The sequence below is a fragment of the Eubalaena glacialis genome, chromosome 7 (assembly GCF_028564815.1).
Source record: "Eubalaena glacialis isolate mEubGla1 chromosome 7, mEubGla1.1.hap2.+ XY, whole genome shotgun sequence".
Classification (NCBI taxonomy): Eukaryota; Metazoa; Chordata; class Mammalia; order Artiodactyla; family Balaenidae; genus Eubalaena; species Eubalaena glacialis.
Genome location: NC_083722.1, coordinates 32,305,120 through 32,559,495, shown reverse-complemented (window position 1 = coordinate 32,559,495; position 254,376 = coordinate 32,305,120). Strand labels below are relative to the sequence as shown.

General features: G+C 47.7%; 12 protein-coding genes across 30 annotated transcripts; 6 read left to right on the top strand and 6 right to left on the bottom strand.

The window, feature by feature from the left end:
- Window positions 1–13,604: 13,604 nt before the first annotated feature.
- ABCC10 (ATP binding cassette subfamily C member 10) lies at window positions 13,605–34,118 on the top strand. 2 transcript variants are annotated; one of them, XM_061196162.1, is made up of 22 exons: window positions 13,605–13,660; window positions 14,033–14,204; window positions 16,976–18,194; window positions 19,355–19,582; window positions 20,223–20,379; window positions 20,608–20,717; window positions 22,757–22,836; window positions 23,506–23,677; window positions 25,062–25,160; window positions 25,580–25,769; window positions 26,507–26,584; window positions 26,739–26,933; window positions 27,377–27,530; window positions 27,725–27,914; window positions 29,635–29,978; window positions 30,296–30,465; window positions 30,975–31,135; window positions 31,424–31,677; window positions 32,608–32,753; window positions 32,851–32,948; window positions 33,196–33,308; window positions 33,634–34,118. In XM_061196162.1, the coding sequence occupies exons 2-22, from the start codon at window positions 14,044–14,046 to the stop codon at window positions 33,785–33,787; spliced, it is 4,473 nt and encodes a 1,490-aa protein (XP_061052145.1). In that variant the 5' UTR covers window positions 13,605–13,660; window positions 14,033–14,043; the 3' UTR covers window positions 33,788–34,118. The 2 variants fall into 2 exon arrangements, with proteins under 2 accessions (XP_061052145.1, XP_061052146.1); XM_061196163.1 differs by lacking the exon at window positions 13,605–13,660 and adding an exon at window positions 13,692–13,915.
- On the bottom strand, window positions 34,058–38,979 carry DLK2 (delta like non-canonical Notch ligand 2). Of its 5 annotated transcripts, none has more exons than XM_061196167.1 (6): window positions 38,909–38,979; window positions 37,926–38,240; window positions 37,587–37,650; window positions 36,448–36,578; window positions 35,841–35,985; window positions 34,058–34,974 (listed from the first exon to the last, which is right to left on the bottom strand). In XM_061196167.1, the coding sequence occupies exons 2-6, from the start codon at window positions 37,999–38,001 to the stop codon at window positions 34,239–34,241; spliced, it is 1,152 nt and encodes a 383-aa protein (XP_061052150.1). In that variant the 5' UTR covers window positions 38,002–38,240; window positions 38,909–38,979; the 3' UTR covers window positions 34,058–34,238. The 5 variants fall into 5 exon arrangements, with proteins under 5 accessions (XP_061052150.1, XP_061052148.1, XP_061052149.1 ...); XM_061196165.1 differs by having other exon boundaries at window positions 37,926–38,052; window positions 38,909–38,962; XM_061196166.1 differs by lacking the exon at window positions 38,909–38,979 and adding an exon at window positions 38,541–38,746.
- A 16,124-nt stretch (window positions 38,980–55,103) lies between these two features.
- TJAP1 (tight junction associated protein 1) lies at window positions 55,104–79,287 on the top strand. 5 transcript variants are annotated; one of them, XM_061196157.1, is made up of 11 exons: window positions 55,104–55,187; window positions 55,702–55,793; window positions 64,810–64,939; window positions 72,010–72,107; window positions 72,776–72,901; window positions 74,528–74,556; window positions 75,303–75,464; window positions 75,674–75,740; window positions 76,783–76,890; window positions 76,992–77,075; window positions 77,839–79,287. In XM_061196157.1, the coding sequence occupies exons 5-11, from the start codon at window positions 72,803–72,805 to the stop codon at window positions 78,937–78,939; spliced, it is 1,650 nt and encodes a 549-aa protein (XP_061052140.1). In that variant the 5' UTR covers window positions 55,104–55,187; window positions 55,702–55,793; window positions 64,810–64,939; window positions 72,010–72,107; window positions 72,776–72,802; the 3' UTR covers window positions 78,940–79,287. The 5 variants fall into 5 exon arrangements, with proteins under 5 accessions (XP_061052140.1, XP_061052141.1, XP_061052139.1 ...); XM_061196158.1 differs by lacking the exon at window positions 64,810–64,939 and having other exon boundaries at window positions 72,779–72,901; XM_061196156.1 differs by lacking the exon at window positions 64,810–64,939.
- Window positions 79,288–80,139: 852 nt separating this feature from the next.
- LRRC73 (leucine rich repeat containing 73) lies at window positions 80,140–83,476 on the bottom strand. Of its 2 annotated transcripts, XM_061195042.1 has the most exons (6): window positions 82,675–83,476; window positions 81,893–82,053; window positions 81,424–81,546; window positions 80,935–81,035; window positions 80,572–80,794; window positions 80,140–80,425 (listed from the first exon to the last, which is right to left on the bottom strand). In XM_061195042.1, exons 1-6 carry the CDS (start codon window positions 82,944–82,946, stop codon window positions 80,355–80,357), a joined length of 951 nt encoding a protein of 316 aa, XP_061051025.1. In that variant the 5' UTR covers window positions 82,947–83,476; the 3' UTR covers window positions 80,140–80,354. The 2 variants fall into 2 exon arrangements, with proteins under 2 accessions (XP_061051025.1, XP_061051026.1); XM_061195043.1 differs by lacking the exon at window positions 81,424–81,546.
- A 1,353-nt stretch (window positions 83,477–84,829) lies between these two features.
- On the bottom strand, window positions 84,830–89,253 carry YIPF3 (Yip1 domain family member 3). Its single transcript, XM_061195041.1, has 9 exons — window positions 89,014–89,253; window positions 88,182–88,379; window positions 87,889–87,995; window positions 86,559–86,604; window positions 86,329–86,421; window positions 86,041–86,172; window positions 85,731–85,844; window positions 85,409–85,532; window positions 84,830–85,314 (listed from the first exon to the last, which is right to left on the bottom strand). Exons 1-9 carry the CDS (start codon window positions 89,092–89,094, stop codon window positions 85,166–85,168), a joined length of 1,044 nt encoding a protein of 347 aa, XP_061051024.1. The 5' UTR covers window positions 89,095–89,253; the 3' UTR covers window positions 84,830–85,165.
- A 117-nt stretch (window positions 89,254–89,370) lies between these two features.
- POLR1C (RNA polymerase I and III subunit C) lies at window positions 89,371–99,287 on the top strand. The gene is made up of 9 exons (XM_061196155.1): window positions 89,371–89,474; window positions 89,601–89,672; window positions 97,150–97,257; window positions 97,494–97,626; window positions 97,911–98,030; window positions 98,117–98,269; window positions 98,425–98,574; window positions 98,680–98,796; window positions 98,941–99,287. The coding sequence occupies exons 1-9, from the start codon at window positions 89,406–89,408 to the stop codon at window positions 99,057–99,059; spliced, it is 1,041 nt and encodes a 346-aa protein (XP_061052138.1). The 5' UTR covers window positions 89,371–89,405; the 3' UTR covers window positions 99,060–99,287.
- Window positions 98,622–146,970, bottom strand: XPO5 (exportin 5). Of its 4 annotated transcripts, XM_061196152.1 has the most exons (32): window positions 146,673–146,970; window positions 145,141–145,262; window positions 144,169–144,241; window positions 142,949–143,086; window positions 142,603–142,785; window positions 139,652–139,678; window positions 138,918–139,103; window positions 138,197–138,273; window positions 135,265–135,364; window positions 134,304–134,387; window positions 133,561–133,686; window positions 132,563–132,653; window positions 130,466–130,594; window positions 128,774–128,892; window positions 126,878–127,033; window positions 125,608–125,649; window positions 125,194–125,283; window positions 124,234–124,433; window positions 123,323–123,422; window positions 122,285–122,466; window positions 109,894–109,994; window positions 107,185–107,281; window positions 106,230–106,366; window positions 105,642–105,739; window positions 105,010–105,056; window positions 104,478–104,575; window positions 103,795–103,857; window positions 102,937–103,019; window positions 102,377–102,484; window positions 102,104–102,241; window positions 101,734–101,898; window positions 98,622–101,553 (listed from the first exon to the last, which is right to left on the bottom strand). In XM_061196152.1, exons 1-32 carry the CDS (start codon window positions 146,775–146,777, stop codon window positions 101,416–101,418), a joined length of 3,603 nt encoding a protein of 1,200 aa, XP_061052135.1. In that variant the 5' UTR covers window positions 146,778–146,970; the 3' UTR covers window positions 98,622–101,415. The 4 variants fall into 4 exon arrangements, 3 of the variants coding, with proteins under 3 accessions (XP_061052135.1, XP_061052136.1, XP_061052137.1); XM_061196153.1 differs by lacking the exon at window positions 139,652–139,678; XM_061196154.1 differs by lacking the exon at window positions 98,622–101,553 and having other exon boundaries at window positions 101,768–101,890.
- Window positions 146,971–147,110: 140 nt separating this feature from the next.
- POLH (DNA polymerase eta) lies at window positions 147,111–176,967 on the top strand. Of its 3 annotated transcripts, none has more exons than XM_061195039.1 (11): window positions 147,111–147,363; window positions 149,901–150,041; window positions 150,282–150,416; window positions 151,854–151,981; window positions 165,071–165,240; window positions 166,834–166,937; window positions 168,098–168,217; window positions 168,811–168,934; window positions 169,478–169,543; window positions 172,960–173,129; window positions 174,729–176,967. In XM_061195039.1, the coding sequence occupies exons 2-11, from the start codon at window positions 149,905–149,907 to the stop codon at window positions 175,615–175,617; spliced, it is 2,043 nt and encodes a 680-aa protein (XP_061051022.1). In that variant the 5' UTR covers window positions 147,111–147,363; window positions 149,901–149,904; the 3' UTR covers window positions 175,618–176,967. The 3 variants fall into 3 exon arrangements, with proteins under 3 accessions (XP_061051022.1, XP_061051021.1, XP_061051023.1); XM_061195038.1 differs by having other exon boundaries at window positions 151,854–152,071; XM_061195040.1 differs by having other exon boundaries at window positions 151,854–152,071; window positions 174,800–174,874.
- A 1,608-nt stretch (window positions 176,968–178,575) lies between these two features.
- On the bottom strand, window positions 178,576–186,401 carry GTPBP2 (GTP binding protein 2). The gene is made up of 12 exons (XM_061196150.1): window positions 186,200–186,401; window positions 184,355–184,381; window positions 183,884–184,068; window positions 183,438–183,546; window positions 183,039–183,236; window positions 182,565–182,739; window positions 182,187–182,406; window positions 181,632–181,767; window positions 181,454–181,512; window positions 180,673–180,844; window positions 180,055–180,219; window positions 178,576–179,825 (listed from the first exon to the last, which is right to left on the bottom strand). The coding sequence occupies exons 1-12, from the start codon at window positions 186,383–186,385 to the stop codon at window positions 179,649–179,651; spliced, it is 1,809 nt and encodes a 602-aa protein (XP_061052133.1). The 5' UTR covers window positions 186,386–186,401; the 3' UTR covers window positions 178,576–179,648.
- Window positions 186,402–190,678: 4,277 nt separating this feature from the next.
- Window positions 190,679–194,493, top strand: MAD2L1BP (MAD2L1 binding protein). The gene is made up of 3 exons (XM_061195037.1): window positions 190,679–190,757; window positions 191,277–191,536; window positions 193,580–194,493. Exons 1-3 carry the CDS (start codon window positions 190,709–190,711, stop codon window positions 194,090–194,092), a joined length of 822 nt encoding a protein of 273 aa, XP_061051020.1. The 5' UTR covers window positions 190,679–190,708; the 3' UTR covers window positions 194,093–194,493.
- A 3,119-nt stretch (window positions 194,494–197,612) lies between these two features.
- Window positions 197,613–211,119, top strand: RSPH9 (radial spoke head component 9). Of its 3 annotated transcripts, none has more exons than XM_061196146.1 (5): window positions 197,613–197,883; window positions 200,897–201,023; window positions 203,520–203,649; window positions 204,127–204,273; window positions 210,898–211,119. In XM_061196146.1, exons 1-5 carry the CDS (start codon window positions 197,657–197,659, stop codon window positions 211,056–211,058), a joined length of 792 nt encoding a protein of 263 aa, XP_061052129.1. In that variant the 5' UTR covers window positions 197,613–197,656; the 3' UTR covers window positions 211,059–211,119. The 3 variants fall into 3 exon arrangements, with proteins under 3 accessions (XP_061052129.1, XP_061052128.1, XP_061052130.1); XM_061196145.1 differs by having other exon boundaries at window positions 200,897–201,062; XM_061196147.1 differs by having other exon boundaries at window positions 200,897–201,062; window positions 210,061–210,990.
- A 424-nt stretch (window positions 211,120–211,543) lies between these two features.
- Window positions 211,544–233,915, bottom strand: MRPS18A (mitochondrial ribosomal protein S18A). 2 transcript variants are annotated; one of them, XM_061196148.1, is made up of 7 exons: window positions 233,315–233,915; window positions 226,996–227,474; window positions 220,154–220,185; window positions 217,606–217,713; window positions 215,054–215,177; window positions 214,756–214,825; window positions 211,544–211,964 (listed from the first exon to the last, which is right to left on the bottom strand). In XM_061196148.1, exons 2-7 carry the CDS (start codon window positions 227,105–227,107, stop codon window positions 211,820–211,822), a joined length of 591 nt encoding a protein of 196 aa, XP_061052131.1. In that variant the 5' UTR covers window positions 227,108–227,474; window positions 233,315–233,915; the 3' UTR covers window positions 211,544–211,819. The 2 variants fall into 2 exon arrangements, with proteins under 2 accessions (XP_061052131.1, XP_061052132.1); XM_061196149.1 differs by lacking the exon at window positions 226,996–227,474.
- Between the last annotated feature and the right edge of the window lie 20,461 nt (window positions 233,916–254,376).

The window sequence follows — 254,376 nt, the reverse complement described above, 5'->3', positions numbered from 1 at the left end:
TTTAAGGCTGTGCATTTTCTTCCGCTGTGTCCTGTAGGATTTTACATACAACGCTTTTTTTTCATTCCTTTCTAGATGGTTTATCACTTCATTTTTAAAAATTTTACAAACAAAATAATTATTAAATTAGAAAGAACCAAGCACCTTAATTCTAAGTAGTTATACTCTGACATAATTTCATTTCAAAACAAGACAAACTAATCACTCATTATAATTTTAGCTCTTCCCTAAAGTAATTAACTTGATTTATACACACACACACACAAAATAATCTATAGACCTAACCATCTTTCCTGTAATACCTCAGAAACCTTGATTTATTAAGAACAGCAACATTAAAATAATTGTATAAATGGGGGAAAATAGGCCTACAGGATTTCACCCTTGCAATAACAAAGATAGTTTTCCTATAGAAATTCCAATTAAAAGTTTTATTTGGTGATTTAAATAAACCTTAATTTAAGGCTGTAAACCTGAGCTAATCTAGCTCTTTCTTAGCACACTTGGTATCTATCCCAATAATAGACCAGCTATCTAGCCTATTAACAGATAGGTATTATCTGAGGCTAGCCCGGTTTCCTAATTAATCCCCATTTCAATTTTTTATTTCCTCTTGATCCAAAGATGATGTAGGCACGTGTTTCTTTTCTTCTCGTTTTTTTATTTTGTATTTCTTACATATTTTTATTTTGAAAAAAAAGTGCAAATTGTACAAATTGTAGAGCTTTTTCTGTTTTTGAGTTGTTTGAGAGTAAATTGCTACCTGTTACCCACTGCTCCTGAGTACTTTAGCAGGTATTTTCCAAAATAAGGACATTCTCCTACATAACTCCAATACAATACAAATCAACATTGATACATAACTACCATGTAATTCTCAGACTCCGTTCAAGAGTCTCTAGTCGTCCCCAAAAGATCCAGATCGTAATCATAAATAATCATACATTGCATTTCATTGTCATGTCTCTTTAGTCTTATTCATCAAGAACAGTTCTTCACTCGTTGTTTGACATTCATAACCTTGACATTTTTAGAGATTACAGACCAGTTATTTCATGTCCCTCAGCTTGGGTTTGCTGGGGTTTCCTCATGATTGGATTCAGATTATGCATCTTTGGTAGGAATAGTATAGAAGGGATGATACCTTTCTCTCATTGCATCCTCTCAGGTGGTGCAAGATTTCAAACGTTCCCTCCCAGTACTGATAATGTCCACTTTCGTCACTTGATAAAGATAGTGTCTGCCAGGCTGTGAAGTTACTTTTTTCTTTAGTAATTAATAAATATTTTGTGGGAGGTATATGAAATTGTAAATATCTCATTCCTCATTGTACATTCAATTCGTTTATGTCACTATAGACTTGTGGTTTCCTATTCTAGTCAATGAATAGTAATCAGTTATTATCATTATCTCCATTAACTCATGAATGGATAAACAAAATGTAGTATAGCCATACAGTGGAATGTTATTTGGCAATAAAAAAGAATGAAGTTTTTTTTTATATAAATTTATTTATTTTTGACTGCATTGGGTCTTCTTTGCTGCGCGCGGGCTTTCTCAAGTTGCGGCAAGTGGGGGGCTACTCTTCGTTGCGGTGGGTGGGCTTCCCATTGCGGTGGCTTCTCTTGCTGCGGAGCACGGGCTCTAGGCTCACGGGCTTCAGTAGTTGTGGCGTGTGGGCTCAATAGTTGTGCCTTGCGGGCTTAGTTGCTCTGCAGCATGTGGGATCTTCCTGGACCATGGTTCGAACCCATGTCCCCTGCATTGGCAGGCGGATTCTTAACCACTGCGCCACCATGGAAGTCCCAGGAATGAAGTTTCGATACATGCCACAACAGGGATAAACCTTGAAAACATTATTTTAAGTGAAAGAACCCAGACACAAAAGGACACATATTGTATGATTCCATTTATATTAAATGTCCAGAGTAGGTTAATCAACAGAAACATAAAGAGGATTACTGATCGCCAGAGGCTGGGGAGAAGGAGAAATGGTGAGTGACCACTGTTAGGTTTATGGTTTCTTTTTAGGGGGCTGAAAATTCTCTGGAATTAGATAGCGGTGATGTTTGCACAGCCCTGTGGATATACTAAAACCATTGGATTGTGAACTTTAAAACAGGTGAATTTTATGGTATGTGAATTATATATATATATTTTAAATAAATTTATTTATTTTAATTATTTTTGGCTGCATTGGGTCTTCGTTGCTGCGCCTGGGCCTTCTCTAGTTGCGGTGAGCGGGGGCTTCTCTTGTTGCGGAGCACCGGCTCTAGGCACACAGGTTTTGGTAGTTGCAGCACGTGGGCTTCAGTAGTTGTAGCACGCGGCCTCAGTAGTTGTGGCGCATGGGCTTAGTTGCTCGCAGCATGTGGTATCTTCCTGGACCAGGGCTCAAACCTGTGTCCCCTGCATTGGCAGGCGGATTCTTAACCACTGCGCCACCAGGGAAGCCCCCCTGTTATTTTTAAAAATAAAATAAATCTGCCTTTTTCACAGAGGATTGTAAGGAAAATTGCCTGTTTTGACTCTTACTGCTGAACAGAAGAAAAAGTTCCTTTCCTCAAAATTCATACTCTCAATCCAGCCCTGTAATCTATGAAAAGCACCTAAAATTTGTTGGGAGAAAAACAAAGACCTTAATAAAAAAATAACCAAAATATATGAACGGACAGTTCACAAAAGAGGAATATAAATGTCCAATAAATGAATTAAACCACTAAAAGACGATCATCTTCATAAAGTAATCAACACACATCACATTGTGGTTTTGTGATGATTAAAAGAGGCAAACATTTTCAATATTTTCAATACCAGATTCCTTCCTGTCTTTGTACTCATTTTCTCCATAATTCCCTATAATTGGCGTCTACCTCCACACTTGCCTGAAATTGCCCTTGGTCACAAGACACCCCTCTCAATCCAAATACGAAGACCACTCCTACTCTCCCTGGAACTCTCCAAAGCTCTTGGCCCCTAACCTTTCCTTCCTCGAATGCTCCTTCCAGGCTCTTCAAGGCTCATTCCCACTACCTTGGACCACTACTTGATCTCTTGACTGACCATTCCCTTCCTTCTCCTGCCCTCTAGCTTTGGCCAACTGTAGGTGGACATGTCTCTTGGGGAGGGGATGGAGGCTGTTCAGCATCTGAGAATGTCCCACCTTATGAATCTTTTATGAAGCAGACCCCACTTCTCACTATAGAAACTGAAAATGCCAGATACTTGTTTTCCCAACCCGCTTTTGAAGCTGGGTGCTGGCACTGACCTAGGCTGGGTCAATCTGATGCAGGTATTTTAGACTTTGGAGTTATTGGCGAAAAGAAGCAGAGTCAATGGAAGAGTGTTCCTGGCACCAGCAACTTCCAGTTTCCATGGCAGCTGTGGCAGCAGTGCCGAGCTCAGGTCCCTGCCTGATGGTGTCAACAGTGTGAGGTGTGACATCTAGTGGACAACAGTGTCCTCACTAGACACTATTTATAGAGTGGTTTTGGCCATGGTGGTAGCTGTTTAGGCTCTGAGCCTGGTTCTCCAGGTTTCCCAGTGATTCTGTGTGCTATTTTAGCTTAACTTAAAATCAGAATCTATTTCCATTGCTTGAGACTGAGAACTCTGACAAATATAGCTGTTTAGAAAGCTGTCCTCAGCTCTCTCTTTCTCTATACCACCTAAAACCACACTTTTCTCTATATTTTCTAAGTCTCTATTGCATTATAAAAGAATCGGTGCAACTTAGCACATTATCATTTGTTACCTTATAGTTAAAATTTTCATTTTCATATGTTGTTTATGTTTATTTACAGGCCTTGTTGGGCCTGTAAATTGTCTCTCCAACAACACCGTGAACCATGAGAACAATTAAAAATGAATGATAATATAGCCTTATATATTTGCTGATGGGAATGATGGGAATGGGACAAACTGAAGACAGAGGGGTGAACGGCTGACAGGCCCAATGTCCTTGAGTAGTTAAGAGGAAAAGAGATCTGTTTTTTTTTCTAGCCCTGCCTCGGGGCTTGTAGGATCTTAGTCCCCCACCCCCCGCCCCGGACCAGGGATTGAACCCACGCCCTTGGCAGTGAAAGCACAGAATCCTAACCACTGGACTACCAGGGAATTCCCAAAAAGAGATCTAGTACCCAAGTCAAGGAGTTGGCCTTGGGAGCAGAGACAGTCCACCTATAGCAGGAGGAGGGCAGGCAGATGCTGGGTACAGATGCTACCAGTGGGTAGCTGTGGTGGTGGATGCCTTAATTTTCTCTGTAGATTAGGAAGGAATGTCATCAGTAGAGAATGAGAAGGGGAGAAAGTGTAGGAGGATGGAGAAGGCACAGAACAGTCATTCAGGACAGCAGTTTGGGGAATAAGGCAACTTTCCAAGACGTTCACAGTATAGATAATTTTAAGAGACTCAGTTTCCAGATACTCAATTTCCAAATGTTCTTTTCCTAAAATTGATCTATTTTCTCAAAATAGATGCCAGCTGCCCTTCCTCAATTGCCTTTCTCCCACTTTACAGAAGTCATACCTCTCACTCAGCCCAAATCTCACCATAGTTAGGCAGTGTAGCACAGTGATTATGATGGTAGCCAGTCTCCAAGATGGCTTGATTCCTGATATTCATATCCTTGAGTTGTCCTGTACCTCACTGAATCAGGTCTGGTCTATGTGATAAATGTATGACTATTGAGGCTAGGCCATAAAGGGCATTGCATCTTCCACCTTGCTCTTTTGGATTGCTTGCTCTTGGGAACGCCAACTACCACGTCATAAGGTCACTCAAGCAGCCCTAGGAGAGGTCCACGTGGAGACAAACTGAGACCTCCGCAAACAGGCAGCACCCACTCACCCATGATGTGGGTGAACCGCTCTGCAAACAGAACCGCCTGCAAACAGATTCTCCCATCCCAATAGAGCATTTAATGACAAGAGCCCTAGATAATATCTTCCTGATATCTCATGAAAGACCCCTAGCCAGAATCTCCCAGAATCTCCCAGCCAAGCCATTCCTGAATTCCTGATTCATAGAAACTGTGAAAGATAAAAAACGGTTCTTGTTGTTTTAAGTCACTACATTTGGGGGTAATTTTTTTTTTTTTTTTGGCTGCACTGCCCAGGGATCAAGCCCACGCCCCCTGCAGTGGAAGCACAGAGTCTTAACTACTGGACCACCAGGGAAGTCCTTGGAGGTAATTTTTACACAGCTGTAGATAACTGTAGGGCAGATTGCTTAACCTCTTTGAGCCTCAGTTTCCTCATGTGTAAAATAAGAATGATAACACAATAGTACCTGACTCAGGATTGTTATGAGGGTTAAATGAGTTAATATTTGTAAAGTGCTTAGAACAGAAAAGTAAAAAGTATGAATTTGTTAAATAAAAATAAATGTGATCTATTCAACACAGCACTACTGTACTGGGAGATCTAGATAGTGCAATAAGGCAAGAAAAGGAAATAAAATTTATACAGATAGGAAAGGAAGAAATAAAAACTGTTCCAATTTCAGATGGCACGATAGTCTACATAGAAGATCTCAGGGAATCTACAAAAACTCCTAGAGCTAAAAAGTGAATTCAGTGGAGTTTTAAGATACAAGGTAAATACACAAAATTCTGTTGTACTTCTATAATCTAGCAATGAACACATGGAAAGAAAAATTTTAAATACAATACCATTTACAATCACTCAAAAAAATGAAATAGCTGTAAGTCTAACATAATATGTACAGGACTTGTATGCTAAAAACTATAAAACACTGATGAAAGAAATCAAAGAAGATCTAAATAAATGGAGAGACGTACTGTTTTCATGGGTTGGAAGACTTAACATAGTAAAGATGTCAATTCTTCCCAAACTGGTATACAAGTTTAACACAGTTCTCATCAAAAAGCAAGACTTTTTTTTGAAGATGTGTACAAGAGTACTCTAAAATTTATATGGAAAGGCAAAGGAATTAGAAAAGCTAAAACAATTTTGAAAAAGAAGAATAAAGTGTGAGGAATCATTCTATTTCAAGACTTATTATGTAGTCACAGTAATCAGAAATGTATGGTATCAACAGAAGGACAGTCTTTTCAACAAATGATGCTGGAGCAATAGGATATACATAGGAAAAAATAAAAATAAAACTTGAATCTCAACCTAAACCTCACACCTTAAACAAAAACTAACTCAAAATGGATCACAGATTTAAATATAGAACATAAAATTAATAAACTTTTAGAAGAAAACATAAGAGAAAATCTTTGGCTCCTAGGGCCTGGCAAAGAGCTCTTAAAATTGATACCAAAAACATGACCCATAAGAGAAAAAAAAACCCATAAATTGGAATCCATCAATTCAAAAACTTTTGCTATGTGAAAAACTGTTGAGAGAATGAAAAAACATGATATAGACTGGGAGGAAATATTTGCAAACCGCATATCTGACAAAATACTACTACCTGGAATATATAACTAACTCTCAAAACTCTACAGTAAAAAACAAATAACCCAGTAGAAAATGGGCAAAAAGCATGAAGAGACATTTCACCAAAGAGGAGTTACAAATGGAAAATAAATACATGAAAAAAAATTTCAACATCACTAGCCATCAAGGAAATGCAAATTAAGGGGTGTTCCTTGGCTGGTCCAGTGGTTAGAGCTCTGTGCTTCCACTGCAGGGGGCACGGGGGTTGATCCTGCAAGCTGTGAGGCGTGGCAAAAAAAAAGAAAAAAAAAAGGAAATGCAAATTAAGACTATCATGAGGGCTTCCCTGGTGGCGCAGTGGTTGGGAATCCACCTGCCAATGCAGGGGACACGGGTTCGAGCCCTGGTCCAGGAAGATCCCACATGCCGCGGAGCAACTAAGCCCATGTACCACAACTACTGAGCCTGCGCTCTAGAGCCCGCGAGCCACAACTACTGAAGCCCGCGTGCCACAACTACTGAAGCCCACGCACCTAGAGCCCGTGCTCTGCAACAAGAGAAGCTACTGCAATGAGCAGCGTGTGCACCACAAAGAAGAGTAGCCTCTGCTTGCTGCAACTAGAGAAAGCCCATGAGCAACAATGAAGACCCAATGCAGCCAAAAATAAATAAAATAAATAAAATAAATTAAAAAAAAAAGACTACCATGAGATATTAGGTCTATTAGAACAGTTAAAATTAAAAAAAAAAAAAAAAGTGACAGTACCAAATGCTAGTGAGGATGCAGAGAAACTGAATCTCTAGATCTCTCATGCATTGTTGATGAGAAAGTAAAATGGTATAGTCTCTCTGGAAAATAGTTTGGCAGTTATTTTAAAAAACAAAGCATACATTTACCATGTAACACAGCAGTCCCACTCCTATCCATTTATCCCCACCAAATAACAATTTGCATCCACATAAAAACTGATGCATGAATGTTCATAGCAGCTTATTTGTAGTAGCCCCAAACTGAAAACAACTGAAATGTCCCCCAGTAGGTGAATGGTAAAACAAACTGTGGTACATCCATATCATGGAGTACTACCCAGCATTAAAAAGGAGCAAACTTGATACATACAACAACCTGGATGGATCTCAAGGGCATTATGCTGAGTGAAAAAAAGTCTCAAAATGTCACACGATTTCATTTATATCACATTCTCAAAATGACAAAATTACAGAGATAGAAAACTGATGAGGGGTTGCCGGCGGTTAAGGACAGTAGTTGGGGGAGGGGGGTTGTGACTATAAAGGGTATCAGGAGAGATCTTTGTGGTAATTGAATAGTTTTGTATCTTCATTGCAGAGCTGGTTACACAAATCTACACATGATAAAATGATATAAAACTTTATACACATATTGTACCAATTTGTGTCCTGGTTTTGATAATGTACTATAGTTACATAAAATGTAACCAACGGGGGGTGCGGTGAGTGAAGGATACAGAGGAGTCCTCTGTACTACCTTTGCAGCTTCCTGTGAATTTATAATTACTTCAAAATAAAAAGTTGAAAAAAATTCAACAAAAAAGCATGGATTAATTCCCTAGTGTGTAAAAATTTGTGGAACAAGAACAAAAGGGTCCTCTTTCCTCAGGGTTCTCTGGTAGGACTTGCTGTCTCTTTCTGTCTTATACAGCAGGCACTATGTATCCACATATGTCAAACCACAGATACAGAGGGCCAACTGCACAATGCCATTTTATACAAGGGACTTGAGCATCCTCGAGTTTTAGTATCCATGGAGCTCCTGGAACCAATGCCCTGCAGGTGAGAGGGGTGGCTGTATATGTTTCTGTCATGGGCAAGCATGATTAAGAATGGGGTATTTTGGCCCATGATGGGGTGTCCTGAATTCAGATGTGTTGTGGAGTGTGGCTGGAGTGATGGTAATTTTTACCTAGCCACCTCCCCTCTTATGCTCCCTGATTACTATCAAAGACTCTCCTGAGGGAAGGTCCTGTGAGAACAAAACAAAGAGAATGTAGGTAAGAAACACAGCAGATGACGCCACCTTATTTCATGCAAGGATAAATTCATGGCAAGATGCCATATATTCTCAATTTATTTAGCATTAAACTTCAGAGTGAGATGTTGTCATCACAGGGCCATTATTAGCCTGTTTATTTTAATTGAAAGACGAAGTATTTGACAAAAGGGACTGACTTTGCCAATACACTTGAATGAGTTAAAAGTACACCACAAGGGGCTTCCCTGGTGGCACAGTGGTTAAGAATCCGCCTGCCAATGCAGGGGACACGGGTTCGAGCCCTGGTCCGGGAGGATCCCACATGCCGCGGAGCAACTAAGCCCGTGCGCCACAACTACTGAGCCCGCGAGCCGCATCTACTGAAGCCTGCGCGCTCTAGAGCCTGTGCTCGGCAACAAGAGAAGCCCACGCACGCAACGAAGAGTAGCCCCCGCTCTCCGCAGCTAGAGAAAGCCCGCGCGCAGCAACGTGGACCCAACACAGCCAAAAATAATAAATAAATAAAAATAAATAAATTTATTAAAAAAAAAGTACACCACAAGATTTGGATTAAAAATGTATATTTAAAATATATCAGGGAATTTCCTGGCGGTCCAGTGGTTAGGACTCCCCATGCTTTCACTGCCAAGGGCCCGGGTTTGATCCCTGGTTGGGGAACTAAGATCCCACAAGCTGTGCGGTGTGGCCAAAAAAAGAAAAAAAAATATATATCATAAACGCATTGTAAATTTTCCATATATTATAATGGTTTGACATCGTTAAAAAAACATTTCTGTCTGGGGAGAGACTGCCCCTCCCAAGGTAGGTAATTCCTAAAGATAATAACTTGCCTACAAGCATACCTTTCATATGTAAACCAACCAATCCAGGGTTTATACCCCCAGCTACCTTCTTATCTAACTCTCACACACCAAACCTATATTTCCCTTACCCTAAAACATGCCAGGTCTACGTGCCAGCTAACTAGGGACTACCCCTACAGGTTATAGCCCACCAAAATTATTCAAACTAGCCAATCCTAAACTGTTTCTCTTGCTCTTCCTTGTCTTTCCCATGGAAACGCCTATAAGGGCCATGGACTATGCTTTGCCCTCCCTCCTGTTCAACATTATTATCCATCAGGGAAATGCAAATTAAAACCACAATGAGATACCATCTCACACCCATTAGAATGGCTAAATTAAAAAGATAGACAATAACAAATGTTGGCCAGGGTGTGAAGAAACAGGAAATCTTACACATTGGGAATGTAAAATGGTACCAGCAACTTTGGAAAACAGTTTGTCAGTTTCTTAAAAAGATAAACATAAATTTACCATAAGACCTAGCAATTTCACAATTAGGTATCTGCCTTAGAGAAATGAAAACCTATGTCCACACAAAGACTTTTACAGGAATGTTTATATCAGTATTATTCATAATAGCCAAAACTGGAGACAACCCAGATTTCCTCCAGTGGATGAATGGATATACAAACTGTGATATATTCATACAATATAATACTATTCAGGAATACAAAGGAAAGAAATGGAATGCAAGATTGGTTCAATATCTGAAAATCAATGAATGTGATCCATTCTATCAATAGAAAAAAACCAAAAATTACATGTTCATCTCAGTAGACAAAGAATAATTTTACAAAACCCAACACCCTTTCATGATAAACACACTCAACAAATTAGGAGTAGAAGGGAACTTCCTCAACCTGATAAATGTCATCTATGAAAAACAAACGGCTAGCATCATACTTAATGGTGAAAGACTGAATGCTTGGGGGATTGTGGTGGTGGGATGAATTGGGAGATTGGGATCAACATATATGCACTAATATGTATAAAATAGATAACTAATAAGAACCTGCTGTATTAAAAAAAAGTAAAAAAAAAAGTGAAATAAAAAAAGTAAAAAAAAAAAAAAAAAAGACTGGTTGCTTTCCCTCGAAGATCAGGAACAAGACAAGATGTCTAATCTCACCACTTCTATTTAATATCATAGTGGAGGTTCTAGCCAGGCTGGTTAGGCAAGAAAAAGAAATAAAAGGCATCCAAGTTGGAAAGGAAGAAGCAAAACTATTTCTGTTTATAGGTGACATGATCTTGTATATAAGAAATCCAAGGAATCCACTAGAAATTATTACAACTAATAAACAAGTTCAGCAAGGTTACAGGACCCAAGATCAATATAAAAAAAATCTATTTTATTTTTATACTCCTGTAAACAATCCAGAATGAAAGTAAATATATATATATATATATATAGTGAAATAAGCCAGTCTCAAAAAGACAAATATTGTATGATTCCACTTATATGAAATACCTAGACGAGTTAAATTCATAGAGACAGAAAGCAGAATGGTGGTTGCCAGCGTCTGGAGAGAGGAGGGAATGGAGAGGTAGTATTTAATGGGTCTAGAGTTTCAGTTTGGGAAGATGGAAAAAGTACTGTAGATGGGTAGTGGTTATGAATGTGAATGTATTTAATACCACTGAACTGTACACTTAAAATGTTTAAAATGGTAAATTTTATGTTACCACAATAAAAAGAAAAAAGGAATGAAGTACTGACACGTGCTACAACTTGGGTGAAACTTGCAAACATTATGCCAAATGAAAGAAGCCAATCACAAAAGCCCACATAGGGAGTTCCCTGGTGGTCCAGTGGTTAGCACTCGGCACTTTCACTGCTGTGGCCCCAGGTTCAATCCCTGCTCAGGGAACTAAGATCCCGCAAGCCACATGGCCAAAAAAATCCCCAAAACCCACATATTATGTGATTCCATTCACATGAAAGTCTAAAATAGGGAAATCTATAGAGACAGATAGACTAGGGCTGGGGATGGAGGGGGTCGAGGGGGAATAAAAGACGGATAGCTAAGGTACAGGGTTTCTTTTTTATTCTTTTTCCTTTTTTTTTTTTAGATGCGCTGCGCAGCAGCTTGCGGTGACCTGGCAGGGAGATGATGTGGGCAGGATGAAGCCTGGGTGTGGCAGGGGCTTTGCCCAGTTTCAGTCCTAGCCACACTTGCCCCCTTGCCCTCCAGCAAATCACCTTGCTGATAATTATGGAGCAAAGTGCAGGCAGAAAGGAGGAAGTAAGCCAAGAAGGGACCAGCTAGACAGAACCTACTGCCTTGGAAAACCACCACCAAGGAGAGTTCTTCTTCATTTCAGAGGTACCTCCACTGCCCTCCCTTCGATCCCACCCGCTCCTGGGCACTCAGCTGAATGTGCCCACCCCCACTCCCACCAGCTCCACGGGTGCCTGATATGCTCAGTTCACACCAGTCTGAAAACTGAAGTCAGTGTCCAAAGTTGTAGAAACTTCCTTTGGACATTCAGGTTTTGGAGAGGTTGGCCATCCTTCCACTCTATGGATTGTGAATCATCTAGTGACCAATGATTTCCTCCTCTCCCTCTTCAGCTCTCCTCTTGCTACCTAGCTGTTACTCCAACAGTTCCCCAAAGTGGAAGGAAGGAGACAAACTTGTAGATTCGGCCTCATTTTTCGAAACCATGGTATAAAATTTCTCCGGGAAACTTGGTGAAACTAAGGGGCCAAATGATATTGAATGGAGGAATTATTTGTTTCAAATTGTCTTTCCCCCTCTATCTGGGAAAATGTAAATTGGTTGTTTGTGGCTGTCAGAAAGGATCCTATCGGTAGTATGACTCCTTTGCCAAAATTCTTATTGAAAATTAGGACACTGGAGTATTATGAAAATGAGGGGACCACCCCCTGCACCACTTTCTTCAGGTGGTCAGTGGGAACTCGGGCCCTCCCCGTGTGCCTGAGCACCAAGTTGGCCATAGGAGGGGTTGGAAGGTGGTAAAGGAGGAGTAACCTTTAACAGAACCATTAACTGCCCCTCTCTTCAGAAGTGGTCTCTCTAAAGAGCCCTCCTGTCCTCTGGTTCTTAGGTTCCCCACAATTAACTTCACCCCGTCTTGCTCACACACATGCAGTGAAACACATTTTAGCTTTGTATAGGACGATGTACTTGTTTATAGTGACTAATGTAAACTTGCAAGTAGCTCTGTATTGTTTAACTGTGTCCTGTGTTTCTTGCAACTAGATAATTAGATATAGTGGCTTGATCAATTCAAGTTAGATTTTTTTGGCAAGAATATTTTATTTTTCATAAGGAGGCACACAACTTCTGGTTGTCTCTCTTTTTGTGAGTTAGCAGCCATTGATGATCAATGCCTAAATGATCCATTAATTATTAGGGTGTGTGAAATGTACACCTACACTTCTTAATTTGTAAAAATAGGACCATTAATTTCATTTAAATATTTTTATTGAAGTATAGTTGACTTACAATGCTGTGTTAGGACCATTAACTTCTGACATTAGAGAGTCTAATGAGAGGCTTCTTACTGAGATTAAATGGGATAATCATAGTTATTTGTTGAGCTACTTTTCTTTGGGCGCTGCACATACTTGTGTCAGATGTATACCAATACCATGCCCCTTAAACAAATAATAAAACTAAGATGCAGAAGTAACTTGCCCAAGATCACACTGCTAAAAATTGGTGGGGTCAGGATTCAAACTGAGGTCCATTGAACTAAAAGCTTATGTTCTTCCACTGCTTCCCTAAAAGATTTATTTATTGCGTTACTACTCTAAGCAAGGCACTTGCACTTAGCACTGTAAATTAATTACTCAACTCTCTCAACACTACTTTGGTAGTGGTGTTATTGCCCCCTTTGTAATGACAAAGAAGCTAAGGTTCCTAGACATTAGGCAACTTCACCAAGGCCATACAGCCTTGGAGTAAGGAAGGAAATGGTTCAAGTGTCCGTAAGCTGCACGGGCTCGCGTGTTTGGCTTCCCATCGCTATAAGCTGTAAGAATTAGAATGCAATGCATGTGCCTGCTAGTAAACAGTAAACAGATGGGAGCGAGTACTCTACGTGAGAGTGTACGGCTGACGCTGCATTAGAGCTGAGATCAGTGCATTTGCAAGTGTTCTGAGAGGCAGCATAAGCGCGCCATAATACAAGGGGCTCGCCTCCATAGAGAGAGAGGGAGGGGGAGGGGGAGGCGGAGGGGAGGGAGAGATGCGCACGCGCACAGAAGCCCTGCAAATTTTGGGAGGTCATCCCGCCTCTAGGGGGTGCCACGCGAGCCTGGCCAGGGTCCCAAGCTGGCAGCACGCTCTTTCGCTTCCACCAGTGCGGAGGATCTCGGGATCCGGTGGAAAAACAGCTTCTTCAGGTGAGAGGTTCCAGATCTCTGGGGGCGGGGACGCAGGGAGTGGGAAAAGCGGAGCCCGGCCAGGTGACCAGTCCAGAAAGCCGCCTGCTCCTGGGAGCCAAACCAACTCCCGTTCTACCGCTGAGGAAACGCAAGAACGGGCGGTGTCTGGTTTCGGGGCGGCAGCAAGGGAAGGTCCCGCTTCGTGGGCGGGGTTGAAGGCGGGGAGGTCCGGCAGGGGACGCGCTGTCACTCTGGCTCCATCCCCGCTTCCTGGTCAGCGTCCCGCCCCCTCGGGTGCCGGCTCCCTGCCTGCGCCTAGCACTTGGGAACGTGGATTCCTCTCTCTCTGGGAGGGTCCTTCCCTCCCTCCACCCTCTGCTTTCTCCTCAGGTGAGGCCTCCATGGAGCGGTTCCTGGCCCAGTTGTGCGGCACCAGCGCGTTGCAGCCGCTCCCTGTGTGGGAGGGGGACACCACCGGGCACTGCTTCACCCAGCTGGTGCTCAGCGCCCTGCCCCACGCGCTCCTCGCTGTGCTCAGTGCCTGCCACTGGGGCAACCCGAGGTGGGTAGAGACGGGTGCAAGACATCTGTCCTTGTGTTCTTGCAGACCTCACTCGAAACCCACATCTCCGCCGAAGTGTAACCGAAACAGTGAGATCTCTGGAGTAGGGGGCAAGGTAGAATAAAATGTGGGCGTAACCGCTTTGCAGCAGTGTGGCTGTTTGGGGGCAAGTTACCTGGCTTCCCTGAGCCTCGTAACATTGTTGGGAGATTTAAATTAGATAATGCATTTAAGCATATGGTGCAGTGCCTGGCACATTTTTAAAGGCCTGATGCATGGTAGAAATCATCACTTTTGTAGATTTTCAGATGCGCAAACACAGTTGTCATGAATTGGAGGCAAAAGTGGGTGAGCAATGTTTTTAAGCCAAAAAGGTTAACGTGTGCCGAAGATGTTGGACCAGTTTCTCACCACTTCCATCTAGGAAACCTCAGTGTTTCTAGGCTAAGAAAAGCATATGTACTCGTTGGAGAGGAAGCAGTCGGTAGAAGAGAAGAGCAAAATCAGAATCTTAATCCTTCCTGAATTTGGGGCTATAAGGTGTAGGTGCTAAACTCACCTTGATTTTGTACTTAGTTCCTGTATGTCTAGATATGGCTAAAGTTAATCTCACTCTGGCTACTGATAAGGCAGGAGGAATGTCTGGTCTGTCTTTGAGAGTCCCTGGTCTAATGGACAGACTATGTCCTTACCTAAGATGAGTTAGAGGATGATGAATCCCTTCCTTGTGTAGGAGAGGCTTCAGAATTGCTTGGTCTGGAAGGAATCCTTATTTGTCTCTTATGCAGAGACAAAAGTCTGGAGAGGGTTAGTCAGTCAACACAGAGTGACACTGACTAACTCAGAAGGATTATCTGTGCTCAGAGGAGTATCTTTTAAAAGTTGGCCTAGTCCTTTGGGAACTCGCAGTGTAAGGAGAAGGCAAGAAAGACCAACATGTAATCCACAGAAATTGTGGTTATCTCACTTCATTTAACAGATTTTTGCAAGTTGCTGTAAAGGTTTAGAGAGATCCAGAATCTCAGACAGGAAAGGACCTCAGAGGGCTTTGGGTCCAGACTCCTCACTGCTCACTGTGCTGATGAGGAAAATGAGATGCAGAGAAGGAAAGAGTCTTGCCTGAGTTCATAAGACTGGTTAATGGCCAGCTTGGAGCCAGTGTACCAGCCTCCAAGGGCTCACAATGTTCTTCTGTCCCCACGTCTTAGAAAAAAGAATTATTGAAGATTGACTTTTATCTGAATATAAACCCCTCCATATAACTGTGATCACTGAATTTTTTAAAGGAAACCCAAAACATTTTAACCTACAATTAAAATTTTCAGTAACCCAGCCCTGCCAACAACAAAGGGAATACAGATTTATATGTTTTTATATGAACCTCTTCTTATATGAACCTTCAAGGTGTTCTGATATGTACTGTTGCAGGTGCGTTTTCCTGCACTTGATTTTTTTTTAAATTAATTAATTAATTATTGGCTGCATTGGGTCTTCATTGCTGCACGTGGGCTTTCTCTAATTGCGGCGGGCGGGGGCTACTCTTCATTGTGGTGCACGGGCTTCTCATTGCAGTGGCTTCTCTTGTTGCGGAGCACAGGCTCTAGGCGCGCGGGCTTCAGTAGTTGTGGCACGCGGGCTCAGTAGTTGTGGCTTGCGGGCTCTAGAACACAGGCTCAGTAGTTGTGGTGCACGGGCTTAGTTGCTCTGTGGCATGTGGGATCTTCCCGGACCAGGGCTCGAACCCATGTCCCCTGCATTGGCAGGCGGATTCTTAACCACTGTGCCACCAGGGAAGTCCCCTGTACTTGATTTTTTTTTTTTTTTAAATACATTTGTTTATTTAATTTATGTATTATTTTTGGCTGCGTTGGATCTTCGTTGCTGTGCGCGGGCTTTCTCTAGTTGCAGCGAGCGGGGCTTCTCTAGTTGCGGAGCACGGGGTCTAGGCGTGCAGGCTTCAGTAGTTGTAGCACGCGTGCTCAGTAGTTATGGCGCACGGGCTTAGTTGCTGCAAGGCATGTGGGATCTTCCCGGACCAGGGCTCGAACCCGTGTCCCCTGCATTGGCACACGGATTCTTAACCACTGCGCCACCAGGGAAGCCCCTGTACTTGATTTTTAATGCAGGCAGATAACCCTTTTGTTTATTAAAAACGTTTTTTGCAAGCCAAGATGATACAAACAAAACTGAAAAGAGGTTTTTCTTCAGCTAATGGAGTCACAAAAATGATCCACACCATCTTCTACAACCATTGGAGAAACAGAGAGTAGAATATTCTGAGGCTTCAGAAAATTTAGGCTATAGTGTTAGTGTATAGAAGCTGTATGTAAGTCAAATTTTTATCCATCTAATAGTGCTTCGGATGAATTTAAGGGTTATTTTATGTAGATACTTTTGTAAAAATGAAAACTCATCTCTTAGTTGTTATCTGTAGGAAAATTTAGGTTTTTGGGGGTTTTTTTGTTTGTTTTTTGGTTTTTTTTGTAATTAAGGTCTTCATGTTCCGTACAACCTTAACTCAGAATTTTTTATTTCTATGGCAAAAGAATGACGAGAAATGGTATAGGTAGATTAGAAAAATGGGTTAGGTTAATCCAGGAAGATTTCCTGGGAGAAAAGGCCCTGAGTTCCAGAGTAAAATGGGATGGAAATAAGGTATACAGGCAGGAAAGGGAGTTGATTCCCTCTAGGTAAGTGAGTTACTGGAGGTATGTCTGGGCCCTGAGTCAGCCGCGATATGCCTCCTTTTCTCTTTTCCCCCTTGTCCCCAGGAATCCAGGTTACATCCCACGCTGCAGTCCTGGCTGGCGGGTCCGACTTGCAGCCTCCTTCCTGCTCTCCATTTTTCCACTGCTAGACCTCTTTCCAGTCGTTTTGCCACCAGGGGCAGGCCCAGGGCCCATAGGGCTAGAGGTGCTGGCTGCGGGCGTGGCAGCTGTGGCCTGGATCAGCCACAGCCTGGCCCTGTGGGTGTTGGCTCATTCCCCTCATGGCCGCTCCCGGGGGCCCTTGGCCTTGACTCTGACTGCCTTCCTGCCAGCCCCAGCCCTAGTGCTGACCCTGCTATGGCACTGCCAGCGAGGCACACTTCTGCCTCCACTTCTTCCAGGGCCCCTCTCCCGCCTATGCCTTCTCATCCTGCAGCTGGCTGCACTCTTGGCCTATGGACTGGGCTGGGCAGTCCCTGGGCAACCACAGGAACCCTGGGCCCAGGAGCCCCTCCTCTCCGAGGGACAGGAACCCGAGGTAGCTGAAGATGGGGAGAGCTGGCTGTCACGCTTTTCCTATGCCTGGCTGGCACCATTGCTGGCCCGTGGGGCCCGTGGAGAGCTCCGGCAGCCCCAGGACACTTGCCGCCTCCCCGACAGGCTGCACCCAACCTACCTAGCCCGTGTCTTCCAGGGACAATGGCAGGAGGGGGCCCGAATGTGGAGGGCCCTGTATGGGGCCTTGGGGCAGCGCTACCTGGCACTTGGACTGCTGAAGCTGGTGGGGACCATGCTGGGATTCTCAGGACCCTTGCTACTGTCCCTACTGGTGGGCTTCCTGGAGGAGGGGCAGGAGCCACTAAGCAATGGCCTGCTCTATGCCCTGGGGCTGGCCGGTGGGGCCATTCTGGGTGCCGTGCTGCAGAATCAGTATGGGTATGAGGTGCGGAAGGTGACACTTCAGGCACGGGGGGCTGTGCTGAACATCCTGTACCGAAAGGCTTTACAGCTGGGGCCCAGACGCCCTCCTTCTGGGGAGGTCCTGAACCTACTAGGCACCGACTCTGAGCGGCTGCTCAACTTTGCTGGGAGCTTCCATGAGGCCTGGGGCCTGCCCCTGCAGCTGGCCATTACCCTCTACCTGCTGCACCAGCAAGTGGATGTGGCCTTCGTGGGTGGTCTGATCCTGGCACTGCTGCTGGTTCCCGTCAACAAAGTGATTGCCACCCGAATCATGGCCAGCAACCAGGAGATGCTACAACACAAGGATGCGCGGGTTAAGGTGAGGGGCCGCTTGGGGTCCCTCAGTCATCCAGAGTCCCCAGGTCCCAGCATCCTGGTCCCCAGGTCCTCCCATGCACTGTGCCTGAGAGAGTGAGTGTGATCTAGAGGTTAAGAGCTCAGACTGGAGAAAAACAGACATGGGTTCACATCCCAACCCTACCACTTACTAATTTAATCACTTCAGACAAGTCACTTAACCTCTTTGGGACTCCACTTCCTCATCTGTAAAACGAGGATAATAATAGCTTGCCTCATAACATAGTTGGAGGATCGTATGAGATACTGCTTGGCAAGTGCCAGTCACAAAGTAAGCACTAAGTAAGTGTAGCCTGTTAGTAATATTATAGTATTAGCTCATGCAGCCCTAAGAGCAACCCTAGGAGGTAGGAAGTAACCTGTCTGGGGCCAAATGGGATTTTAGTGTTAGAGCCAGGACCCAATCTCCCACCTCCTCATCTCAGGCACAGAGCATCCCACAACCGCATGTGAAGAGGCCTAGGAGAACCCCAGCTACCTCTTAGGGGTGGGCTGTGGGGAAAGGAGTAGGTCTCTCTCCTGCCTGGGCCAACTCCAGTTGTGAGGGTCTGGCTGGGTCAGTTCTGGGTGCAGTGATTGTGGTACCTTTACAGAGGGGATGGTGGGCTTAGGGGTCCATATAGCGTAGTTGTCAACCTCTTACTGGAATAGCTCCGAGTGCTAATGGGGAGGGGGGTGTCTCTGAAAGCTGGTTATGGCATGAGGCCTTTTTCCCTACCCATGACAGCTATTGACTAGTCTCCAGGGCCACCTGGGAAGGCTCCCAGTGCCTCCCTGGCTTGCAGGCTGGGGATGTTTGAATGTTAGGATACAAGGAGTTCCTCTGGCCCTTGCCTGTCTTGCCTGGCCCTGTCGTCTGCCTGACCCTGGGCTGTGGTGTGCCTTCCTACACCTGTATACTCCTATAGGAATAGTTCCCATACCACCCGACCCCCCCCTTTACTTTCCACCACTTCATCTAGGAAGGTGGGAGGATTCCAGCTCCAACCTGCCCCCAGCTGGAGCATATGGGGGCTCAGAATACTTGACATCTTGTACCAGGAGCCTGGGGGAGACTGAGCAGAGGAGAACACACGTGAGCAGTGTCTCCACTTTGTACTGCTCTCTTGTCCCCACCCCTAGCTCGTGACAGAGCTGCTGAGTGGCATTCGTGTCATCAAGTTCTTCGGGTGGGAGCAGGCGCTGGGGGCCCGTGTAGAGGCCTGCCGAGCTCGAGAACTGGGGCGACTCTGGGTCATCAAGTACCTGGATGCAGCCTGTGTGTACCTGTGGGCTGCCCTGCCAGTCGTCATCTCCATCGTCATCTTCATCACCTACGTCCTCATGGGGCACCAGCTCACTGCCACCAAGGTGAGGACCAGGAGGGGAGGGGACGGCTGTAGGAATGCATGGGAGAGAAGCAGCAGCACGGAGACTACAGTGGAGTGAGGGGTGGACTGGGGCCCTCAGTGCTGGCTGGGAAGGAGGGATGGAGGGTCCCTGGCTGCCTTATCCTTTCCCAACCAAGGAGAAATTCTCTGAAGGGACCCTTCATCTGGGGCCTCGGATATATAACCCTTCCCTCTGCGAAGGAATTCCTTTTTTTCCTCTCCTCTTCCTCTCCTACTTCTGGTTAGGTCCCCTTATCCTCATTCTGATGGCCTTGGAGGAAAAGTTCACGATCCAGTGCAAGGTGGATCCAGTGTTGGGTATAGCCAGGTGATGTTGCTACTTGGAAATTCTGAGAAGGTCTCAGAGTGAGCTAGGTGTTTGTGCTTATCAGGGAGCAACCTGGATCCCTGGAGGAGTATCTGGAATTTCTGGGATTCTTGGACTGGCCACCTCTGCCACCTCTAACCCAAGATTGTTCAGCTAACTCCTCAGTTTTGCTGCTGCCCTGTTTTCCCCTCCACAGACCTGTCTGCAGGGCCACCCATAGAGCAGGCCTTCAGATAATTCCCGAGCTTCAGGTGATGCTCCAACCCTTCCCCCCACCTTCGACCCCACTTAGGTGTTCACGGCCCTGGCACTGGTGCACATGCTTATTCTTCCCCTCAACAACTTCCCTTGGGTGATCAATGGCCTCCTGGAGGCCAAAGTGTCCCTGGACCGGATCCAGCGTTTCCTCGACCTTCCCAACCACAGCCCCCAGGCCTACTACAGCCCAGGTAATGGGAAGCTGGAGGGCAGAACCTGGCACAGGGGAGGAGGGAACTGTAGCCACTTGGTTGCTGTACACAGATGCTGCCAAGAGGAGCCAGAGGCGGCAGAATTTAGGCGGGGCAGGTGGCCATTTCCTGGGGGAGAATCCTCAGACCAAGACTGAGGCTGAATTAGCCCTGGGCAGGTAGATTGTGGATTAGAAGCCCAAGCTGAGTGGCTTCTTCCTTGTTCAGATCCTCCGACAGAGCCATCTACAGCCTTGGAGCTACATGAAGCCCTCTTCTCCTGGGACCCAGTTGGAACCAGCCAGGAGACCTTCATCAGTCACCTCGAAGTGAAGAAGGTTGGTTGGTCAGATGCCCTAGTAGAAGCGCCAGACTAACGGGGGACATGCAAGCTCAGTGACAAGGACAGAGCCAATCATAGCAAGATGGCCCCGTGGCTGTAATTACTGAGGGAAGGACCAGAGAGGTTTCGGTGAGCAGGTTCTCATTGGAGAGGAGATGATACCTTATCTCTGAATGTCAGTTTTCTAACACACAGCCGCTTCAGAGCAGTCACATCTCTCCCTGGTCACCAGACCATTCACATCTACCCAGTCCAGTCCAACAATTGCATTTTTCTCTCCGTGTCCCTCAGGGGCCGTCAAGTTCAGAACAGACCCCAGAACTTATCCAGCATCTTCCCCAGGCTAGGGACCTCCGGGAGAGGCCCAGCAGCCCCTTCTCAGAAGGATTTTGCAAATGGTATAGATAATCCTCTATTTAGCCTGGTGAAAAGGAATCACACCCTGTGACTCACACCCTGGCATACATCATCAAAGAAGCACTTGAAAGAACATTCCTGTCAGGACGGCAGCTCCTCTTCACCGAGTTCTGAGTTTTCACTCTCCCCTGACCCATGTCCAACCCTTTGCCCCACAGCTCAACCCAGCATTCTCCAGTGGAGCCTGAACCGCCTCTGCTGCATTTGGCTTATGTTTCTGGCTTGGGCTGAATGTTTTGTTTTTCCTCTTAGTTCAGGCAAGACAAGGCTGGAATTTTTGAAAGGAATTTTACTAATGTGTCAGTTGGGGCTTTTTTGGATATAAGTCATAGAAACCCACTGGAGCTAGCTTAAGCCAACAAGAATTTGTAAGAAGGATATAGAGATGAATTGCGGAATCCACAGGCAGGCACGTGGGCAGATCTCAGCAGCAGCCCAGAGCCAGGCCTCGACTCGCCGAGCTGCTCCTTCCGTCTGCTTCTCTTTCTGTATCTGCCTCATTCTTCTCTCTCTGTGGACCTGCTCTCCACTGAGCAGAAGACAGGCCTGCAGAGAGCCCTTCCACTTACAGGCCACAGCCAGAAAGAGGGAGGCTTCCCAGGGAAGGGTCTCAGGTTGGTCTGGTGTCCACTCGAAGACAGGCTAACCCTGGCTGGCAGTGTGGGACATCACAGACAGAGCTGCTAGGAGCCCCACCTGTTTCTATGGAAGGAGTTTTTTTCCGTTGTGTACAATGAGATAGCTCCATGAATGTATGTTACAGCTAAGCAAGGAAGGGAGCACAGAGAATTTTAAACTGCAAATCACAGAAATGGGTACCTGTGCAAAACATTGTTTTTGCCCTGAGCTATTAGAAATCTAGCTGCAGGGACTTCCCAGGTGGCGCAGTAGCTAAGAATCTGCCTGCCAGTGCAGGGGACACGGGTTCAAGCCCTGGTCCAGGAAGATCCCACATGCCGCGGAGCAACTAAGCCCGTGCGCCACAACTACTGAACCTGCTCTCTACAGCCCGCGAGCCACAACTACTGAGCCTGCAAGCCACAACTACTGAAGCCCGCACGCCTAGAGCCCATGCTCCGCAACAAGAGAAGCCACCGCAATGAGAAGCCCGCGCAGCACTACGAAGAGTAGCCCCCCCCCACCGCAACTAGAGGAAGCGCAAGCACAGCAACGAAGACCCAACGCAGCCAAAAATAAATAAATAAATTTATTTTAAAAAAGAAAAAAAAAAAAGAAATCTAGCTGCAGGTGGAGTTAGCCAGCCCAGCATCCAGGCCCCAAAGCCTGGAGTCCTTCCTTCCCCTCACCCCATCCTGGGTCGCCTGCCTCAGAGCTTTCCTCGCAAGTTCTCGGGCAGTTTTCCTCCCATGCTCTCTGGCACACTGCTGCTCTCCAAAGGCCCTTCACACAGTGAAACTGATGCTTCTCTGAGCGGAGAATAAAACACCCTACTCCCCTGGGGCCACACAGCATCTGTCACTGAGGCACAGCTCAGCCTGTGGCGTGGAGAATTCTTGCCCTCCAGGCTAACTGGGCCCTAGAGAGAAGCCTCCATGGGATGATTGCTATCCCAGGGCCTCAGGAGGGAGACCTGACACTTGTGTGGCTTCCTTGCAGGGTATGCTGGTGGGCATCGTGGGGAAGGTGGGCTGCGGGAAGAGCTCACTGCTGGCTGCCATCGCGGGAGAGCTGCACAGGTAAGCAACTTCCAGCGCCCTGTGTCTTCAGCTCTGCCCTTCGTCAGCACTTTCCTGGAGACTGGAGGAGTCCAGTCTCCTCAAGCTCCCTGGCTCTCCCTGGCCCCTGCTACATGGTGGACACCTTTTAGAGGCCACAGGATGCCAGGATGAGCAAGACATGGTCCCTTTCTTGGGAGAGTTTTCAGTCTGTAAAGGGGAAGGAAGTGAAAGTGGGTTCTCAAAACCATCACCACAGAGTGTTAGAAGTGCTGTAATAGTGAGTGAAGAAATAAATGGAAACAGCCGGCATCAGCTACTCTTTCAGAAAGTGTGCTTGTGCACGGGAGGGATCCAGAGAGGAGCAGAGGTGTGAGGGAGGGCCTTATTTCATGGTGAGAATGAATGAGTGCAGGGTGGTGGCCACACTCTCTTCTGAGCACCTCGACATATGACAGCTGCTTGGCTGCAGCCAAAGAGCAATTTCTTCCCTTCCCAGTCCAGAGTGAGCCTCCAGCCTCATTAGGACCCCTCGACCTCAGTGGCTGCCGATCTAGAGAGCCATGTGACATGGAGCGGGACTCCGTGTAAAAGACAGCAATCTGGAGAGGCTTCTGAGAGGCAGGGGCTGAGCAGGAAGGGGACCAGCGGGGAGCCAGCCTCCCATGCTGCTGGCCTGGCTCTCTGCAGGCAGCATGGGCGGGTGGCAGTGTGGAGGCTGTCCAAAGGCTTTGGCCTGGCCACCCAGGAACCCTGGATCCAGTTTGCCACCATCCGAGACAACATCCTCTTTGGGAAGACGTTTGATGCCCAGCTGTACAAGGAAGTGCTGGAAGCCTGTGCCCTCGACGATGACCTCAGCGTGAGTGCCTGGCAGCCCACTTCCCCGCGTCCCTAACACCGCAGGTCAGAGACTTGCTTCTCTGGGAAGGGGTTGCTTGTACTCAGGCATCATTTACCCAGGACTGGCCATCAGGCTTTGGTCCTCCCAGAGTGTCCAGCTTCTGCACAGGGCCTGGGGGGGTGGTGGTGGAGACTGGGTGTTCCACACAGCAGCCGTGGGAACCCTGCAGCCTCTGGGACTAGGGGAGGGTTTTCTCTGAGGCTTAGCTCTCTGTAGGTCTGGCTAATGGTTCTGATTCAAGAGGCCTTCTCCCACCTCCCACTGGAAGAGTCAAGGTTATTCTAGAGAAGTCTGGCAAGCCCATCAGACCCCCCCCCCATCCAGAATGCTAAATTTAAGGGGGATGAGAGTCCAGCTTTCTCCCGTGACTTTCCCACCCAACCCCCATATCCCCTGCAGGACTGTCATCAGCACTACCCTGTCCAGGTAGATGTGGAACTTCCCTGGAAAGGAGGACCTTTGACTCCAACCATGGAGCATCTTATGTCCACTTATCATTTGTTTCTACATCAGGCATATTTCCCAAATGTCTCCTGGGTACAGGGAACTGTTCTGGGTACTAAGAAAAGAAATGAATCACAAAGCTTTTCCCTCAGGGGAGCCACCATCTGGTCGACCACAGGTGCTTCCTCTGGTATGGGGACCCCTTAGCTAAGGAGACCTCTCCCAAGGCCACAGGGTACCTCTTCCAAGGCTCGGGATACCTTCCTTCTCTAAAAACCTAGGAAAGTTTCACTTTGAATTTGGCCATCTTCATCCTTGCCTGTTAAAAAGGCAGGGTAGTGAGTGTGACGGAGTGGTTAAGAATCTACATTCGTGTCCTGCCCTTTACTAGCTGTGGAATGACCTTGGGCAGGGTACTTACTCTGAGCTTTGGTCTCATCTGTGAAAATGAAATAACATCAACTTCATAAGGTTGCCGTGGGGGTCAGATGAGATGATGCCTGTAATGTGCTCGGCACATAGAAAGTGTTCAACAGGGGACTTCCCTGGCAGTCCAGTTGTTAAGACTCCGCGCTTCCACTGCAGGAGCCACGGGTTTGATCCCAGGTCGGGGAACTAAGATTCTGCATGCTGCGTGGCGCAGCCAGAAAAACAAAAAACAAAAAAAGGAAAGCTTATTAAAAATTCCGCAAGAAAAGAAAAACGTGTTCAACAAATGCTCGTTTTTGTTGGAGTTGTGGTTTGTCCCCTCTGGCTCACATACCCCAAATTCAAGTCCAGTCTCCTCAAGCTCCCTGGCTCTCTGACCCCCGCCATCTTTTCCCTGCAGAGGGGTAGGAAATGGGGTGGAAAGTACTGGGGAGCTCGCTGACCAATGCTGCGGGGCCTGTCCTGTCAGATCCTGCCTGCTGGGGACCAGACAGAGGTGGGGGAGAAGGGTGTGACCCTCAGCGGGGGACAGCGTGCCCGGATTGCCCTTGCTCGTGCCGTCTACCAGGTAAGTTGAAGATGGGGGAGTCCGGAGCCTCGGGAGCTTGGCTGGGGAGGGGGCAGTGTGGGGATATTTTCATCGGCATCCGGTTTCTTCCCTCCCCCCTGCATGCTCCTAAGGTGTTGGTCCCTTGGCCATCCCATCCCCCTTTTGTAGATTGAAGGCAGAATTAAAGGCCCTTTAAAAAGCATTATGTGGCTTGAGGCACTGGGACCCAGCAAAGCTGAGCACTGGTCCTGGGGCACTGGCCTTGCATGACTGGAGGGAAGTCCACCCTCTGGTCTCACCACCTTCTTTACTGCTGTAGGGGTAGCCCCAGAGCTCCTCTCAACCGTATTCCCGGACGGCCTCAAGATCACGTCCTAGGAAAGGTCTGGGTTCTGGCCAGAGGACTTGGTACCCATGGTGCCCCCACCTCTCCCTAGGAAAAGGAGCTCTATCTCCTCGATGACCCTCTGGCCGCCGTGGATGCGGACGTGGCCAACCACCTGCTGCACAGGTGCATCCTGGGAGTGCTGAGCCACACCACGCGGCTGCTGTGCACCCACCGCACCGAGTACCTGGAGAGGGCTGACGTGGTGCTGCTCATGGAGGCTGGGCGCCTCGTCCAGGCTGGTAATGTGGGCCACCAGGGTGGGAGCCCGGCTGAGTGAGGGAGCCATCTGCTCGGGTCCGACGGATGGATTGTCAAGTGCAGACTCTGCCACCCCTTCTGTGTGTGATCTGGGCCCCGTCATACTTCTGTCTAGTGGGAGACCCTCTTCTGCCTTCACAAAACTGGTGTGAGGAACAGAGAGCAGGAGGGAAAGGAGCCTGTGGCTTTGTGATGCAGGCTTTGTGACTGGGAGCTTTGGGAACTTACAGGCCCAGGATCTCAGAGAACAGTTTGATGTCCTCGGAGAAAGGAAAGCAGTCAGGTTTAGAACAATCATTTTATTTAAAAACAAATAAACAGAAACTCTGATGGATTATTATCCAGAGGGACATGACCACTGGCACATTCACTGGAGAGAAACAGGAGCAAATGAGGCTCTACCAGCGTGTTAGGAGTTCCAGGAAGCATGAGGAGAAAGCCCAGCGGTAGTGAGAGGTGCCTCTGGACAGGGTTCTCACAGGTGGCCGTGACTCTCCTCCCAGGGGTGAACATTTTCTGTCTGTGCTGATCGGACTCCAGACACAGAGGGATGGACTTGATGGTCCTGCTCAGGGTCTGTGGGTCCAGGGCACAGCCCTGCTAGGGTAGGTCAGGGAGGGGGTCCAAAGAGCATGGAAGGTGGATTGGCTCACATGTTTAGAAAGGCATAGAATATACCCAGAAGAGCCCCCTCCTAATCTCCCCTGCTGCCTTCCAGGGCCCCCCTCTGAGATCCTGCCATTGGTACAAGCTGCCCCCAAAGCCTGGGCTGAGGATGGACAAGAGTCTGACCCAGGTACGGCCCGGGGTGAGAGGAAAGGGGCTGCTCTTTGCCACCACACTTGTAGGGAGATGTTTCTAGGAAGCTTGCCTGCCCCTGAAAACACTAAGGTTTTCAACTGTCATCCTGCAAGCTTAATCCCCCCTGCCCACCTCTCTGATTCTCACAGTCACAGCCCAATCAGTACAGAACCCAGAGAAAACAAAGGAGGGGCTGGAGGTGGAGGAGAGTACGTCTGGCCGCCTGCTGCAGGAAGAAAGCAAGAAGGAGGGCGCCGTGGCCTTCCACGTGTACCGCGCATACTGGAGGGCCGTGGGCTGGGCCCTGGCCCTCGCCATCCTCTTCTCTCTGCTTCTCATGCAAGGTAGGAGTAAACCCTGCAGGCCTTCATCCCACCCACAGCCCTATCGCCTAGGTCCCCATCACATCCATCACCTTGTACTAATCATTACAAAGCCCAGACACTCACCATGTGTGGGCGACAGCTGGGACAAGAGACATGTCCCCAATTCTGAGGGTCCCAGGGACCGGGGGCCGGGGGGGAGCGGGGATGCTTCGTAGCCATCTTCTGATCTGCCCCCAAGGCTGTCTCCCGTTCTGCAGATTCAAGATCACGCTCTCCCCAGAGCTGAAGGGTGATGGGCCCAGGAAAGAAGTGCACGCTGGGGAGGACGTGGGGTGGGGACAAGGTGGGGAGGGCTGGGGGTGAAGGAGGGTAGAAACCAGAGTCGAGAGCAGAGGAAGGGGGTGTCTGAATAGAAAGAAGATGAGCTGTCTGGCAGCTTTCTCCTTCCCATCCCCACCCAGCAACCAGGAACTCGGCTGACTGGTGGCTCTCCCACTGGATCTCTCAGCTGGAGGCAGCCAAGAATAGCTCCCAGGAGGCGCCAGTTCCCACCAGCCTGGGCTCCGCAGGGCCACTGTCTGCCCAGTTGCTCTCCTTCTCCCCCGGAAGCCTCTAGTGAGTGGCTGGGGCCAGGAGCAGGCCTGGGGCTCTCAGAGTGGTTGCCAGGCAGGGAGTGAGTTGGGGGGCTGGTGTTCCAGGGCCTGTGTCTCCTGGAGGGTGGGGAGCAGTGGCGTTGGGGGGGGGCGTAGGGAAGGGACCCCTGAGTGGCCCCACTTTTGGTTACCCACAGCCCCCTCCCCACCACCCAGCACCTCAGTGTTCCCACTGCCCAAAGCTGCCCCCAATGGCTCCTCAGACATCCGTTTTTACCTCACCGTGTATGCGACCATTGCTGGCGTCAACTCCCTCTGCACCCTTCTCCGGGCAGTGCTCTTTGCAGCGGGCACCCTCCGAGCAGCCGCCACCCTGCACCGCCGCCTGCTGAGTCGAGTCCTCATGGTGAGGGGATGGGAGGGTGGGGGTGGCATGGGGGGCCCTTCCCGGTACCTGGGCTCCATCAGGGGCCCGTCCCCCCTCCTGGTCCTCAGGAGAAAACAGCACCTCACAGATGCATGCAGCACTTGAGACCTGGAGAGGCCAAGAGCAGAGCAGCTGCCTGGGTTCAAACCCAGTTACTTAGGCCTATAGCTTTCTCATCTATAAAGTGGGGAGAAGAGAATCTTCCTCAGGTTTACTTCCGTTTTTTACTTCAGGCACAGAGGACTGAGTTAATCACCCCTTAGTTCATGTGAGATCCCTTTTTAATTTTATGTATTGATCCATTCCTATTTATCTGCAAATCCTGTTTTCATTACCTCTCCTTTCCTTGATAAGCAGCCATCCTAGGTGTGTTTAATATGTATCTTTTTGGCTTTTTGCAAAATGCCTGTGTTTTGTGTGCACATAGTTTTATAAATGACATTTCTTTTCTCACAGTTTTTATTTAGAGCTCTTCTAAGGTCCATCCCTGTTGCTGTGTGTATATGTAGTCTGTTGCTTGCCCCATAGGTCATTATGAGGATTAATCAGTACATCGAAAGTGCTTAGGATAGTGCCTGGCATATACTAAGTGCCCAATTAGCAATTATTATTAACGATGTTGTTATTATTACGAAGCTCTTTTTTTGTCTGTTATCTTATTAGGGCCTCATTATAACCCTGTGAGGTGGGTAATATTTTCGTCATTTTACAGATGAGGAAACAGGCTCTGAGAGTGTGTGCAACCTGGGCAAGGCTAGTTCTGTGGCCGTGAACCCAGGACATGTGGGTCTTTCCCTTGCCTCTCCGGGAACAGCTGCCCACTGTCTGCCCACATCTTCAGGCTGTGAAGGAATTAATTTCTCATAAGCTGGCTTTAGGAAATGCTTCAGCAAGTCTTTTGACCTAGTGCCCTGCCTTAAGATAGGACTGATCCCCAAGTAAAGGCAGAGAGTTGGGGGACAGGGAAGGCGGGGAAAGGGAAAGGGTCTTTGAGACCGTACCTCCCAATAGTAAGTAGTCTAAATAGCTAGCAGTTACCAAGCACCTGCTCCGTGGCAGGCAGACCCTGCTAAGCTCCTGACTGCTGTCTATGTGGCTTCAATCCTGCTGTCAGCCCCGGGAGGTGCAGTTTCATTACTACTATCCCCCTTTTTGAGATGAGGGACAGGGGCCTTGAGGAGATGAAGCCCCCTTACCTGGGGTCTCACATCTGGTAAGTGGCAGGGCTGGAATCCAAGAAGCAGTCTGACTCCAGAGCCTGAGCGCTTGACCATGGGACAGTATGGACTTTGACCGCTGCCCTCACCACTCTGTCCCGCCACGGGCAATCAGGATGTGCCTCCTAACATCTAACTAAATCTCACTCATGGCCTGAAGACTCCATCTTCTGGAAAGAGATTAGCTACCTGCCCTTGAAAGGGGGGGTAGGCACGTCTAGCACAGAAGTAGAGGGGTGGCCAGCCTGACCTCTCAGGGTCCCCACTAGCCAGAGGGATGGGAGAGACTCTCTCTTTCCCACCTGGGGTATTCTTCCTCTGAGCTCCTCAGCCCCCGCTCAGTGCCCCCAAACTCTGGGGACACTTTACTCCTTTCCTACTCTCTACCTTGGGCCTTTCTCCCCAGCCCACCTCCCCCGGGGGCTACCTCCACGGCTTCTCCGCTGGCCCCTGCCCTGGCCCACCCACACCCCTTCTCCCAGGCGCCGGTGACTTTCTTCGACTCCACGCCCACGGGCCGGGTCCTCAACCGCTTTTCCTCCGACGTGGCCTGTGCGGATGACAGCCTGCCCTTCATCCTCAACATCCTCCTGGCCAACGCGGCAGGCCTGCTGGGCCTCCTGGCTGTGCTGGGCTCTGGCCTGCCCTGGCTGCTGCTGCTGCTGCCGCCTTTGAGCCTCATCCACTATCGCGTGCAGCGCCACTACAGGGCCTCCTCTAGGGAGCTGCGGCGCCTGGGCAGCCTCACCCTGTCTCCTCTCTACACCCACCTGGCCGACACCTTGGCCGGCCTCCCTGTGCTCCGGGCCACTGGGACCACCCACAGGTGTGTGAGGTCCGCCTCCTCCAACCAGTGCGAGGGGGGTGAGGTGCTGGGGGGAGGGGGGAAGAGGGACCCCTGAGAAGAAGGGGGGCGGGTCTCAGTCTCCTGAGAAGGGAAGGGTGGGTGAGGGCATAGGGGGAAGAGGAAAGAAACAGAAAAGGGGGAGAGTGATGCTGAGCAGACCCCTACAGGAGAGCACATTGGCTCCTGCGTACCACTGAGGTGCGGCCTGTGGGCGTGCAGGTCAGCTCCGAGGAGGAGGCATTCTATGGGCAGGGAGTCTGGACTGGTCGGTGCAGCTGTGGCGTGGCCTCCCCCAGGTTTGAGGAGGAGAACCAGAGACTCCTGGAGCTAAACCAGAGGTGCCAGTTTGCTGCCAGCGCCACGATGCAGTGGCTGGACATTCGGCTACAGTTCATGGGGGCCGCAGTGGTCAGCGCCATCGCAGGCATCGCCCTGGTGCAGCACCAGCAGGGCCTCGCCAACCCAGGTGCCGCCCCGAGACCCTTCACTCTCACCTCAGAAGTGTGTTGTTCCCAGCACCTGCCCCAGACCTCTCCCTGCACTGCCCCCCGCCGCCCCCAGCCCCAAGCATTTTCACCTCCCAACCAGGGTTCCCTGTGAGGATGTGTTGTAATTCTCATCCCCCGCATTTTAGAGTTGAGGAAACTGAGTCTCAAGGAGTCACTCACCCTGGTGGTCGTGGATCTGGGGCTAGTCAAGTCTTCTGATCTCCGCCCCTCCCTGCTCACCCGTCCTCAGCACTTAGCAACCGGCCCTAGCCCCCCTGCCTTCCACCCGTCCTCCCTCGTAGCCTTTCCACTCTGCTGCAGCCAGCCTCCTGTGGGCCTGTTCTGGCTCCTGCATCTTCCTCCTTCGGTGCCAGCTTCCTCTAAATGCCCACGGTCCACAGCTCAGGGTTCGCCCGTTCTGCCCAGCCATCCCCACACACATCCCAGCGTCCAAGCCTCCCCTGGCAATTGTGTTCCCTTCCCCCAGGACTCGTGGGCCTGTCACTGTCCTATGCCCTGTCCCTGACGGGCCTGCTCTCTGGCTTGGTGAGCAGCTTCACACAGACAGAAGCCATGCTGGTGAGCGTCGAGCGGCTGGAGGAATACTCCTGTGACCTGCCCCAGGAGCCCCAGGGCCAGCGGCCGCAGGTAGCCTGCGCCCCCACCCCAGCCTGAGTGCTAGAACCCTGAAGGATCCTTCTGACGGCCCCAGTCTCTCCCCCAGTTCCTTTCCTTGTGCCCCTCACCATTTTTCTCAGCTCCTGTACCGTCCCCTGTGATCTCCCTGATTTTTGTGTCCATCCCCCCATCAGTCCTCGTTTCCCCCACCTCTACTCTCACGGCATCCATCCCTCATTCCTCTCCCTTCCTTCCACTCTCCTCATTCCTCCCCATCTCACCCATCTCCCTCCCTCTCCCACCCACGGACCCCACCAGCTGGGCATTGGCTGGCTGAGCCAGGGGAGCGTGGAGTTCCAGGATGTGGTGTTGGTGTACCGGCCAGGGCTGCCCAATGCCCTGGATGGGGTGACCTTCTGCGTACAGCCTGGAGAGAAGCTGGGCATCGTGGGCCGCACGGGCTCTGGCAAGTCTTCCCTGTTGTTGGTGCTCTTTCGGCTGCTAGAGCCCAGTTCTGGGCGAGTGCTGCTGGACGGCGTGGACACCAGCCAGCTGGAGCTGGCCGAGCTCAGGTCTGGGGGAGGGAGGAGAGGGGACCAGACTACTGGCACTTAGCGGAAGGCCCAGTTAGGAAGGCTTTATATAAACTCAGGGAAGACAGGGTTGATCAGGAGGTGAGACGGAGGATGGGACAAGCAGGTGAGGATAGTGAGCTGCCAGTGCTCAGGTCGGGGTTCATAGCTGTGGTCCTAAGGTTTTCACCTTCCCAGGTTCACCTTGTGCTTCCCAGCATACACCTTCCACTCTAGACCGCCAGTCACTGCCTCCTGAGTCAGAGCCTCCCAGGTGCTGTGACCTCGGGCTTGGCAGGCGGCACTTGGGACAGCTGGAGACCTGGGCCAGTTGCCTCTGGCCACAAGGGGTCTCATCTGGAGCTAAACACCCCTCCCAACCACGTTGCCCTAGTATCATTTTTTCTGAGTTCCATGACGTGGAAAAAGGTAGGGATGCTCTGTCCTAAAGCCCATTACTGATCCCAGGCCCTGGCCCTGGCCTTCCTGCCTTCTCTTCTAACCTGTGGTGGCCATAGGTTGACCATATGGCTCCTCAGGACCCAATTTCAGGCCCACTTCCAACCTTGAAGCATCCCCTACCCAGTCATTCCTTGGTCTCCTCTGGTCATTCCTTGCCATCCACTGCTGTCCCGTGATTGGAGTCAGTGCCATATGGTTTAGCTCATGCTTGTTCTGTTTTGCCCCTCAGTGAGATGTAAGCTCCTTAAGGGCAGAGTCTAGGCCTTTGGTTTCTTTGGTATTCCTCATAGCACTGGCACAGTTCTAGGTACATGGCTGACCAAGCGGGGAACAGGATGGGGGTTATGTTCAGGTCTTATCCCCAAGCTTTTCTGAAGGGCTGGACCTATAGCTAAAACCTGTGCTGGGAGCAGAAGTGGCCACATCTCCAGCCAAGACCCCATGTCCTGTCCCCTTCTCATCCCCCAGATCCCAGCTGGCTATCATCCCCCAGGAGCCCTTTTTGTTCAGTGGAACTGTTCGGGAAAACCTGGACCCCCGGGGTCTGTATGAGGACAGGGCCCTGTGGCAGGCCCTGGAGCAGTGCCACCTGAGTGAGGTGATCATATCTATGGGTGAGTTCTAGGTCCTGTCCTGCATGATGGCAGGAGTGAGCAGGGAGGGGGCTGAGGGAGGCTCAGAACCCAGGGGTGAAGATGCTGTGCTTTGCAGGTGGTCTGGATGGTGAGCTGGGCGAGGGGGGCCGGAGCTTATCTCTGGGGCAGAGGCAGCTGCTGTGTCTGGCCAGGGCTCTCCTCACAGATGCCAAGGTAAAACAAGAGGAAGGGACATTCGAGAGGGCCAGGAAGAAGGCAGGGGACATGTGAGGGGTGGGGGGGTGAGGAAGTGGACTGGGGAGAGGTCTCAAGGGACCTAGTTAGTTTTTCTTTTAGAGCTGGAGGTGGGGAGCTGTGGGCTGGCCTGCGCCAGACCAGGAGGCGGGGGCTGGGGCTTATGTAGCAGCCACGGCTGACCCTCTTCTCCCTCCTCCCCCCTCATCCTCTCCACATGGTCCAGATCTTGTGTATCGACGAGGCCACAGCAAGCGTGGACCAGAAGACAGACCAGCTGCTCCAGCAGACCATCTGTAAACGCTTTGCCAACAAGACAGTGCTGACCATCGCCCACAGGTGTGTAGGCATCCAGAGTGAGAATCTAATCAGGGCCTAAGGTGTCATGGACCCATAGCCTCCTTTCCTTTCAGGAACCCCAGGGGTCAGGGCTCTAGAGATTCCAACCCCCATGAATCTCAGCTCCGTGTTCTCCAGGCACCAACCCAGGCCCTTTGTAGCGCATTGTCTGAGGGAGCCTGCAGCCCCTCCCCTAGCACAGAGCCAGGGGCTGAAGCCTGTGGGGCAGGCTGGTGCTGTCCAGAGGAGAAGAGGAGGGAAAGCAGGTCAGCTTTCTCTAGGGCGTTGTCCTCCATCCCCACGCAGACCACCCTCTCCCACGCAGGCTCAACACGATCCTGAACTCGGACCGGGTGCTGGTGCTGCAAGCCGGAAGGGTGGCGGAGCTGGACTCCCCCGCCGTCCTGCGCAGCCAGCCCCACTCACTGTTCCAGCAGCTGCTGCAGAGCAGCCAGCAGGGAGCCCGCTATTCTCCCTGAGGGCCCCGAGTCCCCGCCCCACAGGGCCTCCCTCTGTCCTACCCACTGCTGCCTGGCACAGGGGGGCCTGCCGCTTGTTTACACCCCTCTGTGGCTCTACCTCTCTCTCACCTCCGCAGAGGGGAAAAGGGTACCCTGGGTTCCTCTTTACAAACCACTCCTTCTCGGGGGCAGAGTCCCGCGGCTTCCCCAGAAGCAGGCCTCTGCTCTGGCCCTCTTGCATCTGGGACTCCAGGCGGATTTTTTCTGGCAAAGGAGCCCACATGCACTTCCATAGTTTTATTTGATAAAACTCCCATCTTACACTCTGTGTATTAAAAAAATAATATTTCTGGCATGAGGCTGAGGTCCCTCAGTGTTGTGTACTCCAGCTGAGGGGTGGCGAGAAAGGGCCAATCCAGTCTGAGCGGCAGAGGAGGTGAAGGAGGGGGCAGGAAAGCCCCCACCTCCATCACAGTGCTGTGGTCTTCCCAGGCTCAGGGGGCAAGTCAGGCGGCAGGGGGAGCCCTGCCGACAGCATGCTAACCTGACACTCCTGGTCCTGGCGCGCTGGGGCATAGTGTGGGGCAGGGTAGCAACAGGGTCCAGGGGGGCAGACACCCCGGCGCCAGGCCCTCAGGGTCAGCAACACCGTGGACAGGACCAGAGTGGCAGTGACAGCCCCAAACAGCACCACGGCCACCAGGCTAGACTCGCCCAGCCTGGCCTCTTGCCTCCGCACTACCTCCTTCACGGAGATGCGCAGCAGACCAGCGCCCCCGCTGTGGGGAACAGGCCCCGTGGCAGGTACCACCACAGCCGAGGTGGGCCCCGGGGGGATGTCCGCTATGGTGGCGGGATCTGGGACGGGTAAGACTAGCTCACAAGTCTTGCCACCATAGCCACTTGGGCAGAGACAGTCAAAGTCGTGGACCCGGTCCCGACAGCGGGCCCCTCTCTGGCATGGGCGGCTGGCACAGTCATCCAGGTTGATGGTGCAGAAGCGCCCAGCAAAGCCCTCAGGGCAGAGGCAGGAGAACCGGTTGATGCCGTCCAGGCAGGTGGCGCCGTTAGCACAAGGCCGCATCAGACAGTCGTCCACGTTCACCTCGCAGCGGGCACCCACAAAGCCCGCCAAGCAGCGGCATGTGAAGTTGAGGGCAAAGCCCTGGTCGTCCTGGCACTGCCCGCCATTCCGGCACGGGGAGCTGAGTGGGGTGGGAGAGGGCATTTTACCGACTGCCATCTGCAGGGTAGCCCAGGTCGACATCCTGATCACTGCCACCACTACCACCCCCCTTCTAGCTATGTCACCTTGAGCCACTTTTCTGTGAGCCTCAAATGCCTCATTTTAAAAATAGGATTAGAGGAATTCCCTGGCGATCTGGTGGTTAGGACTCTGTGCTTTCACTGCCAAGGGCCTGTGTTCGATCCCTGGTTGAGGAACTAAGATCCCACAAGCTGCACAGCACGGCCAACAAATAAATAAACAAAAGTGTTAGAAGAAATTTTAAAATAAATAAGTTTTTAAAAAAATAAAAATGGGATAAGAGCAGTACCCAGCTTCCCAAATGGTAAGGGTTAGATGAGATAATCCAGGGTCAAGCAGGTAGCAGAGGGCCTGGCCCCAAAGCAAGGCTCGAGGCAAGTGTACAATTATTATCTACGCAGGCTCTCGGGCTTGAGGTGGAAATGAGGAAGAGTCCAGACCTGTAGGCCATTTCCCCATTCACCACGAGGCATAAGGCTGCCGCGTGGAACAACTTTAGGGGCTGCGTGCCACCCTTCCTGGGAGGATGAGGGGAGTCCTAGGCCCTCAGCCTCCCCACCCAGGGGAGTCACACATTGATGTGTTACACCTCCAGCCCCTGTAGATTTTTGTTGTTGGAGAAATGGTTCACATGGTACCAAAAAAGTTGAGAAACCCTACGGATACTCTGACAGACTGGGTTTTATCTTCGAGTACCCCCATGTGGGACTTCTGACCGTCAGCCCTAACACTGCCCCACCATCCTCTCAACAGTCCTCTCTCCTCCATCACCAGATCCTCATCTAACCTGGGGCCAGCACTCACCCTGCCTGCTCACAGGGTCCGGCCTTGCGCTCACAGTCACGCCCGTGGAAGCCCGGTGGGCACACACAGTGGTACTTGCCGCCCCCATCATATACGCACTGGCCTCCGTTCCGGCAGGGGGACTGTGTGGTACAGATGTGCTCATCTGGAGAGGAGACCAGGAGGGCTCGGAGTTAGCCCCTCATGTCTGGCACCCAGACCTGCCCAGGCCCCACCCAAAGCTCTGTGGGTGTGGCTCATACTACAATCCCAGCCTGGGCTGGTACAGTGTAATGGGAGAAAAAACACTGAGTTCGGAGTCGGGAGGCACTCAGCCCTGGCCCTGTTAGTCTGTCTCAAAGTGCCTTTGGGCAAGTTGTATCTTGTCTGTAGATCTCAGTTTCCTCATCTGTAATATGAGTACAGTTTTCCGCAGGTGTCTTGCCTACCACATGGGGTTGTGTTTAGGACCAGTTCAGACAACAGATAGGTATAAAGTCTAAAATTATAAGCTACCATATATTTTCGGGTTTGAGCCAGACACAAGAGGCGCTCAATAAATAAGGATGGATGTTCTCCCAAGACACATGGGGTCCCCAGACAACAGCTACCCTCGCTACTCCCCTACCTTTGTCACAGAACTTGCCTGCCCAGCCGCTGTGACAGATGCACTGCCAGGGCTGGTGGCAGGTACCATGCTGGCAGCCAGGCATCCTCACACAGCGCTCACAGTGCAGCCCCTCCCAGCCTGGGTCACACCTGATGGGGAGAAACACAGGGTCAGGGCTCTGGGTAGAAGGATGTGAAGAAATGGAGGAGGCAAGATCAGAGCTTCTAGGAAACAGACCAATATGACAGCCCCCAAGGGAAAGCAGGCCTATCCCAGGTTGATACAGGGCTGTGCAGGGTCACGGGACACATATATGGTATCAGACCATCAGACACCAGCATTCAAGTCCTCGTTCTGCACTTTGTCTAACCTTTCTGAGCCTCAGTTTTTTCATCTGTAAACTGGGGATACACCTGGCAGGGATGTGTTGAGGAGGAAATTACGATGATGTCTGTAAGTGCCCCCAGCACCACTCCTGGCATGTCTGAGGTGCTTAGAAACATTTTTAAAAAAAGAGTGACCTTGAAAGGTCATCAGGACTATCTTCCTACCCTGATTCCAGGGCAAAGGCCTGCTCTACTTCGGAGAGTCCCAAGCACCCTCAGCCCCTCCAGGACCTTGCCCTGTCAGCTCATTTCCTTATGACCAGACACACTTTCCTCCTGCTGCAGAATTTGCCCAACCCCACCCCACTGAGTCAATTACTCAAATTCATCAGAAAAGACTCTCGTAAGCGCTTCTCCCCAGCAACCCTTGCAACAGCTTTTCTTTTCCAGGCTAAACCAATTCTCTTTATGTCTTTCCTTTATCTCCCCTTTTCCTTATGGCTCCCACTCTCCACACTCCCTCAAGCTTCGGGTCTTTCTCCTGGTATCTTGAAGAGGAACGTTGCAGAATACCTGGTTGGGAGAGTGAAGTGGGGAGCCATAAGCCAGAAGAAGCAAAGGAGAGGCAAGGCAAAGGGGAACTGGGGAGGGGTAAGCACAGGGTGAGGGGCTGGCCTTCTGCCCTGTGTGCCATGTGCACGAGGGGATGGGGAGAGAGCAGTAGAGTCTTAAGCCCCTAAACATTCTGCTCTGGGGCTTGAGCTGGTTGTGGGTGTGGAGGCCTGGGAAATGTGGAGCACAGCCTTTGGGAGCACGTGCTCGGAGAGGTACCTGCAGGAGCCATCAGGCGCACAGCAGCCATGGGCCAGGTCACAGTGGGAGCTGCAGTCATCGGCTGCAAGAGATTGATGTGAGAGGGGTGAGCCCGGGGTCAGCGTTCAGCTGCCTGAGAGGCGGGGCTAGGGAGAGGATGCAGGGTCCCAGTAATTGGGTGGACTCAGCTCTGGGACAGGGCAGAACAGAGACTCATCCCATTCCAAAGGGATGTCCTGGGTGTCGCCAACCCCGCGGGTCGGAGCGCCTGCAGTGCCATCTCTGGCCGGCAGAGGTCAACGTGCAAGCGAGGGACAGCCGGACAGGGCCGCGACCCGAGCCCAGGGGAGCGCTCACCTCGGGCAGGCTTTACGGGTGCCCCCAGGATGCACAACAGGCACACGAGATGTAGGCAGCGGCAGCCGCTGGGCATGGTCAGCGCCGGCCCCGGGAGGGACAGACGGACCGCCGGACGTGCGGACACCTGTGGGACGGCACAGGCTGGGAGGCGGCCGGACGCGGAGATAGCGGCACAGATTCCGGTTCCGAGTGATACGAGCCGAGAGGGTAGAGGGGCGTCCAGACAGAAAAAAGCGGTGGGGGCAGCGGAGGGCGGGAGCTGGGAAGGTCTGAGCAGACGAGGGGATTGGAGACAGGAACCGGGAGCGGGCTCTGTAGGAAGGAGGTGAAGGATGGGCAGCGCAGAGCGAGGTCAGGACACTGGAAGGGCCGGGGAACGCAGTCGGACGGAGGGGGACAGGGAACAGCGCCGAGGGGCGTCCTCGAGCACGGGGGCGACGCGGGGGCTGGTTCCCGGCAGCGAGCAGTCTCTGCCCCCCACCTCCGACTCCCCGCAGGACTTGCTCCCGCATCCCCTTCCTACCTCCGCGGCACTCGGCTCGGCCGCGGCGCGGGGCCTGGGCACCCCAGAGCGCCCCCAGCCCAGCGCGCCCCTGCCCTCGCGCTCCTCACCTCGGGCTGGGAGGCGGCGCGCCCCGGGGCGCAGAGCGAGGCCGGATCCGACGGACTCAGCTGAGCGGCTGGGCCGGGGCGCTGGGCCGCCCCTAGCGGGTCGCGGGGCCGGGCGCCCAGGCGGCTGCCATGCGAGCCAGCGCTGGAGAATCTGGGGCTCAAGGCGACCCCGAGCGGCGGCGGCGGCGGCTCTTCGCACGCGCTCAGGCCGCCTGCCAGGGGCGGCGTGTGCCGGCGGAGCCCGCCTCCCCCCTCCCCTCCCGGGCCGCAGCCGGCCCGCCCCCCACCCGCCCGCGCCTGGCGCCCGGCGCCCGGCGCCCGGCGCCCACCCCCGGCGACGCACCACGCACGCCCGCCCCGGCGCTCACCCTTCCTCTGGGCCTCGCGCTCTCCTGGGACCCCACTCTCCGCAGCCGCCCGACCTCTCCGCACCTCGCTCTCTCTGATGGGAGGAGGAAATTATGGGAGTCTAAATGGGAGCAGACTGTAAAGGGTCGGCCAAATGTGCGCAGCCGTTATTCTCCATCTCACATCTCTGCGTTCGTGACCCGCACTGCTCACCCCACGCCCCACCTCTGCTCTCACCAGCCCGCTTCCCATCACGCTTCTCATATATATCCCATGCACATTCAGGGCATACTTGCCGCTCCTGGCCCTCCTCCTGTCACCAGCCTCCTCCATTTGTAAATCCTACATCACCTGCTTAATCTGTCTGCTCCCCTCCTCCTCCGCCCCGTGCGCTTCTTTCCCCCCTCATTGCCATCCACAACCTTTCAGGATCGATCCGTGCCTAAGTATTAGCCTGGCCCACTCACCCACCCCCTCCATCCCTCCTTCCGTCACGTCTGTCTTTCCTACCCCACTACTTTCGTGACCACTACTGGGAAGCTTCCCTGAACTGGGAACGCCCCTGATTTTGTAAATGTGCCCCCCAAGTTCCCACCTGTGTACCCCGGATAACATCCATTCTTGACCTCAGGCTAATCGTCGACTGCCCAAACCCAGAGCTCAGACTGAGAGAGTTATGTAGGGGAAGTGAGGGAGCTCTATCCCTCCAGGCTAATGGCTCAGAGGTATCTGTTCGAGGCAGAGGCAAGGGCAGGAAACCGTTTCTTGTTTGCGCAAGGCAAGAGGGCAGAGATCAGCACCACCACTGTCCACCTCTAGTCCTTCAAATCAAGATTTCATCAACGTTGGACTTCCCTGGTGGCTCAGTGGTTGAGAATCCGCCTGGCGGTGCGGGGGGACACGGGTTCAAGCCCTGGTCCGGGAAGATCCCGCATGCCGTGGAGCAACTAAGCCCGTGTGCCACAACTACTGAGCCTGCGTGCCACAACTACTGAAGCCCGCGCGCCTAGAGCCCGTGTTCCACAAGAGAAGCCACCGCAACGAGACGCCCGCGCACTGCAACGAAGAGTAGCCCCCACTCGCTGCAGCTAGAGAAAGCCCGCACGCAGCGACGAAGGCCCAACGCAGCCAAAAATGTAAAAAATTAAAAAAAAAAAGATTTCACGATCTTTAAGTTCAAAACATGGGAAGGAGGAGTCCTAGCCCGTGCAGAGCAGCTTCCTACAGACACCCCCCCCCCCACAGGTCGGAGCCGCTGGACTAATTTTTCTTGCATTCTCCATTGGACAGAACAGCCACACCCACCCCATCTTCCTAGCCACCTTCCCTGGAACTCCGATCACCTCTTTCCTCAAGAGCTTTCTAAATTTGAGTTGAGTAATGCCACGGCTCTGACCATTTATTTTAATTTTTTTTCACTGAAAAATTGCAAAGAACCTATCATGTCCAAAATTACTGTAAGTCAAATGGATTATGGTATATCAACCCTATGTGACTATTAAAAGCCACCTCTTGGAAGTCTAAAGATATATTTTTTTAAAAGCTAAGAATACGTTAGGTGGAGGGGAAAAAAGCAAGAAACAAAACAGAATGTCTCAATGTTGGCAGTGATTTTTTTTTCCCTGGATGATGGAGTTATAGGTTATTTTTTCTTATTGATGCTTTTCAACATTTCTCATCTTTCCAAAATGAACATGTTCAACTTTTTCTTACTATAAAAGAAATTCAGTAACATTAAAGAACTTTTAGAATAAACTAAAAATTTGGGGAATTCCCTGGTGGTCCAGTGGTTAGGACTTGGCACTTTCACTGCGGTGGCCCGGGTTCAATCCCTGGCTGGGGAACTAACATCCCACAAGCCCTGTGGTGTGGCAAAAAAAAAAAAAGTTAAAAGTTAAAAATCACTCATGATTCTATTTGCTTCATAAAACCACTGCTGTTGTTTGACTCCTTTTCCTATCCAGCTGTTTTTACACAGAACCTGTAATGTTATATCCTGCTTTTTTTTTCACTCATCATATATTGATAGTCCTTAAAATCATAATTTTTGTTATGGCTGCATGATAGTCCATGAAATAGATACACCCAAATTTAACCTAGCCCTCATTATTGGATACTTAGGTTGTATTTAGTTTTTGCCATTATAAATTCATTCAACAAATATTTACTGAGCACCTATGTGTTACTACTCCATGCCAGACATCATCCTAGGCACTGGGGCTACAGCTCCCAGATAAATAAAAGTGCTACAAATTTTCATGCCTATAGATTTTTTCCCCATGTTTTAGGTTCCTTCCTTAAGATAGAGTCTGAATTGATGAGTGACTGAGTCAAAGTTGTGAAAAATGAAGAGTTCCTTTTCATTAATGAAATTCACTCGCATTCACTGATAAAACAATAAAGATACTTGAAGCTTTAGAAGTTGATAGCCTCAGATTGTATCACTTACTACTCCCTCATGCTTTGAAGATTTTAGCACCTGGCTTGTCACTCTCCTCACTCTCACTTCTGTCAAATTCTTGGTGATGCTTGATTTGGTACCACATAGACAATTTTTCCAACATGTGCGATAGTTTGTTTGCAAAGATGGTCACTCCAGTTCCTCTTGTCCCACATGACACTTTGCAGTGATTTTGCTGCTCCTCGCAACAAGAGGTGGAGTCTGTTTCTCAACCCCTTGCATCTGGGCTGGTCCTAGGACTTGTTTTGACTAACAGAATGTGGCAGAAATGACACTGAGTCCCCAGAGTCTGGGCTTCAAGAGCTCTTGCAGCTTCCCCTTTGCCCTCTTAGAAAACTTCCAACATCATGTAAAGAAGTCCAGTCTGGCCTGCTGGAAGATGAGAAGCCACATGAAGGAGAACTGAGATGCCCTGGGCAACATCCACCACATATGAGGTCCTATTACCCAGCCCCAGTCAAGCTTCCAGCTGACTGCAGCCTCATGAGAGAGCCCTGGCAAGACCAAGAGAAGAACTGCTCAGCAGAGCCCAGCCATATTACCAGATAAATGGTGGATGAGCAGATAAATGATTGGTAAACAGATAAATGGTGAGTGTTTTAAGCCACTATGTTTTGGGATGTTGTTAATATGGCAGTAGATAACCAATAAAACCAGCTTCCCATCGCCTTGGTTTCTTCTCCACCAATGAGAAGGATGTTCCCACCCAAACCTTGTTACTACCAATTGCTTCACACAGTCCATAATCTCAGTTTTAAGTATCACACTTTCCTATTACCAACTTCTGTCTTTTCAGCCCGTCGTACCTGGACTCAAACAATTCTGGATACTTAGGTATGTTTACTTTTTTGCCATTATAAATGAATTCAACAAATATTGAACTTGGATCTACTGGGATCACTCATAAGGGTCACATTATGACTTTTGTGGGCCCTAGACACTTCGCCTTCATGGGCCCCTTCCTCTATGAGAGAATATTAAAAGTTATATTTTATGATTGCCTTGGTATCAGGATGCATATAATCCAGGCTGGATCCATTATTATATATTCATTTTTATTATATTCACTTTTTTCTTCTGATTTTAAACTAAATTAAAATTAAAATATTTTGTGGGCCCCTAAAACTATTGTGGGCCTTCGGCACTATGCCTCCAGGGATAAGTCAGCTCTGTCTCTCATCCATTGATCCTACCCCCTTTTCAGCAACACCTACCCCCATCACATCCACCCTTCCCTCCTTACCCAGCTTTGATTCAATGATCTATCATTATAATCAGCTCCTTGCATATAGCAACTCCCTGGCACCTCTCTCCCATCATATTCATCTGGGAAAACCCCACCGCAGTGACTTCTCCAGCCTGCACCCAAGCAGCTGAACGTGGCTGGAAATAACACATATCTAGGCTGACTGGTCTCCCTTAAATTCATACCCTCAAACACCCTTTGTGTTGACCACCCATGCTCCTGCCTTTCCCCAGTTCTGTGCACTCTCTCAGCCTCCTCGACGGCTATTTTTACCTTCTCCTCTCTCCTCCAAACCTCCAGCCCCTCCTGTTCCTCCTCCCTCTGCTGGTGGTCTCGTTTCCAACTTCATGAAGAAAATAGAAGCAGTCTGAAGAGAATTTCCACGTGCTTCCTCCGCCTACCTGCATCTGTCTCCATATACTCACATCTGTTACCATTGATGCGATGCCAGTGTTCTTACACAGGTGAAGCCCTCCCTCCTCCTGGGCACTAGTTCCCATCCCTTCTCACCTGTGTTACTATGGGGCCCCAGCAGTTCTCCACATCCCCTCTGCATCATCAGTTTGCTCTCTATGAGATCATTTTCATCATCCTGTCTCCCATCTTAAAATAACCTCCCTCAATCCCATATTCTCTTCCAGCTACATTTTTCTGCTTCTCTTTATTGAAAACTCTCCAGAAACATTTGTCTATACCTGCTGTCTTCGCCTCGTCTCCTCTCATTTTCTGTTGAACCCACTCTTGCCCCACCACTCCATGAGATTTACTCTTGTCAAGGTCACCAGTGCCCTCACCATTGCCAAATCCAACAGTTGCTTCTCAGTCTTCATCTTGGTGGCTCTGTAAGCTGCACTGGACACAGTGGTTCCCTGGGCTTCTAGGCTCAATCTCAGGAGCTTCTCTACCTACCACAATGGCCGCCCCTCCTCAGTCTCCTTTGCTTCCTCCTCATCCTTCCAATTTCTTCCACAGCCCCAGGGCTCAATCCTCAGACCTCTTCTCTTTTCATTTATTTACTTATTTGGTTGCACTGGGTCTTAGTTGTGGCAGGCAGGCTCCTTAGTTGATGCTTGCGGGCTCCTTAGTTGCAGCTTGCCGGCTCCTTAGTTGTGGCATGTGAACTCTTAGTTGCAGCATGCATGTGGGATCTAGTTCCCTGACCAGGGATCAAACCCGGGCCCCCTGCATTGGGAGCACAGACTCTTAACCACTGAGCCACCAGGGAAATCCCCCTCTTCTCTTTTCTACCTTCACCCACTCCCTCGTGATCTCATCCAGCCTAATGACTTTAAATACTAGCTATAAGCTAATGACTTCCAAGTTTATATTTCCAGCTAAGATGTATCCTTGAAATCCAGCCTCGTGTATCCAACTGCCTGCTTGACGTCTCCACTTAATCACTGTCCAATAAGCAACTGAGACCTAGCATGTTCAAATGCAAACTCTTGATTTCCAGCCCCAAATAGTCTTCCTATGTCAGTCTCACCCATATCAGTGAATGGCCAAGTGTTTTAGGCTAAAATCCTTGGCATCATACTTAACTCTCCTCTTTCTCTCACATCCCATGTCCTGCAAATCCTGTTGACTCTGCCTCCAACCGAGAATTTGTCCGCTTTCCACAATCTGACCTCTAACACTTGGGTCCAAGCCCCACTATCTCCTTCCTGGACTACTGCAACAGCTTCCTAATGGATCTCCTATTATCATGTAGCAGCTGGGGTGATCCTGATAAAGTGGAAGCCAGCTAAATGCCATGTGATATTCTAAATTGAATCCTGAAACAGAAAAGAAGAATCATTAGTGGAAAAACTGGTGAAGTCTGCATAAAGTCTGGAGTTTAGTTTACACAAGGTACCAATACTGGCTTCATAGTTTTGACATATGTACCACGGTAATGTATAATGTTAACACTGGGGCAAACTGGGTGAATGGTATATGGGAACTCTCTTTACTATCTTTACAAACTTCCTGTAAATTGAAAATTATTCAGGGACTTCCCTGGTGGTCCAGTGGGTAAGACTTGGTGCTCCCAATGCAGGACGCCCAGATTCGATCCCTGGTCAGGGAACTAGATCCCACATGCATGTCACAACTAAAAGAGCCCACACGCCTCAACGAAGACCCGGCGTGCCGCAACTAAGACCTGGCAGAGCCTAAGTAAATAAATAAATATTTTTTTAAAAAAGGAAAATTATTCAAAATAAAAAGTTTATTTAAGAGATAGAGGTCATATTAAGTCACACCTCTGCCCAAAACCTTCCAGTGGATCCCATCTGACCTTGTTCCCTACACTCCCCCTGCCTTGCTCTGCTCCAGCTAAATTGGCCTCTGTGTTGATCCTCGAACACATCAAGCATGTTCCCTGCCTCAGGAACTTTGCACTAGCTGTTCCCTCTTCCTGAAATGCTCTTACTCAGATATTTTCACAGTTCACTCCCCCCATTTCATTCAGTCTTCTGTTCAAATTTCATTTTAGTAAAGAGGCCCTCCCTGGTTATCCTATATAATAACCCCATTCCCACCCTTGGCATACTTCCATTACCCTACTTTATTTTTCCCCAGAACACTTTTTTCCACCTGACATGTATATGTATTAGCATATTGATATATAGACTGGCTCCCTCTACTAGATTATAAACTCCGTGAGGGGAAAGACTTTATTTTTCTTTACTGCTATAACCCAGCTCTTGATTTATCATATCACATCTTGTACTGTGTAGCACTGAATTTGTTTTTCTGTCTTTATTGAGACTTGGGTTTGTTTCATGGTCAGGGTGCAAGATTTAGTTTGATGGTGTGTTCACTGCTTTCTCATAACTTGGAAGAAGAAAAAAAGATGAATTTTCTATGGGCCAAGCCCTTCCATTTAATCCGTACCCCAACCCTGCAAGACAGGCATTACTACTTTTTTTTTGACAGGCATTACTATTATTCTGGTTTCGTGGATGAGGAAGGAGGAGATACAAGGGGTTAGGTGACTTCCCCGAAGTCACAGAGCTAGTGAGTGATGAAATCAGGGCTTTGATCCAGGCTGGCCTTTGCCCTGTGCCACGCTATCGACCTAGGCAATTGTGCAAGGGTATAGCAGATTGTGGTCTCCAAAAGTGGCTGCCAAAAGATCTCCCACCCCACATGCTCTTCTTATATGACTTTGACATTCCTCCCATTGAGAGATAGGGTCTATGTTCCCTCCCCTTGCCTTTAGACAGGCTTGTAACTATGGTGGAAGTGATGCTATGTGACTTCTGAGGTTAGATCACAAAATATGACTCAGGTTTCACCTGATTCTCTTGGGACACTTGCCTTTGGAGACCTGAGTTGCCATGTAATCAGTCTGATTGCCCTGAGGTCACCATACTGTGAGGAACCCAAACTAGCCCCAGTGGAGAGGCCACATGGAGAGGACCTGAGACACATGGCAAAACAGAGAGGCCTGGAGAGCCCACCTGCTCCAGCTCCTGCTGTTTCAGCTCCAGCCACTGACAGTTGAATGAGAGACAAAGTCAGAACTGCCCAGCTGAGCCCTTCCTGAATCACCCACAGGAATCTGAGAGATAATACAATGATTGTTGTTTTAAGCCACTAAGTTTTCAGGTGATTTGTTATATTCGGTGATAGATACCTGGAACAAAGGGAGTAACAAAATGTCAGAAGCATTCAGTGGGCAAGTCCCTTCTTTCTGGCCCTAAGGTTCCCTTGTAAACAGTGGGCATTAACTCAGTGGTCTCTAAGGATGGTTCCAGCCCTAATGGTTGGTGCTTATCCATAATGATGCCACATCCCTCATGGTCCATTTTTTGCTGCCTCCTTAATACCCAGTCATTATCCCACCACACCATTATTCCCAGAGAGAAAACTAATGCCCCCCAACACCGAGGAATGTCTGTGGATCTGCTGGGGAAAGGAGATGGGCGCCTCTGGCCCTAATCTGCTTGAGATGTCTTGAAGTGGAGGTGTGGTGTAGTGAAGTAAAATGAACAGGATTTGGAATCTGGCCACTGATTGGCATTGGCTGTGTGACCTCTGAGAAAGTCTCATAACCTTTTTGGGCCTCAGTTTCCTCGTTTGTAAAATGAGGAGAATAGTACCAGCCTTCCTCTCTAACAGGGTCGCTGTGAGGGCAGGAAGAGATAGTGTGTGTACAAGCTAAGATATGTGTATAGGAGGTGGGAGAGTGGAGGCTGGGATGAGTGGTTGCTGAAGCTTTGGGGAGGGGGTGGTCCCTGGTAAAGTCAGTTTCCTGCCCTGGAGTAGGAGAAGGGGTTAGTGATGAGACAATGATGGGAAGTTGAACTGGGCTGTTCTGGGCTGTGCTGGGGCTTGTCTCTCAGCATCTGTTTCTGTTCCACTATCTTTTTAAAAAAAATTTTATTTATTTATTTATTTATTTGGTTGCACTGGGTCTTAGTTGCAGCAGGCAGCCTCCTTAGTTGTGGCAGGCGGGCTCCTTAGTTGCGGCTCGTGGGCTTCTTAGTTGCAGCTCGCCAGCTCTTTAGTTGTGACATGCATGTGGGATCTAGTTCCCTGACCAGGGATCGAACCCACGCCCCCTGCATTGGGAGCGTGGAGTCTTAAACACTGTGCCACCACAGAAGTCCCCCGTTCCAGTATCTTTGAGAATCCACTGCTAGGGTTGGAAGCACATTGACGTAAAGGACACCACTGAGTCCAGGCTTCAGTCTCTGCAAAACTTTCTAACACACACACCCCTCAGCTATTTAACAGTCACCCAGGAAAGAGGGCTTGTCTCACTGCTTGGATTTCCAAGAATCCCCTGAAACAATCACCTATTTCTGGCAGAGACCTTTCTATTCTCTGGGTAACTGAGGCTTCAAACCTTAAAGCCATCCTCACCTCCTCTCTCTCCTCTATTCCCTTGTTCAGGCTGCTCACCAAACGTTGTCCAGTCGTCTTTCTCCTGGGACCCTGGGTCCATTCGGTCTCACTGTCTCAGTCCTTGTCCACCTTCCTCACCACACCAGACTCAGGACAAGCATTTCTTACCTGGTCTCTCAGCTCCAGAACTGCTCCTTCCTCCCATGCACCTGTTCTGCAGCATGCCTTGAGGTTAAACGCTCCGCCTCACCATCCTTGTCACCTCCCTCCCTGGCTCAGCAGCCTGAGATTGCTCCTATTACTCTTCAGGCCATATGATGTCAAGGCAAGAGTACCAGAAGCTGCTTCAAATCCTGGCTCCATCATCTGCAGCTGAGTGACCTTCAGGAGATAACTAACTTCTCTGAGCCTCAAGGTCCTCGCTGATAAAAGAGAGGAACACCCTATGTACCAGGCACTGTTCTAAGCACTTTACGTGCATGAACTCATCTGAACATTACAACTCTGTGAGGTAGGTACTATGCTTAACCCCAGTTTACAGATGGGGAAACTGAGGCACAGAGCACTTCAGTCATTTGCCCATGTTTTGCAGCTAGTTAACTGCAGGATACCAACCCAGGCAGTCTGTTTCAGACACCCTGCTCTTTTTTTTTTTTTTTTTTTGGGCCACGCCTTTCAGCATGTGGAATCTTAGTTCCCTGATCAGGGATCACACCCTTGCCCCCTGCAGTGGAAGCACGGAGTTCTAACCCCTGGATCACCAGGGAAGTCCATCAGAGACCCTGCTCTTATCCTTGGGAAAAGTGACTGGTATGGGCTGTCTGGTGCTAATCAATTCTTGTCTTTAATTTCTGCTTCACAATACAACTTAGTGGCTACTCTTCGGAGGACTTTGGGAACAGGTTGGGCTAGAAGCCTGATGACTTTGGGATCCTCCTAAACCTGCCTGAATAGTGGCCTCTTTTGGAGGGGTGCCAGTAGACATCTGAGACTCATTTCTGGCTTTGATCCCAGACCCTACCAGTAACTACTGCTCTAGAATACCCCAGATTCCCAACCCTCTGGATTCCCCACTTCCCTGAGCATTTCCTTTCTGAGTACCTGCCAATCAACCCTCCCTCCAGGGCCCCCAGCCATGTGGATTCATCTTTCTTGGCCTCCCCACCCATCACCTTGGGCGCGGGTTCCCAGGTTCCCCTCCTCTCTCCCTAATCTCCTTTCAAACCAAAAGTTTTGTGTATTACCAATACCAAATAAGGGGGCAGAGACAAGAGAACGGGGAGCAAGAGGAGCTCCTCATTCATTTGCATATTCATTGACCCACCCACAGATATTTCTCTTTCTCCCCATCAGAGCCTGGCATATGGTCAGGAGCTGGGAAGGGACCACAGATGATCAGTAAGCATGAGTCAAATGAGTGCAAGAATTAATACGAATGAAAACAGGTACTGGGCCTTGACCTCAAGCAGCTTACAGTCTAGTAGGGCAGGCACACCCATTCACTACCCACACACTCCAAGTAAACAGGGGACCAGATGCACCTGTGGGGCCTGGACCTCACGGAGATCCAGGGGCATGCAGGCCTGGCCCTTGTCCTCACCAGGTAAGGGACAATCATCTGTCTGCTTGTTTTGTCCTGCCACTGCCTCTCCAAGCCAGTTCTGGCAAGTCCAACAAGTAGGGGCTGCAGGTGGGCACTGAATTGGTGCAGGGAGGGAGTCAGGTGTATCCATGTCGTCCCACCCTTCGCTGGGCCTTTCTGCCAGCACAGGGCCCTGACACAAATGCCCTCCCCCTCTGGTTGTTTCCTGTCCTCCACCCCCACCTCTCCCTCATAGCAGGAGTTGGAGGCAGCTGCTCAAGGCCTGAAATCTAAACCAACTATTGTCCCCCTCCTTTTGGCTTTGTTTGACTGTGGGTGTTGTGGTTGGAGAAGGCTTATTATGTGCCTTAGGGGCTCCCTGAGGAGTGCCAAGTCTCAGGCCCTGGATGCCACACTTGGGGTATCTGGAGATACCTGCTCAGGAAAAGGGAGGAAGCTGGATGAGGGTAGATGCTGACTGTGGGCCTTGGGTTAGTTGAGAAGTGGCAGAGGGGGACACTTTGCCTGCTGATGTGCTAAGTGTGCAGTCGCGCAGTTAGTGTCCAAATGTCAAGAGAGGGGATGCATCCATTAGGAATCATGAGAGTTTGCAGATTCCTGTGCACAGGTCTGAAAGGGCAAGAGGTTCACCCATATCCAGAACTATGAGTGTAAAGCATAGCAGTACCAGTGCCCATGAGGGGGTGGTGGAGGAGACAGCCCAGGCAGGTCCTGCTCCAGCCTCTCCAGCAGCCGCTAAAGGAGCCATCCCAGGAGGTTTACCTGAAGCTTCTGGGAGCTGGGCCTCCTCTTTTAGCATTTCATGTATGAACAATTACTTGGTCTATGGGACAGCACAAACATTCAAGGCCAAGTTTCAGGTACAGACCTGGGATGGAGGGAAGCCCTCTTGATCCAGCAAAGAGACAGGGGATGGCAGAACTACCCAGATGGCACTGGGTCAGAGTGAAGTTTGGCCTGCCAAACAGGCCCCAGTGCCGTCCAGAAGAGGGAGATAAGCTGGTGCTTCTGCACTTTCTGAGCTTCCCCAGGACTCAAAATTGAAGTCTGAGAAGGGAGACACCTGCCCAAAGTCTGAGTGGGGAGACAAGCCCTGCCCTCAGGGAGCCCACCAGAAGCCGGAAGACAAGACTCAGTATCATATAAAGATATATGGGATGTATATTTTAAAGTTTTTTTTTTTACTGGAAATACTTTTATTGTGGTAAAAAATATATAATATTTTCCATTGTATCCAACTTTAAGTATACAATTCAGTGGCATTAACATTGATTGCCAACATTCACATTGTTGTACAACTATCACCACTATCCAGCTCCAGAATTTTTCATCTTCCCAAACTGAAACTCTATACCCATTAAATACTAACTCCCCATCCCCCATTTCCCAGCACCTGGCAACCACCATTCTATTTTCTGTCTCTAAGAATGTGATTACTTTAGGAACCTCATATAAGTGGAATCGTGGAGTATTTGTGACTGGCTTATTGTACATAGCATGGTGTCTTCAAAGTGCATCCATGCTGTAGCATGTGTCAGAATTTCCTTTTTATGGCTGAAAAATATTATATTGTGTGTATATACCACATTTTGTTAGTCTATTTGTGCTTTACAGTTGGGTTGCTTCCACCTTTTGGCTGTTGTAATAGTGCTGCTGTGCATAGCATTATTTCATATATATCAGTGTAGAAATATTTATTTGAGTTCCTGCCTTTATTAAGTATCTTTTAAGAGTTAAGTGGGTTTAAGAATATTTAAGAATACAAGATTCTGCAAAGATTCAAGGTCTTGATTTATTTATTTTTAAAATTATTTATTTATTTATTTATTTGGCTGCATCAGGTCTTAGTTGCAGCATGCGGGCTCTTACCTGGGCCCCCTGCATTGGGAGTGCAGAGTCTTAACCACTGGACCACCAGGGAAGTCCCTATTTATTTATTTATTTATGGTCTTTAAAATTACATTTCTTAGGGACTTCCCTGGTGGTCCAGTGGTTAAGAATCCGCCTGCCAATGCAGGAGACACGGGTTTGAGCCCTGGTCCGGGAAGATCCCACATGCCGAGGAGCAACTAAGCCCATGTGCCACAACTACTGAGCCTGAGCTCTAGAGCCTGTGAGCCACAACTACTGAGCCCGCGTGCCACAACTACTGAAGCCCGTGCACCTAGAGCCTGTGCTCGGCAACAAGAGAAGCCGCCGCAATGAGAAGCCCACACACCGCAACGAAGAGTAGCCCCCGCTTGCCGCAGCTAGAGAAAGCCTGTGCACAGCAATGAAGACCCAATGCAGCCAAAAATATAAATAACTAAAAATAAATAAATTTTTAAAAAATTACATTTCTTAGACTCCCATCAAATTCAACATCCCAAGTTAGGAAAAAGACATTTATACATAATAAAAGCTTATCCACCAGTGTGGCAGTCATGGACTTCTATTAATAGACAGAAGAATTAGGAAATGTGTACAACTTAAATCTAGGGAAGCAGACTGAGTTTTCACCTCTTGAGGTTTTGAAAACATTGTCAAAACAACCAGGTAAATAGGGTTCAGCTTGTCTAATCAGGTCATAAATGAGAAGATAGGCAGCCTTTCGGCTTCAAACTATTAGTAGATAATGTCAGTTGCAACCAAAATGGCTGAATATGGTTTAAGGCCCTTCAAGCTAACATGATGAACAGTTCAAAGGACTATGGGGCTGAACCCAGGATGGTTTCAGCTCTTTTCCCAGCAGTTTCCTCCAATACCTGCAGCTCAAATTGCTGTCTTATTCTAAGACCCACTTCTTCTTCCTTTTTAAAATTTTTATTGAAGTAGAGTTGATTTACAATGTTGTGTTAATTTCTGCTGCACAGCACAGTGATTCGGTTATCCATATATGTATGTTCTTCTTCATATTCTTTTCCATCATGGTTAATCACAGGATATTGAATATAGTTCCCTGTGCTATACAATATGACCTTGTTGTTTATCCATCCTATATATAATAGTTTGCATCTGCTAATCCCAAATTCCCAATCCTTCCCGCCCCTAACCCCCCACCCCTTGGCAACCACAAGTCTGTTCTCTATGTTTGTGAGTATGTTTCTGTTTCGTAGATATGTTCCTTTGTGTCATATTTTAGATTCCATTTATAAGTGATATATGGTATTTGTCTTTCTCTTTCTGACTTACTTCACTTAGTATGATAATCTCTAGGTCCATCCATGTTGCTGCAAATGGCATTATTTCATTCCTTTTTATGGCTGAGTAATATATATATATATATATATGCCATAGCTTCTTTATCCATTCATCTGTTGATGGACATTTAGGTCGTTTCCATGTCTTGGCTATTGTAAATAATGCTGCTATGAACATAGGGGCGATACAGAATGTATCCCAAGACCAACTTCCATTCCGAGGCTCTCTTCTGCTTAGCGTGGACACCACACAAACATTCATTCCAACGGGGAGACTGGATCTACGTGAGTGAAATCAGGAGAAAGAACTGTCTCGGACCTGGGTGGATTGTGACCTGGGAAATACTTGCCCATGCTTACGCAGGTGGGCCCTACAGCCCCTGTAGCCCTGTGGACACCAAGGCACAAACATGAAAACTGCCATCAAAAGGTAGTGAGCTTGACTCCACCACAAATTTCAGCTACTTCGTAAAACCCTGAAAGCCTAGAAGAGATCTTTAATCTTTACCACCTTCCTCATAGTTCTTTTACAGTGAGAGCGAACAAGTATGTAATTGTGGCCTAATGAATGTATAGGTACACACGCATGTGTGCATTTGTACGTCCACAGAGAAAGGAGTGATGAGGTCAGCCAGCCTCCTCATAGTAAAAAGAACTTTATCTTACATATTCTAAAAGTTAAAAACTCTGGAGGACTGTGACTCCCTTTCTTTTCAAAGGTATATTTATGTTTACTGACACTTTCCCTGTTTACAAAATATAAACTTAAATCGTTTTTCAGATTTAAATACCCTAAGTTTGTTAACCTGACAGTTCATGGGCCACCCTCCTCCTCTGGATCCCAAAACAATTTAGGGAAAAGTAGAGAGACGATCTTTCTTTTCTCTTTCTTCTTTCAGTCAGATTCCTTTAGCAAAGAGTAAAAGTCATCTCAAAAAAATCTGAGTTTGTGGTCTTATATCACAATGAATGTCACATTTTGAAAGTATTGTATGGACAATTTAAAGGGAACCATGCGGAAACGTACAATGACCGGGAACCCTTATTTGATAAAGCTCTGCAAGAACCAATATAATTGATTCATTTAGTATAATTTTATTAAATTAATAATAATAAACAGTTGAATGGGATTGAAAAACGTGGACAGGATGAGAAATAAAGATGACTGACCCCTCCTTCCAAGGGCCTGGGGATCTTTGCTGAGGTTGTATTTGTTGTGCTGTTAGAGGAGTGAGTGCTTGAGGCCAGCTCCACCAAGGGACAAACTGGGCTCCCAACCCTCGGCCCAGGGAAATGGGACACCTCTCCACTCTAAAATGTTGATGAGCTGTGGAGGGGAGAAGAACAGGGGAGCAGATGGAATTCCTGGACAATTGTTCCGGCTGTCACCAGAGAAGACAGGCAGGAGGGAGCACTGGATAATTTACAGAGGAACAGATGCTGAGGCTCCTCCGGAACCATCTGGCCAAAAGAGGCCTGGGCTCAGGGTGGATTTCGTCTTTAGATCTGAGTAAACTCCTCAGCCTCCTGCCCATCCCATTTCCTCTACCTGAACTGGGGCTTTCCCAGGAGAGCTCTGCTCCCTGAGGACCCTGCTCCAGAGTTCCACCTGGCCCTCATCCTACTCCCTCCCTCCCTTGCTGAGTCTGGCTTCTGTCTTCGTTCCCATTCTTGATATGGCCAAGTCTGGCCTTAGGGACCTGTACCTTCCATTTATGCATTTCCCTATTTTACAGTATTTTCAATTCCTTCTCCCCATCACTACATTCCAAAATCCCTCTATCACTTATCTCCATGCCATTTATTCATTCAATAAACATTTATTGAGTACCTACTATACCAGGCATTGCTTTAGATACAGTAATGAATGAGAAAAGTCCCAGAGCTCTGGAGTTTGCATTATAGTGGGAGATGGTCAACAAACAAAGAAAAATATAATATGTCAGATAATGATAAGTGCTGTGAAAGAAAACATTAAAGCAGGGTAAGGGAGAGTGATTGGGGATGTTGTTTTAGATAGTTTGTCCAGGGAAGGCTTCTCTGAGGTGGTAACATTTGAGCAGAGACACAATGAGAGGAAATATCTGGAGGAAGCACATCCCAGGCACAGGGAACAGCAAACCTAAAAGCCCTGAGGCAGGAGTATTCGTAGTGAGTGGCAGAATGCTATGCTATTTATTTCTTAAGTATTTATTGTGTGCCAGGCACCTGTTAGGGAATATGAAGATGTAATCAGATGTAGTTTTTCCCCTGAAGGAGCAGCAGTTTAGTGAGAGACACAACATGTAAATAAATAATTACAGCACAGGTAGCTACAATGAAGTTATGTGCAAGTGGCTAGAGAGACCCAGCAAAAGGAGCACCAAATCCAATCTAGGATATTGGGAAAGGCTTCCTGGAGGAGGTGATAATTTGAGCTGAGGGCTGAAGGAGGAGTAGGAATTCATAATGCAAGGGGAGGAGAGGGCTTGGACGTTTTCAGGCCTGATGGCCTGAAAACAGGACAATGGGGAACATGAAGTCCCTGGGAGAGGTGGAAAATGAGGCTGATGAAGGGGCGAAGAAGCTGGATCTTAGAGATTTCCATGTGGCAAGCTGAGAAACTGCCTTTTATCCTTTGGGTGATGGGGAACCAGGGCTGCAACTCCCTCACTATATTTTTGTGCTGTTTCCCCCCAGTCTTTTTTGGTTTTGTTTTTTGAATACCAGAATCTTTCCCCACGCTTCTCGCTATCGCCCTACTCCTGACACCTCCTTCCTTCGTCTGCTCCCAGGCCACCAAAGCCTGCTCTTACGTCCCCGTCTTTCCACCTTGTCTGGCGCCCCCCTATTCCCCAGTTGGAAGCCACGCCCCCATGACCACGCCCCCGATGACGCACGGCGCCTAGTGCGTGGGGATTCCCGCGGCCGTGACCACTACCCGGCCTGCCCTGCGGCAAGATGGCGGTCTGAAGGGAGTGGGCAGCGGCAGAAAGTTTGTTGTGGGATTGGAGTAGTCGGGCCGGGAGTTTAGACTTGTAGGGGATCATGGGGACACCAACATGGAGCTGGGGCGGAGGAAGGACTAGCACCGGGGTTAAGAAGAGGAAATGGAGTGGTGGAAGGTTGGAGGCGGAGAGAAAAAAAGGCGATAGGGATGGAGGGGAGGGGGCCTAGATTCCAGTGATAGCCCTGGGGGAGGGGATTCGAGGCGGGGGAACCAGAAGTTGGTGTGCAGCCCCGCAGAAGCAGAGTCACGAACTGGAGCGGAACTTCTTAGCGGAGAGTAAAAAGCCTGGAGTGTGGGGCGGAGGCCCGACCGTACCAGGCCGGTGGGAGAGGAAAGGGGTCTTTTCCGTGGTGGAGGAGAGTAGGGAAGGGGGGAAGAGAGACCTGAAGGATGTTGGGCAGGTTTGGTAAAGAGGGAACTAAAGCCAATCAAATGACCCTCTTCTAGACTTAGATCAGCCTTTTCACAGTTCTTATAGCAGCATCTGCCCCAATTTCAGCTGAAGACTCAGGGGCCCCAGGGACTGGAAGAAATCACAATACTTGGAAAGAAGAAGAGGTAGCGACTTGCCCCAGCTCAACCCCAGAGCGGGTAAGGTGGCCTCCGGTGACAGGCTGGCATGCTCCCTGGGAGCGGAGCAGGATGCATGGGCTACGAGTGATGCTGAGAATTATTTAATCTGAGAAGGGCACTCTTCTATAGAGGCTGCCCTTTGCCTGTGGTCCCTAAGTTAATGTTCTGCTTAGATCTCACGCTGATTTTTGAGAGTTGGGTGTAGAATTGAGCCGTGTATGCCTTCACCTGTGCAGGCGAACGTGGGCAAGAGCGTAGAGATCAGGCTGAAAGTATTTGAACACATCCCTGTCACAAGCAGTGCATTCATGCTCACTGTATTTTCTTTGATCTCCCCATCACATCTTCAGTTTGGTATCCTGCCGGAAGTGGAGATTTGTGGGTGACAGATGGTGGGGAGTCATAAGAAAACAAATTTCTGGTGGTGTTCACTAACCATTTAGGTACCTGCTGTCACCAGTTCCTGAATTCACTCTTGCAGCATGTCTGTCTCTTTTGATCGTTTCTTTTGGTAAGAAGGGCTCGTTAGTGTTCTTTGGGGGTGTGGATTTGGTGGGTAGGTGGGGTCAGAGGAGGGCGGGAGGCAGGTTGGGATTAGGGAGGAGAAACCCAGGTCAGTTTATGGTAAGAGGTCAAGCTGACTGGGATAAAGCTCTGCGAACATTTTTCACATCATTCTGTCCCTGAGACACCTGATTTTGGAGAGCTGCTTTTCAACCTGGACCAGTGTGGTGATGGAAGGAAAGGACTGTAAAACTTGCCCCTTTCTCTTCTGGTAGTTTTCTTCTCTTCCTTTGTATTCTTCCCATCAAACCACATTTTAAAAAATCAGTTTCATTAGCAAAACTAAGCATGGCTTGAGAGATAGTGGACTTGGGGTTGGAGAAAAGAGAAGGGTTCTGGAGCCACAGAGTGCTGTGAGTATGGTCCTCACTTCCTTTGATGACCTGTGGTTATGCCCAAGCCATAGTTGGGAGCATGTTTCTTACTGGAGCCTGTTTCAGGGCCAGCATCTGCTCCATGATTGGACTGGCAAGTCTGGTTTGATCTAGGACTCCATACTAACCATCTCCTGCTCCCCACTCCCTCCCCGTCCCCGCCCGCAAAAGGCTTACTCCAGGCAGACCAACCGGAATCACTGTCACTAGACTAGCTTCAGTACCTTCAAGTATCTGAAGAACTGGTGTTATTTAGCTGTGACTTCATTTCTAGAAGGTTGAGAAACTTCTCTTTCTGCGAACAATTTGTGGATGTCCCTACGAAATTGCGATCAGCAAGGACAGTGTGGTGAGCGCACATAGAGATTAAGAGCACTGACTCTGGAGCCAGATTGCCTATTCAGATCTGCACTTTGCCATTTGTAGCTCTGTGACCTTTAGAAATTGCACAGCTCACTATGCCTCAGCTTTCTCATCAATCAAATGGAGATGGTAAGAGTACCTATCTCATAGGGTTGTGTGAGGGTCAAATAAGTCAGTATATTAATGTATTTAGAACAGTGCCTGACACGCAATATGTATTTGTTGTTATTATGCTAGTCAGATCTCAGCACTAATTTCTGCTTCATGATTGAACTTGGTGTCTCTCTGTGGAGGACCTGTACTGGTTTGAGCTGCTATCCTGATGTTAAGGAGAAGAGGCACAGCTTTTGGATAGTATAGATTTTGTGTGTAGTGAGAATATCCTCGTTAAGCTATTTAAAGTGATGTTTAAATGCCAGTGATTTCCTGTTTGAAGCTGTGAGGCTGCAGAATTATCTAATTTGCAGTTGAGTGATAATAATAATGCTTATTGAGCACATTCTATGTGCTTGGCACTATTGTAAGTGCCTTACCTGTATTAAGTAATTTAATACTGTTAGTATCCCCATCTTACAGATGAGTAAATAGAGGTGCAGAGTGGTTAAGTAATTTGCTCAATGTCACCTAGCTAGTAAGTGGCAGAGCTGGGATTTGAACCCAGGCAATCTGGCTTCAGCAGTTGAGCCTTTTTTTTGCATTTGGTATGAAATTAACTTTTAAATATGCCTACTGGCAATGTGTATCTTGTTTGCTTGTAATGCTGGTTAGAGGTATACCCATATTGTAGTAAAATTTTTTTTGTTTGTTTAAAAAATGTTTTAGGAGCTGAGCTCTTCATCTCAGCTCTCTCCTTCCTCTCAGAGATAATAACTGATGCAGGGATTGGTGAGGGAGTGCCCTGTGCCATGTTAGCCAAATCTGGACTCTCTCTTTGTGATTCAACTTGGTGACTGCGCTTTGGAAAACCTTGGGCTGGGTTGGGTGAGCAGACAGAGTTACATTGGGATCCATTCTTAGCATGCATTAAAGGTGTGGGGTGTGGGTTAGTTAATGTAGATGTAAATATAAGGCTCAATCTGACTATGATTAGTGACATGAGCAGTTGAAGTAGCCATAGTGTTAAACTCATAGACGGTCTGGATTCATCTTTCTTTTAAAAATAGCAAGTAGCAAACTACACAGGGGAAAAAATGTGGCATTTTAAACAGCTCCCTCCCTCTAACGTGAGAGGAAAATGGAAAATAAATGTGCTTCTGCTGAGGCTTATGTTGTTGAGGAAGGCCCTGTTGCCGAGCCCAGGTCTCTTGCCTTTTACCAGGCAGAAGACCCGTGTGCAGCCTTGGGGCAGAGGTGTACCCAAGGATTGATTGACTGGCTTTCCTTTGCCCTGTATTTAAGACTTACTCTTCCCCTCCTTCTGAGTCATGTCCTGTCTATTTAACACGCCCTCGGGGTCCATCTTTTTCTTCAGTAAATGACTCTCCATTCTGCCATCAGGGTAGGCACGCGCCTGGTGTCGGGGGCTCAGGACCTAGGGTTTGCCCTGGGAATTCTGACGCAGCCCTGTGATGAACTTTTCTGTCTGTTGTGGCATGTGTGATTTTGAGAGTTAGACAGCATCTGTGAGTCTCTGCTCCCTTCCTCCATCAATAGAGGAGCCACGCATCTCAGGATAATGTGCTTTATCTTGACTCGTGCTTCGGTCAGCATGCTGAAACGTGTTATCTCCGTAGAGTACACCTTTGTGTTTTGGTAGAAGTTCTCAGACTTTCTAGATTCAGGTCACATTTTAGCAGATGATTGAACTTCAGGGTGAAGGCTGATAGATTTTGAGCTGATTCTCCCCCTTTAGCATTTTCTTTTTGTTGTTGTCTAAATCAGTTTCTTCTTATAACACCCCATATTCATGTATTATCTTTGAATCGAATCCCTTCACCCCCTTCTCGCCACCATATTTTGAGTGCCAAGGACCTGTGGGTAAACTGGGCCTTCATTTCTTCACCTGGATTCAGCCTCTTAACAGCTCTCTAAATTTATCTCATTCTCTGTAGCTTCTGGGCCTTTGCACAAGCTGGTCGTGCTGTCTGGAATGCAGACATTCCAGACTCCCTTTACCTTCCTTATTGCTCTTGTGGTCTCAGTTTAAATGTCACTTCCTTTGGGATCCCACCGCCCTTTACTGTCCTTCTGTGCTTACTTCTATTTTAGCATTTAGGCTGCATTGTAATTGCCTGTTTACTTGTCTGACTCTCACAAGACTCTAAGTGCCTTGAGAACAGATACTGTCTTACTCACTATCGTATTCTAGCATTTAGGATAGTGCAGGGCACATAAGAGGTGCTTTATAATGCTGTGGTGCATACGGATGAATGAAATGTGGGCAGTCTCTCCCTACTCTACCCTGCTGCTCTAAAAATTATTTTCCTATAAAAAAAACCAATGTCTCTTCCCTTAGAAAGGCCATGGTTTCTCCCTTGTTTGGGATAAAGTCCACACTCTTTAACGTGGTATGCAGAAAGCACTCTGGCCCAAACTCAACCCTCTGGCCTGAGTTGCTGCCACTCTGCTTCATTTGTCCTGTATTTCCTTGCTCCTGAGTTTCCTACTGCTCCTGAACCTTTTCTAGACATCCGCTTACTTTTTTCTTCTTGCTTGTGCACTTCACTCTCTCCATAATGCTCACCTCTGTCTCTGAAGCTCTGCTCATCCCCTGAGACCCAGCTTCTCTGCCTCCTCCGATGAGAAGACTTCCCTCCTTTCCTTTCTTCCTCTTGGTCCCCACAGCACTTTGAACCTCTGTCCTGGCACTTACCATGTTGTGTGGTGAGTCCTCTGTTTACCTGTCTGTCTCTTTCACTGAGCTGACTCCCTGTAGAGGAGGGACCCTCCCTGATCATGGGGTGGGGGTGGGGAGATAGGGGAGACTGGGAGGGTGGGGGTGAGGGCAGTTGGAAGTGGGGTGAGCAATGTGGTAGATAGAATCTGATTTGGGAGCTGGGTTTTAATCCCGACTCTGCCCCTTACCAGCTGTGCAACTTTGGGCAAGTTGCTTAACCAGTAGGACCACTGGTCTTGTCCCCTATAAAGTGAAGGTGACATTGCCTTTTTTGCAAGAGTATTGAGCATTAGAGATACTGAGTTCACAGCCTGTAGCAAGGTGCCTGGCATATGAAGGATAGTCGGTAAGTATTTGTTTATTTATTATTTATTTATTTTTTTTTGGCTGTGTTGGGTCTTTGTTTCTGTGCGAGGGCTTTCTCTAGTTGCGGCAAGTGGGGGCCACTCTTCATCGCGGTGCGCGGGCCTCTCACTATTGCGGCCTCTCTTGTTGAGGAGCACAGGCTCCAGATGCGCAGGCTCAGTAGTTGTGGCGCACGGGCCTAGTCGCTCCGCGGCATGTGGGATCTTCCCAGACCAGGGCTCGAACCCGTGTCCCCTGCATTGGCAGGCAGACTCTCAACCACTGCGCCACCAGGGAAGCCCCGGTAAGTATTTGTTAAATGAATGAATCCCACTTTGGAAAACTCAGTGGATAAGAAAAGGCTTTGTTTTTACTCAAGGTAGACTAAGCCTTTTGATTTTTGCCAGGTAAGCAGGAACATTTTTGAGATGGGAGTAAAATTGAGAGAGTCTCCTTTTTTGTGATGAAGCAACAAAAAAGGTGAGACTGGGGACAGCATCAGTGTGCAAAATAAGACTGTTGATCCTTCTCCCCATCTGTTATGTTGAAACAACTCCTTTGATGGACTGTGACATGCATGTGAGATTGGTGATGACCTTGGTGGGTACAGGTGGGGGTGGGTAGGTGGTGGATTTGTAAGATGGTACAGAAAAACCCGAACGAACTTTTTGGTCAATCCAATAGTTAAGGCTGGGGATGACTGGATGGCGTGTTTGATGATCCATGTTCCCCGGTGTTTTATAGACTGAAAAATGTTGGGTGAAGCTGATGGAACACATCTAGGCATTGAGGAAGGCAGACTTCTTGTCCCAGTTTTCTTAGGGCTTCGATGATCTTCTTGTGCCACAGAACAGGCTTAACTCAGGTGCTCCCCAGAAATGGGGTTGGAAGCAGAGGGTTGCTGTCCATTCTTTGCCTTTTTGTTTTTGGTGTCATTGATGGGAGTAGTTCTTTGGGCACCAGTTCTGAACAAACACCAAAGGAATTTGTTTCCAGAAGTCTAGACCTCTTAATTGTATAATGCTGGGTGGTGCTCCAGTGTGAATTTACAATCAGAGGAAGATTTGTCTGGGTTCTTGGGAGGGCAACCTTTTTGTCTGGTCCTTAAACCCCTGCCCCAGCCAGGTGGCTCTCCTCTTTGCTCTCAGAGCACTCATCACACTATGATGCAGGGGGGCAGTTAACCTGTCTCTCCCCATCTAGGGGCAAGATCTTCTTTCTTTGAAGCTTCTTAGGGGCAAGGTCATTTATTGAAGGCTGAGCGTTTAGTTAGACTGTACATAGTAGGTGCTGAGCAATCCTGGTTCCTGTGTGACCCAACCCAGTCCTTCCTTAGACTAAAGCAGATAAGCTCTATCTGGCAAAGCTTTTTGAACCCTCAGGAAGGAAGGTCCCGCATAAACAAACGGTGATAGTATTAACAATCGCATTACTAATTATTTTCCAGGGTTGAGTTAATGTGGTTAAATGATCTTCCAGGTGCTTGGCTTCAGCTGTCTCCCTTTTCAGCCTTATGTTCTAATCACACATCCCTAAGCCAGCAGGAAGGAGTTAAAAGAGGAATCGAAGTACACACAGGTGTATTTTCTTGCTTAATTAGCATCTTCTAAAAGGTCTTTGGCTGCTGGCATCCTCTTTGTTATTCATTAAGCTCCTTTTAGTGCCCACTGTAACCTGCTTGCTTTTCTGTTGTATCACTGGTCCTGTCTTGGTGGGCCCCATGCTCACAACCAGGACTTACTACAGCCTTGTTAGTGCCTAGACGAACCAAAAGGATGAAACCAGCAGGCAGAAGTGGATTGAAGGAGTTTTCCCTGGGCTCTACCCCTCATCCCTCGGTGTGGGGTGCACACTGCAATGTGGCACATCTTCCTGATGGCATCTTGGCAGGAGTAATAAGCTGCATTGTATGTTAAGCAGATTTGAGAGGAGATTGGGTGAGCCAGCTGGACTGGATTGTGTTGTGTGCTTTTAGGCTTCAGAGGGACTGAGTCCATGAGTAGAAGAGTGAGAACTTTGTTTGGTCTATCTCGTAAGTGCCAACTGTCTACTAGGTGACATTTGGAATCTATAAAGGACATGGCCCCCTATTTGTGAAGAGCTTCTGTGCTCTCATAGTAAACTGTGGAGGGATCTCCCTGAGGGTAGGGACTGCTTTTTGGGAAGTCAGCCTAGACCCGAGAGCCCTGTGCTTCCACTCAGCCAACCAGAGGGATAGAACTCTGTGCTTATCGCCTTGGGTACTGAGCAGTGGCCTCTTTGCACCTTCCCAGGTAAGCCAAGTGGGGAATTCAATCTCAGAAGTCTTTGAGGGTCTTTACATCAGGGCAGAATTGTTGTCGCTTTCCTGTGGCTCCCTGGAGAAGACAGCTTTCCAGGCTTTGCACTGGAATTGGATATGGAGGGTTCTGTCCCAGTATGTCTGTGGCCTTGGGCAAGTCACTTGTCCTCTTTGTCGCTTCAAAATGGGAGAACTCCACTTGTTCCGTGGGCCTCACTAGGCTCTAAGGATCAAAGGAAATATAATGGAAGGGAAAGCACTTCCAGAATGGTAAAGCACAGTACAGACGGAGGGATTTTGTCCGTTTGTCGAGGAACTGTATGTTTTCATCGTAAACATAATGTATGTCCTCGTTTAAAATACCAACCATACAGAAAAATATACAAAATTAAAAGTAAAGTAAAAAGACCTTTCCTTTCTTCCCCCACTGCTCCTGTCTAAGCCCTTTCCCAAAGATAGGGAACTACTGTTAACCGTTTATCATGTATCCTTCTAATCATTTTTGTGTCCTTCCAGACATTCCCCATCGTGTATCGCCTGTAAAATAAACAAAACTCGATAGTAATACATACTGTTCTTCAGCTTGCTCTGCCCTCCTAACAGTTAACCCCCGGGAGGTGGGGGTGGGAGTGAGTCCCTGTTGGAGCCTTTGAGGATACTGCTTGCAGCCTCCTGCCCAGCCTCGTGCGTTCCTGGGGGCTGGCTCCTTGGGAGGATGGAACAGCTTTCCTAGAGGCTCTTGCCACAGCAGGCACCCTGCTTATCTCTGAGGGATTGTCTTTTATTCTGGGATGAAATTTTCTGGCAGGAGTGCCCTTGAGTGGGAACCAGGATGGGTGCAAGCGTGATGCGGGCATCAGCACTCTCGCCTCACGTGTTTCTCTCCTTCACTCCTCTTTCATCTTTGGCTGGGAAGGGAGTAGACTTACCTGATTTCTCAACCCCTGTTTTAGTGCAGAGAGAGTCTCCTCTAGTTCCTGAAACCTTGGATTAGCCAGGTCACTTGCTGCTGTACCTTTCAAAAGCAAACCAGACCCAGCTGGTGTTTATTTATTTATTTGTGTGTGTGTGGTGAGGATTCGGAAGGTAGCCTGCCCATGGCCATGCTTCCTTGCCAGTGCAGGGAAGAGGTCAGAGCCCACAGGAACAGTTGTCATCTTCTCTGCTAGATGGTTATCTCACCCTTCATGGTCAGGCCTTGGCCTTTTGACCTCTGGGGCTGTCAGAGCGATGCGGGGAGCCCAGTGAGGAGGCAGTTGGGAAGCCTGTCGGAGGCTTCTCCTGCCTGTGTTTATTGTTGGCCTGGGCTTGGGAGAAGGCCAGGCCCATGTGTGGGGCCAGGGTGGTCTCTGTTCTCCCCTTCCTTCCCCGAGTCATCTCATCATCTGCAGGCCTTTCAGACAGAAGGGCTTTCCTGTCCTGCTGACCCAGGGGTTGCATCTTGGGTGGGGGTCTCTGGGACTCCACTGCTGTGGCACATTTGCCTTGAGATCTCTAAGCTGGGGTATGTCACTTCCCCTAGGTGGTTCTGGAGGCTTCAGGAAAGAGTGTTCCTTGGGCTAGCTGTGTGGGAATGCTAGCCTTTCTGGGCATTGCTCATTGTGAGGGGGTGAGGTAGTCCCTCTCAGGGTCTGGGGAGGCTGGCTGTAGCATAGCCCTTATCCTTGCTCTGTGGGTTCCTCTGGGGCCAGCTCACTGCGAAGCATCATTCCCTGGCCCTTTCAGAAACTGAAAGGTGGCAGTGTGTCACCCGTTCCTTTGACTGGCCCAGCTGGCTGGGGTGCACACTGCCGCATTGTCCTGGGCTTTCCATGCAGCTCTTGTTGCAGCCTCCGGTCCCTGGGCCAGTTCTCTCCCAGCCCCTTTCCTCGGAGCCTGTGGGAGGTGGTGGGGTGAACTCTGCTGGCACAGGCCTGGGCTAGGTGGCAGCTGCAGCTGTGGGTGGCTTTGTTCTTACAAGCAGCTTTCAGGGCTCTGGTGCAGCCTGGCAGCAGTGTTCCGGGAATAGGTGAGACAGGGGAGCTTCCCCCTGGTAGCAGTGCCCCGTTCCACAACGGCAGTCCTCTCTTTCTGCGGACCAACGCTGGGGTCATGAGCTGGGCTCGCTGCTTGGCAGGGGGAGTGCTATACTTTCAGGAGGCATGCTTTCCAGAGTGGAGAAAGCCCCTGAGGGTCTGGTGGTGAGTCTGGGGGAGTGTCCCTGTCAGGAGAGTGCAGTGTGTACCCTCGGGCATCCTGCAGCTTGGCAATCCTTCTGCTCTCTCTTTGCAGCTCCGGAGCTGGGCTGCTCACAAACCAAGCTGTCTGTTTGTATGGAGTGCCTGGAGGGCGTCTGCCATGAGTCTGTCGCTAACCGTGCTAACCAGGAGAGCTGGCTGGTTGGGGAGAAGACACTAACCCTGTGAGTCTGACCTGGGCCAGCTAACCTGCCCTGGGGGTGCCGCCAGCCATGCCTCTCTTCTCCCTTCCTCCCCCTGGCCTGTGCCTTCTCCCCTTTGCTTACATCATGCCATCTCCTCTGCTCGCTTGTCCTTACTACTGAGTTCCCTCCATTTTCCCAGTCTCCTTGCTGTGCGTGGGGCTGTGCATGGGCACCTGCCCATCTGCCAGCCTGCTGCTGGACTCTGCCCCTCCTTCTCCCTTCAGTTAGTACCATGCCTATCAGTTCTCCCTTAAAACAGAATGGTTAGCATTTCTGTTTAATCTGCTTTTAGCACCATGGAGTTTGAGAACATCCCTCCGTTACCATACTGTTGGTTTCACGCCTCAGAGACAGATGGAACGAGAGTAAGAAGGGAATTTTCTGCTAGACCGGATAGTTTCCTCCCTTTATCAACAGGGGAAGATGGTGGGGATTCCCTGGTGGTCCAGTGGTTAGGACTCGGTGCTTTCACTGCCGTGGCCTGGGTTTAGTCCCTGGTCCGGGGACTAAGATCCTACAAGGCCTGCGGCGGGGCCAAAGAAAAAAAGAGGGGAAGATGCTGTCGCCATTATTCTCATCCCAGGATACGAATTGAATTTAGGATCAATTGCAGGTTCTTCTTGGGGGTGGGGAGGTTGAGGAAAACCTTGACCTGGCTGTGGGAAGTTACCTGGGCAGAAGAGTGAAACTACTTAAACTGAAAGCTGGAGCCCAGAACCAGGTACCCATCTGAGATGTAGCTCCCATTGGCGACCGTGGCTCTGGGAGGTGGAGTGGGTGGAGTTAGTCCCCCCACCGCCTTCCACGTCTGGAGCTTCAGGTGGACTTTAACCACAGAGAGCTGGGAAGGTCGGCTCAGCCAGAGGGGGAAGGACCTGCCTTTGGACTCCACAGTGGGCCTAGGAGAGGCCTTGGCCTCAGCTTGCCATGGAGAAGCCCCCACCTCCCTCCAGGCTTGGAAAGGAGAAGGGGGGTCCAGAGGTAGCAGGAAGGCCGATTGCTCGGGGCTCCCTGGTGTTCTGCACAGGTAACTCTGTAGATAGACACTGTCTCCAGCCTCTGGAGGCAGTGCAGGGTGGGGTGGGCTGGATGGGGGAACTTGAGACCTGGAGGTCCTCTAAGTGGATTCTGTTTCCCTTGAGCCAGGAGGGAGATGGCAGGGAGCTGCCTGCGACCATGAGGTGTAAGTGTGTAAATGAGAGAGGGGGTAGGTGCTGCGCGGATGTGTAGGGACCCTGAGTAGGGAGGTAGCAAGCTGGAGGGGTTTGTGGCTTGGGCGTGACCAGGAGAGCAGAAGGGGCGTGGAGTGGCGGGCTGATTCAGGGCCACCCTCACTTTGCCCTTCCTTAGGAGAGGGCATGGGGACTAAGGTCAAGTGCTGGTTATGATCCTGGGGATTTTTTGGCCCTCCCTTTGGGTGGGGGTTGGTTTGCTTGGATCATCATCATCAGTAGTCTTCAGCCCCTTTGTTCCTGTCAAGTGTTTGCTTGAATGAGAGGCCAGGTGGATAGACTTGAGGTATTTGCTCAGGTGGGGATCCAGGTGAGCTCTCACAGGTCACCAGCACTAGTCTCAGGATGACTTTGGGGCACAATAATTCCCACCCATTCTAGCTTTTAAAAACCTGTCAGTCTGTTCTGCTTAGAGCGGGCAGGGGGCCAGGTCAGGGCCGCAGGCAGCATGCCCCAAGAGGGTGAGGTCGAACTTGCCCCGAGGAGTGACAGGCCTGCCTGGGGGAGGGGCAGCAGGGCTGGTCTGGGCACAGACTGGCATCTTCCAGCCTCGTCATCAGCCCAGAGCAGAGCCTGCCTGGGCCCCACCTGTGCTCTGCTGGCTGCTTGCCTGCCACGCGCCCAGCATCGCTGAGGGCTTTGCTCAGGTATCTCAGGAACAGCTGTGCCGGAAACTGGGGGCCCGGTGTGGGGAAGGCCGAACCCAGCCTGCTTTGGTAGGATCGGCTCACTATGCGGCTGTTCACTGACAGTCGAGGTGGAGAGGAGCCATACTGACTGGGGGGGTGGGGGAGGCGGTCCTTGTGGGCAATCTCAGGGGCCCCTGCTGGTTATAGGGCTGGCCCTTGTAGGGTGGTGGTTTGTGTTTCTTGGGCCTCAGCTGGAGGCAGAGCCTGAATTTCAGAGGCTTGAGAAGCAGCTAGATATGTACGGCAGGAGTGTGTCCTGCCCTGAGAGGTGCAGCTTCCTCCAGGCCTGTAGTGTTCAGAGACTACATCAGGGCTCACAGCTGAGGACGATTTCCGCAGGGGAGGCGCTAGTCCCTGTGATCAGATGTTCCTGTTTAGCGGTTGATTAGGGACTTCAGGAAGGGCCCATATTTGTTTTTTGTTTTTTTAAAAAATTTATTTATTTTTTATTTATTTTATTTTTGGCTGTGTTGGGTCTTCGTTTCTGTGCGAGGGCTTTCTCTAGTTGCGGCAAGCGGGGGCCACTCTTCATTGCGGTGCGCGGGCCTCTCACTGTCGTGGCCTCTCTTGTTGCGGAGCACAGGCTCCAGACGCGCAGGCTCAGTAGTTGTGGCTCACGGGCCTAGTTGCTCCGCGGCATGTGGGATCCTCCCAGACCAGGGCTTGAACCCGTGTCCCCTGCATTGGCAGGCAGATTCTCAACCACTGCACCACCAGGGAAGCCCCCCATATTTGTTTTTATTATTTATTTATATCCTGCTGGGTTAAGGCACCATACAGCACAGCTGGAGTATTCTGAAAAGGGGCCGTTTTCCTTTCATTTTAAAAGCACCAGTGATTGCTAACATCCATTTGACTTTGTTTGGGTGAATACGAAAGAAGAGCTTTAATGGTTTTTGTGGTGAGGTGTGTGCCTTCCCTGATTCAGAAGATTGGGTTCACTGGCCCCTTGAGGTCCTTCACTTGCTTGATTCAGTGACAGCTGGGAGCAGAGAGACATTAGTAAGTTCAGAAATGGTCTGAGCCCAGAGGAACTGTTGGGGCCCTAATTTCTTGAAGAGAGTGTGGGTGATGTGGGGAGCTGGGGAAGCAGGCGGTGTCTCTGGGCAGGCAGCTGAACTGGGCCGGTGGACGGGGTAGTGCAGAACTTGGGAGCTAGAGGAGACCTCCAGTGGGAGAGGGCAGAGTTTGAAAAGCCAAAGAGCCACACCTATTTTGGATTCAATCCTGTCTCCCTCTGCTGGGCCAGTGTTGAGGGGGTAGCCTCTGAGCCCTGAGCAGAGAGAAAGCTGGATGCTGGGACCTCCCTTCCTCTCCTGCACCGGTGACTTTCCCCCTGGGGAGACCCACAGAAAGGATGGCAGAGGGAAGTAACAGGGTATCCTTGGCTCTTGGAATTGAACCTTTTGCTGTTGCCTCTGTGGATGTTTGCAGGGAGTAGGAGAGAGGATAGTGGTTTGGAGATAATCCGAATTCTGAAGAGGTTTCTCCTTACCCTACTTAGCCTCCAGCAGCGTCATCCCTGACCTCGATTGAAGGCCCCAGGTCACATACCCACACTCTCCGTATCCACAAAGGGGAGCGGGTAGGAGTGCCATCTCCTGGTTCGAGAGAGATGCTTGGCAGATGTTTTGTCCTTTGATTAAAGGACACTGCTCAGCCAGCTCCTGGCGCACATTGCTCCTTGTATCTGTCTCTGATACACGCTCTGCTCAGCTGTTCAGTGGGTTCACAGTGCAGGTTCGCTGTGTGTGCCGAGTCCCATTTCTAATGAAAGTAGACTTTGTTCTCTGGAGGCAGCTAATCGTGCCCCGTGGGCTGTAATCATGGAGAAGGTATTTCACGCAGGGCAGGCGGTAACAGGCGGCCTGAGCCGACTGGTAGATTGCAACATGGCAATTACGAAGCTATCACCCGCCTGCTCCGCCCCAGCAGATAGGGGGTTGAGTCTGTCCTCTGAACTGATTCTGAGTAACTGAAGAATGAATACTATGCAGGAGAGGAAGAAGGAGGAGGAGTTAGGTGGGGTGGGGGCAGTGAGGAGAGCTGCTTTCCTTTCTCACCTCACCTCCACGAGATGGGGAGGGTTTACTGCTGCTCTGGGTGTCTTCCACAGCAGTGCCTGCAGGTCCAGCCTGAGGAGCTGCAGACCAGACTGGGTCAGCCAGGGGTTTTAACTTAGGCTTCAGCCTTTCTCCCAGAGCACAGCTGTTCTTGTAGTACAAACCCAGCATGTGATCTGGTACCCCACATCCTGAGTCATCTGCCTCCAATTCCTTGAAGCTCAGGTAGTTTGTGGTGAGGGATGGGAGTGGGATTCTTCCCTGTCAATTTCTAGAACTTCTAGAAGACTCTTTTCTCGGAGGTGCCCTGGAGCCAGCTCAGCATCCAGAGGCCAAGAGGACCCAAAAGGCCTTGTCTGCTCCTTGTTGCCCATGGCACATTCTGAGTTGTCCAGCTTTCCCTGGGGGCCTCTTCTTCTTGACATGGGATTGGGAGTCCTCCTTGGGCTGCAACACTCCAAGGCAACTTGGGAATCTTGAGGTGAAGGAGATCTGGCCAGTGGAGGCTGCATCTAGTAGCTGGGTCTTCCTGGAGGGACCACTCTGCTGCCTTCCAGCTCATCTTTCCTCTTCTCCCAGCTTGTGGACCTGCTGTCCAGCTGCTTCTCACTTTGTTCTGCAGTGCACCTGGCATTGCTCTCACTCCTGGGTCTGACCTTCCCTGCCGTGCTTCCAGTCAGGGACAGCAGCCTGCCAGGTGCATTGAATCCCTGTTCAGTGCTGGAATTGTGGTCCCCTGTGGGCTGGATCTGGGGCACTTAGCAGATCTCAGGAGTTGGAACCAGGGCCCCAACAAGCACTGGAATTTATGGACATGGGGCAGGGAGTGGCACGGACTTTTCTTCGTGGACTTGTGTTGGGGTCACTGCAGGCTCCCTGGTGGACTGTCTCGCTAGTGGGCATTGTCTTCTGCTTCCCCAGTTGGGAGTCATTTCCCTCCCTGTGACTGACTCTGACACGTATGAAAAGAGTTTTCTCTGGCTGGGAGAGAGAACCTCCCATCACCACTACGTTTCATCCCATAGTCCGAGCCTGCACTTACGATCCATCTCACTGCCAGCCACATCCACACTGTCTGTCTCCTCAGCAAGCCAGATTATCTTGCCATGAAAGCCCTGGGAATATGTGCTGTGGGGCCGTGAGGTCAAGATGAGGCAGGATGAGCTTGTAGGGCATGTGATGGCTAGAGCTGGGGCAGCAGGGTATGGAGTGAGACTGCTCTCTCTCCTCACAGGTAGAATGACCAGTTACCTGGGCCTGTCAGTGTCCTCCCTGCCCACCCACCGCCCACACAGGTGTCCCAGTACCTAGAGGACAGGGTGGGCATTGGCAGGAATAGGGAAGAAAAGAGGCTGAGAATAGAGGGGGTATATAGAGGGGCCTGCAAGGAGAAAGGGCTACTCAGCTGAGTGGGGAGCAGATGGGGAAGGGAGGAGGGACCTGGCTTCTCCGCAGAGAAGGGGAGAAGGCAGAGGCCAGCTCTGGATTTCCCTGGAGCTCTTGGCTACCTGTATCTCTTACTCCTGCGGCTCTGGCTCTTCCCGCTTTTGTAACTCATATACACCCCCACGCTGAGACCCCCTGACGATCAGAACCCAGGTGCCCAGGCTGGCTTGGGACTTTCTGGGCCTTTCCCCCGGACCAGAGGAGCTCCCACCCAGGGTCCCACCGGGAGGGTAGCCCTGGGGAACATGTAGGGGTGACTACACCTCAGGAATGTACTGTCCCTTCAGGCCTGCCCGGATTCCTGCGCATGGAGTCAGCCCGACACGGCCTGCTGCACGTGCCCTGTGGGGACCCGCTCTGCCTCACTATCAAAGGGCTGGGGTGGTGGCTCGTTCCTGCTGCCAAGCCCCAGAACCCCACGCCAGAGGCCAGGCTGCCCAGACAGAGGAGGGAGGCCACTCCTGCTTCCCGCCCTCCCCGCCCCCTCACCGTGCTTCCTGCCTCAGGCCCTGTTGGAATGTGACAGGAGTCGTGGCCAGGGCATGTCCCAGCAGCAGGAACACACGCTTTAGCCCGCAAGGCTTCCCTCAGCCCCAGCTCTGGTGAGGTGGATGGCGGCCTCGAGATTGTTTATGCCCAGAAGGCCACCTGAGGTTACTGCCTCCATTGGTCCCTGTGGTGGCTGCTGCCCCCATGCTGCAGCCCAGCTCATTACAGGTGGGGGAGAGGTCAGAACCCCAAGAACCTGGAGGGGACCTCAGAGGTCACTCAGTCCAGCCACCTCTGTGCAGATGACAGATTTATCCAGTGAGGAAGGGACTTACCCAGGGCCACCCTGTATGTCAGACGCAGCACTGAGCCCAGAAGCCAGGCGTCTCAGCTCCCCAGACTGGGGCTTTCTACACAGGGTTTTGCAGCCTAGGCACTATCGACATTTTGTGCTGATAATTCTTTGTTGTGGGAGGCTGTATTGTGCCTTATAGGATGTGTAGCAGCACCCCTGGCCTCTACCCACTAGATGCCAGTACCACCCACCCCTGGTGTGACAACCAAAAATGTCTTCAGACGTTTGCCAGATATCAGGAGTGGGGGGAGGAGGGGGCAGGGGGAGACCAAAATCACCCTGGTTGAGAACCATCATTGCTCTAAAATGCTCCTTTTTCTGATTTTCTCCTGGACCTACCCCTCCTCATCACACAGTCTGTTCACCACCATTGTCCACAGAACTAGGTGTTTGGGCTCCTTCTGGAAACATTGCTAGGAGCTTTTTTCCCCAGCATCTTCTTGGGCCTCTATTAGGCTTTTTCCTGGTGTTCTCTTCTGCGACCCATGTCCCCCAAATCTCTTAGTTGTTTCTAGACTCTGAGAGGCCTGGGAGATGAACAGGACAGATGTGAGGGAGGATAGGGACAAGACAGGACCAGACCTATCCCGGAATCAGGCATGTGATAAGCCGAGACCATGAACACACACACAGACACACGTGTGTCTCCTCTGGGCCTGGACAGAGCTTTCATGGGGAGCCCAGTGCTTCCACCCTTGTCCCGCTCTCCCTGGCGGGTACTGACAGACAGGCGGCTGACACCTGGTTTCCACTTTCTTCCCTTCTCTGGTTTCAGGAGCTATTGGCTAGAGGAAGTGGCGGGGCTGTGGGATGCGGAGAGCCGAGGGCTGACTCCCGGACAGCGGAACAGGGAGAGCTGCCGACAGACGGACGGTATGTTCCTGGTGAGGCCTGCGCCCCCCCACCGGGTTCCCTCCTGGGGAGGCTGGCAGGTGAGGTGGCAGCAGGCAGTCCCTCTTGGTGGGGGCTGGTGAAAAGAGTGCTGGAGGCAAGAGAGGCTTGACCTTCAGGGCCCTCAAGCTTGGTGACCCCCTGGAGGAGCTCAGGTTGGGAACACATCTCAAACCCTTACTTTCTGGTTACGATTTTTTTTAAAGCTAACATTTATCGAACATTTCCTGAGTGCCAGCTACCGTTGTTAGTGCTTTACATAATCGTTAAAGCAACCCTATGAAATTGGTGCCATTCTCAACCCAGTTTAGAGTTGAGGAAACTGGTGCTTGGAGAGCAGCTTTTTCTCTGAGGCTCCTTTCCGAGCCCACAGGGGCAAGGGGTGGGCCGCTCCTCGGGCCCAATCCATACTCCCTGCACCTAGTCCCTGGACCCTGGCTTCCTCTCATCTGTTCCCCCTGGACCCGGGCCCCCATCCAGCACGCCCCTGACCCATGGGCACTGACACACCAGAGTCCAGCCCTTCGAATGACCCCAGCAGCAGCCCAGGCCTGTCTGCCTGCCTGGTGGCTCCTACATGTCCTCTTTTTTTCTCAGTTCAGAGGCCTCTTGCCACATCTCTGAGCCTCCTCCTTCCTTGTTCCCCTCAGCAGGTTGAGGAGCCCTCACCTCCCAGAATGACCAGTGCAGCCCCTGCTAAGAAACCCTACCGGAAGGCACCACCCGAGCATCGGGAGCTGCGGCTGGAAGTTCCTGGCTCCCAGCTCGAGCAGGAGGTCAGCAAGAGTGGTGCCCCTGCCCCGGCTGGCAGATGCAGGCCCCTGAGGCGGGGTTCTGGCTGTCCTGAGGGCACATCTGGTCCCACCAGTTGGGGTGAGGGTGTGGCATTGCTGGTACACACTTGGGCTCTCAGTTGCAGCAGTGCTGGTGGGGGCCATGTAGACTCATAGGGGACAGCTGTGACACACGTCCGTGTGTCCAGGACGTGTAGCTCAGCAGAAGTGATCCCATGCAGTATTGTTTTTCATGCAAGAGGCAGCCCACCCGACAGAGGGGTGCTAACCTGCCTGGAGGCCAGGACTCTGGTCCTCCACTGGTAGAGCAGAGCCATTCAACTTGCGGCCCCTCTGGGGGCCATTAGGAAGCAGTGCTCCAGCGACTTCCCCCAGACTAGCTGTTCTTTGCTGTCCCTGAAAGTCAGGCCCTCCTCCAGCTTTCCTTTGTCTAGCTGACACTTATCAAATACGTGCTCCCTGCTCGGAACTGCATTAGATTCTTAGGAGGGCTTCTTCAGGCAACTGCAAAGCATTTTCCAGATCGGTTTTCCTCCCTTGTTCAACTTACTGCAGGAGGAAACAAGTGCTGCAGTTTATTCATCTTGCTTCCGTGTCTCTATCGTGTTGCAGTGCATGAAACACATTTAAAGAACTTGAGAGATGGCCAGCACGTGCCGAGCATCAGGCATACCATGGCCCACTCTGGTCACATTCACGGCAGAAATGCCATCCATGACTTGCCCATTTTCAGTTCAGGAAACATTAAATTAAAAGGCTAGATGTTGTGCTAGGTGCCACTCACTGGGCATTCCCCTGGTTTTGTAGATGAGGCCACTAGGGTTCAGCAAGATTAACATAACCAGTGTATGGTACAACAGGATCAATCCAGGTGTCAGTGGCTCCCAAGTCCATGGTCTGAGCCACCCACCTCACTGTCCTGCCTGTGATTGGCATCCTGAAGCAGTCAGGCCAATCAAATGCTGCTTGACATTTCCCTCCTGTCATAGCACGGGCCTGCTCTGCTTTGCGGTTGGCTGAACTCTGGCTTGTGACCAACGTGGAGGCTTGAGGAGGATGCGGCAGGAGGGTGAAAGCAGAAGATGCTTTACTTGTCTCAGTCAGGTTTAGCCCAGAGGCTCTCCTTCCCCCACACATTTGTGCCTCCCGAGCCTCTGTGAGGGCCTGATTCTGCCCTGGGGGCCAGAAGGGCTTTGGCAGAGCTCAGAACCCTACTCTAGCTCGCCTGGCTTCATCACTTCTCTGGAAAGTCTTGGCTATGCCTGCAGGGCCCACTAGGAGCCCAGTGAACAGCTGAGAGGCTCTCTTTAGCCCTGGGAGAGGTAGCATGGGTACCAGGACTCATTTGCAGTTGGCTCTAGGATTAAGAGGGGTTGGGGCTAGTGTGGGTAAGGGTGAGGGTTGGAATCTGGTTGGCACGGGAGAGAGTAGGCTGGTCCAGGTGTTACTGGATTGCCTCTATCTGCGGGGCCCTGCAGCCCACTTCTGCTGTGAGAGTCTCTGGGCTTCAGACATGACCGTTTCCAGGGCTATTTGGAGGGGGTGGGGAGCAAGCAGGAGGCCAGTGGTCCAGAGCTGAGCCTCAAGCTTCTGTTCTTTTGTGCCCAGGAGCCCCTGACTGACGCGGAGAGGATGAAGTGAGTATCTGCTGCCCGAGAGCCTGCCTTGCCTCGCCTCAGCTCTGTCCCTCTTAGCTGCAGGCGAGGCTGTTGTTTCATTTGGGCTTTTCCTTGGATTAGGTAGAGGTAAAGGTTGGGGTGGGGTGTTTTAGGGACTCTGGGAGGAGGCTTGAAGTTTTGGATATTCCTTCTGGAAAAAGAGGTTTGTTCCATGGGCTCCAAGAGGACCTGGCATCAAGGAGGTGGATGGCTCTGAGGGGGCTGCTCTTGCCAAAGCTCCCTTCCCCAGCTCCTGGCCCTCCTGTGCCACCTGCCTCCCCGCAGCCCTTTCTATCAGCTACATGAGGCCTCTGCAGAGGAGGGCAGCACTGGGCTGGGTTTCCAAGAGATGAATAATGGAGGAGCCTGATTGTGCAGTGGGGAAACTGGAGCTGGGGGCTTGCTGGCCAGCTGGCTTGGGCTGTAACCAGAGACAGACTGAGGACTGTAGCCCCTGCAATTCTGTCTTCTCGTTCTTCTACAGTGAGGGGGGCAGACTGTCCTCTACCATCCCCTCTTCCCCTCCCAGCCAAGCTGTGATCTCAGTGCCAGCAGGCCTATGGGATACGCTGCCCCAGACTCAGGCTGAGTCTCAAGGAGTCCCCTGCCCACAGCTACCTGTTCTCACGTCACCCCTACTCCTTCCTTCCTGAATCCATCCTGGAACTCTAGGGTGGCCCTTCTATCTCTGATGCCCCTCTGCCCTTGACCCCTCACCCTACCAGGCTTTTGCAGCAGGAGAATGAGGAGCTTCGCCGGCGCCTGGCCTCGGCCACCAGGCGCACTGAGGCCCTGGAGCGCGAGCTGGAGATTGGGCAGGACTGCCTGGAGCTGGAGCTGGGCCAGAGCCGTGAGGAGCTGGACAAATTTAAGGACAAGTTCCGCAGGTGTGGGAACGAGGGACCGGGACACACATGCACGCATCTCCCTGTTCATAGGAGGTTAGCCGGGAGAGGCTTCAGAGATCATCTGATTCTGATGTGAAAACTGAAGTTCTGGGAGGGGCACTTGCCCAAGATCCCTTATGAAGGAGGGGCTGAGCAGGGTCTGAAGAACAGGATCTTGATCCAGGGGTCTGCCTTGTGTCCCTCTACAGGCTGCAGCACAGCTACACGGCTTCCCAGAGGACCAACCAGGAGCTAGAGGACAAGCTGCACACGCTGGTAATCTGTCCAGGAGGGCAGCTTGGCTGGCGCTGTGCTCACAGGATAGCAGGGGCTGGGACTTGCCAGGGGACCGCCATCCTGCCCTGGGCTCGGGGAGGGGTTGGGCCGTGGTGGGGAGGGGTCCGCAGTGTGCTGTGAGAGTCAGGACTGTCTTAATGCTCACACTGTTTCTCTTCTCTCCTCGTCTTCCCTCATGCTGCCACCGTTGCTGCCGCACTCTCCTCTCAGGCCTCTCTTAGCCACAGCTGGATTTTTGCAGTTGCGTCTGAGTTTGTGTGTTTTCTCCCTTGCCCTCGCCTCCTCCTCAGCTGAGATCTGGGATTGCTGGGGCCTGGCCATTGCCCTCTACCCACTCCTTTCCTCTTCCTCATGTGAGGCCTGTTCAGCAGTCAGTGCCTCCCTCCTGGGGGACAGCTGGGGAGCCTGTTCTTGGCTTGGGCAGAGTTACCGATTGATGTCACCACTGAATGCTCACAGCTTCTTGGCTGCAGTGGGCAGCAAGCCCCGGCCGTTTGGGGGAAGGGGGCCTGTGGATCCAGTCCATGAGCTGAAGATCAGAAGACTGCTTCTGAGCCTGCAGCTCCCTCCCTGCTCAAGTAGATAATCTCACGGGCGCCCCCAGCTGCCACGCAGCCCCACTCCCCACCTCCTCCCGCTTCCCAGCCTGATCCTGGAAACAGCCACAGGCAGCATCGGCTTCAGCCCCTGGGTTTGCACAGTTCTTGCCTCTCAGGTACCAGCTGCCTCGCCTGGTGTGTAGAGCCCCTTGAGTGCCCTCCAGGGCCGGGCAGCTCTTAGACTGCTCTGTCCTGGCCTGGGCAGCTGTCAGTCATGCTCAGAAAGCCCCCGCCCCACAGCCAGCCTGGACTGCAGGAGAGGTGTCTGGTCTCCTTCTGTCTGTCCATCGTCTGTCTCTGTGTGCCTTGGCTGCCCTAGCACCTGTGGCTTCCTGTGTCTCTGGGCCGGGAAGAGGGGGAGGGGAGGGGAGAAAGGGCTGGCTGGGGTGTGGACTGGGTTCACTGTGAGTCTTGTGCCTCAGATAAAGAAGGCTGAGCTGGACAGGAAGACGCTGGACTGGGAGATCGTGGAGCTGACCAACAAGCTGCTGGACGCCAGGAACACCATCAACAAGCTGGAGGAGCTCAATGTACGGTCACCTCGGGGGCCTCCCTGCCTGTGCTGCCATGTCCCGGCCCCGCCCTGCTCCCCTGGGCTGTGCCGGGCTCTGAACTGCGTCTGTGTCCGCAGGAGCGGTACCGGCTGGACTGCAACCTGGCTGTGCAGCTCCTGAAGTGCAACAAGTCTCACTTCCGTAACCACAAGTTCGCTGATGTGAGTGGAGCACTCTCCCTGCCAATGCCCGTCTGCCCTTTTTAGGACCCCTCCAACTCCAGTTTCTACACCTCTCTCTGTCCTGTCCTCATACCTTCAGCTCCCTGCTTTCTGCTTTGCCTTCCCCTCGCCTCCCCGTGTCCTCTGAAGCCAGTCAGCTCGGCCGCTGGTTGGTGTCCTGCATGCTGTCAAGGGCCCATCACTAGGGGCAGAGCGGGGACTGGCCCTGTTGGTATTTCTGGAACAGACAGGGAGAGAGGATCTCAATTTCTGGATCCCATGCAGGAAGGAGGGGGTTGCCAGAGGTATGGGCCATAAGAATAATTGAGAGGGCCCCTTGCTCCAAGGGGCAAACTCTAGACCCCAGCGCTCAGGCTCAAGGTTGATGGGGCCTACAGAAGGAGTGAAGGTATTTCTAAGGCTTCTGGTCAGTACTGATTCTCAAGCTTGTGTCTGGTTTGGGCAGAATCTACCGCTGAGATGGGGAAGTTAGACGTTTGAGAGCATGTGGGCCTTAGCACCAGTTCTGGGTTCAGATCCTGGCTGTGTTAATCAAAAGCTTCAACTTATTTTACCACTACCGAGCCTCAATTTATCTGCGAAATGAGGATATACCTTTGTGTGCTGCGAGAACAGGTGATAGCAAAGTGCCCAGCACATGGGGGGCCTTATATGTGGCAGCTGTCATATTTGCCCTGAAGCAAGCTGTCTTAGGCTGGGCTCATTCATGTCTCTCTTCCCTTCTCTCGCTCCTTTACCCCAGCTGCCCTGTGAGCTACAGGACATGGTTCGGAAACATCTGCACAGTGGTCAGGAGGCTACCAGCCCGGGGCCTGCCTCCAGCCTGGCCCCAGGGGCTGTGGTGCCCACCTCGGTCATTGCCCGCGTGTTGGAGAAGCCGGAGTCTCTTCTGCTCAATTCGGCCCAGTCAGGCAGCGCCGGGCACCCCCTGGCTGAGGATGTCTTTGTGCACGTGGATATGAGTGGGAGTGACCCAGGTGACCCAGCCAGCCCCCCAGCTCCGGGAAGCCCTGTCCCCCAACCCAACGGGGAGTGCTGCTCTCTGGGCACCGCGGGGAGCTCCCCAGAGGAGGAGATGTCCCTGCCGGCCTTTGAGAAGCTGAGCCCCTACCCCACCCCGTCTCCGCCCCACCCACTGTATCCTGGCCGCAAGGTGATAGAATTCTCTGAGGATAAGGTGCGGATTCCCCGCAACAGCCCCCTGCCCAACTGCACTTACGCCACCCGCCAGGCCATCTCCCTGAGCCTGGTGGAGGAGGGCAGTGAGCGAGCCCGCCCCAGCCCAGTGCCCAGCAGCCCTGCCTCGGCCCAGGCCTCCCCGCAGCACCAGCCCAGCCCCGCCCCCTCGGGGCTTAGTGCCCCGGCCAGCTCTGCCAGCTCCGAGGAGGACCTGCTGGCCAGCTGGCAGCGGGCGTTTGTGGACCGCACTCCGCCCCCGGCCGCTGTGGCCCAGCGCACAGCCTTTGGACGTGACGCGCTCCCTGAACTGCAGCGCCACTTTGCTCTCGGTCCCGCTGGCGGAGATGAGGAGGTGCAGGCACCTTCTTCCCCACCCGGTGAAAGTGGGCTTTTGCTGCCAACAGAAGCTGACCCTGGCTTTCCCAGGGAGGAGGAAGAGGAACAGCTGAACCTGCCCATCAGCCCCGAGGAAGAGCGCCAGAGCCTGCTGCCCAGTGATGGTGGCACAGAGGAGGGGCCTGGCACTCCTCGCACTGAGGGCAGGGCCTGGGCACTCCCCAGCTCCGGCCGTCCCCAGCGCAGCCCCAAGAGGATGGGGGTGCACCACCTGCACCGCAAGGACAGCCTGACCCAGGCCCAGGAGCAGGGCAACCTGCTCAACTAGGGCCCTGCTTGCCTTCCTGCCACTGCTGCACGGGGACTGCAAGGTGCCCCAACCCTCGCAGCTCAGGGTCCTCACCTAGCCCAAGCCCTTGACCTCTGCTCCCTGTGCAGATAGGGTCAGGCTACACCAGGCCTTTCGGCTGCACTGACTGTAACTGGTACCAGCTTGCCTCATGGTTTTTCCCTCCTGGAATATTTATTCTCCAAAGGTAACATGCAGCTGGGGCTTAAGACCTTTCTTCCAGTCGGCCCAAATTGGTCTGTTCTGGGGAGCCGAGGGGTTTATTGCATCAGTGTTTATCCTCCATCCTCCTTTCATATCCACCAGTTTTCTATTTTTATCTGGTGGTGGGGTGGGGGGGGGGTGGGAGGAGGGTCATTGGGATTATTAACCTCTAATTTCAGTTTTCACCTGTTTCCCTCTCCCCCCAAATCCTCTGCACGAGCTGTTGCCTTCAGGGGCCTGGCACAGCAGGCCCTCGGGGGGATGAGGGAGAGGACTGACTCAGGGCTCCCCTCAGCTGTTTCCTTCCTCCCTCTGGAAGGGAGTAGAGGGTGGGATTCAGGGGCCTCAAGCTGGGTTCTAGGTGAATCCTGGTCCCACTCCCAACCTTGGCTCTAGACTGTTAAGTCCCAGCTTTGGAAAATTTTCCCATCAATAACTATTTTAAAATTAAATAAAACTATTTTACTGGTATGGCCTAATTCGTCTATTAATGACCTTCCTTCTGCCCTTATTCTCCCCATTCTTGAGTATTCCCAGTCCTAATCACGTCCTAGTCTTTGCTGCTGACTCCCCCCTACCACTGCTCTGCCTGGGGCTTCCCTGGGCACAGAGCATCAGGCGGTGGGAGAGGGTGTACCTCAAGTAACCCTGGCAGGGCCCCTGAGTCTCTCCTTGAGGTAGGGTCCAGCCCAGCTCGGGGGGGCTCTTTACCTCAGTTACGATCCTTACAGGGCCTGTGTAAGGTGTCACCCCAGAACCCCAGGTCCTGTAAGTCAGAGACCTGAGCCAGACCTGTTTGAGACATTTGGGGCCAGTGGACGCTGCCTGGAGCTTGGGCCGTGGGGTGGCACTGCCCCCTAGTGATGTCTAGTGGTAGGTCCAATTCCTCCCTCGCTGCCAGCCCCCAGTGACCAGAGCCACACGTAAGGTTGTTGAGTTCATAAAATCTCTTCCGAGCCAGCGGGCTGCAGCCAGAGCTGCCAACAAGTCCAGAGGCATTGCCTTGGGTTGCAGTGCCCCCAACGATTTTGTTTAGTCACAGCTTCCAGAGCCTCCCACCATGCTGCCAGGAGCTGCCAGAGCCCCAGGCACCCCCCCCCACCCTCCTAAGCCCCAGGGCCTGACCCTGACATCTGGGGCAAAGTGCTGGAGACGCAAATGTAATGACGCGCAGAAGCCTGAATGGAGAGTCACATCTCCGTCTCAGCCAACAGACTGTCCCCTAGTCCTGACGTCATTAGCACCATCTGAGAGCTGGGATCTGTGGAAGGGCAGAGAGGTGTTCAGACCACCATGCATTCCTCCGCTGGGGACCACAAATAGAAGTAGCCTAAGTTTCTCACACCCACTCTCCCTGGTCCCAAGCCTCTTTCAGACCTGGCTCTGATCAACCCTTGCGGCTCTTACCACTGGGGCACATCCAGGAGCTACTGCCCCTCTGGTGGGCAGCAGGCTCCCGCCCTCTCTCTCGTTCCTGGGAGTCGCCAGCCCCTCCTGCCACCTCCTCCTCCTCCTCCCCCTCAGAGAGGAGGTCACAGATCTGCTGCTGCAGCTCCGGGCTAATGCTGTTCTCAGCCAACACCAGACTCCGCAAAGCTGTGGGGTAATTTTCCACCATGTCCAGCAGGGTCTGCAGTGGGGAAGAGTACGGAAAAGGATGAACACAGTTAAGGCAGCTCCTGACTCCAACCTGCCACCCCTTCAGTATGTCCACAGACACACTGGCTAACCTCAACCCCTGGCCCATCCCCAAACATGAAGGCTTCTCACCTGAGCTGACTGGTTGGTGAGCCCTGTACCCTCCAAGTCTAGGACCTCTAAGGTGCGGCTGGAGGCCACAGCTACAGCCAGCATCCCTGCCACATGGTCACCTGGGGAGATAGTACACGTGCACACACTCACCAGCAGTCATTCACAGGCCTGCTGACCCTTTCTCCCCACAGCCTCCCCACTGCCCTGACAACCTTAGAATCCACCCCCAGGCCAGGAAACGCTGGCAATTGGTAGGTGGCCAGGAGGGGAGCATTGTGACTGATGAGTGAATGGATGAAGCAAGCCAGGCCCAGGGGCGGTGATGGATGCTCTGATCTACCTGTTGGTCATCTGGTCCTCAACACAGGTGGCTCCTCTACTTCCACCCAGAACCCCCCTTCTTCTTTCCTCCGCCAGTGTGCTGGTTACCATGGCAACTGATGGTCCCAGGTTCTTGGACAGGGGTGAGGGGTGGTGAGAATCAAAGGGGGCTTTCTTGAGCCTCACCCAGGGGGTTGTAGTCCAGATTGAGGACGCGGACCTGGGAGCTGTGGGCCACGGCAATGGCGAGGCGGCTCCAGCCCTTAGGGGTGATGCCAGGGTTGGCGCTCAGCGTCAGCTCCTTCAAGCCTGGGCAGCATCATAGCGAGAAGCCAGGATGGAGAGGGTCAGGCCTTTCTCAAGCCCATCCCCCACCTGGGGATCTCTGGGGTATCCCTAGTGACTGAGAGCTACCCCACCTCCTCCACAGAGCTCCAGGGACATTAGCGGCCCATGCCTTTCCTGCCCGCTGCAGCCTGGATACCTGAGTCTCCATCCTGCTCAGCTCCCAATCCTTCTCCCTCCTAAGAGGATTCGAAAAACATTCTCACCCACACAGTCAGAGCCCTCATCTCTGGGCCATGCCCCCTGCCCTCTGCACTGAGCTTTTCATGAAGGCCACATTAGCCCATGCCCTCAGCGGGGCCCTGCTCACCAGACTTGGCCCCATCAGGGGGGAGGAGGCCACAGATGAGGTTGATGGCTTCATCACCTAGCATGCAGTCCCCCAGGTCCAGAGCCACGAGGGCAGGGTGGAGGGCCAGAGCTGGATTCAACAAGGCCAGCCCCGCATCTGTCAGAGGGCTCCCATGCAGGCTGGGGGGTGAGACCAGAGAGCAGAGGTTACTGCAGTCATCAGCCCTTACTGTAAGGAGGAAGGGGCACCCTCCCTTATGGTGAGCTGTAGAGCTGAGGGGGACATTCAGTCACAGCAGTTGGGAGAGGCCTTGGGAAGGAAAAAAGAAAATTCTAGACTCTTAAGAATGCAGTTAGAAGGGGAAAATTCAGTTTCTTTTCTGGGGCAGGGACTGGGATCCAGATCAGAACACAGAGAAAGGGTGTGTGGGTGGTGTTTTGGACAGAACGTAGGGGCAGGGATCTAGTCCTCAGGGGAGTATTCCTTCTTGGGTACTGAGCAGCTACCCCGGAGAAGTCAATGCGGGTGATTAGGTTGGGAGGTACACGGGCCCTGCCAGGAAGGGGTGGGTATCCTATATCATTTGGGGTGGAGCTGGTGTTCAAAGTCTGGAGGTGAGGCAGGAGCTTGGAGGGTGTTGTGGAGGTATGGGCAGAATAATGAGGTGCGTGAATAAGGGGTGAGAAGGTAGGCTGGTGCAAAGACAGGTACCAGAAGGTGTGCGGAGGAACAGGAGATGGCAGGGGGAGTGCGAGGAGGGGTGCGGTGCCCGGGACCCCTTTTAGAGGGAGCGCACTCACAAGAGGGACTGGATGGAGCGGTTGGTCCGCAGCGCCTCCGCCAGCTGCTTGATGCGGCTGGGGCTGGACACGACGCCCAGGTTAAGGTTGAGCTGCGCCAGGGACGTGGCCCCGGCCAGGGCCCGGCAGATGCGGCCGAAGTCGCGGTCGCAGAGACGGCAGCCGCGCAGTGAGAGCAGGCGCACGGCGTTGTCGCGCAGGCCGCGGCAGATGTCCCGCACTTCGGCGCCTGACAGCGGCTCCCCCGATATCTGGATGGAGCTGGGCAGCATCGTACCCACGGCTGGGCCTCCGGGCCGGAGCCGGGGCCCGGGCCGCGGCCGAGGTTGGCGGGGCCGCGGGCGGGGTCGGGGCTGGGGTCCGGGCTGGGGTCGCCGACGCAGCGGGGGCAGAGGGGGAGGCAGAGGCACAGGCGGCGGCGGCGGGGGCGGCGGCTGCGGAGAGGAGCGCCGGGGCCCGCGCGGGAGCCGGCCGGGATTGCGGAGGCGCCGAGGTCGCCGGCCGGGCTGACACCGCGCGGTGCTGGGGCCGGGGCGGACCGTGCCGTCCGTGTCTGGGCGGCGGGCCGGGGCGCGCGTTCTGGGGCCGGGCGGGCGCTGCTCCGCGCTGGTCTTCGTCCCTCGCGGTTACGGCGCCGGCTCAGGGGCCTCGGCTTAGGACGCGCGGTACCGGTCTCCGCTCGGAGGCCGCATTTGCTCCCTCCCTTCCTCCAGCCCCACTCCCCCTACCGCCCCGCAGGGAGAGCCCGAGGCGGGCAGGCGGGCGGGCCGGCAGGCGGGCAGCGGGTGGCGGGCGGCAGCTCGGGCTCAGGCTGCTGCGCAGGAGCGGGCGGCGGGTTCCCATGGCAACGGTATCGTCACCGCCGCTCGCCCCGCCTCCTGCCCGGCCTAGGCCACGCGGGCACACGAGGTTTGCGCACACCCGGTGTTCAGGAGCGGTGGGGGCGCTCTTCCCTTGGGTGTAGGGCCAGACAACAGGTGGCCAGGTGGAAGCCTGGGACGGGCAGGAGGTGGGGAGGGGAGAATAGAGGCACATCACATGGAGACGGCATTTGAGACAGTTACACGGTTCTTTTGCTCATTTTCTCGTCGTTCTTCGTTCCTAAGGGCCAGACCCCTCGGTGCCTTCGCCTGGATCCCAGGGACGCCCCCCACCCCCGTCCAGTTTGGAGGTCCCTAGGGCCCTTTAATTCGCGCCTCGCCCCGCCCCCTCGACAAGAGGCGCCGCGTGCGCGGGCCTTCCAGGCGCGAGGAATTGCTCGCGTGCCCCTCGCCAAGATGGCTGCCTCGCAGCGGCGGCGCCGGGAGCCCCGGCCCGGTGGAGGCGGCCTGAGCTGCCAGGCCCAGTGGAACCCCAAAGGGTCCTTGAAGCAGGTGAGTCGCAGGTAGATGCAAGGCGCTGGTGCCGTCCCTTTCCCAGGTGATTAGGGCACTGCTGATGCTCTGACGTCCTCAGTATCCGTGGGACTGGAGTAGCCAAAATGAAGGGGTGGGGGGTACCAGGAGAGCGGCCTGGAGTGGCTGTGGGGCCGTGAAAAGTGGACCGGAGCTTTCAGTAAGGGCACACTGCGCAATACAGGCAGTGCCCTTAGAACGTTGTCCACTGGTGATAGTGTAGGGGCCTCACATCACATAGGATCACATAGGATCACATAGCGTGAATGAAGGGCACTCTTGAGAGAAAGGACTGAGAGAACTCCTGAAGAAAGCTTTGTTCCCCTGGCCCCAGTATAACCAGGGCAAAGCCAACTTTGGCTTCAAATGTGCACCTCCACAGAAAAATTATCCCTACACAATGGCCCAGGTATACAAGGGCCTTGTAATGACATGGTGTTGAGTCTGGAAGTTTTTGTCCAGTTGTCACTGCTCCATAGGCATCCCAAGAGTGAGGCTGAGCCCAGACTTAAGCCGGGTGCACTGTTCCATCAGACTTATGGTTCTTGAGTTTGAGGCCTCCCTAATGCTGCATGGATCTTGTGCTCCCTGCCCTGGGGGGCAGGTTCCATATTCAGTCTTTCAATGCAGTCTGGGTTGTCCCACTTTCATTCTGCTTGGATAGGGGTATAATGAAGTGAGCATGTGACATTACCACCACTGACAGAACAGGAAAGTGTACAGGAAGTAGGGTGGCAGGGAGGACCACTGGAACGGGTAGCTGCAGTTCCAGACTTCAATCAATATTTTAATTACCAGGTCTATATTTAGCAAGACAATGTGGAAGAGATAAAGAGGAAGGAAAGGGTAGGTGGTGAGAGGACCTCGGAGGAGCTGACCCACTTTCTGCACTGGCTGCAGAGCCCTGCAGTCCTGGCCAGGACTTCCTGGCCTTGTGCCCTTCAGAAGCTCGACAGGCATCAAGGAGGTGCTTAAGTGGCTACAGCTCTGTGGCAGCTGCAGACCCCTCAAAGAGACACATGTCATCAGTACTGTCCTTTAATCTTCCTCCACTTTGCAGCTGGGGGAAAGGGGCCGGCCAAGGATCTCAGGTGGGGTCAGTGTGACTGCAGGGTCACCGCGACAGCCTTCGCTGTGGCGTTGAGCACAGTGGTGGGAAGCCTAGCAGCAGGGAGCACAGCGGGGATGTCTCTGGGGACCCTCTGCATGGGTGGGATGTTGGGGCCCTCCAGCGTGTCCAGGATCCCTGAAAGAAGGAGGATGGAAAGTGAGTGAGGGTTGGTAGGGCCCTGCCCTAGGCAGCTGTCCTCCCTCTCCCCTGCACCCCTCCTGTCACTTACCCTCTACCACCTTGTGGTAGGCAAAATGCAGATAGAGCAGGAAAAGCATGTGCAGGGTAGCCAGGGTGCCACAGAGGAGCAGCCGCTGTGTGGGGCCCACAGTCCGTGACACCAACACTGCCACCTAGGGCAACAGGAATACAGCTCAGAGGGCCTGATCCAAGTGAGTAGTGTAGAGAAGCCACTCTTACCCAGAGCAGAACCATCTTTGGGCTCTTCCCTCCCATTCAGAGCCCCTTGTGGGATTGGGCCTGAGCTCTGGGCTGTTTTCCCTACTCCTTTGGAGGACAGCCCACCCCTGGAAACCTCCTGCCGAGCTTACCATGCGCAGGGTGGACAGCCCACCCACCAGCAGCCAGAAGAGGTAGAAGAGGGCATGGAGGTGGATGTTATAGGTGATGAACAGGACAATGCAGTGCCCAAAGAGGCCGTAGCCCTAGGAAAGAGGATGGCGGAGAGGAAAATCACTCAGGCTGGGCTGGCCTCTGGACCCTCATGGGGGCCCTGAGAAATAAATGGTCCATTGGCCAGCTCACCCCATTCCAGGCCCTGGGGCCCTAGGACAGATGCAGACCAAAGCCTGGTTACTCTTTTAAGATCACCCTTGCCCACCACCATGCTGGACTCCTTACCAGCAGCGCCAGCATCTGGAGCATGGTGATCTGGGCATTGCACAGGTAGGCGAGGAAGTAAATGAAGGACGAGACGCCCAGCCAGTAGCCGAAGCAGGTGCCAATGGCTGTGCCCATCAGGGTGCCCTCCCGCTGTGGGGTGAAGGCTCTAATTAGTCCTGGGAGGCCTCTTGTTTCAGCTCACCCAGGGCCTTCCTCAGGGGCTGCTTCTATCTTACTCTACCATCGTCTCCTTGGGCAGCTTTCAACTCATTTCAGCCACCCCCCAAAGTCCTCTGTCCTGCTTACGATAATGGTGTCAGACGTCTTCATCCCATGGAGGAGGATGGCCACCAGCGTGAAGACAAGCATGAGAGGTCCGTAAAGCTCACCTGCGATTTTCTGTCAATATACCAACTCATTCAGGCTGGAGGGTACAGTGGCTCTTCCGTTTATGCCTTCCCAGGCTTTGTGTGGCGGCCCCACCCTCTGCCCTAGTGCCTCCCCCGGCTCTTCCAGACATGCTACCCGCTATTCACCTGGGGGAAGTTGACCATCTTGATAGGGATCATGGACTCCAGGAGCCTGGGAGGGGAGAGGAGAGATGAGAGCAGAGGCAGCACTAGGCTGTGAGGTTCTGGAAAGCCTGAATCTTAGTCATCTTGCTAACTGAAGAGAACATGCTGGATGGTAAAGGGAGAAGAGGGTGGTAAAGACAGACAAGGAATGAGGAAATCACTTTCTTGCCCCTGAATGCTTCCAGGAAGAACAGCCTTCTGATGCTGTGCTGACTGATGCAGCAGCAACACGGAGAATTTAGAGAGCCCTGCTGGGCCTTGGGAGAGGACTTGGCCCCCGTTACCTATGTGACCTGATCCCCTTTAAACCTCAGCAGAGAATGCCCCAAATTCAAGGCTGTGATGGTAAAGCCCTGAGAAAGGTTTAGAGGGAAAGCTGTTACTTGAGGGAACCAGCGTGCCTCCTGCCTCTTCCTGCTTATCATTCCTCCAGGCACCACTGAGCATTTTCTTGAAAAATACATTTGAAGTGGTATGAAAATTCCAGGAGAAGGAATAAAAGTACCAATAACTTCCCCACTTCTTAAGTGACTAACTAGCTCCTAATAATACCTTGGATCTTGACTAAATTTTACTTCCTCTGAGAAAGCTGCCCTGTCCAATACTCCAGCCAACCCTGGGTCAGGTGTCCCTCCTGCGTGTCCCTTCATGGCAAATGAGTGCTCGAGGGCTGCACTCCAGGGTAAGGCTCCCATCTATCTTCACCACTGAATCAGACACAACTACTGTAGTGCCTGACGCAGAGCAAAAGCTTAGTAAATACTTGCTGAGTGGTACGGGTATTTGATAAGCATTGGCTGAATTAAAGGATAAGCAAAGAACGAAACCAAGATTAAATCCAGCTATTGAAAAGTCATTCAACAACTAGGTACCGATAGTCTAGTTCAGAGACTGTTCTGGTGCTGGGAATAAAAATGTGAAACAGAGCCTGCTTTTGAAAAGGAGGTCTCTGGGGAGACAGACCCAGGAATAAGAAAGTACAGCACTGCTGAAGTATTATCTGTTAGAGGAAAGCACAGAGCTCTATTGGAGCACCAGGAAAGGACAAACTGGCAATGGGGAGCAAAGGAAGTGACATTTGAGCTAAGCTTTGAGGGAACATGAGTAGTTTGCTAGATGGAGAAGAGGAGGAAGGCAATGTGTTATCGCCATGCCCTGTTCCGTGACTGGTAAGAGGTATAATGTGGCTGGGGTCATGAAGAGGGGAGTCTAAGGGTTTGGTGTCCGGTTGTAGTTTGGATGAAGGACTAGGTGTTAGGGGGGCAGCTTCTGTCAGGAGGAGGATCCTCACCTGCTTCGCACCTGGGCAGGCTCCACATCAAAGTAGGGTCTCAGGATGTCGATGTTGGCATACAAGCTGAAGGCCCTGGAGGCTTGTCTCTTCCCTGCCTGCCACATCTGGAGCAAGGAAGACGGGTGGGGTGGGAGGGTACTGTGAGACTCTTGGCTCTATTGCTTATTTTTTGTTGGATTTCTACATGGTTCTAACTGGACAACCCGGGATGAACTTCACCAACACCAACTCCAGAACCAGGGGCCTCCTAGGTGTACTTTTCCACCTGTCAGGGAGCCAATCTTGCTTACCTGATCAGCCACCTGCCGGCTCAATTGTCCCTTAAAGCCCTTCATGCCCAGGAACTCCCCATCCTCTTCTTCAGCAGCAGCTGCATCAGCATCCACTTCTTCCTCACGCAGGCGCTGATGCAGCTCACCCATGTCCTCGAAGCTGGAGCCTGAGGTATCATCCATGTTCTCCATGTCAATCACAGCTGAGCCCCCCCCCTGTGAAGACAACAGATCCTAAAGTGCAGTGCCTTTCTGCTCCATCCGTTAAGTCCTTCTCTGTTCACCACAGAGTTTGGGGCTCTGTTCTTACACTGCTGGGGATATGGCTTGGCATTACCATAGATCACGCCATTCTCTCCCCCTCATTTGCTCTCAGAACCCTTGGTTGTTTGGCTGTCTTTTCTAGCCTGGGAAACCTATTCCCTGTCTTCCATACACGTCTTTCTCCTACCTTCCCTACCAAAGCCCCCGAAGGGCTACAAAAGTGCCCATTTCCTTTGTCTTTCCCAACCCCAAAACAAGGCTGTGCGCGCACAGTGTGGTTTTGGCCAGTGAATCCCGCCCACCCCCAAGCCCACTCCTGCCCCGCGCCATGCCTGACCCCGACCGACCTTCTAACTTGTGCGGAAAGCAAGAGCAAGCGGGCCCAGAGACCTGAGACCCCTGGTCCAGTCTGGACCTTTCAGGTCAGCACTAGCCCCACTGCCTTTCGTGTGCACGAAGACCCAAAGAAGCGAAAAAGTGTTGCAAATGGAGCAGACTTCCAGGCTCCGAGGGAGAGTCCCCACGACAGTTCAGGACGGCTGCCGGCCTTGGGGGCTGCTGGCAGCCGGAGCCGTGGGGCCATTACCTGGATGTTTTCTTCGAACCCTCCCCATTCCGGGCCAGCCCCATTTCGGGCGCCGCCGGCCGGCGCCGCCGGAGTTGCCATGTCCCTCGAGGGCTCCCGTCGCTGAATCCCGCGCTAGTCCCGCGCGCGGAAGAGGAGTGGGAGAGACGTGGGCCTGACGCAGGGACAGGTCCACGGACGAGAAAGAAAGGTGGGATCCGTCGGAACGCAAAAGAGAGAAACCCGGATGTTTGGCCCAAACTGACTTCCGGTAGCTGGAGACGTGGACGGAGGCGGGGCAGAGTCTCGCGATATCTAAGATTCCAGGCGGTGATGCGTTGCCACGGAGACGGAGGAGGGCCACTAGAACGCACGCACCAGTTAGGTGCCCTGGTCACGTGGAGGAGTTGAAGATGGCGGCGGCCCAGGCAGTGGAGGAAATGCGGAGCCGCGTGGTTTTAGGGGAGTTCGGGGTTCGCAATGTAAGCCTTGTGGCCTTGAGCTTGGGAGGAGAAATGGGAGCGGAACAGGGATGAGTTGGGGTCAGAGTGGGGACAGGCTTGGCCTCGCTGCCCCTTCGCGGACAGGCTCGTCTCTCTTTGCTCTAGGTTCATACCACCGACTTTCCCGGTAACTATTCGGGCTACGATGATGCCTGGGACCAGGACCGCTTCGAAAAGGTGGGTGGAGCTGGAGGTGTCCGGAGAGAGTACGGGGATCGGACCTTGTGGTCTGAGTAGCCTGTGCCTCAGAAGCTGTCCTTGTGATGCTGTTCAGGCTAAATTAAAGGTCCAGGTTCTTGTTCTACCTGTCCAAAAGAATTTGGACAGGGAACGCTAGGAAGGTCATACACAGAGACTAAGGCGTAGAGAGAAACAAAGAAGCAATTTATTAAGGGGCAGAAGGAAAAGTACGTACTCAGAGAAGAATGAGGGCGTCCTCGCGAGTGAGGGGCGCACCCGAGGAGTTTTGTGACCACCGCCCCCCCTTTTAATTTCATTTTAATTCCTTGAATGGATGCAGGTTTCTTTGATTAGGGGCGGAATATTCATTGTTGGGAGGATGGGGTGGGATCTTTTTTTTTTTAATATTTGCTTTTTAAGAAAAATTTTATTTTTTATTTTTGGCTGCGTTGGGCCTTCGTTGCTGTTCTCGGGCTTCTCATTGCAGTGGCTTCTCTTGTGGAGTACCGGCTCTAGGCACGCGGCTTCAGTAGTTGCGGCGCATGGGCTCAATAGTTGTGGCTCGCGGGCTCTGGAGTGCAGGCTCAGCAGTTGTGGAGCACAGGTTTAGTTGCTCCGCGGCATGTGGGATCTTCCTGGACCAGCCATCGAACCCGTGTCCTCTGCACTGGCAGAAGGATTCTTAACCCACCAGGGAAGTCCCTGGGGTGGGATCTTGATTGCATCTGGTTACATCAGCTTCTCTTGCGCATTGGTCTTTTAAAGCCACCGCACTTCTGAAAGCTGTTTTCCCTTAAATTTTTCCTTAGCGCCAGGTGTGGAAGGTTGTATAGCAGCCACCCGCAGCCTGTGCATTTTTATTGCTCATGCTCCGCCAGGCTCTAGCTCTGTGGGTTTTCTGGTTGGGGTTCTCTGTTTAGGTATCACGAAGTTTAATCAAGGTTTAATTTATGTTCTTGTTGCTGATGGCCATTCCTCCATGCTTCATAGTCTCACTAAGTGCAAAACAAGGAGAGGTGGCTTTGCGTGTTGCCTAAAGTCTGTGTATGAGGAGGCTGTCCTTGGGTCCAGCCCTGTCTTTCCTGCCTCAATTCCACCCTGAAAGAGTTCCTTCCCAAAATCTTTTGGGGTTATTCAGGGCCAAAAGTCTCATTCTTCTGTAACTTCTTCAAGCTGGCAGGGGCAGTCTTCCCTTGTCTGACCCTGGGAATGAAACTTTCCTCCTTTCTGGTCAAGGGGTCCCAAGATTTCCATAGAGGCCTCAGCAGCAGGCAGTGGCTGGAGTCCCTGTATGACCATCATGTTTATGTCAAATTGTTGCAACCTGAAGGAAACAAATTTAACAAGCAAGTAAAAAGGCAGGGGCCAGAAATCAGCAAAAGTATTAATGCAACCAGAGGTCCAAGGGTACCTTTGGTTATATCCTTTTGACTGCAGTCCATGTGGAGTGGGCGCTGGGGTTATCCTTTCCAAAACTGTAACACCTGGCCAGGGGTGTTGATGTAGGTGTAACATGTTTTGTTGATAACTGCATATATCCTTACCTGCTCAGCTAGGAGATAATCCAAGACCAGTCTATTATCCATCACCACATTAGCTAGGGAATTAAGAGATGTTGAGAGTCTAGAGAGTGAGTCCCCTCTGGTCCTGGCCAGGGTAGACAGAGTATCTGACAGGTTATAAAGTGTTGCCTCGTGGTAGGCAAAGCCCCCTCCCCCCCCGCCCCGCCCCGTGGAGCTGCCAAACCAATAGCAGCTCCGATTTTTGCCAGGATGAGTCCAGTTGCCCTCTTATTTCAGGAATGGGATTATAAATGGTTATACTGAAGTCCCTCTGATTACTTAGTTGGCCTAGCATGCATTGTCCCACTATCAGGGCATTATCTAGACAAGGAGAGGCCTTAGCCAATCCCAGGGAAGGGAAGGAGGAGTTGGGGTTGTCATCTAAAATATCTGGGGTATTTTGGTCTCTTTTCTTTGGTTCATTGAAACAAATCTGACATGATTCCTTCAATGAAGCGTTTTGGTATAGCATCATAAAAGCCTGCAGATAGGAACCTCAGTCCATTTCTCTAGTTTCCTGCAAAATAAATCCAGTTGTGAAATAGTATCATAATTTGAAGAGCCATTTTGGGGCCAGGTTCCCCTGACCCTTACTTGTATTGAGGCCAAAATGTATTGCAGAAAAAGATGAGCTTCTTGTGTTTTAGCTCATCAACGTTGAATTTCTTCCAATTTTTCAGGATGCGTCCTAAGAGGGACTGCTTGGGTATTGAAGGGGCACCTCCTATGGTGTTTATACCTAAAGTGGACAGAAAAGAAAACAGCACAAAAATCAGGGCGTTCTGTGATTTTTGCTCTCGGCTTTGGTAACAGCAAGGGCATCGCCTTCTACCAGTTACCTACTTCCTAGGCCTTGGAGGCGTCCCCTCAGTGACCTTACTAGACCTTGGATGTCTCCAAGGAGAGAGGGTCCGGGACCCTGCCCATTCGTCCCCGTTGGCCAGGTAGGGGGATTGCCTTTTCTTTTTCTGTCCTTCTTTTTGATATAGGGCATGACCAGTAATGTGTCTGCCTGTGGTGCCCAGATGTATCCACTTTTCTCATGCATCTAAGAATCCTTCGTAGTGGTGGAATTGCCACCTAGCTCAGGAATCTAAGATTTTAAATAAAACTTCTATATTTAAAGACACTAATGGAAGAGGATTCCTCAGAGAGAGAGAGAGGGAGAGAAAGTCTGCCTTGGAAGCTTTGGATATTGCCAGAGTAAGCAGATCTTTCCTAAAAGTGAGACCCAAGGAATTAAACCATGAGTAATTTTTGAAAGATTTACAGTTGCATTAAATTCCTATTCCCCTAATGCAGACACCCCAAAGGAGGGAGAGAAAGGTTAGGATGAATAACGATTTTGTGGTGGCGGCGGCAGTGGTGAGCTAAAAAACAGTCCTTTTTAAACCCAGCATGGACAGAGCAGAGCCCTCTCTGGTAAAGGTGCTGAATCAAGACAACACTCAGAAAGGATTACCAGAGCAGCAAGAAGGAACACGAGGAGGGTAACAGGTATCCAGATTCACCAAAGCATATTAATTAGTTTATGGGTGGACTGGTGTAACGGGGCAGAAGGAAAATAGTGGCCATAGGTACTTAGCCTTGGATTTATGAAGGTTTTTTGTCCTTCTTGAATAAGAACTTTAGGTTTGGAAGGGGGCTCACTCGCCTGTCTGGACTCTTCTGGTCATCTGTGGTCCTCGATGTCCTGTGAAGACTTGGGAGGAGGGATAGGTTTAACTCTAGACAGGTTCCCCGCTTACCTAATAGTTGGTCATCCATTCTTGGTGTCCTCAAAATACTTATTTGGTCCTGTTGGGTTTGATAACAGGCAGAATAGGAGTATTGTGTGTGACTGACAAAAGACTAGTAACCCGCACCTAGTAATAATCAGCTTGGCCTGGGGGGCCCTTCCTGGGATGTCTCTGTCTCAGGCTTGAAAATTTATGGGTGTTAGGTTTCACCCAAATGTTAGGTTTCAGCCAGAGCAATTTAAAAGTTGGGGCCTGTTCCTAGTCGCTGAAGTGTCTCTCAAGCTTTTATAACGTATTGTCCCGTTAAAGGATGGGGCATTCAGGGACTACCGAGAAGGCATGTGAGACCAAATATTGTTCAGATTGGCAATTGAGTGGCTTAATGAAATACCAACTGTGGGGATTTTTATCAATACCAGGCAGCTTTTAACATTTGAGAGTACAGCATAATTGTTTAAAGACAGAGCAAGTGGCTCCTGTATTGATTAAAAAATTAGACCCTCTTACCTGCCTTGTTAAGGATCACCTGGGGCTCTTCTGTTGAGATGGTGAGTTTTTCCATGGGAGCCAAGGACCCCCGGCCCTGTCAGCTATCTGCAGCTACCATTTGGAGTTTCGAGACCCCTTTGTCCAAATCGGACATGGGACATTCCCACCTCTGATGGCCTGACTTTCCACAGTTTGGACATGGGGCAAGCAGTTTCGCCTTTTGCCCTCAGCAGGAACGGGCGCAGTGGCCTGGCTTACCACATTTGAAGCAGACCCCTTGTGGAGTCTCCGTTGATCTGGTGTCGTGTCTTCTCTTTGTCCCTGAGGTTGCAAGGCACTGCTGACAGCAAGAGCTGTCAGTTGAGCCTGTTTCTTAGTTTGTTCCCCTTCGTGCCAGTCCCTCAGGGCTTCCTCTGCCTGGTCACGGTTATTAAATACCCCATAGGCCATATCTAGCGGCTAAGGCATCAAAGCCTGAGGGCCCAACTGTAACTTTGGGAGCTTTCACCTAATATCAGGGACAGACTAGCTGATAAAAATGTTGTCCCAGTAGGGACTAGTTCTTGGGGTGGAGGGGTCTGTGTTAGTGCATTCTCTAAAAACTTTCACAAGTTTAATCCTAGATGAGGCTCATTTGGTCAGACAAGGAATTCAACTGTCTGGACTTGTCCCAGATTAACTAATTAAGTACTGCTCTTAATGAGTTCACTGGTTTTACGTGCCTTTAGAGTTTAACTAGTTCTGAAATATAGCCCTCAATGGTCAGGGTCCCCAGGCAGCATGGGGTGCACAAAAGCCCAAAAGAGAGAATGTCCTTGGTGTCTCTGAATGCTCCCAAAGGGTATGTCCCTGGGAGTAAAGATTACCTGTGATCCTTCAGGGGAACCAAGCTCCTGCCAAAAGGAGGAGCATTGCCGGTCAGGACTGGCTACGGGTATCCCTGTTTTTCTCACTCCTGCTGACTGTAGCCTATGTGAGGGTAGCGACCCCATCATATGGCAGCCCTGCCAGCCCCTGTCCTGAGGCCCGTGTCCTCCCCTGGTGTCTGTGGTACCCAGGGTGAGCGACCTTCCTGAAGGCTTCAAGGCTTCTCTGTAGATTCTATAGCCAATGATTAATTCTTATGTTCCTGGGGTGCATTCCCCTAAAACGGACATCCTTATAGTTCCAGGACCTATTTAGGTTCTAGTTTTCATTCTCTGAAAGGGTGGTAAGTATCTGAAAATGGGTACCAGCCACTAAGGGAGGCGGTATATGTAATTGTGTTAAAAAAAAAAATGTAAGAAAACCTCAGCTTTCTTCAACTTACAGTCTGTCCAAGTAAAGCTGTATTTTATATTTTTGCTAATTTGAACCTGACAACAGTTAATCAAATGGTGGATAAGATAAACCCAGAGGGCGAAGCTCCTGTGGTTCAGGTCCCTGACTGCCTGTGAATAGAGGCTGGCCTGACATGCCTTGCAACAATGAGAAGTGCAAGACCTAGCAGCAAGCTTGGAAAGCGCCTGACAAATTCCTCTTCCCGCACTTCCAGGAGAGCAAGACACGAAAATATGAGTGAGATGGGCCGCAGAGGCGCGACAAAGAGCGACAGAGAAAAGTAATGATAGGAAGTCAGGCAGCACCACTCAAGTGCAAGGGAGGTGGGAGGCCAAGACTTACAAGAGACCAAGATGAAGGGTAATTAACTTCCAATAAATCTCCTGGCTTGCTTGCCAAAGACTGATGCCAGACAGGCTAAATTAAAGGTCCAGGTTCTTGTTCTACCTGTCCAAAAGAATTTGGACAGGGAACGCAAAAAAAGTCACACAGACTGAGGTGTAGAGAGAAACAAAGAAGCAATGTATTAAGGGGCAGAAGCAAACGCACTTGGAAAAGAACTTGGGCGTCCTCGCCAGTGAGGAGGGCATCTGAGGAGTTTTCTGACCTCCCCCCGCCTTTTATTTCAATTCTTTGAATGGATGCAGGTTTCTTTGATTAGGGGCAGACTATTCATTGGTGGGAGGATGGGGTGGGATCTTAATTGCACCTGGTTACATCCGCTTCTCTTGCAAGTCTGTCTCCTGAAGCCACCACACATGTGCTCTAAGAGCCATTTTCCCTTAGCAGTCAAGCACCAGGCGTGGAAGGTTGTATAGCAGTCAGCTGCAGCCTGTGCAGTTTTATTGCTTATGCTCGGCTGAGCTCTGTGGGTTTTCTGGGCAGGGTTCCCTGTTCAGGTGTCACAAAGTTTAATCAAGGTTTAACGTATGTTCTTGTTGCTGATGCCATTCCTCCATGCTTCATAATCTCATTAAGTGCAACACAAGGAGAGGTGGCTTTGCCTTTTGCCTAATGTCTGTATGAGGAGGCTGTCCTTGGGTTGGGCCCTGCCTTTCCTGCCTTACTTAGGGTTTGCTCCGTATATTGAGCAACATGCTAGGTAGTCAGCGTACACGATTTCTGCCCTGTTCTGCAAACAAGATGTTCAGTCTTGTTGGAGAAGAGCATGCGTAGACAAATGAGTCCAGTGTAATGCGGTAGAGGCGGTTGAAAGCAAAAAAGGTGATGGGGTTGGGGCGGGTATATCCTGCACAGGCACTTAATCCAGAATGAGAAGGGGGGGCAGAAGTATGGAAGATTTCCTGAAGGAGATGACATCTCAGTTCAGCCTTGAACGATGAGCAGAAGCTGAGAACAGCGAAGGGTGAGGAGTGTCCAAGCAGTTCATTGTTGCTAGAATATGAAGTGGGTCAGCATGAGTGTTAGGCAAGATTGAAGTGCATTTTAGGCACTGTAGGTGATAGGGAGCTTTTGAAGAGCTCTTAAGCAGATATTATCGTATCTGCAAGCTTAATGGTTGGGAGAGAATGAATTTGAGGATTGTCATGTGGTGTGTGCAGATTTGTGACAGAATTGCATAGGGGAGCTGAGGCTGAAGGCAGAAACTAAGATTGTGATCATGGCAACAGAGCACGGGAGACAGAAGGTAAATTTGGTGGTTGCTTGGATATGGGCTGTGAGGGGGGAGTGTAAAATTAGCTTGTTGGGGAACTACTTTGATGGGTGGTGGTGTCATTTACTGATGAGAAATGGGTCTGGGGAAAGGGAGTGTTGATGCATTCAGTTTCCTGTGGATGGAGAAGTCTAGCAGGCTAGCAGGAGATATATATGAGATCAGAAGTGAGATACAGTTTGGGGAGTTGTCCGTACAGATAGTTGCTAAAACCATGGGTGGGGTTGAGGTCACCCTGGAGAGACACAAAAACTTGGGAAATGGTAACATGTATATAGTAGGTGGAAGATTGTGAATTTAGTAGAAGGATTGATCAGACAAGAAGGAAGAGAACAGAAGATTGGTGCTCAGAAATCAAGGCAGTGGAGTTTGGAAACGGGATTCTCTCAACAATGCCGGGTGCAAGGGAGGTGTCTAGTAAGATAAGGATTGAGTAGTATCAACTGGACTGAGCAATACGTGAGCCTATTCTTAGTAAAATAGCCTCTGTGGATGGCCTGGCTGGAAGCCATATTGCAGAGGATTTTAAATGAATTGAAGATAAAAATGAAGACTTTTCCAGAAACTAATAAATGATTGGGGGAGAGAGGGACATCTGGGCAAAGGGAGGTTCTTGAGGGGAATATCTGGGGGGAGGTATTGACTGTATAGAGAGCAGGCTTCATTTAGTGTTTTTCCTGTTCCTTTAGAATTTCCGCGTGGATGTGGTACACATGGATGAAAACTCATTGGAGTTTGACATGGTGGGAATCGACGCAGCCATTGCCAATGCTTTTCGACGCATTCTATTAGCTGAGGTATAGGTGGGCACGACGGCAAAGGTGGAGTTGTGTGGGGAAACCTCATTTGTAGAATTGTCTCAAGTGGTATTTTTCCTGCAGTTTTGCTGAGCATTCCTCCTGCTCATTCTTTGTAAACTTTTCATCAAGCGTTCTTCTAGGAAGAAGTCTCCATCTCCCTATGTCAGGAGGCAGGGAGTAGGTGGGGAGTCTACAGGGTCTTTGTAGATGAGTGGCTTTTTTTTCTTGGGCAGGTGCCAACCATGGCTGTGGAGAAGGTCCTGGTGTACAACAACACTTCCATTGTCCAGGATGAGATCCTCGCTCACCGCTTGGGGCTCATCCCCATTCATGCTGATCCCCGCCTTTTTGAATATCGGAACCAAGGTGAGGGTTTGAAAAAATGAAATTTTGGGGAAAGGTGGGCAGCTTTCCTCTGAAGCTGATTCTGGAATCAGACTGCCTGTGTTCGAACCCTTGATTGGCTACTCTGTGACCTTGGCCCCGTTACCAGTCTTTTGGTACATCAGTGCTGTTGTCTGTGAGAACACTTGCCCTTGCCTTACCAGGGTTGCCAAGAGGATGAGAGAAACATGCAAGGCATTCGCCGTAGTGCCTGGCACCGACGTCCACTAGCTCTTTAACAGCGCCCACCTCCTCCCTTTGTGCAGGAGATGAAGAAGGCACAGAGATAGATACCCTGCAGTTTCGGCTGCAGGTCAGGTGCACTCGGAACCCCCACGCCGCTAAAGATTCCTCTGACCCCAATGAGCTCTATGTCAACCACAAAGGTAGGTACCGGTGGGGTGAGGAAGAGGGCCCCCTGTTGGTGGGTGCTAGTTTTAGGGACTTGGGTCTGATGTGTTTCCTCCTGCAGTGTACACCAGGCACATGACATGGGTCCCCCTGGGGAACCAGGCTGACCTTTTCCCGGAGGGCACCATCCGACCGGTACATGACGATATCCTCATCGCTCAGCTGCGGCCTGGCCAGGAGATTGACCTGCTCATGCACTGCGTCAAGGGCATTGGTAAGACCCTTTGATTTCCCTGGGGTGAGGTATGACTAAGGGACTTGGCTGAGATGTCCCCGACAGGCAGAAAGCCAATGGGCCTTTGATGTCAGTAGCTTAGGGAATGTGAGGAAGGGTCTCCTCCCAGGCTCTGAGTTCCCTCTTCCCTCCAGGCAAAGATCATGCCAAGTTTTCACCTGTGGCAACAGCCAGTTACCGGCTCCTGCCGGACATCACCCTGCTTGAGCCCGTGGAAGGGGATGCGGCTGAGGAGCTGAGCCGGTGCTTCTCACCTGGTGTTATTGAGGTGCAAGAAATCCAAGGTATGGGATTTGGGATGCCAGGCCCTAAAGTATATTTTCTTTGAAGGTAGCAGAGAAATAAAAGCTCTGGGCTCATGTGTTTATAATATGGTTTGTTTTCATTAGGTAAAAAGGTGGCCAGAGTTGCCAATCCCCGGCTAGATACCTTCAGCAGGGAGGTCTTCCGGAATGAGAAGCTAAAGAAGGTTGTACGGCTTGCTCGTGTTCGGAACCATTACATCTGTGAGTTTCAAGTTGGAGGGTGGGGCGGGGGTGGAGTTCTTTGGTGCTGCAGCTTCCTTGCAGGGTTCAGATGTGGAATCTAGCAATACGTATAAGGAGCTTTTGTAAGCCCTGCCTGGGCTAAAGTGTCCCTTTGGTCCCCAGTCTCTGTTGAGTCAACAGGGGTGTTGCCACCAGACGTGCTGGTGAGTGAAGCCATCAAGGTACTGATGGGGAAGTGCCGGCGGTTCTTGGATGAACTGGATGCGGTTCAGATGGATTGAGGCTGCGCTGGACTTGGCATGGCTGGGATTGGATGCTCCTGAGGCAAGCTGAAGATTTTAGGTTCTGACCTGCCCCCACAAGACTGCTGTAGAGAGCCCAGAGACTAGGGGTCCTGAGTTTTCTGGGGACAATTCCAGCTTTATTTTCAGTCAATACACTTTGTTAAATGTGCCACAAAATGTGACTTTTATGCCTTTGCAAGGTCTTAATGTAAATAAATTCACATCCAGACAAAAATTCTTTTGTTGGAGACCACTTTTTCAGTTTTCGTCCAAAAATATGGGGCACCTCAGCAGAGATCTGGCGTTATTTAGCAGTTAGGAGCATTGGGCTCAGACATCACTGCAAGTCAGGGCCAAGTCCCTCTGAAGCCCCTTGAGAAATGCCAAGTGTGATGGTTTCCGGGGGCACAGCCAGACCACAGAAAAATACTGTGTGCTGCTTAACCTATTTCCTGGATAGCAGAGGAAGTTCCTGAGAGAAAAAAGGGTGGTCCATGGCAGTCAAGTCACATTACTATCAAGAGCCGCACAAAGGAAGAATAACAGTTCCCTTTGGACAGCCCCTCTGGGTTAGGTCCAGTAGCCACCAGTGACGACACTGAGAGAATGGAAGGGCTGCCTGGTCTACGTGTCAGGAAGAGAAAGCTGCTTCTGGCTGGCATGCTGTTTCAGAGGGTTTGACAGAGCAGGTCTGTCAGTCACAGTTCTTCCTGTCCAGCCCCCTTAGCAAGCAAGATGCTCACGAGGAACAGTGACCCTGGAGTATGTCACTAGTTTGAAAAAGGGAGATGGGGCCCTTTCTATATGAAATTGAGATTTTTACTGACATGCAGATGTGCTTTAGAGTTAATGTTTCTACAAAAAGGTTCTATAAACAATAGAAAACTTCTAGCATGAAGTCACAGGATGTTAAAAATATTACAACACAATAAATACGACTATACCCTCCACAGCCCCACCGCAGAGAAGAGTAGGCAGCTAACAAATTTGGAGGGAAACATGCTGAGATGGCCTTCACAGTGGACAAGAAGCCCAAAGCACCACCCAGGAAGAGGGGATGGACCAAGTCTGTGCCATAGAAAGCGCAACGTGGGACTCCCAAGTCCGTTTCCCCAGCTTCGCCTCTTCCTGACCTTACCCTACCTGGGGGGGCCACACCAGCTAAAAGCTGCAGCTTCAGTCCACGCTGCTCCACCGGTCCTCACCAAAACCCTGGTCAGTGGATTGGATCAATGCCAGGCCTCTGTGGGGAACACATGGACACACACTCTAAATGTGTGTCCTTCTGTATAGATTAACTAGTCATTCATCCATGTCCCCTGTGCTTATAGGGCCATCCAGTGATGTTTAGAACAGACTGGAGACTCACAGGTTGTGATGGGAAGGCATATTTTTTCTTTTGGAAATGGCCCATGAGCGAAGTGACCAGGGACCTGAAAGACCACGAGATTTTTGAAGGCACCTGGACTGAGCTAGTCCTAGGAGAGACCAGTGGCTTTGCTAGCTGCTTGTCACAGATGTAGCCTAGTTGGTCTGGATTATCCTTAAATGCCAATGGCATCGTGACACTAGATAGGGTACTGTGGCTCTTGTGCCTGAGTGGACCCTGGGGACTGGGGAAACCACACTGAGGGGTCATTCACGGAGGGACAGAATGTGTGAGCTCTAAGGGATGTTACAGAGCGCTACAGACCCTGGCCCAGCCCTGGTCCCTGAAGGTACTAACATTTGATACTGTGCCCAGAGCTTAGCAGTGGCCTGTACCATGGATCCCATCAGGTGACCAGATTCTTGCTCAAAACAAAGCAGGAACTGGCCAAATTCAGTTCAGCACTCAGCACCTGACCCAGATATGCCCCTGGGGGATGGGGAAGGTCCCTGTCAGCCCAGCAGCAAGGGGGCTCAGTGGGACTTTCAATGATCCAGGAGAAACTCTGGCACAAGTAATTCAGGGCTGAACCCTCGCCGCAAGCCTGGCTAGTCGCAGCATTGGGTATAGCGCCCCTAGTTACCACTCTGCACAGGTGTATGGCTGCCTGGGGGCAGGAGGACTTGGGGAGAAGGGCCGCTCTGCTCTAGCCTTTCTCTCTTGGAAAAGGCAAAACTCCAAGTAGGATGGGAGATACCTGGGAAATCTAGACAGAATGGTGTAAGCCCTAACTCCCTTTCTTGATGCTTTAGCATGGCTTCCGGCCCTGTACAGGGCCCACTCTCTCCAGCTCCAGACCTGGATCTCTCTCCAGGCTGACGACGGTGTAAAGTGAGGTGGCAGTGGAGAGGGGCCTAGAGAATAGCTACAAAGGGGAAGAACAGATGACAATAAAGGTCGAGGAAGAATGCCCAAAAGCTTGATTCAGGGTTCAAAGATGGTGGCCAGGCTGCCCTCCTCATTGTCCAGCACCTCTGTTTCCAGCATTGGCTTTGTTTTTTTGAAAAGTGAGGGAAGATTCTTTATGTGAACTTCTTTTCGGAACTGCTCGCCCAAGGGTTTCTGTGGAAGACAAATGAGAAAGAACTAATGCTGGGTCTCGAGTGGTGGGTTGTTTTAAAGATCATCTCACCATAATGGTCGTGACTACAGCTGGTTTCTGGTTTGCCTGTACACATGGTCCAAGAAGACTGCAAAGGTGGTTGGGAGCACTAAGGAAAGGGTGTGAAGGGTGTGACCTACCCCAATGCACCCAGCAATGAGGCGTTTGAATTGGTCCTTCCGGCGCTTGTCAGCCACTTTCTGCAGAGAGGGGTTCAAAAGCTTGCAGTCAAACTGGTCCAGTGAGTCCTTCTGAATTTCAGGGATCTGCTCCATCACAGCTCTTATCTCCAGGTACCTGGGACGCTGAGAAGTAGGGGTAAACCCACTCAATGGCACTGTTTTGGGCCCCGTCACCTTCCCTATCCCCTGCCACACCCACTTCTCAGGGGGGCAGCACTAGCAACTTGGCAGCTGCCTACGTTTAGGATTAAGGCCCAAGTGCCCGGGAGCAGGCAGGCTGTGAGAGATGAAGCCGCAGCCATCCTGCCCCCAGGCTTTCTCCACTCACCAGTGCCTCATATATCTGGAAGGCCAGGTGGACCAGGGAAGCCATGCAGCCATCGTGCTGCCCATGCGTCTGTAAGCCCTTCAGCACACTGGTGAACAGCCACGTAACAGCATCTGCGAGCAGTGTCCCTGACAGCACCTGGGGAGACAGCTGTGCTCAGGGCCAAAGCGGGACTCTGAAGGCCTCAGCACCCTAGTTCTTCCAACTGATTCAGTCAATCCTCATGACCCAAATGTTTCATGAGGGGAGAGGAGAAAGGGTGAGTAACCATACTTGTTTGAGGAGAGGCCAGCAGAGCTGTGTGGTCGTCCTCTGGCAGGACAGAGTATCCTTCCAGGCCAGGGAATTGAAGGCTGTAATTAATAGCGCTGTACAAACATCCTAACGGAAAAGGATGGAGAATTACAATGGGAAAATAAGTACAATGTTCTCTGAATTCTTATGCATCAGGAGCTAGAGTTTTAATAGGTAAGCAGGAAAATGATAAAAGCAGCTACTGAAGAGATGGGAGTTTATTTCCTCTGTGTCTATCAGGCCATCCAAAAAAGAAAAACTAACTAACACAGAAAAGAAAACCTATGTGCAGGAAGGAGAGCTCAGGCCTGGGGGAGGCTGAACACCAGGGACTGGTGGCAATGTACCTGGGTGTTTTTCTGAGCCTTTGCCCATGCCAGCATGGGAACACAGTGGCCTTGTGCCTTTCCCACTGTTTTCTTTAACTCATATAAAGGAGTATTACCAAAAAACCCTCCTGATGGCATCAGAAAATGAGAAAAGTGGAAGCGGGCTCCCTGGCTGGGCAAGGAAAAAATCTCGCCTGCCCCTCCACCCACCTCATGCTTCATTAGACATTTTCCCAGGTCTGTAAGCTCTGCCATGGCCGAGGGGGTTACCTCTGTGGCCATCATCTCTTCATCTGTAAGTAGAGACCAAAATGTTAAGCTCCATCCTTTCAGAACAGAGACCGTCCTTTCTGACAGAAGCCCACAGAGTAAAGGAGAGGTGAGTATCCTGGGCTGACTGGTGGTCAAAGGTACTAGGACAGCCCCCCAGCCTCATAAGAGGGTGTAGAAGCCTCTGCCCGTGGCAGATCTAGAGATGCATCTAGCCATACATTTGCAAAACGGAATTTTTCTGGACAGTTACCTAAAAAGCTGCAAATGCTGAGGATCTTTTGTCGTTAAACAAATATTTGAGGACCCACTATAGCAGTTACTGGGGATATAAGAGGAATATGGCAAAGTCCCTTCCCTGTTAGGAGTTAAATTCTAGTGAGGGAGAGAAGTAATTAATAACACAAATAAAACATGTCAGGTAGTGATCAGTGCTGGAAGACAGAGCGGAGGAAGAATCTAGAGGCCGGCGTTATTTTTGATAAGCTGGTCATGGAAGACCTCTCAGAAGTGACATCTGAGCAGAGACCTGAATAAAAAGCAGGGGGATGGGCCAGGTATATAGTTGGGAGAACAATCATTCTAGGTAGAGGAATCACCAAGCGCAGAGGCTCTGAGGAGGGACTGTGCTGGGGAATACAGCAAGGGGGCCAGCATGGACGAAAGCTAGATGTACAAAGTCTCCTCCACACCAGACTGCTAGGGACACAGTTTCTATGGGAACTGACCTGGTTACAGAAGTAACAATATTTAGGAGCTTAATGGCTGACCTCCAAGGGCCGCGACAGGCTCACTTACCATCTCCATCTGCAGCGGGAGCAGTACCGTGGTCAGCACCTTTCTTTGAAACACAGCACACAGCTAAGGCAAGAAAGCAGGGTTACTAGGCGTATTACCACCAGACAACAGCCGTCCCAGGCCAGTGGATCCCAAACTGTCTCTGGGCAGGTGAGGAGTGGGGGAAGGTGGGATACCGTCCAGGCACAAAGTCAGCTTCACCAACAGAAATAGAGGCATTTGACCAGACTGTGTTCTGGTCCCTCTTCAAGTTCAATCAACTGGAGGGAAATTACAGAATTATCTGAGAGTAAATGACCAGGAGAGGATGCCTCATATGTATACTTGGTCTACTTTGGATCTCAAACAAATGAACTGACCAAAAAATAAAAACGAAATATAACCACCTTCATGTCTAAGAATTAAAAAATTTCCCTATTTTGACAAAGCTAGAAGTTATTCCTACCATTAATCCAACTTCCTCCTGCTATTTTAGACCATTTCCTCATAATCTGCCCTTAGTATGAACTACAATGCAGTTCACAATTCATAAAGTGTCCTTAAATTGACTTAAGAATTACATAGTTTCTATTTAGTTAATTACTTATCAATCTGTCAGTGTTGCTGCAAACGTGTTAGGTGAGTGACCAGCTTTTTTTCCAGAAAAAGGCTTGTCTTCTACCCCTGGTTCCCATGCCACTTACTGATCAGGTCCATGACTTCTCGGGTTAACATCCTCACCAGTTGTTCCTCCAGCATCTCTTGAGACTCTGGGTTTTCATCTGTTGTCTCATCTTCTCCACTGCAGAAAACCAGGAGCCAAGTTCCATGGGAATGCAAAAGAAGCAGTGACCCTAGCTAGACCCTCTGTGCCCACTTCCTTCTCCTGACTTCCTCTGGTCTACATTCCACTCAAAAGTTAGGAATGGGGAGCAGTGATCCACTGAGGGGCATTATTACTTGTGACTATATCCAGTTGGCTTGAGGGGAATGGATCAAAATCCTAAGAATGTCTCAGCATTCACCTCAGGCAGCTGAAGGTACCCCCTATGAAGGCTTGAGCTGAGTCTGCCTAATGGTCACAGAAAAGCGATCTACCATCTAGGCTGAGGATGACTATAACCCACTATTATTCTAGCCCTGGGATGGCAGAGTCCTTCTTCCTCCATGTCTACCTTCTCCCACCCCAAAGCTGGCTGCCAGCTCATCCATCACGGAGAAGAGAAAGTCCCTTACCACAGCAGGCTCCTCTGGTTGATGACTTGCCATTTTTGGGAAAGCCTCTGGGAAAACAAAAAAAGAAATAAGTGCTACACTAGGGAGAAGGTTGGAAAAGATAATATCTAAGGGCCACTTCATGGTTAGAATTAGCTGAAGATGAGTCCAGGTAATAATGACAGAGCCTTGGGAGACCCCACAAGGTTAAAAAACAAGATACGGTTTCTGTAACCTCTCGCACACCCACGACAAGGGCAGCATATCAAACACTTCTTTGCTTGGAAAGGATCAATGACATTTCAGAACTCCCGAGTCTCTCTGGACACACCTATTCTCTGCCCAGCTGGTCCCCCTGCTTAATTCCAGAGTCAGGGAAACAGACCCAGGAAAAGCACTCCCCTGATCACCTCTCCTCAGTTCACAGGAGGATAAGAGTAGAATCTGAGTCTGCAGGTGCTTTGCAGGCAATGGAACCAGTTTAGTTCTTCGGGGGAGCTGCTCCATCCAGGGCAGCAAGGGTGGAGCGGCTGTGCAGCCATCCTGGCAGGGCTAGGAGACAACGCTTTCAGGAGCTCTTGACTTTTGAGACTCATGAGAGGCCACCCACTCTAAGAGGCCTCTTCGCCACCCTTTCCTGGCCAATCTCTTACCATGTGAAGGTAGGTGAAAAGAGGTCCAAGGATGGGAGACACCAGGGCTTCGTAGTGCTCCGGGGGACAGAAGAGCACCAGAGGCTTCACAAAGACCCATGCCGCGGTAGGTTAAGAAGCTTTAGCACACGAGCGCACGCCCGTCGTTCTAAAGCACCACTCCCCTGCCAGGCTGGAATTGTAATAAACTCTCCTTACAATATAACTTTCAGGGAAGAACGATACTCCCCCAAACAAACAAAAACAAAGAGTCTGAATGAGAATGCAGTATGAGTGTGCTTCTTCAAAGAGAAGCACCTGACAAAGTACAGAAAAGGGATAAAAGCTTCATTTTTCATCTTTCCAAGAAATGGGATGGTAAGAATTTCCCCTAAGGAGAAAGAGCTTTCAACACCCCCTGGACTGCTTTCAGGTTTTTCCTTTTATTTACTTCAATCTTCTTGTCTTTCTAATGTGGTTACTATATACTGTCAGAAATGTTTCCATCTATTTCATATAGCTCAGCTCTGCCTCCTCTGGTGCTTCTGAACTGTTCCTGTCTTCAATCTTCTGGCCCTTTGGGTTATCTAGGGACTTTTGAAAGGATATGAAGCATGGGTCTGAGTCGGTAGTCAGGAATATTGTTCAAGTTGACGAAGGCAGAGCTGAGGAGCTGGGTGGCCAGGTGCTCCACGGTGTAGAAGTCCTGCTGCATGGAAGGGCCTGCCTTCCCTAGGATATGGAAACTGTAAAGGAAAATCATGAACAACATCAAATCCATTATCTGTTATCGCCAGCCCTGACCGCCTTGGGAATTTCTAGTCTACAAGAAGACTTCTCAGCTAGAAAAGCAATTAATTGTATTTTCTTTTTAAGAGAACTTTAGCTTAATCAGTATACTTCGAAGATGTGGACTTAATCTTCTATCAGAAGGGAAAATAACAGCCACCCCCCCCCGCCCCAACATTTAAGGAAACTTCTTGAAACCAGATTCAGCATCTTTTAAAAGACAGATGTCGGTACCCAAGATCAACGGTAGCCTTTCATTACTTCGTAAGTAATATGGATTTACAATGGAGAATCTTTTGTTAGTTGGCTGACTAGAGCACTGTGTTAGCGAGATCAGTGCCCTGGGGATGCTGGTGTACAGAAGGGCCAGTTACACCCCCCATGCCACAACCAGGACCCCAAGACAAAATATGGCCAGCTATCTCCCAGTGCCCATGAATAGTGGGCTATGAGTAGTGAGGGGTCTGAGAAAATGCATCCCCATCACTGTAACTTCTACTTTGGTCTCATCACTTTATGCACTGGAAACAGACAAGTTGGGCATTAAAATATCAAGTCATGGCTAGGACTTAAAGGCACATGTGACAATTAAAATAAAAATTGCAGGAAACCAGCCTGTTCATTTTGATTTGACACTAGAAGCATTAGTTTCCTGTCAAATTCTTTCCTCACATTACCTGTACAATAGAATTCTACATCAGACGTCCAACCCAAGGCCATCCTATACAATGCATGTCTAGGAGGAGAATATGAAAAGGCAGCATTGGTTCCTTACCAGTTTTCATAGAGGGTGCAGAAGAAACGCTGCATTCTTTCTAAGACTGTTTTGTAGACAGGAGAGTCATTCAGTTCCAAGAGAGGCTGAGGTAATCCTACAGACAAAGATGTATCAGGAACCTGCTGCTCCTCTGCTGAGGGTCTCAACCTGCCAACACCCTCCCATAGGCAGAGGTGGTTTGGGGGGTGGGGGGGCGGGGTGCTATAAATGCAAAGCAGCTGACCAAGTCTTCTACCAGCTGGAAGTGCTAACAGCTTCCCTAAAGTGACTGCTACACTGTATTTGCAGGGAAAGGCGAAAGCTATTTAAGTGTCCAGGTTTGAGTACTCTAACTTTTGCCTGGGTTTCTCCAGATGGAACTTGTACCAAAACACACAATGATAGCCCAAAATGATCTCTCCATAAAGTACTGGGAATGTCCCCCCCTTCCTTTTTAAGTCACAGAACCTCTTTTTCAAGCAAAATTTTATGCAAAAGCCCAAGGTGTATAGCAGATAAAAATGAAACCCACTTATCTCAGTATAACAATTGCCTTAAAAGATCTATACTTCTAATCAGAGGCAATTTTGTTTCCAATCTTGCTCCTGGTGGAAGCTGCCAGAGGGAACTGTTTGTCCATTCTAGTATGTTTTGGTTGGTCATACATTTCTACAGCAGCAGTTCCTGGCTTAATATGAATAACTGAACGGGGGGCAGGAGGGGAATGGGTGGTGAAGCAACACCTAATTTTTATATTAATAACAAGACATTTTTTGGACGTTTCATTTTTACTGGTGTCTCCAAAAGGGAGCTTAAGTGTAGTGGTGCCAAAGGAAATGGCCCAGGACCATTTAGGCCAAGAGAGATAGCCATGGGCCCTGGAAAGACAAGCTAACAGTCTTCTTTTCATTAAGTCATAGCTGAGGCATGCTCACTAGATTGCTTCATCATGGCCAGGCCCACGCAGAGGTGATAGCTGGGGCAAAAACACACTGTTGGGGCTGTGATGGTAAGCCAACCTGAAGCTCCAGAGATAGGCACAAGGTTTAGACATCTCTGGTGTCTCTAGCTCTAACTTCTTTTTTTTTTTTAAATAAATTTATTTACTTATTTATTTTTTATTTTTGGCTGCATTGGGTCTTCGTTGCTGTGCGCAGGCTTTCTCTAGTTGCAGCGAGCGGGGGCTGCTCTTTGTGGTGCGGGGGCTTCTCGTTGCGGTGGCTTCTCGTTGCAGGGCACAGGCTCTAGGTGTGCGGGCTTCAGTTGTTGTGGCACGCAGCCTCAGTAGTTGTGCTGTGCAGGCTCAGTAGTTGTGGTGCATGGGCTTCGTTGCTCTGCAGCATGTGGGATCTTCCCGGACCAGGGCTCGAACCTGTGTGCCCTGCATTGGCAGGCGGATTCTTAACTGCTGCACCACCAGGGAAGTCCTCTAGCTCTAACTTCTAACCAACTGCCTTGCTCTCTGTGTTCCAGCCACACAAGTCACCTTCCTATTCCCTGGACATATCAAGCTCTTTGCTGTATGCCTCGGGATCTTGCACCTGCCATTCTGTCTGCCTAGAATGCTCAGCATCTCCTTTTGCCCCCAGCCTGGTTGGCCCCTGTTCATCCTTCAAGTCTCCACTGGGAGGCAGTCTTGTGACTCCACTCCAAGACTGGGTCAGGTCTCCCAATAAACACTCCCACAGTCACTTGCCTTCACAGCACGTATCACAATTATGATCGTGAAGTTATTTGCTAATGGGAGAAATGAGTTAAAGCAACATTCTGATCAAGGTAAAAATTGGGAAACTTGGCTCAGAAACTATTCCTTAAAAAAGTGATAACAGGGCTTCCCTGGTGGTGCAGTGGTTGAGAATCTGCCTGCCAATGCAGGGGACACGGGTTCGAGCCCTGGTCTGGGAAGATCCCACATGTCGCGGAGCAACTAGGCCCGTGAGCCACAACTACTGAGCCTGCGCGTCTGGAGCCTGTGCTCCGCAACGGGAGAGGCCACGACAGTGAGAGGCCCGCGCACCGCGATGAAGAGTGGCCCCCACTTGCCGCAACTAGAGAAAGCCCTCGCACAGAAACGAAGACCCAACACAGCCATAAATAAATAAATAAATAAACCCAAAAGTTAAAAAAAAGAGTCGTGTGTTCCTAGATTGATTAAATGAACTAACACATATAATGATTAGAATATAGCACTTGGCACGTAATATTGGTTATAGAAGTATTTGTCATTATTAGTATTAGGTGCCAGGCACTATGTGGGGCACTTTACAGATTAAAAAAAAAAAAAAAAAAAAAGTGATAACATACATAATATTTTACTGATTAAAGCTATTTAAGCTTAATTGTTTGAATACTTTCCCCCCCATATACAAAAGGCAGGAAAGTATGCTAATATCCTTCAGGTCAAAAAGCATGGTTTATTTATAATCTAAAGGCTCTAACACATACTACCAGCTGGCAGCTAAAGCGAAGGAGGGGTTAACATGGGGTGTGTGTACTTCTGAAGACCTTCTCTGCATGATAAGATAATGAAGTAAACACACTTGTTCCTAGAGAGCCTGTAGGAACCTCATACATGCATTTCTGAACAAACAGGTGGTCAAGGTAGTGCCAGGTGAGGAGAAGGTGACACAAGGCACACTGAAGCTGCATTAGAGATAAGGTATAGAAATATAAAGGCATATAAAGGTATAGAAAACTTCAAGAAAAAAAAAAGGTCACATTTCTTACCTAAAATAGCAGATTTTTCCACTTCAAGCATATCTAGAGCCCTCGTAAAAGGTTCTGCCATTTTGGCTAGCATTTCTGGTGCATATAAAGTATTGTGAGTTCTGAAAAAAACAGGAATGCTATGTGAACTTTTCTTAGTCTGCTGGAGTAGGAAAGAGTGGGTTTGCATCTTGTAATTCAGTGATACTACGTTTCCACATAGATACCTCTCTGTCAACACTACTCTTGGCAGGGGAATTTAAATGTTTCCCTGGAGAAGGGGATAGACTTGATGCTATTAAGTTTATTTGTACAGTATACAACACCTAATAGCAATCAACCACAAGAACCGAATTCTGAGAGAGCCGGACAACATCACAGTCTAAAGCTGGAAAGCAAAATTCTTTCAAACCTTAGACAATGCCAAGGCACTCCCAGTTTTCTGACTGCCCATGATAGAGGATGGAATGTCAGAGGTATCATCGTTCACAGGCAGGAACACAGAGCAGGTAGTAATATGCCCCCATTTTTAGGATGTTTTGTCTCTGAATCAAGAGCATGGACCCAACAATGCCCTGGCAGCTGTTTAGTCTCCTAGAGGCACATTTGCAATTCCCAGCATGAGCATCTCTTCCCCACCAAAATGACTTACCTTTGTTAGACTATAGACCTGATCTACCTGCCTTCCACTGCAATGGCACCACGGAACAATCTATAGCCAGAGGGCATAACTACCTATTTCTCTTTTAAAAGTTAAATATAAAACATTTCAAATGTATAGAAAATTACAGAACATGGACCAGCAAGATCAAATATTTAAGATGAACACTGAATAGATCATTTTAGACCATGTTTTTTTTTTTTTTTTAATTAATTAATTAATTATTTATTTGTTTGTTTTTGGCTGTGTTGGGTCTTCGTTTCTGTGCGAGGGCTTTCTCCAGTTGTGGCAAGCGGGGGCCACTCTTCATCACGGTACGCGGGCCTCTCACTGTCGTGGCCTCTCTCGTTGCGGAGCACAGGCTCCAGACGCGCAGGCTCAGTAGTTGTGGCTCACGGGCCCAGTTGCTCCGCGGCATGTGGGATCTTCCCAGACCAGGGCTCGAACCCGTGTCCCCTGCATTGGCAGGCAGATTCTTAACCACTGAGCCACCAGGGAAGCCCCATGCTTATTTTTTAAAAACCCTCAATAATGTTTTTTAAGTCTAACCATGTGTATTCATTAGCACCCATGTTTAAACTGCCTTTTTATGACTGGCTTATTCCACTTAGCATAGTCAGGGTTCACCCATGTTGTAGCATGTTGCAGAAATTCCTTCCTTTTTAAGGCTGAATGATATTCCACTGTTTGTATAGACCACATTTTGTTTATCGATTCATCCACTGATGGACACTGGTTGCTTCCACGTTTTAGCTATTGTGAGTAATGCTGCTATGAACATAGGTGTATAAATACCTCTTTAAGACCCGCTTTCAATTCTTTTGAGTATATACCTCAAGCTGGACTTGCTGCTTAACATGGTAATTCTATTTTTAATTTTTTAATTTATTTTTATGCTTTTGGCCGTGCTGCACGGCTTGCAGGATCTTAGCTCCTCAACCAGGGATAGAATCTGGGCCCCCTGCAGTGGAAGCACGGAGTCCTAACCACTGGACCACCAGGGAATTCCCACTATTTTTAATTTTTTGAGGAACTGCCAAACTGTTTTCCAGAGTGGCTGTACCATTTTACATTCCTACCAACAGTGTACAAGAGTTCCAATTTCTCCACATCCTTGCTAACACCTATTACTTTCTTTTTTCAAAATTATTTTTTTAATGTATCTTTTTTTTTTTTAACATCGTTATTGGAGTATAACTGCTTTACAATATTGTGTTAGTTTCTGCTGTATAACAAAGTGAATCAGCTATACATATACATACATCCCCATAACTCCTCCCTCTTGCGTCTCCCTCCCACCCTCCCTATCCCACCCCTCTAGGTGGACACAAAGCACCGAGCTGATCTCCCTGTGCTATGTGGCTGCTTCCCACTAGCTATCTATTTTACATTTGGTAGTGTATATATGTCCATGCCACTCTCTCACTTCATCCCAGCTTACCCTTCCCCTTCCCCATGTCCTCAAGTCCATTCTCTACGTCTGTGTCTTTATTCCTGTCCTGCCCCAAGGTTCATCAGAACCACTTTTTTTTTTTTTTTTTTTAGATTCCATATATATGTGTTAGCATATGGTATTTGTTTTTCTCTTTCCGACTTAACTTCACTCTGTATGACAGACTCTAGGTCCATCCACCTCACTACAAATAACTCAATTTCATTTCATTTTATGGCTGAGTAATATTCCATTGTATATTTGTGCCACATCTTCTTTATCCATTCATCTGTCGATGGACACTTAGGTTGCTTCCATGTCCTGGCTATTGTAAATAGAGCTGCAATGAACATTGTGGTACACGACTCTTTTTGAATTATGGCTTTCTCAGGGTATATGCCCAGTAGTGGGATTGCTGGGTCATATGGTAGTTCTATTTTTAGTTTTTTAAGGAACCTCCATACTGTTCTCCATAGTGGCTGTATCAATTTACATTCCCACCAGCAGTGCAAGAGGGTTCCCTTTTCTCCACACCCTCTCCAGCATTTATTGTTTGTAGATTTTTTGATGATGGCCATTCTGACCGGTGTGAGGTGATACCTCATTGTAGTTTTGATTTGCATTTCTCTAATAATTAGTGATGTTGAGCATCCTTTCATGTGTTTGTTGGCAATCTGTATATCTTCTTGGGAGAAATGTCTTATTTAGGTCTTCTGCCCATTTTTGGATTGTTTGTTTTTTTGATATTGAGCTGCATGACCTGCCTGTATATTTTGGAGATTAATCCTTTGTCAGTTGTTTCGTTTGCAAATACTTTCTCCCATTCTGAGGGCTGTCTTTTCGTCTTGCTTATGGTTTCCTTTGCTGTGCAAAAGCTTTCAGGTTTCATTAGGTCCCATTTGTTTATTTTTGGTTTTATTTCCATTTCTCTAGGAGGTGGGTCAAAAAGGATCTTGCTGTGATGTATGTCATAGAGTGTTCTGCCTATGTTTTCCTCTAAGAGTTTTATAGTGTCTGGCCTTACATTTAGGTCTTTAATCCATTTTGAGTTTATTTTTGTGTATGGTGTTAGGGAGTGTTCTAATTTCATTCTTTTACATGTAGCTGTCCAGTTTTCCCAGCACCACTTATTGAAGAGGCTGTCTTTTCTCCATTGTATATTCTTGCCTCCTTTATCAAAGATAAGGTGACCATATGTGTGTGGGTTTATCTCTGGGCTTTCTATCCTGTTCCATTGATCTATATTTCTGTTTTTGTACCAGTACCATACTGTCTTGATTACTGTAGCTTTGTAGTATAGTTTGAAGGCAGGGAGCCTGATTCCTCCAGCTCCGTTTTTCTTTCTCAAGATTGCTTTGGCTATTCGGGGTCTTTTGTGTTTCCATACAAATTGGGAAAATTTTTTTTCTAGTTCTGTGAAAAATGCCATTGGTAGTTTGATAGGGATTGCATTGAATCTGTAGATTGCTTTGGGTAGTATAGTCATTTTCACAGTGTTGACTCTTCCAATCCAAGAACACGGTATATCTCTCCACTTGTTTGTATCATCTTTAATTTCTTTCATCAGTGTCTTATAGCTTTCTGCATACAGGTCTTTTGTCTCCTTAGGTAGGTTTATTCCTAGGTATTTTATTCTTTTTGTTGCAGTGGTAAACGGGAGTGTTTCCTTAATTTCTCCTTCAGATTTTTCATCATTAGTGTATAGGAATGCAAGAGATTTCTGTGCATTAATTTTATACCCTGCTACTTCACCCAGTCCATTGATTAGCTCTAGTAGTTTTCTGGTAGCATCTTTGGGATTCTCTATGTATAGTATCATGTCAACTGCAAACAGTGACAGTTTTACTTTTTCTTTTCCGATTTGGATTCCTTTTATTTCTTTTTCTTCTCTGGTTGCTGGGGCTAAAACTTCTAAAACTATGTTGAATAGTGGTGAGAGTGGGCAACCTTGTCTTGTTCCTGATCTTAGTGGAAATGGTTTCAGTTTTTCACCATTAAGAATAATGTTGGGGCTTCCCTGGTGGCGCAGTGGTTGAGAATATGCCTGCCAATGCAGGGGACACGGGTTCGAGCCCTGGTCTGGGAAGATCCCACATGCCGTGGAGCAACTGGGCCCGTGAGCCACAAGTACTGAGCCTGCATGTCTGGAACCTGTGCTCCGCAACAAGAGAGGCCGCGATAGTGAGAGGCCCGCACACCGCGATGAAGAGTGGCCCCTGCTTGCCACAACTAGAGAAAGCCCTCGCACAGAAACGAAGACCCAACACAGCCATAAATAAGTAAATAAATAAATAAAATTAAAAAAAAAGAATAATGTTGGCTGTGCATTTGTCATATATGGCCTTTATTATGTTGAGGTAAGTTCCCTCTATGCCTACTTTCTGGAGAGTTTTTATCATAAATGGGTGTTGAATTTTGTCAAAAGCTTTTTCTGCATCTATTGAGATGATCATATGGTCTTTCTTCAATTTGTTAATACGGTTTATCACATTGACTGATTTGTGTATACTGAAGAATCCTTGCATTCCTGGGATAAACCCCACTTGATCATGGTGTTATGATCCTTTTAATGTGCTGTTGGCTTCTGTTTGCTAGTATTTTGTTGAGGATTTGTGCATCTATGTTAATCAGTGATATTGGCCTGTAGTTTTCTTTTTTTGTGACATCTTTGTCTGGTTTTGGTATCAGGGTGATGGTGGCCTTGTAGAAAGAGTTTGGGAGTGTTCCTCCCTCTGCTATATTTTGGAAGAGTTTGAGAAGGATAGGTGTTAGCTCTTCTCTAAATGTTTGATAGAATTCGCCTGTGAAGCCATCTGGTCCCGGGCTTTTGTTTGTTGGAAGATTTTTAATCACAGTTTCTATTTCAGTGCTTGTGAATGGTCTGTTTATATTTTCTATTTCTTCCTGGTTCAGTCTCGGGAGGTTGTGCTTTTCTAAAGATTTGTCCATTTCTTCCAGGTTGTCCATTTTATTGGCATATAGTTGCTTGCAGTAATCTCTCAAGATCCTTTGTATTTCTGCAGTGTCAGTTGTTACTTCTCCTTTTTCATTTCTAATTCCATTGATTTGAGTCTTCTCCCTTTTTTTCTTGATGAGTCTGGCTAGTGGTTTATCAATTTTGTTTATCTTCTCAAGGAATCAGCTTTTAGTTTTATTGATCTTAACTACTGTTTCCTTCATTTCTTTTTCACTTATTTCTGATCTGATCTTTATGATCTTTCCTTCTGCTAACTTTGGGTTTTTTTGTTCTTCTTTTTCTAATTGCTGCCCTCAATTCTTTTCATTCTTTTTTCTTTATTCTGCCCTACGGTAGTTATTTCCACTATTTTATCTTCCAGGTCACTTATCCGTTCTTCTGCCTCAGTTATTCTGCTATTGATTCCTTCTAGAGAATTTTATATTTCATTTACTGTGTTGTTCATCATTGTTTGTTTGCTCTTTAGTTCTTCTAGGTCCTTGTTAAACGTTTCTTTTATTTTCTCCATTCTATTTCCAAGATTTTGGATCATCTTTACTATCATTACTCTGAATTCTTTTTCAGGTAGACTGCCTATTTCCTCTTCACTTGTTTGGCCTGGTGTGTTTTTACCTTGCTCCTTCATCTGCTGTGTATTTCTCTGTCTTCTCATTTTGCTTAACTTACTGTGTTTGGGGTCAGTCTCCTTTTTGCAGGCTGCAGGTTCGTAGTTCCTGTTGTTTTTGATGTCTGCCCCCAGTGGGTAAGGTTGGTTCAGTGGGCTGTGTAGGCTTCCTGGTGGAGGGGACTGGTGCCTATGTTCTGGTGGATGAGGCTGGATCTTCTCTTTCTGGTGGGCAGGACCATGTTTGGTGGTGTGTTTTGGGGTGCTGTGAACTTATTATGATTTTAGGTAGCCTCTCTGCTAATGGGTGGGGTGGTGTTCCTGTCTTGCTAGTTGTTTGGCATAGGGTATCCAGCACTGTAGCTAGCTGGTCGTTGAGTGGAGCTGGGTCTTCGCGTTTAGGTGGAGATCTCTGAGAGAGCTTTCACCGTTTGATATTACGTGGGGCCGGGAGGTCTCTGGTGGACCAATGTCCTGAACTCGGCTCTCCCACCTCAGAGACTCAGGCCTGACACCCGGCCAGAGCACCAAGACCCTGTCAGCCACATGGCCAGGTATGTGGGGAGTTTCTTGCCTTTTGGGAAGTCTGAGGTCTTCTGCCAGCGTTCAGTAGGTGTTCTGTAGGAGCTGTTCCTCATATCGATGTATTCGTCTTACTCCTCCGCCATCTTGAAGCTATCTCCTCAACATTATTTTTTATTGTAACCATCCTATTGGGTATGAAGTGGTATCTCATTATGGTTTTGATTTGCATTTCTCTAATGACTAAAGATGTTGAGCATCTTTTCATGGCCTTGTTGGCCATTTGTATATCTTCTTTAGAGATATGTCTATTCAAGCCTTTTGCCTATTTTGATTAGATTATCTTTTTCTATATGTCTATCCTTCTCAGTACCAAACTATTTTGATTTCTGTAGCTTTGCAGTAAGTTTTGAAAATGAGAAGTTTGAGTCTCCCAACTTTGTTCTTTTTCAAGACTGTTTTGGCTTTTAGGGGCCCCTTGCAATTCCATATGAATCTGAGGATCAGCTTTGTGCAAAAAAAAAACTGTTGGAAATTTTTTTTTTTTAATGTATGTACGTATGTATGTATGTATGTATTTGCCATGCTGCGCAGCATGAGGGATCTTAGTTCCCTGACCATGGATCGAACCTGTGCCCCCTGCAGTGGCAGTGCTTGGAGTCCTAACCACTGGACCACCAGGGAATTCCCACTGTTGGAATTTTAATAGGGACTGCATTCAATCTATAGATTGCTTTGAGAAATATTTCCATCTTAACGAACTTAAGTCTTTCAATTCATGAATACAGGATGCCTTTTCATTTAGGTCATCTTTAATTCCAGAATGTTTTTTAGTTTTCAATGTATAAGTCTTTCATATCCTTGGTTAAATTTATTCCTGGGTACTTTATTCTTTTGAATGCTATTGTACATGGAATTATTTTCCTAATTTCCTTTTGGGATCATTCATTGCTGGTGTATAAAAACACAACTGATTTTTGTATGTTGATCTTGTATCCTATAACTTTGTTGAATTTATTTATTAGCAGGAGTAGTTTTTGAACTCCCTTTTAGTCCTAGTTTGCTGAGTGTTTTTATCATGAGAGGGTGTTGGATTCTGTCAAATGCTTTTTCTGTGTCAATTAAGATGATCAAGTGGGTTTTTTCCTTTGTTCTATTAATATGGTGTACTATGCTGATTTATTTTTGTATGTTGAACCACTCTTATATCCTTGGGATAAATCCCACTTGGTCATAGTGTATAATCCTTATAACATGCTGTTGGATTCAATTTGCTTGTATTTTGTGAGGCTATCCATAATTCTACCTTAGCCTTTACCTCCTGCTGTGTGGAGCTCAAGGGTTGGTAAGTGGTGCCACTTACTTTTAAAAACTGCAATTTGCCAACTTTTTGGTTTCTGAATTAAGTTTTTCTTGGTTGTTTGGGAAGATGTCTAATACTATGAAATGATCTCTCATAAAATCAGTCCTTTTTTTTTTAAATAGAGCTTTTTTCCTATTTATTTATTTATTTATTAGCTGTGTTGGGTCTTCATTGCTGCACGCGGGATTTGTCTAGTTGCTGCGAGTGGGGGCTACTCTTCATTGCGGTGAGCGGGCTTCTCATTGCGGTGGCTTCTCTTGTTGTGCAGCATGGGCTCTAGGCACGCGGGCTTCAGTAGTTGTGGCTCGCAGGCTCTAGAGCTCAGGCTTAGTAGTTGTGGAGCATAGGCTTAGTTGCTCCGCGGCATGTGGGATCTTCCCGGACCAGGGATCGAACCCGTGTCCCCTGCATTGGCAGGCAGATTCTTATCCACTGCATCACCAGGGAAGCCCCAAATCAGTTCTTCTTGAAAAGAAATTCATAGTCTTAAATTTGATGGGGAACAGATGAGATGTTTTTTATTTTTATTCTTTAATTAAGTGTGACTGTGATCCCAAGATATAATTTAAAAAATAGATATAATTTAAAAAATATAATGCATCATAGTCAAATGTCCCTGATGCTACAACAAAATCTTGTATTCTGTATAGTCTCCTCTCCTCCTCCTCCCCTTCGCCAAGGAGATGGCACCATGGTGCCTGCACCTGTAACTCACAAGTAATGGAAGGAGGACTCAGTACATACTGCTCTCGTATCTATGGCTCCAGGGAGTCCTACAAGCCCTAGTGACATTCAGGTTCCTGAAATATCACCTTTCCTGACACACTTGCAAGTTAGAGCACTATGCTTCCACATTAAGAGGAACTAGTTATTGCTTGGCAAAGAAAAAGACAATCAAGTAATAAAAGTTTTAAGTTCTGCACAGTCTGTACCTATCTGAAATATTCTTAGTATCACCAACTAAGAGTGTAATTGCCATACACACAGGTATATATTATTCAGCCACAATAGAGGAGAAAATCTTGCTATTTGTGCCAACGTGATGGACCTTGAGGGCATTATGCTAAGTGAAACACATCAGACACTGAAAGACAAAAACAGTATGATCTTACTTGTACGTTGAATCAAAAAAACCAAACTAATAGAAACAGAACAGTTTGATGGTTGCCCGAGGAGGGAGATGGGGGTGGGGGAAATGGGCGAAGGTGGTCAAAGGTACAGACTTCAGTTAAAAAGGTAAGTAAGGGGGCTTCCCTGGTGGCGCAGTGGTTGGGGGTCTGCCTGCTGGTGCGGGGGACGCGGGTTCGAGCCCTGGTCTGGGAGGATCCCACATGCTGCGGAGCGACTGGGCCCGTGAGCCATAACTACTGAGCCTGCGCGTCTGGAGCTTGTGCTCCGCAACAAGAGAGGCCGCGACAGTGAGAGGCCCGTGCACCGCGATGAGGAGTGGTCCCCACTCGCCGCAACTAGAGAAAGCCCTCGCACAGAAACGAAGATCCAACACAGCCAAAAATAAATAAATAAACAAATAAATAACTTTAAAAAAAAAAAAAAAGGTAAGTAAGTTCTGGAGATGTAATATATACAGCACACTGACTATAGTTAATACTATATTGTGCATTTGAAAGTTGCTAAGAGAGATCTTAAAAGTTCTCATCACAAGAAAAAAAATGTGTAACTGTGAGCTGATGGGTGTTAACTAAACCTACTGTGGTAATCATTTCACAATATATACATATATCAAACCCCAAAAAAAAAGTATAATCGCTATGCTAAACAAGACTTCCCACATACAAAGATTTCAATAAAACATATAGAAGATATCTGGAAACAATGTAACAAACTTTAAGTTAACAGAAAAGTTGTTATTCTAAACAGATAATGAATGATGATAATGAACCTTCTGAGAACTAGAGAGTTCTGCTCCCCACATCTATCTTCCACCCAACCCACTAAGAACACACCGTGCAATAGAAATAAAAAGTAAGCCACATAAGCCATTTAAAATTTTCTAACCAGCCAAACTTAAAAAGTGAAAAGAAACAGGTTAAATTAATTATATTTTTATTTAACCCAACACATCAAAAAATCATTTCAATATGTTAGCAATATAAAAATTAATGATATTTTTACATTTTTTGTACTAAGTTTTCAAAATATAGTGTGCGTTTTACACCTACAGTTTATCTCAATTCAGACTAGCCACATTTCAAGTGCTCAGTAGCCAGCCACATGTGGCTAGTGGCTACCATACTAGACAGTGCAGCTCTAACACCTTCGATTATCAGACTATTTGTTTGACAAGGAGTTAAAACAGGAGTTTTATAACAAGGAGTTAATACACAAACTGGTAGGAATGTAAACTAGTACACCACTTTAGAAAACTATTTGATTCTATCTATGAAAACTGAAAATATGCATACCTTATAAACAGGAGTTCTACTCCTACATGTAGGATTCTGCTCCTACCCAACAGAAATTATGTATACACCAAAAGACATTTATAAGAATGTTAACAGCAGCACTCGTAGTGATAAAAAAATGCTGGAAACTACCAGAAGTCCATCAACACTAAATGGATAAATGAGTTACAGCATATTCACACAATGGAATACCATCCCACCAATGAGAATGAACAAGCCACAACTACAAGCAATAACACAGATGAGCTCACAAACATAATATTACACAAGAGAAGCCAAGGCACAAAAGAGTGCATGCTTCTGACCCCATTTATTAAAGCTCAAAAAACCAGGCAAAATGTTAAAAGTTAGAATAGTGGTTACCCTTGAGGGGCACGTAGGACTGAAAAGAGGTGCTGGGTAAGGTTGTTTCTTGATCTGGGTGCTGATTACATGGAGGTGTCCACTTTGTCAAAATTCATCTACCCGCACTCACAATTTGTGTCCTTTTCTTATGTATATTTGTACCCTTAACATTATACTTCAAGATAAAACTTACTACGAAAACAAGACAAAACTCTAACAGCTCCAGCTGCACACTACTCAGGGAATCTAACTACTCCATAACTACAGTCAACGTTTTTCAAAATACCTTTTGATTGACTTTGGGATTTTCCAAAAGTGTTGTACTCTTAGAAGAATATCAAGATGACAATCTCTTGTCTCCTCACCTAACCAGGGATGAACCGTGTTTCCAGGTCTAGGTTCCCAGCACAGGAACTCTGGCCACAGGCTTAAAAAGTCAATGAGTCTGTTGCTATCTGACTTCATCACTTTCACATTTCTCTAAACTACAGAAGATCCTTTTGGTCTTAAAAACATCAATATGGAGACAAACTTTTCCTTGACTAAATATTTTACTACCCTCTCAACATGTAACCCATACTTCTTTTTGAAATCTTTTTCCTCCTTTTGAAATCAGAGCAAAGTATTGTCTATTTCCATAGACACGTCCACAATGATAACTTGTTCAGACACTCCAGCCCTCCAATTTGGTCAACATTAACTTAAAACCTTGGATTCTTAAGCATATGGTCCAGGGTGTCTGTTGTCAGCAGAGCATCCCTGAGACATGAGTAATCTGGTTTACTCATGTTGAGTAAATTTGGTTTACTCAGTTGAGACTCCGCTCTAACACCCTGGGTAAGAGGCCAAAAAGCAGTGGAACAGAGCTCTAACCTGAACTCAGAAACACTAGGAGATGTAAAAAGCAATCAAATTTTGCTTTGGCCAGTAAAAACTGATTCTCTCCAAAGGCTCTCTTTCACTGTAGAGAGCATCTATCCCTGAAGCATGAAACATATATTGAGTAACCAACAAGCCTAGACTTGGCCTACTTCCACTTGATTATATTAGCTCATGTGATTTATAACAGTGGTTCTGAACCTTTAATGTGCACACAAACCACCTGGGGATCTTGTTAAAATGCAGATTCTGATTTAGTATGTCTGGGGTGAAGCCCTAATACTGCATTTTAAACAAGCTCTCAGGTGACTGCTGATGCTGCTGGTCTGAGGACTCAGCTTTGAGAAGTAAAAACCTAGGACTCTGATGTGGAGCATGTATCATGCCTTCCTTTGGCATGTTCAACCACTGGATGTTTGGTCCATTTGAGAACACAGTCACTACTGATAAGTTCAGATTAGCTCGTTTGAATACCTCACCCAGAGAAGCACCACTACAGAAATCAACTGCCCTGCTCCCAATGAACAATTCCTTTAGTGGCAAAACTTTAGACCAAATGAAACTTAAAGTAAAAAGTAGAAATGAAGTATAAAGAAGTAAAAGAACACAGAGGAGGCTCAAAATGAGAAAAGCCATTTTGAGATTAGCCCCCATGTGTTCACTTGGAATGCAAGACTTATAAAAGTGAGAGCCAGGGCTTCCCTGGTGGCACAGTGGTTAAGAATCCGCCTGCCAATGCAGTGGACACTGGCTCGGGTTCGAGCCCTGGTCTGGGAAGATCCCACATACCGTGAAGCAACTAAGCCGGTGTGCCACAACTACTGAGCCCGTGCTCTAGAGCCTGCGAGCCACAACTACTGAAGCCCGTGCACCTAGAGCCCATGCTCTGCAACAAGAAGCCACCGCAATGAGAAGCCCGCGCACCGCAACGAAGAGTAGCCCCCGCTCGCCACAACTAGAGGAAGCTTGCGCACAGCAACGAAGACCCAACGCAGCCAAAAATAAATAAAATAAAACTATAACAACAACAATAAAAAAAGTGAGAGTCAATGTTACTTTTAAAAAGGAGAGTCCCTCTAGAACGAAACAAGACCTAATCTCTTATTTACCACCATATGATCTGAAGAAGTATAAACAAATTAAGCTTTTGAGATTTTTAAGGCAAAAAGTTTTAAATACAAGAGAAAAACCATTATTCTGACTCACCTTATAAGGGCAAGCAAATTGTCAAGAAGTTTCAGAATCTGTTCTGTGCAGGGGTTACGGAAGATTGGATTTCCAGGGGGTGTATAACCCACCACAAATCCCCCAGCTTTGGCCTCTTCTAGGTCAGTGGGCCAGCAAGTTCGTTTCACAACACCCAGAATGCTATACACACAAAAGCTCATCTACAGAAAAACATAAAAATGAAAGGTAAACATAAAAGGGGAAGAAAAGACAAAAGTGCTATTAGATATTTGCAAGATTATGGCAAAGGTGACATAGAAGCCAGACAAAAGGAAAAGACGCCCACCCCGGCCCCCATCCCTGTCCCTTCCTTTAAGGTCAAGTCCAAAAGGGATCCTTTCAATGCCATCTTCAGGACCAGTGGTAGGCTCTAAAAGCTTCCCTTTCATGAGGATATCCTTCCAGAGGCTTGCAGGACCCCAATTAGAAGGGGGCTTGGACATACTTCAAAACAGTATTTACCCTGCCAACATTTCATCTTGTTTTTGAGTTGGCCTTGCATCCTCCAGTTTAGGCCTTCATAGATTTTGCCCTAATCCTCACTCATAGTACTTTCTACCAATTGACTACTTGCCAGGTTAATTAATAAGACTTTTGCCGTAATGGAGCCAGGAACAATGCTTATTTGAATAGCAAAGAACTGGAAAATCTCAGGTTTGCAAGTTAGGCCACCATTTAGGACTTAACTTGCCAGAGAGCAAAGGCAGGGAGAACCCACCCTGCTGACCAAGTTCTGACCTACTTCCTCATTACACCTTCAGTCCTCCAAGCTATTTACAGATCCTTAAAGCCAAAATAATGACTTCATAGAAAAGACCACCTGCTCTGCTGTGAGAACTAACTCAAGAATTTAAGACTAAAGAAGAAAAGAAGGGAGACACTAATGCAAGTGGAGATTCCCAGATTTCTTGCTCGTATACAAAGAAACATAAGTCTACAAGAACCTGGACAAATGACAACACCCTACTCCTACCTGTGGCCTACGCACCTTCCCTATCCCAGGAGAGGCTTACTCACTCGTGCACGGTTTAAGCCACAGGGATCCTCCAGGCCTGGGTCACAGCTTGTCCGATCTGCACCCACATAGGCAATAAAAGCATCAACATCTGACAGCACTCTAAAGGTTGGTGGGGGAAAGACAAGTTACAGCACGACTTTAAGCAAGGACAGTTTCTTCCTCAAGAGCTAATAAGCTGTGATTATTTCACCCCCAAAGAGCAGTTGTTACAGTGAGAGGAATCTAATCAAATTGTCAGCTGTCATATGAAGATTTATTAACTTCTCTTCCCACTTCTAAATGTTATTAGTGACACTTTAAGAATCAAAAAGGGTACAAGCTTGAGAAGGCTATGTGGGCACAGAGGGGTGTCTGTACAGCTCCTACTTTGTATGGCCCTACTGGCTGTTCTCACTTCTTTATATGTGCTGAAGCTGCAACTAGACACCACAACAGACCTCACTCTGTGGCCTTCCGACCCACACTATCCATCTTAGTCATTTCGTCTCTGTTCCTACGCCTCTGCAGAGCAAGGTGATGTTTTCGGCATTTCACTTACAAGACTGCTTTTAGAGCAGTGGTGCCAACCTCTTTGGCACCACAGGGACTGGTTTCGTGGAAGACAATTTTTGCACGGACCCGGGGTCGGGGGTGTATGGGGGATGGTTCAGGCGGTAACGCGAGCAATGGGGAGCGGTGATGAAGCTCTCCTCTGCCGCTCACCTCCTGCTGTGCAGCCCAGTTCCTAACAGGCAGCGGACCAGTACCGGTCTGTGGCCCGGGGGTTGGGGACCCCTGTTTTAGAGGCCTTCAGCTATCACTGATAGTGCCACTACACCTTGATATCCTTACACCCCGACCCCGGACATAGTCTTAGAAGAGAATGGGTACTTAAGTGCAGTCAAGGTCAAGGGCAAAGGATCTCCCCTACCTGTGCATGTCTTCAGAAAGCCAGATGCTGGCCACGGGTGCCATCAGCTCCTCTAGAAACACCTTCTGACGCTCGTAGTTCTTGAACTGGTTGCTAATGAGAACCAGGGCTTCCATGAGGGCACACTTCTCCATCTGTGTCAGGAGCAGCTCATTGGAGAGGAGCTGCTTCACATGGTTATACAGCATGTCAAAACTGGGCTGCATTTCACAAAGAAAAAAACCCGGAGGTGGTGAAGGTCTGAGTTTCAAGGAGTGGTGGGTCACTCAAGGAAGGTAAAAAGAGGATGAAGACACTTCCAGGACAGTCAGGCCAATAAGACTGTCACTTAATAATTTAATTATAACACTCTTCTTTTGGCTGAACAGGCAAGGCAATTTAGGTTTGAGTATTTGGGTAACTGCGCTTTCCGACTCTACAACTGTGAAAACCATCTGTCTTTTATATCTATATCAACTTTTACAATATCTTCATGGACAAAGATCAGTTTGTTTTATATACATATATATTTATATATTTTATATATAGAGAGAGAGAAGGAGGGAGAGGGGGAGAGAGACAGACAGACACACACAAATAACTGCTGTGTATTCAGAGAAGAAATTTTTGGTTAATTTGTTATCTGGAGTAGTGCTAAACTTCTTACAGAAACCCTCCAAAAAACGTTGGGGTTTGCACCTGGCTTCTCTCAAGACTAGGCACATCACTTGGCAGTGGTGGTTAAGAACATCACACATAGTACGGTAAAGAGGTGTACACTGACAGGGAAAACTTGGTCATCCATGTGGAAGAGAACAATTCATTCTGAGGCAATATATTTGCATTTCTAAACTTCACTGAGTAGCTCTGGAGTTGGGGAAGACCAACCTTATGTGAGGTATAATTAGGGGTGGATTTATAGAGAAATGTACCCAAACTCGGCATGTCTCAGTGGTTACTTGAACAGAGTCCAGGGCTTACCAGCACGAGCTGGGGGTAGTCACGACACATCTTGATGATGGAGGAACAAGCATGTCTCCTCACATTCCTCACCGCCCGGGTCCTGGGAGCCTGGGAAGAGATATTCAATAAACTTAAAGCTACTTTTAATATAATTAACAGATGCTTCAGAGAATCATGTAAATATCTCCTTCAGAGGTAAATTCACAATTTTCACAGCTATGGGAGTATAATCAAGTGACATTTATAGTTACCATGAATCCACATGTTTACTATTTGTCCTAGAGTATCTCTAGTGCAAAACACCCCATCATATGACTATCTCCTGCCTTTATTAACCCCTTTTGCTTATTAGAAAAATCTACACTAAGTGTTGGGTATTCACATTTTTGTTCTTAAGAAGTTAGAATTGGTAGGCTGAATTAATGATCTTACCTTACTTTCCTCAACAGTTTCAAAAGTGACAGATGAAAATAGCTAAGGGGAAGAAAAAAGGTCACTCATCAGTACCAAATGCATAAAGTATTTTTAAATAACAGTTACAAAGTTTCTAACAAAATCCCCAAAGTGCAAACAATATGGTAACAAAAGGGTTTTCAACTGGCATTACAAAGTTTCAGATGTTCATTTTCTCAGATAACTCTGCAAGAGGCTTGAGATTCACAATTTTACCAGCAAACACTTTACAAAGATAAAGGCCACAGAATCCCAGAACAATCCATGCTATCACCCAAGAACTCAGCCATGGTCACGTCTCTCCACTTTTTGTTAAAAGTTGAGTGGTCTACTCTCCCTGATTCCATTTCATAACTCCCCACTTACTCCTTAACCCAATGCAATGTGACTGCTGCCCTAGCCACTATGATGGAATAACACGCTAACAAAGGTCTAGAGGAACCCAATGGACACTCTCCAATTCTTAAAGAAATTCTGTGGCAACAAATGAGTCCACATTTTTGAAGTTCTCCTGGACTTTGTAACACAACATTTTCTCCATCTCTCTGGCCATCCCTTTTTTTGTTCTTTGAGGGCTTCTCCCTCAATGATGGTGACTGTCAGGGTTCTCTGCTTGAGCTACATGTCCAACTCTACATAAAACTCCTTTTTGCTAGGGCTTCACCTCTACTATTGGCATTTCTATGATGGCGATGCCTTAATTTTCTCTCATAATTTTCTGAATCTAGACCTTTAACCTCAAACAGCCAGTTTAGCATGAGATGTCTCCACTGAGATATTATATGTATACTTTAAACCTAGTCCTGCAAAACAGAACTCACCCCTTCTCTGCCTTACTCCTTCCCTCCTCCTGGTCCAATATTCTCACTCAGGTGGTGCTTCACCTCTCACTAGTCACCTCAACTGGACCCCAAAACCTTTCCTCTTACAAATCACCTCCCAACCCGACAGCACACATTGATACCTCCTCCTTCAGGTACTCTTTTCCATCTCAGTGTACATGTCTACTAACTGCAATGCCACGTAGGTACCACATCTGTCTATGTGCCTTTCTCCCCGAACAGAGAGGTGGTAAAGGACAAGGCTTTCCTACTAGCATGGTGCCTGCTCCACATTAAGTACTGAGAAAATATTTGATAAATAAATAAACAACTGTTTATTAGCTTGTCTCATATACTTACAAAAACAGTTACAAAAAATAATTAGCTTAGAAATGCCAAAATAAAGTTTACAAAGAGAGGGAGTTTACCTTAGAGAAGACCTGGGGCAGGAACTCTGGTCTGTAGGTGACAAATGGAAAGAGTGCTGAGACATTAGTGAGGACACAGGACAGGATGAGGGGATCCTTGGTGTCAAAGTTCAGGACCATCTGCAATAGCTCTACTCCATCATTAATAGGAATTTCCTGTGATACAGACATGAAAAGGAGGTTGACATAACTGAAAACCACTTTTGCTAAATTCCCTTCACACTCTATGTAAATATGGTTGTCACATATGGTTTTATATACTGCTTCTTAGCCCTTAAAATTCTAAGCATTACCCCATGTTATTAAAATTTTTCACAAATGATGCTGCCATTATTAGGGATGTAGCATTACCTACTACTAGAAATTGAACAAACTCAGAATGCCATCATTTCAAACTGAAGTGAATATAAAAGCAGATGAAGTTAATGATCCTAAGATCTAATTTGTTAATATGCCATTTATGAATCTGTAGATTGCTTTGGGTAGTAGAGTCATTTTCACAATGTTGATTCTTCCAATCCAAGAACATGGTATATCTCTCCATCTATTTGTATCATCTTTGATTTCTTTCATCAGTGTCTTATAATTTTCTGCATACAGGTCTTTTGTCTCCTTAGGTAGGTTTATTCCTAGATATTTTATTCTTTTTGTTGCAATGGTAAACGGGAGTGTTTTCTTAATTTCACTTTCAGATTTTTCATCATTAGTGTATAGGAATGCAAGAGATTTCTGTGCATTAATTTTGTATCCTGCTACTTTACCAAATTCATTGATTAGCTCTAGTAGTTTTCTGGTAGCATCTTTAGGATTCTCTATGTATAGTATCATGTCATCTGCAAACAGTGACAGCTTTACTTCTTCTTTTCCGATTTGGATTCCTTTTATTTCTTTTTCTTCTCTGATTGCTGTGGCTAACACTTCCAAAACTATGTTGAATAATAGTGGTGAGAGTGGGCAACCTTGTCTTGTTCCTGATCTTAGTGGAAATGGTTTCAGTTTTTCACCACTGAGGACAATGTTGGCTGTGGGTTTGTCATATATGGCCTTTATTATGTTGAGGAAAGTTCCCTCTATGCCTACTTTCTGCAGGGCTTTTATCATAAATGGGTGTTGAAATTTATCAGAAAAAGCACTGTATTTCACTTATCTTCAAGGGACTTAGATTCTTTCTACAACTAACCTAGAATGAGTTAAGACGAATTACCCCAAAATAAGTGATCCAATTATTTTTAATCTAATTAACATAGTTAATATAGTATATGCTGTTATCCGGTTTAATCAGATTATCCAAGAAAGAGGGACACAGATCAGCCATCATGAATATTCTGGTCAATTTGCCATAAATTGGCAGATATCTCTTAGATTTTCCAATTCAAGGCTTCCATCACTGTCCTCCCTATAATAGTTACCCTACCTGTGGTTCACTGTACTATCAGGCTCATCTTATTATCCCCTAAAACAAATACTAAACACCACGGGGCTTAAAGTCAGAGAGACCTAATTTGGGTCCCAGCTCTATTTATTAGCTATTTGACCTTGAGCATGTTATTTACCCTCTCTGAATCTCAGTTTCCTCTTCTGTAAGATGCACACTCACATATTTTCCTATCCCACTGCTAGTTTTAAGAAGATCAAAATTGGGGACTTCCCTGGTGGCGCAGTGGTTAAGACTCTGTGCTCCCAATGCAGGGGGCCCGGGTTCGATCCCTGTATCAGGGAACTAGATCCCAGATGCATGCTGCAACCAAGAGTTCGCATGCCACAACTAAGAAACCGGCGAGCCGCAACTAAGGAGCCCGCCTGCTGCAACTAAGACCTGGCGCAACCAAATAAGTAAATAATAATTAAAAAAAGATCAAAATTATTATGCAATCAGCACAAGAAACAATTACTTACTTCTTTATCTAATGTTCGAAACATCTGGTTGATCACACTTTCCAAAAAAAAGGTCATGGCTTCCCACTGCACAAATGAAGGTGAGAAGATGGAGCAGAGGCTGCCTTCTCCAGTTCCAGCTGCAGGGGAACAGGGTTTTAAAACACACACACACACACACACACACACACACACACACACGCACTTATAAACACTGTAGGATCACAGAAGACACAGAGACCACGGGGCTGTAGAAACCACTAGGTAATTTCACAGTTGAAGGAACGAGGTAATCTAACCCTTCTCAGCCTGGGAAAAGAAAAGGAAGCAGAAAGGGATCCCTATCCTGCCTCTACCTCTAAAAACAAACTGTCTGAATTCACCTTTGTGAGCCTTGTCTGCAAAGCCAGTTTGAGTACTGAATGAGAATATACACGTAAGCATCAAAACCAGTGCCTGGCGTATTGAGAAATATTAATTAATTTCCCCCTCCCTCCCCTTTCATAATCTGTCCATGGGAATCTAAATAATTACGATATCTAAGACCATAAAGAATCTTTCCAACAAGGAATTGCTGTAAGATACAAAATGCTGCTTCACATCCAGTAGCCTCATGACAACTGCAAGGGTGCTGTGCAGAGAACTGTGCCACCCTCCAAGTTCACAAGTATCATCAAGTTCCCTGGTGGCCTAGTGGTTAGGATTTGGTGCTGTCACTGCCTTGACCCAGGTTCGATCCCTGGTCAGGGAACTGAGATCCCGCAAGCCACACGGCGCGACCAAAATATGAAAAAAAAAAAAAAAGAAAAGAAAAAACCCCACAAGTATCATCAAAGCATGTCACTTAAACAGCAAGGCCCCTGCAAAACGAATTACAAATTACTTTTCTTGCTTCCATACAGGGCTCACATTTACTAGCTTCATCTTGGTACAACATATTTGGGCCTCTGCAAACATTCAAGTTACTAGATACCAGGGACCTTTACAGTCAACTGTGAATACATAAAACTGAATGTTAAATCCCATGAATGTCAAGTAACTAGTGTACTTGGTAACTGACCATAGTGTGGAGTTTTTCCAAAGCAGTGACTTACACCCTTTCCTTACAATCCTCTCACCCAGTGCCTGCATTAATAAGATGACAGACAAGATACAGAGCACAGAGAAGTTACCTAGCTTATGCTTTTGGGTAGAGGGGGGTTATTTTGATTTTACATAAAGTGGCATTTCCCAAAGGCTTTGAGGGGGCTGAGCGATACGGGAAACCCCTGCACTGCTTGTCGTGCCTGACTAACAAGTCATTTTTTCCGAGTTTAAGAGAAATGCCATGCAAGAACTTGGTTGAAAAGCTTTAAAAAGTTAGGTCTAGACATGTAATTTGTTAGATGCTGCCTGAGGTGAAGTAATAAATTCAACAATAAACAACTGCTGACTCTGTTAGAAAAGAAAAATGAAGGCAAAACTGATAGGGTCATGGTTTTACCCTAATTTAAACACAGTTAAAATCTGGTATTATATCTGCTTTCTCTGCCTATATGTGCAAATGAAAAGGCTCACTCTCTAGGATGGAACTGGGCAGTGAGCAAAGCTGTTTTTGAACACTATTAGCATACTGTTTTGAAATGTGGCTCAGAGGTTTATTTCTATGTACAGTTTTGAAACATAGAAATACTTCACTAATGTTCAGTCAGAAAAAAACAAAAAAAGTCTTACAGTTCATGGATCCAGTATCAACAGAAGTTGAGAGCTGATACTTTAGCCACTCCCCAGCCATCTGGAAGCTAGTCTTGGGATCCAAGCGACATGCTAACCTCATTACTTCTCCTTGTTGGGCCCGAGAGGCTGCCAAGAGAAAGACATGAATCAATAACCGCATATAACAGATACTTAGTTAATGTTTATGCATTTATCCATCCCAGGAGGAAAACATTCAAGAGATTTTGTTTTGCAGACTTATGCTCTGAATCTAACAAATGTTCAGTAAAGCTTTGTTAACAAATCTAGAAATTTTCAAAACTGAATTCTAAGAAGCCACCATACCAGCTAGATCCTATAAGCGGCAAATCAAAAGTGGTCTCCCTTTTCTGTTGGAATTAAAAAGAGATCAGATTGGTACAGATGTAAAATGGTACGGCTGCTGAAGAAAATGGTCTGGCAGTTCCTCAAAACATTAAACATGGAATTACCATATGATCTAGTAATTCTCTTCCTAGGCATATGCCCAAGAAAAATAAAAACGTATGTCCGGGCTTCCCTGGTGGCGCAGTGGTTGAGAATCTGCCTGCTAATGCAAGGGACACGGGTTCGAGCCCTGGTCTGGGAAGATCCCACACGCCGCGGAGCAACTAGGCCCGTGAGCCACAACTACTGAGCCTGCGCGTCTGCAGCCTGTGCTCCGCAACAAGAGAGGCCACGATAGTGAGAGGCCCACGCACCGCGATGAAGAGTGGCCCCCGCTTGCCACAACTAGAGAAAGCCCTCGCACAGAAACGAAGACCCAACACAGCCAAAATAAATAAATAAATAAATAAAAAACAAAACAAAGAAACATATGTCCACTCAAAAACTTGTACCCAGGGGGATTTCCCTGGTGGCGCAGTGGTTAAGAATCCACCTGCCAATGCAGGGGACATGGGTTCGAGCCCTGGTCCGGGCAGATCCCACATACTGCAGAGCAGCTAAGCCCGTGCACCACAACTACTGAGCCTGCGCTCTACAGCCCGCGAGCCACAACTACTGAAGCCTGCGCTCCACAACAAAAGAAGCCACTGCAATGAGAAGCCCGCACACCACAATGAAGAGTAGCCCCCGCTCGCCGCAACTAGAGAAAGCCCGTGCACAGCAACAAAGACCCAACACAGCCAAAATAAATAAGTAAATAAATTTATTTAAAAAAAATAACAAAATAACTTGTACCCAAATGTTATAATAGCATTATTCTTAATAGTCAAGATGTGGAAACAACTCAAGTATTTATCAACTTATCAATGGATGAATAAAATGTGGTATATCCATACAATGAAGTATTATTGGCAATAAAAAGAAATGAAGTACTGATACATACTACAACATGGATGAATTTTTAAAACGCTACACTAAGAAAAAGAAGGCAGTTAGTTACCAAAGACAACACACTGTATGATTCCATTTATATGAAATGTTCGGAATAGGTGAAAGATAGAAATAGAAAGCAGATTAGTGCTTTTCCAGGGCTGAGAGGGATGAGGGGATTGGGAGATGACTGCTAATGGTTACAGGGTTTCTTGGGGTCATGAAAATGTCCTAACATTGACTCTGGTTGTGGTTGTACAACTGTGAAAATACAAAAAAACCCCACTGTATTATATACCATAAATGGATGAACTGTATGACAAATAAATTACATCAATAAAGTTGTTATTAAAAAAGGGAGGGGGGACCAAGTTACAGAAAACCCAGAACAGAATTAGGAATCGTGGGTTTTTCCTCTCTTTTTTAGAAAAAAGACCCACAATGTAAGATGGTATTTAATTCTAATATATAAATATAAAAAAAAATGAAAGTGCCTTACCTAAAGTTACTATCTCTAAACATCAATGTCCAAAGGCAGTGTGTGTGTGTATATGTTTGTGGGGGTGTGTGTGTAAGAGATAAAACAATGCGTGGAATAAGTACAATCCCAGCACTCTCTGCAATGTGCAAATGGAGATTAAACAGGCTGCTGTCCAGACTTGGGGCTCTTTAATACAGAACCTCAAGGGTCATGCACCATGACTCATAACACTAGATGCCATTCTGAGACTGGAAGAAATTCCAGGCCAATTCACTCACAGTTGAAGAAAGCATTGAAGTCCTCGTCGCTATCAAAATCAAATCGAGAGTATTCACAGCTAGGGCTGTCTGTTTTAGAAGGAAAGCCCATCTGGAAAGAGAAACATAATTGGGGTAGGGGGTGAGGGTTTTCATGAGATATATGATGATAAATAACTGCTTCTGGTCTACCCCTAAGTCTACAATTTGCTTCCAGCACGAATAATCCTGGGAGTGGTAGAAAGAGAACGTTTTTTATTTGATACCCTCTTCCAGGTTCCTCAGGGAAAATTAAATTCTGGAATTAGTTTAAGGTCTTTGAGTATAAAGATGTCCCAAAACAAAGTGCTGATACAGCTTGCAGTAAGTAAAAGAATTGAAAAAATTTGTCTTCTTAAATGCTGAACCCTGGAAATAAGCATGTAACTTTTTATGTTTCATTCAAAAAGTACTGAAGACCATGTAGGCAGAGAACTAGAAGATGGTGTGCAACGTGCTAGGTGAATTCCTTGAGGAAATAAGGGGACCCTTGAATGGGTCCTATTCTCTGATTTTACAAATCAAGATGAAGCATCTGTCAGCTGCAAGAGCCTTGAACAGATCTCAGAGTGTTCATAAGCAACTCTCTATTGAGGTAGTGAGCAGTCTGCTTCCATTCTCCCCTTCTCATTCACCTTCCTAACCCTCACTTGGCCTTCAGAAAGTCAGACATTACTTCCTCTTGGAATCTCCCTGACTCCACCCTCCTTTCTATTTTTAACCTCTGAAAAGCAATGATCATATTGTATGGTCATGGTCACTGCTCTCATCCTATCACTTCTTTTTCCTAGCACTTCGCCCAATACTTGGCATATAAGTGCTCCAAAATATGAAAGAGTAGATATTTCTTCTTGAGGAATAAAAGACTAATATGCCCAAGGAAAGGATCTTAGTGACCAAGACAGGGCTGTCAATGATGCCATCTAAGTCTTATGATGTGTATTCACCGACATTCCACATTTTAGATTCCCACTGCATACCTTGACCAAGTTAGTCATAGAAGCACGAAGATATTTTGGTATTATTGCTAATAGCAAAGGGTCACGGGATAGGATCTCATGCCGGAAGAGGGCTCCCCAAGTCATCTGAGTTGAAGAGCGCAAAAACTAAAGGGAAAAAAGAAAAAACTCAGTTTAAGGATTTGGGTTTTATATACCAAGACTACTACTTAGCTCAGCAATTATCCACTATATTTTTCCATGGAAATACATGCCTGTAATACTTTGAAACTGCCCATACTGTAGTACAGCAGTAATGACTGCTCACTATGGACCATACGTTAATAAGACAGACTGGGTCAGGTGCAATTCCCGGAGTATGAGCTGAATTCTACCACTTTCTGTTTTATGCAAGAAAGGACAGAGGAACCTCAGGATGATATTACAAGGAAAATCTTGGATTGGATAAAATTAATTTTATAATAATACAATTAATCAGACTTTTGTATTTAAAACGTCCTTAGTGGTAAATCACCTGGGACATACCTCATATCTGACTGAGCCTTATCAGAAAGACACTACCTGAGGGGTAACTGCTGACCTAGACTGCAATGCTTAGCTCAGGAAGAAGACTCAGCAATTTTCTTAATGCAATGCTACAACAGTTATTCCCTAGGATCTTAAGAGTCACATTTTATACTTCAGCTGCTAATTACTTCCGGCCATAGCGCTCGATTTTAATTCACTTAACTAAAATTTTGAGAAGTCACCTCCATAAAGTTTACCTGACTTGGATGAGTTGTGAAAGCCAGAAAAGATTCCAGGTATTTTCCAAAGTTTGCTGGTGTTTCTACATCAGAATCCACACCCTGTAGGACAAAAAGACCACTACATTAACGATGTTGATGGGGAGGTCAGGGTAGAGAGTGGAGTAACAAATACAGACAACTTATACCCTCAAAAATTTCAGGTTTGAAAGGACTTTATGCTTCCTTGTGGCCTAAGGAAGGCATCATTTCAAGGGCTAAAACACAGGAAAGCTGCTTTACCTCCTTAATCATCATCATTAAAACCTATTCTGTGGTCAAATAGTAAACAAGAGTATTCATTTCAGAAATCCGTAATTTCTTCAGATCTAGTCTAGTCACATCTCTGTGACCTAACCTATTAAATAACCACTTGACGGTACACATCTTATGTCTGAAGTTCCATCCTCTCTAGCCATTCAAGCCACCACAAAAAGGCATAACATCAAGCGCAAATGTCTGTACCAATATCCTATCTTTTAACACGTAAGACTGAGTATTAAATATTTCCCTAAAGACAGTTAATTCCAGGTCAATCAGACTAAAGTTTTCTTTTATGATCTAATAATACATCCTTTAGATTTGGGAAAAGGGTTCTTTATTCAAATCCATAATGTTTCATGACCTAATAGGACTTTAAAGGGTAATGCACTCGGTAGACTGAAGTTTTACAAGTACCAAAATGAACAGGAGCAGCAACATTGACTTTATGGAATAACAGATGTGAATGTTTACTATTGACATTAATAATTGACTTGTTAAAAAAAACTATATCATTCAAACTCAATTAAAATAATTTAATCTATAGAATTATAAGAAATAATCTGTAGGGAAATGCCCCCCTCAGGCTAAAATCAATGGCATGTGTCACCCCTTACACAAATATAACTTTCTAAATCCTCTCCTCAAATGGCCCTGAAACTCTCCAGAAAGTGCTCACCAGCAATGCACACAGCTGATTGCCCAGAGCACACAACACCTGACAGAGTCTCTTCAGGAAGACATAGTGTTTTTCTACCAAGCCTCCTCCGTCAGCAGTCCTGAAGAGGAGAAAACAGTGTGATTAGCAGCACATCAAGAGCACCAAAGAGAGTCCCATGGAATGGAGCTGTATGTGGTCTGTGCTCCAACATTCAAATTTCAGTTGATTATTAAAGTTAAAAAAAAAAAATCAAAAAACAAAACTAACCCCCAAACCTCCAACCAAACACTGAAAGATCGATGAGGAATAGGGTTCAATGCCATCTCATCCTTCAACAGACACTCTAATTTTGGGTAATGCGGTCCTTGAGTACTTTGGGATAATATTGTAAACTCTGAGCATGACTCCACAAAGCAATACATATACTTATATGCATAAAAACTGCACAAAAAGACATTGGTTGATACTGAGGAAGGACTTAGATCTCTAGGGAAGCATGCAGTAATTCCTTATACCACTGACAAAATCAAAAGGACTATAATCAAGAGAATGAAAAGACAAGTGACAGACTAGGAGAAAATATTTGCAAAAGACACATCTGATAAAAGACTTATCCAAAATATACAAGACCTCTTAAAACTCAATAAGAAAAAAATCTGATTAAAAAAATGGGCCAAAGACCTTAATAGACACCTCACTAAAGAAGATACACAGATGGGAAATAAACATATGAAAAGAAGCTCCACATCAAATGTCATCAGGGAATTGCAAATTAAAACGAGATAGCACTATACACCTATTAGAATAGCCAAAATCCAGAACACTGACAACACCAAATGCTGGTGAGGATGTGGAGCAACAGGAACTCTCATACATTGTTGGTGGGAATGCAAAATGGTACAGCCCCTTTGGAAGACAGTTTGACAGTTTCTTACAAAACTAAACATACTCTTACCATGTGATTTAGTAATCACACTCCTTGGTAATTACCCAAAGGAGCTGAACATACAAAAACCTACACACGGATGTTTATAGCAGCTTTATTCTTAATTGCAAAAATTTGGAAGCAACCAAGATGTCCTTCAGTAAGTGAATGGATAAATAAACTTTGGTACATCCAGACAACAGAATATTATTCAGTGGTAAAAAGGAATGAGCTAACCAAGCCATGAAAAGACGTGTAGGAACTATAAATGCATGATACTAAGTGAAAGGAAACAATCTGAAAAGGTTACATACTATATGATTACAACTATACAACATTCTGGAAAAGGCAAAACTATGGAGAAAGTAAAAAGATCAGTGGTTGCCAGGAGTTTGGGTGGGAGAGGAGGGATAAATAGGCAGAGCACAGAGGATTTTTAGGGCAATGAAAAAAAACCTGTAAGATACTATTATGATGAATACATGTTATTACACGTTTGTTGAAACTCAGAGAACGCACCCATAAAATGTATAACACCAAGGTGAACCCTAAGGTAAACTATGGCCTTTGGATGATTATGATGTGTCAATGTAAGTTCAACAGCTCTAACAAATGTACCACTCTGATAGGGGATGGCTATAATGGGGGAGGCTATGCATGTGTGGGGGCAGGGAATATATGGGAAATCTCTGTACCTTCCCCTGAATTTTGCTGTGAACGTTAATCTGCTCTAAAAAAACAAAACCTTTTTTTAAAGACGGTATTCAAAATATAACTTGGTATCTCATTTCTCCAAGTCATTTAGTTCAGATCAGTAATCACTTATGTGCTATTTTAGAATGCAAATACCCCTTTAAATTAAAAAAAAAAAATTATTTGGTGGCAAGACCTGACCTACAAGGATGTAGGACGATTCGCACTAACGAGAATTAATAAGGACTGGTGTGGACAGCAGCCATATTAGCGTGTTCTGGAGGCAGTACAGTATAACGTAAAAAGCATGGGCCTCAGGGTAAGAAAGACCTAGGCTCTAGTGATGTTGAAGGACAGCGTGGCATCATGGTTTCTAGTACAGGCTCTGAAGTCTGAGTTTGAATCATAGCTTTACTAACCAGTACAGTAGGACAAATGGAGATGGGACACCTCAGTGTGAATGTCATAGTCTCTAGGGAACTAAGAAATGGGCCCTGGAAACAGTAACTACAGTGGCCACCCAAAAGACATGTTATTAGTTTAATTAACAGGACTCCTTAAAAACAGACCTGTAGTATCCATAGGAAAGAGCCATCATAAAAGCTATGTTAGAATGGACAGTAAGAAATTTTAAGTAATATATCTGTGTCTCACATCTTTTCATTTGTCCCTGGCACCAAAAGTGAAGAAAGAGTATTGAAGAAAAATGGGTGCTGTGACAGTTTCAACTACTGTAATACACAGTTCTACCTGACTCCCTGGTAAGAAAAACATATCAGAAAATGCTTTAACATTTTTCAGAGCGATTAGAAGAAAATAAGCAGAAGCCACTATTTCAGGACATAGAATGTTTTTACAGGATTTATACACATATTTCACACTGACCACATTGTTCCTGCTGCTTCCTAGAGCCTCAGCACTTCAGGCATTGATTACTTTGACAAGGAGAGAGGGAGGAGTGTCTCGAGTTCTGCAATCAAGGAAGGCCCTGGGACAGACTCTGATCAGATCAGAGCATTCTCTGGCCTAGTCACCAAGGCTACTAGGAGGCTTAGGGATCATCAAAAGCAGACAAAGAGAACCAAGGAGATGAGCTGTCTGGGGAGAATGTGGAAAACTGTGAATGTGAGTGGATGCTGAGTCAACAGCCACAACTTATTTACAGCATAAGATCTTCAAAAAGGTGAAACAGTCCCTTTAAGAGTGCCTGATTTTCCTATTAAAAACACAGTCAACTGACTGCCAAGAGTCAAATAGGAACTTCAGATACATCCAAATGAGATACAAAAATGACAAAGAAATTAGAAAACACATAGAAAAGAAGATACTCACTGCGCAGCGGAGAGTATATAATGCATGGCAACATCTCCAAATAAGACCATCAAGGGCTTCCGGTCTTCCAACTTGCCCTAGACCCGATTTTAGGGAAACACAGGTAATACAAACTATGTTATTAAAAACCTCCAAGTACTAACAACTTCTATACCTATATAATCAAATATACTGTCTTCCTAATTTCTCACATAGCCCTGGGGCTAACTGAACACTGAAAAAAACTCAACTCTTTAAATCCAAATCTGGATAAGACTTATATTTTAAAATGTGTTGGGCAATAATGATGATATGAAAGCAAAATAAATTACATCTGAAAATAACATTCATATGGAGAAAAGAGTCACAATCCCATTTGTTAGCCAAGACAGCTATAAAGCCAGTATAGTCACCTTCTACAATTCTTTGACATAACACTATGTGAGTTTTAAACTTTAACATTACGCTTATATAGTTTCTTAAGCATGAAGTACCAAGATTCACAGCTCTTTCAAGAACCAAGTAGCCCTACAAATCTCTATATATCCTGACAATGGATTCCTAGGATATCGGCAAACTGTTGTCCAAAAGGTTGGAGGCAGGTAATTAAGTTGGTGTCAAGTAAAACAAAAAAACAAACAAAAAAACCCAAACCTTTAAATGTCTTTCACCACAACATGGAATTAAACACACATATGCATCACTCAGAGACTGTCAAAGTCAGTTTGAAGTGGTAACTTACTTTCCTGCTGACTGCAATGAGAAGACACTCAGCTGCTCCCAGCTGAAGTTCCTGTTCGTTCAGAAGCAGGCACAGCATCTCCAGGAGTTTACAGTTTTCAGCAGTAATGTGACTCATGGACACCCAGTCAATGTAGCCCGCTAGAGTATTCAGTGCTGCAATTCCTACTCGACAGTTTGCTTGGGCCTGCACGAAAAGAAGTAACTTTTAGCCATTAAGTCCTCACTAACAGACAAGAAAGCTGTGATTACACCCGAGCTCCTTCTACTTTCTAATTCTAAAAAGAAAAACAAACAAAAAAATGTACTCATGCAACTGTTACTGATAGGCAACTCAAAGGTTTTCTTCTGATACACAATCACGTATCAAATGATGGCATTCTTGATGCCCATCAGTAAGACTATATTGGCATGTGTGGCCATTTTACGTCCTTCAAGAAATCCCAGATATTATCATTTTAACTCCCTTCCACCATAGCTCAGTGATCAAATAAACCAAGGCTGAGGGAATTCCCTGGCGGTCCAGTGATAGGACTTCTTGCTTTCACTGCTGAGAGCATGGGTCTGATCCCTGGTCGGGGAACTAAAGCTCCTACAAGCCGCACGGCACGGCCAAAAACAAAAGCAAAACAACAAAAAAAAACCAAGGCCAAGGTCACCCTCCACTAGGTATATGCATCCCTGTACCTGAAAGCCTCAAAGAAGCCTCCTTCCAACTCCACCAAGAGCTCTTACCTTTGACTCCTGAGAATTATCTGTCTTCTGAAAGAAAAGAAGTATAAGGATCTAAATGTTTTTAAAGAGCAAAAGGCTATGTAATAACTTTCCAGCCCCATAATCTAGGCCCTTGAACAATGATTTTCAAATACTCAACTTTTAATCTTGGAAAAGAAGACAACTTTACTAAGAACACAAAACTGATATTCTCCCAAAGGAGGACGGGTTATTTTAGTTTCAGCAATATGACAAAATTTACTAGAACATTAAGATCCACAAAGACAGTTTCAACACACACAGTTTACAAAGAAATACAACTAACAGATGAACAATGAAGCAGGCTCAACATTGCTAGTGATGAAAGAAATATAGTTTAAATCAAAGTATTAGCATTTTTTCTACATTAAAATAGAGACAAATTATAACTGGCAAAGGTATACTGAAATGATGTAATGTTAATGGAAAAAAGCAAGGAACAAAATTAAAATGAGTACCATTTATGACCGTGTATGTAGGGACATAACTGTAGGAAAACCACAAACACAAAAATATTAAATGCTAAATAGACCAAAATAATGTCTGCTCAGTAAATTATACAATTTATAATTTTACAAGCAGGAATAACAACTCCTGAAGTACTTGAAAACTTACCATCATTAGCATCATAAAGGATTTGTTTTACAATTCCTTTTCTCAACTTTCAAAAAGTAATTTTTCTAACAAAGAACAAGTATTAAGCCCTCACCATCAGTGGTCAAAGAGCGGTGTTAATGGGGCAGAGATGAGTAGAACCCTCTCACCAGCATCTACTAATGCTGCCCAAGAAGGAAAGGGATCCAGGCAACAACAGCCAAGGCCAGCCTTCACCATCTCCTCCAACAAATCCTGCATTCCCATTCGGATCCTATCCTCCTGCCCCCTGGGACCAGTACAGGAGCCAGGTGATGGGACAGGGAGAGTAAGCCTACTCATCCCATCCTTGTTTACCATTCAGCCTACTCCCTAGGTGGGAAGGTGAAGGGATGGAAGCAGAGAAGGAACTATGAGGAAACTGAGAAGTTTCAGGTACAAGAGATGTCCCTTGGTGCGCTCTGGTCCTGGTAGCCTGGTTTAACAGATGGAGATAATGGACACCAAGGCTAAAGAAAAACACCAGTGGATGTACTTCTAACTTGTGTCAGACCATCATCAATCGGCCCTGCTCTGGCACGTTGGCTAGATTTCTAGGGCATTGAAGGATTCATAATTTGTTCACGTCTCTTAGGGATTAAATCTCCTAGGGGAAAATGAAAAGAATACCTCTTTGGACTTCCCTGGTGGCACAGTGGTTAAGAATCTGCCTGCTAGTGCAGGGGACACGGGTTCGAGCCCTGGTCCAGGAAGATCCCACATGCCGCGGAGCAACTAAGCCCGTGCGCCACAACTACTGAGCCTGTGCTCTAGAGCCCGCAAGCCACAACTACTGAGGTCCGCACGCCTAGAGCCCGTGCTTTGCAACAAGAGAAGCCACTGCAATGAGAAGCCCGTGCACCGCAACAAAGAGTAGCCCCCACTCGCCGCAACTAGAGAAAGCCCGTGCAGCAACGAAGACCCAACGCGGCCAAAAATAAATAAATAAATAAAAAAACAAACCAAAAGAAAACCACCTCTTTCACCCTCAATACACATAGGTTTTTAAATGCAAATACTTGGTATTTTCTTTTGTAAAATCTCAGGGAGATATTTTGGGGGAAAGAGTCCATTCTGGTAAAAAGAATGGGGCGTGAATTCCACTATAATCACTTATTAGGGGATCTTCAATAATTATTCTCTGAAATTCAGTTTCCTCATCCATAATATGGAGACAATACTTTCTGACTCTTAGGGCTGTTTTGAGGATTAAATAACATGTAAAGCAAGAAAAAGTATATGGCATATATTAGGTATTCATTGTGAGTTTCTCCCTACCCTGACACCAATAGTACCTTGTCATCATTTGTGTTAGTATCTAGTGCTTCCCTGAAAATAGACTTAAGGAAGATGTCAGCGGTAGAAAACCCCTGGCAACCCAAATTCTAATGATTTTTTGTGTGTGAAATAAGCATGTATGAGGATTCTAGATTAGGGTTCTGAAACCTCAATACTATTGACATTTTGGGTCAGAAAATTATTTTGGAAGACTGTTCTGGGCATTATAGAATGTTTAGCATCGTGCCTGGCTTCTACCCATTAGAGGCCAGTAGCAACCCCTAGTTGTGACAACCTGGGGGGCAAAATCGCCCCTCCTTTTGAGAACCACGGTACTAGATTAACTTTCACACGGCCTTCTTCTAAAGGCTCTCTGCTAAAAATGACAATGATTGGAAAGACAGTATCTGGTTTGCCTTTTTCTGCAGAAGAAAAACCTCATCAGGAAGAAATACCAGGAATCATGTAATCGAGATTAATAAAACTTGGCACAGTTTCCACTGCAAAAGGGACCAAGACTAAATGGGACATCGAAATTTAACAGGGATACTATCCTGACCTATCAGGAATCTGGGTTTTCAAATATTAAGAATTAACCTTCAGGGAGTTCCTTGGTGGTCTAGTGGTTAGGATTCGGTGCTTTCACTGCCGTGACCCGGGTTCAATCCTTGGTCAGGGAACTGAGATCCCACAAGCTGTGCGGCATGGCCAAAATTTTAAAAATAAATTAAACAAACAAAAAAAGAAATTAACCTTCATTTTCATACTATTTTCTTAGGAATTTTCTTACTATAAAAGGAATTATTTTTTTCTGGTAGGTATGGAAACTCATTGAATTGAGCTTCTTAGAAAATTAATTCCAGTTTTTCCTGTCATCTTTGTTTCTTTTTTGCTTATAAAATAGCCATTCCGTTTACTAAACTGAACACCCTAGTTTCTTGCTAAAGGATTAACTTTAAAAAACAAACAAACCCACTCATGTTAGAAAAAAGAACTTCAGGGAGGTGGTATTTATCCCTTACCACTTGTTGGTACTTGTTTACATTTTCTTGAAGCGTGTTAAGTAGAAAAGTGAAGATTCTTTCCATGTTCTGGGTTAATGTCTGCTGGATATCCCTTCGTCTTTGAGGGGGTAGCGTCTGAAAGGTCACTACATCCTCTGCCAGTCGCAAAAGGATGAACATCACTAATTCTGTCTGTGTTTCCTATACCAATAGAGAGAAGGTAGTTAAATGAAACCGAAATATGTTTTTCATTATAAATATGACCAAAGGCTCTTTTCTGCTGACAAGACAAACCAACCAACCAAAAAAACCCTGAAGAGCAAACAAAAACAAAAACCTGACTTGATACAGCTGTACTACATACCCCTTGTTTGGAAAGAGTGTCCAATTCTATTAGCATGTCAGGCCAGTGCTGTGGCCACTCCCGCTTGATCATTTCTACTACAATTCGAGACAGAACATCTTTAATATGGTTCTCCTCTTCCAAAATGTTCAGTGTTCCCTGAAAAAGAATAAGAGATATTAAGAGGTCTGCAAGACTGAATTCAAGGGAAAAAATTGGGCTGTAAAAGTGTACGAAACTCATGAGCAGGCCTACTTTTAAACTAAACAGAATAAGCAAACCTGTTCTCCATATCTGAGTCACCTGTCCTGAATTCTCACTAATCATCCCTCCCACTTAAAGCTTAACAGAGGGTTACATCGGCTAATAAAATGGCTGTCTCATGGAGCAAGGAAGACATAACTGCTCTTCTCCTTTACAAACTGAAGAGACTCTCATATTGATTGTTTTCATTTTGTAAGAGGGCCAGGGTGGAAAAGTATGGAAATAAGGAACACATTGGGAGGCTGATAAAGTGGGACAATAAGGAGCAACTGAATATTTTACCAATAGTTCTAGTATTAGAAGATACAGAAAGACCATTACTGGGACTCTCTTCTGAAGTTTGATATCAAGACTAATGAATTATGACTTCTATCAAGTTTCCCCAGAATTAATAAAATACAAATCCTTAGCTAGCTAAGTTAATAATTTTGAAGGGAATTTTTTTTTCTCCTATTAACGACACTAGACTTTGGGGACGTAAAGGGGTGTGAATTCCCCTGCTCATGCCCTTTGTGAAACAGAACATAAAAGGCTATGGATTCTAAACATGTTCAAAGTCATATTCTAACACCTGAAACAAACTCATTCAGCATATTTTTTATTGCTAATATCATAAAGTAATTCACTTTAGAATAAAAGGAAACAAATAGCAAAGTGTAATCTAATTTAGAATTGATTAATCTAAGACTCTTACTCATTTGCTGAAAATGTTTAATCTCTCTGCCCTGTCTTCATAATTTTAAAAACAGAAGTCAACACATACGGGATTAATTAAATCCAGTAAGAGAAACGTGATGAACTGTGATTTCTAGTGATGGTGGTTCTTTTTATCTTGAAGGTAACATTTAATATTATATAAAGCATGCTGTTTGACCTATGCAGAAGCAGTGAATTTTTACACAAATGCTACATTGGAAAAGTCATACTTTGTCTAAACTACCTCGGAAACACAAGTCTTCCAACCAACCATTCCTTACATTTGCAATCAGCTCCATGACACTGTTCTTCAGATAGACCTTCTCCAATCGAGACATGCTGTTCCACCGAAACCTGGCCACCAAAATGCATAAAGTCAACAGAACCAAATTAGAAGTCTTCTCTTCAGAAGAGATTAGCTTTGATTCCTGTGTTAAAATTATGCTGGTGATTTCATTAAGAAACTATACTTTGGATTTTGGTATCCTTCAAAGAATGGACAGAAACAGTCCACATTTAACCAAAATGCTAACAGAAAAAAAGAGTTTTACATAGGCAGTAGTCCATTAATTAGAATCAACACAGGATCTGTGCACAGATGAGCTTTTCCCCTTGATTTTATTGACAGACCAAAAGCAAATATATACCTGGGACAACTGCAACAATGTAGCTGATTCTCAGAAAATAGAATTTGAAAACACTAACTTCCTTTCTGAACTGGCTTAGGGAAGTAATAGCACAATTCCAGAAAAACTGTCGCTAAATCTTAAAAGCTGATGCTTCTGATAGGCACTGGGAGTAGGAGACTCAAGTTAGGAAGGGTTTTCAGTTATTCTCATATAATCTTGCTTAGAATTTGCCATTCACACTCAAACTTAAAAAAGAAAAGAAAAGAAATTAAAGGCATGTTGCCTAATCAGAGATTCATTTACCTATACACTGCATTATTCTAAAAAAACTCTGAGGTCTGCTGGCATATATTAGGAGCTCAATAAATGCTAGCTAAATGACTATGAGCTAATACTTGCAGAATGCTTAGTATGTACCATGCACTTACACAGATGAAGAAACTTGAGAAAGGTTAAGTTCCGAATGAGAGCTCCCGTGAGGCTGTGATAACCTCTCAGGAATCATTCCTTTCTCTCTGGGGATTGCTCTTTTCTACTCACCTAAACATTATCTCTATGAGTTATACAAGAAATAAAGATTTGCTCTCTCACACACTTGAGTGGTAAGGTCCAAAAGCTCCTTACTTGACAACGTGTTCCAGGATCTGAAGGCCAAAATGTCTGACGATGGCAATTTGTGTTTTCTCAGCCAACCGCAAGCCACAGGGGACACATATAGGGCACTTTTCTTTAAACTCCTCACAAAACTGAAAAGAAGAAAAGTTAGTGTTTCCCTTAGGAGCCAAGAGAGAGTAAAGACTAAAAAAAAAAAAACTTCATCTTCAACTCCAACCTGAGCTATATTTTTAAGCTGCAAAATCTAGATCAGTATTATATGAATAAAGAACTGATAAACATTCCTTTCACTTTGATAGTTCCAGATTTCCCATGCAATGGCCAATTAGTGTTAGAAAAAATAAATTTGACATAAATGAGTAAAAAATTGTTAGAGATACACCCCTGAAGTATACAGGTAAAATGACAATTTCTAGGATTTGCTTTAAAAACCTTTGGTGGGGGGAGGGATAAAGCAAATGTGGTAAAATCTTTACAGCTGCTGAGTTTAGGCGATGGGTATACACAAGACCATTGCAGTATTCTACTTTTGTGTCTATCTTTAATATTTCATAGTAAAAGACAAACTAATAGAACCCAAATATTTCTGATTCCAAATCCTGTGGCATACATCTATATATTGTAAAGTTTCCTCCAAGTGATGCTCACTCTACTTTATGAAGTTACAGCTCTTAAAATACGCACGGCACGAATATTTCTTCCTAGAGGTCATTTCTCACAGCCCACATACATTGCTTGATGGGGGAATAAACTCGAATTGTATTAGCATCCCCATTGGTTTTGTATTAGCATTCCCAAATTACACCACAAGAGTCAGTCCCGGTAGCAGAGCATCCGACAGTCAAGAAAACTACTTTCAGGAAACCAAAAGACCCTTGTTAAAATGCAAAGTAAGTGGTAGAAGTTCATCTTTGCGCAAAACAGCCTAAGAATATCACACAATAAAAAACATGGGGGTGGGGTGGGGTGAGAATTAGGCCAGAAATACCCAAGACACAGAAGTGGATTATGGAGAGGTGTAAGGGTGTTAAGTAAAGGGGCACTAGAGGGGCTGGAGCTCGGTTAGGGCGGGTCAGGAGTGGGTCAGCAAGGAAACGTTTAGTGCAGCGGAGCCTATAAAGAATGTGGCCGGTGTTGGGGACGGGTTGGACACGTGCGCCACGGGAAGGCGAGGGGATGCAGGGATGTGGGGTTTGAGGGAATAAAGTGGGTGCAGCCGGCTGTGGAGGGGGTCGTGGTACGGAGAAGAGTAAACAGAAGTGGCGAGGGGGGAGGAGAGGGCAGTGGGAAGTGGTGGTGAGATGAGACGGCCACAGAAAGCTAGGGACGAGAGCGTCCCGGGAGAAGGGCAGGCGCGGCGAGCACAGAAGACGGGGAGTGGGAAGAGGCGCAGAAAGCGGCGAGGGGAGGGCCCCCAGAGGTTGGGGACCGAGGTCCAGGGGCCGCGTGGGCGGGAGACGGCCAGGGTCGTGGGCTGCGCCGGTACGGCTGGGGCTGGGGGAGGGTCTCGGAGCAGGCCCGGGGCGACAGACTCCAGCTACCTTGAGGGCTTCTAGCCGGTAGCGCTGGGTGGAGCTGGGGTCCATCATGATCGTCACCGCTTTCACCAGCTGCTCGCACAGCGCGTTCACTTGATCCATCGACATGTCTAGTGCCACGCGCCGCAAGCGCGCACCACGGACGTCCCGGAAGCACTAGGCACGGACCGCTCCGTTGGCGGGACCACACGCTGGTACCCGGCCGCGGCGGGCTGAAGGGGGACGGTGGGGAGCGGGAGGAAGAGCGTTAGCCGCAGAAGACCCAGCCGGGAAAAAGCCAGCGCTGCGCACGCGCCCGACCCTCCAGTACGCATGCGCCCGCGGAAGTGGCGACTTCCTTTTGAAGGTTGCTCCTTGGTGGGCGGAGCGAGAGACTTAGGGGCCGCGATGCGCAGGCGCGTCAACGGCCCTCGGCGGCGCGCGCGCTGTATAATTGTCGGGAAGGCTGTGCGCAGATCTCGGTGGCTAAGGCTGGACCCGCCCGGCTGTGCCGGCTGCTGCCAGGGCGAGGATCGTCTGCGCGCCTAGGTCCTTTTCTCCTTCGTTGCCGGGAATAAATCTCTCTCGAAACCGACTGATCCGTTCCCGGAAAGGGGACGGATATTCAAGACCACTTCATCGTCCTTCCAGTGGACACCGAGCCCAGCATCGGTGGCGTCCGCTGGTGGCGGTTTTGCCAAGTGTTGTCACATTGGTAAGAGAATTTAGAACCGTTCGGTATCTCTGTTTTTAGACTTTTCATGTTGCCTTGGCTATTGGTTGTATAATATAGCAGTGACTGGGGACAACATTGGGCCAAAATTACATGAAATAGAAATACTTGCTCACAGAGAGAAAAGGCCCTGGTATTGCCTCTTAAGAGGATTTTTCTTGTGGAAAAAAAATGGTAGCTCTTAAACCTCCTTCTTCACCTGTACGTATTTTCCTGGGGTGTGTTATCACCTGATTGGCACCAAACTTGTTTTGTAAAAATTGGGGTAAATCGAGATCGTTAATGATGAATAATTGCAAATACCGAAGGTTTGTACAGTTTTGATCATTTGAAGTGCTATATATATCATATGTATGAAACATATATATGTATATCATATGTATATATAATATTTATATGACTTCAAAATAGTGTAATCCTTATTCCCAAAGGAGGGTTTTGGCAGAGAGTATGTTTCATTTTTCAGCTTTAAAAAACCCTTGCTTTCTCCAGCAAAATACATAAACTGAAAACTAAAACAGTTGAAATCTGAATATCCGTTTTGGTTTTGTATATTTAGGAAATGTTTGCTGTACTTAAATCACTGCTCCCTGTTCATACTCCACTTCTAGTGTTTGTATCTAATATGGTACTTACCTGGGTGTGTGTGTGTGACAATGCATTTACTGTTTTTAATCTGGCGTTATCTGTTCCAGGACTGTACAAAAGCCACTTCAAGGTAAAGTGATTTCTGACATGTTATGGTTTTAACTTATAAATGTTTAAAGTATTACGTTCTGCCTGTTTTAGGTGAGTGGAATTTGTAAGGAATTAATGCCTTGAATACTCTGATTTTTTGAATTCATCATTTTCTTTCCCCTAATCTTCCAGCTTTGTAGTTGCATGACACTTTTTTCAAGGTGAATGTTAATTTTTGACACTTTTAAAAAAAAAGAATACAGTTGAGTGCTTACTCAACTGTATAACCTGTGTTCTCTCATATTTAAATCATGAATTACTGTGTTTCCACAAATATCTTATTTACTTTAAGTCAGTGGTTTTCAATCTCTGCTTTTAAAAATCATGAGAGAGAGAGAGCTTATTAGAGAGAGCTTTTAAAAATCATGATGGCCAGGTCACACCCATACCAATTAAGTTACATGTCTGGTGGTAGAAGCCAGAAATCAATAGTATTAAAGGTTCCTAGGTGATTCTAATCTGTAGCAAAGTTTGCAGAGCCACTGCTTTAGTTTACTGAATCCTTCTTTTAGATTTCTAACAATGTTAAATGAAAACATTAGTCCGTATTCACTGTGTATAAGGTTTGTTCTTTCAGTCTAGCATCCATACCTTTATATATGTCTGTCTACAAATAGTATGTAGTATTGTTTTCTTTTTGTCTTCAAAAATTTACATGAATGGGTAGAAAATCACCTTTAGAACATCACAAAGTAATTGTGACAGGCCAGATCCACTGATGGGTGCTTAGTGGTTGAAAGTTTGAGGAGAAACAGGGTATTTGCATAGTCTCAAAGTATCTCTCCTAAGAAAGGAAAAAATAGTAGCTTTACAGTGAGAAACCTAGCAAACACTATCTCAACTAAATGATATGCTTAACATCACCAGTATTAACACACAGCGACATCATGAACCTCCCAACGTGATACACTGAGAAAAGCAGAACCCTTCCATAATATTCTTGCTAAAAATGCATAACCTCAGTCTAATCAAGAGAAAACATCAGACAAACCTAAACTGAGAGACATTCTCAAAGCAACTGAGTAGTTCCCTTCAGAAGTGTCAAGGTCATGAAAAACATGAAGTGTCACAGATTGGAGAAGACTAAGGAGACGTGATGACTAAGACTGGATCCTAAGCTGGATCCTGGAACCAAAAATGAACATTAGTGGAATAACTGGTAAAATTCAAGTAAAGTTTGTAGTGTGAATATTATACTAATGTTCATTCTTTAGTTTTGATAATTGTGCTGTATAAAATGTTAGCATTAGGGGAAACTGGGTATAGGAGAACCCTACTATATTTGCAACTTTTCTGTAAGTGTAAAAGTATTTCAAAATAAAAAGTTTTTAAAATTCACATGAATGCTTTGATATTATATATCATTTTCTGCTTCTCTTTTCCCTGAACTTATATTTGAGATTTGTCTATCAACTAGATTAACTGTTGACTTTATCCCTCCATTGACGTGCATTGTGGTTTTAATTTGCATTTCCCTATGACTAATGATGCTGAGCCATTTTCATGTGCCTGTTGACTATTTGTATATCTTCTTTTGTGAAGTGTTCAGTTCTTTGGGGGGATGGGTATTCTTTAAAGCTTTCAATATTTATTACCTTTCTAAAGTTGTATCAGTTTATTATTTTCCTGCCAGCAGTATATGAAAATGCCTGTTTCATTATTGTTAGTTTCCATGTTCCCATGCTTATGGTAATTCAACAATGGAAGAATGGAAATATAATTTTCTTTGGTACTTTTTATTCAGTATCCTTTCTAATTGTCCATAAAATATTGTCTTACAGAAAAATGGCTAATGGACAAGACCGGGTAGTTACTCTAGTGGACATGGACTGTTATTTTGTTCAAGTGGAACAGCGGCAAAATCCTCATTTGAGGAATAAACCTTGTGCAGTTGTACAGTACAAATCATGGAAGGGTGGTGGGTATGTGTCATAGTTATTGTTGTAACTCTCAACTACTGTTTTAATCTATAAGAATACATGGCACTATGCTAGGTCCTGTTTTTGAGGGTTCTGAACTGCTGTGTTTGAGAATGAATAGTAGCATCAGTGACCAAAAAGTTTCTACTATTATGTTGATAACCTATTCATCATGTTAAATTTTAGTTATTTTTGCTTGTGATCATGTAATATTTTTCTGTTCCCCTTTTTTCCTAACCTTAGAATCATTGCAGTAAGTTACGAAGCTCGTGCATTTGGGGTCACTAGAAACATGTGGGCAGATGATGCTAAGAAGTTATGTCCAGATCTTCTACTGGCACAAGTTCCTGAGTCCCATGGAAAACCTAACCTCACCAAGTAAGAAGAAAAGCTTGTTTAAGGGGAATGGAAGAGTTGGAAGCATTTCATGGGGCTAGGAACTCATGTTTCTAATTCGTTTTATGTAAATAACATCTGAAAAAGTTCCCTTTAGTCAGCTAAATTTTCAGTGTGGAATGAAAACAGATTTTAGTATTGCGTTTTAGGAACAGTTCAGAATCATTATTACCTATAATAATTGCTACCCTTAATACCCTTTCAGTTCCTTAATTATTTAAAAATTGGTTGTTATAATTAAAACTTAATTCCATTTCCCATGTTCTCAGGCCAAAAGTCTGAAGTGTTTGAAGTAATTAAATTGACTGTGAAACTAATAAGAGTTTTTCCAGAGAAGGCTGAGTCAAACTCACATTCTAGTGCAATATCTAGAATTATTTGCCAGAATTGAACAGTCCCAAAGAAGCTTAATTTCTCTGTTTTTGAACTGAGCTATCTGCCCAGATTTTAGAAAGTTAGCCTTGGAATGGGAGGCATTAGTATAGGCATAGCCAAGTTAGAGGTAGATACAAGCCCCAGTCATTATAATAATCCTAATAGCTAGTGTATAGTGAGCATATGTCATATGCCAGGCACTGTGTTAAATTCTTCATTGGCAGTGTCTCTTAAATCTCACATTGTTATAAGGAAGGTTCTAGTATTATCCACCCCCCCCGCCCCCCCACACACACAGATGAGGGACCGATTTAGAGAGGTTAAATAATTTAAGTTCACACAGTTAGGAAGTGGAAGACTGAGGATTCAATTTTTTCAGATCTCCACATTCTCACAGTACACTATACTGTGTGGGGTGGTGTGTGTAGGGATCATGCTTTGACTTGGGACTTGAGATATTCCTGAATTCACCTATCAGTTAGAAGTCTAAAGGTGGAGTGTCATAGCCAACCTCACATTGGAATTATTGCCAGAAAAGAAGACAGATTTGACTGAAGATTGATACTGTAACCCTAAAGTAGAATTAATTCAGCTAATGGATATATGCTATGTTGTATTGAATAGAATTTTATGGTGGGAAAGACAATGTAACTTCCCAGAAATATAGTTGACTTCAGAGTGTGATTTTGAAAAGCCGCATGCCACCAACTTAAAACTGGATCATTTATTTTACTCTTAAAATCTTCATCAAATAATGAACAAAGGCAGTTTTAGAAAATTTAGGAATAAGTTTGTAGACCAGAGAGTTATTAATAAAGACTTGGTAATTTAAAATTATTATTTTAATAATTAACCTGAGATGCCAGGTTATAAAAATAAAAATATGATTTGCAGAAACATATATATACTTAGTTTATCAAATATTTTTTAAAATACCTTGGAGTGATTTACTTAAGAGTCTGTGAAAGAACACCAACTACTGCAATAGAGCATCCTCGCCTTGCTCTGTATGTGTGTGAGTATATTGTGCTCTCATGCTCTTAGGTACCGGGAAGCCAGTGTGGAAGTGATGGAGGTAATGTCTCGTTTTGCTGCGATTGAACGTGCCAGCATTGATGAGGCTTTTGTAGACCTGACCAGTGCTGTACAAGAGAGACTGCAAAAGCTCCAAGGTCAGCCTCTCTCAGCAGACTTGTTGCCAACCACCTACATTGAAGGGTTGCCCCAAAGCCTTACAACAGCAGAAGGGACTGTTCAGAAAGGTACTTCCATAGCATCATATTGCTTCTGCTTCCTGCCTTTGGAACCTGCTTTGCTTGGTCACACTGCTCCTTCTTGGATTGATTGAAAGGAAACTTAAACTACAACGTGAATGAATCACAAGGACTCACATGGAAGCATATACAAATTCTCTTATCTTTCCAGGTATATGGATGTTGAGAAGCTGTGAAATCTGCATTAACATCAAGTTTCTCTTTAGACATAACTAGGGCAGGTTAAAGTTATCAGTAGAAGGCTGACTGAGCACTTCCGTTATTTGTAGGTTAATTTATATTATTGTAACTTGGTTCATAAGAAGAGTGAGCTTTTTTAAGGGGACCTAAACAACAGGGAGTTGAATTACTCAAAATTTCTAATCAGTTCTCAGAATAATGTCATCGATGGGCTGTTCAAGGCCTCTCTCATTTTACTTTACTTATTTTACTTCTTTTCCCCTTCATAGTGATTCCCCCTTCTCCCTTCCTACCCCACAAACCCTCTGGCACTCACTGATGTATATCTTCTTAAATATGTATATGTCTTTATAAATTGTACAGTGTTGCTTTGTACATGTGCTTTTAATTATTTTTATTTGTCTGCTATTATCATTTTTCATTTATTTTTTATTTATTGAAATATAGTTGATTTACTGTTACTTTCAGGGGTACAACATAGTGATTCAATATTTTTATAGATTATACTCCATTTAAAGTTATTATAAAATAATCACTGCATAATATATCCTTATTGCTTATTTATTTTATGCACAGTATTTTGTATCTCTAAAACCCCTACCCCTATCTTGCCCCTTCCTCTCCCCTCTCCTCACTGGTAACCACTAGTTTGTTCTCTACATCTGTGAGTCTGTTCCGGTTTTGTTGTATTAATTCATTTATTTTTTAGATTCCACATATAAGTGATAACACAGTATTTGTCTTTCTCTGTCTGACTTATATAACGTATGCTTTTAAAACTTGTGCTTTTTAAGCACGTGAAAAGGTGCTCAACATCACTAATTATTAGAGAAATGCAAATCAAAACTACAATGAGGGGCTTCCCTGGTGGCGCAGTGGTTGAGAATCTGCCTGCCAATGCAGGGGACACGGGTTCGAGCTCTGGTCTGGGAAGATCCCACATGCCGCGGAGCAGCTGGGCCCGTGAGCCACAATTACTGAGCCTGCGCGTCTGGAGCCTGTGCTCCGCAACAAGAGAGGCCGCGATAGTGAGAGGCCCGCGCACCGCGATGAAGAGTGGCCCCCGCTTGCCACAACTAGAGAAAGCCCTCGCACAGAAACGAAGACCCAACACAGCCATAAGTAAATAAATAAATAAAAATTAAAAAAAAAACAAAACTACAATGAGGTATCACCTCACACTGGTCAGAATGGCCATCATCAAAAAATCTACAAACAACAAATGCTGGAGAGGGTGTGGAGAAAAGGGAACCCTCCTACACTGTTGGTGGGAATGTAAATTGGTACAGCCACTATGGAGAACAGTATGGAGGTTCCTTAAAAAACTAAAAATAGAACTACCATATCGGGGCTTCCCTGGTGGCACAGTGGTTGAGAATCCGCCTGCCAGTGCAGGGGACACGGGTTCGATCCCTGGTCCGGGAAGATCCCACATACCTTGGAGCAACTAAGCCCGTGTGCCACAACTACTGAGCCTGTGCTCTGGAGCACGCGAGCCACAATTACTGAGCCTGCGTGCTGCAACTACTGAAGCCCGTGCACCTAGAGCCCATGCTCCACAACAAGAGAAGCCACCACAGTAAGAAGCTGTGCACCACAACAAAGAGTAGTCTCTGCTCGCTGCAACTAGAGAAAGCCCGTGTGCAGCAATGAAGACCCAACACAGCCAAAAATAAATAAATAAGATAAATAAAGTTAAAAAAAAAAAGAACTACCATATGACCCAGTAATCTCACTCCTGGGCATATACCCAGAGAAAACCATAATTCAAAAGTATACATGCACCCTAGTGTTCATTGCAGCACTATTTACAATAGCCAAGACATGGAGGCAACCTAAATGTCCATCAACAGGAATGGGTAAAGAAGATGTGGTACATATATACAATGGAATATAACTCAGCCATAAAAAAGAACAAAATAATGCCATTTGCAGCAACATGGATGGACCTAGAGATTGTCATACTGCGTGAAGTAAGTCAGACACAGAAAGACAAACATGATATCGCTTATATGTGGAATCTAAAAAAAAAAAAGGTACAAATGAACTTATGTACAAAACAGAAGTAGCGTCACGGATGTAGAAAACAAACTCATGGTTACCAGGGGATAAGGTGGTGGGGGAGGGATAAATTGGGAGAGTGGGACTGACATATACACACTACTATATATGAAATAGGTAACTAATAAGAACCTGCTGTATAGCACAGGGAACTCTACTCAATACTCTGTAATGACCTATATGGGAAAAGAATCTAAAAAAAAGAGAGTGGATATATGTATATGTGTGACTGATTCACTTTGCTGTACACCTGAAACTAACACAACATTGTAAATTAACTATACTCCAATAAAAATTAAAAAGAAAAGATGCAGTTGAGTATAAACTGCATCAGTTTGCTGTGAAACAATGTTTAAAAAAATTTGTGCTTTTTAATTACATGATAGTACTGTTATTATAGGTCTCATTCTTTTTCTTAATTTTCTTTCATTGCTGATTTTATACATCTATTCATGTAGCTGTATTTATGTGTAATTGATTGCTTTTAATTGCAGCATAATCCGTGGTATGGATCTAGCATGTTTACAGACCCTTCTCCTACTGATGAGTTCATTGGTTGCTTCTCACGTCCTTCTGTTTATATGATGAATGTCCTCATTAATCCTCTTTTGGACATATGCAAGGGTTTCTCTGGGAAGTATTTTCAGGAGTGGACTGCTAGATTATAGGGTATACACATACACTTAGTTTCACTAAATACTGCCAAATTGCTCCCCAGAATAGCTGTAACAATTTGCCCTACCTCTGACAGTACACAAGAATTCCTGTTTCCTCCATAGCCTCACCAGCAATTGGTATTATCTAATATTTTAAAGTACCTGCCAATGTGATGGCTATAAAGGGGTATTTTATGTTTTGTGGTTTGTTTTAATTTATACTTCTCTTTATTAATTGAGGTTGAGCTTCTCTTCATATACTTGTTAGCCAATTGAGTTTCTACTTTTGTGAATTGCTTATTTATAATCTTCACCCAATTTTCCATTGGATTTCTGCCTTTTTTTTTTTTTTTTGGAAGAGCTCCTTGTGTATCCTAGTTGTTGGTCCCTTGTCTATTTTTGACTCTTCAAATAGCTTTTCCCAAGTCTGTCATCCATTAACTTTGTTTATGCTGTACTTTGTTGAACAAATTCTTTTAGTCCTTCAGTTTTTCACCTATGGTTTGTGCATTTTGAATCTCATTTTAGACATCCATTTCTACCAGATGTTCCTAAAGACATTTTTCTACATTTTCTTCTATTTGCCTTATAGCTTATTTTTAGGTATTTCAGCTATATGGAGTTTACCTTTATTTGATTTAAGGTAGGGAGCCACCTTAGTTATTATTCTTATAGTGAGTCAGTTTTCCCAACAATTATTTATTAATAATCCATTCTTTCTCAACTTATATATCAGTGGGTCTGTTTCTGTAGTGTCCCATTAGTGTCTGCTTCTGCTTCAGAAACACATTATTTTTATTAGTTTGTAGTATGTCATAATATTTGATAAGGACTCCCCTCTGCTTTTGTTTTTCAAAATTGTCTTGGCTATTTATGCACCTTTATTGTTCAATATATGTTTTAGAATACATTAGTTTAATTCTTCAAAAAATCCTGGGAGTTACATTAAATTTACATATTTAGAGAGGATAGTTATCTTAATGCTAAGTTATCCCATCCATAAACATTTCACCAATTTTTTAGGTCTTCATTTATGTCCCTTTTAGTGATTTTTGTTTATTTTTTAAAATTTATTTTATTGAAGTATAGTTGATTTACAATGTGTTAATTTCTGCTGTACAGCAAAGTGATTCAGTAAGACATATATATAATTCCTTTCATATTGTTTTCCTTTATAGTTTATCACAGGATATTAAATATAGTTCCCTATGCTATACAGCAGGACCTTGTTGTTTATCCATTCTATATACTATAATAGTTCGTATCTAATAATCCCAAACTCCCAATCCATGCCTCCCCCTGCCCTTGGCAACCACAGGTCTGTTCTCTATGTCTGTAAGTCTGTTTCTGTTTTATAGATAAGTTTGTTTGTGTCATATTTTAGATTCCACATACCTTTTAGTGATTTAAAAAAAATTTTTTTTTAAATAATTTTTTGGAACAAGTTGCTTTTATTTTTTTAATATTTATTTATTTATTTAGGCTGCGCCAGGTCTTAGTTGCAGCACGCAGGATCTTTGTTGTGCCGTGTTTAGTTGCGGCATGAGGGATCCTTAGTTGCTGCATGAGGACTACTTAGTTGCGGCATGTGGACTACTTAGTTGCGGCATGCACTCATAGTTGCAGCGTGCATGTGGAATGTAGTTCCCCGACAGGGATTGAACCCGGGCCCCCTGCATTGGGAGTGAGGAGTCTTACCCACTGGACCACCAAGGAAGTCCCCCTTTTAGTGATTTTTTAAATTAAAATTTTTGATTTATATTTCTGCTGCTTCTGAAATCTAGAATCCAGTATGTTTTCCTTTTTCTTTCTCATCTAAACTTTTAATTGATGTAATATACATAAAGTATATAAATTGTACGTGTACACCTTGAGTGATTTCACAAAGTAAACCCACTTCTGTAAGCAGCACCCAGATCAAAAAACATCAGAATTCTAGAAGCCACCTTTGCCTACCCTCCCAGTCATTATCTATTCCTCTCCCCCCTATCCTATATAACCACTGTCCTGATTTCTATTTAGCTTAATTTTGAACTTTATAAAATTGAAATTATGCAGTATATACTTGAGTCTGGCTTCATTCACTCAACATTGTGAGATTCATCCATTCTGTTGTATATAGTTGAGTCTCTGTAGTATTCCATTGTATGAATATACCACAATTTACCCATTCTACTGTTGATGGATATTTGGGTTTTTTCCAGTTTTGGACCACTAAGAATAGTGCTGCTATGAACATTTTTGTAAATGTCTTTTAGTGTATGCATTTCTGTTGAGCATATGACTAGAAGTGCTCAGTTATGGGGTTTGTCTGTAGTCAGCTTTAGTTTGCCTGTACTCAGCGTTAGTAGATACTACCAAAAGGTTTCCAAAATGGTTATACTGATTTATAATTCCACTAGCGGTATATGAGAGTTCTAGTTGTTCCACATCTTTTTCAACACTTGCTTTTTTCTCTTTTGTTTTTTAGCCATTTTGATGAGTGTATAGTGATATCATATTATGGTTTTAGTCTGCATGTTCCTGGTGTTAATGAAATTGAGCACCTTTTTATAAGTTGATGACCATTCTTCTTTCATGAAGTGCCTGTTTAAGTATTTGCCCATTTTTTTGGTTTAATTGTCTTATTCATCTATAGGACTTCTTTATGTATTCTGGATATGAGTCATTATCAAATATATGTATTGCAACATCTTCTGGTTTGTGGCTTGTTTTTCACTCTCTTTTTTTTTTTTTAATTTTTTGGCCACGCCGTGCAGCATGTGGGATTCCAGTTCCCCAACCAGGGATTGAACCCGTGCCCCCTGCAGGGGAAGCGTGGAGCCCTAACCATTGGACTGCCAGGGAATTCCCTTGTTTTTTACTCTCTTAATGGTGGCTTTTGATGAATAGAGGCTCTTAATTTTAATTTGGTCCAGTTTGTCTTTTTTTTTTCTTTATGGATAGTATTTTTTTTTTTTAAGAAGGGAGTCATTATTTTTTTTTTTAAGTATTTATTTATTTATTTATGGCTGTGTTGGGTCTTCCTTTCTGTGCGAGGGCTTTCTCTAGTTGTGGCAAGCGGGGGCCACTCTTCATCGCGGTGCGCGGGCCTCTCACTATCGTGGCCTCTCTTGTTGCGGAGCACAGGCTCCAGACGCGCAGGCTCAGTAATTGTGGCTCACGGGCCCAGCTGCTCCGTGGCACGTGGGATCCTCCCAGACCAGGGCTCGAACCCGTGTCCTCTGCATTGGCAGGCAGATTCTCAACCACTGCACCACCAGGGAAGCCCTGGATAGTATTTTTTAAGGTCTTCTTTACCTATTCAAGATCATGAAGAAACTCTCCTATATTATTTTAGAAGCTTTATTGTTTTGCCTTTTACATTTAGATTTACTATCCATTATGTGTGTGTCTGCAGGAAGTGAGGTAGGGATCAAGATTCCTTTTTTTATTACATGAGTATCCAATTATAATATCCTTATTAAAGCTTTACTTTTTTCTATAAAGGTCTTGTGCATTCATTATGTTAGTTCCTAGATGCTTTAATTTTTTTTAATTGCCATTACAATTTTGTGTTTTTTTCTATTATATCCTCCACTTGGTTATTGATGTGTAGGAGAATAAGTGATTTTTTTTTGGTAAGCTTATCTTTATTTACTTTATCTGCCTGACAAAAACTTGAGATATAATCTGCATGAAAGTGCTTTAATAAAATGTACTTGATGGTTAAAAATATTTTCTTAGGGATTTCCCTGGCGGTTCAGTGGTTAAGACTACTGCAGGGGTCACGGGTTCGATCTCTGGTCGGGGAAGTTCTGCATGCTGCGTGGTGTGGCCAAAAAAAAAAATTTCTTAGACTAGAATTAAATTAGGGCAATTAAAACTTGCTTTTATGATAATATTAGATTATGATAGTTCCAGATACCAGGTAGAAAAGAATCTGGGTCTCATTATTTTTTTTAATCAAAATATTATGAAAGTGGAATTCAGCTGGATCTCAGAGCAAAGATTCTGCGTCTAGAGGCTTTTTAACACCTTTCATACACATTTTCTAGTACTTATGATAATGGCTACATTCAAAACGATGTATCTATTCTCCCCTTCATTTGTAACATGTACTTTAGCTTTATTTTGTAACATTATTCTTATTTATTTTTAAAATTAATTTATTTTTTATTTATTTACTTTTGGCTACGTTGGGTCATCATTGCTGCGCATGGGTTTTGTCTAGTTGGGGTGAGCGGGGGCTACTCTTCATTGTGGTGCGCAGGCTTCTCACTGCGGTGGCTTCTCTTGTTGCGGAGCACAGGCTCTAGGCACGTGGGCTGTAGAGCACAGGCTCAGTAGTTGTGGCACATGGGCTTAGTTGTTCCGCGGCATGTGGAATCTTCCCAGACCAGGGATCGAACCCGTGTCCCCTGCACTGGCAGGCAGATTCTTGACCATTATGCCACCAGGGGAATCCCAACATTATTCTTATTTAGAAGAGCTCTTTTAGTAAAAATATTTGAATGTTGGACGTTAGCCAAAAGTATACAAATCTATAGCAAGTTAACTTCTTGGGGGACTTGTAAGGGCAATATGTTATTACTTGTAGAAACAATACAGATTTGTTCAGAAAAAGCTCCAAGAGTGTTTAGCTTATTTCTAGTTACAGTGGTGAATTTTCCATGGGTTCCATGTTTTAAAGTAAGATGTAAGATATTAAAGTTTAGTTTTGCTGTCAACAGTTGTATGATGCCTTTTAACGTGTTGTATTGAAGGGTAGAGGTGGAACTACCCAGGGAAGCTTATGGGAAGGACCGTTGAGGAATTATTTTATTCTCTGGTCCTGATAGCAGAGTTTATCAAGGTGGAGGCTGCAGATCTTTTAGTTCTTTAGGGAGAATACAATGGACAATGTAATGTGCCACTTAAAGGAGGCAAAGTTATGGTACATTTGCCTTTACTGATTTATTATTATTCTGGGATCAGAGTAAGGAAGGGTTTTTTGGTTTTGTTTTTTGTGTTGTGTTTTTGTTTTTGTTGTTGTTGGGTTTTGGGGGGGTGGTTGTTTTTAAAGGCAAATCTATTGATTATTTTTGACTGCATTGGGTCTTTGTTTCTGTGCGCGGGCGTTCTCTAGTTGTGGCAAGTAGGGGCTACTCTTCGTTGCGGTGCGTGGGCTTCTCAATGCGGTGGTTCCTTTTGTGGAGCACGGGCTCTAGGCGCATGGGCTTCAGTAGTTGCAGCACGTGGGCTCAGTAGTTGCGGCATGCGGGCCCTAGAACCTGCGGGCTTCAGCAGTTGTGCGCATGAGCTCAGTGGTTGCAGTGCACGGGCTCTAGGTTGCGTGGGCTTCAGCAGTTGTGGGTCGCAGGCTTAGTTGCTCCGTGGCATGTGGGATCTTCCCAGACCAGGGCTCGAACCTGTGTCCCCTGCATTGGCAGGCAGATTCTTAACCATTGCACCACCAGGGAAGTCCTGTTATTGTTTTTTTCTTTCTTTCTTTCTTTTTTTTGTGTGGGGGGGCTTAGCTTTGTGTACTACATTTTACTGTGTAGCTTATTTTTTTAAATAAACATTTGGAATTGGTTTTATAATACTTTATTATTTCCTTCCTTCTGCTGACTTTAGGTTTTGTTTGTTCTTTTTCTAATTCTCATAGGTAGTAGGTTAGATTGTTTATTTGAGATTTTTCTGGGTCTTTCTTTGTTTTTTTTTTTTTTGGCTGCGCCGCACAGTATGTGGAATCGTAGTTCCCAACCAGGGATTGAATCCACGCCCCCTGCAGTGGAAGCGCAGAATCGTAACCACTGGACCGCCAGGGAAGTCCCCGAGATTTTTCTTGTTTTTTTGAGGAAGGCCTATATCTCTATGAACTTCCCTCTTAGGACTGCTTTTGCTGTATTCCATAGATTTTGTGTGGTTGTGTTTGGTTTTATAGTACTTTAAATTATTTGCTGTTTAAGGGTTTTTTTGAAGGCTATATGCCCTTTTGAAAATCTGTTGAAAGCTGTGGACTCTTGCTTGCCTCAGAAAAATACATATCTACATGTAAGACAGTTTTGCATGTAGTTTTCAGGAGATTCACAGACCCACTGAAACCTACATACCTCAGAATAAGAACTATTATTACACGTTACATTGGTTTTGGAGGGCAACTCATTGTTGAAGAGCTCTCTGCTGAAGATGATGGTACATACCTTTGTTGGTAGTCAAATATTACTTCAAATGGACATGCTCCTCTTCTATACCTATCTTTCTTACATTTTTATATAAAATGCCAGTGTTTTAAAGAAATCTTATTTCTGTATGAGGAAATAAAAGGTATTCATATATGAAGGAAGAAGTTGCTTTATTGTGTCTAGTTTAAATATTAAGCTTCGAGATGCAGTGATATCATCTTATTATTTAGAGTGCTCAGAACAGTACAATGTCTAGGAAATGATTTATGATGATATATCATACTCCTGAGTCTTCATATGATGTGTGTAATAAAAAAAAAAAAACCTGATAACAGAAATTAGCTGATCTAAGTGCATATACCCTCCCAGAAATTGTTTTTCGTGGATGTGACATATTTCAAAGCTAGGAAAATGAGTCGAGGTATTTGTGATGTTTTTATACTGAAGTTCCCATTCAACTTTACCATCGTGCCTCTTAATGGGTCCTACTCAGCCATGCTGCATTTGCAACTTCGTTTTTTCTGTTTCTGAAATAGTTATGTGTGTGGAAAGCTTAAGTAGTAAGGTTAATTAAAAATAATACTCAAAAATTGCCAGAGTGAAAACTTACCCTTCGGGACCATTTTGTAACTGGTTTGTGTTAGCTAAAGAACTCATTTGTTCTCCGTTTGCTTCCTCTTAATTCATTTATTTCTAAGCAAGTATTGAACATGTGAATGCATATAATAAGAAACAGTTGTGTAGTGGTATAAAAAAATATAAATCAACTGTCAGGGATTTCCCTGGAGGTCCAGTGGTTAAGACTCCACACTTCCACTGCAGGGGGCATGAATTTGATCCCTGGTCAGGGAACTAAGATCCCCGCATACCACCCGGAGCAGCCAAAAAAAAGATGATAATGATAATAATAATAAAAATAAAAATAAAATAAAAAATTTTAAAAAATGAATCAATCAACTGCCAAAGTTGAGAGCTGTAAGAGTTGGCTAGACTCCTTGCAGGCTTTGACGAAGTAAGCTGCCATATTGTAAGAGGGCCTTTGGAGAAGCCCCCATGGCTATGCTCTGAGAGCTGCCCTCTGCTGACAGCCAGCAAGAAAATGGGGACCTCAATCCTACAGCCACAAGATGATAAACTTTTTTATTTTAATTTATTTTAATTAATTAATTTATTTTTGGCTGCGTTGGGTCTTTGTTGCTGCGCGTGGGCTTTCTCTAGATGCAGCGAGTGGGGTCTACTCTTTGTTGCTGTGCGCAGTCTTCTCATTGTGGTGGCTTCTCTTGCTGTGCAGTACGGGCTCTAGGCGTGCGGGCTCAGTAGTTGTGGCTCATGGACTCAGTAGTTGTGGCTCGCGGGCTCAGTAGTTGTGGCTCGCTGGCTCTAGAGCGCAGGCTCAGTAGTTGTAGCGCACGGACTTAGTTGCTCTGTGGCATGTGGGATCTTCCCGGACCAGGGATCAAACCCACGTCCCCTGCATTGGCAGGCGGATTCTTAACCACTTTGCCACCAGGGAAGTCCCCAAGATGATAAATTCTGCCAACAACCAGAGGGAGCTTGGAAGGCACTAATCAGCTCATAGCACAGAGGAAGGTACACCCGTTATCAGTATAGGGACTTCTCTTTTGTAGTTATGGTCCCTAGAGTTGTGGGCCATAGCTAAAGGTTTATCAGTTTAATCCCGAAGTTTTGGCACAAATTACCAGTGCTCACTCTTACAACAGTTCTAGTCAAATGCAGGTGACATGCCCATGTTTATAGAAAATCCTAGGGAATCTACTCTCCCCCCCCCAAAAAAAGAACCTAGAATAAGTGATATTAGCAAGGTTGCAGGGGACGAAGTCAATATGCAAAAATTGATTGTATTTCTATATATTAAAATTTAAAATGGGAAGTTGAAATTTAAAAAGCAATAGCATTAAAACCATAAAATTATTAGAGATATATTTAACAATATATGTGGAAAAACTAGTTCAGTGAAAACTACAAAACATCACTGACAAATTAAAGATGAAATCAATGAAGAGACCATGCTCATGGATTGAAAGATTAAATAATATTAGAGTTCATATCTCCCCAAATTGACCTACAGATTCATTGCATTCCCTCCAAAATCCCAGCAGGATTTTATAGAAATTGATAAACTGATTCTAAAATTTGTATGGAAATGCAAAGGATGTGGAATAGCCAAACAATTTTGAAAAAGAACTAAGTTGGAAGACTTAACACTACCTGATTTTTAAGAGTTAACTATAAATTTATGGGGACTTCCCTGGTGGTCCAATGGTTAAGATTTTGCACTTCCACTGCTGGGGGCACGGGTTTGATCCCTGGTTGGGGAACTAAGATCCCACATGCTACACGGTGCAGCCAAAAACAAACAAACAAAAAACACAGGCAAAGAAGTTTGAGGTGGCCTAGGCAAGAATGAAGAAAAGCTGAATAAAATACGGTGGGTTGCAATGGATATGTGAAATATTTTGAAGTGGGCTTTGGTAACTAAATAACTATAATAAAGGGGAATAAAAGAAAAGAAGCCAGGGGACTTACGTGGTGGTGCAGTGGTTAAGAATCCTCCTGCCAACGAAGGGGACATGGGAAGATCCCACATGCCAAGGAGCAACTAAGCCCACGTACTGCAACTACTGAAGCCCGCGTGCCTAGAGCCCGCACTCTGCAACAAGAGAAGCCACCACAATGAGAAGCCCGCGCACCGCAACGAAGAGTAGCACCCGCTTGCTGTAACTAGAGAAAGACCGTGTGCAGCAACGAAGACCCAAGGCAGCCAAAAATAAAAATAAATAAATAAATAAATTTAAAAAAAAAGAAGAAGCCAATATTAGATTTTAAACCTTTAAGAGAAATAGGGAGTTGTTTGGGAAAGAGAACCTTTGGGGAGGAAGATATAATAAAGGTTGACTTTAGTAGTATTTTGTTTGATGCTGTAATGAAAAATTCAAGAAGACTTTTTCTGTAGGGAGGTAGAAATAAGGGATTAAAGTTAAGAGTTTGGGGATAGAGATTAAGATTTGCATGTACTTAGCATAAGCAAATTGAAACATAAGCCAGTACCAGTTCACCGAGAGAAAAAGCATATATACAGAGAAGAGGAGAACGTTGCTCCGTATCTGCAGTTAGGGTGTTAGAGGAGGGAGACAGACCAGCAAAGGAGAGAAACAGCAGTCCTCAATAGCTGGAAAATACTTCCTTCTATGTGCTCGTCTTCCTCCTCTTCTCCATATATGTGACCCTTCACTCTACCTCTCCAAGATATTTTGAATTTTCTTGCCTTGTTCATACCTCATTACAGCCTCTTTAAAACAGCATGTATATATTTCCTAACTTCCTTGTTATATAATACTTTTAAAATGTTTTTCAAAACTGTGACTAGTTCTAAATTGGATAGTAAGGTATTTTCAAAGCCCTAAGGTACAAAGCTACGTCTAATTTAAATAGTTTGTCAAGAGAATAAATCTTCTAGTGCCTCTGATTGGACTTAAGCTATTCAGTCTCTAAAAATACATAAATGCTAACTTAAGCTTATACTGAAGCGTGCGATAATTCTGAATATTTTCTAATTGAGTAACTTAATAGAATTCTTGGTGATGTGTAAGGGAAGTTGGAAGAAGAAAGTTCAAAAACTGGAGAGAGAAAACAGATGTACTTTTAAATCATTGCTCGTGAAAGACAATACAAAATATTTGTTGCTTATTAGAGCTTATAAGGTTCAGCCTATGCTGGGAGATAAGGCTGCTAGAATTGGTATGAAGGAGAAATTGATCTCTGTTGTGATACTGAATAGTCCTCTAAAACGGCTGCCATTTTTGGTGAAAACCTACATATCTAAAGTACCTGAAATCTAAGCATTTCTGCATTAGATAACACAAATAAAACCCTGATTTAAAAAAAAAAGAAGTCTAACTGTTACCTCTCAACTTTTTCAGAGGAAATGCGAAAACAAGGCTTATTGCAATGGCTTGATTCTCTTCAGACTGATGACACCACCTCTCCAGACCTACAGCTCACTGTGGGAGCAGTGATCGTGGAGGAAATGAGAGCAGCCATAGAGAGGCAGACTGGTTTTCAGTGTTCAGCCGGGATTTCACACAATAAGGTGAAGGCTAATAGTAGATTTCAAAGAGAAACACAGATATCTGTAGTTAAACACAGCAGGGATAGAAACAAAAAAAAAAAAGTAAAACAAAAACAAAACAAACAGCCAGGATAGATATGAGTGGGGCATTTAAATCATTATACATATACTTTGAAATGGGTTTCTACTTAAACTTCACGGTGAAGACCAAATAAAAACCTAAGTAATTCTTTAACATGGGAATTGACATTGCACATGTACTTTCCTAAGAAGCAGCCTGAAAATTTTGCTGGAAATGGTTATTTACATAGTTGTATCCACAGTATTTCCTTAATGACTGAACTATCCAAAGAAAGGAGGAGGCAGGACTTCCCTGGTGGTCCAGTGGTTGGGACTTGGCGCTTTCACTGCCGGGGGCCCTGGGTTCAACCCCTGGTCAGGGGACTAAGATCCTGCAAGCAAACAAAGAAAGGAGGAGGCTAGTAGGAACCTATTTATTTTCTTTTCAGTTGCTGAATTTTCTAGTATTATCTCACTTCTTATGTGGAGTTCTGGGTGTTCTATGCTTTTGTTCTGTGCTTTCTGATTAAACTGCAGTGTGGCCCTGGGATCTTCATCCCCTTTGGTGTAGACTCAGTAGTTGGGCAGTGGCTGATTATTCATAGTCACTACCTTCTCTCCCTCACTCAAGAGGAAAGTTCCGCACTGCTCAGCTTGTGGGATCTTAGTTCCCCAGCCAGGGATTAAACCCCAGCCCATGGCAGTGAGAGCACCGAGTCCTAACCACTGGACCGCCAGGGAATTCCCAAGAAGAGGAAAGTTGCCAAACTACCCAGTAGAGTTTTGGGGTTTTTTTTTCTGGTTAGGTGGAGGGAGGGGAAACAAAAGTCTCAATGTAGTAATTTAAACTAGACTAAATGTGGCCTAGTAGAAGTTTCAGAGAATCTCTCCAATGAATTTGAAGAGTGATTTTATATTTTTCCTACCAATTATAAGTTGTTAAATGATACCACTGAAGTACCTTATTCTTTGAAAAGACTTCTCAAGGGTTTTTTCATTTTGAAGTCTTATTTAGTATAAGAAGATGTTTGCTATTGGACAATGATTTCAAGCCCAGTCTTTATCACAGATACTAAATGATGGTAATCTGTATTAAATCCGGGACTCAAAATGGACTAACCATTAATCAAGAAATGTATGTAAATGGAGTAGGGTAAAATGAGTTTGTTTTGGCATTTTCATATGGACATACTAAGAAATGCATCTTAAGTCTCTTCTGTAGCTTCTCTACTTTTTCACCCTCTTGAAGTAGGAAAACCTTAAGGAATAGACACGGGTGGAATAAACGACTAAAGAAAGACTGAGAATGGAAGATGTGGAAAGAACAATGAGGATAATGATAGTGGGTCATGTTTTCCACTGTGGATGTTGTGGGACACCAAGCTTTGGAGATGTCTTGAGTTTCTGGTTTTGTTTTTGTTTTTAACATGGAAACCATTAGTTACAGCCCTTAAGCTGTGCCTTGTGTATGCGTGTATATGTGTGTGTTAATATTCACCAACTCTGTGTGTGGGTGTTGACAGTAATGGGGTTTTTATACTTTCCATGCTCCAGGTTCTGGCAAAGCTGGCCTGTGGACTAAACAAGCCCAACGGGCAGACCCTGGTCTCACATGGGTCAGTCCCACAGCTCTTCAGCCAAGTGCCTATTAGCAAAATGTAAGTATTCAGGGAGCACCTTAGATTTCACTTCTATATATGTGAAGGCCCTCTCTGGTTGTAGTTTCTTCTGTTCCATAAGGATTGGAGCCAGGGAAAATAGGTACCATGGGGACAGGAGGGAGATGACACAGAAAATTTTACAAACATTCTGAGATTTTTTTCTTAATGAACTTTCAATTCCGGATTATCTGTGGAAGATACTTAATCCTGAATTTTAAAAAATGAACTGTTTTTTAGCCATATGTTTAACTTCCTTCTAGGGTTTTTACTCAAGCCTGTTACTAAATAACAAATAGGAATTTTACTTCTTTTCTTTGTTCTAGTAGCGTATCAAGCTGTTCAGGGCTACTGAATTGCTCCCAAATAAAATTAATAACTAGGTTGTGCATACCAATAGTGTGTCCTTGACAAGGGCTTATAATATTGTTGAAGGGACAAGATATAACTGTTCAAAGCAATAGTGAAAGTGCTATCATCAAGACTATATGTGAGTAACTGCTAAATGAATTGTACAGGTAGTTACCAAAGTTTATAAAAGTCATCTGAGAAGGACTTATGAAAAAGGCATGGGATTTTGTTATGAGATTGGCACAATTCGGAGAGTCAGGTGAGAATAGAAGAGAAATACCAATTTGGAGACTGTTTTGAGCACCAAGAGGGAGAAAATATAAGATATTTCCAGTGAACTGGGACCATATTGAGGAAGATAAGTGATGGAAAAAGGACTGAACAGAGAGGTTGAGGACAGATTATTAGACATCTCAAAGGCCAAGCTGAAGAGTTTTTTTTTTTACTATATTCTTAAATATAAAAGGTTTTAGCTATGGAAGGGGTTTGTTTTGGAGGTGGAATTTTAATCCCTAAATGGGACAGTAGATCCTGTACAATTGAAAGCTTTATATACAGTTGACTTGATAACTAATTAATGACTTTACCCTTGTGTTTATGCTATGGTTAATCTTCTTCCCAGGCCCTAACTTCCAGAGTACTGAATCCTTATGCTAGAAAATGAATAGTTTACAGGACCAATGTGTGTTCTCATTTTCCCTGAACTTTCTGGAGAGCTTCTTACCCAGGCAAAATGTTTTGTATCTACTGCTAACTAGATATTTATGATGTGACCTATAAATCTTTTGTCTTTTTTTGGTTGTTGTTAGCCGTAGTCTTGGAGGAAAGCTAGGGGCTTCTGTCATTGAAATCCTGGGGGTAGAATACATGGGAGAACTGACCCAGTTCACTGAATCCCAGCTCCAGAGTCATTTTGGGGAGAAGAATGGGTAAGTGATTCCTAATACTTTTCAATCATAACCTTTATGGATATGCTAAATTCAAATGCAGACAAGAGAATCAGGTAAAATCTAGACCTATCTTTAGGTTAATATTTGCTCCTCGAGGTAATTGCATTGGTCCTTTTGCTTTAAAATATTAAATCATTATAACCTATTAGTCTAGTTTTTTTCACGTGCCTAAATAGGTTGGTAGATAGGAACTGTTACTTTGAAGCTCTGATATATACATGTACAACATTTATGTGTGCTAAGATGCTGTTGTTCTCTTAAAAATCCTTGTATTTATGCTTAGTAAGTACCAAAAATACTTGGGGATATGAAATCTGTGGCTTAGTTGGCACTTTTCCAAAAATACAAATGATGACTTGGCTTTAGAAAGCATAATGTGTTCTCCTTGGCAATTTATCATTACTGGAAATCATTGGGAAGGGCAAGGATTCTGTTACGGGTGAGGTGTACTTAATTTTGAACAAATTTTTCCTTTTTCATGAAAGGGATAAAAGGTAGTATAATATAGGTATTTTGTTTTAACAAGAATAATCATTTGCTTTCACCTTAAACTTTTTTGCTGGTTTTATTAGATCTTGGCTATATGCCATGTGCCGGGGGATTGAACATGAACCAGTTAGATCCAGGCAAATAACCAAAACCATTGGCTGCGGCAAGAACTTCCCAGGAAAAACAGCTCTGGCTGCTCGGGAACAGGTAGGCAGACATTCCTGACAGAACATTGCCTCTTTTAAGAGAGTTGGTGGGTAGGTTTTGGTAGCTGTGGAAAGTTAGATGGGACCTTTATGCTGTAAAATATGAAGGAAATAGAAGGTTTTTTGTGTGCTGAAAATTGATTAGTTTAACTTGGGATTATTTTTTTTTATTATTATTTTTTCCCTTCCTTCCATCTGAAAAGAAATAGAATGGAGCTGATTGAAGTTCGAAATGGAATTACTCATTTTTTGGTAGGTGAAATCTTAGGAGGCCAGGATATTGTGCCTCAAGTTTGTGTCTTTTTTTCTCAGAGCTGGAACATGCCTGAAATTCACCTGATGGCATGCCAGCAGGAAAAGAAAATGAAAGATCTTGAGCTAGGGCAGGTCAGAGTACTGAAGATTCCTATGATCCGGGGATCGTTACAGGGGAGACTTTGTTGCACACTTCCATTTTGGGGAGAACTGAACAAAACCACCATTTAGTTCTATAATAAACCTAGAGTCTTTAAATGAAAGATTAAAGTCTCAATACTTTTTTTAGGTACAATGGTGGCTTTTGCAATTAGCCCAGGAACTAGAGGAGAGACTAATCAAGGACCGAAATGATGTAAGATTTTCTTTCTTTATTCCTGGGGTGAGCTTTGGGATTTAAATACAAGTTGCTCCTTACCTTATGGAGTAGAAACAAAGATACAAAAAGATACCAGCTGGAAAATTTTAAGAAATCTTTTATCTTTTCCCATAAAACTGCCATAAAACTCAGTATGATTTTCAAAAGCCTGGATCTGTGAACATAAGACCTGGCTACTCCTGTCTCCCTCATTACCATTTGCTTTTACTTTTTTGTATATTATCTAAATGTTACTGCAACTCTGAATATAAAGTGGATCTTCCTCAGAGTACAGAACCATTAAGCAGGACATTTAGGGATTGGACTGTAAATTATTCGGCTTTAACATAGTCCACGTGACAAAGAAGTACTCACAGTTTTAGAGACAGAGTCTTAGGTCAAAGATGAAACATCTGATGATCAGTTTATCTTCTCTCTTTTAAAAAAAAAGCTCTATTGATACATATTTACATACCATAAAATTCACCCATTTATAGTATACAGTTCAGTAGTTTTAGTGTATTTCAGAGTTGTTCAACTATTCCATAAACAATTTAAGAACATTTTATAACCCAAAAAAGAAATCCTATACCCACTAATAGTTACTCCCCCAGCCCTACGCAACCACTAGTCTGCTTTCTGTCTCTATAGACTTAATTATTCTGGACATTTCATATCTATGGAATAATATAATATGTGGCCTTTTGTGACTGGCTTGAAATCTTTCAATTAACATAATATTTTCAAGGTTCACCCATATTGTAGCATCTATCAGTACTTTATTCCTTTTTATCACAACATTCTATTGAATGGATATACCACATTTTATTTATCAATTTAGCAGTGAATGGATATTTGTTTCCACTTTTTGGCTATTATGAATAATGTTGCTGTGAACATTCATGTACAGATTTTTGTGTAGACATGTTTTCATTTCCTTTGTATATATACCTAGAATTGCTGAGTCACATGGCAACTCTATGTTAGCATACCAGACTGTTGCTGCACTATTTTACACTCCCAGCAATGTAAGAGGGTTCTAATTTCTCTGTATCTTTGTCATTGTCTTTTTAAAAATTTTTAGTGGGTGTGAAGTGGTATCTCATGGTTTTCAGGTGCTTATTGGCTATTTTATTTTCTTTGGAGAAATGAATGTCGAGATCCTTTGCCCATTTTTGACATGGGTTGTCTCTTTATATTGAGTTTTAAAAGTTCTGTATGTATTCTGGATACAAGTCCCTTGTCAAATATATAATTTGCAAATATTTTCTCCCATTCTGTGGATTTTCTTTCCATTTTCCTGATGGTATTGTTTGATGTGTCCTCTCCAGTTGAGACATCAACTGTATACTGTCAGGAATCATCTATAATTACCTGTTTGCCCCTTTTTAGCTGAGGTGGTGGTAAATGTTTGTTCTTTGGGAGGCAACATAAAGAGGTTGTGTTATGGGCCTATTTGACTTTGCCCACTAGGTGTCGCTCCGTTCTCATCTCTTTATTCTCTAACAGTCAATGACCTTATGTCCTATCATCTCCCCCTAGCTCACTCCCCTCTAGATTCCACTTGCTGGCCTCCTCCCTGTTTATTTAACACACCAAGTAAATTTCACCTTCACCTTCTCCCCAACTACCCTGTCAGATCAGCAGCCTCCATCACTCTCTGCCTTACTCTGCTTTTTTCCGTGGCACTTTGTAGTCATTTCTATTACATGCCTACTTGTTTATTATATGCAGCTCCTACTACAAGATAAGATCCAGAAGGGCCTGGACTTTATTTTGTTCTCTCCTGTATCTCTATACAGGATAGTGCCTGATACATAGTAGGCAGTCAGTTATGGTTGAACGGTTTTAGTCAACAAGGACTTGTTTGTAATTGCCTATTTGTATTCTCTCGAGATATACAAATCTGTATAAACTGTATTTACAAAATGCACAAAAATACAAAATGTATTTTTACCTAGAAGTTGGTCACTGCTCTTGGTTTGTCTTAGGGGTGTTTCTTCTCACTAGAATCTTTTGATTTTGAGGGGATCCCTATGTATACTTTTTACCTTCTTGCCTCTTGACCTTTATTTCTTAGTTTGCTTTGCATCAACAGTATTCAGGCGCTTAGACGTCACTGAAAAGTGAATCAGTGATCATGCTCTCTAGAGGCAGGCTCACTACACTTTATCTTCTATAGATGGGCTGTAAGGAGGTGCTAGTGGAAACTACTGCTGTTTTTTGTTGTTGTTGTTAAGATTGAAATATTTATGCATTTAACAAACATGTATTTTTAAATTAATTAATTAATTAATTTTTGGCTGCGTTGGATCTTCGTTACTGCGCGCGGGCTTTCTCTAGTTGCATCGAGCGGGGGCTACTCTTTTTTTTTTTTTTTTTAAAGGAATTCCTTTATTTTTATTTATTTATTTATTTATTTATTTATTTTTAGCTGTGTTGGGTCTTCGTTTCTGTGCGAGGGCTTTCTCTAGTTGTGGCAAGCGGGGGCCACTCTTCATTGCGGTGCGCGGGCCTCTCTCTATCGCGGCCTCTCTTGCTGCGGAGCACAGGCTCCAGACGCGCAGGCTCAGTAGCTGTGGCTCATGGGCCCAGTTGCTCCGCGGCATGTGGGCTCTTCCCAGACCAGGGCTCGAACCCGTGTTCCCTGCATTGGCAGGCAGACTCTCAACCACTGCGCCACCAGGGAAGCCCGAGCAGGGGCTACTCTTCATAGCAGTGTGTGGGCTTCTCATTGCGGTGGCTTCTCTTGTTGAGGAGCACGGGCTCTAGGTGCACAGGCTTCAGTAGTTGTGGAACACGGGCTCAGTAGTTGTGGCTCGCGGGCTCTAGAGCGCAGGCTCCGTAGTTGTGGCACATGGGCTTAGTTGCTCTGCGGCATGTGGAATCTTCCCGGACCAGGGATCGAATCCGTGTCCCCTGCGTTGGCAGGCGGATTCTTAACCACTTGTGCCACCAGGTAAGTCCACTTCTGCTCTTCTTAAGCATAAGAGCATCAGAGCAGATTAAAGAATAGATCCACTACTCAATCCTGACACCCTTTCAATGACTTACATGAACCCTCCTTCAGTCACAAACTAGAATATAGTATTACAAGTATTTAGTATAATCTTCCTGCACGGACACCACCAAAAAAAACAAAAAACAAAACAAAACATTCAGGAGAATCCATTTTCATTTATTCTGTCCTGTTCCCATTACCTGTAAAAATATCCTAGATATTCTAATATTCCATCATCTAAATTATGTCTTCTCCTATTATTTATACTCAGAAACAGCACAAAATTTTAAAAAATTAAACCTATTCGCAAACCATTCTGTCACCCTGGTTTTTTCCTTTCACAGAGTTCACTATATAGAATCCACATGCTCAAGGTAACTTCAGTTCTCTCTCAATCCATTTACACCCACAGAATGACAGGGTGGCCACTCAGTTGGCTGTGAGCATTCGCGTACAAGGAGACAAACGTCTCAGCAGCCTGCGCCGCTGCTGTGCCCTTACTCGCTATGATGCTCACAAGATGAGCCATGATGCATTTGCTGTCATCAGGAACTGTAACACTTCAGTAACCCAAACTGAATGGTGAGTTTCCTTCTAACTCATCTTCTTTTGAGATTTAAACCCTGTCTTTATTTAAAATTAGTGGGTATATAAGCATTCCAGCTGGGGTAGGACACAGAAGCAGCACCAGAAACAAGGCAGCTCAGCTGCAGCCTCTTTGCCTACATTTGGTTTGAGAGGCAGAGTGAACCAATACTATCCCAGCCTATATCAATTTGCTGTAGTCAGGGGAATGACCAATTGTACTTAGGAGTACAGAACTCAAGTTTCAGGGAACTTTTCTCTCAACTGCCTGATGGTTCTATCTTAAAATCATCTTCCTTGATAATGAAAGTGACCTATTCACCAGTAATCTCTATCTCACATCCCAACTCAGTTACAAGCTCCACTGGTGTAATACCAAATGTCATAATAATAAACTTCACTTCAGCTGGCCATTAAAGATAACCAAGTATACACTGGAGTGTATTCATTTACTGTCCAGATATTAATGATTTTCAGTATTGGAATCCCATAATTATTTATTTAACATAGCCTCTTAAATTGAAAAAAGTTATTCTAGATTCACAATGTAAATATAATTATGTGAGGAAGATAAATTGGTTGTTTATTTATAGATCTACATTGGAGATTATAAAAAGAAAAGTTTAGTTAGGCACCTAAGTTACTGCATATCTGAATATATGGGTACTACATGTATGGGTCTCTAAAGTTAGAGTCTTTGTTCTTTACTTAGAATAATTTACTTTTACTTCCTGGTATATTTATTTTCAAATACTGAATGGTTTTACTGAACCAAATGATAATTGTGATACTATGTTCACATTAAACCTTGTAAATTGGCAGACTAAAACAAATACTACTCACCAAGAGTGTGAAATATTGACAGGGAAGCATAACGTTGTCTGATTATAAGACTGTCCCAGAGCATGAAAGAGGAGAATAGTGAGATACTGTCATGATAATTTTTAAATTTACCTCATCAAGGGACTAATCTGTATATAAAAGCACATTTTATCTTCCAAAATTCAACTCATGTGAAAATTTATTTGGGTAATTAGACATAATGAGGAACTTTACGACAGGAATTTCTTGAAATATTTCTGAGACCAGATAACCAAAGCAGTTTTGAAATTTCATTCTCTAGAAATTCCAGAGTTGAAAGTCTGTCAGAGTTCCGGTTCTGTTTAAAAACAGAAGAGTGCATAAGAGGATTTTTTCAAAAGTCTTTCCAGTCTAAATATTCTAAAGCTTTTTTATTGCCTTGAATAGTTTCTTGCCTCAACCCTGAATTTCAGCAGCTCTGCAGCAGTATCTTATGAAAACAATAAACCCAGCTGTCAGGGGATCCAACTTACACGTCTGACTTGGTAGGTGTTCACCAAGGTCAGTGGTTCTCAAGGTGTGGTCCTAGACCAGCAACGTCAGCATCACCTGAGAACTTGTTAGAATGGCAAATTCTCTGCCCATCCCAGGTCTACTGAATCTATTAATCCAATATGCCCTAAAGTTTGAGAACCACTGCAGTAAGTTTCCTTTTGTGGCAGAACCAGAATCCCAATCATTTACAAACTGAACGTGTGACCTGGTGCTAATCTTATTCTTTTACTTTCTATTCAGGTCCCCTCCCCTTACAATGGTTTTCCTCTGTGCTACCAAATTCTCTGCCTCTGCCCCTTCACCTGGCACAGACATCACCATCTTCTTGAGCAGTGACCCAAGTTCTCCGTCAAAGGTGCCAATTACCAGTTCAGAAGCTAAGACCCAGGAAAATGGCCCAGCGGTGACAACCACTAAGAAAGCAACCACTTCTCTGGAATCGTTCTTCCAGAAAGCTGCAGAAAAGCAGAAAGTCAAAGAAGCTTCACTTTCTTCTCTTACTGCCACTACGCAGGCCCCCATAAGCAATTCACCCTCCAAGCCCTCATTACCTTTCCAAACCAGTCGTACTTCAGGAACTGAGCCCTTCTTTAAACAGAAAAGTCTGCTTCTAAAGCAGAAACAGCTTACTAATGTTTTCTTCCCTCCACAAAAACCACAGTCCAGTCCTAAAGAGTTACCAAATTGTTTTCCAGCAGAGTGTCCAGATTGTGCCCCTGTCTGTGAAAAGGTGTTGAAGCTAGGATCCTTCAAAGCAACTCCTGCAGAGATGGATTTGGCCCAGAACAGCCTAAGCAGCCTTACTTCTTTAACTTCCAAGTCTGCTCTGGAGGTGGCTCAGAAGGCAACTACTACCTCCAGTCTTCTGGCTGCTGAGGACCAAGTGCCCTGTGAGAAGTGTGGCTCTCTGGTACCTGTATGGGAGATGCCAGAACATACAGACTATCATTTTGCATTGGACTTGCAGAAATCCTTTTTGCAGCCCCACTCCTCAAACCCCCAGGTTGTTCCTGCCAGTTCTCCTCAAGGCAAAAGAAATCCCAAGAGCCCTTTGGCTTCCAATAATAAACGCCCTAGGCCTGAGGGCATGCAGACATTGGAATCATTTTTTAAGCCATTAACACACTAGTGCTGCCCTCAGGCTTGCTGCAGGGTTTTAATATTTTATTTGTAACTGGGAGATGGAAATATGTTCACTTCTCAAGGAAATTTATCACTTTATAAAAATTTTAATAAGGAAAATAATCCGGTTAGATGCTGAGTTAAGGCTCCCATCTCAGGGATTCTAATTCTATTGTTGGCAGGGATGTAAAAACTCATCTTCCAGAGATACAACTGTATTGAGTTTTTAATTGTTAGTCTTTAGGGAAGCAGCGTCATACAGTTTAAAATGCCTGGGCCTTGGAACGTTAAGAGATCTGGTTCCAAACCTGGCTTTGCCTCTTGGAATACGGCCTTGAGCAAGTCACTTTCGTCATGTGTAAAACTGAGATAATGCCTTAGATTATTGAAGATTGAGAAAAATGTACTTAAAGTATGTAGCTTAACGTTGGCACGTAAAAGGAACTGAGTGAAAAAAAGTTTAAAAAAATTTTTTTATGTGAGGTGAAGACCTGAAACCCTAAAGTGGTAACTAATTTAGGGCAGGACTGTGTACATAGAAGCTACTCAATAAATACTGAATTTCATTCAAGTAAACCCTATCATAGCCACAATTTTAGCCATTGGCCCTTCTACCTCTTGCAATGAGACTGTTACTAGACTAGCTCAGGAACTCTGTTTAGATTGGCTAAGTCATGATCAGAACTAGATCATCTCTAGGACCTTGTTACTCCAAGTGTGATTTTGAGGGGCAGCAGCTCTGCCACCAGAGAACTTGTTAGAAATAGTCTCAGCCTTACCCCCACCCCTAATGAATTTGTATATTAACAAATTTGAGAAATACCATCTAGAAGATAATAACAGCCCACCAGGTTTGTAGAGGGCAATGTCATTTCCTTAAACCCTAAATACAAACGTAAGAGGTAAATGCTTGGGCCTTCAGGGTCACTGGCATGTTCATCTCTTCCCTACTGAAGTGTGAATCTTTAGCTTAGGGTTTTAAATGAATTATTGTAGCTTTTTGCACTAGTCCATGTTTATAGTACTGTATTCTTAATCTCCATTCTTATGTGTGGAAAGTCAGTTTTGGCTTTTCTGATATGGGAAATGTTTTTGATGATTACACAGAGAACCCAATCAAAGATGAACTGAGTGGTGGTGGGGGGGAGATAAGAGGGTAGGGAGAACGGTACACATAGTCCCCCTTCCCATACATGTACTCAGACCAGTACTTTTAGGCTTATTTTAGCTTATTTATAAATTGGGGGTCTGTAATTTGAAGGGGGAACATTTGAAAACCACTGTGTCTAGCAAATTATTTCTTCCTCCAGAAAGACCTTCCACTTTGTGGCAGTTAAATATCTAATAAAAGATAGTGCTTACTGTATACATGGCTCTTTCCCTACTAGATTTGTAGATTTCTTAAAGGCAAGAATTCTTCACAGTGCCTTGCACACAACAGGTGCTTGATATTCACTGGATGAAACGTATATACTGAAAATTTTAACATTACCAGAACTGTAACAATAAAAATGTACATACTACTTATACACCTTTTTATACTCCTCAATGTTGCATTAATGTAGCAAAGTGCCTCATTAGTTTGTGGAGATGTCTCGGTATCATTTTCCAAAACTTCCTTTCCTAATCTAGGGAGAAGTTTAAAAAAAAAAAATCTCCTCTGGGTGCTGTACAGATCAAGTTGAACAAATTTTTAACACTTCAGTTGACTGGAAGGAGTCAAATAGAAAAGTAATGTGGTAGAAACTCTGGTTTCATTGACCTTCTAGAGGCCAAGACAGGTAGTGGGGGGAGGTAGGGGGAGCACTAGTGAATAACCAATAAAGACAATACAAGCAGCACACCTTGTTTTCTTGGGAATGCCAGCCCTGCCCCAGCATACTGGCAATGAGCCTGTGGAGGGGGCAGCAGACAGACATGCAAAGGTCAGTGTTGGGAGAAGGCTATAGTACCTTTTTGCTGACTATAACCTTCCCTCATAGCGGTTTATCAGCAACTGTACAGAAGTAAATGGTTCTTAGTTCCCAACACCAAGAGGAAGTTCTTCAACCACAGGCTTCTTAGTAGCAAGTTAAACCAGTGATATATAAAAAGCAGCTGAGCCTGAATGGTAGGGAGGCTATCACTTTAATACCCTGGAGGCAGAATACTCGTAGGACCATGGCCCACATTTATCATTAAATTTCTTTTGCAAGGATTAGTACTGAAAATGTAGTCCCTGCTTTTTTTTTTTTTGGCCACACTGCACAGCATGCGGGATCTTAGTTCCCCTACCAGGATCAAACCCTCGCCCCCTGCAGTGGAAGCGTGGAGTCTTAACCACTGGCTGCCAGGGAAGTCCCTGTAGTCCCTGCTTTTTACAGTTGACTTTAACCTTGGGCCATATTTCTTCACCCATAAAATGTGCTAGTCAGGTACTCTGAACACAAACAGGAAGAAGGGACAAAGGTTTCGCCAGCTGGCTTTCGGCTCCAAAAAGCCAGTTTAGACTATATAAACTTCACTTCAGGCTACTTTGCATTGCTAGGAAAAGCGTGAGGACCAGATTGCCATGTCTCTAAGTTCTACTCGTCATTAAGTAGCTGGCACGCTTATCTCCAAATCTCTGACAGGGCATAGTCATCAGCCTCCTTACCCCTGTGACCATTAGCAAGTGGCCAACTCCTCAAGTACAGGGTGGATACCTATCTTAGCTGAAAAGGTGGCAGTTTCACTTTCTATTCTGCTCACTCAAAGAACTATGCAAAACAGGCCAGAATACTTGAGTCACAGCACTGGAATACTGATCGCAAGTGGGGGAGAGGAAAGGAAGCAGGGTGAATGAGATACCAAATGGGTTCTTCCCCCATTCAGGGCTCAGCAGTGTAAGGGTTTCACTCGTCTCTGATCCTGGAGAGGAATCCAGCTCTGGAAGATGCGCCTGGGTCTTAAGCATAAGCACAGTGTGTTCAATAAAACATTTTTATTCTGTACAATATATATATGTGTATTTAAATATATATATATATGTATATATATATGCAGAGAAACCTCAACCAAATCCCTGAGTCCATGGGAACCCAGGACACTAACAAAGGGAAAGAGGGAATCCATGCTCTAAAGAATAGGAAGTATGGCAACATCTTTCCCTTTCCTCCAGGTTCCCTGCAACAGAGGGAAAGGGATGATCACTACAAATTACTAAAACGAGAGGACTTACATGGGGGCAGGATGGGGAGCTGTGAGTCAGGTCCCCAGCCACCAGTCTGGGGACTGTGGCAAAACATCCTGTTTGATCCAGCATTAAAACTAACAGATCACTGCAGAGGAGGGGACAAGACTGATTGACATGCAGCTGACCTTCGGTACGCCAAGTCTTAGCTTGGCGGCCCCACACCTGGGCCAGCACAACAAATAGCACCTGTGGGGCCTTTGAGAGGAGGAACTGGGGACATGGCCCTTGAGTGAAGAAGGGAAGGGAGACAAAGCTGAAGAGCAGACCTCATATCTCAGCACAGGGCAGGAGCACTGCCATTCACTGTCCCTGTGCCATTTCTTCAGACCCTGGGCCACCAGATGGCCAGGAGCAGATGTCTTTTGTCCACAGTCAAGTAGAGATGGGCAACTTACATGGCCTTGAGAAGAGGTATAGAAGAAGGAGTGCTTTCGAGGACCACCCCCAGTTGTTGTGACAATTCCTGACGTGCAGGGACCACACCGGCGAATCATGCCCAGTCCTGACAGTTGGGCCAATGTGGCGGTGATCAGCTCCCTCCAGTAGACAGGCCGTAGGGATGCCAAGCTTGATGAGCCAACCAGGCGGACACACAGCTGCTGAGCACTGCCCTGAATTCTCCTGTCCTCTCCCTCAGGACTGCCCCTCACTGGTCACACCAAGCTTGGCGTCTCTCCAGAAAAGGTGGCAGGGAGCAAGCAGCAGAGAGTACCCCTCACTCCCTAGCCTACTAACACGCAGAGCCGCCAACAGGGGGCAGCATGGCCGGAAGTCACCTTATGTACTGTAGGGACAGCAGTAGAGCTGTGCCTGCCTGGAGGAGTTCAGAAGCCCATGTTGGCCTGGGCCTCTCCCGCTGCAATGGCTTGCACATCAGTGACATGGCCGATGCCCTTGGTGACACCCTCCCGGAACAGCAGCTTGGCGCCCACCTTCAGGTACTCTGGGTGTTTCAGGAAGCGGAAACGTACCACTGCCTTCTCCCCTGTCCGCAGCTTGTCCTGCAGCAGATAAATGGTCACTGGCCCTGGAAAGCACCTCCTGTCTCTACCAGCCTTGGCTCTCCACCCTCGGGGGCCTAGCAGGTGTCTGCCCACCCCAAGTGGGGCTTTGTCCCCTTTGTGGGATAAGGGAGCTCTCTACAAATCTGGGGACGGGCTTTCCTCCTTTCTGGAAGCAAAATTCTGACTTTTCCCTGGGAAAACAGGGGCATGGCTGGGTCCCGCTCACCTTGGCATGGATCTTTTCCACCACTGCTGTCTGACGTACGTTGCCCACATGTACTGTCACCTGGAAGCCTCGCCGGAAGGTGGTGGCGTGGAACAGCAGGACTATCTCTGCCTCGAACACTGAGCAGATGGTGGGATTCATCTCTGGGCTCACCATCACCATGCCCTGGGGAGGCACAGCCCCCAGACCCAGGAAGGGCAGACTTCAAATTAGCCTCTCCTCCCCGGCCACCCTCACACCCTTTACAGCTCCTCAACTTCCTCCTCCTCCAGGACTTCCAACACAAAGACCTCAGAAGACAATACTGAAAACTCTTCTTTTTGAGGGAACCCTTCCTTACCCACCTTTCATGTCCTCTAACCCTTCTAATGCTTAGTACTTTCAGAGTCCTGGACATTCGTGTTGCACCACAGTAATTCACATTTAGTGATCTGCGCTGTATGAGTACCCTAAGCCTTTTTCATACACGGACAGTCTGTGTAACCAGCTTCTTGGGTTAGAGACTAGGTTCTCTTCAAGTTCCCCTGAAGCACCTTAGACAGATGCTTCTCATTCAAGGAGCCAGCCTCCCAGGCATTCCTCTTTGTGTTCTCTCTCCAACCCACCCTCCCACCTCACCTTGCGAAGGAGTGCTCGGTCAAAGTCCCCGAGGGCCAGCGTAGCGGCCTGACCAGCTCGCAGCACACGACAGGCAGAGCGGTTGCGTTGGATGCTGCATACTCTCAGCTCCAGGAAGCAGCCATCGTCCGTGGGGCCCACCACCAGCTGGTCCCCCTCACGGCAAATCCCACTGCAGCCCACAGGGCAGGTGGCACAGCGTCAGCCTAAGCCCCCCTAACTGCTTCTCTACTAGGTCCTTCCCCTCTAAGATTGAGTCCCTCGGGTGGGAGAAAGAGACACTAAATTCTGACTGGAAGGTAGGGGAGATGACTGCCTTGCCCCAGTCCAGAATTCAGACTGAAGGCTAACACCAGGAAAGGCTCGCAGTGATGCTGGCAGACAGGTACCTGTTGATTTGACACTGAGCACTTGATCCCTGAAAGAGCAATTATCCCCTTGGGTTTCATCCTCTGCTTTGGAAAGAGTCTTAAGGGACCTCTCATTTCCCTAGTTGGAGATGAAGTCAGTTGATGCACTCTAGTTTTCTTCCTGGGGCCAAGACCCACACTTCTCCCCCAGGGGCCTGGAGAGTCCTAATAAGCAGCAATACTGTTTCTTCCCTTATAAGCCAATACACAAGCTTTCTCTAGCTCCTCTGATGGTGAAAGCCTAATTTACAAACAAGCACATCCTTTAGATGGGCTCTGTTCAACTCCAGGGTCTCCTTTGGGCTATGATGTCTTCCAGAGTTTGGGTATGTGAGGGCTGAGTAGGGTGGGTAGCAAGAAAGGCAATTCACCTGGAAAGTGTCCCTCCAACAACTGTCCCCACCTCTGGTACTGTGTAGATTTCATCCACCTGAAGCCAAAGAAGATTCTATCAAGGGCTGGCAGGTCCAAAATCTCTAAACAGACTCGGGGCTTGGTATTGGTCCCTCCCAGATCCCCAGCTCACTGCCCGTTCAGATGGCCAGTTACCTGGAACTCCGTCAGCTGCTGCATGAGTTCCTCCTGCTCTTTGCTGTTGGTGAGTGGCGGCAGAATATTCAGAAAGACTTTGAGCAGGTCCAGACTCTCTCCAGACACGCTGGACAGTGTGAAGATGGGGGTGACACTGTAGAGGGAGGCACGGAATGGGCAGATGAGGAAAGTTCCAACAGGAAGCAGAGGCTGGAGCCCTATACATGGAAAGGTGAGCTTCTCTTGGAGGGGCGAGGGGCTCCTCTCTGTTGTCTGCTAAGGTTCTCAGGAGCTTGGGGCCCTCTCTCTGTGAGCCATGGAGTGTGGCACGTGAGCCCCATCCCAGAGCCCAGGGAGACGGAAATGCCTGGCACAGCACTTCGTCTCCAGGGTCCCAGCAGTCAGCAAAGCTGGCTTGGGGGAAGGGTCCAGCCTTCAGCAAAGACGCCCTCCTACAATCCCAACCTGAAAAACCACAGAACTGGTCTGGTCCTAGGGGGAGGGGTACCCCATGTTCCGGGGCCCTGCGGAGCCATCCCTGTGGATTAGGGCTCTGGAGTGAGAAAGGCTTACTTGGGGGACTGGGCAAACTGCTGGGCAGCAGTGACGGCATCGTCCTCAGAGGTGACCAGCATGGGGACCTTGTGGCAGCCAGGCTGCTTGAGGACCCGCTCTAGCTGGCGTACCGTCCTCTCCACTGTGGTCTTGGCACACAGGTCCACCTTGCTGACCACGACGAAGAAGGGCACTTTCAGGGCCAGTGCCAGCCCCAGATGTTCCCTTGTGGTGCCAGCTGCTCAGAGAAGGCAGGCAGGCAGCAAGAAGAAGAGTTAGAATGAGGGAAGGAGGAGAGAGCAAGAGGGGAGTTGGTCTGGCTCCCAGATTTAAGGAGGCCCAGGGTAGGAGAGTCACACCCCCCTCCAGCCCCATCCCTGCCCCGATGCCTCGTACCAATCCCAGTGTTAGCACTGACGAGGAGCAGGGCACAGTCAGGGCAGTAGGAGGTGAGGCCGAAGATGGTGGTGTGCAGGTACTTGTGGTGGCCTGCCAGGTCGATGAAGGTGATCATCTTGGAGCTGCTCTCACAGATCTCTTCTGCCGTCCGTGAGTCACTGTAATTCACCACCTGGCCCAGAGCCCAGGGCTCTCAGTGCCCCCTGCCAGCCTCCCCAACCCTTCAAGAGTTGCCAGGACCTAAACCAGTCCCTGGGTGACCCTGCCTCTTAACCCTGAGCCCCATTTCAGATTTAGTTCAGTTGATTCCCCATTTGTTTTCTAAGGAGGTCAGAGCTGGTTCAGTGCCCTCAGGGCCTTCGTCTACACTATTCCAGAAAGTCTCCACACTCTGACCTCAGACTCCGTCCTTCACCACTACCATCCCATCCTTAGAGTCTGGTCCCACTGGGTCCCGTTGATTGCATGCACCTCTCCCTTGCTGTTAAAGCCCAGGATCTCGAAGCTGATGCTGGAGGTTCGGCCGGACTGAATCTCATGCAGGTGGCGGAAAAGGTTCAGCCGAGCCCGGCCCCGCCCATTGTCCAGCTCTCCTTGGGTCAGGACTCCAAGCAGAGTCGACTTCCCTGAGTCCACATTCCCCAGGACAGCCACACGGAGGTCCAGGAACTGTGGATGAATTGTCAGAGGTCAGGGCTCCAACCTTTCACCTCTCTCCACTGAGAGTTAAGGTCAAAGGCAGTGGCACTCTCTGCGGACCAAACGATGAACTGGACCCCCCCCCAGGGTCCCAGGCCAGGGGAGAGTCTGCCACCACGGGGTCCTCCCAGGGAGCATGGGCGTGAGAGGCAGGGAAGGGTGTGGACCCACCTGTTGGTTGTCAGGGACCTTTCGCACCAGCACCTCGGTGATCTTCCGGGGCATGTCACTATCATAGTCCACTTCTCGCTCCCGGAGAACAGTGATGTCTGCCCCGACCCTGCCACGGCAAGGCCACAGCTGCCACATCTCACCTGTACTCCCCTGCCCCCTTCCATCCCTGCTCTGGACCAATGGCCTTCTCATACCTCCCACAGAGCTCCCAACACCTTTCTTCACTTCCTACCCCCCCTCCAGTCTATCCCACATCCACAGCTCCCTTTATACAAACAAACCTTAAGTAAAGGAGCAAAAAAGCCTGGATCCAATGCAGAGGATCCCAGAAACCTAAGCCTCCCCACTTCAGCCCTCTGTCAAGAGGAGGCAGGCCCTAGGTGACTGGGCATGCGTGGGTCCAGATTTAGGGAAAGGAGAACCAAGGGGAAGGGGAAGCATACTTCTCCGCCATCCGGTGCAGGGTCTTGAGGGAGGCCCGCATCTCCTCCTCAGCCAGCCCCACCAGCAGCCCATTGTCTTCTACTCCAATCTGGTAGACAGCCTCACCGCGGCCCTCCTGGAGCCGCCACTTCATCTGTGTCACCAGGTGCTCAAAACGATACTGGGATGGATTCACCAGCTTCAGCTTAGGGCAGGTGAGGTATCACGAGAAGGTAAAGTCAGAGATGCTCCTCCTGAACCCACATGCTCCCCATCTGTCCTGCCGAAAGGACCAGGACCTTCCCTTCCCTCTTAACTACCCTCATCCCTGACCTCCTCTAACAGTGAATCCTCTTCCAACAGAATGAGGTACAGAGTCCTTACCCTGAACCACATCTTTAAATTACTACAGATCATGAAGTTAGAAGGATCTCAAAGAAATCATCCCACGCCAGCAAGGACAACCTGACCCTCCCCAACCTAAGACTCACTTTATATTCGATGTTTCCATCTTCAGCCTGAAAAGAAACAGAGAGCAGTTACCACACACTGTCCAGACCCAACCCCTACTTCCCCTTGATTCCCACTGGGGTCCAGGCAGCTAACTTAAGAGAGCAGGAAGCCTCAGCTGCACCTGCTTAGGCAGGTGTCTGTCAAAGGTCATGGCAGACCAACCCTATACTCAGTCCCAGTGTGACCTCTCTGAAAGAAAGGCCTCTGAGAACACAGTCAGTCACTCATCTAAGCCAGGAACAGAACCCGGATTCCCTCCTTTTTTGATCACTGGCAGCACACTCTTCCTGGATGCAAGATTCTTCCCCTCCCTTCCTCCTAGGGCCTCAAACTGTTGTCCCCACAAGTCTATGTCTTCTCCGTGTCCAGGCTGCTGAGGCCATTCTTTGCCACTCATCTGAGAGACACCATTTCCTTCCTGCCCGCCCCTCTCAGCTGATGACATCAAGAATAAGAGGTTGCAAGAGGTTCTGGAGCACGGCCAAAGGGTGAGCTCAGCACTGGTCACTACAAGCCTGATAAGAAAGGAGTCCAGGTGAAAGAGAGGCAGGGCTCCAAAGTTGGGGTTGAGACGAAGAGAAGAAACTCAAAATATAATGAAGGAGACAGACGCCACAAACTAGACTCACTGTGGCTTTTCCCCTCCTGTCCCCTAACTCTCATGCCTCAGTTGAGGTGAAATCTTGAGTCCATCCCACAATCTCCTCCTCTTCCCTATATCAGGTGACCCAACACAGAAGGATCCTGTTGCCTGAGCCTGCCCCTCTCGGGTATAAAAGGATATGAGATTTGCCTGTTCTGCCTGTCCTGCATTTCTGCACTCCTCCTCCCTGACCATTTTGTTTTTCTTTTCCCCTTCCAGTCATCATTCCATCCCTTCAAGGCCCTTTGACTCCCAGGCTCTTACAGGTCTTCACCCATGATCTCCACCTCATGGAGTATAAAGGAGATCTTTTCCCATCAGTAAAGACCTTCCTTTTTATCATTTTGCTGGAGATGAAGAATTAGGATGGTTTCAAAAAGTGGTACAAGGATAATGGTCCAGGCTAATGGTTATCAAAGTGTGGTCCCAGGACCAGCAGCATTCGTATCACCTGGGAACTTACAAGAAATGCAGACTATCAGGGCCACCTTTGACCTACTGAATCAGAAATTCTAGGGGTGGAGCAGCAATCCAGGTGGTTCTCATACATGCTAAAGTTTTATAACCACTTGATGAGGCTCTTCCCCTGGGTCCTCCTTTTCTAAGAGGAACAAAGTAGCAGTTATTGTCTGCCTTAGAAACAGATGGAGCAGGAAGGTGGAGGCTGTCCCCACTTCCTCATAGGACAGGGAAAGGGCAGGAGGACTAAGCCTGACTGTTCTCGTGTGTGTGTGTGAGTGTGTGTGTAAGGACGGAATATATTGCTCTTTTCCCGGGTACTCCCCTCCTCCCCGTGGAACAAGTTCAGAAAACTCTAACTCCGCATCCCAGGATGCAGTCTCCCTTCTCCTGTTGCAGCAGGGAGGGGACCGGGGCATTTTACTCTGCTCTTCCCAAAGGGATGCAGGTGGGATCCCCTTTCCCCACTTCTGGAGTTACCTAGATCAGAATGGGGTGATCCCCCCTCCCCACTCTTCCTCCCTGGGGTCCTAACACCGGAGGGGGAGGCCCAGTCTCTCTGTCCCTCCTCCCTAGGGTCCTAGGACCGGAAAGAAGGGTTCTCCTCTCCTGGGGGTCTTGACACCGGAAGGGGGTACTAATTCTCTCTGACCCGCCTTCCTGGAGTCCTGGGACCGGAAGGAGTGGTTTCCTCTCACCCCGCCACTTCTCAGGTGCTTACCTCGGGGGGCAGGTACGGGGGGTTGTTGGCTTTGCTCCCTCTGTTCCTTCCGTTCTTCTTCTTCCCCTTCGGGCCACCGCAGCTGCTGCTGCCGCCGGCGCCCCTAGCCTTGAGGGTTCCGCCCACGGCCGGGCCCCCTCCGGGCCGGCAGCAGCCGCCGAACAGCTCCGATACCCGCGAGTCCATCCGCCGCTGCCGCCAGCCCCCCGCCCGGCCCCTCCCCCCCCCACCGCCGCTGCCGCCGCCGCCGCCGCGCCTACTGCCACGGCCGAGTCGAGCCAGCCAGAGGAGAGCTGGGTGGGGCCCTGCGCAGGCCACGCCCCCACCCTCCCTGGCCACCGGGTCGCGTCAGAAACAGCCGCAGGGCACCAAGGGATATAGAGTCCTCAAGCCTGCGAGCTCCCTGGAAAGAGCTCGCCGCCGCCCTACAACTCCCAGGCGACATCGCGGCGCAATGGGCCGCGGGTGGCTTCGGGGCGTAGGCAAGGAGCGCGCCTTTGCCCGCAAAGGCCTAAGGGAGCTGTAGTCTGGTTCCCAGTCTCCGAGCGCTGAGCGGGTCTTTTCCTGGGGCCTGGTGGTGGCGCACTCATCAGAGGCGGGGGGCTTATATCAGAATCAAACTTTGTAGGCGCTTCTGGGTTTAGCCCCTTACCGCGATCCCAGACAACGGGTTTTGGATTGGAGAGCTGCAGAACTCAGGGCGACTTGTCCCCCCAGCCTACTGGCTCCGCCCGTGCCTCAGTTTCTCCCTCGACGGCCGGGGTGCCGTTTGGGTGAGTCAGGACCAATGCCAGGGCGGAGGCGGATGGTGGTTAGTCTAATTACGGCTTTTAATTTTACGATGATTATGCCACCTTTACACAGTAGTCACTGGTTTATTACCAGGCTGGCACCCTCCGCGGGCTGGTTTTAGCAGCCCGAGATACCGCGGTGGCCCCGACACGAGGCCCGAGCCCATAAACAAGCCTTGCAGCGAGGGCCCGCAGCGAGTATTACCCCTCCCCTTTGTTTTGAAGCGGAACCAATCCGGGAGAACCGAGTTTGGCTTTAAAACCGCCAGGGCTGTAGGCGGGGCCTGGCCCCTACTTGGGGCGGGGCTGGGGCTCAGGTTACGTCAACCACGGCGAGGGAGGGGGAAGTTGCTTGGAATAGAAACTTGGCCAAGGGCCCAGGGGATTGCTGACTTCTGACTTTCTTGCCAAGCTGTCGTCTCTCTTGCTCTTTAGGGCTCTTGCAGTCAGCAAAGAGTAAACACATTCAGTGACATAAACCAGTGTACGAGACACTAGAAAGGCAGAGTGGAGAAGCAGTTAGTGTTGCTGACCTAGGAGTCAGGACGCCAGAGTTCAATTCCCAGCCCCGCGGCTGTCTCGTATGCACCACTCACCCATTGTATGTACACTTCCGCTCTCTTCACAAACAGCGAGATACTCATACACGGCCCAGAAATAAAACAGCCTTTCCCGCCAGCCCTCAGTTTTCCTTGGAAAACTAGAAGCAGCAACAGTGGCTTACCTCTGGTGATCCTTTCAGGGGTTCAGACTTGGTGGAGTCCATGGCTTCCCCCCAGGACCACAAGGAGAAAGGCAAGTTACTGATCACGTAGTTGCTGTTCACATGGCATAACTCCCCAAACTGGTGAGAGCAGAAGGACCAAAATCTGCAAAAGGGCCTAGCCGACCCGGCCAATTATGTGGTCTTCAGTGGTTGAAAGCACACGTGACTTCTCAACCCTGTTCAGCTAAAGGAAGGTTTTGCTGCAGAGGTTAACCGTAGCCAGGGGCACAAGCACACCGGGGAAGCTGCTACTTAGGGGCTGAGTGAGAGATCTCAAGAAGGTTGGGGACTGGAAGCGAGAGCTAAGACTATTCTCCCAACATGATCACCACCACCAGCTCTGGGGTCTCTTGATAACCAGGGCCTGCTGCACTCGCCTGATAACACTCGTCCTCTCATCATCATAGATCTTTCAACCACCCCAACACACACAATTTCACTTCATTCTTTCCAATTCCCTTGTCTCCTAAGTGGAGAACTTTTAAGAGATGGGAAGGGATAACCCATTCTGATATCCATTCTTAAACAACCTGGCTTACCACAGACAGGAGTGAAGGCTGGCAGAGGAGTAGGCTGAACAGCGTTGTCTGTCCAGGAGGAGATCAGAGTCCTGGGAGATGGAAGGTGGTATATGTGTCTAGTTTCCTGGAGGGGTTGCTTATGAGGTGTTTATGATGTGGTTGCCTGTGAGGTAAATAATGGATGTATACATACAGACTTTTTTCCTGGTATGTAATTATTAGTCATTCATTCTTTGTGTATAGTACATTTACATACGTTTTAAAGTCAGACTTAGCAATATTTCCCTTTATATTTTCTTGGTTTTGTGTCATGTCTAAGCCAACCCCACTCCTAAATTATGGATTATTCTCCAGTAGATGTTTAATCGATTTGGAATGTATCTTTATGTAGGATGTGTAATAGGAACTAACTTGATTTTTTTCCCCTCCTGAATGGATAGGGAGTTGTTTCAAGTTATTTGCTTTGAGAAGTCACCCTCATCATATACTAAGATCTACATATACATTGATCTGTTTCTGGACTGTCTTCTGTTTTATTATCTGTTTATTCCTGAGCCAACACCACAGTATTTTAATCATTATACTTTTATGGTATGTTTTGATCTCTGGTCCCTGCTTCCTGAAACACACTTTTTTCTTGGCCTCTACCACCTAATACTTGTCTGTTTTTCTTTCTACTTCTCTGGCTACTCCTCAGTCTCCTCCACAGATTCTCTCTCTCTTTCTGCTCATCCCCTAAACATTAGTGTCTTCAGGATCCTTGCTCATTTTCATTCTATACAACCTCCCTGGGTGATCTGATCCACTCCCATGCTGATGACTCTCAAATACATATTTCTATTCCTAATGGTGTTCCTAAATATCTCTTCACTGTCCAATGGAACAGCAAACCTATCAAAAACTGAACTCATCTTTTCTCCTTACCTATACCCCAGTAAAGCTGGTCCTCCTCTGGTGTTCCCTCCTTCACTGAATGGCACAACTGGTCATAGAGTTGCTGAAGTAAAAAACCTGCTTATCTTCTTGACAGTCTCTCTCTACCCCTCCTCCTCTTCCTGGGCTCAACCACCATGCTCATTGGACCTCCTAAATATCTCTCGGGTTCACTCAGTTCTCTCCACCCCACTGTAACTACCCTAGTTCAGGCCTCTTTCACCATCTTTTCTGTAAGATGTTACAGAAAAACGCGAACGAACTTTTTGGCCAGCCCAATAGTTGGGTAATTCCAGTTGCTAGCTCTAACTGGTATCCCTGCCTCCTCCTTTATCCTGTCTGTAATCTAGACCCAGTGTAGAGATTAAATTTATAAAATGTAAATGTAATTATGTCACTCCCCTACTTAAATCTTTCAAAGGTTCCCCCACCCCACTACGGGATCAAGTTCAAACGCTTTAACATGGCTTATAAAGCTTTGCCATGATCTGGCTCCTGTTTGTCCATCACAGCCTTAACTCTTCATAAGCTGAACTCTTTTTATTCCTTGAATAGAGGATGCTCTTGTATCTCAAGGTCTTGTTAAAAAACAAAGTTCAACTGAAGATTTGAAGATCTAATTGGCTTTATTTAACAATTCATGAATCATGCAGCATCCCATCTAGCAAATACAAAGGCACTCTGAGGGGTTGTTCAAAATGCAAGACTTGTATAGAAAGGGGGGGGGCAAGATAAGGAGGTTATTAGCAAAAGGAAAGAAAGGATTAGGGGGAATGTTGGGGGACTTATCTTGCAGATTACCTCACTAGCGCTGACTAGGAAATTCCAGACTGGTTAGTTTAAAATTCCACTCCAGGAGAAGCTGAAACTGCTACTGGGTTACGAAATGAGTCTTGGTGAGATTTAGCACAAGTGAATCCGTTTGGGGGTTGTTTCTTTTTAACAGTCTCCACCAGGCCCTCCTCTTTACCTTTACTCATCCTACAGGTCACAGTTTCCTCCGGGACCACCCCTCACTCCCACCCCCTCTAGGTTAGGCGCTCCTGTTCTTCGCGTCCGCTGCCCACGTATGCCTTACTATATAATTCATCACATTGCATTGAATCTATTAGGCATTGAACCCTTTGCGGACAGCGCCTGCCTCTGGCTTCTTCGCCGCAGAGTCTCCAGCACCTAGGACAGGGCCTGGCACGAAGTAGGTGCGCAGCGAATAGGGAACACAGGAGAGAACGGATGCATGCGGGCGGGTGTCCTTTGGAAGGCAGCACTACGTGGCTGAGAACCCGTGGTTTCCCTGTGGCAGAAGGGCTCAGCGGACTTGCCGGACGGTGTTAAGAAGGAGAGCGCAGAGCTCAATTCCCCACCAAGCCCAGCCTCCGCCCCACTGACGCGGCACCCCGCCCACTTTCGGGCAACGGAACCGGAAGTGGAAGCGCAGGTTTCCCATGAGGCTGCGCGGGGCGCCTATTCAAACCGCACGGAGAGTGGGGAGGAGGTCATGATGGCGGCCCCAGAGCCGGAAGTGCAGCCCTCGGCCGCAGTCCCTGGTAAGGCGTGGGGTCCGGAGCTCGAGGAGTCTGTTTCCTCCCTACCGCTGCCCCCTCCAGTCACTTAGCCCCTGGCCCCTTCTCTGGCCCGTCTTCCTTGTCCCCATTTCCCTGCGTCCCTCTCAGTTCTGACTCGGCCCCGTTGACTCCATCGCCCCCACGGCCCTGGATTCCATTGGTTCACCCCCCTTTTCGCGACGGGTGCTGGGCCCTGCTTGACTACACTTTCTCTCAACTCGTTTTCCCAGATCAGGGCCTCCACTTTCTGAGCAGAGCCCCAGTCGCTGCCTCCGAAATCCTCCACCCGTTCCCCGCAAAGCCCGCCGTCACTTCACCTTAGGCAACTGGGATCCGGAACCTCCGCGCCACCGCCCACAGGGGAGTTTGCGGAGGGAATCTGCATGTGTCGGGGTGTCGCCTCCGCAGTGGTGGCCGATGTCGCCACAAGGGAATGAGAAGACTGGCTTTGGCCTTTTAAGTTTTTCATTTTTCTCTCTTGTCCCTCTGTGCACCTACCAGATTTGGAGTGGTGTGAGAAGTCGGAGGAAACCCACGACCCCCAGATAGAATTTGAGACCACCTCCGCCCAGGAACCTCCCAACCCTTCGGAGCGCCTTCGCCCCAGAGACTGCGTGGTGCCAGTGGTGTTTCCCGGGCCTGTCAGCCAGGAAGGGTGCTGTCGGTTTACTTGTGAACTTCTGAAGCATATCATGTACCAACGCCAGCAACTCCCTCTGCCCTACGAACAGCTTAAGCACTTCTACCGAAAACCTCCCCAGGTGGGTACAGGCTTTGGGAGAAAATTGGTGGGGAGACTTTGTGGCTATTAGATGGTGGGCAGGTAAAAAGGGCGTCTAAGGAATTTTCAGGCCTGTCAGCCTAAGCAGCTGTAAGGGATGTTTCAGCCCTATGGCTTCTGTCCCTTTCTACCCACTCTAGTCTTGATAGTCTAACCCTTTCTGCTTTTCCTCTTGTTTTCTTTTCTGAAACTCCTATTGTGTGTTGCATTTGGACTTCATGAACTGATCCTTTAATTTTAGTGTCTTTTCTGTCCATATCCTCATCTCTTTGTTTCTATGTTATATTTTCTGTGGGTTTATGTTATGTTTGTATAAATATAAATTTATATTTATATAAACTTCCTTGAGTTTATATTCTAACACATCATTTTTATTTTCTTTTTTGGCAGTCATAGTCTTAAGAGCTTTTTCTTAATTTTTACATGTTCCTTTTAAATTGCATCCTGTTGTTTCCTGTCTGTATGAACTTCTCTCACCTGTGGACGTTAATTATTGTATTTTTGAAGCTTTTCTCTGTCGCTTGCTTGTCTCCGTTTCTTCCAGATTCCTTTTCCTATTTATTTGTTTTGGTCTCTTTCATGTTAGAGGCTTTTATTTGGTGTCTGATGAATATTTAAGAATAAGTCATTGAAAGTTCTGTGTGCATGGCTGGGCCTCTGAGCTAGCTGATAGCCTTGAGGGATATTGGGTGAGAAAGTAATGGTAGTGATAACAGGAAAGAGGATTATTGGGTCTAATAAAGGTGATTCTGGAGTTGTCTTCCAGTTAAACATGGCAAATTGAACACATGCTTATCTGTGCTCCCATCTGAAATACTACTAAATGAGAGAAATAGGAAGGAAGGAAAGAGAGAAAGAGGACTTCCAAAACATTCTGTCTGGGTGGAGGAAATTGGCAGGTGATCTAAGGGTCCTTGCACAGCTGTTCCCTCAGTCCCCATGTGTTCACTTTTGTCTCCTGTGGTGCTTAAGTAGACAATTCCTGGGCCTTGATGGGCTTCTGCATTGTGAATCATTTCAACTTCTCAGGGGAGTCCTCTCTGTCAGTACTTGGTATTCAGCTCTTTCGAACTCTTCCATCTGCTTTCTCTCTTCCAAAAGTTTGTTGTTGCCTTTGGCCACTGTTGTCTATTTTCCAGTTCCTTTTTTTTTTTGCTATTTATTTATTTATTTATTTATTTTTGGCTGTGTTGAGTCTTCGTTGCTGTGTGCCGGCTTTCTCTAGTTGCGGCAAGTGGGGGCTGCTCTTTGTTGCGGTGCGCGGGCTTCTCATTGCAGTGGCTTCTCTTTTTGCGGAGCATGGGCTCTAGGTGTGAAGGCTTCAGTAGTTGTGGCACGCGGTCTCAGTAGTTGTGGCATGTGGGCTCTAGAGTACAGGCTCAGTAGTTGTGGCGCACAGGCCTAGTTGCTCCGCGGCATGTGGGATCTTCCCGGGCCAGGGCTTGAACCCGTGTCCCCTGCGTTGGCAGGCGGATTCTTAACCACTGTGCCACCAGGGAAGTCCCTTCCAGTTCTTTTTGCCCTTGGGAGCCCTCTTTCTCTCCCCTCCTTCCCTCCCTTCCTGTCTCCCTCCGTTCCCTCTTTCCTTCCTTCCTTCCTTCCTCCCTCCCTCCCTCCATCCCTCCCTTCCTTCCATTTGCCATGTTTAACTGGAGGATGAACTCCGGAATTTATTAGACCAAATAATCCTCAGTCTTGTTATCAGTCTCAGCACAGCAAAAATTTGCCACCTGCCGTGCCACCACATCTCCTTGAGTATTTTAGTTGCTAATTTCTGGGTGCCTCCTGCTTCAGAACACTGTCTTTGCTCTTCTAAGTGTGGAAGAATTATGATTTTGTACAAAGAATATAGTTTCCTTTTTGATACATTGTCCTCTGATAAAACCCAGTGTCTTGCCTGTGGCAGCTCACTGAACTGGAAATCCAGTCCCATAAGTCTGCTCCATCCCAGAGGGTTCTTCAAAGGTCATTAGCTTTCCCCTACCTTGCAGAACTTCTCTGTCACCATTCTTTGTCCTCACAGGCAGAGGACGTGGTGAAGAAGAAACCTCGGGCCACTGCCGAGGTGAGCAGCAGGAAATGCCAACAAACCCTGGCAGAACTGGAGAGCGTCCTCAGCCACCTGGAGGGTCTCTTTGCCCGGACTCTAGTACCACGAGTGCTGATCCTCCTTGGGGGCAATGCCCTCAGTCCCAAGGAGTTCTATGAGCTTGACTTGTCCCGCTTGGTCCCCAACAGCATGGACCCGAACCTGAGCACAGCAGCTTGTTTGCGCCGCCTCTTCCGAGCCATATTCATGGCTGATGCCTTCAGTGAGCTGCAGGTTCCTCCACTCATGGGCACCATTGTCATGGCACAGGGTCACCGCGACTGTGGAGAAGACTGGTTTCGACCCAAGCTCAACTACAGAGTGCCCAGCCGGGGCCACAAATTGACTGTGACCCTGTCCTGTGGCCGACCCGCCATCCCAGCTACAGCCTGGGAGGATTACATTTGGTTCCAGGCACCAGTGACACTGAAGGGCTTCCACGAGTGAATGGGAATGCTTATCGTGAACACAATGGCTAAATTATCTTTCCCCCTGTGGCACCAAGTCAACCACCTCTTGCTTGGAGCTAGTTAATTCCTGGTGAGAGGAAGGTTGTCTCCTTCTGGCTGCCTGCCTCCCTTAGACTTCCCGGGGGGCTGATGGTATGGCTAAGGCTGTAATAATCATCACTGAACAAGCATCTCTTTGAATCAAAGGCTGATTTTCCCAGAGGGTTCTGGGTCAGGTGTTTCTTTTGGAGGTTGGAAAGCAAACATGGGCCCATAGACAGACACCCCTATGGAGGTGACCCTTTTCTGCTTTTTGCTGTGGCCTTTCAGAATTTTTACTAGGGACATAATGTGGATATGACTCATGAACTTAAGTATAAAATGTATGGATTAATGTTACATTTTCCTGAAACTCTTTTAGCTTAAAGAGACTTTCCAGGCTTGAGGTTAGAGTATTTTATCTTCCCCCTTGGCCTCTTATGCTTTGGGCTTCCATGATTTTTTTTAACTAATGATTACTAATGATTTTTGCCCTTGGGAGCCCTCTTTCTCTCCCCTCCTTCCCTCCCTTCCTGTCTCCCTCCGTTCCCTCTGATTACTAATGATTACTAATGATTTTTTTTACTAATGATTTACTAATGATTACTAATGATTTTTTTACTAATGATTTACTAATGATTCTTTCTCTTCATCAGCCCCAGGCCAATCTGGGAAGTTAAGTGACTTGGTTCTATAACAGTTCGATATCAGAGCTGGGGCAAGAGTTCTCATCAGCTAACTCCTAGCCCGATGTTCTTTGCTTGCCACATGAGTATGTGTACCCAAAGCAGAGGTCACATGGGGGAAGGGAGCTGAGAAAAGAAAACCGAGAGAGTCTTTGCAAAGCCTGATTGAACCACAGGCTAAGGCACCAAGACTGCCCTGTAGGCTCACTTCCCTGAGGCCAGATGTCCCTTCTGGAATTCTGCCCTGCCTCTCTCCATTGCAGTTGCGTGGTGGCTGCTGGCAGTTACTGTTGGCAGTATTGTCCTCAGGCAAACCCTGCTGTCCTGCCTGTGGCTGTCCTTCCTCAGCTACGTTTCTGGCTTGGCCATCCTGATCCTTACTGTTATCCTCTCCAGCTTGATGCTGTCCTGACCACTAAGCACTGATGCCCTTTGTCCCTGAGAACACCTGCTTATTTCTTGGAAGCAAGTTGAAGACAGAATCCTCATCCTGCTGGTGTTGGAGATAGGGGCGTGTGTGTGAGTGTGTGTGTGTGTGTGTGTGTGTAAATGGGGGCAATATATACTATTTTTTATGTTTTAAGAAGAATTATGTTTTATATTTTAAGAAAACATAAAAATAGTTTATATTTTATAGGAGGTTTTAAGCACTTTACATACATTATCTAATCTAATAACCTTGAAAAGTTCATATTATAGTCCCCGTTTTATAGATGACGCTTGGGGAGATTGGGGAGGTTGAATAACTTGCATAAGATAAGTGTTGAAACCTGGATTCATGAGATTGAATAACTTGCATAAGTGTCGAAACCTGGATTCAAACCCAGTCCAGCTGGCTCCAGAGGCTCAGTGCTTTACACTGTGCTGTACACCCTGTGTGATTTTACTCTGAGCTAATTAAACAGGGTTTGCCCTACTGAAGGTGGTAGAATTGGAAAGCTGCAGGACTTCTGTCTCTGGCTTCAGATTGTGTTTCGTGACATGGAACCTGCCATTTATTGGTGCGGAGTAAATATGGAATCAATGCAAACAAAAGGTTTGAGATCTTTTCTGTGCTGTGTCCACTTGAAGCATATTCCACCAGCTGGACTTTGCTGTTTTTGTGTCTGATATTACCTTACAGAAGAGGAGCAGGGCCATATCTCCCACTTGGGAAGGGACAGGCTGAGGGGTCTGCCTAAAGGGAGGGAGAGTTTTGAACAAGGGAGTTATAAATTGTTTTGAGATGTAAGACACATTAAGCCAAGTCAGATTCCCTCAAGTACTACTTTTAAAAGCCTTCATAAACAGTGTCTAGGCAATCAAAACAAAGTAATTATTCAGGTAATTTAGACACTTCTCTGTCGGGTTGGCATTGGGGCCAGGTCATTCTGATTTCATGAGTCCTCCAAAGGAATCCAGAAATTAAAAGATCAGTTAATAATTTTATCAATAAATCCCACCTCCTCTGACAACAAGCCTGCTGAGGCACCTGTTTATCTCTTTTTTAAAATTTATTTATTTTTGGCTGCATTGGGTCTTCGTTGCTGAGCACGGGCTTTCTCTAGTTGTGGCGAGCGGGGCTACTCCTCTTTGTGGTGTGCGGGCTTCTCATCGCGGGGGCTTCTCTTTGTTGCAGAGCACGGGCTCTAGGTGCGCGGGCTTCAGTAGTTGTGGCACATGGGCTTCAGTAGTTCTGGTTCGTGGGCTCTAGAGCGCAGGCTCAGTAGTTGTGGCGCACGGGCTTAGTTGCTCCTTGGCATGTGGGATCCTCCCGGACCAGGGATCGAACCCGTGTCCCCTGCATTGACAGGCGGATTCTTAACTACTGCGCCACTATGGAAGTCCCTGTTTATCTCTTAACCTTGGCTGGGCACTCCAGAGATGGATTTGAAGAAATAGTATCTAGCCCAGGGAGTGAAGAGCCCCAGCTTCAGTGGGGTTCTGGCCTTTCATCTGTTGCCACCACTTTCGCCTAAAAGCAACAGTTGTGGGGCTTGAGGTAGTTAAATGTAGGTGGTAGGGAACATGTAGTTGTTAATGTAAATGAAAATGTTGGGAAAGTGTAGTCTGTAAAATAACCCATTTTGTACCCCTCTTCGCACCCTCCTTTCCCAAGGTATGGCCCTATACCTTGCCCCATTGCCTAGGCCCCAGCTACCCATGCCGCAGGGCTAGTGGGATCTTAATTTCCCCACCAGGGATTGGCCCAGGTCCTCAGGCAGTGAAAGCGGGGAGTCCTAACCAACCACTGGGCCGCTGGGGAACTTCCCCGCCCCCGCCCCCCCCATCACCTTGCCTAGGTCTTTGTAAGACCTGGCTTTGCGGGGGATTAATTGCCTTGGTATCCTAGAGCCAAGAGGATCTCAAATTCTTTTCTGCATAGATAATTCTGAGGCCAAGAAAGGACACGACTGGAGTGAAATAATATAGCTAGTGTCGCTGTTGCATTTTTCTTCCCAAACCCCCACTGCATATACAGTGAGGACTCAGTAAATGTCGACCGTGTGTAAGGGCTTAGGGAAAGCAAAAATATCCCCAGAACTTGGCTTATTTGGACCTCCAACCTATCAACTGTATCCTACCTATTTGGGGGGAAAATCACGCCGTTGCCCTGACAACAACACCTCCCAACACCTACTCGGGAAAGGAAGCGGGAGGGAGCTAGTGTACCCCCAGGCTTTTCGGAAGGGCTCCATGGGAAGAAGGGCTGGCAGGAGGCCCCAGAAGGTTGGGCTACAGGAGGTCGCGTGCGTGAAATCCCGCTTCCGGTCGGATGGAAGGGCGGAGCTTTGGGTCTCAGTGGACACCGGCTTCTCCTAGCAACCTGGCAGGCGTTGAGCAGAGCCGCTGGAGCAATGGACGAAGAGAGCCTCCTATTGTCTCTGGAGCTGGCGTCCGGTAGTGGGCAGGGCCTCAGCCCGGACCGTCGGGCCTCACTGCTCACTTCCCTTATGCTGGTTAAACGCGACTACCGCTTCAATCGGGTCCTTTTCTGGGGCCGCATCCTCGGCCTCGTCGCCGATTACTACATCGCGCAGGGCCTGAGCGAGGACCAGCTCGCACCGCGCAAGACCCTGTACAGGTGGAGGCGGCGCCCGGGCTGGCTGAGGCCACAGGGGGATACTGAGGAGCCGGGGGCTAGCGAGGGCCGGAAAGGGGTGGGTGCGAGGTAGGATCGAAAGGGGCGAGGTCCAGGAAGCGAGTGGGCGAGGTCCTCCCTAGGAGGACACGTGGGGAGGGGCGCCAGAGAAAGAGACTGGTGGGTTTATAATGGAAGCATGGCAAGAACGGAGGCAGGGCAAGATGAAAGTTTCTGGAGAATGAAGACCCAGAGTAGACGTCAGGTGGTGGACCTGCTTTTGCAAAGAGTTCAGCTTGGAGAAGGGTCAGAAGCCTTGAGGGGTGGTGGGGAGCTGTTTGGAAGTGGGTCCTGAAGCATTTTCGGTGGAGGTGTTGGCTCACAGGAGGCCCTCTAGGAATTAGTGAACGAATGTGGAATGGGAGAGAAGGTATTTAGAACTGAAGAAATTTCCCTGGACAGTGCCATACAGGACCATCCAACCTCTTTTTGACTACCCCCGACGATGGGGAGCTCATCATCTTACAAGCATTCCGTTGAGGCTGCAGGAAGTTGGAGACTTCATTTATCTATCCATGCATCAATCCAACATTGATTGGATGTATCCTGTGCTAGACTTGGGGTTAAAAAGATGGCTAAGACTCACCCCTATCTCCAAGTTATTCACATCCTAGGAAGGGAGACCAATGGGTAACCCAGCAATTACAGCAAAGTGTCTTAAAGCTGGGACAGAGGTGTACACAAAGGGGTGCCAGGGTGGGACATTCTCCTAGAGAGTAATTAGATAAGATTACTGAGATCTGAGAGATGATCTGGAGTTCTCCAGGAAAGTGTGGGGGACAGGCATGACAGTTAGAGGTAACAACTGCAAGCTTATTGGCTTGAGCTGGCTTTGGGTGTTTTGGGAGAATAGTGGGCAGACAAACATGGCAATGGCAGCCTAGGGTGTTATGTTGAACCGGATGGAGAGGCCAAGGGGTTTGAACTTTGTCCACAGGCTATGGGGAGCCACTGAGGGCCTTTAATCAAGAAGAGCCTGCTCAGACCTGAGTGGGTAGAATGGTCTGGAAGTGGGTGAGCATTTGGAAGTCTGTTGCAGTGTCCAGATGAAGGGGGACTGAAAGGAGGAGGTAGCTGAGGGAATAGAGGGGAGGGATTGGAAAGATTTAAGTGGTAGAAGTGGCAGGACTTGTGACTAAATGGGGAAAGGTGAAGAAGAGGTCAAGGTTGACCCTTCCAGCTTAGGCAGCTGGGTAAGTGCTGGTGCCCCCCACTGGGAGAGAATTCAGGAGGTACTAGGGAAGGCCTAGTGAATTTGGTGTGAGGTGCCTATGGGGCAGGGTGGTAAGGAGGCATATTAAAATACAGATATGGAGTCCAGAAGAAAAATTTGGACTGAAGATAGAGATTTGAGACTCACTCTATTCCAATCAGTTTTTATTTCTTTGGCACCTAGTATGTGCCAGGCATTGATCTAGGCATGGGGAATTCACTGCAAAAAGAGACAAAGTCCTTGTCTTCATGGAGTTTACATTTTAGTGTGTATGTGGGGGAGGGGAGACAGACAATAAATAAACATACACTTAGCATTGGTGCTAAAGGAGACAGAGAATACAGGATGGGGTACTATTATAAATAGTAACATTTGAGAAGAGACCTGAAGCAACTGAGAGAGTAAGCTGTGTGTTTATCTCAGGGAAAAGCATTCCAGGCAAGTGCAAAGGCTCTGAGGCAGGTGTGTGCTTAGTGTAGTGTGGAACCCTGAAGAGGCTAGTGTGGCTAGAGAGGAGTGAGTGAGGGGGACCATTGCAGGACATGAGGTCAGAGAGGGGCCGAGACAATTGTGCAGGGCCCTGTGGGGCACTGTAGGGACTTGGCTCAATGGGAAGTCACTGGAAGGTTCTGCACAGAGACACGATCTGGCTTAGGTTTTAACAGCTGGGTGGGGACTAGACTGAAAGGGGAGCAGGTATGGACATGGGGAGACCGGTTAGGAAGCTACTGCAATATCTGGGCAAGAGTAGATGGCGGCTTGGACAAGGGTGGAAGCAGTGGAGGTGGTGAGAGGTGGCTGGATTCTGGATGTCAACTAGGGAGTAGCTGGGGTTCTAAGGGTCAGGTAGGTGAGACTGTGGAGAGAAAAGAGCAGTGAGAATAGATCCTTGGAAGTACTTACGGCACTGGAGGAGGGAGAAGGGAGATGTCAAAGGAAATAGAAATGGAGATGCGTTTGTTGGGTTTTAGGTCCCATGGATGACCTTCTTCGGAGCAGTTTCTTGGGGTGCCAGGGGCAGAATCATGGTGCAGTGGTCAAAGAGTGAAAGTGAGGGACAGCAAGGGCTGCCACAGAGCAAATTGTTCTCGATTATGGTTCAGAGTTGGGGAAGAAGAGGGCGGGACAGGAAAGGGGCATTTTCTAGAGGGGCATGGATTTGAGGGCTGTTGTTTTATAAAGCTGGGGCATTTTCATGTTGTGAAGGAGCCAGTGGAGAGTGAAGGGAGGAAATGTGAGCAGAGAGCAGGCTGGGGACGCAGGCCCTACGTGGATGAGGGAGGAGTGGGAGGATATCCCCTCCTGGCAGGATGTGAGAAAGAAGGGAAGACCTCAGAGGAGGAGAGCTTCTTGAGCCTGGGCTGGGCTTTCCTGAGAAGTGGGTGGAGATGGCCATGCTGTCCGCTCAGCAGGCAGGCTGAGCATGAATTTGGGGCCCACAGCAGCAGAGGCACCTGCAACTGAGGAAAGTTCAGCTTCCAGAAACTCATCCGGGACCTCACAGTCCAGATATCTATCTAGGAAGAAGCTCTTGGAATCTTGGCATACTGAAGCTTTTAAAAGATAAAGCTGAATTTCATCACATGTGGGGTGGGGTGCACCACAGGCACTTAGCGCTTCTTAGGGGAAAGATGTGACTCCCAACAGCTCTTCTTGGGCCTCACCTCTCTTGAGAAGGGGCGGGGGCAGGAAGCTGGAGTCAGAGGGGAGTTAGAATCGGGGTGATGGGGATGTTGTTGGCAGCCTGAACTGCATGGAGTGGAGCCTCCTGCCCCCTGCCACGGAGGAGATGGAGATGCAGACGTCTGTGGTGAAGGGCCGCTTCATGGGGGACCCCTCACATGAGTACGAACACACCGAGCTGCAGAAGGTGAATGAGGGCGAAAAGGTCTTTGAAGAAGAAGTAGTGGTGAGTGAAGACAAGAGGAGGAGGAGGGCCCGAATGAAAGGGACCTGGGCCATCCAAACCCCAGCCCAATGCACACTGCGGCAGAAACGACGTTTATCATCGCTGCCACTGGTGCCAGCTGGGCCTGGGGTGCTGGGTGTGTAAGGCCCTGTGCCACTGTGCCAGTCCCATTGCTTCATCCTCACAGCTCTGGGAAGTTGGTACCTTACTTTCCAGGTGGTAGAGAGGAGAAAACTGAAACATAGAGAGGTTAAGTGACTTGCCCAGGGTAACACCACTCCTGAGTGATGACAGGGTGGCAAAGTGGCTGGGCAGCTCTCGGGGGAGCCGTGTATGGGGCTGGGGCTGGGAAGAAGGGGTGTGTGCTTTGCTCTGGGGCAAGGGGGTGTGCGCAGGTGCTTATATTTTTGTATAAATTTGTATTTTACTAGATAATACATTCACTTGGTTCACAATTCACAAAAAGGAATATAGTAAAGTTTCCCTCCTACCCTATCCACCAGTCACTCAGGTCGTCTTTCTGGGGGTCATTAATATAACTGTGTTGCGTGTGTGTGTGTGTGTCCAAGTCTTGCCACTGAAAGTGCAGTCTGTATCAGAAGCATCACCATGCCCTGGGAGTTAGAAATGCAGACTCTTGGGCTGGCATCAGGGTCTGAATTTTAACATGTTCCAAGGGGATTTATTTTTAATTTTTATTATTTTTTAAATAAGTTTATTTATTTATTTTTGGCCGCGTTGGGTCTTCGTTAATGCGCGCGGGCTTTCTCTAGTTGCAGCAAGTGGGGACTTCTCATTGCGGTGGCTTCTCTTGCTGCAGAGCACGGGCACTAGGCATGCAGGCTCAGTAGTTGTGGCTCGCAGGCTCTAGCGCACAGGATCAGTAGTTGTGGCGCACGGGCTTAGTTGCTCCTCGGTATGTGGGATCTTCCTGGACCAGGGCTCGAACCTGTGTCCCCTGCATTGGCAGGCGGATTCTTAACCACTGTGCCGCCAGGGAAGTCCCTCCAAGGGGATTTAAATATGCATTAAAGTTTGAGAAGCTCTGCTTCCAGAGACATTTTATGCAAGTACAAACCTCAGCCAATACCTCACCCCGACATATTCTCTTTTTATCTTAAAAAACAAAACAAAACAAATGGCAGCATGTTATGCACACAGTTCTGCACCTTGCTTTTTTCTCCTAACAATATATTTTGGAGATTTTTCTACATCAGTGCCTTGAAGAACCTCCCCATTCTTTTTACCATTGTGTGAATGTACCATATTTAACCGGCGTCTCATTCATGGCAATGTCGGTTTCCAAGTTTTCGCTCTGACAAGCGATGCCGCAGTGAATAAGCTTGTGCATGCGTCATTTCCCATGCGTGCACTCGATTTGAAGGATCAACTCCTAGAAATGGGGTTGTGCAGTCAAAAAATAACCAGCCCAAGTTCTGAAACTAGAGAAACCTGGGATTCAAAACCCAGCCTCTGCACTGGAACCCAGGTGATGCCGAAACTCTGGGTCTAGGTCTATGATGCTTCAGCTGCAACCCCGTGCCCGCCTGACAAACTTAACCTCCCCTCAGTTTTATTTTCTGTAGAATTGGGATCATTATGTTTACTTTGCAGGCTTGTGCAGATTAAATGAGGTGACATATTTAAAGCCCCTGGCCTAGACACTTATTATTAGTTTCGATCTCCTCCTTTGTAATCAATTCTAGTCAGCAGCCCATGGGAGACAGGTGGTTGAGTGACTCTGGGGGCTCCCAGTGACATGTTTTCCCTGTCAAGTGCTGCTTTTCCCCAAACATCTCTATGAAGTCCTTTTGTTCAGGGTTGCCCTTGATATTGATTATAACCAAATTTCATCTGCGTAAAAATAGTATGGGGTGATGCTTGAGAAATAATGTTAAGTCAAAGGGCAGGATATGAAACTATATAAACTGTAACTGTAATTTTCCTTTGAATATAGGCATAGAAAAAAAGAATAGAAGGAAGTATACCAATATGTTATCAACGATTACCTTTAGAAGGTGGGATTATGAGTGGTTTTCATTTTCTTAGGTATATTATAAAATATTTCTCTATTACCCAGATAGTCTACAGTGAGCATGATAGCTTTTATATTTTAAAAAGGCAAAATAAGCAACATTAAAATATGATGATAGAATGGTTTGTTTCTGGAAAGGTACATAAAAAACCATTAACGGTGTCTGCCCCCAGTGAGGGCAATTTGGGGGCCAGGGATGAAGTGAGAGAGACTGCTTTTTTTTTGAAGTTTTAAATATTGCACTCATCACCAATTTAAGAAAGGAAGGGAGGGCGGGAAGGCGAGGACTCACCATCGTGATTTTGCATGGACCTGGCATCTACACTGTGGTGACCCAGATCAGATGGTCATGCTGAGGCCCTTGCACCAGGGGTGACTGGGCACAGCGCCCTGGCAGGATGGCTTGTCTCCTGTCTCCTCAGGTCCAGATCAAGGAAGAGACCCGCTTGGTGTCCATCATTGACCAGATCGACAAGGCTGTGGCTGTCATCCCCCGAGGTGCCCTCTTTAAGACCCCTTTTGGACCCATCCGTGTCAATCGGACCTTTGAAGGTGAATTCTCAGGCATCTCCTAGGGCCAGAAGGCATCTCTTCCTGAGCATAGTTGGACACGTGCCTGGGAGTCCAGGGGAGACTGCCCACTTTCTCAGAGAAAGAATAGCTGTGGCCACATCACTTGGGAGGATGTGCCCAATGACCTGGTATCTGTGCTTGGCATGGGTACCCAGTCACTGGACCCTGACTCTTTTATGCCTGAGGGTGGGGGAGCATCTGGCCACCTGGGTCTGGGGCTTTGTGTGGTGCTGGGCTCCCCGCCTTTTCCTACCCTCCTCCTCCATGGTCTGTCCTCATTGCAGGATCTGAGCCAAGTTCGGCTGAGAGAACACTGCTCCCTTTTCGCCCTTCAGTCCCCCGTCAGTAGCTGACTGAGTCCTCTGCAAGCCCCTCCACGTGGTCCCCAATCATAGAGGAAGGGGGCTGTGGGGTTTGGGGATGACCTTCACTTCCTACCTGCCGCCCCTTTTGTAGGACTGTCCTCGTCTGAAGCCAAGAAGCTCAGTTCCTACTTCCACTTCAGGGAGCCTGTTGAGCTGAAGAACAAGACCTTGCTTGAGAAGGCTGACCTGGACCCCTCCCTGGACTTCATGGACTCCTTGGAGCATGACATCCCCAAAGGTAACAGCCTGTTACTTGGAGGACATTGGATTTGCCCCCAGGTCAGAGCAGTGGGCCGTGCCACCTGCCATTCTCCTCTAAGAGTGGGACCGAGGGCCTGGGTGGGAACTGGGGGTTCACTGTGGGGCCTTGAGGGTGGGGCTTCCCCAGGGCCCAGTACAGGGCTCAGCTCCTAGTAAACAGTTGGTAAGTGTTTGCGGACAAAAGGATTGTCTTCCATGTGCTTCCACAGACAGGAAGTCTCTCAGTGTTTCTTTTGATTTTCATACCAATCTTGAATGGAGGCAAATTGGGAATCTCCCCCGACCCAAAACATCTCTGAAAACACCCCTGAAAATACTAGCCATACATACATCTCAATGGTTAGTTTCAGGGTTAGATCCAGTGCTTAGCACACAGCTGGTGCTCAGTGAGTGGGTGCTGACTGACCTGCTGAGGCCACCTGCTAAGGAAATGAGTTCTATACATTTGCCTCCTGTTATGTGGTTGTACTTTTTAATCATAAAACATACAACTTCAGAGGCCTCCTTTTTTTTTTTTAATATTTATTTATTTATTTGGCTGTGTTGGGTCTTCATTGCTGCGTGTGGTCTTTTTCTAATTGCGGTGAGCGGGGGCTACTCTCCGTTGCGGTGCGTGGGCTTCTCATTGTGGTGGCTTCTCTTGTTGTGGAGCACAGGTTCTAGGTGCGTGGGCTTCAGTAGTTGTGGCTCGTGGGCTCTAGAGCGCAGGCTCAATAGTTGTGGTGCACGAGTTTAGTTGCTCCATGGCATGTGGGATCTTCCCGGACCAGGGATCGAACCCTTGTCCCCTGCATTGGTAGGTGGATTCTTAACCACTGTGCCACCAGGGAGGTCTCCAGAGGCCTTCTTGTGCTTCAGGTCCCACCTGGCCCAGGCACACAGCCAGCAGTTGGTGGAGTCACAGAGACCCCATTTCCTTCCTGGGGTCCACCAGTAGAGACGAGCATGTCCTTGGAAGATGCTCTTGCTTGGATGCTGCAGCCCAGGACAGGTGCCAGGCTCTGGCATTCGGGGGCCAGACCCAAGGCACTGACTCAGCACCCCTGCTTCTTTCCCTCCCCATGCTTGGTGTTCTGAGAACTGGAGGGAATCTGTTGTTGATGATGGCAAAGATAATGATACTAGTAACTACTCATAAAAGCAATGACACTGCTTATTGTGTGCCAGACATTGTACTGTCCTTCCCATGCCTTATCTCATTTTAATCTTCACAGCTGACCTATGAGGTAGATACTATTATTATCCCCATTTTACAGATGAAGAAACAGAGGCTCAGAGAGTTAAACCCAAGGACATAGTGTTAGAGCGTTAGACTCCAAGGCTCTGGCCTTAACTGTGGTGTCAAGTAGATGGTGTTTCATTTTAAGTGGACATTGGGAATGGCAGGACAATAGTCACCCCCACCACTAAGGGGAAACGCTTCTGAGGAGCAATGAGCAACCCAGTAGGGCTGGAACTCAGGGTAGGGGTGGGACGGCAGTAGTCGCTAAAGGAAAGCGCTCTGGAACCAGAAAGCCTGTGTTGGAATCCTGAATCTGCCTCATACTAGCTGGGTGACCTCAGGCAAGTCCCTCAATTTTCTTGTGCCTCAATTTGTAAAAGGGGAATAATACTTCCTACCTCATTGGGTTGTTATGAGAATTAAATGAGTTAACACATATACAAAACATTTATAATAGTGCTTAACACATTAAGGACTCAAGTAAAAATTAATAATTATTACTGATCTTGTTGTCGGTAGCAAAAAGGCCTTAGAGGTGGGTCGGGCAGGCCTAGGAGGGCCTAGGAGGCCAAGGGGTAGGAGGCGTAGACCAAGGCAGTAGGAGCTACTGGTGGCTCGTGAGCAGGTCTGTGATAACAAGGCAGTGGTGCATGGATGGATGGAAAGGGGCAAGCCAGGGATCTGGAGGCTGTTTCACGGCTACTGCAGTGCCCCAGGGGCTGGGCCGTGGGTCCCAGGTGGGTAAGGACTGCCGGCAGAGTGGCTACTCTGGCCTCCACCACATGGGGGCTCCAGAGTCAACCCTCCTTGAGCATAGAAAAGGGGGTCCTGGACCTCTGGGGGAGATGAAGAAGGTTTATTGGGGATGGGCATTTCTCAACCACCAGACATACTTCCCAGACTCCCATTACCTCCTCCAATTCTTTGCTCCCTGCCTGGCAAGGCCGGAGGGGGCTGCACATCCCTGGTTGATAAAGGGAGCCAGAAACACTGTGGTGGTGGGACCTGGCGCCATGGGCTGAATGGTGGACGGAGAAAAGTCCTCTTAGAGCCCCTAATCTGGGGGCAGCAGCCCCTCCTCCCTGATTCAGTGTGTGGCTGGAAAGCTCTGTCCGGTGCTGACTTCTCAGCCTTCTCACACGCAGCAGGATGCTCCAGGGCCAGCGGATGAGGCACTCCCTCCATAGCGCTGGGTGACTGGGGGGGCTAACACAAGAGCGCCTCCTCCCACTTGAGCCTAGACTTCTTGCCCTAATGGTGGGCCTTAGGGCTGAAGCGTGATTCGACACCCAGTCCACCCCCGCACGTTGCTTTGTCCGTAGTCCTGGAGCCTTAGGGGCTGAGGGCTCCTGACATCTCCTGTGTGTGGGCGCCTGAGGGGAGGGATGCTCCTGGCCTGACCTTGGGAAACTCCACAGCTTCTGGGCCTCCAGCTCCCTTCCTCCCAGAGCCAACACCAGAAAGCCTCCAGGAAGTCGGGCCCAGCTTTTTCTCATGATGTCTTGATGGGAGCCATGGTGTGGGGGTGAAAGTGTGGATGGTCGGGGGAGAGCAGACACTCTGACTTTGCTCCCAGACTCCCTTCCCTATCTGCCAGTGAAAGAGCAAAAGGAGTGGCTGGGAGGCTGCCCCATCAGGCAGACAGCAGCCAGAATGGCTGGGCTGCTAAGTGAGGCCAAAATCCCGAGGAAGAGTTCCCTGGGACACCAGCACTGGCCGGAGGGGTGGAATTTGGGAGCTGTTTTCTGCCCAGGTAGGATCAGTTTCCTTTCTGGGTCTGAGGCAATTGTTCAGGGGAACTTCATGTCATCTGTGAGCAGGTATGGCTTAGATTGGCCCTGCCTGGGGCCACTAATGCCCTCCTGAACTGTGCCTTGGGGTCTGCGGAGTTTTGTGGGAGGGCTTTGGGAGCGGAACCATCCTCCTGGTGGACACAGGGCAACAGCTAAGAGTTCTCTGAGCTTGGGCTCTCGCCAGGTGAGACATGAAGCACCAGGTCAGGACACCAGATTTCTAGGCAGTACTCTTGCCATTCAATGCTCCTTAATCTTCCACTCTATCAGCAAATAATAGCCACTGCGCAGCTACTATGTACCAGGCACCAGAGACGCCGCTGGGAACAGGACACCATCTTTGCCTCACAGAGGTTTGGGAAGATCAAATGAAACAGAAAAGTAAAATAGACGGTGCCTCACAAGTGAAATCATAGGTGTCCTGGGAAGCAGAGCGAGCTGGGTAGAGGGCAGAGCGCCTCTCCTTGCTCCACTCTGGGCCGGAGCTGACAGATCTCAGGAACTGCTCAGCACAGGGCCGCTGAGGCTCCAGCACAATGCCCAGTTCAGGCAGCAGAGGGCAGCAAGGGGCCTGCTTCCCTGGAAAGCAGCGGGGGACCAGGGGGACAGCATCGAAGAGGGGTGGGGAACACGGTGTCCGGGATCAGCCTTGTCTTGGGGGGTGTGCAGGTGGCACCTCCCTTCCAGCCCTGTGGAAGCCTGGGTGACAGGTGCTCTGTCTTCTGGACCAGGGGGCCTGGCCTTGCTCATCAATAAGACTGGGAACTCTTCCGCCTGGTTCCCCACCCCGCCCCCACCCCCTTCCCAGGCGCTGTGGCCCTGGTGTGGTGGGAGTGGCTGCTCTGAGAAGGGGCCCATGGCCATTTCTGTGTGTGTGACAAGTTGTGTGGTGCTGGTCTGAGGACCGGTTTAAGCCATCTGCTGCCCCTGGACAGCCCTGAACCCCAGCCTGGTCCACTCTACTCCTCAAACTTAATCTCAGAGCTTTGCTGCCTTCCTTCCTGGCGGGCAGGAGAATATAACCATGATGAGCCTACCCCAGCCTGAGGTTTCCACACTGGCAAGGCGGGTGAGGCCCTGGAACTTCCTGCTGATGCAGGAGGGCCCATTCCTGATTTACCAGCTTATATCCCTCCCACCACACCCTCGAAGAAGAGCGCTTGTGGAGAAGAGTGGCTGCCAGGGGACCGGAGGGGAGGTCTGGGGAGACCTGGGAGAGACCAGGGGCTGAGAATGGAAACACCAGGGCTGCAGAAGGCTGCTTTCCCCAGAGTCCCACAGGTGGTGGCTGGCTAGGCCCAGCCTTTCCAGCAGTTGCAGTGAGAAAAGTGGGTGAAGGTGACAGCAAGCGCCTGGCTTCCCAGGTAGACGCTACGTGACTCCTGGCACGTTGAGTGTGTGTTTCCTGGGCGACAAGCTGCGCCAGGGACAAGGACAGGACAGGAGTGTGACAGGAATGCAAGGGAGGGAGGAGGTAGTGTCATTGGCTGGCCGGCCACTTCACATGCCGCTCCTGTCCTCGGCCAGCACCCTGGGCCTGCTCGGCACCGGCCCCCACCCTGGTGGCAGCACTGTATTTCTCTAGCATCCCCGTCAGTTTCTCCTTGCTCTTGGGTGGGGTGGGGAGAGTCCCTGCTGATGAGCCTGGGCCCCCCGGTGGCCAAACCCTAGGTGGGCAGGCTGGTGCCAGGGGAGGCCAGGACCCAGCCCTTGCCCAGGGTGTGCCAAGGCGCCAGCGACAGGGAACTGCTGATAGTGGTCTGGGCCGGGGGACTCCAGGATTCCAGTTCTCCAGGGCAGCATCTGGCTGCAAGCTGCCCTCCCCAGGTGGGCAGAGCCTGACCTTTTTCAGTTCAAGGGGGCTGTGTGGCCATGGGCTCCAAGGGCGGGGAGGGACACACCAGACGATGCTCTGGGAACTGGCAGGGGGGGCTAACAGGGGCTATCTTCTGGGGGGCCTGTGCTTTTGGCCAGACGCTGAATGCAGTGCACTGGGAACACTTTGTTCTGTCACACCCCCTCTCCTGTTACCCCTAGGCCATCTGTTTTCTGGAATGAGTGACTGGGAAAGCAACAGGCCTAAGGCCTCTAGAACTCTGCGGGCACGTCTATGAGGTGGAGATATGCAGAGGAAAGCTGCGAGCTAGGGGAAATACTCTCCACTTCTCTGACCAGGAAAGATACTGCCCCCATCCCAACCTAGGCAGTGCCCTACCCAGAGCTCTGGGAACCCAGGAACACCCTTCTTTCTTCTTAATGCTGTCTGGCCAGCACTGAGTGGGCCTGGGGGAGTGGGGTCAAGCCCACACTGTGCCTTCTGCTTCATCATCTCATGCATGGGTGGTGGCACTTGGTGCAGGCTACTGCACAGTGCTGAGGTGGCCTCCAGGTGGCCTCTCCCTAAGCAGCCCAAGGCCAGCTGACCTACACACACCCCAAAAACTCTGGCTTTGACCTGGGCAGGTGCTGGCACCCTGAGTAGGGCTGAGCTGCCATCAGAGCCAGGGGTGCCTGGTGGTCAGGTCGCTTGGATTCAGGGTGGCCCCTGGAGGGTGGGACCTGAGCTCCGAGGCTGCTGGGTGTGGAGTGACCATGGTGGGCTGTGGCTGGAGGAGGCCTGGGGGCAGAGGGGCAGTGGAAGCTAGGCAGCCAGGCTGACCTGGCAGCTGATGAAGGCCTAGGCGCAGTTCTCAGCGCATCACTGGCTGGTCCAGCACCAAAACCTTCAAAGCATTTGCCTTTCTGGCAGGGCCTGGAGCAGAGCTGCGGCTGGGCCGGGAGAGGCCTCAGTGCGCAGGGGAATAGAAGTTCCAGATCTGCATCCAGAGGCGATTTTCCCAGGCTCCTTCCTCCCACACAGCGGCTCCCTCCCTCGGTTCTGGAGCTGGATCAGGCCCTTCCCGCCAAGTCCTCACGGCTGCACAGCTCAGCCCCAGGCTGGGCTGCTCCCGTCTGGGGAGCAAAAACCAGGGCAGAACCCAGGACAGACAAAGGCTTATTAGTTGCAGCTCAAGTACCCTCCCGCCAAGGATGGCTCCCAGTCTACCGGCTGCCAGAAAGGGCTACTGAGCTGGGAGGCCTGAAACGGCCCCACTTCTATGTGAGCCTGGTCAGGTCTCATCCATCTCAGAGCAGAGGCTTCTGGCCTGGGGAAGAGAGAGCAAATGGCAAACAGCGGTGAAGCGCACCAGGACTGAAGGCCACCAGTGAGCACCCCTAGCGCAGGGTGAGAGGGAGCCTGGAGCCTCCCCTAGCCCAGCCCCAGCTCCCCTCTGCCTGTGCACTGTGGATTCAGCTTCCTCCCCCACGCAACCTTTCACTAGACTTGCTGACAAGAACAAAACGGACTGCTTTGAGTTTTACCTCTTTTCATTTCCTTTGCCCTCCCTCTGGAAGTGGTTTTAATGAGCAGTGAAACGGCTCAAAGGCAATCAGGAGGAGTAAAGTGCCGGGATAATTAAACTGTCTTCCCTTTTCCCACTGGACCTTAATGCTCCGGCCTGGCTGCCCTGAGCCTGGGGCCTCTGCATACCCGGCAGGGCTCTGCCTCCACAGTGCCCAGGCCTTGCCTCCTGCTCCTCCTCAGGGTCCTGGAGCATCCAGATGGAGAGAGGCAACACCCTGGTGGTGCTGCGCAGCCTGCTCTGGCCAGGCCTCACCTTCTACCACGCTCCTCGCACCAAGAACTATGGCTACATCTACGTGGGCACTGGCGAGAAGAACATCGACCTGCCGTTCATGCTGTAGGAGGGCTGCCTGGGGAGTCTGGAAAGTCTAAACAGTATTTTCATAAAGTCCAGTGAATTTGGTCTGTTTGTTCTGTGCTGCTGCCTCCCCTCATCTCCACCTCCATGTGGTGTCCAGGCTGAGGAGAGGCCCAGCTCAAATAGAGCAAGTGGCAGAGGGTTGGAATGTGCTAACGAGAGAGAATGGTGGGAGGAAATGGCGGGGGGAGAAGGTGACAGCCAGGAGCCCTCTGAGGAGGGCAGCTTCTTGGACTCAGATGAGAGCTGCACATGGGCCGGGCAGCCTAACTTACCTCCTCCTTGCAGCCCCCCTGACTGAAAAGCTAACAGCTGTCAATAGAGAGGAAGGGAACCTGTTTGGCCCGTGAACTCCCCTGTTGCATTCACGTGGCCCATCACAAGAGATCAGTGACTCAATGCTCAGTAACTGGCCGGAAACGGGCCGAGCCCCCCTCACTTCCCAAGCAGTGGGCGCACACCCAGTGGGTGAGTACAAGCCTAGTTTATAACATTCCTGTGGGCAAAGCTCCTGTCCACCAGCAATGAGCCCAGGCCAGTCACGAGACCACAGCAGCTGCCTGGGGACTCGACTGCCCCACCTGCACCCAGAGCCCAGCTCTGTGGCGGGGCAGGCCCAGGGCACTGGTGTTGGACCTGCTAGCCCTCGTGCCATCCACGTTGGAGGAGCCGGGCCACCCTGGTGGGATGGGGCGGGAGTGCAGGATGAGCTCAAGGCCGGCTCTGGGGAGGCCCTGCTCTCAGTCAGTGATACAGCACCAGAGGCCTGCCCGCGTAGGAGACGTTGTCCTTCAGGAGGGGGGACCCCACGGCCATGCGCACCTTGTTCCAGCGGTGGCCTTTGTTGTAGATGGGCTTGACGGAGCGGGGAGACCAGCGGGTCAGGTACCTGTGGAGCGAGGACGAGAGGCGGCTGTGGGACCGTGGGCATGGCCTCCTCGGGCCCAAGCCGCGCTTGGCCAACCGAACCCTTTCACCAGTTTTCCTTTCTTGAGAAGGGGCTTTTCCTGGGAGCAACTGCGGAGTATGCTGTAAACAGATGGGCTGGGCTCCTGCTGCCGCAGGTGTGTGTGGCCAGGGTCAGGCAGCACAAGGCCACACGCTTCCTTGATCTTTATGAGTCGTCAGTGTTTGTGTGTATTTGCTGGGGGAGGAGGTGGAGGAAGAGGCTGCTCAGAGAGCAGATCATCCCTCTGTGGCCCAGTCATGGGGAGAGGAGAAGCTGATGTAAGGGCCTGGAGGAATCCTTCCCTCTCCCCCACTTGGCTCACTCTGCCACCCCAGCCTTCAGGGAACAAGCCTAGGCAGCCATAACTGGTGGAGGATCCCTGCCCCTCACCCAATCGATGATGGGGGCCAGGAAGGTTCTTGTAAGTAGGAGGGGGGTGGGGGTGGGGAAAGATGGCTGCCACCCATAGTCCTTTTGCCTCCTTTGGGGATGGCAGCAGGGCCCTGATAGTTCCCGGAAAAGTGGCTCATGCCGGCTGGGACTGGGGTTTACTCCATCCAGAACGAAACTTGGATCCTGTCCAGAGAGGCCCACCCTTCGTCCTGAAAGCTCAGCCATGGCAAAGGCCAGGATCCTCCCCTGCTTCCACACTAGGTTAGGGCTCAACCCAGCCGCCTCTAGAGACCCTCAAATGAGAGTTTTTAATTAAAAAAATTAATAACCATGGCTGAAAATTTTTAGCTAAGAGTGAAGAAATGACTGCTGATTTATACATTTCAACTGAGCTCCCCTGGACCTCTGTCTTCTGCTCTGAGCTTTGAGAGGAAGTAAAAGCTGTGGGTGGTATTGGCCTCCATGCCACATGCGAGGTGGGCCGGCAGGAGAGGACTTCCCCATGTCCACTGTGGCTGTCAGTGCCCCAGCAGGGAGGCCTCTGTGCAGTGGGCTGGCCCCAGGGATGCCTTTGGTGGTGCTGGGACCTGGCAGGCCCCTGTGCTGGCATTTCCCAGGCTTCAGAAGGGTGGGTGAAGAGGTGGGGTGTGGGAGCAGCCTCCCCCAAAGGGGTGCTCCTTGGGTTTGAAGACCCCAGATCCCGAGGCTCACCAGGCTCTCCATAGTTGCTGCCCTAAAGGCCCCCTGCCCCTCCCACCCTGGAGAGACCCCAGGGAAGCTGGGATTCAGCTGGCCCTGGGCCTGATGCTTGTGCCACAAGGAGCAGCCAGCTGGCAGGGGAGGGGGCTGAGGGCCTCCGGACGGCTCTCTGGGAACACTCCAGCTCTAAGAAGAACCAAGGCTCCTTCCTCCTACCTCTCCTGAAGGAGCGGGGAAGGAGGACGCATGGCTCCCCGGGGCCCGGCACAGCCTGGGCCGGTGCGTGGCAGCTCAAGGACCTCTGGATGGAATCATAAAGTCCCTTGTAAGGAATCAGCCTCCCATGTAGCCAGGACTCCCTCTCCTCCCCAGGGTGGCCTTTGCAACCCAAGAGCCCCCACGCATCATCAATCCTGTGTCACGTTAAAGGACACCGGATATATGGGAGGGAGCCTGGCTTTGCTTCAAAGGCCTGAGGGCAGGATGGATTGTGTCCTTAGGCCTGCTGCTGTCTCTTAACGAGTCAGGGTAGGGGTGGGCTCAACCCCCAAAAGGTCCACAGCACATTTGGGAAAGACAGGAAGAGGTTAATATGTCCCGTTCCTCCGGGGCTACTGGCAGATGGCCCAGCTAGCAGTGTGGGAGGTGCAGGTGGAGATGGGCAAGGGGCCAGGGTGTTGGCGAGGCATCAGTGAAGACCCAGCTCTGGCCCTGCACCCCCAGCCCAGCAATCCATGGCTAGTATCTGCCTGGCCTCTCATCCTCCATGCCTGGGTTCTGTTGGGGATCAGCCTAGGAGATTTGCTGAGGGTGGGGTATCTTGCTTTGCTTTAACCATAGAGTGCAATTCCAGTGGCAGTGGGACAGGCTGAAGGCAGGGGGGCTGTTGATACGATACGGGAGAACAAGAAGAAATACCAACATCGATTTTACAGACCTGGATCTACTCTCAACAAGGGGGTATTATAGTTCTAGGAGTATGTGAGTGTGGTAACGTCAGAGACAGCTGTTTAAGTGTTAGACAGGAATCTATTTCTACACCAGAGGGGGCCACCCTGCTTAGGCTGAAAGGCAGACTGACTGATTCTAGGATCTAGGGGACTTCCTCTCCTCCTCTATAAAACCTCAGGACCTCATGGGATGCCATGTGCAGCTGTGCAGGTTGTTAACTGCACAACTCTAGGGAGCACCATTCACAATCTAGTCTACCTGGATGCTGCCTTAAAGTTTTGCAGTGTACTATTTGCGCAGCTATGTACAGTGGCCCTGCCCCAGAGAGCCTTCCCATTTCTATTTCTAAGGCCTCATTTTGCCCTTTAATAACCCCAGTGCTATTACTGAAAGTTTGCAGAAGTGCTCTGACATTCCCATAGCAACCCAGTATGATGTCATAAACAGAAGATTAGCACATTCTAATGCCCAACAAACGACCTTCTTACCCTTCTTAGCCCTGTGCTAAGTGCCCTACTGGGGAGGGCCAAGGAAAGAGGCTGAGGCCGGCAGGGGAGGGTAACAGAGGCGTGCACAGTGGTCCGACTGATGGGGTGGGTGCTTAGGCTGGAAGGGATGGAACGCTCCAGCTTTCCTGAACTGTGGGACGAGCTCCAGGAGAGAGCCTCCCCAGCCCAGGTTTGCTTACCTGTTGAGTCGGGGTTTGCTCTTTGGAACAAATCCTTCGGGAAGCTTAGGCCTGTGATTTGGGAGCAGACCTGAGTGGAGCGAAAAGCATTTAAGGGGATGGTCTCTGCAGCGCCCTGTGCAGCTCTTGGGGGCTGGAGGGAAAGCCCAAGGGGGTGGGAGGTTGGCACTGCGGGGTGAGTACAATGAAGCCTCTGGATACCCATTGCCCTTTCAGGAGGGGTTGGAACATGGGGCAGCTGGAGGGTGGAAATGGTGCCCACAGCCTTCTGCCCCTCTTAGCCCAAGGTGCCTTCTACCTGCTCGGTGGGCCATCTTCACACACTCCTCAATCTTGCGGTGCTCTTCCTGGCACAGGCCTGTGACCCTTCGGGGCAGCATGCCCCCGTGTGGCCGGATGAACTGACTGAGCAGCAGAACATCCTAGTGGAAACGGAAAACAGGAGATGAGGGTCCTCTGGACGGGCACTTGCTGCTGGGGAGCCAGGGCCGAGTGGCCTCCAGGGGAGGCTGCTGTACCCTGGCACTGCAAGAGGCTGAGGCTCCCCCGGAACAGACCTGAGGCCACTCCCTCCCCACAGAGCTTTACACACGGGCCTGCTATCTCCACCCTAGCAAAGGTTCAATCCCAACTTAGCAAGATTTCCCGACCCCATTACCAACCCCAAAAGTCCTCAGCTCCTCCATGAGATAGTCTTCCGATAGACCAGGTTAGAGAACAGGAACTCTTCAAGAAGGTTAACAAGCTTTCATGCACCCACGGTATCTTTCCTGGTGATGAAAGGTGTGTTCTCCTCCTTGGGTGAGGTAGGGGGTATGTCATGTACTTCTGCACAACAGGGAAAACCTGTACCATTTCTGCCCCCAGAGTCTACATGCCACAGTCCAGAAGACCCAAAGAGAGCCCCTCGACCTTGTGCCATGCCCTCTGAAGCCCCAGGCAGCAACAAGCTGAGGAGGATGGGGCCAGGTTGCGAGGTTAAATCCCACATCTTCTAAGCCCCCTGTGACCAGATGTAAATGGATTCTTGGGCTTCCTTTGAACCATCAGACTGCTTTGGATGAGTCAAGGAGAGAGTCAAAAATTAAGAATCAGAATCAAGAGAGACCACGTCCCCTCCCAACTCTCACAGGATGGCTGAGAGGGTTAAAGAAAAGTCACCCACCCGACCCGGAGGGGCCTGGCATGCCTGTCTCCATGGTCCTGGTCCTCAAACTGACTCGCTGCCCTGGCAGGTGCCTCGCTGTATAACGGCAGGTTTGTTTTAATCACTGGACAGCTCCCGGGGGACCCAGGCCCCCAATTGCCACCCCTGTAATCTCCAGAATCTGATGAAAAGAACTTGGATTGGATTATCCAGGGATAATACACTGGTCTCACAGCCCCAGTGCCCCCACTGCAGGCTGCCAAGAAGGCTGACAGCTTTGTGCAGCTCAAAGTGGCGGTGCCCTGAGTGGAAAGGGGTAAAAGGAAAACAACTTCTTCAGCCTTTAACCTTGGAGAGGACTGGATTTCTTCTGCTTGATAAACAGAGCCAAGTCCATTTCCTGGAAATGGCTCGTAGGAAGAGTGCCCCATGGTGATCAGGCAGGTGTGGGGTTCACCTCTCTATCCACAGCCGGGATTCTAAGTATGGCCAGGACCCCACTAACTTCCATGTCACAAGAAGCTGAGAGCACTGCCCCGTGGCCTGCAAGTTCCCTGTTACTCCAGGTGGCCATCAGCGGAAGGGCCGGGACAGGTCAAAAAAATATCCCCACCCCCACCCCGGGGTGGCCTGAAGCCAAGGCTCCAGCCCAGGAGATTAGTTGGGTCATTCTGTTCAGATCCCGTGGACATGTGGCCTCTCCTGCTCTGACCACCTGACCGGGATCTCTGCCCTTAGTCATCCCATTCCACACAGGGGCATAGGAACAACCTGCAGGTCAAACTGGCCCAGAGTCCGAATCACCTGAAACCTAAAAACAGGGTTGCTTAATGTCACCAATAGAACGCTGAAGGACAAGTATGGATTTCTCCAGGGCTGCGTCCTTTCCCCCAGGGCTGCCCCATCTCTAGACATGATATAGAGGAGTAGCTGGGATCGTAGGCTCTGCCTGCGTTTTGTAGCCCCAGAGTGTGCATCCCAGCTCTGATACTTACTAGCTGGGTGATCTGAGGCAAGTTCTTAACTTGTTCATTAACAAGTTCATGCCTCAAATTTCCTCATCTGTAAAACAAGGATGAAAATAGTACCTACTTCACAGGGATATTGTGAAAACTAAGTGAATTATGCCCCGTAGGTGCTTACACACAGAGCAGCACCCCGTGCAGCTCACCTATTGTTGTTCACTCTTATCATCTCTCTGTGAAACAATAGCTCTAGAAGAGCTACAGCACACAGGGGTCTCTGTAGCTCCAATATGGAAAGAGAATGATGTATCCCCAGATCACAGTGAGGACTCTCCAGAGATGCCCTCATTATAAAAGGAGGAAAGCCAAACTCAGATTCTGATTCCAGCCACCTGGGAACACAGCCCTATGAGCCTGGGCTCCAGGGCCCTGGTGGTCTGAATCGACCGCAACCAGACCATGAACTAAGTCAGTGACTCTCCACCCTCACTGCACATTAGAATCACCTGGGGAGCTTTAAAAAATAATGATGGCTGGGCTCCACCCCAGGCCAACAGAATCATCTGGAGGTGGAGCCTGAGCATTTTTTAAACTCCCCTGTGATTCTCACGTGCAGCCATGGTTGAGAGCCGCTGGACAAAATGCTTCTGTCTTGGTGGTTCCATGAGATGCTGCTTAAGCCCACGGGGAACACGAGCTCCAAGACGTGCAGACATGTGTGTCTGTGCCCAGACTCACCTCGTAGTTATACTTGTGTTTCAGGTTCCAGCGGCAGATGGGGCACTGGCCGGAGGGGTTGGGGGGATTTGGACTTTCCTTGGGAGTCCCTGTGATTCGGCCTTCAATCTAGGAGGCAGAGAAAGAGAGCCTGTGAGGGAGAGGGCTGTGCAGAGCCTCTGATCCTCAAACAACCCCCCGAGTGGTAGGAGTGCTGGTGAGACTTCATCTCTGGGGGCCTCACGCGAGTAGCTAACGGGTCCCTCTGCCTGAATTGTGGTGCTGATTCCATAGCTGCTGGACAGTGGATCTTGGGGTGGCCACAGAGATGGGTTTGATGGTCTGCAAGGGTAGTAGAAACTGAACTTAATGCTGGTGGCAAGAGGGAAGGGTTTGCTGTATCAGCTGAATGCTACCTTTCCTTCCTCAAAAAGACAAAAACTCCAGAACATTATGCTTCCCTCTCTCTCCTTTGGGAAAAAGTAATAAATGCACATGGTAAAAAGTTTCAAACTGTGCAGGGATGTGGAGTCCAAAGGAAGTCTCCCTCCCATCCTGCATGTCCTTCTCAGAGGAAACTGCAGTTTCCAGTTTTATCTGACAGAGGTAAGTCTATGCCAGTGGTTCTCAACCAGGCAGGGTTGCCTAAAAACAGGGTCCAGGGGACACTGGACAATGTCTGAGACATTTCTGATCATCTCCGCGGGGGGATGGAGTGCTACTGGCCTCTAGCAGGGAAGGTGCTAACCACCCTACATGCACAGGACAGCCCTCACTCACAACACAGAACCAGCCAGTCTAAAACGCCAGCAGTGCCAGGCTGAGAAAGCCGGTCTAGGCCTATACAAGCAGACAACCGTGTGCACTCCCCTCCTCCCCCCTCTCTCTAAAAACACAGAGGGGAGGATACATTCGCCTGCCCTCCTCCTCTTATCACTCTGGATGCCACCTTTCAAACCGTGCTGAGGCCACGTGTGAAGTGACCTCCTCCATGGCTGCTGTATCCTGTGACACAGCCTTGGAATTACTAAGCTCAATAAACCAATGATCTGGGCATCAGCTCCAGTTGCAAGAAGGGGAGTTTAGAAAGCCTTGCTGATTGAGGCCACGGATTGTGTGAGGTTGGGACAGGTCTGAGAGACTCTGGGAGGGAAGCAACACTGTCTCCCAGGGAAGAACTGGCAGAAGGCAAAGGGGGCCAGAAGCAAGGCTTGGCCGTGCAGGGTGCTGTTACTACCCTTCCGCCAAGGCCACCACAGCTACGCCAGAAAGGGAAAGGTGCGCTAGGGAAAATGTGCAGGTATATGGAAGGACTTGGGAGGGGGTCAAGGTGGGCCTGGTCGGGGAGAGCTAACACTTATTGACTCCCCACTATAGGCCTGGCTCTGTGCTAATAATGGTCCACATGTATCATCTCATTTAACCCCACAACCTAGTGAGGGCGGAATCATGATCTTATTTTACTGATGAAGGAAGTGAGACCCTGGAGAGTAATACCCAAAGTCAGCCATGGCAGCGCCTCTCCAGGCATGGCTGGGCTACCTCCCCCAAGGGCTCTCATGGGGCCACATACTTCTGTGTTCATTCCACAAATAGCAAATTCACGCCCCACAGGAAAAACACTCTTCACACTCAAAAGCCAGATGTGCTTCTCTCCACCAGCATGGAGTTTAAAGGGTGAACACTTGTTTTGGCTTTAGATAAGGGAACCAAAAAAGGTGCCCTAAGGCAATGGGATCCCCCTAGAAAGAACTGTTTTGAGGCTAAGCAGTGAAAAGGCTGAGGGAGTGTTCTGGGGAAGACCCAAAGAGGGAACCCTAAGGCTTGTCCTGGGGATAAGAAGGCCTTGGGGAGGACTGAGCTTGGCTGGCTGCCAGAGGGTTAAATCTCTGGTTGACATGGAAGCTACAGAGGCTTCTGGGAACTCGGTGGAGTGGTTGAGGATTTCTTGGAGGGGTGGAAGGCCATGTGAAAACAACGTTGTCTTTTAGGGATTATAGGATAATCTAGGCCCCATGACTCCCAGAGGAAGGGAGGTGAGATGGGCCCAGTGAGGGAGGGGGGGAGTAGGTGGGTGAAGAACTGTGCTAGCTTTCTCACCAACAGAGAAGACAGGGTGCCAGCTGTGAGCCCTGGGCCCAGAGAGTGTCACCTTCTAACTACATCACTGAAGGAGTAGTAGCTTAGTCATTCTAGGCAGAAAGGAAAGATCCAGGCTCCTCGCCCGGGGTCTACTCTCTCTAGTCTTGTCATTACCTTAGTTTTCCCCTTTGGAAAACTGACTTATCACCCGCCAAAGAACATATCAGCAAATACCTATGAGCTCTTGTCATACAAAGGGCCACTTTAATCAAGTAACAGATGCCTTAGTCCAGGCACAGCAACTGTTCCTGATTAACCACACTCTCACACACAGGTTGAAAATAGTAGACTGGGGGATTTATGGTCACAGAGGGAGCAGATCCTGAAGCCAGGAGTCCACTTGGGGCCTCCCACCCTCCCTCAGAGGAGCAGCCAGGCAGCTCCAAGCATTAAAGAGGTTATAAGTGGCCAACTCGACGATACTTACTATAGTTGTCTTCCCTCCTTGGATCTCCACCACTACAGAGATAAAGGGGAAAAACTAGGTCAGCCATTTAATAAGGAACAGGGAGTTTCAAATAACAGCTCACACTCTACACATGCAGAAAAACGGAGCCCTCTCTCTGCACTCTCCCACAGCCCTGACCTGGAAAAGGAAGTGTGCAGGGTTCACCTCCCAGTGCCAAGGCTCTGTGCCCTGGAGGCTGGGCGGGGGCAAGCCCAGATGCCCATGTCATATCATCTGTCTGGGATTAAGGGTCTCCACACTGTTTCTGCCTTTCTAATTTGAGATTCATCTTGGTTCCATCCAAGGTACTTGGCAAGACCTTGCCCTACTGTGGCTAGCAACAATGGCCTAAGAGTTGAGGGTTGAAGGTGGGGGGTGGGAAGTGGGCAGAAGCCGCTAAAAGACCTTCAAAAATACCCATTGCATATGTTCTTTCATGAGGAGAACCAGACAAATATGGTTTCTGACCTTGACGAGTTTGCAATCTAAGATACAGCACTGAACTAACACTGCTCCAGGGGTCCCACGGTGGATAAGTAATGAGACCAGTTCACTCCTAAAACATCCTGAGAGCCTTGTGTTACAGCTGTACAAGGGCAGCTGTGTGAGTCAAATCCTCTCCTCTCCCTGCAGGGGTGCATTTTGTTATCCACACCGGAGAGGGGTGATGGGAGAGGTGGGAGTGAGGGGCCTGCAGATATGGGGTCCAGGCAGAAGTGCAGAGAGTGCTGCAGTTCCACACTGAGAGGGCCTCCCTCAGCTCTTCGCTGAGGCAGTCAGAAGAGAACCCGAGGGCAAGACAATTAAGTCGCACGCACAGGCACGCAAGCCAGCCTGTACATATTTCCTCTTACTTAACCAGGATGCAGAAAGACAACTTCAACAATATCCAAAGGAAGAACCAAGCTAATAACCCACATTCCGCAAATATAATCAAATAGAAAGTTCTTGGAGATTCTCCCTTGGTCTCCCAGTTTCTTTAGAGAAAGAAGCCATGGCTTTTAGCATAGGAACTGGCATACTGCAGATGCTCCATAAAGGCTAGGGAGCAAAATACTTCTCATGATGCCCTTCTGACTGCTAACTACTGTAACAGAAAACATGAGTGCACATACTAGGCTGCAAACTGTCTCCCCAAATAGTAAAACCATATTTTAACAGTAGCTTGGCTACCACAATTAGTTCTACTCAGCCCTAGCCAAGGAAAGAAGTAGTACAGATTAGAAAGAGCCTAAGGTTAACTTTGTGAATCTAATGAAAGTTACGGACCTTGCCCTAGAAACACGTTAGTAAGTGTACACAAAATTAGACATGGATTACAGGAAGCTCACAGACCCCTGCAGCTACGCACCTAAATGGTAATACTGGTTTTCCCTCAGGGATGGGAGGAGGTGATTTTCTAAAGTTTCTAAAATAAACATGTACTGCCTTTGCAATAAAAAATAAACAGTAAAAAGAGAGAATGAAAATGTCTAAGAAAAAAAAGTGAGGCAATTCTAACCCACCCGGAGGCCCACAGCAGCATCTGTGATCACTGAGCTCTGTGACTGACACCAAACTGGACACAGATTGCCTGGAATTGTCCCCCGTTTGTTTTCTGGGCACGGCCATTCATAAAGACTCATTACTTCAAACAACCAACCTGAGAGCCTCTCAGCTTCAACTCCACACACACAAAGGAGTAACAACGGCCAGAAAGGCCCCGAGGCTTTCTCCAGAGAACACTGTATACTAATCAATTCAAAGACAAACTAGGTTTCTCTCCCTAAGAGAAAATGCGTCACTGCACAGATCTACTTGCTCCGAACAGAGACCAGCCTAAATGGGATGTGGGTGAGACTCAAACTGGTACTCAGTCTGGTGGCCAGCACAGCTGCAGGGAGATGGTCACTGCACTGTGTCAGCCTACAAAAGTAGGGAGGCAGAAGGATGCAGCCCTAGCCCAGCAGGGCTGCCAGGCACCCCGGAAACTTTGCAAATTTGCAAAAACCAAGTTGGAAGAGGGACGGAGGGTGACCCAATCTGAGCAACAACAGGTGGGGGGCGAGTTTTTAAGAATCCTGATAGGAAACAAAAGGAGAGACCCACTCCGGTACCACTCGAGTCAGCGTGAGAACAGTGCCCTGAAATGAAGCGGACAAACATGTGCTTCCCCTCTAGGTGGAGGCACTTGGGTCCTAACCATCAAGTAAACAAGTCTAGCAAAACACACATCACTCCCGGCAAAGAACCAAACCGTGAAGTCATCCCACTGGCCCCTGGAAGAGAGATCAAAGCCTGTAGCAAGCTCCACTGTTAATGAGCTCCCCACACAGCAACTCTGAGCCAGTGAATCATCTCACTATAAGTCAGTGGGTAAAACAATAGGCAGATGCTTATCTAATAGAGACAATTTGTCAAATGAGAAGGAATGACTGGAGAACTCATACAGGACAGAGATTGATCAGGGCGGTGTCTCAGTGCAGGGGCAGAGGGCCCACCGGAGCCTGAAGGGGCCCTAGGAGATTTCAAGCCTCTGAAAACAGGAGTTAGGAATCAAAATAGTATTGCTTTTCAGCGTGCATACAAAAACATGTCAAAACCAAACAAAACCTGAGATCCATTTGTCCCTGGCCTCCTCTCCATTCAAGAGAAGTGGGGGTGGCTAAGAAAAGCTGGACTAACAAAAAACTGTTAGTCACTAACTGAAAACTTGTTTAGAAAAAGATGGAATTGCTCTTGTGTTCCGAAATATGGCTGTATCAAGTAAACTAAGGAAAGATACAAAGCAGTTTTCTAAACTAGAATTAAGGGCCAAAATCTTCTAAGATAGGCACTTCTCATACACATCAAATAATCTGTGCCACAGGAGGCAACACATTTGCTGAGCACCCGTGGAGTGTACAGCCGGGCTCCACCCACTGTGGAGAGCTCCAGCCTACTAGGAGACACAGTCTTTGCCCTAGAGGAGAAAAGAGAACTAAACCAAGCAAGGGAATCTCACTCTAACAAAGTCCATGCCTCGTAAAGAGGTCCTTTGAGTACTTCAGTAAATACTCACCTAGGATGGAGTCCAAGATAACTGAATTGTAAGTCTAGAGCAAACAGCATCGAGGTGAGATTGCAGTGAACGCAAAAAGACCTCGATGGCCACATAAACACAGACACAGTGAACTGCAGCGGGATAAAGACCCAGCTGTTTAGTAAAGGAGGAAGTGAGGAAAGCGGAATGATGAGGAGTGGAGGGCACTGCTGCAGTAAGTGCCCAGAGACCAAGGTCCTTCTTGGAAAGGATCCATGGAAACCAAGTCCCAAGTAGAGTATGAAGGGACGGAGTAACCGAATGGCAAGGTGGCTAAACGGCAGCACCAACAATCTTATGTAGGGTCAGGGAGTAGAGCACATGTTTGGGAAGTATGGACATTGACTACTTTTCTCAAACTCCTTCCTTGCTCAAGCTCTGCTCCCTTCTGCTCATCTTTAATTCTGCCACTAAAGTTTTCTGATTCTCTCATCACCTACCCCTTCCTTTTCCCTTGGACCTCTGAGGGAATGTCCCTCTGCACCATCCTTCAAATGAGGAGTCTTACTGCTACATAAAAACCTCCCTCCACTAGCAGGTTACTCTGGACTACGTCTTTTTTTTTTTTTTTTTTAAATATTTATTTATTTATTTATTTGGTTGCGCTGGGTCTTAGTTGTGGCAGGCGGGCTCCTTAGTTGCGGCTCGCCAGCTCCTTAGTTGTGTCACGTGGGCTCCTTAGTTGTGGCATGTGAACGCTTGGTTGCGGCATGCATGTGAGATCTAGTTCCCTGACCAGGGATCGAACCCGGGCCCCCTGCACTTGGAACAGTCCTAACCACTGCACCACCAGGGAAGTCCCTGGACTATGTCTTTTGAATTCTTTAAAGGCCCCAATTTGCTCACTCCTCTCTCAAAGCTTTTACCTATAGGGATGACCATCCTGCCAGGCATATCCTTGTCTGAAATGCTAAGTCCTCCAGAAAGCTCCCTTAGGAAAAGATGAAGAAAATTCCCTTCAGCCTTCACTCATTTCAACACACTCTGCTCTGAGGGTCTGATAGATCATTGCTGTTAATTCAGATAGTCATATGTGTTTATTTTCCTTGTTTTAAATGCATTCCTTCACAAGGGCTCTAAGAGTGACAAGGCAGGAACAAGGTCTAACCTCTGCTAGGTCTGACAGTGTCAATCATGAACACTAAATGGTCTCCAGCAAGTTAATTGACAAGAGCTTTCAGGGAAGGGAGGGAACCATGGGGAAGCCCTGCTATGGAATACCAAGGTGATGTTACTGGAGGGAAGAGTGCTGGCTGTTCTTCCAACTCTACTACTTACTAGCTGTGTGATATTGGGCAGCTACCCAACACCTCTGGACCGGATTTCCTCATTTGTAAAAATGCCTGTAATATTCACCTTTAAGGATTGTTGAGAAGACTGAATAAGGGTACGTGGAAAACCTAGCACAGTGTTTGCAGCAGGCACTTAGTAAACCACAACTTCCATTTTTTGTCTTCCTTTAGTCTTGCTTCTTCTGTAATTATCTTTTTTGGTTTTGTGTGTCCCTCTGTCAAACTTTAGACCAGGCTTTCTCAACAGCAGCAGGATCAATATTTCAGGCCAGGTGGTTCTTTGTTGTGGAGGGCTATCCTGTGCACTGGAAGATGCTTAGCAGCATCCCTGGCTTCTACCCACCACATGCCATGAGCACCAGCTGTGACAACCAAAAATGTCTCTGGACATTGCCAAATGTTCCCTGAGAGACAAAACTGTCCCCAATTGAGAATCACTGCTTCAGACAGAGAGATTCTATAGGCAGGAGGAGTGGTGCTGAGTGCCCATGAACTCTGACTAAAATTAAGGAAGTACTATCTGATACTCTGAAAAGTAGAATGCTTGAATATTTTCAGCAAGACACCCAGCTTCCTCTCCATGACTTTAAATTCTATGTGTACAATATTATTTGTGTGTAAAATATACCAGCTGGAACCAGTCAAAATTAGCTTTATGTGTAATTCTTTATGCCTTACACATAATGGATAGAATATCAAGTTTTGTTTTTTTTCATTTAAAGGCTTTGGAGATAGGTGGTTCTCAAGAAAAATATAGAATATGGTAATGCCTTCATGTAAGATCACATCAATTCAATTATTTAGCCTTTAGGTCTGACAGTAACACAGAGAAGCTACCAAGTATTTACAGCAAGGAAGACTTCAAACACCCATCTCATCATACAGCCCAGCATTTCACAAACTCTCCAACTGAAAAATTCTAACCTCAAATATTCCTTTGTAAAAAAACAAAACTATTCCGCTTGCTTATCCTCTGGGGACATAGCAAAAAACTATTTTCAACTTTTGATTTCATAAAGGATAAGTAAATTGCAGCCGTTAGTGTTTGACACTTGGCAGACGCCCTCAAAAATGTTATGGGCATATGCCTATTTTGCAGCATGGGAACAGATGAAACACCTTATCCAAGACACCTCTTTGTTGTCTTTCTTTATCAATGAATTAGTTTATCTAATGCTAACCAGGCAGTATCTGGATTTTGTTGTTCTTTCTAGCAAATGTTCCATCTTCCCTTCATAGCTAAATTTTTCAAACACACCTATTCATTTCTTCATGAACTATCTCATTTCCCCAAACTGGGTTCCTTGTCTGCCATTCTATTGCAATTGCTGTTTGAAAGCTAAAAAAAGAGACCTTTTCTGAGACAAATCCAATGCTCTCTTCATTAGGCTCTTCTTTTTGGACTTTTATGCTCCCCCTGGCAAAAATGATCACTATTTTCCTCTGGATTCTTCTCAGCTTTAGTTAAAGGATATGCTGGTCACTACTACACCAGATCTTAAAAACACACACTCACACACACACAGAACCACTTCACTTCTATTGCACATCACTCATCCTTTCCTGCTTCCAGCAGTGCACAAAGACTATGTCCTGAAAGACCTTTTCACTCTCCGCCAGATTCCATCCTTTTATGAGCCTGTTAAAGACACACCCCCTTCATGAACACTTCCAATTCGGTTTGCTGTTGCCGGTAACCTAATCTCCCTGTACTTCCGCATGTAAATACCTAATACCTAACTTGCATTTATTGGAGTGTATCATATCATCTTATTAGAACCTAACTTCTCAGGAAAAGGGTTATATTTTTTTTTCTCTAGAATCCCTTAACAGTTTGAAGTACAGCACTTGGCCTTCAGTAAGCTCTCGGTGCAATACTAGAATCAGGCTGCTTTTCCAGACTTAAGATTAATGAAAAGCAAAACCACCATCCAGCATATGCCTCTGTTTCAACTGTTCAATGGTCTTTCCACCTTAGCTTCCACTTCTCAGACTAGCGGCCCAGGCAGAAAAAGCTGCCATCAGATTACAGCATTTTCAGATGAGAAACTGGAAAGGGAGGCCCGGGGGAGGGTATCCAGATGTCCTTCCCCGATGGAGCAGGAATTCTTTAATGAAGGAGGCGGCGATTCGGCGAATACGGAACGGAGAATTAACATGCAGACTCTAACCAAAAACTTTCCTGAACCCTGGGACAGGTTTCTCTTCTGCCTCTGCTAACTAAGTAGGCTTTTCTCTCCGATCTCCATCCCCCCCGTCCCCACGCAGGAGGACAATCACGATGGGTGGGAGATCAAAGTAACAGCATCAGGGTCTGGAAGGGAACTGCAAGCACTCCCGGAGCCCAAGAATCTCCGGCGTTTCGGAACCGCGCGAAGGAAAGGGAGGGAGGGGCGCACGGGGGCAGAAGGAAGCAACCTTCGCTTCTCCTCTTCAACCCTGGGAGGTCACCAGGACCCAGGACTCACCTTCCCTGAACCCGCGAGCTGGAGGCCGGGCCCGGCTGGTCGCGGCCTGGCCTGCCAGGAGCCCTCTGAGCAGCCGTCCGCAGCCGGACACCAGCACATTGAGAGCCACCATCTTGAAAACCAACGCTGACCTCTTGTGCACTTCCGCTTCCGGAACGGCGCGCGCGCAGCCGCAGTGGTGGGCCGGAAGCTTGCGTCCTGTGGGCTTCTAGCTCCGTTATTCTTGTCCGTTATTTCCATTTCCTCACCTCTCCCGCTTTGAGCAAAGCGGTGCGGCGTTGTGTGAAGCCTGTGCTTTGTTCCGAGAGTCTAGGGAGGTCTTTAGTTCCTGTCTGCCAGTCCTCGAAGTTTCCAAGGTCGCTTTCGTTCCTTGGCGGGCTTCTTCGGTAAAATCACATGCACTGCCCCTATTTCTTTAAAACTTTTTCTTCTCTGCAAGTGAGATGTGGATTTTCAGTTTCTTGAGGCTGGGCTTAAGTCTGTACCAAAGCAGTTGAAATGGTTAGAAACAATGGTTCTGGAACATCCGGTATCCCGCAGACCTGGGATAGAGTTAATACCACCCCCACCCCACCCCCCGCGCGTCTTTCATTCTCATAACTTGGCGCTTCCCTTTGGCCCCGGGGCCTTTGCTCAGCTATTTCCTCTGCCTGCTCTGTAGCTACTGGGAAACTTACTTCTCAGGGCTCAGCTCAAACTTCACTTCCACATTAGAGTTTTCCTTAACCTCCCTGTTACTTGTTCTCAGCACCAGATACCTCTCCATCTTAGTACCCCACTCAACTGCAATTTTGCATCTGTTTGTGTAGTATGTGTCTCCTCATCAGACTGTAAGCTCCTTGAAGGCAAGGACATTGGGGTTTTTTGGTTGACTCTCATAGCTCCAGCATCCATTATGCGCTTGACACATAATGAGTGCATTATATACTTGTTGAGTGAATGGGTAGAACCTATTTTATACCGTTTTTTTGAAGATTAGATGGGATAAAACATAAGTGCTCAGTAAACAATTTATTAATAGGGCAATTACTGAAATGGCCCTTGTGCTAGGTACTTTTCATAAGTTTGACATACTTGCCTAATAAAGAAGCTTATAGTACCAAAAAGAAGACACAGCTGCCCAGTTTTCTGTCTTTTGGATTTGCAGGATGTATAGGATATTCCCCTAGAGCTACGTAAGAAAGGAAAGCCATTCACAGCTCAATTCTTCCACATTGTGGTTAGGATATTGTTTTCCACACCGGAAGGGGGATTTTCTAGTTATCCTACTCTAATTCAAGGATGGGAAAATCAGGCTCATTAAATGGCAGAGCACGTTCCCTGATGAAGGGGAGGGAAGGAGTCCATCTTCCAGTTGGGACTGCCGTGCTTGTGGACTAAGAGGATGCAGAGCAGCTGCTGCGTGGGGAGCTTGAGTGGTGTCACCAGAGATGAGGAGAGTGGGAGAAACATGGCGTTGGGTTTCCTTAAAACATCAAATTCAGCAAAAACAGGGCCTGGGAAGGGGAAACTTGAGAGGAAGGTCAATCTAGGTGAGTGAGACGGACACATGGATTAGGAGTGGAGCAGAGGGTTTTGGCGGTGTATAGGTCCAGGTGTTCTGGCCAGGATAAGGAAATCCTTGGCTGTTCTTGTAGCTTCTATATACTTTCCTTCTGTACAGATGACCTTGAGCCCTTCCTGCTTGTACCATACCCCTTGTTTCTTTACAAGTCCCCAACTTCTGGGGATGACTGGGACCAAGGCAGTAACAGAGCCCCACCCAGGGTTTGTTTTGGACATAGTGAGCTAAAGTATTTGAGTGCTAACCTTCCCTTCGTTATCATATCCTAATTTAATATAATCAAATTTTATTTTAAAAAGCAACATATTTTCTACAATGACAAATAACATGTGATCATAGTAAAAAAATATGACAATAAAGAGAAAAGAAATATCCATAATCCAGAGATAAGCAGTATTTGCATTCAGCAAAATGAAATAATACTGTGCATATTCTTTGTTTTGTAATATCTTATTTTTCTGAATCCTTGCGTAATTAGCCCTTACATGAAAAAAGAACTCTCTGAGACCAGATTTTGCTCAAGAGACTAGCCTTTACTTAAAAAAAAAATTGTTATTGAAGAATAACCTATATAAGAAAGTATACATGTTATCAGTATACAACTTGATAAATTTTCACAAAGGGAACACATTACTCACACCAAGTAGAACATTACTAGCACACCAGAACACCCCCTGGTGTCCCCTTCCAGACACTACCTCCTCAAGGGTAATCATTATCCTGACTTTTAGCACCATAAATTACTTTTTCCTGCATTTGAACGTTATATAAACAGAACGTCATGTAGCATGTACTCTTTTCTGTCTGCTTTCCTCTGCTCGCCAACATCATGTTTGTGAGATTCACCCGTATTGTTATATATTGTTGTCATCATTCATTATCATTGTCGTATAATGTTCCATTGTGATTATACTACAATTTACTTATCCTTTCTTTTGTTGATAGGATTTAGATAATGTCCAGTTGGGACTGTTACAAATAGTGCTGTGATGTACATTCTTCTACATGATTTTTGTGAAGACAAGAGCAAAATTCTCTTGGGACTATATCTAGGAGTGAAACTGTTCGGTTATAGGGTATGTATATACTCAGCTTAAGTAGATTCTGCCAAACAGTTTTCCATAGTAGTTGTACCAGTTCCCAGTGTTCCACATCCTTATCAATATTTGATATTTTTTGTGATTTTTCATCTTGGCCGTTCTGGTGAGTACATAGTAGGATCTCATTGTGTTTTTAATTTACATTTCTCTGATGCCTAAATGAGGATGAGTCACTTTTCATATGTTTATAAGCCATCTAGATTTCCTCTTCTGTAAAATGTCTTTTCAAGTCTTTGACCCATTTTATATTGGGTGGTCTTTCTTATTGATTTGTAGAAGTTCTTTATATATTCTGGATACTTGTCCTTCGTTGGATGTATGTATGGCAAATGTCATCTGCCTCTCTGTGGGTTGCCTTTTCATTCTTCTGTATTACAGTTGACCCTTGAACAACGTGGGGGTCAGGGCACTGATCTCCACGTAGTCAGAAATCCGAGTATAACTTGTAGTCAGCCCTCTGTATACAGGGTTCCCCCATATCCGAGGTTCTTTCGTATTCATGGTTCCACAATTGGGGATCCAACCAACCAAGGATCAAATGGTACTGTAGTATTTACTATTGAAAAAAAATCTACATAGGAATGGACCAGTGCAATTCAAACCCGTGTCATTCAAGGGTCAACTGTATATTTTTCGATAAGCATTGTTTTTAATTTTAACATCGTGTAATTTATCAGGTTTCTTTCCTTTTTGGTTGGCTTGTTTGGTTTCTTATTTAAATTTTTTTCCTTGTCAGGGTAATGAAGATGTTCTCCTATGTTTTCTTCCAAAAACTTTATTGTTTAACTTTCACATTAGATCTGAACTCATCTGGAATTGTTTTATTATGTGGTCTGAGATTGGGATTAAGATTCATTTTTTTCCGCCATAGCGAAATTTAACTGACCCAGCATCATTTATTAAAAATGTCATACTTCCACCCATTGCATTTTATCTGGTATAGGTCTATTTCTGGAATTTTGATCTCTTTTTCTGTTCTTTAGCACTGTTTTTGTTTTTGTTTTTTAATTTAAAAATTTTTGGCCGAGCCATGCAGCATGCAAGGTCTTAGTTCCCTGACCAAGGATCAAACCTGCACCCCCTGCAGTGGAAGCACGACATCCCCTTTAGCACTGTTTTAAATGGCTGTATACTATTTGATTGTCTGGAAGTGCCATAACTTACTTAACCAATCCCCGATTACTAGGTATTTAGGTTGCTTTTAATTCAAACATATTTTCTAAGACCTATCTTCCTACTCCAAAAATAGCATCTTTTCATTAGTGAGTCTTATATACCCCTGTCCCCAGTTGGGTATGTTGTGGTTTTTGTTGTTGTTGTTTTTTCAAGTACAACTGTACTGTGGGATATAAGGGAGTGAGGGCCCTTCTCTGGGGGGCTGCAAAGTGGTAGTTGCCACCCAAAGGAGAGGTCTTTTCAGGAGCCAGAGTTTCTGGGGCTGTTGGCAGAGTCACTCTCATGCACGGGAAGAACTCTTTCCAGCTGCAATAGTAATCCTGGGTCTTGAAGGGCAGCAGTGACACTGTGTGAACATCTATGAGAGAAGGGAGGCCGACGAACCATTCCTTATCCTGACACAATCTTCTGTCCACCTCCTCCTCCCAGGAGCCCAGCCCCCTTGTTTCCACCCCATTTTCCAAGGAAATCTTCCTTCTTTCCCCCACCCCTTGTCCTGGACCCTTGAGAGAACTCAAGTCCCAAGTAAACCGTCCTAATGAAGACGTTCAGGGAAACATTCATAACAGATGAACCCAGAAGTGTTCATTTTGCCAAGAAAAACTTAAACTCGCAGCAGAGCTGATCTGGTCTAAGTGACTTGCTGCTGGCCAACAGGACAGCCAGCTCAGGTCAGAGCAAAAGCAAGAGTTAGGAAGCCATGGGTGGATCAGCCTGTCTGTGGCTTCGGGGCTGAGGAAGTTCTGGTCCCAGCTGTGGGTGAGTGTGCTCTTCCAGCCTTCCTCCCACCTCGCCCAGGAAGAGTGGGTCAGAGCCAAGAGCCACACAGATGTTCAGATGTTCACTGTGAATGAGCAGAGGCAGCAAAAAGGCACGGGAAAGAGAGAGCTGATGGGGTAGAGACAAGGGTGGGAGGGGGCTGTGGGAGAACTGGGAGAAAGGGCTGGCAGAGCCAGTGACAGTCCTGTTTGCTCTCTCCTAATTAATGTGGTTTCCTTACAACCCCCCTGCTGATTCCAGCTGGTCAACTCAAACCATAACAACACGTGGCCTGCCCGGCTGGCCTGGGCCAGGAGCTGAGGCTGGGTGCCTCCCAACAAGGGTCTGGTTTCCTCTGCCCCCGCTGCCCCTCCTCCCCAACTGGCTTTGTGCAGATGAGGGAAGGGACAGCACCTCAGTCAGGGTTGAGGTGACAGCCAGGGGCTGCTGGCTTTGGGCTCGCCTGGCTGCTCACCTCGGTTTCCCATGACCTTTAAAAAAGGGCAGTTCCCTGCTTGTTTGGGCTGCTGCCTCCAAACAGGTTTGAGTGGGGGTGGGTGAGGAGACCTTGACAAAGAACCCCTTGCTCAGCGGTGGCCTCTCTACCTACAGGTGTGCCCTGTTTGATGCGGTGGGCCTGGAAACAATCAGGGTGTGTCCAGAGTCCTTGCTCATTCAGTGTTTTCCAGCAGCTTTTCAGTGTTGTTTCTTTTCCTCACCAGGACTTTACTCTGTCCAAATTACTCATCTTATCCCCTTATTTCTTCATTGATTCATTTCGACAGCAGGTTTCAATCGAGCAGCTACTATGTGCCTTTCGTGAACAAATGATTACATGCATCAGGGAACACTCTCCAGGGGTGAAAGCGCTTGTCTGATAAAGAAACATTTTGTAAACTGGATGATTGGCCTGGGGTTTATTTGCTTTCTCTCCCCTCCCCGCTCTTCCCTTCAAAAATTAAAAAAAATAAATAAAACACACATCAGGAAAAGTACATAAAGTTTAGATGTACCATATAACAGATTAATTGTAAAGCAAAACTGATTCATTTCTATGCTGGATCACTACGGCATGCTGCTGCCCTGATATGGATAAGGGGGGAAAATACAAAAGAGAAGTGGGATTGGTGAGAAGCAGCTTTAGGGGCCTTCAGCACCCCAGAACCTTTCTAGAAAGTGAGGCCAGAGGCAGGAGGCCCCAAACAAAACTGCCAGAGGACAGAAAGCCTGCAGTGCCCTTTGTGTGCACTCCCCAGGCCCAGGCCAGAAGCCTCTCCAAGTGAGTACACCCTAGTCCGGACCCCCCAGTGCTTGGCTGGCATTTGCCTCACCCCAGCTTCACCCAGTGGTGGGAGCCAGTGAGACCCACTCCACTCAGTTTCCTACCAAACCAAGCAAGCCCTGGTTGTGACTGGGCATTTCTGCAGAGGGCTGGATGACCTTTCAGAAAAGGCCTTCATGTCCCTGTCAGGCTGAGAAACTCATCAGATTTCTTTTTCCCGGTGCCTCAATTCAGTTATTGTATAAGGAGAAGGTTTTTAACCTTTTAGAACACTTTGGAATTACTGGCACATTTTTGCTACTGGGTATAAAATGGCACCTAGTGAGATGCTGTCCCCTGCATGCACATGGGGACACCTACGAAAGCAAAAGGAAGGAGCTGCAGACTGAAAATCAGGCTCTGCTCTAACCAACTGGCAACCTGAAGTCAGATACTCACGCTCTCTGGGCCTCAGTTTCTCCATCTGTGAGGAGTCCTGTATGGTTCTAGAATTCTGGTTCTGTGAACATTCCCATCCTTGTAACCCGGAATGGCAGAGTTCAGTCTTCAGCTCCCACTTCCCCGCTCTGCTCTCTTTCAGAGTCTCAGCCACTTTCACCCTTCAGCTTTCACCTTCAGGCTGATAAGAACAAAATCCACAGCAGTGCTTCTTTGAGCTCCAGCCTCTGGCTCCGACTGCCTACAGAAATTTCTATTTGGTTCTTCTGAAGGAGCTTAAGTATACACCATGTCTAAGTAAGGCCACCACCACCTTCCTGATAAATGCTGTCAGGGCTGTCGGTCTCCCTCTCGCTTACAGAGTCACCATTGACTGCCCTCGTCCAATTTCCAAAGTTTTCATAAGTTTCATGAATTTCAAAGTTATCTCATGATTTCCCCCTCTTCCTTATCATTTAAATTTCCACCATCTTCTAATACCTCAATTTGTCCATCGTCTTCAGTTTCCCCATCTCCAATCTACTCTACTGTCTCTGTCTGATTTTCATAAACACCCCAATCACTTTACTGCTCCATGGCATCTCATCGCCCACAGCTGGAGTCTGAATTTGCAATTTTAAGGAACTCCTGGAAGACTAAAGTCTGAGAACTGCTGACTAAGGGGAATAAAGTCCCAACTCTGCGGCCTGACGTGAGTGACGTGACATGCCTCCCACTACCCTTCCTACTCTTCCTCCCTCTTCTCCCGCACAGACTGTCAAAACCCACCCCTGCTCATTTTCCTTCCCTCCTCCACCCCCATCATGTTCCTCTTCAGGGGTGCCCTCCCTCATCTCCTAGTCGGAATCCCCCACTTCTTTCAAGGCCTGGCCCACCCCTCACCTCCTTTGTCTCTTTCTGCATTCTCTCTCTCTCTCTTTCCTTCCTGCCACTTCAGTGCTTGTCTGCCTTCTACCTCTGGCTCCTTAGTTACATGCTATTCCACATTAGCCAGGACTCTCTGAGTTGTGGCAATCATCCAGTTTGTAGAAGGACATTTGCTACCTTTTAGAACCAGCCTAGGATGGGCAGGGTTCAGTGGGGCCTCGGGACACCTGGAGCCAGAGACTCAACCACCACCGGGCTCTTCCCCTCCTCCTCTTGTCTCTGTTTCTCTCTGCACTTGGCCTTTATTCCCTTGTTCTCTCCTCAGGAGGCTGCCAGCAGTTCCCAGCCTTGAGGCAGGGGTTGAGTCACTAAGATTGGCAGTCCCCAGTGGAACTTGATGGAGAAGCTGCAGGAAAGGCAAAAAGAAGAGCAGTTTCCCCAAAGAAGGGAAGTACTGTTTCAAGAGAAAGGGAAAGTGCTGGACAGAAAAGCCAACAAATGGTCACCACTGTATTAGTTAGGAGTCATGTCAGCTATTCATGACAGAAGACTCCAAATAGCAGTGACTTAAATAAGATGGCAAAGGACTCTGAAACCCAAGCTCCTTCTAGCTGGTTGCTGTGCTATCTCTTAGTCCTAGATGATGGCTTGAGCTCCAGTCATTCTGCCCATATGGTCTAGGGAAGAGAAAGGAGAAAGACACAAAGAATAGCCCTGGAATTCCCTGGTAATCCAGTGTTTAAGACTCCGAGCTCTCACTGCGAGGGCCTGGATTCAATCCCTGGTTGGGGAACTAAGATTTCACAAGCTGCGCGGTGCGGCCAAAAATAAATAAATAGAAAAAAAAATAGAATGGCCCAACCTGCCGTCCTTGAAAGCCGCCTTCTGGAAGTCGTACATGCTTTAGCTTATATCGCTTATATTGCCAGAACTGAGTTATACAGCTATCCCTAACTGAAAGGGCTTCTGGGAAATGTCTTAATTCTGGACAGCCGTGTGCACAGCTAAGAATCAGAGGGGCTGTTACACACTAAGGAAGAAGGAAAGAATGGATGTTGGAGGACAGTGGATGTGCCATGACCCTAATCCACGAGGTGCTTTGAGGGGGCATTTCCCGCTAATGGGGACATAGTGCTATCAAGGTGGCCTGCTCCGTTTGTGGACAGCCCAAACATGCCCCTCTGTGACTTATACCTGCTGGTCCTTGCTCTGCCCTCTGACCCTTTTCTACACCATGGCGTTTAAATGGTTGGAAGACAACACTGGCACCCAAGTCTTTGGTCTGATCATCCTTAACTTCTATCTTTCTCTCATAAGTTCCAGACCTCAGCGCCCTGGTGTGCAGCTGGGGCTGGTCAGTATCCTCCTTAAAATGTGATGCTCTAAGCTGGGCCCAGTGTCCCAGATGCTGTATGACCAGTAGAGGATATAATTTGGGCTCTTGGCACCCCCATTGCAACACCCTACATCTGTTAAGGTCCCCAGATTGAGAGAGAATGTGCCTGGCCCAATGGGCTTGTTGTCCTCTAACCTCACGCTCATCCTGGTGCTAAAGAGCTCACACTCTGTAATCTGCTCCTCTTCCAGACTGACCCCAAAGCAGGACTTTACAAGCATCTACGCCAATTGCCATCTTGCTCTTGCGGGCCCTTCATTTAATATCTTGACTGTCAGCTGGTGGATCTGTTTTCCCTTCCGACTTCTGTGAACGTCAGGGGCCATGCCCTCTTCATCTTCCATGTCCCCCATGCAGCTGTTTATTTTTTGTCTTCCTTTGGGTAAGTTTATTTCCCTAAGTAAGGTGCAAGATCTCTCAGAGCAATGGAAACCCACACCCTGGATTCAGGGTATGTCACAGATTGGGTTCCTGAGAAGTAGACTCGGAGGCAGAGGTTAGCATGCAGTGGGTGTTCTAGGAGTGCTCCAGGATCGGAGTCTGCTAAAGGGAAGGAAGGGGGATCGGGAAGAGGGAGGGGTCAGGTTGCAGTGGGGCTCAGTGAGCTGCCCCAGCCTCTCACAGGGAGTTCTGATGCTAGGATGATTCTGCAGGGTTGACTCAAGCAGGGACAGGAGGGCCAGATCTTTATATCCACATGACAGTCAGCCATCGGATGTGGGCAGGTCACCCCCTCTTCAGCCAGGCAGTCTCCACAGGAGTTGGCAGCTCAGGCCTTTCTGCCTGCAGCACTCCCAGCAACTGGAAAAATAGGCCCTTTATTCCTGAAGTGGGGGTCTGAACAGTGCCTCATGGAGTCTGCCACAGAGTGGAAGACCTGGGGGCTCTAAGTTGCCACTAACCAGCTGGGTCAGCTGGGGCCAGTCCATTCACCTCACTGAGCCTCAGTTTCTCCTCTTGTACAAAATGATGTCTGGGGAGTCACCAGGTGCGATGGGCTGAGAGTGATCGGAGGTGGTAGGAGCTCTGTTCAAGCCTGATCTGAATCTGGAGGTGATCCTCAGGTCCTCCCGTAAATCCCTGACCTTATCTTTGTTGCTGTGGACATTATCAGAGGGTCAGGGAATCACTTGGGTCCCAGGCCCGGGATGGGCATCTAGGTGAGAAGGGGGCTACTTTAAGGACCAGCTGGCAGGGGCCCCTGGGGAGCTCTACTATTTGGAATGGTTTTCCTCAGAGTCCTGGAGAGGACTGGTGGGGGGGTGGGCAAAAGCCACACAGTGGTTGTCAGAGACTGAATGTTTGTGTGCCCCCCACCCCACATTTATATGTTGGAGCCCTAACCCCCAGTGTGATTGTATTAGGAGGATAGGCCTTTGGGAGCTGATTAGATTTAGATGAGTCCTGAGGGTGAAGCCCCAGTGATGGGATTAGTGGCCTTATAAGAAGAGGAGGAGACACCAGAGCTTCCTCCGTCTGCCTTGTGAGGCTACTGTGAGAACAGGACCATCTGCAACCAGGAAGTGGACCCTCACCAAGAACCAAATCTGTTGGCACCTGGATCTTGGACTGCCCAGCCTCCAGAACCGTGAGAACTAAATGTCTGGTTTTTAAGCCACACAGCAGTCTACAGTATTTTGCCACAGCAACCCACACTGAGTAGGACAGTGGTAGTGGCGGGGGGATGGCTGAGAAAGCCTGGGGAGTCACTGCTGATAGGAGAGTCGGGAGACCTGGGTCTCAGCGCTGGGTCCACTACTGACTGGCTATGGGACCTGGGGCATGTCCCTGGGCTTCTCTGGACTCCAGTGACCTCACTGGAGAGTGAAAGGTGGGGTGTGAGTCTCTGAGGTCATCTCTGACTTGATGGCTCCATCCCTCTAGAGCTGAAGTACATCCTTTGCACCTCCGTCCTGGGCTACGATGGGTGGGGGGAGAGGCTGGGAGCCAGGGGAGCTAAGCTTCCTCCTCTCTTCCTTCACGCTGGCCCTGCTGTCCCTACAGAAGCCACTGCAGGCCCCTCAGGAAGCCTGCCCTTGGGTGGAGGGGGGTGGAGTGAGGTTGGAAGGTGCTGTGGGCAGTGAGAAGACTGCAGGGCCAGGAAAGGGCAGTCACAGCATCCCCTCAGCACTGTCCTTCTGGGCTGGTGGCAGTCTCTGGGTGAGCTTTGGATCTGACAGTTTCTGGGTGAATTGATTAAAGTTAAGGATATTAATAATAAAAGAATGTAAACTAGATTTTCTCAGTGACACGGGTCTCATGACCACGTGGTGTGTGCTCTACGCACAGCTTGTGTGTGTGTGTGTGTGTGTGTGTGTGTGTGTTTGTGGGGAGGGGGGAATGTCTGTCATGTTTGGAAAAATGCCACCTTTTCCCTTTCTCAGTTTCCTTTTGACCCCTGAGAAGATTTTCGGTTGTATTTATCACCACAAGCTACCAAGCCTTGGAGCGTGAGAACCCAGGGGAGGAAATGGAGCCAGCCTCTCTGCTCAGTCCTGTGGGTGGTTGGAAGGTACCTGGGCACAGGGTGAGGGAGGAGGCCTTCTTTGCTCTCCCCTATCTAGCCCATCTGACCTTTCCCTCCTCTCTGAGAAGCTGCATGTGGGCTTGAGTGGAGGCCAGGGGACGGATGGGATGCTCTTAGGGGGGCATCTAGCTCAAGACTTCCAGGCCAGGTTGGTCCTGGGATCTCTGTGGGGACCATACCACAAGCCCAGCTGCCCCTGTCCCTGAAGGCCTGCGCATGTCACCTGCCTCAGGCCTCCAGGCTCCCAGATCTGAGGGTCTCTGACCAGTGGACTCACCCCTTGTTCTCACACCAGTCCTGGGAGGCAGGAAGGGGCAAGCAGAGGAAGTTCTTCTTTCTGGAATGACCTCCCAGCTCAAGAGAGGACTAGTGACTTGCCCAAAGTGACACAGCAAGTTAGAGAAAGAGTCCTAGTCAATCAAGTGACCCTACATCTAGAAATAGAGACATTGTGTCAATATTTGCTCTATCTTGCTGGGAGGGGGGAGGGGCTGGAAAAATTCTTTTTGGCTGGTCAGGTAGTCCTGTGGGGCAGCATATTCCTTGTGGTTGTTTCCATGGTCACCTAAGAAGTGCCTGCTTTGCCCTTCCCCCCCTCCCCCCCCAAATCTGCCCCAGGAGCTGGTGGAGGGAGGGAGCAGAATCCAGGAAGGAGGGAGGGAGAAGCCAGGATGGAGAAGGCAGAAAGGGAGGAAAGGGCTTGGGGACAGAGGGAGCTGGAGAATGAGCAAACAAACAATGTCCTGGAAAACAACTTGTTTCCCCTTTCCAGGCTCCCTGCCTGCCTGCCTTCCCCACTGGAGATGGTAATTTAGAATAACGAGTCATAATTTGATTACATTCTCTTCCAGTCTCAAAGGGTAAACAAGGATCTCCCGTGGAAGGAAGGGACACGCGGCTTAGGCTCTGGCACACTCCCTGGGGCCTAGACAGGGGTTCCCCCTCCTCCTGGGTACGCCTGAAACACGTATTTGAGTGGCTTCAACCCCCCCATTTTCTACCAGGGTTTACATTCTCCATCTGTCTCCTGTCCCCTTCTTCCCCTCGTCCTCTTGGCCCTCCCCAGTAATGTCCTCACCCTGAAGCCTGCATGCCGTGTAAATATTTAGACCCATCTATTATTTCCTGTTTATTAGCAATGTAAATGCTGAGTTCGTTCATTGTGCATCTGCCTCCCTGTACCATCTCAGAAGGAAAGGCCTGAAGGCAGGGCCTGTGTCCACCCTTCCCTGGGAACAGCCTTGCTCAGGCCTGTGGTCAGCTGTATCACCAATTCTGGCTGTGGTTTTACTTTCTCCACACTTAAAAAACTGTGGTAAAATATGCATAATATACAATTTATCATCCTAACCATTTAAAAAAAAATTTATTTGGCTGCTCCGGGTCTTAGTTGCGGCACACAAGATCTTCATTGCCATATGCGGGATCTAGTTCTCTGACCAGGGATCGAACCAGGGCCCCCTGCATTGGGAGCACGGAGTCTTAACCACTGGACCACCAGGGGAGTCCCCATTCTAACCATTTTTTAAGTGTACAGCTCAGCTGTGTAAAATACATTCGTAATGTGCAACTTTCACCACCATCCTTCCCAGAACTGTCTTCGTCTTGTAAAGCTGAAACTCTGTACCCATTAAGCACTAACTGCCCATTCCCCTCTCTCCCCAGCCCCTGGCAACCACCATTCTACTTTCTGTCTCTCTGATTTTGACTACGCCAAGTATCTCATGTAAGTGGAATCATACAACATTTGTCTTATTTCACTTAGTATAACATCCTCAAGGTGCGTCCGTATTGTAGCATATTGCAGAATTTTCTTCCTTTTTAAGGCTGAATGATATTCTGTTGTATGTATAGACCACATTTTGCTTAGCCATTCTATCGACGGACACTTGGGTTACTTCCATGTTTTAGCTCTTGTGAAAAATACTGCTTTGAGCATGGGTGTACAAATTAGCTTTTATTTTTTTTTATAATAAAAGTTACCTATTACTGATTGCTTACTATATGTGCTCAGAACCGTGTAGACCTAATCACTTAATTATCACAGGTACCTCCCAGGTGGCAAATATTCTGTACATGAGGCTCTGAGAAGCCAAGTAATTTGCCCAAGGCGAGGAAAGGGGAGTGAGAGGACCAGCATCTCTGTGTGCTCCAGCCATGACATTTTACTGCATCGTATTGATGATGGACTTGAAGAAGGAGGCCAGGGTATATTACCTGCCCTGCACCCCCCAGAAAGGGCAGACACTTTCCCTGACCCTCTGCTCAGTTTGAGAATCCATCCTCCTGTCCCTATGGTTCTGTCAGGCAGGGGTCTCCCCCCAGGCTGCACATTAGAATCACGTGTGGAGATTTAAAAGCAGACGACCCCCAGGGCCAGAGCCCAGGCATCAGTCGTTTTTATTTTTTATTATTTTTTAAAATTTTTTGGCCACACCGCAGGGCTTAGCAGGATCTTAGTTCCCCTACCAGGGATCGAACCTCGGCCCTCGCCGTCAAAGTACCAAGTCCTAACTACTGGACCACTGGGGAAGTCCCCAGGCATCAGTCTTTTTTTTTTTTAATTAAAAAAAATTTTTTACGGTATAATTGACATATAACACTATATTAGTTTCGGGTGTACAACATAATGATTTGATATTTGTATACATTGTGAAATGATCGCCGCAATATGCCTAGTTAACCTCCATCTCCACAGATAGTTACAAAAATTTTTTTTCTTGTAATGAAGACTTTTAAGATCTGTTCTCTTAGCGACTTTCAAATACCTAGGCATCAATCTTTTAAACCCCCCCCCCACCACACACATGCTTCTTGGTGCTCCCAGGGTTGAGAAGCACTGGGTTAGAAGATAGGAGAGGAAGGGGACAGAAGTATTGACACCCTCCCCCCAGCATTAAGCCTCTTTGTCTTCTCCTGCGGCCCCGCCCACCCACCCAAGTCCAATGGCTCAGAACCCCTGAGATGCCTCCTCCTCCGCCTCCAGAAATTCTGTTTAGTGTGTGTGCGCCTCACAGACAGGATAGCCTGGATACAGGGCCCTGCAGGGCCCCAGATGGACCTATAAAGCCCAGCCAGACCCCAGAATGAAAACAGTTGCTGATACTCTGCAGGCTGCTGGCATTTTTGTCACCTCCCATCGGGGGCGGGGGAGAGGGCGGTGAAGTGGAGGGCAGGGGTCAGTACATCATTAGAAGGGTGGGGAATGGAGGGAGTGGGGAGTACGGGGGCCCCACAGGGCAGGGCCAGGGAAGTCATCATCCATCCCTGCCCCCAGCCCTTTCACCATGGCTGTAGCACATCTCCCTTTGGTGTCCCTGCAGCAAGCCCCACCTGCCCCCCCAGTCTCCCTGAGCTCCTGTTAAATCCAGGGTGGTGTCCGGGGCCCGGAGAATTTCTGGGTTGGGCTCTGCCCTAAGGTGTCCAGCCTCAGGGGCTGCTTGGTGGGGGCATATTGGGGTGAGGGGGATCTGTCAGCCTGTCCTGGATTTCTTCTTTTGAGCCAAGAACCCCAAGGTCCATGTGGGAGTAGCAGTTGGCCAGCTCAGTTCCCACAACAACGTGGAGGATGGGGGCAGGGGCACAGCAGAAGGAGGGCTGCCTTGGGCACTAGAACACTTGGGTCCGGCCACTGCCATGCTTCGTGACCTTGGGCAGTCACTTCTCTTCCCTGGGTTTCAGCATCTCCATCTGCATTATAAAGGGGTTGGCCCAGATCCTTGGTTCTCAAACTCACTGCACGTTGGAATCCTTTGGGGGAGCCTTAAAAACTACCCTTGACTAGATTTCATCCTCAGAGACACTGATTTAATTGGTATAGGTTGTGGTCTGAGCATTGGGATTTTTAGAAAATCCTCAGGGGATTCTAATTTATAGCCAAGTTTGAGAACCATTGTTCTAGATAACTGCTTCCTGACCACAGTCCCATCATGGCATCCATAGAACAAGGTAGTATTTGTCCTATGTTACCAGAGGTGATCACAGAGGGCGCTCCAGCTGCCCACGTGCCTGGCTGTCCCTAAGGACTGCAGGGCTCAGTGTCTCTGTATCAACAAGAAACTCTTGTGTCCTTCCAGCTGAAGTTTATTGCCTCATTGGTCCTCCAATTGAGGCATACATGATATTCGTGCTGAAGTCCCAGGCACTTTACAAAGTTATAGGTTACACGTGGGGCATCTTCTTGCAGCATCAATTTCCTAGAAGATATTAGGAGAAAAATTATGATTCACCTTGTAAGTAACTTAAGACATTAACAAAAAATACAGGCTCAAGAGGGAGGGGATATAGGTATACTTATACCTGATTCACTTTATCGTACAGCAGAAACTAACACAACGTTGTAAAGCAATTATAATCCAATAAAGATGTAAAAAAATAATAAAAAAATAAAATAACACAATATAATAACAGGTATGTATGGCTATATCCTGGAGTAGAATGCAAAGCTCACATATATTTGAAGCTAAAAGATCAGATGTCAAAAGAATTTGACCATTGTATCAGGAGGCATGGGCCTGCTGTACTCCCTGACTTGGATGACAGTTTGAGGAAAACACTGGAGAAGTCTTGAGTCAGTCTATGCATTGGTACATGAATCAGAGGCGAGGAGAAGCATTAACTTCTGACAGTTCAGGAAGGCTCTCTGGAGGAGGCAGAATTTCAGGGAGGTTCTTGGGGAAAGGGGAGGAAGAAAGGAACTGGTTGGAAGAAGGGCATGGCAGGGGCTCTGTAGAGCTTGCAGCAGGAATATAAGCTCAGACAATGCCTTTCTTGCCCTTGGCCTATGAATTTAAGAAAGTCCCCAAAGATCCCTCCAATACACACGCCTACCCTAGTCCACACCCTTGAGGCTGACCTGGCCCTCAGCCCGCCTGCCTGGAGTAGCTGGCGCAAGATTGCAACACCAAAGCCCTCTCTCCCTTGCCTGGCTTTAGTGGCTGCTGCTGAGTCATATTGCAGAGGTAGCTGCTGACCACCCAGGCAGGAGAGCAGCCCAGTTGCCCCAGTGTCCTGCTATTTCCTCCTACCTATTCGCTCTAGTCCCCAGGCCTGACAGAGGCCCTCGGTGCTGCAAGGTCAAGAAAAGACTTGGGGAAGGAGAAACTGAGTCTCCTCTGTTTCTTCTATGAAGTCTGCCTGGCAGACTGCCCTTCACCCTTCTAACCACCCGCCCCCCACATCCCCCAGTGGCTGCCAAGAGATTGGGTACAGCCCAGAGAGACGGTGAGAGGGACACTCTTCCCAGTGGTGAGGGTGGGTGCTGCAGGGCCTGAGCCCTAGGTCCTCTGTCCAGTAGCCTGGCTATCAGAGAGGGGGTCATGAGCCCCAGATGCCACCAGCTTCTTAGCAGAGGGGCTGCTCTTTCTCCTTGGCAACTGGGCCAATAATGCCCTGGGGCACTGAGCATCCTCTCCAGGCATGAGGACTGACCCTTGCTTCTGTTCATCCCACCTCAGGGAGGTAGCGCGGCATACTTGTTGACAACATGGACTATTTGTAAGTTCGCTGTTTATTCACCATTGTGTCCTAAGTGCCCAGACAGTGCCTGGCACATAGTAGGTGTTCAGTAAGTATTTATAGTATAAGTAAAAGGAGCCTGACTCTGGATTTGAATCCCCTTGGTAGATACCATGGGACTTCTCTGTGCTTTACTTGCTTCATTCTGTAAAATGAGGACAGTAATAGAATCTACTTCATAGGATTAATATGTAAAAAGCCTTGAGACAGTGCCCAGTATATGCTAAACACTCAATAAGTGTTTGCTGTCATCTTAAATCTCTCACCTTATTTCCAGTCTCTCCTCCCCCATGAAAGGCTCCCTTTGCTCTCCTCTGAGCCCCTGCTGGAGTTACGGTTGATAGCAATGGGGACCAGCTGGACCTGGCATTAGCCACCTTTGGGGCCTAGGACAGCGTCCAGACCAGCCATGTGTGGGGTTCTCTTCCTTTCTCTTCCCTTAACATGCCTGTGGGTGAAACATGGTTCAAACACACGTAGACAGGATCCTGCTTGGTGTGAAGGGCAGCAGGGGCCCGCAGACCATGAGGCTGACCATCAAGGCCCAGGGTTCCCCCCTACCATGTCACGCCCTTGCTTACTGCCCCTCCGTGGTTCTCTGTCTCCTGCAGCATAAACCCAGGACCCTGCAGCGGCCCGAGTGGCTCCCAGCCCTCTGCTCCCCTCCCCTCTCCATCCTGCCCGTGGTTGATACTCTTGGGCTCCACAAGCCGGTCACCCCAGATGACCTACCCTCCCCAGCTGGCCTGCAGTCTCCCACAATATAAAGCATATGCTCCCTAGAGAGAGGCTGGCCTGGCCGCCACACAAATGAGATGGCCTCAGCACTGCCTGGAAAGCTCATCCCCTTTCCTGGTCCCCCTGACCTCATTTATTATTTTTTTCAAAGTTCAGCTCGAACATAACTAACTCCTTTAAGTAGCCTTGACTGACTCCTGCATCCATCGGGCTCACATATTTCCTTCCCAGCGTCTAACCGATGAGGACGCTCAGTGTGCTTCCTTGTTCAGGCACCGCTTTTCCCCACTGGATGGGTAACTTCTAAGTGGGCCAGCATCCCTGGTGCCTAACACAGGGCTTCCAGTGTAGTGAGCTCAGGGAAAACTTATGGGAGAAGAATGAATGGATTTCTTGGGGTGTGTATTTACTGGTACACATCAAAGCTGAGGGTTGTTGTACCCTGGGAGGGTGTAGGGCCCCTCTGGTGGGCTGGGACACACTTGGGAGCACAGGTGGTTAGTGGGAGGGGTCAGGCCACTCTGGGCTGGGATTGGCAGTCTGGGAGCTGGAAGGCCCAACCTTCTTGTCTCTTGCCTGTTTCCTGGTGGCCTTGTTGGGGCCTGTGCCTGCCAGGCAGGGATTTGGGGTCAGATCGACATTTGTCTCTCTTCAGGAGCTGTGTTGCTCCCACCTTTAATCTCTGGCATGGGTGGCTGCTCCAAGCTGTAGCCATGAGGGACCCCCAAACATAGTCTTCTGCCCTTAGGGCTCTCAGCTCAGGTGCGAGTCAGAAGATGGTGAACACTTTGGAAGGTGATCGTGTCCAGCCCCCCATCCTCCAAGCAGGCCTGGACCGAGAGTGGTCCTCCCTTTCCTGGAAAAACCTCTGCAGAGGGAGATTCTATAAGGCAGCGGTCCCCCACCTTTTTGGCACCGGTTTCGTGGAAGACAATTTTTCCACGGACGGGGGTGGGTGGGGTGCTGGGGGTGGTTCAGGCAGTAATGAGAGCAATGGGGTGCGGCAGATGAAGCTTCGCTTGCTCGCCCGCTGCTCACCTCCTGCTGTGCAGCCGGGTTCCTAACAGGCCGCGGACTGCTACCAGTCCGCGGCCCGGGGATTGGGGACCCCTGCTATAAGGCCTTTTCTCCACCTCTCAGACCCAGGCTCCGGCTGGGCTGAGCCCTTCCATTTCATTTGTGCAGTGGCCAGGCCAGACTCTCTCTGGAGAGCATGTGCTTTATACTGTGGTCATGTGAGATAAAGTTGGGAACATATGCTCTGGGTTCAGTGTGTTCAAATCCCAGCTTTGCCACTTGTTTGCAGTGATGTTGGCCAAGTTCCTTCATCGCTTCATGCCTCAGTTTCCTTATCTGTACAATGGGGATAATATAGGGTTGTTGGTAGTTGGTAAGGTTGTTGTGAAGATTAAATGAGGTAACGCATGAAAAGCTTTTAGAGGAGCACCTGGCACGTAGTAAAATGCTCAGTTAACATGAGCTGTTATTATTATACAGCAGCTGCTTTCCTGCTCCAGATCTGGCCCAAGTTCCACCCTCCCTGTCTATCTTTCCACATCCACACACTTACCTCACCAAACCAATTCAGTCTGATAGACATTTCCTAGCCGTGCTCTGTGTGTGAGGTATGAGCTGTCCTGTGCTAGGCATTGAGGGAGGAACAGATGTGATAATTTGGAGTTCCTGCCCTTAGGATGCTGTGAATCCCCTGGACACATGACGTGGTGTGCACAGCAAGCACCTATGAGGCTGGAGATAGAGGATGAATAAGACAGGTTTCTGCCCCCAAGAAACTCACAGTCCAGACGGGAGGCTGGTTTGGAAACAGACCTGGCAGAAAAACGAAAGGGCCATTTAATACAGAAGCTGCTGCCACTTTTTCTGCTTTCTAGGAATGTACTGTGTTTCGTCTTGAGGAAGTGGTTCCTTTGTGGGGAAAATACAGCAATGGGCCCTTTGGGAAAGACAGGCCTGGCCTTGAATAGGTGAAGATGAGGTCAAGAGAGAAAGTTTTGCATATTACAAGATGTTGAGGAAACTGGCATGTCTGAGGCAGCTGGGCAGAGAGAGGTGTGGGTAGGGCCCTCTAAAGAGGGCCAGTTGGTGTGGACCAGCAAAGACACCTCTAGGCAGAATGAAGTCTCATCTTTTTTTTTTTTATTTTTTTTTATTCTTTATTTTGGCTGTGTCATGCAGCTTGTGGGATCTCAGTTCCCCAACCAGGGATTGAACCCAGGCCACGGCAGTGAAAGCACCGAATCCTAACCACTAGACCACCAGGGAACTCCCAATGAAGTCTCATCTTGATTTAAAAAAATTATTATTTTTTTCTTAGTAGGTAATATATTTACATATATCAAAATTTTAAGTGTACGAAGGTGTAAACAATGAAAAGTCTCCCTCTGCCTTGCCCCCAGCCACTAAGGTGACCACCACTTTCTTATGTGGCTTCCCAGAGATAGTCTATGTACATACAGCAAATGTATGTAAATCTATGGTCCTTTCCCTTTCTTTCACAAATGTGTCCTTCACAGTATCCTGCACCCAGCTTGGTATTTACTTAGTGATCCTTCTTTGGGCAGCAGGGGCTTTTGAATTATTATTATTTTTTTTACAGCTGCACAGTGTTCCATTGTGTGTGTACTGGGGCTTATTTACCCAGATGCCCATTGTTTCACCTCAATGTTGAAGTTGCTTCCCGCTCTGTGCTGTACTTTTCCACTGTACACTTGAACCTTCACTTAAGTCTGCCCCATAGATGTAGGCCTGGTGAAGCTTAGGAGCAGATCACCAAATGTCAGAGAGCTTCATGAGGAAAGACTTGGGAGAAGCCCCCCACCCACCAGCCCTCAGAGATTCAGGGAGGGGCTCTGTGGGTGGGGCTCAAGCCTTGCATTGGATGTTACAGGAAAGGGTAAGTCAAAGAGGTCCATGGTCAAGGAGTCATCCAGATTTGAGATGCCCAGGTTACAAATAACAACAACATATTGTGCATAATTAGAAATGCAGACAAATATGATGGTGCGGGCAGAACTCCAGCCAGAGCTGGAAGGGACCCCAGAGACCACTGAGCACTCCTACCTCATAGTCGTAAGAATACAGACAGTTAACAGTTATGAGCCAGGCGGCATCCTGAGTGCTTTATATCGATCCACCTGTTTGCTCCTCACACTAACATTTGAGGGGGATGCTATCACTACCCCCATTTCAGTTAAAGATGTTGAGACACAAAGAGGACACATAATTTTCCCAGGTTCACAGAGCAGCTGGGTGAAGAGCTGGGAATCAAAACCCAGGAGTCTGGAGTTTCTGGTCTGGAACCTATGCTCTGAACCTTCCCATGTCCCCCCGCTTCACAGGTGAGGAGACGGAGTCCAGAGGGGCAGTCACACAGCAGGTTGATGGCAGAACCGGGGAGCTAGAAGCCAGGACCCCATTTAGGACCCTCCCTCCAGCACACTGCCTCAGTTTGCCTGATGAGCCCAGAGTGGGGCGGGGTGGTGTAGGGGGAGGGGACAGCAGGGTTGTGGCTCTGGGGGGAGGCGAAGACGAAGGCTGTGGTTAGCTCTGGGTGGCGGTGGTGGTGGTGGGGACAGCCTGGTGCCTGGGGACATGCTGGACACCTGACGTTACAGGTTGGTCTGGGCTGTGTCCCAAAGACACGTACTGTCGACTCGAGATATATCTGACTCTTGGTGCTCTTCCAGCTGCGGTTTATCCACAGAAAGTGGCCCAAACGAACTCCTTGCCCTGTCCCCAAGCCCACCAGGTCTCTCCCCCGACCTGTCATCAAAAGCATGGCTTTACCACATGAGCAGGACCCACCGTGTTTTGGGGTGGGGGGCATTTACTCAAGAAAACAAGGAAACCACGTGCAGGTTAGAGCTGTGTATACAGTGAGGACTCCATAAATGTTCTTGGTGGTCCCCTGTCAAGGTCTCATGGAAGTGATTTGGAGATCAAGGGTGATGGCTTCAGGACTCTCTGACTTCTTCCAGGATGGGGCACTTTCAACAACTGTCCCAGTTAGACTAGGGAGCGCCCTACCTTGCTATGCCTCGATCCCCCGTCACAGCCCAGGTGTCTGTCTGCCTCAGCGCTGAGTCCACTGGTGAGTCTATCTCAGATCGAGACATCAAGCCCCCTCCAGCTGAAGACTGGGAGCAGGGTAGTGTCCTCCCTGCTTCCACCACACTCTGCGTGCCCTCCCATGGCTCTGCTCCTGTTGGCCTCGCCCAGGCACTGTGAGCACCTCGAGGGCATCTCAGCCTCCCAGCCCCTGATACAGTGCCTGGTACTTGGTAGGCACCTATTAAAGCCCATGGCACAGAGGAGTGAGCCCACCAGCCCACCAGTCTGTCTTGGAGGAACACCGTATCCTCGTCTCTTCTCGAAGTCTGGCCCTCCCTGAGTCCCCCCTTCCTGGGAGCTTGTAGTTCTATCCAGCCTGCTTTTTTTTTTTAAAGCAGCTTTCTTGAGGTGTAATTCACATACCATACAATTCACCCACTTAAAGTGAGAATTCAATGGTTTAGTCTAGTCACAGAGTTGTGCAACCATCCCCACAGTCAGTTTTACAACATTTTCATCACTAGCCCGCTTCTCTTTTGGCTGCACCCATCCTCCTCAGCTTTCAAATACCCACAGTCTTCCACAACTTAAAAAAAAAAAAGCCTCCCTTGACCCTGCTCTGCACTCTCCGGCCATTGTGCAATATGTTTCCCTCTTTCTGTGACTAAACCTGAATGAGCGGTTCACACCCACTGCCTTCATTTTCTCAGATTCAATAAACATTTTTTAAAAAGCATCTACAAGGTACTATGCCAGAAGTTTTCATATACATCATCTCATTTAATCCTCATAAACATTTTGTGAGCTGGGAATTATTATCTCTATTTTAAATGTGAGAAATCCAAGGCAGAGGGGAAGTGACTTGCCCAAGGGGCTTGGCCGGGATCTGGTTCCAGGTCCATGTGAATCCAGAGTTGGTGCTTTGCTCTACTGCCTGTGGTCAAGTCCAGCTGCACAGTCCAACTGCTGACCTTCTCACGCGTCACATGGGCTGGGTGCTCTGCACATCCTACCACCCCTCAGATGACCTTGCTGTGCCAACCAGATTGATGCCCTTCATGCCAGCTCATTCTCTTCTCTAAGCCTTTGTTCAAGCTGTTCCTTCCACCTGGCATCCTTTTCCTTCTTCCTTTCTACCTTGGAATATCTGAAAATTCTTTTTTTTTTTTTTTTTTTTGTCTTAGATCTGGCTCAGATCTACTCTCTTCTTGAGAACTCCCTATATCTTTGGTTGAGCCTACCTTCTCCTGAGGGCTATGGCTTGTTTTGTTCCTTATCTAACAGCTTGGTCTTGTTATTGAAATGGTTTTAAATTTCCTGGGACTCTGAAACCACATTGGTACCCTACAACCCACACCTCGCTGTGTTATGAAAGGAGCAGATGCTCAGTAAGTGTTCTAGAAGAAAGGAAAGAGGGAGAGAAGAAAGGGAGGGAGGGAGAGATGAAGGGAGGAAAGGAGGGAGGGTTTGGAGGTGATATGGTGGCAGTGATGGTGGGAGTCCCAGGAGATATGGATGGGAAGGTGTTTTCAACCGTGAAACCTATTTTAAGGGCAAAATAAAACTGGTGTCCTAGCAAGGGGCCTCACATATGCTATGTGCTCCGTGATTACTGTTTGTATTAAGCTGAATGACCTCCACTGTGACCCCACTCCTGGACATGGTACTTGTGTCCTCCTCTGGGTAAGGAGTCTCCAGAGCAGGGACCATGTCTGTCCCTGATCACTTTCCCGGACTCAGCACAGGGCCTGATACATGGCAGACCTCCAAAAATGCTTAGCAAAAAAGTGAATTTACCTTTCAAGTAGCTTACCTGAATTCCCCAAGATGTGCTGTCCCATAGGTGTCTTTGGGATATATACCAGCTCAGTCACCTCATTCATTCAAGAAATATTTATTAAGCACCTACTATGTGCCAAGCATAGTTCTAGGTCCTTGGTATGTGGCAGTGAACAAAACAGAAACATTTGCCTGCCCACATGGAGTTGGCACTCTAGTGGTTGAGAGAGATGATAAAGAAGAAACAAAAATAAGTAAATTATAGGGTATATTAGAGACCTATAAGGGCTTTGGAAATTAAGAGTTGAATAGGATAAGGGGAGAAGATTGAGAGTGTTGATGGAAAGGTTGTTACAGAAACAAATAGTTTGGTCAGAGTAGGCCTAATTGAGAGGTGAGATTTAGGATCAAAACCTGAAGGAGGTAAGGGAATGAGCCATGAGGATGTTTGGGGGCAAAGCATTCCAGGTAAAGAAAACAGCAGGAGCAAAGGCCCTAAGGCAAGAAAGTGCCTTGAATGAGGCTAGTGTGGCTGGAGCAGAGGGAACAGGGAAGGTGGTAGGAGGGGAGGGAGGGGGCAGAAGTCAGATGTGTGGGTGCTGGAGGCCATTGTAAGGGCCTGGCTTTTATGCCGAGTGGGAAGTAACACTGGGGTGTGTTGAGCAGAGGAGGCAAGAGGTTGGCTTGGAAAGGGTCAACTGTAACTCTGGTGACTGTGTAGAGAGTAGACTGCAGGGTCCAAAAGCAGAAGGAGGGAGACCTGTGAGAGGCCCCTGAACTAAACCAGGAGAGAGGAGATGGCAGCTTGGCGGTTGGGAGTTGTGGGGTTTGAATATATTTTGAAGGTAGAGCCAACAAGACTTCCTGATGATTGAAAGCAAGAGGTAGAGGAGAGGTGTTGATGGCGGCACCGAGATTTCTGTCCTGAGCCATTCGTTGGAAGGATGGAGATGCTATTAGCTGTGAAGGGGAAGCTGTGAGTGAAGTGCATTTGGAGGGAAAAATCAGGGGTTTGGTTTTGGACACGTTGAGTTTGAGACCCTAGTGGGCACCTAGGGGGTGCTGACGCATAGGCAGTTGATTGCTCAGGTCTAGAATCCTTTGTCTGGGTGGACTTGGCTCTTTAACACCAGTGCAGGGCTGCTGACAAACACAGAGGGTGCTGGTCCCACAGACTAGGTCTGCCCAGTGCATGGGGTGGCCCTGTTTCTGAGGCTTGGTTTCCTCATGTGCAAGACTGGTATAATAATACTCATTTGGGGGCTTGCTGTGGGGGTGTGTCAAATGAGACAGTAGACATAAAGCACTTAGCACAGTGCCTGGCACAAAAGAAGCACTCGAATGGTTGTGAAAAAATAAGGAGGAGTCAACCTGGATTGGCTACTGCGGACCAGTCATCAAATGGGTTAAGGGGGTGTGGAATGAGGGGTGGGGAGAGGAAAGGCTAAGAATGAGGTCAGAGCCTGGAGGGGGGGGTGGGGGTGGGGGGGTGGGAGGGGGAAGGGGGGACGTGATTTCATTGTTCCAGAGGGACAGGAGCTTGTTGACCGGCAGGAAAGGGTGGGTGTAGGGCCGTCCAACTACAGGTGCTGGATCAGCTCCTTGGCTTGGGACTGAGCAGCCGTGCTTTGAGTGTCCCAGCCAGGATGATAACAGGCAGGGCAGGCTGTGTGGTGGCCTGGGGACACTGCCCTTTTGCAGTAGTACCCATAGGAGATATTAGCCAGTCCTTGGCTTTCTAAAGCCCACGTCTTCTAAGGGAGAGAATCTAGGATTTCCTCAGCTTTTCTTTCAGGCCCGGCACATGGCTTGGTGTGTAGCAAGTCTTCAATGAATGTAAGCATCTGTGCTTCCCTCCATAGCTATAAAACGGTGGCTAAAAAACCATATTTTCCAGAATTGCTGTGATGATGACATGCGACAGCATGTAAGGAAGCATCTTTGCAGCGGTGATGACATTTAACCCCCGGGATAACTGAGTCTCAGAGATGTTCAATAACCTCCCCAAGGCCACAGTTACTATGAGGTGGAGGGAGATTTGAGGCAGTCTCCCTCAGCAGGTGGTCTTCAGCAAGTTTAGAAAGTGAGGAGGGCAGAGCTGGGCAAAGAGGAGGGAGAGTCAGGCTCCATCCGGGTAGGGCATGGCTTTCAGAGCAGGTCCAGGTGTGGGGTGAATGAACTGGATGCAGTCACTAGTGAGTGAGACCCCAGAAAGTGGTGCAGGGTGTGGAGTGAGGGGAAGGCATCCCATGCAGCTTCCTGCAGCTCTTAGAGAGGGGGAAGCCAATGATTTGGGGTGTGAACCAAATCAGGGAACCCTCTGGCAGGGGAGGTACCATCTTCCCATTGCACAGATGAGGCTGCTCAGACCTGGAGAGTGTAAGGACCTTGCTCAAGGTCACACAGACCAACAGTGATGGAGCCAGGATTGTGACCCAGCTCTGCTCAACCACAAAGGCTACCCTCTGTCCACTACACTATGTGGTTGTTGTCGTGACCCCCAGGCAACAGGGGGATGGTCAGCATCAGATGACTTTTTGCAGATCTCTTCCAGCAGAAACATTCTCTCAGTCTCTGTTCCCTGGTCTCCCTTCACACTCTCCCCTGCCTCCTCCCTCTCTCTTCCCTCCTCATTACTCAACCCCTAGTAACCCCAAGGGCAGGCAGACTGTCTGCAAGGCTGGAGGAGGAGACCAGCTCTTTTGGGTGACGCATATGAACCCTCTGCAGCCTGCCCGCCTCCATCCCACCCCACCAGCACAGTGGGGAGGACCCCCTCCCCCACCCCGTCCTCTGCAAGCATCCATGGCTGAGGGGTCCTTCCCAGAATTAGCCACCAAGAACAGCTGGAGCACGGAGGCGGAGGCGGAGGTGGGGGAGGGGATGGAGGCTAACAGCTTCCAGATGTGCCAGGGCACGAGAGAGCCGAAGGAGCCTCCGGGCCAGTGGTCTCCTGCCGTGGCTGGGAGGCTGGGATGAGCTGGCTCCCGTGTCTGGGACTTCAGAACTGCCAAGGCAGCTGGGCAGATCCCTACTCAAGAACCGCATGCAAATCCATGTGTGCAGGGCAAGGGAGACTTCCGTGCTGCACCTGCAGGGGCCCCTGGGAAAACCCTGGCAGCCCAGCTGCTCTCTATGCCTTTCTTTTTTTAATTAACATCCAACTATTACTTTATTTATATTACTATGCTTAAGTTACATGGAAGAGACAACTGAGAAGTTCTACCCCATTTTGGGAAAAGTTTCCAATCAACACCAATTATGTGGTGACAGATAACTAGGAATGGTGACAGCTTTGGGTCAAGACTGACAATGAAGCATGGGCTCTGGTGCTATGGTTCATCTCCAGCAAGACTGCCGTGATGGCCAGCACAAGCAATACGAACATGGAACCTTTAGGGCTGGTCCCAAATTTGGACCTCTTCCCTAAAGCTAGCAAATCGAGTAAAATAACTGGGTTAAAAAAAAGTTTTAAAATGAAGCCCAAGTAAGTTTAAAACTATACTTGTTACATTTTCCTTCCAAAATTTACATAAGCACACTTTTTCTCTAATAATATTAATCCTAATACTATCGACCTTGGCTACAGTGCCAGTGGTGTAGGCACAGAGCAGGGGCTGCATTCAAAGCACCTGGAATCAAATCCCAACTCAGCCACTTACCAGCTATGGGACACTGCTCAGCTCTCTTGGCCATGCAACGGTTTCTGTTTCATGACGTTATTATTAGGGTTGAATGAGTTAATCTATACAAAACACTTAATGCAGTGCTTGGCATGTAGTACCTTCTTACCATTCAGAGAACACCTACCTTGTTTCAGAAGCTGTGCCATTTTATCCTTGCAACCTGGAAATTAACTATGAATACCCCCACTTTTATGAGAGGAAATTGAGAGTCAGAGAGGCTAAATCACCTGTCCAGGGTCACACGGGTGTTTAAGTGGCAGGGTTGCAACATAAACCCAGACCTATTAGACCCTAAAATCCAGGCTCATTATACTGGGCCCCTCCCTGCATGTTTCTTTACTATTTTTCCATCAGTAGTAAAAGGTCCCAGACCTGCTGGGGCCTGGGGGGCATGATTTTCAATCCTACTTATCTGAAGGGAGGACTGATTCAGAAAAATGGGCAACAGCTTGGGGGTTCAGAGGGGCCCTGGAAGGAGAAG

Excerpts from the sequence above, each read along its gene's own strand:
- ABCC10 (XM_061196162.1), top strand. The coding sequence starts at position 14,044 with ATGGAGCGGTTCCTGGCCCAGTTGTGCGGCACCAGCGCGTTGCAGCCG. Across the intron at positions 29,979-30,295 it reads GCCACTGGGACCACCCACAG|GTTTGAGGAGGAGAACCAGA; the intron begins GTGTGTGAGGTC and ends GGCCTCCCCCAG. Across the intron at positions 31,136-31,423 it reads CCCAGGGCCAGCGGCCGCAG|CTGGGCATTGGCTGGCTGAG; the intron begins GTAGCCTGCGCC and ends GGACCCCACCAG.
- DLK2 (XM_061196167.1), bottom strand. The coding sequence starts at position 38,001 with ATGCCCAGCGGCTGCCGCTGCCTACATCTCGTGTGCCTGTTGTGCATC. Across the intron at positions 36,579-37,586 it reads GCGCCTGATGGCTCCTGCAG|GTGTGACCCAGGCTGGGAGG; the intron begins GTACCTCTCCGA and ends TCTCCCCATCAG. Across the intron at positions 34,975-35,840 it reads GGACCCTGTGAGCAGGCAGG|CTCCCCGTGCCGGAATGGCG; the intron begins GTGAGTGCTGGC and ends CACCCCACTCAG.
- TJAP1 (XM_061196158.1), top strand. The coding sequence starts at position 72,803 with ATGACCAGTGCAGCCCCTGCTAAGAAACCCTACCGGAAGGCACCACCC. Across the intron at positions 76,891-76,991 it reads ACAAGCTGGAGGAGCTCAAT|GAGCGGTACCGGCTGGACTG; the intron begins GTACGGTCACCT and ends CTGTGTCCGCAG. Across the intron at positions 77,076-77,838 it reads GTAACCACAAGTTCGCTGAT|CTGCCCTGTGAGCTACAGGA; the intron begins GTGAGTGGAGCA and ends CCTTTACCCCAG.
- LRRC73 (XM_061195042.1), bottom strand. The coding sequence starts at position 82,946 with ATGCTGCCCAGCTCCATCCAGATATCGGGGGAGCCGCTGTCAGGCGCC. Across the intron at positions 82,054-82,674 it reads CGCTCCATCCAGTCCCTCTT|CCTGCATGGGAGCCCTCTGA; the intron begins GTGAGTGCGCTC and ends CTCACCCCCCAG. Across the intron at positions 80,426-80,571 it reads CTCCTGGATGTGCCCCAGTG|ATCCCAGCTCTCAGATGGTG; the intron begins GTAAGAGCCGCA and ends GCCCTTCCACAG.
- YIPF3 (XM_061195041.1), bottom strand. The coding sequence starts at position 89,094 with ATGGCAACTCCGGCGGCGCCGGCCGGCGGCGCCCGAAATGGGGCTGGC. Across the intron at positions 88,380-89,013 it reads GGTTCGAAGAAAACATCCAG|GGGGGGGGCTCAGCTGTGAT; the intron begins GTAATGGCCCCA and ends TTGTCTTCACAG. Across the intron at positions 86,605-87,888 it reads CCTGCCCAGGTGCGAAGCAG|GCTCCTGGAGTCCATGATCC; the intron begins GTGAGGATCCTC and ends CTCCCCTCCCAG.
- POLR1C (XM_061196155.1), top strand. The coding sequence starts at position 89,406 with ATGGCGGCGGCCCAGGCAGTGGAGGAAATGCGGAGCCGCGTGGTTTTA. Across the intron at positions 89,673-97,149 it reads ACCAGGACCGCTTCGAAAAG|AATTTCCGCGTGGATGTGGT; the intron begins GTGGGTGGAGCT and ends CTGTTCCTTTAG. Across the intron at positions 98,031-98,116 it reads GCTCTATGTCAACCACAAAG|TGTACACCAGGCACATGACA; the intron begins GTAGGTACCGGT and ends TTCCTCCTGCAG.
- XPO5 (XM_061196152.1), bottom strand. The coding sequence starts at position 146,777 with ATGTCGATGGATCAAGTGAACGCGCTGTGCGAGCAGCTGGTGAAAGCG. Across the intron at positions 138,274-138,917 it reads TCATTGCAGTCAGCAGGAAA|GGCAAGTTGGAAGACCGGAA; the intron begins GTAAGTTACCAC and ends AATCGGGTCTAG. Across the intron at positions 105,740-106,229 it reads CCGACTCAGACCCATGCTTC|GGGTCTTTGTGAAGCCTCTG; the intron begins ATATCCTTTCAA and ends CTACCGCGGCAT.
- POLH (XM_061195038.1), top strand. The coding sequence starts at position 149,905 with ATGGCTAATGGACAAGACCGGGTAGTTACTCTAGTGGACATGGACTGT. Across the intron at positions 150,042-150,281 it reads AAATCATGGAAGGGTGGTGG|AATCATTGCAGTAAGTTACG; the intron begins GTATGTGTCATA and ends TCCTAACCTTAG. Across the intron at positions 169,544-172,959 it reads TAATCAAGGACCGAAATGAT|AATGACAGGGTGGCCACTCA; the intron begins GTAAGATTTTCT and ends TTACACCCACAG.
- GTPBP2 (XM_061196150.1), bottom strand. The coding sequence starts at position 186,385 with ATGGACTCGCGGGTATCGGAGCTGTTCGGCGGCTGCTGCCGGCCCGGA. Across the intron at positions 181,768-182,186 it reads CAGTTTGCCCAGTCCCCCAA|TGTCACCCCCATCTTCACAC; the intron begins GTAAGCCTTTCT and ends CTCCCTCTACAG. Across the intron at positions 180,220-180,672 it reads ACCGAGCACTCCTTCGCAAG|GGCATGGTGATGGTGAGCCC; the intron begins GTGAGGTGGGAG and ends GTGCCTCCCCAG.
- MAD2L1BP (XM_061195037.1), top strand. The coding sequence starts at position 190,709 with ATGATGGCGGCCCCAGAGCCGGAAGTGCAGCCCTCGGCCGCAGTCCCT. Across the intron at positions 190,758-191,276 it reads GCCCTCGGCCGCAGTCCCTG|ATTTGGAGTGGTGTGAGAAG; the intron begins GTAAGGCGTGGG and ends TGCACCTACCAG. Across the intron at positions 191,537-193,579 it reads TCTACCGAAAACCTCCCCAG|GCAGAGGACGTGGTGAAGAA; the intron begins GTGGGTACAGGC and ends TTGTCCTCACAG.
- RSPH9 (XM_061196145.1), top strand. The coding sequence starts at position 197,657 with ATGGACGAAGAGAGCCTCCTATTGTCTCTGGAGCTGGCGTCCGGTAGT. Across the intron at positions 197,884-200,896 it reads CCGCGCAAGACCCTGTACAG|CCTGAACTGCATGGAGTGGA; the intron begins GTGGAGGCGGCG and ends TGTTGTTGGCAG. Across the intron at positions 204,274-210,897 it reads GGAGCATGACATCCCCAAAG|GGTCCTGGAGCATCCAGATG; the intron begins GTAACAGCCTGT and ends GCTCCTCCTCAG.
- MRPS18A (XM_061196148.1), bottom strand. The coding sequence starts at position 227,107 with ATGGTGGCTCTCAATGTGCTGGTGTCCGGCTGCGGACGGCTGCTCAGA. Across the intron at positions 220,186-226,995 it reads AGCTCGCGGGTTCAGGGAAG|TGGTGGAGATCCAAGGAGGG; the intron begins GTGAGTCCTGGG and ends TTATCTCTGTAG. Across the intron at positions 217,714-220,153 it reads AAGGAGGGAAGACAACTATA|ATTGAAGGCCGAATCACAGG; the intron begins GTAAGTATCGTC and ends TCTGCCTCCTAG.